The sequence below is a fragment of the Coturnix japonica genome, chromosome 11 (assembly GCF_054131305.1).
Source record: "Coturnix japonica strain WE chromosome 11, WE-NBRP24, whole genome shotgun sequence".
NCBI lineage: Eukaryota > Metazoa > Chordata > Aves > Galliformes > Phasianidae > Coturnix > Coturnix japonica.
The window spans coordinates 7,186,150-7,400,068 of NC_140673.1; the positions used below are offsets into that span (position 1 = coordinate 7,186,150).

The 213,919-nt window shown below is 36.0% G+C and overlaps 1 protein-coding gene and 1 long non-coding RNA gene across 11 annotated transcripts; one reads left to right on the forward strand and one right to left on the reverse strand.

The window, feature by feature from the left end:
* Positions 1 to 10,879: 10,879 nt before the first annotated feature.
* COL11A1 (collagen type XI alpha 1 chain) lies at positions 10,880 to 129,823 on the reverse strand. 10 transcript variants are annotated; one of them, XM_085512147.1, is made up of 68 exons: positions 129,495 to 129,823; positions 116,717 to 116,884; positions 113,617 to 113,830; positions 111,267 to 111,429; positions 102,109 to 102,237; positions 93,972 to 94,088; positions 93,557 to 93,703; positions 93,273 to 93,368; positions 91,188 to 91,433; positions 88,675 to 88,737; positions 86,970 to 87,011; positions 86,539 to 86,601; positions 84,446 to 84,520; positions 82,651 to 82,734; positions 82,328 to 82,384; positions 78,630 to 78,683; positions 77,228 to 77,281; positions 77,063 to 77,116; positions 76,445 to 76,498; positions 73,249 to 73,302; positions 73,085 to 73,129; positions 71,676 to 71,729; positions 71,540 to 71,584; positions 71,086 to 71,139; positions 70,570 to 70,614; positions 69,269 to 69,322; positions 68,292 to 68,336; positions 67,312 to 67,365; positions 67,186 to 67,230; positions 65,449 to 65,502; positions 64,527 to 64,634; positions 61,661 to 61,714; positions 59,040 to 59,093; positions 57,668 to 57,712; positions 57,362 to 57,415; positions 57,222 to 57,266; positions 55,034 to 55,087; positions 54,103 to 54,156; positions 52,949 to 53,002; positions 51,969 to 52,076; positions 51,179 to 51,268; positions 50,847 to 50,900; positions 47,546 to 47,653; positions 46,126 to 46,233; positions 45,528 to 45,581; positions 41,638 to 41,691; positions 40,826 to 40,933; positions 38,899 to 38,952; positions 37,918 to 37,971; positions 37,761 to 37,814; positions 33,886 to 33,939; positions 33,289 to 33,396; positions 33,047 to 33,100; positions 32,673 to 32,726; positions 31,459 to 31,512; positions 26,799 to 26,852; positions 26,287 to 26,394; positions 26,151 to 26,204; positions 22,046 to 22,099; positions 21,066 to 21,173; positions 20,459 to 20,512; positions 20,337 to 20,372; positions 20,175 to 20,228; positions 19,177 to 19,426; positions 16,175 to 16,287; positions 15,316 to 15,384; positions 14,409 to 14,642; positions 10,880 to 12,700 (listed from the first exon to the last, which is right to left on the reverse strand). In XM_085512147.1, exons 1-68 carry the CDS (start codon positions 129,607 to 129,609, stop codon positions 12,554 to 12,556), a joined length of 5,571 nt encoding a protein of 1,856 aa, XP_085368273.1. In that variant the 5' UTR covers positions 129,610 to 129,823; the 3' UTR covers positions 10,880 to 12,553. The 10 variants fall into 10 exon arrangements, with proteins under 10 accessions (XP_085368273.1, XP_085368272.1, XP_085368274.1 ...); XM_085512146.1 differs by having other exon boundaries at positions 93,551 to 93,703; XM_085512148.1 differs by lacking the exon at positions 93,972 to 94,088.
* A 71,976-nt stretch (positions 129,824 to 201,799) lies between these two features.
* On the forward strand, positions 201,800 to 211,970 carry LOC146758987 (uncharacterized). The gene is made up of 4 exons (XR_014932598.1): positions 201,800 to 201,909; positions 206,496 to 206,622; positions 206,762 to 206,864; positions 211,624 to 211,970. It is a non-coding gene; the product is annotated as an uncharacterized LOC146758987 (long non-coding RNA).
* Positions 211,971 to 213,919: the final 1,949 nt, after the last annotated feature.

The window sequence follows — 213,919 nt, forward strand, 5'->3', positions numbered from 1 at the left end:
ATTGTCTGCAGTGGCACTTTTGTTTTCTATCTTTGAGTTTCCTTAAATTGCATTTCAAATCTCATTTATATTTCACATCTACACGATAATGTTGAATACACTGAGGCAGTTTCTCTTGCTATCATCCACATGATCCTGTTTGATTTCATTTCGCACTGTATTAAGGTAGATCACATTTATGTTAACAGTAATAAGCACCAGCAGTGGATGAGTGCCGCTTTGAATGGAGACAAATGACCAGAGGAATCATAATGAATATCTGTACTGGAAAGGAAAATGTCTGTCTTAAAGACCTGAAATCAACTTGTGTAGATAAAGTGATCTCACTAATGATTTTCACTAGTTGAGTTGGACTAGACTGATTCAGCCAATAGCTTGCTTAAAATAGCATGTTAGTACCATATCACTAAGAACTACATGCTATTTGGCTCCCAGAGTTAGGTAACTCATGCCTGTAAAAGCTAATTTTACTCTTAGGTAGGTACCTGATCAAAAGTATTTCAATAGCTTATGTTTATGGCAGAGAATATATTTGTTTGTATTTGTACTGTCAGTACTTTGAAATACTTTGGACGAATGAGAGATATACCATTCTGTATCTATACCACATCCTCTCCTTTGAGATCTCTGAGGAAATAAAGGTGTTGAATAAAAAGTAGGACTACTGAGAATCAGCAGAGAAGAGCTGGCAAACACTTGCACAAGAAATCCAGTAAGTATGAAGTCATCCTCTTAACTGCAATTAATTAACTGAAGGAAAATAAAATTTTCTTAATATGGTACTGAGCAATGAACGGGAGGAGTAGCAGACAATGGGTAGACTCATGTATCAGTGCATTTAGATGCCATTGTTCATAAAGGTGAATTATGAAAGATCAATTATTCATTTTATTTAACAGGAGAAAAGCAGACCACAAGTGTTCCAAAACAGATCTATACAACAGAGTGGATGTATCCTGAAGTCTGTGAAACTGAACTCAGAAATACATGCAAAAGTTCTACTTTTGGAAGAAAACAGTAAATGTGCAATACAGGTACTTTCACGATGCACTGGTGAGTTAGAAAAATATGAGTACTTAATATAATGAACGAGTCATAAATAGAATGTGGTGTTGGTATGAGAAGCTGCTGCAAGAAATAATCAATTCAAACCCTAGGTTGTAATTATTCTTCTCTGCTATTGCAGGTGAAAACTCAGCTGTCTAATTCTGGTATTTAGGGAACCTCTGCCTTCTCTCTCAACCCTCTCTCCTTTGACATCCTTTGCTCAGGTCCCCATGCATCCTCCTCCACTATCAGGCAGGAAAGATTAAATGTGAGGAAAGAAAGAAAAGGAGAATGGTCTCCTAAGGGAGAAGGAAGTCTCTATAAGACAACACTGTTGTGTTGCAAAGTCAATTTCCCATCAACACCTTTAGACTTGAGATTTTGGCTGTGGCCAAAATCTTTATTTCTGATTCTTTCTGCAGTCAGTTCTGTGAGACTTCTTTTCTCCTCACAGATTTGGAAATATCATCTCCTTTCCAAGCTCTCCATAAAAATGAGAATCCTAAGCTCATATAGAGGAAGTTTCCTTAAAATACTAAAAAATGCTTTTAAAAAAAACCCTGTAATAATTAGTCATAATGTTAATCATAAAATCAGAAGCTCTGAAAACCTTTATAAGTTTGATTCTCTGGCAGATGGTAATTTAAACAATTGTAGCAAATTTTTTTATGAATATACTCAGCATTTCTGTAGAGTTGTGTTCTAATTTTTACTGACCCTTATTTACATAAGTCTAGTGGAAAAATGTCAGCCACTAATGAGGAAATTTTCATATGAAATGCTTGTTGCTTTTAATCAGAAGTAATAATGGTTATATTTCAGTTCATGGCTAATACCTTCTGTAGTGCAACTCCTTGAAAAACTGATGGAAAGAAAAACACTAGCAAGATATGAAGTGTAATTTAATGAATATTGTGCACAAATGTCCTAATAAATGGAAGGCTGTCAGTTACAGTCAGACTGCTTTTCTCATGCAAATTTGAAAGTGCACAACAGTGAAAATTAGGGTGAGCTTTTAAAACAAGAACTATCAAATATTTGGATATTTTTATTGTTTAGCCTCAGATGCTCCTATGAATACATTTCTAAAATGGCCCTCATAACATATTCCATTCAGAATCTCATTCATAAAGCTTCTGCCACTATTTCAAACTTTGCTAAACATTTCCCTGCTTCTGATAATGATTCCAAGCATGCAAACTACTGTACCAAGAGAATAAATACCGGAGACCGTAACTATGCAGTGCTGTTCTGCTGTTTATTAATTGGGATGAACTTCTTCCTTTGGGACAGGCTTTGAAAATTTATTCTCCTTAGTTTACATTCAAATCTCTAAACAAAATAGGTAAAGTAGGGAGCTACCAGCAGATTCTCCTGTGGTGCATTGGATTCCTTTGTGTACTGAACACAGCTGAAATGCTAAGGTGCAACTTCCTTCTTAGCAGATTTTCTTCTCTGAAATGTGGAGTAATTAAGTAGATACTTGACTAGCCAGTAAGTGCAGCTACTGATTTTTATGCTAGGGCCAATGTCACATTTTTCAGAGTCAATTTTCTAGTTATTCAGGAGAACTTGGGCTTTCAGGTCACTGCAGAACAGTCATTTGCTGGAGACGATCACTATTACCATGGCCCTGATCCCACATCCTTTGAAAGCACTACGGGATTACTATTGATTTTTCAGTAGAATTTGCAAAGGGCCCATGAATCTGTCAGCAACTGAACCATATCATTAGGCTATCTACAGTGCTTTTCATAATATATATTTCTAAAGGTAGTGCTAATCGGAAGACTTCTCTGAATCAGAAGATGTATATGTGAAGGGTTTATATTTTAATGGAAACAGCTGCTAAAAGGCTGTTTGAAGTTCTGGATCACAAGTAAGTCCCGTGATTTATGAAGGCAGCACAGTAATAAAAAAAAAAAATCCAATTAACTGATGTAACTGTAAGGGTGCTAGTTTCCTCATATACACAGGAGTCAGTGACTGGCAAAAATATATTCCTTGGCCCTAAAACAAAGTAGAACCCCAGCAAAAACAACAGCAAAAAACCCCACCATAACAACATCTTGACCATACCTGGCGCAGCATGTCAAGCTGATAGTCACACACTGATGCATTCACTCTACTCTGACGTGTCCTTCTTCCCTTATATCTGCATTTGACATATTCCTAGCATATCTCTGAAACTCCCTTTCTCTGATGACACTGATGACACATTGATGCAGACAGGGAGAGTTCCCCACTTTGTATTCAGTGCAGCAGCTGGGGCTTTGAACGTGGCCTTTTTCTGTCATGATTTTACTGACATCTGAATGTGACTGCAGACAAATATACCGGGATGTTTTAAGTGGATTCTACAATCAGGCTAGATAGAGCTAAAGGTTAAAATTACTGTAAGAATCACCTACAATTGCTTGAGCACTTCAGCAAGACAGTCTGTCACTATTTTGTTAACAAGAACAGATTTCTGCTCCCAAATTACAAATAAAGTGTAAATGTTTAATATGGAAACAATGGTATCTGACAAGCAAAGGCTAAACTGTTTTTACTGGAAGGAGCTACAATTTAAGAAAAATAAATAGTCTCCTTTTTCCTAACTTTCTCTTTAAAAAAAAAGTAGTACATTAGCTTGGTCTTTGTTCAGTTTTAATCTCAGCTTCATACACAATTTGACTCTCTGTTGCAACAGAATCCAAACAAGTTTTTGAGTGATTTAAAAGATAGTAGGTATTCCCAGGGTTCTACATTCAGAGTAAGTGAAAACATGAAAAAATCAGTCTTGAGCTTTAGAACTTTCTTTTCCTACTACCGTCTGGTAGTTACCTTGAACTCCTAAGCTATTAATTTTACCCAAATCCTGGTCGGGTGGTTTAATTGTTACTGATAACACGCTGTGGAATAGCAACGAAAAATCATGAAGCCATGAGACATGCCCACCTCTGTAAATTTGCAGTTTACTGGAAAGTGAAAAATATGAACTTGAAAATCCCAACAAAGTTTTATCTTTATGAGGCCTGAAATGTCTTTCTGAAGAATAGCATCAATGTTTTCCTAGAAATTTGTTTTTAATAAGTAAAAAAATGCTTTGAAATTTTTAACTAAACCACAAAACTATGTTTAGCTTGTAAATGAAGTCTAATATAGTGCTGTAGAAGTTTATTTAAACCATGCTTACAAATACATATGAATGCCAATTAGATTCAATTTAATGTGACATAATTTGAATTAATTTGATGGGCCTTTTGATACAGGCTGTATTGACTGATTGCTGCTTATTTGGGTGCACTCTATCAGTGAGCAAGGCAATGAAAAGCTCACCCAGATGTTCCTATTTTCTTTGACTACCAACAGCTTCAGGTCTGAAGAAAAGTCAAGCAGCAAAATGATGCTTCTTAGCATTTGTCAAGGTAAAAATCAACACTGCGTTACTGTAATGGCAGTTGTAATAAGCAGAATACTTCTGATTCCCTATTGCCATCAGCATTCAGCAGCTCTCTGCAATTTGGGCTTAAAACCATCACAAAACGTGGAAATGATGTGAATTTAGACCAAATTATTTACAAGCGGTTAATATCAGCACCCTGACCCATACCATCGCAGTGGTGGCTCTTCCCCATTGAACAGCCGCACCCAGCTGTGGGCATGCAGCCATCGCTCAGCAGCAACCAAACACTGGTGTTCAACTGGCACTGCCTAGGCAAGACACAACGGAGGGTGCAGTGCAGTGCTAACTCAGGTTTTGGCTATTAATTGTATGTATTTTGATATGCTGGCTAAAAACAGTCCTGTGAAGAGCAAAAAATATGCAGCTGTGCTTTCCATTGCGATAAAAGAATTTGAGAACAGGTTTTAAGATCTACTAAAACATTGCTGAATTTTTCTGCAATTTTCTATTCCATTTTCAGTCAACATAAAGACTTGTGAACAACTGTTGTCAAGGATAAAGCATAGGAGGAACAAAAATCATCTAAAATCTCTGATGAACACCTGGAGATCTCACTATGAAATGCAACCACTGCCATCGTACTAGACTGACACGTGAGTTTCTCAAAAACAGGGTGAAATAGGCCACAAATTGTATGTTTTTATTGCCTTTTTTTTTTTTAATGAATTGAAGTATTAAAGACCAAAAAATATTTTGTTACTTATATAAGTCAACCATAGAACATATTTTATGACAGCTGCTCCAAAAGTAATGCCTGCTATTTTGTTATGTTGATCCATGATATCAGAAGCAGATGTTGGTAGTATGGCAGTAGAGGTTGAACCTTCACACCATTATTCCATTACATTTTGCTGTTGTGTGACAGATGACAGCAGGGGAGCAGTCTGACAAACAGCATCTGACATGGAATTGTGTCATTAGATTTCCTCTATGAGGAAGAAATGGCATTCATTGACATTCATCAATGTTTACTGAATGTTGATGGTGACCAAAGAGTGGATGTGAGCATAGTGAGGTGGTGGGCACTGCATCTCAGTGGGCCACCTCTACTGGTGCAGATCTTGATGAGTGCAGAATGCAGGCTCTCATTCACTGCTGGCAAAAATGCATAGCCAGTGGTGGTGACTATACTGAAAAATAGTGTTTTGTAGCTGAGAATTTACTCTGTCAGTGTTACTGTGCTCTTTGCATTGGTTGTTGTTTCCACAGAAATAAATAGGAGACATTTCTTTTGCTGCATATGTGGTGTAAGACAATTCCTATTCATTCAGTCCAGCCAAGGCAAGCCAAAAGGCTGGACACCCATGTTTTAATCTAAGACAATTCACAGCTAGAGGAAGCAAGGTAAAGGAGTCAAGGCCAGACCACAGTCATCAATGTGTTGCTTGTGTGGAGATAGAACTTGTATAGGTCTCATACTTTTTTCTACATGTTACACAGAAATGTCCCAAAGTGTGATGAATTGATGAGATTTCTTGCCACAATCCTTAAAGGAAATGGACGGTGGACAGAGGGTGGTCAATTCTCTAACATTTCTCTTAACAGCTGCAATGAGACATTGAGTTCCACAAGTGCAACAGTGGACCTGTGAACAGTACCTGGATGGTATGCTTTTTTTTTCACTCCTGGGTAATGAATCTGCTTCTCTTTTACACTGTTTAATGGGTGTCACAGCAAAAAGGTGAATTTAACCCGGCAAATCAAGATAATAAGGGAAGGATTCTGGAAGCATTGTTAGAGGTTATGACATCCAGCTACAGTTAATTTGAGAGTTAATTAACTGAAAGAAGCTTACAGGCTGTGCTACAGGACCCTGAGAGAGGCTTAGTTTTCAATCAAAGCTTTCAGAGGAAGAGATTAAGCAAAAGAAGCGCATCCAAGAGCTGCTTCATCTGACTCCTGCCTCAAAGGAATACTTGTCAGCGTTAAAGCCCTTATGTTGCTTCAACACAAATAGCAAGTTCCTCTAGTTAGTTTGTAAACAGATTTGTTTAAATATTATTATTTGCGTACCTGCTGTCAGAAGTCCAACAGCTGTGCAGAACCATGCAGCCTTTTCTACCACAGAAGAACATGCTGGCTGCGGTGCCGTCTTTCCCATCCTGCTAAGGCTGGTGATTGTCTGGCCATAATGAGCCCTTGCGACCAGCTTCAAATCAAAGCCTGCCTTTGTAGAGCTGTTTTGCTCAGTTTCTGTTTTGCTAAGAAAACAAAACTACTCGCCACTCGCTCAGAAGTTCTCAGTGTAAATATTTCCCTCCGTTATCTGTTCTTGGTTATCTTCATCTTGCTTTTTAATCTTCTCGTTGCATGCAGATCCCGAGTTTTACCCTTCTGTGCCCTTTTCCTTATTACAGTACCATTGTTGGGGTGGGAGTCAGCTCTGTGCACAGAGCTTTGAAAACGTGCATCAAGTGCAGCATTCCTTCTCTGCACTAAAATAGCTGGAGAATGTGCAGCCCTTTCCTACCACTCCATACATAATGTAAATATTGTAGTGTTATGAGGGCAGGAGAGCCCTAAACTGCTTCGGTGGGTTTGCTTCCTCTGATGTCTCATTACAGTTAAATATATCATTTCACACATTGTCACAGTTGAGTTCCACTCAGGTAATATGCATCTAAACTTGTTGTATGTCTGTGTGAAGGATTTATTGTTGTGTGTTTTAAAAGGTGTTAACTATCTGTGCATACATATGTTTCAACCCTTAGCTTGGCTTCCAAAAGTGTAATTTTGCTTTCATTTTACTTTTATGGTAGGTGATTCTAAACTGCTCATTAAATTCAGTAAGTAATCACACTAGCTAGACGCTGTGCTTGTGCATACAGTCATCAGAAATTATGCAAAGCATGAGAAACAAATGCATGCAGAACTCATAACGCCTTGGAATAGTCAAGAATCATTTAGCTGAGACATTTTTCAGCTATCAGTTAATGTGTATTATTCTTACCATTATTATTATTTATAGCTTTCTCCAGGGAAATGTTCTTGGAAAGGTGCCACATCAGGTCAAATATGGTGATATCCTCAAGATACTGTGGATAGTTTTGAGATTGGTGTTTTTATAAGATTAAACTTTTGTGTGGAAAGGGAGGTTTCACGGACATTGAAGTTGAACTGATCTCCCTTTCGTTTTCATGTGACTTTGTTGAAGAGATAGTTCTTAGACAGACTGTATCACTTCCTCACTCATCTGCTCCTCTGTGTTTGCTAGGTACAAGACAAAATTAATGTCAGAGGCTGTTTCATTTCTACGCCTAACATGGACATGTGGATCACCCAGACAGGCTTTAGAGTTGGTGAGTCTGACAGCACGTTAGTGTGGCTCTGTATATATTGCCCAGCCTCTTCACCCTCTCTTCCTCTTTTGAGTACCTAACCTTAAAAGTTAAGCCTCTCGTTGTCATTTTCAGCTGTCATGTGCTTTTCCATTTAAAAACTGAGGTTTTTCTGCTCTAGTTGTGCTTACTTTGCTCTTATACCCGGGAACTACAGAGTTTGGAGGCTGGGCCATCATGTTGCTGTTGCTGCATGGCCATGGCAATTGTCAGTATTTCTGTGTACAAAATATTTCAGGGTGAGATGAGAACAGAACAGGAGGCTTCAGTGTTCATACCTGGTCATTTGGGTGTTCTTGGGACTCTGGAGAGCTCTGTTGTCCCAGCCCTGTGGACTCAGGAAAATTCTTTTATTTACCCGTTACTTCCTTGCTGCAGTGAGAACAGCAAAAGATCCAGCTTTGAGAACTTCTTGGGTTAGAGAAAATCAAAATTCTTCTTGCAAAGAATTTTACTGGCCACTATGCAAGGCCTATAATGAACAAGAAAAATAGATGGCTTTGCAAGCTGTTAAATAGTTCCAGTACTTACATTCAGTCGTCTTTGATGTGTACAGGTGAAATGATAAATGTTCTATCAACTCTTCTGTTTACTGCACTATGCAAGGAATGATTAATTTTCCTTTTTCTTGTTATCTGTTCAGGAGTTATTGGTGCTGTTTATGGCAGGTGTTCTTTGTATTAGAATCATAGAGATTGAGTGCCTATCCTTGGTGAGTCTTACGTTGCATTGAACACAAAGGCTGAGCATGGGAAAAAGCAATAAAATTAGTCATTTGGGTGTGCAATGGCCAATAGTCAGAAAATTGAAAATGACTACTAATAGATTGTAATATCGTTTAGTAATACTCGACATGGAAAAGCTAAGCACAATCATGCATGGTCAGCACTGACATCAGCACTGACTGTTTATATGTAGATTTTATCCTATCCCACTGGTTAGTGGTTGATATCTTGGTCATCTGCTATTTACATTTTTAATATGTTAGTTGTGCATAATGTAATGGCAGCAAGTTGGATGAGCTGAATTCTAATTTTCATCGACATTTAATCGCTGCTGGGTAGGTTTTGTTATGCTTCATTGAGATTTAGCTACAATTTCATTTTGATGTTAAAAAACAAAATCTTAGACCATACCAAGAAGCAATGAAGGCAGTTAGATCCCAGCCCTTCAGATGAATTCTTAAGAACTCCTGTCTGTATTACTGAAGTTAGCTGCATTTTGTTGGCAGTCTTAACTCCGCCCTTGAGAAACTGGAAACAAAGTCAAGGTCTGGCAAAAGTCTTGAGAGAACCTAAGCAAAACATGGCCATGGTAGTACTGTGGGCTTTGGTTCCATCATCTGTCATTAGAACAGAGCCTTTGTTCATACAGTTGAGGAAAAAAAAAAAGCCAAACACACAGATAAAACCAACCCAGTTTTGGCTACAGCAGTACATCCACTTGTCTGGATGTTCATATCCTCTTTCACTGTAATAATCATTGATGTCCTTACTGAAAAGGAAAGAAAAGAATATATGGCTTTAGAACAGTCTACACTTTTACTGTAATCTTGGTGTTGCTTTTTACTAAATCAACAGTGAGCCTTTTTTGATAATTTATATGCCTAGAAAACACAAGATTATGTTCCAGGAAATTATAGCAGATGTGGCATTTGAACATCTTGCCTTTGTCACTGTCAGGTTAATTTTGGTACCTCATGTATAATGGAGGACATTCATTCACTGAATAATGAATCTGCATGTAATAGAAAATCAATTGATGGCTATCGTAGCATCTCCCACTAGTAATTAGCACACGAAGCCCTATTTTGTAATTAACAAAGCTGATCTAAAGGAGGGACAACGCACATGTGCTCACAGCTTATAACATTTTATTTCACAGAATTGTAGGGGTTGGAAGGGACCTCTAGAGATCATTGAGTCCAACCCCCAAAGGATTCACAAGGTGATTAGTGGTGTCAGCAATAATGACTGCCCACTAAGAGAGAAAGGATATCTTCAATACATTTTATGAAGTTTTCTAAGTGATGTGCTGATTGTGGTGAGTTGAGATATTCTTGTCCTGAGATAGAAAGAGGAGAGGAGAGAGAAGAAGTAGAAGCTCTATGCATATACAGAGGATAATTTATGATAATTTATACTTCTATGGATGTAGCTTGTCTTTTAGATTTCCATCCCATGTCCATGTTATCATGGACAGAATGTTGCCTCAATGTGTAATGTTGTTCCTTGGCTTGAGGTTGCTGTCCACCTACTTTCCTACATTCTCATGTTACATGTTTATTTGCAGTGAGGAAAATGTCTAACATCTCTGCTATGGCTTTTCTCTATTTAGAGGGAGGACTGAAGCAAACTTTAAAGAAAAACAACCTAGTATGATCTGAGATAATGTGAAACTTCAAGATCACAGGATGTCCTAGTTCTGTTTGGTTGGCTTTTAGAGGCAAAGTCCAGCTGTACAATGTTTTCGTAATTAAACAGATTTTTTGCTTGAGATGTGAAAAATCGTTCTCTCATAGGCTTGTTTTAGCAAGGACTTTAGCTTGCATAGTCCCGGGTGACATGCATCATATTTCTAGCTTGGACTCTTCATCAGTTACACTTCAAATATATAAAACAAATTACAGGATATTCTGTGTTCCAGTTCTAGGTCCTGGTCTAGGTTTTGTCTTCTGTTTTCTATCAATAAATAGGACTATTTGCTTGCTTTTATAATGGGAGCCTTCACCATGGGAAGTACTCAAGCACTGTAGCGTATAAGACACTGAATGAGTGAAGAGGTTCAGTATTATGTGGACTGTTGTGACCACAAATTCATGCAAAGTAGATGCAAAATTAGATAAATAGCATCTGCTGCATACAGCCAGTAGCAGTATCATCACCTCTATTAACACTCCTTGTTCCAGCAGTATTGCTCAGTGCCTTCCAGTTCATGTGGTAAAATTATTATTATTACTATTTTGAGACTGGATGGTCTGGAAGCAGAGTAAAGTTGCCATACTGACAGTAGGTGAATTCTGGACATTAAAAAACAGAATGACCAATCCAGGTAGACAAGACTTGATTTTATTAATAAAATTTGTATTTTCCTCTTGGAGGTGACAGGTACAAACTTTGGTTCAAAAATAGAAGAAAATATGAACAGCAAGAAGTTGACTTTTGAAATCTTATTTTTACATGTATAAACGTGCATGAGAAAGTACCAGTTGGAAATGAGCCAGCAGAAGCTAGTACTATTTAATTTAACAACTTATAAGAAACAGAAACAAACATTTATTTTCAAGTCTTACATATATTATGAAAAATAATTACAAATGGATTTCTGCTGCAAAATTAAAATGCAATTTCTACTTACAACTACCTGAATGAAGTGTTCAAAGGGAAGGCCAAACCAACTTTTTGGATCAGATTTGAATAGCAAATTTTAACATTTTGGGTCAAAGACAGCCCTGTAGAAAGCAGTCCCCTCGTGTTGCTTAGCAGCTGTGTAGAATCACATGACCTAGACATATTGCATTCCTGGCCTTCAGTTGAAATAACAGGAAAAATAATTTATATTAATGGGATGGGCAAATATTTTATAGGACCATTCTGTGGAACTTCTAATATCCAGTTTGGGAAGCGAACATCCATTACTGTTTACTAAAATTCTAAATAAACACTGAAAACATCCATAAATAACAGTTTAGAATCCAGTAATCCAGTTTTAATATTTATGCATACCAAGTAAGCACAATAGAAACAATTCAGATGAGATACGTTTGGGGAAGAAAAAATATATTAAAGAAAAAAAAAAAAAAGAAAAAAAAAAGGAAAGCTATATGACTGATTTAATTCACACAGACTTTAACAGAAGTTTGGTTTGTTGTTCCTTTTTTTTTTTTTTTTTTTTTTTTTTTAAACATATTCTCCCTACCCAAAAATATAAATTTATTTATTTTAGGTATATACAGATTTCATATGAAATTCTGAAATCAGAAAAGCAAGTAAAAAGTCTGAGGTATAGCACCATGGAACACAACACCTCTGAAGGTGCTTTCAGTATTGAAATTCATCATCACATAGTAATATCAGCAGAAAAGGGTATTTGAGAGTGCTGCTCAAGATCTTCCAGTTTTGCCACCTTAAGGTCTTTTGGCGAATTCAAATAACAAAGCTCTTCAACAACAATATATACAAAGGGATTTTATTATTAATCAGAAATTAAAATGGCTTCACTGGCAATTACAGCTTTATTTTTTCAGAATACATAAACAGTATTGACAACGTAGTTTTGTAATTGTAAAATAAGAGCCAGATGCAATTTAGAGGCACATGCAAGTTTTGCAAATGGACAGAGAAATAACAGAATAGTACTGTACACAGAATAATTACAGTTTATTAAACACTTTCATAACACCTCTTTGTAATCAAAGGAGCACCATGTCATTTGTTTGTTTTTTTCTCTATTTTTAAACAGCACCAAAGGTATCCAAAGGTGGGGTGGGGTGTTGATAAAGTGAGCCCTATGTTGTCTGTCTGTGCCACAGCATCCTTGCAAAATTAGTTTAAGTCATGTGATTCTGGCCCTACAAGGGCAACAGTTACTTTCTAGATGAGACAGGTACACAGCAAGACACATTTTCTATGCCATTCTTATTCAAAACTTGCATGTGGCACGAAGTGGGTTGGTAGCACCAGTGTGCCACGTTTGTGTTGATCTGATCTTTTTCTTAAATTTAACCAAGGAAGCAGACAGGACCAACCTCAAATCCAAACTTTTGGTTCTGATCGCCAAAGTCATTGATCATCACATCAACAATAGGCACTTGGTCTATTTTGGGTGTGTTGATTTCAATCACTGTCTTTGCGTAGCCCTTTCTTGACTGTTAAAAAAAAAAAGCAAAAACAAACAAATCAATAGAGTAAGTATGCACGGTAAACCTTCATAGGCTATGTTTGAAGTTTCGAATTTATAAATGATTGTCTTTCATGAACCTGATGTTACAAGTTCTAAATTTGTTTTGAAATGTGATGTGGAACATATCTGATTTTTATAAAGAGATCTACCCATAGCTTTTTGACTTACTAAAGTAAGCCTACAAATGAAAAAAAACCATAATTATGTAAGACATTTAGTGTTCCTTAAAGGATTCAAACTCTACTAATTTACAGTAATATTCTGGTAGTAGTGAGGATGTTTTCCTTGTGAAGACATCATGAATTAGTTCTGAAAGACAGAAGAAACACCTGGTTCTAAGTCTAACTGTCTTACAAGACATTACATAAGCTTCTTGGGCATGGAAGAAAATAGCAGTCTATCAGGACTGATGCATTAGAGATGTTTGAAAGCACACTCATACTTCTTATAAAGGCTTTCTGCCTTCTCATTATGTTTGTTATCAGGATTGCTGTCTCAGTTTCAGCTGTAACAGTTTTTCTTCATAGTGTCTAATATCATGCTGTGTTTTGGTTTTAGGAGAAAAGTAAAAGGATGTTTAGCTGCTTGCTGGGTTAAACCACAAATGTACTTCATTCAGATGGTCCCTTATGTCCTTCTGAAACCACTCCACTCACAGCTATGCCAAGATGAGCATATCCAACCTGGAAGATCTGAGTATTCTCAGATTAGTGATGAAAGTTACACCCTAAATTGCTTATGTTGCCTCTGGAGCTTTACACACATCCGCTGTGGGCAATGAAAGCAAAATAAAGATACAGGACATAGAAAAAGACTGACATATATTTATTACTGAGATGAGGAGACTCTGCCTTTATCTAAGTTGCTTTTTTTGTCTCAGAGACAATATGTATCTTATCATTCCAGGTCTCATTTTCTATCACTGATTTCTCAGGAACTCATTTCAGAATGCTTTCATATCAAACTACAAAATAACCAATGAAGCTTTAACTGTCACGTTCTCCTGTACCATTCTGGTTTTCAGGCTATTCTGCTTCTGAAGAGAGGTTTATATCTTTAAAGACTGTACTGGAGGGGTGGTCAGAGAGCCGATGAATGTTTGGACAGTTTCTGGGATTTTAGCTGAGTTAAGAGCAGAAGGTAAAAGATGCATTCCTTGAATTTCACCTGACTATAAACATATATATGAGAAAAGGAAATATGATGTCACATAACTATGCAATTAATTTACTATGTGGGGGTTATGGCTTAGTTCATACATGTTTTTACTATATATCTTATATGTTATGACTATATGTATATTCAGATCCTGGGCTGCTTCCTCTAATTATGTTTGTTTGCTTCTGTTCTCTTACACAGTACTCATACAAGAAAACAGTCTAGTTTCAGCACATTGGTGCTGACAGCCTGTATCCATATCAGGTTTGTTCTATTTCTGTGTCTTGGCTTATGGTAATATTTATTATTTTTTTGTACATATGAAAGACTGAATAAAGGACTGGTGTATTCTAGTTAAAAACTACTAAAGGGCAGTCTATTAAAAGTAAACTCTTTAAAAGGCTTTTCTCAGGAGAGAAAAGTGGGGAAAAAAAGAAAAAAAAAAAAGAATTTGTTTGATTTCCACTTTAATTGACAGGTAGGTTTTGTAAAGAAAATTCTGAATCTCTACTTACTGCACAGCCATCGTGAAGTGCTTTGATGTAAGGATTGTTGTCATAAGACATCTCTTCATCATTTGATCCTAAGAACCTTAGTGCTTTGTCATAGCTGTCAGATGAGGCATCATGCCAAGCTACGGACTGATGGCAGTTGTATGTGAAATTTTGTCTGGCAGAGGCGCTCAGTAGTTTAAGGAATGTCATTTGAACCATATTAATGGAATTGCCTTCAGCATCCAAATATGAAAGCTAAAAAATATAAGAAGTCACATGAATATTTGTGTTAAAATGCACAACAAAATTATTGTTGATGGAAAAACCACATAACCATCCTTAAAAAATAAACCATCACAGCCCTTTTTAAGGGATTTCAAAGTTCAATAAAGCTATAACTCTGTAAATAGTTTTTCACATTGTTACAAAATATTAGTATATATAGTATACATTTTTTTCTAATGGGAAAGACAGAGATTTACCCCTACCATATCATGTAAAATAGCAGAATCTCTTTGGGGATCTGTTTCTCGTTAATTAGAAAGTTATATCAGCTTGCACCCTCATTTTTCCATACTTAGTATGTTACCAGTTATCTAGACTGCAGCAGGAAATCAGTACTCCAGCTGCTTTAATGTAGTTAAGTGGTCATTTGTGGTCTGCCAGAAGCCAGATTCTCACCATTAGCTTTGCAGGTGACTGTTGGGGTTGTTGTGCATTTACAGTGCACTGGGACAGTACAGAGCACTCTCCAGCTGACCAGTGGCAAGAGGCCTTGTAGCTGTTCTTATATTTAGGGCAAAAGGACCAAGTGTGAAAAGTCTTAAGTTTGTTATTATCTCTGTATTTTAAGATTCCTTGGGACCTGTTGATCATTCATAACGCGTACTTGATTTGTGAATATTTGTATGTTGCAATCATCACTTACAAGTTTGCCACGCTTAAATTCACTAAACCAAGATCCTGGATTCTCCTTTGGCCACGATGAAATTCTAACCTGTGTGGTAGAGCAGTGGAGATGTAAGTATTTAGAACGTGGATTAACAGATAAGAAGGTTTTAAATTACCTGTAACAAATTTCACATAAGATAGTTAAAAAAAAAAAAAAAAGGCTCTTCTTTCTATGTTTTCAGCATCTTTTGAAGCTCTAAAATAGAATGTTTTTCTTGTATAGAACACCTTCAGATTCACTACTTTAAACTGAATCCAAGGTGATTGCTTATAAAGAGAGATAATTCTATTTAATACATAAATGACACTTAACAGATGACCAGTGTAAATCCCTATTATAAACTGCTACTGTGAGGAGTATCTAAATTAAGAGTTTTCATTGGTTTTGATGCTGATATTATCTTTTAGATAATCATTTGAAAGCCATCCTCTACACAATATGCCCTTTAGAGGCCATTTATACCAATGAGTGAGGACACTCCCTGTTAATACTTTGTTTTATATCTACTTTGCCTACATATAAATGAACCCACAAGATAAATTAAGTATAACTTCAGTTGTCAAACTCTAGATCATGCATTTAAACCTGCTGCATAGCTATGCTGCATTCCAGAATGCAGTGAAAATTTTACAAGGACGTGCATAAAAGCACTGAGCTAAGGCAAAGGTGCCATGTGCTAATTCTGTGCACCATTTTACTGCTTTATCCAGATTTATGTAAATTTAAACATAATCAGAAAGATACATATATGAAAAATGTGACAGTGTAATTTATTTCAAGGTTGCAGTAGTATAGTGTTATCTGTCAACAACTGAAAACACAGATTGGTACTTACTCCTTCAGATTTCTTATCTGGGTAGATGCACGTTTCCCCACCTGCTGTGAAATTGCAGTACACTTTGAAGGAGTCTCCAGAACAACCCTGGTTAGGATCAATCCAATATTCCCCTAAAATAAATGAGAAAAGCCTATGAAAATGTAAATGGTAATTGGAAGACCCAGATTTTTTCACAGGAGGAGCAGTGAGGTATTGGAACAGGCTGTCCAGGGAAGTGGTAGAGTTGCTGTCTCTGGAGGTGTTTAAGGAAGGGGTACACGTAGTACTTAGGGATGTGGTTTAGAGGGCAGTATTGGTGGTAGGTGAATGGTTGGACCAGATCATCTTAGAGGTCTTTTCCAATCTTTATGATTCTATGAACCTCTTGCATTTTGGTTTGTGCCAATTGCCTTGTGATCTGTCAATTAGGTTGTTTATAAAAAATAACACTGAGATCAAAGTCTATTTTTATCTACATCATTTTGTTTTCATTTAATTTCATTTCAAACGACTCTATTGCAGAATACTGCTAAGGGTTAGGAGGAACTGCAGTGACTCCAGTACAGAGGGGGAAGATCACAATGTGTGAAACATACATTACAGGTCTCAACTATTTAGCCATGTCACTATTTCAGCTGAAGGATAACTATACATGTGTTAATAGAACTCTCAGTACAGAGAGAGCTTTAGGCAGAAATAAACTATGGCCTAAGGCAGAGGAAGAAATTTGGAGTGATTTGCATACCTTTGTAGAAAGGGCCTGATTGTAGCTGTCAAGTACCTAAAGCTTCCATTCAGAGAAATGGAATTCTCAGGCAAAACTGTTTTTTGCTACTGGGTTGTGAGGCTGAATACAAGTGAAACTTTGGACTGTTTTAGGTGAACATTAACTAGTGCATGTTGAAGTCACATAGTGGGAAAAAGAGATTAAGCTTGCATGAAGCTTCCTATAGTTTTGGCTAATGTACCAGGTTGTGTTTTGGTTTGACTGGGATCGAGTTAATTTTCTTCTTGGCAGCTCATATAGTGCTATATTTTGGATTAACAATGAAGATAGAGCTGTAACACACCAGTATTTTAGTTGTTAATGAGCAGTGCTTACACAGAGTCAAGATATTTTCTGTTTCTCAAGCTGCCTGCCAGTGAGGAGGCTTGGAGTGCACAGCTCACCTAAGCAGACCGAAGGGATATTCCATACCATATGTTGTCATGCTTGTGAAACTGGGAGGGTTGGCAGGAAATTTGCTGCTGCTCACAGGCTGGTTGGATGTTGGTTGTCTGTTAGGGAGCAATTTGTGTTATGCATTGCTTGTTGTTTTTTTATCCTTTGTTTCCCTTTCCCCTGTTAAACCATATTCATCTCAAGCAGCAAGTTTCTTGAGATGAATATGAAGAGGTCTTTGGCCCTTCTGATTCTCTTTCACCTATCCAGACAGATGGAAGCTGGAGAGTGAGCAAGTGGCTGTATTGTGCTTGGCTGCTTAACAGCATTATAGTACAATAGATTGGCAGGGCTGAGAATTCATACCCTACAATGCTAGAGTAAAAGAAATCTGCGGATGAAAAAGAGCTGCAGTCAATCCAGGGTCCACTAAAAATGAGATCTTTAAAAAATCCATAATGATATTATATATAATGATGATTTCTGTGATCTGGGTACTTATCTCTAGCTAATTTCACAGCAGAACAGCAAATTGCTTTCTTACACTAATGTTCTAATCCAGTTTCAGGCAAAAAGTGGAGGTTTAGAGGAAGCATGACAAATCCTTTCACTGGTTCTGTGTTCTTAATACAGAGCACAGACAAAGCACGTATGGTATTTTAACATTCTGCTGATTTGGGCTGTGTTTACTGTGTTTATTGGTCTTTCCTAACTGAAAGTCTTGCCTCTGCAGAATTTTGCATTTTAATGAATGTATTTACTTCTATTTTAACCAGAATAGAGTTACTTTGATATGAAGAAAGCTCCAAACAATAAGCAAATACTGCTAAATGAAGAAGACAAACGTGGTCTATAAAAGCATTCATCATTATGGAGGTACTGAATTGTAAAATATGTACTTTTCATATAACACGTACAATGCTAAACTATTCCTTATGGCAACAATCTGCTTTTATCTATCTAGACTGATAGCAGTAGAGTATTATTAAACTGTCAAAATCTATTTTTTCTTCCATTTAAATAAGAAAAGTATTGCTTTGAACTGGGAAAAAAAGTACCCATTGCAATAGAAATAAGTATGAAACCTGAAAACTTTGCAAAGGTTGGCTTTCACTTAAACTTTTCCACAGGAGTAAAATCAGTTTCAAAGAGAGATGAAAACAACAGAATAATTAAATAATTAAATGGTTAAATAATTAAATGAAAATAGTCATTCAGAATACGAAACTAGTTCCTGTTGCTCTGCATTTTATGCAGCTAGTGCTTAGCATTAAATGGTATGAGAGAAACTTGCACATCCATTTGCTAAGTGATATAGAACAAACAGAGGTCACACAGTAGACCAAATTATTGTTTCTAAGGATAAAAGAAAAGTAATTTTTGAGAGTCCTATTCAATTATAAATTGCATACAATACCAGTGCTACTTCTTGTATTATACTAAGCTGAAGTATATAGGTACTAAAATAATTTTCTTTTAAAAGTTCTAAACTATTTCAGCATGCTGACGTTTGTGATTTTACTTCCATTGATTTTTCAGTCTTTCATCCCTTTCCAGTTTGGACAGGTCTGAAAGTACAAAGCCCATTTCTAAACAAGCAATGTTTTCAGCAGCTTGAAACTCTTATTTCTACAGCTAGATCTGGTTACTTATTTAAAGAGTTATGGCTTTTACCAACAGAATATCTCTACTCTCATGTTTATAAACAGAACACTTTTATACCTGCAAAAATTGATTTAATGGCATTGTTTGTTAGAAACTATATTAACTATCTACCAATAATTAATGATGCTGCCCAAGTTTCTTAGCAGATTATCATTTCAGCCATGATTGCCTTTGTCATGCAATATTAACATACCATCTGGGAAGTCTGGGTGGCAGAGCTGCAAGTCTTTGCAAGTTCGGGCTGGGTTGTTCTGGGTGCCCATTGGATACTTCATATGCTCAATGTCTTGCTTCAGTGAATTCAGTGAACCAAAGATCTCTTCCATGCCATCAGAATAATCCAGAATATTATCACCAGCATCTGCTACCATGTAATCAGGAGATCTTCTAGTCTTTTTGGGTGACTGGATTGGCAGTGGCTGGATTACTTCACCTGGAGGGCCCTGAATAGAAAAAAATTACATTTAGTGTTGATTATCCAGCTGCATAAATACAGAGAGGAAGACAATAAAACATGGCTTGTAGATGTTTTGGATAGGCTTTTTTTTTTTTTTTTTTTTTTTTTTTTCCTTCTTCCCCCTATTTATTTAACTTATTTCCTGGATAAGCAGTTGTTTTAATTCTTCCCTAAACATTCCTGTCTGGGGAAGAGTATGTTACCCTCACAGAAGTGTGTGTGTGTAGAACTTCTTTGTAATTTCCTTTATGTCTCCAGTAGTTCCTTGAAGAAGAGGCATAGCTTATTGCAAATAAAAACTGTGAGTGTTTCCAATGATAAAACTTTAAAATTACACTTATGGTCTATAAACCAGTATTTTATTTCAAAATTTCACATATTTTATTCAGATTCTTACTGTTTTCACTCTAGATTATTATGCTATGAGATAGAAATAGTAGAAACAGAAAACTGTGGGAAACGAAAGTCATTCTGTTTTCTGTGCTTCAATAAGACACATTAAATAATCATTGGAAGTTTGTTTTTGCTTTCCTTTCTAAAATGTTGAATGGATTTTCGCAGAGCAAACAATGTATTTCTTTCTCTGGCAGATCTGTGTTTCCTGACAAATTAGTTTTCAAATAATCATTATTATTTTCCTTCTCTACAAGTTCACAAGTGCCATTTTCTATCTCCACCAAAGCTGTCATCGCAACTGTAGAATGTGCTTGCATCAAGAAAGGGTTCTTACTTACTGGAGGACCAGGTGGGCCAGGTAAACCACTGTCACCCTTTTGACCAGCAGGACCCTAAAAAGCGATGAAAGAAATGTGTTATTGGCTGTACTTCTTAATATTAAAAAATAATGTACACACAGAAATGAAGCACAAAACCAGAAAATATGGAGAATTACTCACGCTGGATCCTTTGGAACCTTTTGGACCTTGGGGACCCTATGGACAAGAACATAAGCATGTTGTTGGAATATATTCCATAAAACACGGGAGTGTTTTGAACAGAACTGGATGAAATTACTTACAGGTAAACCAGGTGGACCGGGGGGTCCAAGTGGACCAGCAGGACCAGAAATTCCCTAAGAAACAATAAGGACAGAATTAAAGTATTTTTTTTTATACTGGAATGGGTTAAGAAATGTAGATTAATTGAGAAAGATCATCTTGCTAACTGTCCAGCCCAGGTTAGTTTCCCTTTAGGCCCTTTGCTAGAGTCCAAAATAATTTTTAAATTTAAAATACACTCTGACAGCTTTCGTGTCTCTCATGCTCCAGCATTTATAGTCATGATACTGTTCTCCTTTAGATAAACGTTAAAGCTTCATATTTTACGGCGAGCTATAAAACATAGCTTAATGACCAGAAAAAAAAGAGTCTGCTTTGGATAGTATGTAACAGGTCTGGTGCTGTTAGTTATCTGATACCTAACAGAGGCACACTGTTTCCTTCATCTGTGTCTGTCCTCCATCAACAGTCTGTGTCCTGGTTTTACCTTGTGTTTATACTATGCCTATGAAAGCTTTAAACTCTAGCTGGAGATTCTGGGTATAAATGTTTATAGTAACTTATAGTGTCTTCTGCAAGAAATACATACATGAAACTTGAAGGAAAGCAAAAGAGTGTTTTACTTACTGCATCACCTTTGGCTCCAGGAGACCCCTGTGGACCAGGAAGACCCCTATCACCCTTTTCACCTTGTTCTCCTGGAGGTCCAATCAGGCCAATCAAACCAGGATGTCCCTAAACAAGACAGAAGAAGGTAAAAACTTGATTTATAAAGTTGATGTGCTTTGTAAACACACAAATTAGAGCTTTCAAACGTCATCAGTTGATTGTTATCAATTCATTTGAAACTTTGGATAGTTGGCATTTGGATTTGGATATTATTATTATCAAGCTATGTATTATTCAGTGAAAGATTTAAGTTCAACACAGTCCTTTCTGAAATAAATGCAAAAATAGCAGTAAAAGTGGGTACAAATTTCATACTAACTTCCACACTTACATGCTAATATGATTATTTGTGGAAGCAAATGTGCTACTCTTATTACAGCTATATAAAGAGCTGATCTACATATATAAGCAAAAATTGTAATTCATACGTTCATATAATTTTAATTCATTGTTCATATTTCTTTCACTATACATTTCTTCCCTGATACCCAAGCAATCAGTAGTGGGTTAGGACTGTATTAGAAAATGGTATCGCAAATCTCTGAATCCGTTATTTCAGAATAAAGCACTATAACTGTTACATGTTTACACCTTGTAGTTATAAAATGAGATTGGTACTTTTTTTATTTCTGATTATTGTTAAAGCAAAGGTTCTCTTTACATCAGTGTCCTTGGGGCTTTCATTGCAGGAAAGAGTCCTGAGATCAATAGATTCTGAAAAGAGTAATCCTTTTCTTTCTACTTATCTCTGGGGTATCAGATGTTACTTAAAGCTTCATCATTATCATTAAGGCTATGGAAAGCTGACTGATGGATTACTTAGGGTATCTTGCTTTCTGATAAAAAAGAGGTGTATTTCTCTGCTAATTTTATACAGACTTATGTACCAAGGCAGAATTACAAAGGCATAAACAAGGAATGAAGACATTCTCAAATACCTTCTCTCCTTTGGAACCTGGATCTCCTTTCAGACCAGGCAAGCCAGGTGGACCCTAAATAAATCAGAAGAAGTAATGTAAAAGTAAGTTGTAACATACTGTACTGATCAAGTTTTCCTGAAATATTTTAAAGGTAGTATAACTATTTCAGTAGAGGATGGTTGTGATTCAGAGCCCAAGATGACACTGGCATGCATCTTTAGAATGCCACAATAATGTTATTGTAACATACAACTTACTTTATAATTAGAAATCTATAAAGACTGTAATTATTAGAAATTTATGAAGAAGGAAAAGATCTACTAAATTCATAAACAGTACCAAAAGCATCCAGGAAATTATGTGATAAAGAAATTTTAAATTGAATTTTTGATGATTAGCTTACTTTTGATTGTGGTTACGTTATATGCTTTATTAGTACTTCCACCATAATTGCTGTACCTATACAGTTGTAAGACAGTAGTATGTACTTCTGCAGCCCTTTATTTCGTAAGAGAGTGGAGACAATCCCTTAATTTTTTTTTCTTCCAGGTTACAACAACTCAGCAAATGAGGCTGCTGATTGTAACAGCTCACTGATATTGCCTTCTTGAAGAACTACCTCATGCTTTGATTCTGTACTTCAGATATTGTCTTGGGATTACAATTTCCGTGATTTACAACCTGAAATTCCTGCATGACAGTGAGTAATGCAGTTAAATTTTCTGAATATCCAAGTTCTTTCTACTCAACTTTGCAAGCTTAATGTCATTGAGGTATGATAGCTCCAGTGGTATGTACAAACATATGGTTTACCAATACTTTTGTAAATTTGCTAACATTCACACACACAAAAAAATGCAGCTCCAAGTGTAACGCCTCCTATTTTATTATACTGGCCCACAATATCAGAGACAGATCTTGGTGGTATGACAGTACAGGCTGAACCTTCCCACTAATATTCCATTACATTTTGCTGCTTTTTTCAAATGGCAGCACAGGAGCAGTCCAACAAAATGGCATCTGACATGGAAGTCTGTATGAAGCAAAGATGTGTCCTTTGCTCCATGATGAAAAAATTGCACACACTGACATGAATAAACATGTTGGCATCAAAGAGTGGACGATAGCACTGTAAGGTGGTAGGTGATGCATTTCAGCAGGTGACAGTGATGTAAAAGACAAGCTAGGTTCCAGATGGCTATTAAAAGCCATCATATCACAAAATGAAAGCTATCTCCATCAGCCCATCCATATAAGTTGGCTAATGGTGGTGGCTACGGTAAAAAACAAAAACAAACAAAAAAACCCCATTGTTTTGTAGCCGTGAATTTTCTCTATCCAATAGTGTTTTTGTGCTCTTTGTATCCATTGTAGTTTCTATGGAAATGAATAGAAAGCCTTTCTTTTAGAGTAGCCTATATACTCAGGTTTTGCTGTAGTCTGGGTTATTCTGAACTCCATTAGAATCTCCTATACTCTTCCTCATCATAGGACTACCTTAGAGAGATTTTGAAGTGATATCTTTTTATACTTTTTATATTTATGTGAACTTTGTTTTATTAATAGTATATACAAAGCTTCATAAAATCTCCTTGGGGTTATTTTTTCTCCTCCAAGTTAGTTTTACTTTTATTTCAATCCTGATTTAAGATTTTAGAGGAATTTTTGGGAGATTTGAGGAACTTTCTGATGTTTGTATGAATAGCCTTGCTAGTTTTCTATAATTTGTACAGAATGAGGTGAAAAATTCAGGCTGTGTATATGCAAGCATGAGAAAGGTATTCATTTCTCAGAGGCTATTAATCTCACACTAACATGTAGGCATTAGGAGCTGAGCTGCTGAAGTAAGTCAGTAACTCATTGCTATTAGTCTCTTGCTTGCAGTAGATATCTGTGAAGTTATGATACAAACAGTAATAAGTGACCTTTACAACCTGGCACAGTTTCAAGAAGTGCTGTAACACTCAATGTACAAAATATTATTCAGTGTCTATTCTTTCCATCTCTACTTCAGAATGTCATTAGATGCAAAAGCGTAGGAAAATACATAATTCATGAATAAAGGCTCAAATTGTAAAGCTTCTGGAATACAGAATCAGACATTCTCACCTGCAGTGTGTTGTGCTCTACTTCAAATCTGCTCTCGTACCGTTCTCCTGTTAGTAAAACTAGTGGGAAGGAGGGAAGGATGGAGACCTAACCTCAACAACAAATAAATAGAAACTCTACTTTCTTAAAATCCAATATAAATTCTAAGTTGCAGCATCTAAAAAAGATCTTCTTGAGCAGAAAGGAAGCCAGGGTGTTTGGGAGTATTTTAATTCATTCATATACTCAGCTTCGGATTTGAATTGAATACCTAAGTTCTCAAATGTTGGAAGAGAAATCTTGATGCATTTGGATGCTTGATGCTTCTGGTGGCTGGTATGAGAAATGGATTTTTATTACTGATGAATTCAGTTCAGGATTTTTATTATTATTATCATTATTTTTATTTTTTTTCCCCCCCCAAGAAACAATTATAACCAAGGAGATTTCAGTCCCATTAGTTATGTGCCTTGTGCCATTCATTTGTAAACTGGGCAAATTATTTAATGTGTTCCTTCATTGGAAGCATAAACTCTTTAGAGAGGGTATTTATTATGGATTTAGCACAGGGCTGTATTTTCAGTTTTTCACTCTTTAATTAACATGCTGGCCATATCGTTTGGGTATTAATTTCTGCATAACATACTGAATATGAACATCAGCATTTTGTAGCTTGTGCCCACAGTGTTGGGTTTTTTTTAGCTTTGTAGAAAAGTTTACTAAAATAGCAAGTGTAGAAAGAAATAATGATATAATCTGGTAGTATGTTATATTACCTAAAAAAGTTCATTTGTTCTAATCATATTATAAACACACAGCAAAATTTACTTGACTACTTTGCATCAAGCTAACAGGAATGTATTTTGTCCCAGTTTTACAGCAATTAGACTAGTGGGTAAAGCCAATTTACAAAGCTGTACATTTACTGTAACTTGCCTTACACTACAACCAGAGCACTAAGAGAACCTCAATACATACTTTAGAACTAACAGGCTGCTGTCAAATTTATAATTCAGAAATGATATAGACTCAATTCTAACTGAAATGCCAAATAAATAAATAGATAAATAAATAAACCTCATGGAAGATAAATTTGGTTTTATCCAACAGTATGGCTAAAATCACAGTTTCATTATTATATTCACAGGAGCAGCTAATCTTGCTCTGATAACTATTTTATTTGATGTCTTCCTGTTTGATCTGTACTGCTTATGTATTAGCAATGATAAATATTTTATCAGTTTCACAGTTGTAGCATTCAATATACTGCAACATTATAAAAGAATGTTAATGTAGAGACTATTAATATAACTTGAGAGCATGAAGAAAAGGAAAATGGCCAATGAATTATATAATGCCATTCAGCGTGTACTGTTGACAACCAAAGCTGATATTGTCGTACTGCTATTCTGTGTTCCACAGAAACATGATATGCAGCTCGAACTGATGCCCTAGAAACTGGGAGCTTGTTTCACTCAGACCCTTTCAAACACTTTGCTCATGTATTGTATTTCCTGGGTCTCCCACAGTGAACAATGAACAGGTCACTGTTGTTCATTTTTATAAAACTTGCATGTTTTGGTTTTTTTTTTTCTGATGTAGGAGTCTCTTTTTGGGCTTACCTCTAATTTATTTATTTTTTCTCTGAAGCATAGGTATGATCTAATCTTTTACCCTAGGAATAATGTTTTCACTGGCAGTCACTAAAATCAGTGCATGCAAAATATTACCACTGGAAAGGAAACAAAAGGATTTAATGTGTTAAGATTTGCTGATGCGGGGACAGAAGTTTTATACTACCTTGTTCCACTCTTCAGCTGGTATAAATCAGCTGCATTTACCACAGCTGCCTACTAAAGTAGAGCAGTAGAATGAAGCAAGTCATAGATATCAATTTCTGACAGGGCAGAAAAAGAGCAACTTTGTTCTAGGAAGTAACTTACACATTTGTTTCTCTGTAATATGCACAGACATGTTAATGGTGTGTTTTAAAGTGTGCTTTTTCTGTTTTGGCACTGAAGAGAAGCATACTCACCAGAGGCCCAGGAGGGCCATCCTGACCAGGTGCTCCAGGTAGACCTTGCTCTCCCTAGAGAAAATATAAAATTTGCTTTACTGGAGAATATACATTAAATGAAACATTTAACATATTATATGCTCAGTTTACTCACCACAGGACCAGGAATGCCCCGGAGACCTTCAGGGCCAGGTTTTCCTGCTGGTCCCTGAGGACCAACTGGACCTGTTTTTCCAGGAGCTCCTTCTGCACCAGGTTCACCCTAGAAAGAAATAAGAGCTCAAAAAAGAATAGTTGACTAAACCTGCATGATAAATGCAAAGGGAAAGTTTCTTTGTTCCATTTTTCAAAAGTTATTCTAAAACAGTGTTCCAGAATGTTTGACTGAATGAAACAGTGACAGCTTCGTATAAGCCATGGGGTGCCAGAAAAGCATGCTTATCCTTATTTTTCACATGAGACAGTTAAGTTGGGCCTGCACTACTGATAGTCCACTATGTACTCTGTTATGTACTGCTATTAATTTTGGGTCTTAATTTGGATTTTAGCATTTACCTGTTGCTATTCTGGTAAGTTTAACACACTCAATGACTGATAAGCGACTTACTTGTAATTTACAAATAGTTCATATTTCCATGCCTCTTAAAATATATTTCCATATATTACCTTTGCACCTTTTTCACCTTGTCTGCCTTCAGCTCCAGTTGCTCCAGGAGGTCCCTGTGAAGGAGGAACACTAAGCTTATGATCTTAGTTCTCTACAATATTTCCACAGTGAGAAAAATTGGAAAGTGCCATTATAAGCATTAATAAGTAATAACTACTTTAAAATAATCTCATTTCTTTACATTTTATTCACAGCATGGAAATTTTGTTCTGTCAAGTCAGCTTTTTTTTTCCCTTCATAAATTTTTAAGGGATTTTATAGCATCTAAAAGAATATGCATTACCTAGCACATTAGACAGGATAAAGTTGAAAATAAGCATATACTTTGGAACAAAATTAAAACAGAATATAAGAGTAAAATACTTATTTATATTTACAATAAGAGTTTTAGACTCCCTTTTCATTGTATTATTTCTATTCACTGGTTCAAAAGATCTGTCATATAATGCATATACAGCATATACTTTATTCTCTAAGTGAGGGATGGGCCATTTAATTAAAAATATTGTATTTATATATATATGTATATATATATATGTATATATATAGGGATTTTTATATATATATAAAAATATAATATATTATATATATATATATATAAAATACACAAAATACACCCATAAATATGAAATAGAAAAAAAAAAAAAGACTAATGATCTTTAGGAATGAAATAAAGATTCAAAGAATGCTCAGTAGTGGGTTTCCTGCTATAGCTCTACAGAAGTTGTATTTAAGAAGGGAGAATGTGGTATTGAAGGATGATACAGAAATAGAATGAGGTTTAGATGTAGGCCATAAGACAGGAGTTAAAATACTCCAGCATCACTCTGACTACCTGTTGCTGACATCACCCATCTTTCAGTTTCTTAAGGTTTCAATGAAAAATTTGAAAAGACTTTTTTCTTTCAAAACATACAGAACTAATGTTCAGGTTAGGGAATTAAAATTTAAAGCTTCATTTGTGAAAGATGCAGAATCTAGAATCTCCCGTACTGTTTTAAAAATGCCTCTCATACATATACTTAGTTTAGAAAACAAGGTTAATTTTCAGCCTGGGAAATATCTTTATTACAAGTGGCTACTTCTTGCCAACTAATGAGCAGCTTAAGGCAAAAGGAGAGTTATCAAATATGAGCTGATTTTCAGAATCTATAAACTAACTACCTAAGAATCATCTATTCATTAATTCAACAGTTTGTAATTTAGGAAAAAAAAGTTCTAAGGAATTGCAATTTAAAAAAAAGCCAGTCATCGCCACTGACTTCTTTTTTCTTTATTAAAATAGGTGAAAAGAATACACTAAAATACATCACTAAGATATTCTTAATTTTACAGGTATCCTTTGTGAACTCAAATCTCACTTTGATTTTACAGTAATTTTTTTGTATGACATGAATTTAGTCCACACTTTTTACAGCCTGACATATTTAATAGTCCACTATTATTGAACACATACCTTGAAGACAATTCCACCAGATTTAATCTAATTCTGGAAAAATTGCATTCCTTTTATAAGTATTTACATAAAAGTATATTAAAATAATTCATTTGATTCTAACACTAAGCTTTCTCTATGGTGGAATTGAACATCTGCAGTATTGTATTCACCTTTTGGCCAACAGAGGTAGTTCAGGTTTTCCATCTAAGGTAATGCAAAATGAACTGAATTACCCACGGTAAATGAACTCTGTTCATTTGATGTTGTTGTCAACAGATTGTTCCCCTTGGTACTTATAAAGAATGCACGCATTAAAGGACTTAATTTTAACTCTTCAGCGTACAGAGAAATTAAAAAGACCCGAACACTGAAAGCCACTTGCTGATTCTTTTCAAATGAAAGAACAATTTGCGTGAATACTGTATCAGTAATAATTTCTGATGCATATACTTGTAATTGTTGAGTGGATCACAATTTGTAGAGATAACAAAGAAAATTATTAGCAGCTGCATAAATACACTCAAGAACATTTTAGAAACAAGGTGGGGTTTTTTTTGTTTTTTGTTTTTTTTTTGTTTTTTGTTTTTGTTTTTTTACATGAAATAATGTATATGCTCATTCTCTTTACTGCTCTCCTTTCATTCAAACTGATGTGTCCGTTACAATCTACCTTACCTAAGATACTAAATATGTTTGTGTGGTGCTTTGTATTTGAGAAATATAATCTCCTAATAACCCAGAAATGCAGCTGCATTTGAAGTAGCAGTGCTAAAAACACTTTGATCACTGAATTAAAAATACAGTGAATCAAGATTGCTAAACAAAGACGGAAGATTCATTGTCAAACAGTGCCAGTACTGCACTACGAGTAAAGCCTTCTAACAGGCTGTAATGGCTGGTGTGGCACAGATGGTGCTTCTACACTGAAAGACTGCTAATTGCTATTTAACATGTCTTCCTCCACTTGTATTTTTGGAGTGTCTAATAAATTTTAACTGACAAAAGATTTCAATATCAATAATTTACAATAATGCATGGCACACCACCCTAGCTGCCATGGTGACTGTTAAGACTGCTACTCTACAATTTGGATGTGTTGCCTTATGGAGAACAGAAAAGACAAAGGAACTCATGCAGAAAGAAATGTGTCCTCAATTTTTCTTATATGAACCTATTAGAAATTTTGTTCTCTCATATTCAAAATTGTCATTAAAATATTCTAATCTGTAGTTTACAGCCACTGGCCATCTGACTATAACCATGATTCTCAATACAGTAAACCATTTCATTGGTCTGTTAAGGTAGGAACTTAGATTGCCATATTTGGTAGGTGCTTACTGTATTTTTAATCAGAAAAATCACTTTTAAGAGATGTGTGCATCTTGCTGGGGAAGATGGAGACAGAAAAACAAACAAACAAAAAAATAGGTGGAATGTTGCTTTCCAGTAATATTTCCAGAACTGCGCCTTCAGTGATAGCAGACTTACTACTGAAATGGTGCATCTGGATGAAATGACACTTCCTGGGGCTTTTTGTTGAAACTGATTCTACCATGCAACTGATGAAGACTAACAAAGCGCAACTTTTGCATTCTTTTTGCCAGCAAAGTAATGAGCCTAAAGTCCTTTGCAGTTTTTTTCTGGTAGAACTTCAACACAGTACAGACTCCCTGCAAGCCTGAAACATTCAGGTACTCAAATGATACAGAATCTGACTCTACAAACTACTTGCTTCTGTATTCAGGAATTATGACAATATGTTTTTCCTTTACACTATGCATAAACTGGATTTGTATTAAAACATGTGACATTATATTTGAATTTTTAATTTTATCTAGCTACAGAACCAATATATTCAATTTATTAGGAATGAGCTACTGCCTTTCCATACAGTAAAACAGGATGTAGAACAAACATACTAATTGAAATATGGACTGACTGAATATGAGCAGTTCTATTGATAAGGCTGTTAATGCTATCACAATCTTCTAATAAAATTATCAATGTTGCAAGTTTGTAGAGCAAATAGATCATTGTGTAGAATAGATAAAGCTAATGAGGCATGTCAGTTCACTCAAGCCCATTACACTGACCATTTTTTTTACATAGCTCTCAACTTAAATTCAATGGTGCTCTTTTTTTTTTTTTCCTTTTTTTTTTAAGTGTAAAATCAGCATCCAGTCACTGTCTGAAACAGACCCAAAGGTTGGTGCATCTACCTACTACAATTCTGTAAGTATATCATTTACTGGGTTTGATTAGCTGTATTTGTAAAGTCTGTAAAGCTTCAAAGAGTTTATAAATAGTGAAATAGCTTCATATTCTACAGAAATGTCTCACTGTTGATGTTAAACATCAAGGGGATGACAAAGATTTTCACATAAGTTGCATTTTAATTATTCCATAGGCTAAAGACACAAAAGCAGTCACTTCCTTTCTTATCCCTGCTAGCAGTCATGTATCCGTGGATGATGTGTTGTTATTACTCTCATTGTCACTCACTACAATCAGCACGCTAGCAAAAATTCTGGTTCTTTTTTACCCTAGCACATACTGAATTCACTTGAATGAGAAGACAAATCATAGTTACAGACAAGGAATATATTCTTCCCTATACGTTTGTGTTCTTGACATTGATCAAAGAAATTCTTCTCAGCTCTTATGAAGGAATTACTGTAAGAGGACTGTCTTTAACTCTACTGAGATAAATGAGAAAAAATAATCAAAATGGACAGATGTGCTAATCTGTTGAGTGGGCTGAGTGTGGACTCTTCCACTATTTTCCATGTTCAGCCTGCCCGCAGTTGCTAGTTCCAAACAACTGAACACAAGGTTTGTCCATTGTCAGTACTTCACTGGTAACTGCACTCTTGACTGTAAATTCTCCAGGTTTTTTGTTGCCTTTTTGATCTCAAGCTGTATACAGACGACTACACCAAACATACGTTTAGAGTTATTTTCCTTTTGATGCTATATATTTTAACAAACCCATTTTTAACTGAAATAGCCAGATCCTCATTGCTCAAATCAGATTAAATCTTTTGCAGGACTCATGTTAAGGAGTTTTCTCTGCTGTTTGTATTTTTTATTTCTCATGTTCCTAAAAGAAACCTTAAACTTCATATATGAAGTATCACAACATGGAAAACAAATACTGAAATATTCTGAAACATAATATCTTTGAAAGAGAGATGTACTAGAGACAATTAGAAATGACTTACTCTCTTTCCAGGTGGACCAGGTGGGCCAGCTTCTCCTGAAGGACCTGGTGGACCCTATAGTGGAAAGCAAAAGGCTCAGTGGTAATAATATATAAAATAATTTTCTTTCTTAAATGCAACAAACATCTGCAACATCTCCTTCAATGGACAGAAACTAATTATCATACAAAAGCAATACTTGCTTAATCAGCAAGTACTTTCTTAGAGTCATCTTTTGCAGTTTTTAACAGGTTTTGTACAAAATGCAACTACTCTTTTTTTTCTTGTTTAAAACAAAACATTTCATCTCTGGAAGTGGCTGCACAGAAGTAATGTACAGTGTACTGACTAACTCAATTAGGAGCATTTCTTGCTTTCTCAGGTGCTGAAGTTGTTACTTTTCCTGTAATTTTTAGTAGCTTCTGTAAGTTAGCTGCCCAATAAGTTGCTCTCTATTGAAAATATTTTGCAATGACAGACATTTGACTCCCCCACATAGGTATGCTATTCTTTTAAATATTTCAAGTCTACTAAACAGTTTGATAAGTTTTTCTTCATAAGCACGACACTCTAAAAGTACTTTAAAGTGAAGTTAGATATATAGATGCTCATCCTGAGCTTTTCAATTTAAACCCTGGTTTATAACTTAGTTCTAACCATATGTTGGATTACTAGCTTTTTTTTTTTCCACATTGTACTGTATCGAGTATTTCCCCGATTCTGTAAAGAGACTTTCCAAAAAGGAAGCCCTAGATTTTTGCAGAAAAATTTAAATTCACAATGCTTTAACATAGGAATCTCCAGAAAGTTGAAGTATTGATTAACATTGCTTAGGTAACTCTTAGACTTCATGTGAAATACAGTAGAAATTCCAAGATTTAGATTCACTTCATGAAGTGAGCTCCTGGAGACTATTTGGGTTCAACATTACTTTTTTATACTAATAGCTGCTCTCATTTTAGTGCATCTCAGCAGCTATTGCACAAATCTTTAACAAACTGTTTATTTCTCCTTCTAAAAGAAGTTGACCTCTTGCTTTTGATTGTATCTATTATATAGGTAATTCATTCTAGTTCTACAAGGAAATAAGGAGGTTTTTCAGTACAATACAAAAAGAATCTGTTTAGAAAATATTAGTTGTGTATGAATTTATAGAAAACACTGATTCAGCAGAAGGTTCTTTCTCAGCAAAGGGGAAAAGATGTAGCTAAAACAAAATGACAGAAACAACTCACCGGTTGACCAGGATCACCATCTTCACCCTTCTCTCCACCAACACCATCTTGACCCTACAGAAATCATGTGAAAATTAAAAAAAAGATACAAATTCAGATAAATTCAGTAACTTAGTTTCATATATGAATATAAGAACACTTTTTTTTTTCTTTTTTTTTTTTCAGAGAATTTTTCTACAGACCCTCATTGTTAAAACTTTTTAAAGATTTCTGATTTTTTTTTTTTTTAAGTAGGACTTAAGAAATGTATTAATGGCTGAAGAAATAAATCTGACAGGAAAAAACCTCCTTTCCAAACCAAGAAGAGATGGAGGAAACTGCAATTGAATGCAAACCATGTCCAGGACCTAAAACTGCTTTTCAACTATACTTACAGCTGGACCAGGCTCTCCAGGGGGACCAGGATCTCCAGGAAAACCAACTGGACCCTAAGTAAGTCAGGAAAAAAACAAAGAAGATGCCATCAACAGAGATGAAGGTAACAGTCATCAGAAATATTTTGTTAAGAATTTAATAAGTTTAGTCTAAATGTAGAATTTAATCTATAGTTCTATATGTAGCACAACTTCAGCAGTGTTTCACTGTGCTTTGTGTTAAAATTATCAAGCTTACTTACTGGGTTACCCTTAGGCCCATCATCACCTGGAGGTCCTTTAGCACCTGGTGGTCCAGCTGCTCCAGGTGGACCAGCCTCACCTTTTTCTCCCCTTTCACCTTTTGGACCCTATAGAAGACACAAGAACAAAAAAATATTGCCTAGGAATTGAATGGCTAAAGAAAGGTTACAGTGGCAAAACTGTTTTTCAAATCTGTGCAATGCTGTTCCGCATTAGATACTGGTATGTGAATGGGAAATTAGGCCCTCAGCCTCAGATTGGAAAATCTCTTAACCTCAGGTCTGTGTGTAAACGTCTGCAACCAGACGTGAGTCTGAACCTATTCTGCATCAATGAATTGCTTCTATAGAGAAAAAATATGCATATCAAAGCTAGTACTCTTTTAGGAAGTCTTCACAGCTTTGTCACATCTTACTATAAGTTGTGGCTATAGTTATAAAGAAACTGTTTGCATTTTAAAAGAGTAAGAATGTTCTTCACTGAAAATTTAAACACAAAAACACGAGTAATCTCGTTAGATGTTTCTTAAAGTAAGCACTACCTTACGTCTTTGTTTACTGTGACACGGATTAATAAGACAAAACCAAAAGACTCACAGATGTTCCAGATTCCCCAGGAGGTCCAGGGTTACCAGCTTCTCCAGGTTCGCCCTATATATGAGTGAGGATAAACTGATAAGTAGGTATTAGGTAGAATATTTGAATGAATCTGCTTCTATTATTACATATTTTTTGCATGCTTATTCATGGTAACAGCTTACAGGAACTTGTCTCTTACTGACTCTACCTAAAGGCAATTGGGACACATTTTTTGTAGAACTGGAATTTGAAATTTTAGAAACAATCTTTCAAATGAAGCTTCTACTGAGACAGGGAGACTAACTTTCCCTTCAGGCTTTGGAACATATTCCCCTTTATTATCCCATATATTGCAAATTTCCTGTTTGTCTTTTTCCTTTCTGGGCACAGAAAAGCCAAAGAAGTACAAATATTGTGTGTGTGTGTATATATATATATTTCTCTCTATTATAATATATATTTTTGCTTGGAGGCAAATGCTTACAAATATGACAATACTAATTTGAAATTAATTCTAATAGAGTGGAAACATTATTGCTGGAGCTACTCTTAAAAGAAATAATTATATAAAGAAAAACATATAATAATAACCTAATAGAATAAAGTTTGTAAAGCTTTCATCGAAGGTCACAAATGAATACGTTCTGTATTCACTAGTGATGGAAATTATTTAATATATGAGATGGCTTTGAGAAGAACACCATACAAAGAAAATCTATACAAAATCAATTTATATCTCTATATAACTATCTGTATTAAATATACACACATACACACACACACACATATATATATAATATAATATAAATCTCTCTCCCTACATGTATGTATATTTGTAAAAAAGATAGTAGAGATGCTCTATCTAGCAGAGCCTACAGTGTAGACCAAATTCAGTACAGCCCTTCAGTAGAGGCTCTCCATTGAAGGACTAATTGAGTGACATAAGACACACCAGATTGTGCCAGGTCTTGCCTGACAAGCACCCCCGCCAGTATAAATCCCCTTCATGCTTCTCAAAGAGTAAGTTAATTTCTGCCTTCCTGACAAAGGATATTTTAATTTACGATTCACACTTGATTTGAAAGCAACTCTTTACCCTGTCCCTTGACTAACTCATTTTATGGTATCTTGCTATGAGAGAAAAGTTGGGCTTGTTTTGACTTATTGACCTCACTAGTGACAAGTGACAGAATGAGGGGAAATGGCCTCAAGTTGCACCAGGGCAAGTTTAGGTTGGATATTAGGAAGAACTTCTTTACAGAAAGGGTAGTTAGGTATTGGAATAGGCTCCCCAGGGAGGTGGTTGAATCACCATCCCTGGATGCGTTTTAGAGCCGTTTGGATGTGGTACTGAGGGATATGATTTAGTGGAGGTTTTTTAGAGTGAGAGTACTGGTTAAGCGGTTGGACTTGATGATCTTCAAGGTCTTTTCCAACCTGGGTAATTCTATGATTATGTGATTCTAAACAGTCAGTTAATATGTCTGGAGAACGTAGTGCTCCTGGGATCTCGGGGATCCCTGCTATAGCACACATGTTGAAACTGGCAGATTGAGGCAGCCCACATGAGCTCACTACACAGTAAAACCTCAATAAGCAACAGTGTGGAAGAAAGCAAAAGTAGAAGGGCAAGGAGATGTCAAGATGTTCTCCTCTAAGGGTGTGTGTGGAAGAGGCACTTGTGTAAAATGAGATAAGCTACAATTTAATCTGACATTAATCCTTTAAAATCATATATGACTTTATAATAAAGATGTGACTCTTCCCATATGCAGTTCTTGACAGAATTTCAGCAGCAATGTCTTTAACAGAAATTCTCAGCTACATGTCAGCATCATGTAATTTCATGGACATGATTAGTTTTTAAAAACTCCCTTGTATTATGTGAGCAGAATGATTTGTATCAAGACAGTAGTTTGGAAGTCTATTCCATATTATTACAATTTCTAGAAAGCTGTGCATTGAAAGCACAGAGACAGTGGATGGAAAGCTATCACCTTTCAGTTAATTTGTGGAACATGGCTATTGATTTTCTAAAAATGAGACCCCCTTGCAATTGACTGGGTAGTGAAGAACTTTTGGTTACTCTTGGTTACTCTTTCATTCCTTTTTGCCACCCTCACAAAATAAATAATACTAAAAAAAAAAAAAGAATTGGGGATTTAGGAGATGATCTTTTGTCACATAGGTATGCATGTGTGACAGTACTACATATTAGGGCTCTGTACAGAGGTAAATTTAATCAAGAAAAATTCTATAGTTGTGTTACATTTTCTGGGAGGGCTTACTAGCAAATTGGAGAAGCAGAAAAAAAGAATATAAATCTTAGGGTGAAAGCTTGTTTTAACTGGTTTTGGTTGAGTGTAAGTCACAAGACTTCTAGACTGCTCTATGGATATAGGCATTTATAATGCAAGGCTGCATGCACATTTGTACTGCAGATGTTTCTGAACATTTAGACTTTTGTATGGACAACTGAGGACCCAACAAGATAGTTCAAAATACATGACACTACATGTGACAAAAATTGTTGGTAATTTGTCAAATATCAAAATATCTCCTTCTAGTTCAATCTTTCAAATGTGAAAATGAGCAAATCTATTTCACTAATCAACAGTGACATAGAATGCCAAAATATTTTTCCACATTCTACTATCAGCAATGCATTGTATTATCTACAATATAGGTCTTTCCTGGAAGGGATGCAGAGACCAAAGCATACTGACATAATAGGAAAAGCATGAGGGAAGAAGAAGAAAAGGTATGTTGTGTTTAAAAGCCTGAACAGTCTTCCCATTGTGGGAACACCATGTGATATGAATGACTCACAGAAACAAAATCATCCTCCTGACAAAACAACTCTTTATTACTTCTAAATTTGCAGAACTCATTAAATGGAACTGAAATTAAAAAGGAAGGTGTTCTAACTAGGAAGAGATATCAGTCACAGCATAAAATTTGAGAAGGAGGAAAGTAATTAGAAGAAATAAAATCTCCAAAATAAAATATTGGGAAGTTTCTCAATATGAATGCAGATAATATGGGAAACAAGCAAGAGGAAATAAAAATGACAAGCAGTGATACACTGAATGTCATGTTCTCAAATTAAATTTAGTGGTCTGCTTATCACAAATGGGGATTCTAAATCACGTTGAAGAATAGCAGTGAAGAGTAGGGAGTTGTAAAGTCAGTGTCTTTACAGAAAGACAGAAATATAATTTGATTGTGAAACAACAGCAACTAAAGATGTGATTGAAACCTATGTCCAAGTTCCTGTTGACTTCAACAGGACACTATATTACACAAGATTGTTTTTAAAATAGCAAGTTTCAATCCTGGATGTAATGTTCTCACAATAAGTTTTCAACCACCATAAATCATACTCTAGCCTTTGACTTTATTGGACTTGCATATATTTCTATGAGAAATAAATAAGTATTGATATTTCAGTTCTGTTTCACATCTGACATGTTACTCTACCACTGATACAATTATGTAATGACTTATATTCTTAACATTCCATATAGAAGGGCTTATGGTATTCTGAGGTAAAGCTGTATAAAATGAAATATACTGTTGAATCCAACCATGTTTCTGTAAACATCAGATAGTGAAACTGAGGAAATTACCATGGCCTGACTTACTTATCACTGAAAAAGCTTACTCTTCTCCTCGAAACTTTAATAGTTTTGAGATGTAAAATGTTATAGAAAAGAAACACAGTTATTCTGCCATTAGAAGTATAACTAGATAGCTTGATCACTATTAATAATTATTAAGTCAATGAAGGCTATTTGGGAATTGCAACGTATCTGTGTAGCACCAAAGAAGAAACAAAACGTATATTCCTATTCCAATAATTTCTCTATCAAAAATACTATCAATATTCTCACCTTTTCCCCAATACCTCCAACAGAGCCAATTGAGCCTGGGGGACCTTGCGGACCCTACAATGATACAAGATGTTAGTAATTCCAAATACAGTTATCCCAAATATATTGCTTATTACTGAATTTCAAAAGCAATGTTAAGAGAAAAACAGGTTCTTACATCGGCTCCATTAGGACCTTGGGGACCTCTTGGACCTGGAGGACCAGGTGGACCCTGTATCAAAGAGACAAATTGGTATATTTTTATAAAAGGTAAGATAAATAAGATGTTTGTTGTTGTTGTTTGCCAGCTAGAAACAATATCTTCAACTTTTAGAGGAATTCTAGTCTTCAGAGTTCTGCATAAACAGCAGGACTGAACTGCTGTCCATAGCATGAGTTCAGAAGGGATCCAGTCTATGTAGTACCTGAATTGAAAATGTTCTGATTAGGCCTCATGAGGACTAGTTTCACAAATTGCATTTTCCCTGCATGTTTACGTGCATACACTTTCCACTGTGCAAGGGCCCCAGAGTACCATGTCTACCTGGTAACCGCCATGTGATGGCATTGCACCATGATGACTACAGATGGGCAACAATAAAAAAGGCTGGCAAATATTGGATGCACGTGTGTTAGGTAAACAGCTTGCATTTCAGTCAGGACCAGCCCAGAAGGCTTTGTTTCAGCAGTAAAACAGTTCAACAAATACAGCCTCAAGATCACCTGGAGAAACAATGTAAATATAGCAAAATAATGTTTACTAGCTTTTAGCCTGCAATTACAATCCCGTGGAAAAAGTGCAACTGATCCTTGATGGTATAGTAACAAAGCCCTGAAGTTCCTATTTCAGAATAGCAACTTTGTTTTCTCCAGTGCAGTAATCTCTCCTTATTCTCCTTCTTTTCCAACCCTTCTTGCCTTGTTCTGTCAGACACACGTAGCTACTTCCAAGTATTTGTGTTGATCTTGATCTTAAAGATGAAGAGATGGATTCAGGAATGCAAAATAAATCCCAGACGTAGCTCACAATACAAAAAAAAGGTTTCATGGTCAGGTAGAAAATTCAGGAGTCACTTATCAAATGGTGAGCTTCTGAGAAAAGACAGTAATATATGGATAATATTTATTGCAAGAATGACGAGCAGGGAAGAAAACTCACCATTGGGCCCACATCACCATTTTCACCTTTCTCACCTGGTGGGCCAGGCAACCCCTAAAAAAAAAAAGGAAGAAAAAAACCATCTGCCATTAGACTATCTGAAATAATAAGATGTAAATCAATATGAAACAATACAAATAAGATCCACATGTGGAACTTAGGTGGGGAGTAGGTGAAGCGGGGGAGAGAGGAAGAAAAGGAACAAAAAAAAAAAGAAAATTTATTTGCAATAAATAAATCAATACATAAAGAGAGCTTTTCATGTTATAGCAAATGTATTATGTAGTCTTGAACTGTTTAAAAAAGGTGAAACAGAAAATCAAAATAATAATAATAAAATAATGTACACATAAATGCTATCTATGGCTGAATTCAGGAACATTGCCATCATTATCCAAACCCCAAGTGTGTGTTTGGATAATATGATTTAGGACATATATATGTCAACAAAACATGATTGATGCAGCACAGTGAAGTGACATGCAAAAATATCTAAACTACCTCAGTACTGGAAGCTGTAAAACTGCCTTAGCAAGGTGTCCAGTGGATGTAATGAATCCTGCTGAGAGGCACTGCACTGCTTTAATGCAAACATTCTTACAAAGAAAGAGCCCAAGTTTGTCTAGTAACAAACATCAAGAGAAGGAAAATGATGATGCTAATACTGATTCTAGTATAACGTTACCCAAGCTAGAAACAATACCACCCCTAATTTGGGCATTCCTGAATGTAGGATAGAACTGTGGCTTCTGCATCATGCAGAGTACCCTGAATAACAATAACATTACAGTGCTTATATTACATTAAGATCTGGTTCCAAGTTTCATCTTCAGTGTTCTGCTGTTTTTAACATATCAAATTATTTCTACCAGATTGGAAAATGTGATTTGTTGTCTTTGCTACAAAGCTGTATCAAAATTATGAAGTATAAACATATCAGCGCTGTACATATTTGTCAGCTGCCCTCCTACTTTGACACAATCTGAACCATAGAAAGACTTGTCAAAATTCAGAGAGGTTATTTTAGGAAAGTTACACAAGTTTCAGTCGTCTACTGTGGTGAAAACGTGGCTGACAAATCAGTGAATTGTGGTTGTTGTGAAAGCCTATTTACTATTAAATAATCCACTCATCAAATAACACAGTTGTTGTTTTTATATGGATATTTGCTTGTTTAAGAAGTTAAAATCTCAGGCCCTGATTTTGCTAATGTTAATATAAATACTGAAATACATGTTGTACAGTTTGAAGAGGATGTATTTATGAAACTTCAAAGGCAATTAAACATTTACTTGATATTTCTGTCTTCAAAAATTCTCAGAAGCCATTTAGTGAACATTACTGTAATGCAGAAAATTTCTTACTGATTTAATGGTATGGTATTTCATGCAATACTGGATGCAGCAGTTCCTTTTGGCAAGAAGTAGTTGTTTGTCATTTTAGATTTTAGTATTTAAGTAAAACTGCCACAAAGTGATCATGAGATAACTTAAATATGCCCATAGATTTTAAAATTTTCTTGATTTTCAACTCGTTTTGTTAGAAACCCCTTTTTTAAAGTAACAAAATTTTAGAAGTAATATTTTATATAGTAAGGAAATTCACGGCAAATAAGTATTCAAAATTCACCATTATTACCTTTATAAAGAAATTTATTTTTATGTAATATCCACTTTAAGTACTATTACTTCAATCTAATTGAAGTAAGTGCAGTGTACTTATCATGGAATATTATATGTATTATATATTAGTAATATATTTTTTATTTATAATACTATATGTAATTATATATTAATACAAGGAAATGAAAGCTCTTAATCCCCAGCAGCTCATTGTTGCTATGAGAATTGCATTCCTGAATAAAACAGTCACCTGATTTCTCAATAACATTTTATAAATAGAGGGTAAAAACAGTACATGAATTTACCTGTAAGCCAATAGGGCCGGGAGGGCCAGGGAAGCCTCGAGGACCTTCGTCACCTTTTTGCCCAAACATTCCTTGCTGACCTCTTGGGCCTGGCTCCCCATCACCTCCCTGTTTGGAAAGAGCAAGAAACAAAAACATCACAAGTCTGAAAACAGAAGAAACCCTTGTGTTATCACTGGACAAACAACAGGAAGACAGCTCAGAATTAGCCCTAATTGTAGTCACTAGAAATTTATACACCAACCTGACTGAATGAAATCTGTTAACCAAATGGAATAATAGACTGTGTCCTGGTTTAATATAGATTGAACAACACAAGTCTCACATGAATTTTCCCTGAACACCTAAACTGCATAAACATCGTAGCCGTTGAATATCTACACATTTAGTAAAATATGAGTAGCACACAGACTGACCAATATTTACTGTTGAAAAATTCAAAATTTGGAAAATAAACCCACAGCTTTGTACTAGGTGAATTTTAAAGAGACCATCTCTTTTAACTGCATTTATATCAACCTGATTTTAATACCAAGTTCTACAAAAAAACATCAGACAAGTTGTCCAAAGGGATGGTCTCTGTTCAATGCTTATAATATTTCATTTTCAATAATGAAATTTTAATAACTAATAGCTGTGCAGACTCATTTATAATGAACAACTGAATTTAAGGTCACAATGACACAACTCTTCATAGTGATCCAAAATCTGTTCCTGAGTAAGTTGCACAAATTACCATGTAGTTCTAAGAACTTTGAAGTATCAAATGAATTTTAGCAACATTGTGATTTGCTCTGAATAAGTCTACTTACAGCTATGCCAGGAGCACCAACAGGACCCTGGAGACCTGGTGGACCTGGAGGACCCTGCAACAAGCATTCAAAAGGAAAAGTGAGTGACTGAGGCATCTGGAATGAGATAAACAGCAAATATATTTGCATGATCAAACACTATTGTTTTTACATTTCTCCATAGAGAATGTAATGCTATTCACAAGTCTTTTCCATTCATTACAAATAAGCAGTTTGTTCAGCTCTCAGAACTCAGATTTGCTATAATAAACCTTAAACTGGCATTCATTGTAAGTGCTAACATTTGTAATAGTCGCAGAATATTTAAAATAGACTCCTGTGCAAACAGGAATCAAGATGGAAACTTTTTTTTTTTTTTTTTTTTGAAATTAAAACTATCAGACCTTTTAATGAGAACTAAATCATTACTTAACAATTTACTCTTAAATGAAATATGTGTTGACTGGATTCATTTTATGAAATTGTAAATATTTTATTGTGACAGCACAAAGTTTATTTTGACATCAAATATTTACATTCTAAGCTCTTTTTGAGCACTGGAAGCCACATTCTCTTTGATATTAGTCCTCTTTTCAGGAGCATGGGAAAAAAAACATATCTCAGAGGAATTCCTTAAGTTTATCAGTTAGTCTTCTTCCAGAACAATAACTTTCAAAGTAACACTGTCCGTATTTTAACAGTCTGTTACACAGATGTGATCAAATGATGAAATTTAAACCTGAATCTGGGAATTCAGGATAAAAGTTTATGATTGTTAAAATGGTATGCTAGCTTGAATCTGGCTTTTTTTATCAACTAGAGAGATTAGACTTATGAGGAGTAGAGCTCAGAAAGCATTACGTTCTGAACGGGTTCAATTCTAGCCTGTCATTTTAGATGACAAAGAAGTTTCTGCAGTTTAGCTTGGAAAGTCTAATTCAGGGCAGAAGTGTGCTTGAAATTTTGAATACCCTTCTAGGGCTACCGATAAAATATTGTGCCCTTTGCAGGAAAAAGAACTTAATTATTGCAAATTATTTCTTTCTTTGGATTCTATGTGTATTTTAGAACATCTTATTTTCTAGGTAGCTGGACATCTTAATATATTTCTTCTCTTTTCTAATGGCCTTTTTTTTCCCCATATAATGGTAATAGGAGAAGTAAAACTCTCTAGACCCTATTGTGAAAAATCTAAATTAAAGGACTCCTAGGAATGGTCCTGTAGATTGGAAGGATTGCCATGAGAAAGGGAAATAGCATGCATGAATTTTAAAAAAATAATGGAACGCTCTTCTACACATTGCAGGATGCCTCTGCATCTTCCTTCATTTTACAGAGTCCAGAACAAAACTTACATTTTTTTGTGATCTCATTAAAATACTCATTTTTATGTGATGTATTGTTTGAAAGTACTTTGATATCAACTAATTAAAAATTATTTACTACATCCAGATTCCCTTTCCTATTGCTCTGCAGAGCAAATGGACTGAAACTGGTCAGAACTGTCAGTTAATAAAGGCAGCTGTGGTAGCAGGGAGGTTCTGATTGGTTGATTGCAATCTGTAACTAGGATATGCAAACATAGTATTTATTGTTATGTATAGTACAGTTAAATTCCGACCTTAAATTTGTGTTAGTTTCAAAAAGAGAACTAAGGATATTTCAAGCTCTTCTTAAACAGGGAAGAGGGAGCAATTTTTCCTTGCTCAGTGTCCTCGCTGTGATGAGACTAAATAACCACTGAGGATTTTATGGATGTGCAGGTACTGTAAAAAATCTACTCTTTATGTCCAGTCATTTCAGAACTGCATACTTACTTCCTCTTCAGAATCTTTCAGAGGTGACTAAAAAAGCCTTTCCTCTGCCTTATATACATCGTCAGCATGTTGAAAGAAAAGCAAGTTTGAAATAAATTGTGAAACAGTCAGGGTTGAATGAGTGCAACTGAGAGCAAATAGGATTCAATACATAGGACTTCAAACAGAGTAAATCCATGCCTTCAAATGAGCAGACTCTAACACTGGATACAGTATTTCATGGAAAACATGCAGTATTTACAAATGCCTTACACCTTGAGACTGAGAATGTACAGGATACATTCTCAAATGATTATTCTGCAGACACCTTATTTATAAAGCAGCTGTGTGGGAATAAGTTCAAATACATTAGTATTCACAGTAGAAACAGTGGTCACACTCAGTGACTGCTCAGCATAACTAGCTAAGCTAAAATGGTCTGAAATACAGAACTGCAGTGTGTATTTTTTCTGATTTCTCTGATGAATATCTTGATGAAGATGCATGTGAGTATGTCCAGAGTTTAAGTGGAACTTGGCCATGACCTGCTTCATATCCTTCCTCTGAACCTCTCCTTTAAAACCTGTATTTTTCTATTTATGCAGTGCCTGTGATGTAATGGATCTCTTCAGGGGGACAAAGAAAAGCTGAATATATATCTTTGTACTCCACAGCTGGTTTGCCACTGCAACAATAAGTAAACTAAGGCAAATTTTCAGGTGACTAAGAAGTCCATCATTTTGAAAATGATTATTTTAAATGCTTTCATTTGATAAATTATTTTTACCATGTTAATCAAAACTAAAACAGCTTAGATTATGCAAGAGTAATTCTAGTGCTGAGGCAGGATTTTCCAAGTGCCTTGGTTAGATGTAGGTTTCATGGATAAATGGGTTTTATAATAGAAGCACTCTCTCGTTGATATATATATTACATTCCTTGTGTAAACAGGGTATTGCAAGTAGTAGTTTATTATAGTACTTGTGATATGATCTAATGCAACAGGATTGTGAAAAGTACATATTCAGCACTGAAAACTGCAGAAGACTTTCTTTCTCACAAAAATAATTGAAGTAGAAAAGCCTTGTCATTTTCTTTACATTTTATCTCCACATGTTCTCTATAGAAATATCATAAAACTGAATTGCTTGAAGTTGTATGCTTCTTCCTACAAAATATCATTGGATTTTATGGAAGCCATAAATTTGCTGTGGATTTCATAAGTAATCTACTTTTATGATGCTCCACATATAGTTAGTTATAACAAGCAGAGTGTTTTCAAGATAGCAAGTGTGAACTAAGCAAGCTTAGTTGTGAATAATTCTGTGATGTGTTCTGAGTTTTGCTAACTGAAAACTGGTGGAACAGAAGACTGAATTTTTGCTTAAGAAACAAAACAAAACAAAATCCTAATTTGATTCTAGTTTTGACTTTTAAAGTGGGAAAACTTTGAAGGAGGAAGTGCTCAAACTGCAGCAGTGATTTTGAAATCCAAAAACAGCTCAAATGAACTTATTAGAAACCTAATTAGTCCTAAATTCACTACCGGGCCTATTGATATTTGAAAATTTGTATAAGGCGCGGCATGTGAAGTCTTTACTGTTCTGAAAGACTGAATAAGTTAAGTTCACTCTCCAAAAATTAGATATTCTTTAAAAAAAAAAAAAAAATTAGCTGTATTAGTAGATTTTCTACTAAGCTCTTGTGTTCTCTACTGTTAAGGCTGAAAGGTTAAAGGTGTGCATGTTCACACAATCCATACAGTTGACTTAAACACAGTAAGATAATGTGTTCATATTCTTGATCATTCTTGATCTCTTGCAGTTTCCTACAAAGTGAACACATTAAAATGATACAGAGACTGTACTTAAGGAATTAAGTTTACCCATTTACTTTTTAATGATTCTGGAAGCTCTAGGAACCTAATAAATACTATGCATTTCTATTTAGTATTCCTAATAATGGTGTTAAAACTCAATATTATTTTGAAGAAACATTTCTGAAATAGGTCTTTGTTTCTATTCACTAAAGTTGCAAGACTAGGTGAATAATTTATGCATTAATACATTCATTTATTTATGAAGAATGAAATGGGCAAAGGACTTTGCTACTCACGTTTTCTCCCTTGTCACCTTTACTACCTTTTTGACCCGGTTCACCAATTTCACCCTGTAATTGAAAGTTAGAAGTTAAAGTTCTTGTTTAGAAGAACTCCTTCACACTTTTTAGTGTTTAGAAGAAGTCTCCTTCACACTTAGCTGACTCCAATATCACAGAAGCTTTAAATGTTCCATTTGATATGATTATTCTGTGTTTTATGTTGCAGTTTCAAGCGTGAAGGCCTAAAGCAGGCAATTCTGCATCAATTAATAGTATGTCATTTTAATCCAGCTATTGACTGTTATACTGCAAGGGCCCCAAAGACCTGGCTTTGAAGTAAGTGGTACTCAGATCGAAATAAAGGAGGTTGTGTTCCTCTTGTCACCCTTGATATGGTCTTGTAACAAAAGCACTGTGATTTACAGACTTAATTGTATGTGATCAAATACTTTTTTCTCAGTGCAGTGTACTATAATTCAGAATTTCAGTATGATTCAGATTGCTAGGAAAACATATGAGAAAAGCTTATCTTATACAATAATAACAATAATAAAATTAAATTAAATCACAGAAAATACACTCTGTGGGGAAAATGCCTATTATAAAGATTCACCTTGTCACCATCTTCTCCAGGAGAACCACTTGGACCAGCAGGACCAGGAAGTCCTACAGGACCTTGTACTCCATCACGTCCAGCTGGACCTTGAGGACCTTTTTCACCCTGGTTTTGAGGAAAAGAAAGTGTTCCACATTATCACATTAAGCTTTCAGTGCAGGTAATTATATTTGTTATTTGGCAATACAGCCTCAACTGCATCCAAAGGTGTTCTAAGACAGCACTAGCTCTTCTATGCAAGAAGAAGCAGGACTGATTTCAGTGCTGTGCTCCTCACTTCCCTCCAGTCTCTCACGACTCCTAGAGAATCAGTTTACTAATATTCAAAATCATCATAAAAAACATAAAGATCATACTTCTTACTACAAGTTTGTAAAAAATAAATAAATATATAAATATATGCTTAGGCATGCCGTTGTAGCAACTGCATTACTAAATGGGTAAATTAATTCCAGATTAAGACCTGACGACATCTTGGCCTAACTCAGACCTACAAATGCATGCAGGATTACAACTGTGATACACATATGTATCTTCTAGAACCTTATCTCAAAAATAACTTGTTTCATGATGAATTTCAAGGAACAAAAACCTTTGCTCTCAACAGTTGCTGGCATTGTTAGGTTTTTTGGTTTTTTCAGTGCTTTTTTTTTTTTTTTTTAATAATCATTCTTTTGCTGATGATTATTTTACTTTTCCTTTGCTGACCAGAGTGTTCAAAACCATAATTTCATTTCAGGAAAGTATATTTTGATGTGTGAATAACTGAGTTCAGGAAACTAAAGAAAATGATATTACCTGACTGTCTATAAAACTGAACTTGTAAATAATTCAAATTGTCCGATTTTTTCTTCAGACTATATTAAATCCATTTGCATAGAAGAATACAAATGAATGTGCATGTCTTAAGATTACTATAAGTGGTTTAACACTGCCAGAAATACTCTCTCATTGTATTCAGTAAGAGAAACAAGAAAATTTAAAATACTTGTAGATGTGTTACAAAAGAAGCAAAGTTAGAAATGAAAATAGCAGCATAAGATGATTATAATGCATCAGGGTTGAGCACAACAAAACATGTAAAAAAACACATAAGGAAGCAATAAATTCTAGAAAATATATCAGAAATTTATACCAATAATGGAAACTGAGGACAAGTATACCTGTGCTTTAATGCAGAGTGTCTGTATACTAAATTTCAATGAAAGACTGATTTGAACATCTCGCTTATTATCTCTTTTTGTTGGGATAATAACAAGCTTAACACATCTTACGTGTTAGAGGGTATGGCAATAAACGTTTTACTATTTAATTAATTTTATACATTTAATAGGCAAATACTAACGTGGTAAAACGTAACACTCTAAAATGAAAAGTCTGTGCTGTCACAATTTTGTGTGTCTCTGTGATTACTTACAGGAGCACCCTTTTCCCCTGCAGGGCCTGGTGGACCCTGAGGTCCAGGACGACCCGGAAGACCAATTGGACCAGCAGTGCCTGCTGCTCCACGTTCCCCTGGTGAGCCCTAGGAAGAAAGAATAAGAGAATTCTGATTTAGCAGTGTTTTTCATGACCTTGGTCAACATTTCACATATTTGGCCAGAGAGGAGATACCTGTACTACTCAGTGAGTAATACCTTCTTTGCATCTTCTTTTCTCATTATTTTTTTAATATCAATTTCTGTCTTTAAAAGTGAAAACCTACCAACCAAGCCAAATAAAAAACAACGACAAAAAGCCACCTGTGGAATAGAAGAGAACAGAATGCTTTGCATTGTATTTCTCTTAGACTGTAAACTCATTAGTGACCTCATTTTATCTGACTTTCTGTGAAGGGATATGTAATTATAGCTTTTGTATACATTATGTGGTTGTAACTGTACTTTTTACTGATTGTTAACAAAATGCTCAACTAATGAACATCCCCACAAGTGAAAAATGTTACAGATAGAGGAAGGTAGCTCCAGGTAGCTCAATGCTGATAATTAGGTAGCCTATAGATGGCATATTCTGAGTCCAATTTGGGCATCCTATCCCTAGATGGGCTACTGAAAAATGACTGTTTTACATTACAAAGAGCTTTCTCCCATCAGCACTCCATGCAGTAGTATGAGAAGGGAATAAAACAAAATTAAGGCAAAGACAGCAGACAAAAGAGAACTGTTAAAAATAAATTATGAACAGCAAAACAAAACAAAGAAAAACTTGTTCTGGAGTGCATTCATGCATCTCTTTCTTTTGTCCAGATCCTTCTAAGCACAATAGTTGGCACACACAGAACTTGGAGCAGTCATTTGTTTGGTATGCTTGCAGATCTATGTGCTTGCCAAACAGATCATATAACTGACTATATATGCTAGTTAAAAGCAATTGGTATTGGCAGGGAACTGGAGGAAGATCACCCAATGGCACAAGTTCTCCTCCTGTTACAAATGGCAAAAAAAGCACCCACTACAATTACACTTATGCATGTACTGTCTATTGGCTAAAAATAGATGCAAAAATATTTTAGGAATATTTGATGTTCATAGTCGGCTATAAATTGCTGAGAAAAAACTCGCACTAAACAATTGTGGTTTAATTATGGTGCTTGTAGATGTACTGAAACTTGGTATTAAGGGCATCTGTGCTTCTTATACACTAGAAAACACTTTCAATATAAGACGTTAGTAATTAAAGATGAAATAGAAAAAAAGTAAACCACCACTTTGGACTTATGGAATACTTTCAGGTCAACTTGTTGCTGTTTCTGCCTCAACTTTCCTGTGTGAACCACAGTGAACTTAAAATGGAACTTCTCAAAAAAAGACTGGAAAAACAATATGCAAAAAGTTATGAGCTTCCTACTTGATCCTTTCTATGACTATATTTAACTTAGTTGGAAATGCAGCCCCAAAAAGAATAAATTTGTGATGTGAAGCAGTATATACTATACTCCTGATATATATTTTATATATCTATATCTATCTATATTTTTTGGAATAAACCTCTCTTAATCTCTGACACTTAATTCAAATTAACTAGTACTATTAGAATAGCTCCTGGAATTTCTCTATTAATTTAGTATCACATGAAAGGAATACAGGTCATGAGTACCAAGAAAGTTCCAGGATTTGAACCAAAATGTGGGTAGTAGAACTAAAACAGTATCACATACATCCTGTAAATAGAAAAATGGAGTATTTGTATTTAAATTCAAATATATGTATAGGAGAATACAGACAACTGTCATGAAACAGGTTATATGTTTTTCATTCACAGCCTTTCATGACACATATTTATCAGAAACTGTGATGGCATTGGCACATCTACTGTGTGAATATCCTGTCTGGGAAAGGGGAGCGTGCTGAAATGTCAGGTATGCTTGTGCCGTCTGGTTTCATTGCACCTGAGCTAACCAAATGCTTGAGTGGTTAGCCCAGCCTTGGGGCAATCCCTAACAGAAAATTCTGACATGACCTTTAAAAATAATTTGGTCAATGCTTTCTTGATTTTATTTTATCTTTTCTTCTAAAAGTTCAGGTTCTTCATATGGAATGGACTGATAATCCTTGACTCCCTGTTATTTTCCATTTCATTCCTAGTTTAATAATTAATCTTAAGAATTCACATACCAAAAATTAAGAAATTAGGAAATAAAGCTTAAAAGTGTTCTACAGTAGATCTTTTCCAGTAGCAGATCTGGAGTCCAATAATCTAGAAATAATCCAGAAGCACAGAAGTTGTTGTTTGTTTATTTTTTCTGCCTGTTTAATGAATTCTAATCTCAGAACGAGTTGTCAGGAAACACAAAAGCCTTTTTTACTGAAAAACATAGAATTTCATCTCCTCTGTTACTTTTTTGGCCAACAGGAATAGCTGAGCTGACTTATTTTTTCATTTCAATTGCACAGTTGTGGACAACTACATTGACAACATAGTTGTCAAAATTTACATTTTTCAAAATCTATATTTATATAGGTATTCTACTTCAAATACCTGTCAGTGGATTCCTACTGCAGTGAAATAGGCAGCAGAGATATAAAGAATGAAAGTTGAAATTGGAAACAAAATCTAAATGTAAACAACTGATGAGGACAGTACTGTGTAGCAGAAGACCCACTCATACTGCTTAAGGCAGAACAATTCACTGCTTTTGAGGAACAATTTATCTTTGTCATAATTATGGAGGGGAAAAAAAACACACACAAAAAGTTGGCAAATACGTATTTATACCTATGTTGAGCCTAGTCTGTTGAGAAGGAGTGTTACTGTATAACAAACAGTTAAATTCTAATGATTTTACATAGCTGTCACTAGCCAAGCAAACATAATTTGTAACAGTTACACTGTTTCTCTAGGTATGATTCACACAAGAATTATGGTAAAGTCAGGAAAATAATGGATGGCTTTCCATCACGTTCTAAAATTCTTAATCATTGTATTATGCATAATTTCCTTGAAGATTCATAATATGGTGTTTTTAGTAGGTCATTCTTACATTCTTGCATAACCTATTTTCCCATGGATTTCAATGGGAGGTTTAGAATTACACATACTTTTTCCAAATCAAGATCTTTTTTATAAAGTTTCTCATACTTTCTCAAAGTTCTTAAGCTTCACATTTCCCAAAGTACTATTTTACTACTATGGGGGTAATTATCAGAAAATAAGTATTGATAACTCTGAATTACATGTAATATTCTTTATTCTTCCATACTATTATTACATTTACTTACAATAGGGCCAGGTGGACCTTGTGGGCCTTCCCCTCCTTTTAGACCAGCGGGACCCTAAAAGATGAAAAAATGTTTACTTCTTACAATGGAAAATTCTAGTTATTTTTGCAACACACATAACAGGAAGAACATAAAAATCCAGAGGCAAACAACTGAATAAATTACTTTCTGGTTATACAGCCAGTGGTACTCAATAATGCATACTTGATGAGTGTTCGTCTACTTCATTCATTTTTAAATATGACCGAGGGTCCTATGAATTAAGAGGATTAATCTATTCTTTTCATTTATTTAGAAACCATGTCAAATGTTTGTAGTGTTTAATATTGTACCTGTGCTCCTGGAAGGCCTCTCTCTCCGGGGAAACCACGAAGACCTGCTGGTCCATCTTTCCCAGGAATACCTTGAGGTCCTGGATCACCCTTAAAATATATTACATTTTAATTGAACAGAATTGTTTGAAATGTGATTGTCATTAACTGAGTACTGAAAATGAAATACTTGATCTTAATTATAGTAGCGACAAAAGATTATGTCCTCAGCTATTCATTTGCTAATTCTTTACTATTATGGATAAAATAGTTTATAAATATGGTTAAGTTTATAACAAATTTTGACAAAATTCAGCTTTAGTTATAGAAATAGAATGGTGAGAAACATAAAGAGCCATAAAAAATCCATTGAAATTTAACATTCATTAAAAAGTTAGTGTCCATTGAAAATGGAAGACTGAATTATATCATAATTAGACAACTGGTAGTTTTCTTTTGGCCCAGTGGTGAAAGTATGCAAAGAGCTAAATTTGGTCACTGCCTTGTAGCCATTACTACACATCCTACTTTAAATGTCATTGTAAATTTGTTACCTTGGTGTGAACACATTATTAATATGCATTTCCATTACAACTGTGTGGTATATGTTTGCGTATGTTTTCAATGACAAAAGTGCTAATTACTGCCTTGAGAGAATTTTCTTTATTTCAATGGAAGCAGAATCCTTCATTCTCAAAATCCTACTATGTGAAATGTATCAGTTATGATTTTATGTAGCATGTTTTACATGATAATTTGACATACAAGTCTGTCATCAACATATCTGCCTCTTCCCAAAGCCACATCATACCTTAGCACCTTCTTTTCCTGCAGCACCTGGGAGGCCTTGTTCACCTGGTGGGCCAGGAGGACCTGGATGACCTCTTTCACCAATTGGGCCAGTCTCACCAGTAGGACCCTAAGCACAAAGGTAAATCCATTATCTCAAGGTTTTGAATGTCTTTGGAGGGGGCAGATGCTCAATATCCAGCTGTTCTGAGTGTATGTTTTAGAATAACATCGGTTAGCATACATTCCTCAACTTCCCCTCCAGGCAAAGCTGACTTACAAAATATTTTTGTCCTATAAAATAAATCTTGCATTGGCTTTTGCCTGCAGACACATCTGAACAGCTTCCACAGATTGAAATCTTGACCTTGCTCCTTAGGCGATGAAGCTTAAAACACAGTGCATTTCCACACATGGGACGAGGTCACAAAAATTGTATGTAAGGGAAATTCATGTATTGTGCTTGTCTTGAAACAGTCTGTACTGCTTTTCTGTATAACATGAATTGTAAGGTGAGAGAGTTGAAAGATACCTCTCTATATGGACTAGCAGAAAACTTTCACTAAAGGAATTATCCATAAAAAAAATGCAAAAATATCCATTTTTTCTGCAAATATGTAGTATGAGATAAAATTGAACTTCGATGGTAAAACGCTGCAATCTAGAAGTGATTGAAATTTGGTCATATACTATATTGTTCTTTATAAATTATTTTGCATTAGAAATCTCACTTCACATTCTTGACTTCTGCTTTGTGATCACATGAAGAAAACACATACAGAAAAACAGAAATGGAAAAATATTCTCAACATTCACACATTTCATAGAACTATTGGTAAGTACTAAGTATGACTTTCTGTTACGAATAACTTGACACCAATGTAAAGATAATCACCAATATACTTCTTTTAATACAACAAAAATAACTGCCCTCTGCATTAGACATAATATAACCATTAAAAATCAAGGTTATAAAGTTAAATATGAAATTAAATGATGTACCTGAGGGCCAACAACCCCACCAGGACCAGGAGGACCAGTTTTTCCTTGAAATCCCTATGAAATAATCATAGAATACTATGTTACCTAGGAAAATATATAGAAGAGCCAAATTCTTATCTAAGCTGAATAGGAAAAACAGAAATTCCATGTCTTAAGTTCTTCTCTTCAGAAAATAAAAATGAGATACTCTGGTTTTCCTGTGTACACTTAGAAGTGAAGGACTGATTAATCTTAGCTCTGTCAGCTCCAGCCTATATGAGCTAGTGCAGTAGTAAAATTTCCATTCAGTTTTACAGATCTCTCTAGGTGAACTTGCTTAGGTGATGCAGCTGACTGACAGCTGGAAATACATTTTTACATAAGTACATCATGACTCATAAAGCCAGATATATAAATATTTTCTAAAAATGCTTTTTAAAGAAAGGCATAGTAGGTAGATTAAATTGGGCAGGCACTAGAAGGAACCAGTTTGGGGTATACTGCAGAGTTTCTGCATCACATGCTTTGGATATGAGTTTCACATAGATGGCTACTGCATTGTGTTCCTGTTTGGATCTGCTGCCGTGGCTGCTCTGTCTCAAACCCCACATGCCATCAGCTCATCTCCTTCGCTGGAGATACTGAAAACCCATCTGGACATTTTCCTGTGCAACTACTTTAGGGAACCTGCTTTAGCAAGGGGATCAGATGAGATGATTTTCAGAGGCTCCTTCCAACCCTTATGATTCTGTGATTTTTTTTGCTGTATCATAGCCAGGGTTCTCTGCCTAACAGCCTGCATCTTCCTCCTACTATCCACACCTGTGTAAAAACAAAGGTATAATTTGGCCCATATTTCTTAGAAATATCTCAGTGTGCCTCAAGGCACAGTCTCACTTTACTAAATCTGAGTTATGAGTATTAATTTTTACTACCATTGACTAGTTAAGCACATTCTGATGTTGCTAACTGATCAGAGCAAGGAATAATATCACTCATATAGTACAGAAAGAAAAAAAATTTCCCATGTTAACATAATATACCAGTAGATTACTTATCTTCCTGTCCCAGCCTGCTCCCCTTTTCCCCGTTGCTTCTATTGTTTTAGTTTTTGCTCACAACATTCTGTCTTCAAGAGGTTTATGACAGCAGCACTGTAAAGCTCATTTACTTACAGTCTCACCCCGCTGTCCTGGATGTCCAGGCAAGCCATCTTTACCGGGTGGCCCCTGAAATTGTAAAATACATAAATAAAATAATTTCTTAGCCATTCTTAATACTGCAATAGTTAGCTGTGGGAATTTTGATGTCTTCAGTTTTATTTTAGATTAGCCTTTACTATAGTTTATCTGCACAGATTTTAGCTATTGTTTTAACAGTATGTTTTCCTTGTGTCCTTCTTGACGTGTATGTACAGTTCCTTGGAGAATGACTGTTTGGTTGTCAAGCACATGAATTTTCAAAATGGATTTCAGTAGATTTAGAAATTTTGGAAATATTTCTTTTCCATTTTTCTTTGCCTGCTGACTCACTTAAGAAAAAACAAACACCACAGGTTATGGCAGTATTTGATGAATTTCCAGTTTTTGGCAATGGGAATAAAAGTAATAAATACATGCATGAAAAAACCACACAGGTGGTTTGATAATTTTGTACTTAATCCAAGTGAGCATAAACATGCTAGAAAAGCAGTATGATTCCTTCAGGCTGCAGCTGACTTATGCAACTACTTCTACACATTTCTGCTACTAATGAATGTCTCCTTCTTCTTCTTTTTTTTTTTTTTTTCCCCCAGTGAACCACTGAATTAGAATTTTGCTTAAATTCAGCTGGTCAACCAGACTTTGGCATCAGGATACTTGAGGATTTCCAGGTTTGGCTGAATGTCATGTGCGCCACACTGATGATGTTTGAATTATCACTTTGAATACGTGAGTTCTTGTCTTTGCCTTAAAAGTCCATAAACATCAAGGAAATTTGTATGTTTATAGTCTAGACATAAACCGTCTCTTAAAAAAAAAAAAGTCTTAAAATATTAACTTCAGAAACATATTATGAAAAAGGTATTTTATATTATTGTACCTACTTAATTTAAAAGATACTCACTGGGGGTCCCTTTGGTCCAGGAAATCCAACAGGTCCTTGAGGTCCTTGTGGTCCCTAGTATATAAGCAAGCAAAGAGGCAAAGTTTTACTCCAGCTTCCACAACAGTGGACTGAAAAGTTTGCTTCAATTCTAAAATATACAAACTCTATAAATAACATATGGTTATAAGCCTCAAGCCTCATCTACATTGTCATAAATATTGGTACAACAATTCACACTAGCAGACTGAAAGCAAGACTACTACTGTAGGAGTGCAATTAGAAAAAATAACAATTTTGAAGTATTTCTATCTAATCCCAGAAACAGTGGATAATAGAGAAGGAGTTAATGGTGAGTAAAGAACATGGTATGGGAATTCATTTAATGAAATACAATATTAATCTTTGGCTGTTTCTGCATTCTGGTAATATTTCAAGCTACTTTGATAAAAGATTAGCAACCTGAAAAACCTTATTTATTCTAGGCTGTTCCACAGCTGAATTATGTATACTAATCACACAGTGCAACCCTTATCCTATTCTTGGTATAAAATGTGTGGTTACTAAAGTGTCAGCTGTCAAAATATGTTAGAAATGTTGCTTTAAAGTTTGAAGCAAAGGATCATAAGCAGGAGGCCACATCTCCCAAATTATGCTACCTTTGATAAAGTACTGGCTACTTCTGAGTTTATTAGAGTACAGAGCATGACTGCCACAGCGTGACAGCCTCCTGAAGTAGATGAAGCAGTATAGAAATGTAGCTGAAGAAGTACAGAAATGTAGCTTATACCCAACCTGGAGATTTGGTCTTAAGCAAATCTTATACAGTAATACTAAATCTGAGTTAACTAAGAAGTGCAAAGCATAGGAGGAAATCTTTGTGATGCTACTATGCTGTCTTTCTCATATATTCACACTCTATTTTGACTCTCACATCTTGAGCCTTTTTAATGAAAAAAGATTTCCATTTTGTTCTGGCAGATTTCAAGCTGGTATAATGATGGATTATGTAAGAAATAGAACTAGAATACTAACAACACGTTATTAAAATTACTTCTTCTTTTTGTCATTGAATTTCATTTTAGCAGTAGCCAGACAGAATAGATTGTTCAATATTTACATGTCTGGTACCTGGAATAGCCTCAGCTGAGTAGATATGACAGTTTTATTCCTTGGCTGATATTCACCCCCAATTGGGAAGTCAACAGATACTGCACACTTAAATTACATAAGTGATATCATATGTGGGGCTCTGTGATAACTTGTTTTTGCTCTAATCAGTTTATCTCCAGGGATGCCTTCATCTAAGTTGACCCGCTCACTGTTTTCGGTCCCCATCCTATTCCTCTTTCTCATAACCTGTTAGAGTTAAACACCTGAATCACCAGGTTCTGCTCTTCAGCTCCTGGTAGCCTGCCTCAGATGTTCCTCCACAGTGTAAGACAACACGGACTTCCTTTTTTTTTTTTGGACTAGGCCTAATTCTGATTTATGTAGTGTACTACTTAACTGATTCCTTCTTTGATTCTCAGCAACCCATCCCTCTGTCTCTTCCTTGACACATCATTCTTGTTTCCATTAAACTTACCACTTATTCATGCCACCAATGTTATACTTGATACTTTGTCATTTGCTTAATATGCACACAGGTAGAAATCTAGTATACTAGTATTGTTTTTCTGCTTGCTGTAGTGTAATGGGCTGATCGCATATATGTTTTTTCAATTGATAAGAGTAGGAAGTAGAAAACTTTAGTTTAGCATGCACTGTAGGATTTCTAATGGATGCAGGAAGTAGTCTGAAGGAAATTCTTAGTTGATCAGAAGTAAAAAAACATCAGCTGTTTCAACAAAGAATCTTCTAGGGACAGCTTGAGTGATTTGTAAATCTCATAAACAAGTGGTATGCTACAGTAAATAGGGCATTCTTAAGACAAGAGACTGGTACAGTCCAATTATAATTTGCATGGATAGATTGCAAAGTGTATATAAATTCTTTGTGTCTTATAAAAAACTGCTTGAAGAAGCTTTCAGCTAACTTGACCTTAGCCATTCCTAAATGACTTGAAGTTTTGTTTGTTCTGGTTAGTCTGATTAAAGAAAGGCAAACAGATGAGAGAGAAAACTAAAAATAAATTCATCCTCCCACCACCAAACCACATTCCTACATAGTAGGAAAGACACCATGCATATAAATAACTTTCACGCACCCTTTCACCTGGTGGGCCAGGCGGACCATCATTGCCTGAAGTACCCTAAAAAAGAAGAACAGTGTGTTCAAAGATGAAACCTCCATTTTCTTTAAAAGAAACAGCCTGCAGCTGATCTGTATATTGTGCTTGGCAATTACCTTTGGACCTGGTTTGCCCGTGGGACCCCTTGGACCTCTTGAGCCTCTTGGACCCTGTCAAATAAAATTTAAAATTAAAAAAAAACAGAATCACAGAATCACCAGGTTGGAAAATACATCTAAGATCAACCAGTCCAATCATCCACTTATCACTAATGTTTCCCACTAAGCCATGGCCCTCCATACAACATCTAAATTTGGTAATTGTTCGAAACTGCAACAAATTCAAATCAAAATAATTCTTCATGTTACGATGAAGGTAATTAATAAAGAAAAACCTCTAAGTTGCAAAGCAAAAGTACATACTGTTGGTCCTCTTTGTCCTCTCGGGCCTGGTTTGCCATGTAATCCCTGTGAAGAAAGTAAAGAATCAATACAGAATAATATACAGTATCGTAACACTAGCCCTTAATTTTAATTATTTTTAGCTTTAGTATATTTCCTATGTACAACCAGTAGATTCGGTTCCTTAGGCTTGGTGTTAGGTTAGCATTGCTGTATATTCTAATGAAAGGTTAAAATTCTGGACAGTATTCTTCAAGTAGAAAAAGGGACTTACATGTTTTTTTTAGTCTGTGATAAACAAAACAGTAACAGGTAATCAGCAGAGATGTTCTAGCATAAAAGTTGCTTTTATTAGAAATGAATTAAATGCACACATCTGTCAATTGATAATCGATCAACATAAATGCACTTTCATAATTTTAAATCTGCTCTTCGACGTGTTATTATTTTACTTTTTTTGTTTGCTTGTTTGTTTTTGATCTGATATCCTGATTAGCAGTCATGTCTCATTTAACCAAGCAGTGATGAAAGGAACATTGCTTTGCTGCTTTCCTCTGTTTGTAACAACATACTCTAGCTAAAATAATACAAGAGCAATCTAAAGCTTACAAAAGCAATTGTAAATGCAATCAGTTTTCTTCTATTTCATCTTAAAATCAAGAATTTCTGCTTTTCATGTTGTAAATTAAAATAGACTGTTAAGAACAGTAGCAGAAATTACTTTAGTTTGACTTATGTTGATAATCTCTATGAATTTTTATCTATTCTCTCCCTTCTGCAAATTTCGTCAGCCTTCCAGCAACATATTCAGCTATATTCTGTTGAGCTTTAGAGACAGCAATAAAGTTGCCTGTATGTCATTTCAGGTTTGAAGCAGGTGAATAATGGATTTTCTCTCACATGCTTCAAATTAACAAAGCAGCAAAATCTGTAATTTTATATCTATTTGGTAGCAGTATATGTTCATTATCTTGTTTGGTATGTTTTACATTTTCAAAGTTCAGGCTATAAGAAAGCTTGTGGTAAATCTTAATACTTATGAATTATTAATCTTATGAAATAGAAGTTGAATTTCCTTGACAGTAAACTGCATCATAGCAAGTCAGCTATACTGTCAAATCAGGCACTGAGCAAATGCAGTATGTTTCCTCTCTTTCAAAAGTATAATTATGGTAGCATATTCAGCAAGAAAGTGTCTGAGTTCCTGTATACTTATATTAACACCTTAAAGAATGAGAACTAGTGACTCAGTATGTCCTGTTTTACATAGCTGTAAAAGGTCATCTCAAGTGTGAAAAGCCTGTTTTTATAGTTCCTTGGCTAACAGCTTCAGTGAATTCCCATAGCACAGAGTCTCAAAAGATAACTGTCATGCAAGCAATAATGATCATACCCTTGCACCTTTCTCTCCATTGGCACCTGGAAATCCTGGGAAGCCAGTTGAGCCCTACATAAAAAATCAACACAAATATCAGAAAACATCAATAGAAAAAAATGTACTACAGCCAGCATTTAATTTATATATAAAGCACGCATCCAAAATGATAAACATTTTACATCACGTCAAATTTGCAAGTGTGACAGCTCTAACAAATAGCTGTAAATTAACTTACTATCCATCTTTAGTCCAGAACGTATTAAAAAATAATAATAAAAAGATTAATGTATGGAATGAATATTATTTTTCATCTTAGACATTATTGATTAAATCTGCACCAGGATCATTAACGGCCCACTAAAAATAACTGCAATTGTATCATAACAAAGTGAGACAAGGCCTTGTCTCTCACAGTAAAATAATTATTTTACAAGATAACTGCATTCAGTGCAATTGTAAGTGTTGCCACTTCTCAACAGTGAAAATGACCTCTGGTGCTTTATTCAGTACAAACTGGCCAGTGGAAAGTTTCATTTAATTGATGCAATTTGTTCACGTGGTTATACACTTGTCTAGTAAGCAAAATTTATGTGGAGATTATCTAATTTGGTTCTGCATATGGAAACTACTTCCAGGAGCTGTTCCTGCTTCTCCTTTTTCTCTAATTTCTTCCTGCTTACTGCCCACCAAATCTGAACAGAGCCATTTTCTTCTTGATTTCTTGTATACAGGTCCAAAGGAAGAGGAGACTTGTTAGCTGCCCAGGTGTTAACTTTTCATAAGGCAGTTAGGGCAAAAAAGGTGACAGACTTGATAAAATATACCTTTTCTGAAGCTGAAAAATCAAAGCAATGTTTGGTTTGGTTAGTCACTGAAACTACTGGTCAAACTCCCTGCTGTGATATTGCTGTGGTATATGTACAGCTTGTTAATATTTTAGTGGCAACTAAAATGCATATAGCAAAAACTTTAAATAGAATTTCTTTTTGCTCATTGAAATTTCCGTGAATAATCATTTCTTTTTTCTTCTTCTTCTTTTAATTAATCTTATGATGCACAATTATGAGTTAAGGAACTTGGGGTTAATACACCAATCACTATAACTCTAATGAAAATCTGACTGAAACTCATTGGTACAGGTTTCTTTGATCTCTCCCTCTCTTTCTCTCCGTTATTCACCATTTTAAGAGTGAATGAAATTGCAAAAATTCTGTTCTGTGAAGCTCAAGTACATTCTTTGTAATTGGCTGCAAGGAAAAAACAACTTTAATGATTGGATAGTAATAGATGTGACTTGGTTATAACTATCTTATCTATTAAAGTACATTTTGCAATTGAGCTAATCAAGAAGGAATGGCAGAAGTAACAAAATATTGTGAAAATTATCAATTTATGGCAATATTCTATGAACAATGAAAAACAAATTACAACAAAAAGAGTAGATCTAAGTATTCTATATATTCTTCCACAGATACTTTTTTTTTCTCTCTCTCCCTTACGTTGACTTTAACTGGACCGTGACTAAGTTACAAAACAATTCTTTGGTGAGTTGATGTGATTTAAGCTTTTTTCTTTTTTTTTTTTGGAACTTTAAGCAATAAATTAGAAGAGCAAACAGTGAATGGAGCTTGAGAAATATATTCCATTTTAACGCAATGAAAATTTAATGTAATGCAATTCTTGAGTAAGTCTGCTGAAAAAAGAATCAGTCAGTTTTTATTTGAAGTGTTACATCACTTTTGTTCTTAGAACTGAATAATGCAAAATGTCTTTGATCTTAGACTTTTCAAAAGACAGTTCTAAAGGAGAACAAAAAGAGAGACTGAAATCTTAGACATTTGAATTAAGAAGTAGTAGGGAAAAAAGCATGTTTGTCAAGGTGAATTGTCTCCATAAATACTTTCCATAGATGGTTCTGATATTTTTTGTTAACACAGAGTGTTCAGTGAATAAGTATTCTTCAGTTAGTTCATCCATTTGACAGAAAAGGACAAAATGTAGGCCAGGGTCAAAAAAAACAAGCTCAGCTTTGCTTAGCCAGCCAGGAAATTGTTGTTCTGCCAAAAGATCATAATTTCAAGTTGGAAGATGAAAATGGATCCCAAATTAGAAAAAAAGTTGAGGATTTTACTGCAGGTTGACTGTTCAGTTATGTAGAAGGGGTAATGGATTTTTCTTCTTGTGGTATTGTCCCAGATGACTCATCTTTGAGACTGTCTGGAGATGCAGTGTCTCCCCCATTGCCTTCTCTACTTTGGGAAATGTTTGTAAAATAATGTTTTATTCTGTGTCTTCTTCTTAATAAGAAGAGGTGGCAAGACACAGATTGAATCCTTGCATCACACTGAAAATCACCATCACTTTCAGCAACCATTTTATTCTGACTACAGGGCTTATTCTCTCTCAAACATATAAGTAATTCCTTCTTTTTCAATATAATTTAATGCATGCCAGTCTGAAGCTCACACAAAGTATAACTGAGGATGGCAAAAGTTTGAAGGCCATATATTCATTAGCAAATTTAATGTTCCTTGAAGAGCCGGCTTTAGAGACCCGAGATTTTCCAAGACTTTAATGATTATCAAGAAAGAAAATGTGAAAAACAGTGTAAGATTTACAGTTTATATACAGCTCACCTTTGGACCTTGTCTTCCTGGATATCCTGGCAATCCTGGTACACCAAGCTTACCCTGTAAAAATAAGACAGTGATAAATTTTAGTTTATTATGCTCCTTAGTGCTTCAGCAAACTTTTATAAGAAGTGTTTTTTCCACAATTTAGAGAGTTGACATTTTTTGGAATATGAATGAAATAATTTTCTAATTTAAACAACTAATTACCAGTGGGCATAGTTCCCCAAATATAAGTAAATATTTCACTCTAGTGAATGAGTTCAGCAAAACCAGTACTCCTTAGTTTTGGGCTAGGGTCAATGAAGTATTGATATTCTTTAAGAAATCAAGGTATCAGAAGGATGTAAAGAAGAAATTCTTTTTGCCATGATGGCTTCTTTGTTTTCCATAGATTTTTTACAAATAGGCATTTGGATAATCAAGTTTTTTAGTCACAGGTAATCTCTTCATGACTATGGTAAATTATACTCCACTATTTGCAGGCAACAGAGATATTAAGAAATATGACCACCTGGTGATGTTCTGAAAAGACAACAGGATGAACAGTTTGATCAACACTGACCTTACCCATTTCAAGAAATGAAATACTGTATCCCATGGAGTTGATCTTTTCACATATTTAGAGGACAAGTGATGGCTTGCTGCTTTCAAAGGCAGGGGAAAGCAGTTTTGACATTTAAGAGATGGGAACTCCGGGGAAGAATTTGACTGTTCTAAAGACAGATTGTGTTCCAGGCTGTTACATTTTGGAGAAGATTTAAATGGAGAAGATATGATTATACTACATAATGCGGTATTCAGTAGTACTGGGAAAGATGAAGGAAGTACATTTATGTGGAAGGGAATTTGCCAAAATAAATCTACTTATTCTTAAAAAATAGAGCACATGAATAAAGATGGTTATGCATTATCATATTCATGGCAGCACAGAGGTCTATCTGAGACAGAAGAATTCTTTCTTCAGTTTATAAAAATAGTTATAATGCTACCAGTTATAAGCCACTCCAAAACAAGCAGCATGCCTTACAGTGATGGAACTCTTAAACACCACCATCATGTTCTGATAAATTCAGTGAAAGTTTTGTCCCTTATGACTGAGAAAGGCCCAGCCACCCAGGTTCTGAGTGTGACACGGATACTTTTTGGTTCTAAACTCCTTCCTGATGTGTTGTCTTATTTTTTTTATATTCTACTTGGCATTTCCTTGACTAAGCCAACGCAGCCCTAACAAGTTTTTTTATCACACGATCAGATGAATGCAGAGAACAAGAGGCTATCAGTCATTTTCATTACTAGAGAAGGATTGTGCTTTTGCATAAAGGAAAGGAATGGGACACTGATAGTTACTCTTAGAGGCACTTCCCTAATACTGTGATGAGATTTAAGAGTTGACAAATATTATTCTAGTCTTTGTTCTAAAATAAATATCACAGGACCAACCGCATATCATTTTTCTCTGGCCTAAAGTATTCTGGCAAAGTATCCACAAAACACTGACAGAAGATGTTTTACTTTCAGTGGGAAATAAAAGGAATAAATATTTGTATTTGTGTTTCTTTTTTAATGTTTTTGATTCACGACCTTGCTAACAGCTGTTGAGATATCTTGCAAACCTGTGAAGGTTAATTCATAAATAGTTCCCAATAGCTGAGGAAAGCTGAAAATTATCCTTTTTTTGAATGATTGAACCGAGCTTTTGGATAAATTATTTTATAAGAATTTGTGGACAACAGACTCAAATTATAATTTTATATTATTTTATATATTATTATTTTATATAATCTTATATTTATTATATGTAAAAAGTAGTAACTCTGATTGAAGAGTTTCTTTTGAGTTTGCAGAATATATTGCCTTTCTTCCCAGAAAACTCTTAATAACAAACCCTGTTACTTTTTTAAGTAGTATCACACACTTAAGGCTTCAGTTTTTTTCTTCTGAATACTGTAGAGTGATTGATAGACAGAAGGATGGATAGATAAATAGATACATACACACATAATTATTGCAGCTGTCAAATATAATGATGCTGGAAAAGTACTAGCTGTTCCTAATTTGAAAACAGAGAAACTAAGAACTGTAACCTCTACCTCCTATTCTATTTCTTTTCAAGATACAATCATAATTAAAGCCTCAGTTAATAAAAAAAGATATTAAATGGAAATATTTTCATAAGCATTTTCTCAAAATATACATAATTCTGACCTGTTTTTTGTTTATTTTAATCATTCTTTCCCAGGTTTCCTAAGTGTTACACTCTCTTTACAGATGCTCTCAGTAAAATACATGTGCCTTCTTCAGCCTCCTTTCCTCCTCTCTTTCCATTGCAAATGTATTTTGCTGAGGTCAGCATTACTCAAGGATTTATGCTTATCTCTGTGCTTGTTCTCTTCTATATTTCATTTCCCTATCATTTACTCAGTCTTTCTCTTAAACTGTTTCACCTTTACCAGACTTGTCTTGGGTTTCTATTCAGGATATACTTTCCGTTTAAACCAATCTTCATATCAAAGTTTGTTATCATATGGCAGTGAATATTAACTCACTCTCTTGCACACCTTTTTCCTCCTTTGTGCCCAAGTATTTCCTCTGCATTGTATTTTTCTTGATGTAATTTGGGATAAGATTTTTCTGCTTTATGTGCCAGTTAAATGTTACAGTGTTGTTTTGTAACTTGCAAAGAATTGATTCCCAATACATGATCAAATGTGAATTCCAGTGACCTGCACTAGTAGTGTTTCATAAAAACTACTGTTAGGTAACCTAAGATCTTGCAGATCTTTATGTGTGTCTTTTTAGTGATGAAGATCACGGGCTCACTCTACTTTATGAGGTAACTGTATGTTTATGTTGATATCTTGCTACAGACCTTTTCCCCAGCTGGACCAGCAGCACCTGGGTCCCCAGATGGACCTGCTCGACCTTTTGGACCTTCTGGACCATCTTCTCCTCGTGGGCCAGGTAGACCAACTTCTCCCTAAAATACAGCATTATATAAATGTGCAGCGATTGACTGTGTGCATACATTAGCAAGACTACCTACAAATACATGAAAATAATTTTTCAGTAAACACAAACTGAGATTAAGAAAATGCCACTACTCATGTTTGTTATATAAATACAGAAACATGCAAATTGAATTTTACTTGTGCAAGCATTAGAGGCCACATTCCTTGTCTGAAGAGGGCTGGGTTTTGATACTGCTTTCCAATTTCATAGGAATTTTAATGAATTCCAGTAATCACCAAACAAATTCTTGTGACAGTACTCTCATGGTCTGTATTAGAGTATTTTTTCGTATCTAAGAATTTAAATAGTCATCATCATAGTTACTTATGTATACAGATAACAGATATAGGCTAGTAGCCTCTTGTAGTAAGTTTTTTAAATCATCTCTGCAACATTTCCTGTGACAGAAGCATCCAGTAGTGATAAAGTATATTTTGGCAGAGATTTATAAGCTACTATTAGGTGGAAATGGAAATAACCTTGTTCATGATAAATTATCTTATAGAGGCATTACTTGGTATCTTGAAAAGGAGACTCCCTAGGAAGAAGTTTAGTGAAAAGGATATCAAAGAGTGACACTTGCTTCTTCTTTATAACTGCCTTTGCTGATTCATGATTCTAGACTATGACTCAAATCCATGTTTGTTCAGGGAATAGAAACAACTTAAGCTAAAAGTTCTTAACTGTTTTCAATGTAAATTTATTTGTTCATTTCACTGATCCTCTCAAAATAATAGCACTTAAACATTTTAAGAATATATGGGCCATGAGTCATTGCTTACCCGATCACCTTTAAGGCCCATGTCACCCTTAAATCCTGGGAAACCATCTTCACCCTAAGTAAGGCAAAAATAGATGTAAGAAAACTGGAGGTTTTTGTTGTTTGTTTTTGTTTTGTTTTTTTTCCATATGTAATAAGAAAACAGAAAAATTTAAGATTAAAATAATCTGTAGTGGCATAAGATAATTCTGATATATTTATTGCTGTTTTAGAGAATGTATATCAGTGTACTTTATATGACTTTATAGTTTGAATGTACCTAATAGCATAATAACAGTTGCTTAAAGCTATTTAAAAAGGTGTTTGAAGACAGAGAATAAATTATTGTTCAGCTTTATTACAAGTAATCTTACAAAATCATTTGCTATGTCCTAAACATTTTTTATTGTCACTCTTTTTAATAATTCCATCAACTTAATTAACTAAAGTATTGGTGGCAAATTGTTCAGTGGTATTTTTTCTGTGTAGCAGAACCTCCGGTTTATTTAATTTTTATTTTTATTTTTTTTTAATTTTAAACTAGTGTCTTAGTAATGTCATGAAAGGAATGAAGAAATTGGCTGATAATGGAATCTTAGTTAAAAATATTAGACATGAATGGTCATTGCTATTGAAGGAAGAAGTAGTCTCTATACACTAGCTGGACATTTGGCAACACAGTCTTGCCTACTTTCATTGGTTGATGGAAAGGGCAGAAAAAACAACAGACATTATATTTCATATACAGAGTAGCAGAAACAGGTACACATTAGTTTTATTCATAATTATAATTATTATTTAATGCCAATACAATATGGTATTAAAAATACTCATTTTTCAGATTACATTTAATGAGGTACTCTAAGAAGAGTATACAGGCTCGATAAATGGTGTTGTAGAAAAGCATGAAGATACAAAGACTCCTTTGGCATTTGAGCCTGAAAGACAGATCTGTAGTGCTCAAATCAAGGCTTTTTGGCTTATACTTTACAAGTATGGTCTTCTGCTCTAGAAATACAGTTACAAATATGTACACAGTAGCGGAGGGTACCAAGGGAAATCTGCCTGTATAGACAAGCAGTATAAATGATGTCTGTTGTCTCTCTAATTCTGAGTGCTAAGGAAGCTTTGAAGCTTTGATAGCTTCAGCCATTTCAGATTGTAAGAAGTCAGTAAAGATGTTTGCTACAGTAAGAGCACTTGCTTTATGCAAAGAACTAAAAGTATTGTTGATGTAAAAGCTTTCTTTATATACATGCATCTGATTAGGGCTGTCTATCACTGGCAAAGCCAAAAAGCTAACTAAAAAATGCCTGGAAAATTGAAAGCTTTTGGAAGATTTGGGTACATAAAAAAACCATAAAATCTTGCCTACAGCATTATCAAAACAATAGGATGACACTACTATTACCACAAATTTATTGAATGGTACGAGCTTTTCAGCATGTACTATAATATATATTAATAAGAAAAAGGATGTCAAATTATCTACTTGAGAGCAATTTAGATATGACTTAAATTGGTGTCAAGAGGATCCAAACCCACTTTAACAACTGAACATTTTCTAATTGTATTGTTCCAGTGTAAATAATCATAGAGGAGACAGATTTATGAATTGGGCTTGGTGTATCCTTGGTATATAAGTCAAAAATAAACTGCTTCTGCAAGACAGAACATACAACAGCGGAGACAGAACAGGCTGCAGTGAAATAAAGAACACAGAAAAAGAGAAAGAAATTAAAAGCTGTCTTAGTTTTACCTTTTCACCTTTGGATCCCTTGAGACCACGAACACCATCAGCTCCCTAAAGAAAGAATATTAAGAATTACCCACGTACATATAATTAAAAATTTTTGAGGGGAGGAATCCAGCAACTAATTCTTACCTTTACTCCCCGAGGACCTGGATAGCCAATTGGACCTTGAGGACCTGGAGGCCCCTAAAATAGATGGAAGCAAATAACTTTTGTGTAGTAGTTGGTTAACAAGCACTTAGCCTAAGCCTTGTTCATTCACTATACTGCAGCAGTCTTGTGTGACATCAAAACAACACTGATAGACTTCAGGCTTCCTGCTATAAAGAAAAATCATGGCATCACAAAGGATATTAAGGTATTACTAAACTTATGTATTTAATTCTATGTGGTTGTTCAGGAAATAACTATCTGCAGTATAAATAATCTGCTAATTTCAGAATGTGAAAAAGCAAAAGAAAACAAATATAAATATTTCAAAATAGATGACTTTTTGCCACCAGTGATTTCTTACTGGAGAAAATTTATATGGTAATTATAAGGATGGCAGAATTCAAAAATATAGATCAAAATAATGATTAATATAAAAACACATCTTCATAAAGAGATCACAGATCTGAAACTTAGAGGTCTCATGGTGCTTAATCAATACTGACTGGTATTTGGATGTTGTTATTTACTGTTTGCTGAGTATTTAAATTTGTTTAAACAGATGGTGCTTTTTATGCTGTGGAAGCAAGGAAGCCTGGAAACATACAGGTATGTTTCTGAAACTGACCTGCTTTGTTGATTCTCTGACACTGGAGATGGACGCACAGCACAATCTTTCCTTAATAATAAGGTTTTCTGCTTTCAAACTGTGTCTGTTCATAAAACCTTTAGGCCCCTATCATCTCTAAGAAATAATGTTTTCTATCAAATTTGACTGAAATCAATCAGTAAATTCAAAAGGAAGAATTGGCAGCTGGTTACATACACTTACTTTCAAAACAAATGATCTATGTAAACTTAATTTTCATAAGAAATTAAGGTAAAATCAACAAGCTTCTAGCTGATAACATTCAGGACAAATACTGAACTATGTAAATAAATAGAGAAATTTTGAAACTCACCAATGCACCTTTCTCACCAGACTGACCCTCTTTGCCAGGATGACCCTGTTTTAAAAGAAATGTATCTGCTTTGGAAAATCCATTTGTGAAATGACAGTTCATTATAAAATGACAATTATTTAATTATTTAACAATATGCAGATTTTTAAAGAACAGTGAAGTTTGCATGTAATTATTGTTCTCAGCATACAGAGAAAGGTAAGGGAAAAGATCTAATGCGCAGAAAATGATTCAAGGCATAGACTTCCAGCTGGGCTGTTGTGTGCATTTCTAATGGTACCTTGGTACCTTGGATTATGAAATCTGTATATACAATTATGTATCGGTAATATCATGTATGCAATGACACTTTGCTGATCATTCTGTAGTAGCAAAGCTCTGAAAGTCAGGTTCAGAAAACAGATTTAAGCTATACTAGGATGAATTGTAAGGGAAAATGGCAAATGAATGGGATGCTTTGAGAGTTCACACTGACTGTAGAATGGCTCCTGTCAGTGTAGGAAGGTGATGTTTTTGATGAAAGAAACAAATTTATGTCTTACAGTGTTACATGTGTTAAAGATGAAAGAAGTTCAAGTGTGCAATATGCATTTTGGGACACGAAGCAGAGAAAGAGACAGTCTAAGAAAACAACTGATGACCACTTTTATTGATAATTTGTGTTGCTATATAGATATGGTAGGACTTTCTAATTCTTCATGTGTCAGCCAGGTCACTTCCACAACCCTGCAGATGTTTCAGATGGATTTCACCATCTGGGATAACAGCTGTTCTTAGTAGCTGCAGCAAAAATGTTAATTCTAAAAGTTTTAGCATCACAAGTAACACAGAGGTTTGGTGTATTTTATTATGCAGTTGTGAGTGAGGACTACAGGTCTTTCACTCTATGTTTTATTTCTGAGACACAGGTATGATTATTACATATTAATTGGTAAGACAGTTTAGATGTTAAAGGCATAAAATATTTGATTACTTACAGGAGGCCCATCAGAACCAGGAAGTCCAGGAAGGCCAGGCTTGCCTTGAGGTCCCTAAATACAGTAACAGAGACACATCTTAAGAATGGCAACAAACATTCTATCATTTTCTAGGATGATAAAGGACCATCCTCATTGGGACCAGGACTTATACGGTAAAAAAACTAACGTAACACTTCAGTATCTTAATCTTTTAAAAGAGATGGTAACCAACCCCAGATCTAGAATACTTATGAAAAAAAAAGGGGGGTGGGGGGGAAGAACAAAAAACAAAACAAACAAACTTGTAAACACACAAAAAACTATATCCAGTACGTTCAGTTGTAAGAGTTGGGGATATAAAACATAGTTATATCTAAATCTCTTGATACAGATATCAGGAATAAAACAAAAATATAATAAAACTAAACCCAGAAAGACACTATCATACGACTTAATAAACACAAAGCCATTTCTTACAACCTTTATCCAATAAAAATCATCCATATTTTTCAGTGACATCTTGCTAGAGAACAGGCTTTGGGAATGAATATGCACATGCGAAACACCATATGGAGAAGACTTCTCCAGCTATAGAAAACTGAACACTATTCAGAATTTCAGGAATAAAGTCATTCACCATATGAAAAAAAGCAGCAAGCTCAGGAAGCAAAGAATAGAGCTTACAAAACCATAGCTTTCATAGCTGAAAAAGCTTGCAATGTCTTTGTGAAAGGCTGGAATACATTTATTTTGGATGTAATCTATTCTGTATAATAATCCTTCTAAGGCACACAGGTAAATAGAAAGCATGTAAAATGTGACATTTTTGATGCTGACAGAAGGCCTGTATCAAACCACAAGAACATGTACAGACAGATAGACCAGAAAAAAAACAACAGAAGAGACACAATACTGAAGCTACCAGAATTATGTCAGAATCTAATCCTTGTAAAATGAAAGCAGAATCTGCTCTTAGTAGGTAAATAATTTTTTAATAAAATAAAAGAGTAATCAAGTCAAGCAAGGTGTGAAATTAATTATTGTAAAAGTATACACTTTTTAATACTGTAGAGAGGGTTCTGAATCTACCTGCAATCATAATCCAAGCAAATGGTAGGAAATTATGCTTCTGAAAAAGTGTAAGTAAGAGTAAAGTCAGGCCTCCGATAGTTACCCATTTCCTTGAGGATTTTAGGAAGATTTACAAATTTTTAGATCTCAGGTTACTATGCTTTTAAACATAGCAAAAACCTTAAGCACTTAAGCAAGGTTGTTGTACAGAACTGACTGTGAAATACCAGAATAATGCTGTAACTTACTTTTTCACCAGGAGGTCCAATAGGACCTTGTGGACCAGGAAGGCCCTGTTAAAAAGAAACCAGAGTAAGAAATCAGGGAGAACAATACACATACATTCACTCTACCAAAGGTTCCTCATTAATTTGTTTAAACACACTGGCAAATATATGTGGCTTTTTCTTTTTCCCCTTACCAGTTAGATCAGGAGTTTTGTGCGCGCCTTTTGCACAAGCCACTATTCTGGCAGTGGGTCTGTAACAAGATCCTATTCAGAAACCTCCTCCAGGTGTGGCCATTCCTGCTGCATTCCAGGAACACTGAATGAGTCATTTTACTCCTGAATGAAAAATCCTTCTAACAGCTCACTCGAAAACTTTGCTCCCACTGCCGTAGGCACACTTGTAGCATATTTATAAATTCTTACAGCTTTATCAATTTTGCATGTGAAAAGATAGCTTTGTACTCATTTCACGTTTATAAAACATTTGGTGCAAGTTGCATCTTATTTTTTTTTTTATTAATTATTTTACACTTACTTGTGGGCCTGGGATTCCTTGCTGACCAGGGGGTCCTGGCTCCCCTTGAGGACCCTACCATACAAAATGATTAAAAAAAAAGAATCAAGGTATTAGGTTTGCTTTTCTGCATTACAGATCTTCATTGTCAGGACTAAAAGGAAGACATGCTCATCTTTGTTCCTCCCTCTTAGAACTCTACTACCAGCAACTCTCTATCCATATGATAGATTTTCTTTTAATAACAGACCACACATAGGACCTCAGCAGCAGAGCCCATGGTGCTAAAGAAGCTTGAAAAGAAAGCATGGTTAGGTCTTACAGCTGAAGGCTAAGTGTAGTGTAAGACATGAGACATCTGAACGTGAGGGCAGAAAAGTTTAATTAAATGAAAGGGATGGCACAGTGGCAGAGACAAGGGAGTGTAGAAAGGATTTTGAGAATTCCGTCCCTTCTTAATTTACAGCTTACTCACCATGTTTCCTTTTGGGCCTGAAGGTCCATCAATACCTGCAATGCCCTGCAGCAAACAACAGAAACACAAGCAGCTTTCAATGGACTTTCATTTTTTTTTTCTTCCAGAAATGACATACAAAACGTTTCATACGTACAGGTTGTCCAGGGGGACCAGGTGTACCTCTGGGGCCCAGCAGTCCCCGTGGACCCTGAAAGACAAGAAATTCTTATTAACAACTGCCTGACTACTTCTGAACAAGGAGCAGGTCTGGGTAAGTAATGTCATGGGGAGCAAGAAAGATAAGGGAATGGCATCATGGGGGCTAGGGGAGAAGGAAAAAAGGAAAGAAGGAAAGAAAATTACCAATAATAAACTCTCCTGAAGCCTACCAGAGGTCTGAATAGAACATCAGTGGAAGGACAAACTTTGATACAGTCAGTTTTGCTGCTATTTCAGAGAAAGTTACAGAACACTGGTACAGTATCTTCCACTGAGGTTTCATCACTGCTTTGATGTGAAGATCTGACCTGAACTGTAGTATACATTTGTACTCCTATATTTAGAAAACACAGTAGTCTACCACAATTTCTACTACTATTTACTGTGACAAGCAGTGATTTTACTGGTAGTAAAGATCAAATGAATGATTAAAACTTACTAATAATGTTATTATAACTAATGCAAGTCATTCTGATAGACATAATGAGGTTTGTTTTTTTCTTACACTTAAACAAAAAAACCATAAACCCCAAGGGATATTCTTCCAGATGGAGGAAGCAAGATTTGCTCTACAGAATAAACTTCTGACTTTACACTATGGAAAATTAATTAATTAATTAATTAATTAACGAGTGTCATCACTCATATCACACTTGCTAAAGTAGGCAGGACAACATCTCCAGTTTCCTTATGTATGATAAAGACACAAGTTGCTAACACTCTGACTGTAGTATTTTCTTGTCACTTAGCAAATAGGCAGCAGTATATCACATGTTTAAGGTAAAGATCCCCTTTCTGAGGCTCGATTTCTTGCCTGCAATGCAGAACTCTGCTCTGCAGTGACAACACCTGCAGAATTCTAACTGACAGCAGGGAACTTCTATATTGGAAAGAAGCATAAAAATATACACTGAAGCACAGTAGTGGAGAAAAAAAAAAAACAAACCAACAAAAAGAAGGGCTTATCTTTGAATAAATAAATGTTTGGAAAATATCTTCAAAACAACAGGGGTTTGAACATGTTCTCATGTATCAAAGTCTGCAGTGACTGATTTTTCAGTAGCTCAAAAGGATAAGAAATTGGCTCTGTGACTACTGGAGTTGTGAATACTTACCTGGATATGCATCTGATCTAATTCTGATTTTGTGAGTGGTGTTTCACCTCCAGCAAAACAGATCATTTGTTTACTTTTCAGGTAATATCAGTATTCTCTACATACACATATATGCACACAAATTTTTATAGCTGGAACCCAGAACAATTAAATAGAAAGAAATCTGAGAATTACATTTATTTATAAAATGGTGTTCTGGTCAGAAACAAACAAAGAAAGCATTGCTTACAGCTTCACCTGGGAGACCTCTTGGTCCAACTTCCCCATCTTCTCCCTATTTTGTATAGAGGAAATACGAGTTTTAGAAAAAAGGTGCAGAAATTATGACTGTATTTCCATTACATGATATTCACTCCCAGTTTTACTGTGAATCTAAAGTAAATAGCATCTTACTCTTGATCCATCTTCACCAGGTAAGCCAGGAGGTCCCTGTGGGCCACGGTCTCCCTGTAGAACAAGAAAAGTTATTAAAATAATACATCTGTGGCTGAAAACAACATAGAACGGGAAAGGAAATGAAAATAAATGTGTTAGCTGCAGCGTGATGTGTCAAAACATGTTAACGTAATGATATTAATCTGTTACAGTACTCAGTAAAGTCTTTTATTACTTTACTACAAAAACAAATGAGCATTATTGAAACAATGAAATATCTGTTTGTAAAATTTTGTTCTGTAACTATTCAATGCCCCAGAACACACAGAAACTGCTGCTCCAAAAGGCAGTCTTAATCTGTACCCATATTTTTCTTCGTCTCTTCCCTTACACAGTCTATTTCTGCTAGGAAAATAAGGAAGGTGTATATGCATCAGGAGTTAATACACCAGTCATAAGGCCCTGGGATACACACAGTGAAATTCAGTGGCTGCCTTTCACAGCCACCCACCCTGGCAGCAGTCATTTAGAGCAATGGGACTGATTTGTCAGAGGTTTTGGAATGCAGCCAGACTTCCACACTTCCCCCTTGAGGCTGGGGCTTTTCAAGTCTCAGTTTGCGAAGCCTCAGTACATTCTGGAGCACACGCTTTTAGGATTTATTTTTCTTTCCCTTCTAAAGAGAACTAGTGTGCTGCATAGCTCTAACACTACTGACGAAGCTCTTTCTAGGCAGCAGGTTTTTAGACTGTGACTTCCTTCTGGCATTGGACAACAACCAAGTATTCATCCTGTTTTCCTTAATTTAATCAGTGCCTCCAAGGAGCATGACCACTGCAGTGGATTATTGCAGAGATATATGGAATCACTCTTCAGTGGCTCCATTCTTCATGCTTTCAACATTTAACTTTCCTAGGGGATTTTAGGTAACTTGGTCTCTTCACCCAGAGTGCTCTTTTATTAAATGTGTTGGGATTGTATTCAATTTCACTTCTCCAAAAGTTGGAATCATTACAGGAAAGAATGAAATTCTATGAACTGCACTTTCAGAGACAAGATTAATTACTACAGCAGTTTTAACATTCTGCTAAGCTTTGAAACCATTCAACGTGTATTTCTAGTACAGTATGGGGTTTTCTGTATGCTAAAAGATGCTACTGAAAGATGACTCACAAGATGCATGATCTGTGTTCTAACTTCCAATTAATATCTAGGTAAAAACTGACTTAAACCTTCAGATGTTGTAAAAGCTCAGCCTCTCGAGGGCTACCTTTCTTGTCAAGGGCAGTCAAAAAGAGATTAGAAGCTTGCATTCAGTGTTCTGGTATTGTCATACCTTCAGAACACAGCTACCCTACCAGCATTCCCAGTTCTTCAGTACTCTAATTCTTATCTTCCAATGTTCTGCCAAAGCCAGTATTTCTTTTTCCTTAGACCTTAACTTCTAATAGATAGTCTCTTGCTTATTTTATACTTGAGAAGGAGTACAGTTCTAGGAAACCTAAACAAAAAATAGAAATTAAGACTGAAAAATAGAAATTAAGTCATAGAAATTAAGACTAAAAGGAATACTACATCATGTGTTCTATTTTCTCTATACTGGAGGCCATCCAGAAATTCCTGCCTGACAACTTGTGTTTGGCAAAAGCATAACCCCAAAGACACAAGAAATTTGCCACTCACAATCCAAATACAACTAATTCTACATCTACTTTAAAGTTAGATTTTTTTCAGCATCAGTTCTTTTGTATCTGAAACACAAACACAATAGAAAAAAGGTATTTATCTTTTCAGTTTTTTCTTCTTTATTGTAAGCCAAAGAGAACTGAATATTTGTATTACATGCTGTTAAGTAGTTATGAGAATGCAGTGATTTTTAAATAGTGAGATGAAAAGATGACAAAAGTCTTTGTTTTCATTAATGTTACAAAATTTAATACAAACTTATTCTTTGATTTCAGTTCTCTTTTATTTATTTAGGAAATATGGAACAAATAAACTAATTAAATATATATATATATATATAACTCTTTATGATACAGAATGTCCTGTGGACGATTCCACCATTAAAGGTTGGAGAGCATACAAGACACACCCTGGCTCTGAATCAATTTCTGCTCAGCCTTAAGAGCTGTAACAAGAACTTAATGTCTTGCCCCCTCTGCTGGTCATATGCTGACGAAGCCAAATTTCAATTCTGTGAAGCACTGATTACATTACACTTTTTAATAAGAAGGAATGACAGAAAAGGATCAAGATGTTTTCATGACAATAAAAGTTCTTTTTCTACTTCTAAAATAACTCAAGAGAGTATCCTTAGAGGTTATTACAAAGCACTAAGCCACAGACCAGTAGCCAACATTAATGAGACTTTCCAAGAAGAGCAGCAACCATACTACCCCATTGAAGGGTGAGAGCTATAATCATAATCATTCCTTGGTCATCAGTACACATAGGAATACTTGCTTAGTTCTGAAATTCCTACCTTTTCTTTTTTTTTTTTTTTTTTTTTTTTTTTTTTAAGGATTTACCAGGTTTTACACTCAGTAGAACATATTACTACTATCTGTCTGATGGGTGTAATTTAAAGCAGAAACCCCCTGCTGTGAAAGATGCAACCTCATCCACTCCATTGGCTCCAACAGCTTGTATAGAAGTTGTTTCAAATATTATTTCAAATTTTCACTAATTTATCTGATGTGACTCTGATCTGTCATTAACCAGAAGTTGTTGAAATGAACCACACTAAAAAGTTCAGTTTGCAATTCCAATTCTCAAATGCAGTTTTTGAGCAAGCATCTTGTAGGTTAAAAGTTTTCATACTCCTGATACAGAAATTTCATGCTAATTTACTGTGCTACTGTTTCCCTTAACAATCAATATAAATCCAGCAGGCAGATTTCTTCATGCCCCCACCCCCCACCCCCCCAAAAAAAACAACTCCAAAAAATCAACCATTCTGAAGACATGATCTGAATTCTAAAAAAAATATATTTAAATCAATAATATATATGAACTGTATTCTGCTGATTGATACTACTAAAATATTTTGAGGAATACATTACCAGACAATACAGATATTATTCTGTAGTACTAAATGCTGGCATTCTGTTCCAGCTTTCCTCAGAGTCCTTAGTGCTCTTCTTAGTGAACAGTATGTTATTTCTGTGCCTGTATCGTTATGCTGTTGTATAAATATGCGTGTTTTTCTTACCCTGTTACCTTTGTCACCAGGGAGGCCAGGAAGACCATCAAATCCTCTGTCACCCTTGCAAAGAAGAAATCAGAGTTTCGATGAATTACTACTTACAATCTGTATTACTCCAAGTAAGTTGCATCTTCTTTCTGTGTTAATTTTGAGTTACGTTACACCTTTTTATTGAATTAAATGTATAGAAGGGAGGGAGCAAAAAGATCAAACTCTCAAAGTTTTCTTCTATGTATAAAAGCTAGAAAATATGCCACACCAGCTTCTTCACTGCACTGTAGGTATGGTGTTTATAAAAAGAAGTCTAAACTGAAATGAAAAGCTTGACTCTAGATGCCCTTTGTAGTTGCAAGACCGACTTCTTTACTGCTGATACTCTGCAAATAAAATCTAAGAGGGATATAATCATGCCCAAAGAATCAAGTTATTTCAAGGTCAAGCTACAAACCATTACCATTAATTAGCATGTTTCAAAGACATGATTCATTCTCAACTCTTGCATTTGACCCAGCTATCTGAAACCTCAATATTTTCACATGAGACGAGAATTCTGGTTTGGTCTGGATGGAAACCATGGTGCTTGCTTAAAATCCATCCAGACCATTCCAAGGTCTCATTATTTACCTTTGCACCAGGTTCTCCTGGCATTCCTCTGGCACCATCAGCTCCAGGCCGTCCCTGCAGAAATGCAAAATGGCAAACAGTTGAAAATGTAGTGAAATTAGTAATATTTAAGCCTCTAAATAGCATCTATTTACCCAGAGCAGGATTTATATATAGATGACCTACCCTTTTGCCAGCTTTTCCACTTGGACCAGGGGCACCTTGAACACCACGAGGACCCTGAATTTAAAGAGTACAGCAAAAACCTAGTTAAATATCTCAGCTGAGCAACAGGTTTGGCTTTTTTATACTGAGAGGTGACTTTTCTTTTTCCCCCCAGGAGATGACAGATTATAGTTCTCAAACACTGTTTTGTGTTACTAGAATGCGATCATCGAATCTGGCTTAACTCTGTTTTAACATAGTTTTCATGAGATGACACTATACATGGCACAACTGGCCCCTTTACCTAAAAGCTTGTTATATTCTTTTGATGACTTTGAAGATCCCAACCCTGTAATTTGAGAATTCTTGTTCCTGTCATACTCAAATTATTTTAGGCACATAATAATTATTTGATGAAAACTGAAGAGTTCTTATTTCAAATTACCAATTCATATGCAAACTGGAGTTGTGCTGGGAAATAGCTCACACGCTGATTTAGCTTAGTAGAGCAGAGTTTTAACTAGAGGAGGATCAAATTACTTTGGACTGAAAAATCTGATTGCACTGTTCAGACACGTAACTGCCACTGTAGGTTGAGTGAGTGTATGCTTCTGTAAATGTATTCTTATCACCCATCCAAATGTGTCTTCCTTGCACGGAAATAACAGTGATGAAAGGACTAGCATCCAAAAATATTGATTAGGAAGAGAAACAATGCTAAACATGTAAGTAAGCAAACTAGAAGACTGACCAGTTGTTCACGATTGTTCAGTTACTTTATTCTTTGTTCAATTACGATTGTTCAATTACTTTATTCTGAAAATATCCATGTTCAGTTATAAGACAGGTTCTTAATAATGTAACTGATCTATGACACCACTTGGAATATGGCAAACTATTGTTCCAAAGATACATATAATGATTTCTTTAAGAATCCCCTATTATTTTAAGTTTAAGCGAAAAGATTTCAGTACTCTTTTACATCACCACAGGACTGATATAATAGTAAAATGAGAATAAAAGCATGCACTGATTGCTATGATTGCTGAGACCCCTTCTTGTTATGTCATTGAGCTCTTATTGAAAATATTCCTGTTTAGTAAATAGAACCCCTCACCTTATGAGACCTGATGAGACCACAGCCCAAGACCAATATGCATGCAGATTGACATTTAATTACTGAGCAGAGATAAAAGTGATGACATTCCACAAGCTATAATTGTTCTTTCTTTTGTAAAGGCATATGCACTTTTATATTCAAAATGAAAAATCAAGCTAACACATTTAATTAAGACTGTATTTTAAAAGCTATTTTTTGACAACTGCATGTGGAAAGCACATCGTTAACCACTTTCTTTGAAGAGATATAAATGCATTTTTGTGAGGACAAGCAAGTTAAACATAACAAGCAATATTATTGTACCTGAGGACCTGGTTCACCACTTTCTCCCTTAGCACCTGCTGCTCCAGGTCCTCCCTTGATGAAAAAAAAAAAGCAAAATATTGTTTGAATACAGAACTTTAAGTTACTAAGTTATTTTTCTATTCCCACGTATTTACAGGGGAGAAAAGAAACAAACAATCTATTCATTATGTGTGAATTCACCCTTTGAATCTGAAGGTATAACCCAATGCACATTGTATAGACCCTAGGCCTATTGGTCAAAAATCTTTCTCTTACAAAAGAAAAATTCCCTAGATTTGAATGAAATCAAAAGTGTTCAATTCAAAGATCACTAACTGATGCAATCTTACCATAACCTATAGTGATATTTTAATAAAAATATTTCTGCATCTGCCATGAAAAAAAGCATTTATTTTATATTTTTATTGCAATTAAATTATACAGATCTTCAGTTTTACCTACAAAGACCCCAAAAGAATCTGAGGCAAAATTAGTGGTCTTCATAGTGGTCTCAAAGTCTCTAGACATGCTGACATAGAATACAAGCTAAGGGAAGGTACATATTTAAGTACTACTATGGGTAAAAATTTTTTGGCATTTCTGACCTCTGAAACAGGTCACAACCAAATTAAGGTATTCAACACAAAGTGAATCTTTCAGACCTTGGAAGACTGATCCTCCTCCCATGTTTACCGTAGTGACCACTCAAAGTAAGAAGTTTTCTCAAGGCTTATCTTAGTGCTGGATCTAGCATCTTGGAATGGAAAAAGTCACAACAACATTGCAAGTACTGAATTAAATTCTAAGCAAATCCAAAATTCTATCTCTGGTAATGGCAGTGGAAAGAACAGTAATGATAGATGGCAACTGTTGTAAACTCTGCTTTTAATTAACATTGGTAAGCAGAAATTTATTTTGCATTCTATGCTAAACAAGTACGTGAACTCCACACTCAGTTGAAGCTAGACTGGGGCTACAAGAATACTATGTTTAATGAATTATGTGCTTGTCTGTATCTCATTGGCTACTAAATTAACACAGCACAGTTCATATTAAGATGAAGAGATCCAATTATTTTATTAATTTAAATAATCTGAGCACATAAATACACCAAGAATCTGTAGTTGCTTCTGGAACTAAAAATGTTGGCCTAAAATGTTGCCAGATTAAATCCAGCCTAAAATGTTGCCAGATTAAAGAGTTGGATTTCCAGAGCCTCCTGGTGGCTTAATAGAAAAACATCTATTAATGTTATTCAGTTAAATTTTGTAAACAGAAATACAGAATGACTTTGAAAATGTACCTGGCATGAAATATAACTAAAGGTATATAGCCCACAGTCAACAAAACACTTTATTTACAAACTAATTCCATGCTTAAAGTTCCATAACTACTTTGTCTGTATAGACTAAATGTTATCCTGCAGGTCTCCTGATCTAAATACACTGTTGAAAATAGTATATTAGTTATCTAAATAAGCTCAACATGTCTGGCTTTGTAATTGTAACATATCTAATTGTCATCAATCAGAAGACTGTGACAAATTTATGCACTTGTTTGCAGCAATTCATTTTGGATGAATGACGCTAGAAAAGAATTACTCTTGCATTGGTCTGCTTAAAAACACAACCAAAGTCTACTAATATTCATTTCTGGGGACTGAGTGAGTTTTTCATGGGATATTTAGCTATGATTTATCTGTAACCAGGTTCATGAGATTTGGAGCATAGAATAAAGTGGAACAGGTATACTGGTACATTTTGAAGATGAGCAAAGCACTGTCGAACCAACCCAGAACACAATTTAGAGAAATTTTAGTTACATGTAGCTTTCAAAAGTCACTGAAGGGAATGTTATGCTTTTAGGATTAGATAAAAACAAGACTGAGACTTTTACTTATTATCCTTAAAATATTCCTACAGCAGCCCTCACCCCAGGTTTTCTTTGCTAGTAAGAGTACTGATTGGAGAAATAGCAGGAAGAGCTATTAAGGTAGATCTTCAGTTGTACTGCGCTGCTGTAACAGTACACAATGCAAGACTGTACTCCTGCTGTTTGTCCATCTGCCCCTCCTGTTTCCAAACTAACAGTTTAACTCGGACAGTGAATGCTGAGGGGAGTAGGGCTTAAAGAAATGAAAGAGAAGGCTAGATTGAAAGGACTTGATTGTTGACTGTTCAGCAATGAGCTGGTGCAGAAGCTCTGCATTTAAGAAAGAAAAAATAGCAAAAGAAGGGAAAAGAACCATATTTCCTACACTGTGATGCCACAACTTCAGAAGACCAAATCTCTACAAGAGGGAAGAAGGGAAGGAAACTAATTAAGAGGAAATTATTATTGCATTCTGGTGAAAATTAGAGAGCCTCAAACTTCTATTGCATTTTTGTGCATATGTTACTACAATTGTAACTGACACATAATTGGTATAACTTTTTCTTTACACAATATGCCATATGCAAACTTATTTTATCCTTTTCTCATGGTTCCTCAGTGTTCATTTGTTTTAATTTCTCAATAGCACAATTGTGTTCTTGTCCATTTTACAGCTAGAAGTTTGTCTGGTGTAATGGAAAATGCTAACATTGCACTTTGTGTCAATCATCATCACGACAATAGAAATAAAAATTACAGCAGACATAGATCAATTTAAGGAAGCCAAATATTTTTCAGCCTAGCTGTGCCACCAAAACAGACAAATTAAGTTTCCAAAATTAAAAGACTTTTAAAAACAGATGTTATACAATCTGTAAAAGAGAACTTCACTCCATGTCAGAAGATAAATATAATCACCTGGGAGATCTCAGAAAAGACTTCTTTTCTAAAATGCGTATGATTATGGCTGCAGCATTGATTTAATACTACAGATGCTCTATAATAGCTTTTAAAAGAAGTTAAATGCTAAATAACACCATTAAGTAGACTGCTGTGTCTGAAATATCCATCTTCTAAAAGAGGAAATTGCAATTGGCAGATAAATCAGGTGATTTTGGCTTGCTCAACTTTCAGTCTGTTTTTATACTTTCATTGGACATTGATTGCTCTTTTAAAGTCTCTATAGGCATTACAGTAGCAAACCTGTTTGTGACCAAAAAGCTGTTTTACATATCCTTAGAAAAACTGTTGTTTGCATTCTGTGTATAGTCTTAAAAATTACAAGCTTTCAAAATATCCCACGGGGTCATTTCCCAGATCATTTGATATTAGCAGTACAGGCCAAATTCAGGTCTTAAGTAAAAAAATGCAACAATTATTTTAGAAATCTATGTTATTTTTGATTGCCTATATAATGTATCATAAGAAATCTCCAGATCCAGCCTAACAGTGAGCCACAGCCCTTCTACACACACTTGCTTTAGTACATTCTTCTGTAGCTTTTCATTTTTGCTACGAAAACTTTGTAAATTTGTAAAAAAAAAAAAAAAAAGAAAAAAAAAAAAGAGAGATTACTGACTGCAGATATGCAGTTATTTATGTAAGACTGTTTGGTAGTGTAAGTCCAGCAGTGTCCAAACATTCGAAAATCTACATTAAACACTCATTTAGTATTCAGGCTGCATTGTAATCTTTGAATAACAATAAAAACTGAGACCTTAATTATATAGCTTTTTTTTCAAATAAAATAAGAACATGTGCAGAGGTGCAGGCAGCGCCAGAATGAGATCAATGAACTTTTATTAGAGTGTTCTTAGATTCATGCCTCTGTTTTGCTTACATACCACAGGACCTGGTCTTCCAGTGAGTCCCATGGGACCAGGTGGTCCTCTCATTGCAATCTGAGAAAACAAACAGAACAAGGCATCAGATGCCAAGAAAAAGCTGCTAGCCCAGCATACAAATTCTATACTGACTCAATGTCATAATGCACTAGCAAACAGGCCTCATCGTTCACTCAGTTATGAGTGTGTTCTGTCATAAGGATATCTGCTGTCATGAAATGATGCTTAGAGCTCTTTAGTTCACACTCTGAATGTCATAAAATGGAAATTCATTCAGAATTATACTCTTGTGGCAGTTCTATTTGCAGGCTCCTTGTGCTTACCCTTGCTTGCTGAAGAATAGCTTGTGCTTGAGCTTCCTGAGCTGAGATTGTTGGGCCCTTCTCACCATCTCCCCCAAAGCGGAACTACAGGTATCAAAACAAGAAATGAAATTTATAAATATGGAGTTTATAAAATGAAAACCATACTTATCATTCACTGCAGCCGTATAAACCACTTTGAAGATGCTGAATCTCAGTATTTGGTTCATTTCATTAACTTCAGTAGGCTGCTGCACTGGGGACTAGGGTCACTGGATCTAGTATATATATTAAGAGTTTAGAACTGAAGAACAAAACTAATTGCTTAAACGAAAATATTTTGTTTATTGTATTTTTTAAAAGTTGAAGCATGTATCAAAGTTAATTAACTTTCAGTGCACTTTAGCTATCTACAGAAAAATTAAATTTAATTAAGTTAAATTAAATTTAACAGCAACACTATCCAGAGTAATAAAACTATATCACCTCATTGCAGCTGGAACTAGGCTTGGAGGATACCATTTTCTCCACTGAATATTTAGAAAATGCAGTAGAATAGCAGCATATTTCAAATAGTCAGCAAAGATCAACCTGGGACACAGATTCAGTAGCAATATGATGTCCAGAAAATAAGATGGTAAATGAAAATGGTAAAGAAGTCTGGATGTTAATTAAACTACTAGGACAGAATTCTGGACAGCTGAAGCCAATTAACAAATACTTCCTGAGAAACTTCTCTTTTGACTTGGAAAACCACTTGAGCTCAGATAGATTAATGTCTTAAACAAAGGCTCGTGCTATCATATAAATTGACTGATAGGTAAAGTATTAGTCCACACTTACTACTTTTAATGGAACATGGTGGTAAATTACGCACTTTTTTCACAGGAATTATGCTTGGAAGAATGACTTGGGAATAACACTCGAGTGGCATTTTTTCACCAACTAATTATTGGGGGTTAAACATTTCTGTTATACAGCCAGCTGTGATAACAAAACACTAGTGCAAGCATGAGATAAAAAACATAGCTTACTTTAATAGTCTTTCATCGATTGTTTCTTAAATCATACTTTCCTCATTGATACTAATGAAGTCTTGCCTCCTGGAACAGAACTGCAGCAACTACAGCTCTGAGCCTTTTTACAAAGATAATCTCACAGAAAACATTTCCCTTTCCTTTACAATTGTTTTATTATTACTCTGGTATGTTATTACTCATCAAATCTTTCAAATATACACACTCTGGAATAATAACTTCCATGCACACAGTACACTTCATACTAAAAAGCTGCAAGACACTTTTGAGAGCTTTGAGCTTGTCCCTCCACCTGCTAAAACAGATGGTGTTTTGCTTTGATTCCAGTGGGAGCAGAGCTGGCTATGTGCATCTATTTCTAATCAAAGGATGCTCTGACTTTTCAAAGAGGACAGTGAAGTCCAATTTTAGGCACAGAATGTTTAAAACTCTCCAAGTGAAGGAGTTTTGAAAGCACACATGCCTGCCTTTGTGCAACAGCAAATTCCTTGTGTTGGAAATAAGTTTCAGATAATAGCCACTGTTGAAGTAATGAGGATCATTTTAGTATATGCAATATAGTCACATAGGTTCTGAACAAGCAATCATGCAGGAGCTAATGCCTATGTTTTGTCTGAAATGAAAAACTAACAAATTATCTTCAAATGATTAAACCGTATGAGAGACTCTATCATCTCTCATTCCGAAGACAAAATCAGTTGCAAAAGTAAGTACCTTTACATTTATTGAAACACTGTCTTTTTGGAGTCTGATTACCCTAGAACCATAATACAACTTACCGGCAGCATTAACATGGTGCCTGGGGGACCTGCTAAACCATCTGCACCAGGGAGACCAGGACGACCAGGTGGACCCTGGGAAAACACAACAATGACAGAAAAAGGGATGAGAATAAATGGACAGTTATTTAAAGAAAACCTTTTGAGTTTCTTATGCTAGCATTCATAATGAGGAACTTTGGGAATGTTATTGTAGTAGTTAAAGAAGTAGGCTTGGGGAAAACATTCAGCAATAGGAAAAGAAAGCTATTTTCGCTAATTACCTCACGAATTGTTTTTAAAATGATGTGAGGAGAACCTAGATTTCATAGGTTAGTCTGAGTTGTGTTCCAGTGTTTATTTTATCTGATACGTAGAAAACTAACACTGCTAATTTTCTTTAAAAATTTTTGAGTAGATTTAATTTTGAATGGCTACATAAGTCTAATAGTTATGACTTGAAATCCATTTTCATGAATTCCCTCTTCTCTCCACATTTAATAAGAGCTCTTTTGCATAAGAGTAAGAAGTATACCAGCGTGTATACAGTTCTTATGGTTACAAAACAGGCAATGCTATACTGATTATTATCGCTGTTGTGACAGCTGATTTATCGAATTGCATCTTTCCTCCCAGCAGTTTGCAGGCTGCAGTTTTACTAGATGAAGCTGTCAAGGACACGAAGGACCAGCATTATGAGTGCTCATTTGCATACTATGTGTTTAAGAAAGAAAGTATACTTTCACCAGAATGACTCTGTGGGGCTGCAATGACAGATCAACAAACATCAAACAGACTTAAGTGATTCCTTTTGGCACTCAAGAGTTGAAGAAAACAATGGGAAAGCTGATCCTAAAAAATGTGGTCTTTTTTCCTCTCTCAGGGAATTAAGATCAATAATCTGATATTTTTAGCTCTTTCTCCAAAAAAAATCAGGAACATCATAGAACAAATCCCATATTCCTATGGCATACTATAGGTAGATTGTAAATAGGGAATTATTGTCAATTTAAAAGTATTGAATAACATGATGTCATAATTAGAAAGAAGCATTATATATCTGGGTATTTCAGGGCAGCATTTTATTTGAGTGAAATTAATTAATGCAGCGGTAAGAGCATAAGTGGCCTTCTACAGAAGCGTATGTTCATTCATTTCTCAATTATCTTATACCCAATAATGGGATTAGAATGACAGAATAACTTATTATAATTGCTGAAGTACCATAGGCATTTTTTACTTAAACAATGTTCCTTTTCTGGAGAGGCAATGTTACTTTTCTACCTTTTTTAACCTAAGATGAAAACTAGTCAGAATAGTTATAGAAAGAGCTACAGCCTTTATTCATGTACGCTAATTGCTCTATAAGAAAAAAAAGACATGTGCTCACACATATTTTGAAGTCAGGCACATTACTTCACTGGGTTTGAATCTGAAAGCAGAATCTAGGTGCAAATATATGCATTGTTCTAGTAGGTTTGTCAACTAATTCCTACAATTATCTCTTTGTATAATATACCTTTTTGAATACAAAAAATGTAGAGTATTATGTGGATTTATTTCATTTTAATGTGTTAAAATTCCAACTGTATCAATTTAGATTCCAAAATACAGTTAATTTACAGGGAAGAAATGTGGAATTAGTCTATATGCTATTATCAATGTGAAGTATTGTTGGGATGTTACTACGATCTATTTATTGAGGGAAATGCATCTTCATAGCACCTCACGCTCACAAATGCTATGGAACAATGACATTGTCTTTCTCTGCATCTCTACAGTTTATGGCTGAGGTCATATTGGCTCTTTTCAAGATCCATACAAGATATTTTAATCTACTGCTTTTTAATATTTAAAATTATTTATATCAAAACATACACAGACACACAGGCAAACTGGAACTTGATTCTTTTTCACTTTCATATAGAAGACATTTCTACCATTAATTAAATCTTTATCCAATTTTTCAATTGATGTACTGAGCTGAGTAAATCAGCCTCACTTCCATTGAATTTTCTTAAGCTGTTTTTCAGATCAGGGCCTAACACACTTGCTCTTGTATAATTAATACAAGACATACCATGAATACCAGGCTAATCTGTATGTTGACTTACCCTTTCACCAGGGTCACCTGGAGGACCAACAGGACCTTGTAAGCCTGGGGGACCTGTAAGACCCTATGGAAAATGAATGACAAATTATTACGTTGAATGATGGCTCACAGCACATTTTTGAATTTTTATTTTTATTTTTTTTCCCTGGAAAGTTAAGTTGAATACATATTTTGAGAAAACTGCATATATTAATGCAAAATTTTTTTTCTTATGAAGATTTGTAGTTAATACTTGAAAGTATTTGATTTTCACATGCACTCAGCTTGCAGCATGTTCTCACTGAAAATGCTGGACATGAACCTTATTTACTTCCTTCTTAAAATACTAAGTCCAATACATCCCCTGAGAACTATGATAGCATCAATTTTGTATTAACTCATGAATACCAAAGCACAATGGCTATAAAAAGAAATTGTAATTAATCTACATACAGCTGGTCCTCTTGGTCCCGGCGGTCCTTCAATGAGCATACCCTGTTTTGGGAAGGAAAAAAGACACTAACTGGTCACATCTTGGACAAAGATTTAATAATTTTTTCAAGCTGAGCTACTAAAACTAGTATTTCTTAGTTTTATGACAAACTTTTCTTAGGATCTTCTCTCCACATATTGTAATAACATAGAATTCCGGCGAATAAGTTTATGGGATGTCTTACTTTTTGTCCTACAATTTTTCAACTAAAAAAAAACTAACTAACAAAATAAATACACTTTAAATTCAGCTGCTATATGATGTTTTAAATCTATTTTGATTTATTTTTTAGGAATTACACTGAGATCTTCATAGATCATTTACTAGAATTAGAATCTGAATTGTTCTGTTACTTAAAAATTAGAAATACTTATAGGCTACAGGGATATTGTAGTACTAGATTCACAATAACTATTTATTTTTAATATAGTGTTAAATAATTGATGTGAATAATTCTGGTTATTTTTAGCACCTCACATTACATTTTCAGAGTGTAAATGCCAATCTGATTTCCACATCATGCTAAGACCTCCATTTATATCTGTCTTTCCATAGGAAGGAAGACTGGGCAAGAGAGCTGGAAGCTAGCTGTAGTGAACTCCAGAAATGGAGAATGGCAGTGGATACCTTTTCAGTATTATGTAAGTAAACTATATCTTGCAAAGTGTAAAAAACTAGTCATTTTATGAGACAACACACAGTGAGCTTCTTCACAGATTTTGACTGATGAGTCAGTCTTAACATACAGCTTATTTATTACTGTATTCCTCTGTATTTGGTGAATGGTAACTGAATGTTGGATCACAGAATTCAGAGTCTGAGGTTCACATAATGATGACACATAATTGTATTCTATCACGCTTCAACTTTAGCTATTTCTTCCCCTTAATATTTTGTTTCTCATTTGCTGTGAAATAGAAAACAGACCAAACTTTAAATTCTGTTGGAGTCAAATACATATTTGAAAGCACTCCTTGAAAATTCTAAAAGATTGAACTACACTAGGACTGAACTCCTGCCACATATTGAAAAAAAAAACATTTTCATATAATCTTTTTAAAATCCAGGTGTATTTTATGTTATAACTGTCACCCAATAGTATAAAATCCTGCTGCAAAATCCAAATAATTAGCACACTACATAAAGATGATAAGAAATATGTAGGCCACTGCTCTTTACTGCAATTATGACCAAGTTATAACATTTGAAACAAGTATTTATACCTTCAGCAGTTTGATTGCACAAGCATGGGTTAAACATTCACGCATTTATTTAGGCTCTTAGATGGACTTCCCAGCCCATGCTGAAACTTGTACTTACAGTGTTACCTGAGCTGGAAGTTGGAAGCTATCCCTGCACGTTTGTCCAAGCAGCAGTTACACTAACTGGCCTGAAGAGCAGATCTATGCTCTATTTCTCTCTGCACAAGAAGATTCTCCTTGTTTTAAGTGGTATGTGATTAGTCTCTTGAGAAACAGAAAGAGAAGGCTGAACAGGCTACTGTCTTTTGCCACCTTTACACAGTCCACACTGCAGGTGATTGTTTCAGAGATCACGGATAAGGTTACTGTCATTGTATCATGAATGACGTAGTTTGAAAACGATTTATCAACAGTGTGCAAGTTATATAGTGCTAAAGAAAAACTCACCCACGTCTGTACTTACGGGTTCAATCACAGCTGGTTCTCCTTTTTGTCCTTTTTCTCCATAAGCCCCATGATGAGTTACCTGACCAGTAAAAACAGCCCCCAGAATGAAAGTAAGTAAAAGGCCTATGGGCCTGGCACAATAAATAACTGCAACTACCAGAAACTGAAAGCTAAAGCTGGAACTGTAATGTGCTATGAAAAATATATCACAGGTACACATATCAATCAAAAATATTTAATAGAAAAATTGCACGGACACTTTTTAAATCACTGGACATCATCAGTTTGTAGGAGTAAAATTAGTTTTCCAGTGAGGTTTAAATGTTTGTATTCCATGGTTTGCATTAGGACGGTGTAATCTAAGATTTCTGTGTTCATGTCACGAAGTTGTTTCTTTCCATATTTGAATGAACATATTCTTGGCAATTAGCAACTTTTCATGGTCTTCTGAGGTAAGCAATCACAGATTCCCTGCCCCTATATGGACAGTACCCTTCAAGTGTCTAATTCCATTCTTTAGTCATCTGGTGAATGAAAGTAGTTAGTCTGAGTCTGATTACATGACTTAAGTGGGAGAAGAATTAAATGGCACTACAAATATAAATAAACAAAAAATAGGGTTTAATGTATAGCCAATTATGCCTCCTAACTATATGAACTAACATCAACTGCAGAATTGTTTTGAGGTCAGCTCTATGGAATTTTTAGGTTCAGGACTGAGATAACAGCATGACCTAAAACAACAGGTCAATAACATATGCTAATGGCAGAACACAGTGAGATTCAAGTTTCAAACAGCAAATGAAGAAATCTGTTTATTCAAAGCAAGAGATATCTGTTTTTCTTCAAAACTACCTCTCTTGATTGGCAATATATCAACTGCAAACTAGAAATTAAATCTAGTGTCAGATGAGTTTTTTTTGCTTTCAGTAGAATTATTTCATGTTTATGCTAAAGAAGCTGTGAATTTGAACGTATCAAATGACTCTGAGGATAATGCTACAGTATTTTACTCTGAGTTATTTTGGAAAGGAAAAGCACAGGTACATATTCATTGCTTGTGCATTTCACACTGATTTGTGGAATTACAAATCTCACTGTTCAGTAGTTCATATAAATCAAGTAGTGAGTGGTACATATAATTATGCTTGACAACATTCACACAATTGATTGTAAAAAAAAAAAAAAAAAAAGGACACTGAGTAGATATTGTAAAAATTGCCCCTTTCTTTAAAGTTTCCAGGTACTGAGTACTTTTCACCTTGACTTTTTGATCAAAGTTAGAACTTAAATGGCTTTAAATACATCCATATGTCGAAAGAAAATTGTATGATACCTCTAGTTCAGCAGGTGAGTTTTGGAGCAAGGCATTTTAAGGTGAAATTTACACCAGGGAATAGAGTCTGCACAGCCATTTGCTTAATGCAAATGGTGCCTTATGGGCTCTTTCCTTTGCAGATAATCTGACCTTTTCTGTGTACTTCTAACACAGTGTTCCCATCTGTACTAGAAGGAGAAAAGTAAGCTTGTATCTCATTGCACAGATAAAGATCATTAAAAAAATACAATGACCTCAACCGAGTTTAGAAAGGAGTGATAAATGAAATACAGAAGCATGGATTTCAAGATTGGCAGAGAAAAGCAATCTCACAGCATTTGCTTTTATTTCTTGAATTCTTTGTAAACTGAAATTTCAAGTTTGTGAGGATAGAATAAAGACTGAACAACACTGCTAGGAAAATTCGTCAAGTTGGAATTAGCTCTGCTTCTAGCCTCAGTCACGTTAGTTTTCTCTGTAGATTCTACAGCCTGGTAGACTGGTAAATGAGAATCCTGACACAACCAAGGGAAAATTAAAGCCTTCCTTTAAGCCTGTGATTAAGTCAGAGGGAAAGACAGAGCTCTAATACACAGAAAAAAAAGACCATGATTCACAGGACCCACCGTGTCATCCTATCTTCCTTTACAAATACTGAGCTTTTAAGTCATAAAGGTCATAAAACTGTCACTGTTGACTAAGCTTATTTTTATAAATAAGCTCAGAACTTTACCTTTTGACTCATTCATTTGGTTTTATCCTTGGAAAGTAGTGGAGGCCATATTATACTAAGTACTTACATACAATTCAACTTGTTAATGTAATCATGTAACAATACTGATATTACTTAGTTCTTGCACCTGCTCTAGAACTTACATTCTTTCCAGCTTTAGCTCTAGTTTATTAAGACTTAAAAATCCGTGTTCATTTTTATCATTTATTCGCGGAATTCCAAATCTCTTCTCTATTTCCCTCCCAATTTCAACCTCCCCTTCATCAGAAGTGACAAAAAAACTGCATATAATAAAATCAGAAACTCAGGATTACTAAAACAAGTGGACATGTTTGATCCGCAGCCTATAAAAAGTAGTGTGAAAACTCCTTGTATGTACAATGGGGTCTGGATCAGGCTCTTTAGAGTTATGAGATTATGTAACTATAAAAGCATTGCTAAATTAAATTAATCTGCATTATGCCTTCAATCAACTTACGCTTGTTTCTGTGATATCAGTCTCTGCAGGAACACCTGGACCAAACTCCTCATTAGTAGAATCAGTCGGTTTCTCTTCATATTCTTTATATTCATAAAAATCATATTCGCCTAAATCTCCATCTACCAGAAGATCAGATTCACTGAGGTCTACTCCTTTGCTTCCATATTCAGTTTCCTCAGTTTTTTTATCATAATCCTCTCCAGTTATGTATTCTTCAGCAAATACTTCTTCAACAGGGTTTTGCTATTCATATCAGTAGCAAAGATTTGGGAATAGGAGGAATACGTGAGTTAATGTTAGTAAAGCAATATAGGCATATGCTCATCCACAATGATGACTTGCCAAAAAGAAGGAGGAACAGTAGAACTACAGCACACTGTCTTTTAATTAGAGTCTGAAGGAATGGGACTCCAGTCTTTCAGAGTAATTAAAAGATCTTTGTATGCACAGTACAAAGAAGTAATGCTTTCATACTTTATTTTCTTTTAATTTCCAAAACCTCTGAATTCAATATACCCAGTACATTATGTGTAATGCTTGCTTAATGTTACATTAGTGCCAAATATAGCTAAGTTTCTCTGCTTGGTTTCACACATAGGTATTCATGAATGAACACATACACAGGGGTGAACAGTGAATAAATTCAAAGCTAACACATGTACTGCAACAACCAATGAATTCAGACTTGTGTACAATAGCAATGTGCAGAAAGTGCAAGCACCACTTCTGCTAAGCACAGCTACCTTCACTATCTTCCATCTACAAATCCCAATGCCAAGCTAAATGTTTCTTTTCCTCTTGTCATGATTTTGCAGTTAATTTATCATTCCAAAAGTAGAGTTTGTGTCTGTCATGTCATTTTAAATATATTTTTGGTTGAGTCAAGTTCCCCCTGAAAAAATCAGATTAATTTTAACATTTCCCAAGGTTCAACATTGCTTATTGCTTCCAACTTCAATTACTTAAAGTGTCAAACCAAGCAATCAACTTATAAGCACAAAAGCTTTTAAAATAATGCTATATCTGAGATGTACAAAACTATGTGTGGGAAAAAAGAAAAGAAAACAAAACAAAAAACAAAACAAAACAAAATAACAACAACAAAAAAAACCTGCTTAATTCACTTCTTAATTCACGTTCACCAAGATACATAAAAGGAAACCAGTAAAGCAAATGGGGATTCTCTCCCTCTCTTTCATTTTGCTCTTTAAATCAAAGAAAGTGTTGAATAAATACTATTTATTTTTAAATCCACAACATAAAATACCATGAAATTTCAGGGGTCAGTTTTGTACATCTTATAAGCAGCATGTTTTCATTTGCAAACAATATGTAAAAGAAAAATGACATTTCCTGTAATCAGTCATTGTTTTTCTAAAGCTAGTGTTAATTAATATGCAAACATATTAATCAACACTGCCTTTAAGGTGTAGTAATGTTAACAAAATAATGTTTAGGCTTGCCATTGCGGATATCTGAAAACACAGTTTATGCTAAGTTGAAATAATCATTTTATCTTTATGATTATTCAAAGCACAAAGTTTCATTTGAATAGAATCTCAGTGAGAAATAATTAAGTTTTGTTGGCAGAAGAACTATTAAAAGGAGGCTTTGTTTTCTGACTCAACCTCAATACATAGCTATGTTTGTATTTGTTCTTTTCTTTAGTTAGGCTTGTTTTATGCTGCATCTTAAGAGTGACACAAAAAATTAGAGAGTGCACTTCCAATTACAGCAGGAGAACTGTGTCTACTGTTTAACCTAATTTATACTAGACATAGCTCCATTCATATCCACAGTGAATGCAGCAACCGTGCATTCCCACAGAATGAATCAATGAATGATTTTCAGAATCATGAACTTTGCATGAGTTCAGCAGATCTTAGAACCAAGGGGAGCTTTGCCCAGGAAAATAGGAAGTTCTGATATTGTTTGAGAAACCATAAAATCTTATTAATTGCTATTACAGATACATATATCTTCACAGACCGATATTCTTCCTTTCACAGTTTGTTGTTTTGGTTTATTGACACCTGACAGGTAAGTATATTTGCCTATTATTTTCTCAAGCGTTCCCATTACCTCATTGGCTTCAGTAGTTCTGGAGGGAGCTTCTGTCTGGGGCCCATAGTCATTTTCAGCAACACTATATTCTTGAAACTCATCGACAATGTTTGCCTAGTATTAAAGAAAAAGTACATTATTAAAAAAATCCTGCAGGAAAAATCAAGAGGTATCACTTTTATTCAGGTTATGTTATAAGCCAGATATTCATCTGGTGGGGTTAAGTCTATTTTTTTCTCATTATCAGAGATCTTCCACTCTTGGCCTGGGAAAGATCTTGATTTTTTCTTTGCTACCTTTACCCCTAGTTTGTCTTTTGTTGCTGCTTGATAACTTTTCTTCTTCTTGGATGCATATTTTTCAGATTTTTTTGTTGTGGCCTTTTGGGGTTTGTCCTTTGAGCTAGTGGCCACTGTCCTCTTCTTCTTTTTGACCATGGCTTTCTTTTTCTGCAAATGTTATGAAAGATGGAATTGGAAAACATAAATAAAATGAAAAGAAAATGAATGAACGAATGAAAGAAGGGTATATGAATGTGAGGTGAACGCTGTCACTTGTGAGGCCTTCCATGGCTAAGTAAAAGCAAGTGTTAAAGCTGAAGAGTAAAGAAATGAGTAAAAGAAAAACATAAAGCTTACATACAGATGACATAAATTGACAAACCACATGGTAGGGGACAGCTGGACACCACACAACAAACAGATCAGTTTCTGTTACCTCTGTTTGTGCTATTGTCTCTTCAAACAGTGGGGGTCCCTCTGTTACAGACTCAGTTTCTTTATAATCTGCATCCCCATACTCATAGTCATATTCGACAAAATCTTCTGGTGTGTACTACATAGCAAATGGAAAAATATCAGGCATTCCCATGTTAGTGGTAGCAAATCAGATTTGCAATAATGGAAAGCAACTTAAACTTTACCTAGGAGTAAAGCTTAAGGTGATTAAGTTAGTATGAACAATTAAATATAATTGGGAGGAAAAATACAGTTTATTATTCTTCTCATGAACAATGCAAAAAATAGTAAAAGTAACAATAATAAATTGCAAATCATGCAAACTAGGTTGATCTCCAAGGAAAAAAAAATGTTTTGTGAGATATTATCTTAAAATTTTTTCATTCTGAACCACTGGTGATGACTCTTTACATGCTTCTATGTGTTTCATTGTGAAACAATGTGAATCAAACTGCTGCATGATTTTTATTGGTACCAAAACAACAGATGCTCCCTGTGTTAAATATTATTCAATCTGTTTATTCGTAACTAGAAGAAGATTTCATGGAGAATCACTGTTTCATTAGCTAGATTAGAACTTGAATGTGCTATTAAGACTTTGTTTTACTAACTCCTGAACATCTAGATTCTATTGTAGAACTGTTCTGAAACTGTAAGTGGCCATTCCAACATTCATGGTGAATACCTAGGAATTTGAATGTAACTTTGTCTTACTCGGTATTAGAACTGACTTTCTTATATCAGTAGTAACGCTTCCCTCAAGGAAGGCTAAGTGTCTGTGATGATCTGTGCAAACTACGCAGCTAATAAAATTCCAATAATGGGTTCAAAAGAGCTCTTCAAAGGACATAGACTAAATACTGAAGTTGACTGGAAAGGAAAAAAAATAAGCCTGATATCTGTGTTATGATATGCCAACAGTATAGTTTGGAAAGCCAAATACTAATGAATGAGAACGAGAAAACATTCATACAAGGAAAAAAACATGAGAATATGAAGAGTTCCATTGCATCATATAACACAACAGAAAGAAAAAAAATCCACTTTGCAGGACTGTGCTTTACTTACTTATATTAATGAAAATTAAACTTTCATATGGTACATTTTGTTGGCAACTATATGCAGATACACAGGCAAAATGAACAGGAATAGATGATAACTGAGGAATGCCAGTTTCCACACTGGAATCTGAGTATTGCCAAGGAAGTGAAGATTTCCATGGACATTACTTTTCTTTTTTTTTTTTTTTTTTTTTTTTTTTTTTTTAAAGGCACAGTATTGGAGGGACATTACGGACAGGTACGGGAAACACTCAGAAATCTGCAGTGGTTGTAGGTTGTACTGCTAATTAATCTAGGAGAAAGTATTTGGAATTTCAAAACTAATTAATGTAAATGGAAAAGTACCCTCTGCGACTTTCTAAATTTAGCCAAGATTATTGAGTTTAGCAAAAAATCAAAGCCGGCAATGAAAGCAAGTATGACAAAGATGATGTTTGTCATGGAAGACAGTATGGCTTTGTCGCTATGTATCACAGGACAGTCTTACTGTCCAGTAATGCAGGCAGAGAATCAAGAAATTGGAAGAGGATTGAAAGAGATGTTCAGGTTATAGAAGATTCTGATGATCTTCCTATGGGCACAGCCATAGCCAAGTGTAAGTATACTTTGATTTATTGCTTTAATTCTACTCAAGTGGAACTCTGTCTATGCTAGCTTACCGATCCCTTTATACTGCTGTGTATGGGGATGGTTATGGACTAACTATGTGCTCACTGCAATAGCAAACATATACAACTTCATAAACTTTTCCAAATACCTAAAACATTGATTGCATGGCATTTCTATCTTGCTTAGAACCTCAAATTGGACAACAGGTAAAACATGAGGAGGGATTTCAGCTAACAGTGATCAGGTAACACATTCCAAATGTATTGCAATTTTCTATTGTTTTTCTTTCTCCTGTTGTAAGACCACCAATAGTTACAGAACAGACGTTCTTGTAATGAGTATTACATATGACTACTTTCTTACAAACGAAAGGAAGAATAAAGCCTGCTGTTTCTTGATGAGACAAAAATCTTTCCACTGTGACCTCATGCTTTCTTTACCAGAGTGATTATATTGCACTACCAGATCACCATGCTATTCCAATTAAAGAGATGAACTGTTTTCTTCATCAGATGAATTTTAGAAGCAGATCAGCAGCACACAAAAGCCATTTCAACAGTGGAATGACTAAGATATTCTGATAGCCTTACTTTAAAAATGGATACTTCTGCTATCCATATAAAAACTACTCTAATATCGTCTCCTGTTCCCTAGATGTATATTTTAACGTTTTATTTTCTTTCAAAATTACAGTGAACCAGGAATTCATATGCTAAAACATAAAACTGTCAAGCCCATTGTTTATTGCATCAGCATTTTACTAAGTCATCTATCTACGTAAAGAGCCAAAGATTGCTATTTAGACTCTAACTTTTTATAAATTGCAATAAAGCAAGGGATTTCAAGCATAGTAATAGTTTCAAATTCTGATGCAATAACAAAAATAAATAAATGGCAGTAGATGTCCATCTTAGGACAGAAGGAAACAAAAAAATTTAAAAGACTACATTGTCTACCTCACAGTCTTTTCTTTATTCATAACAGTGATATGGGAAGGCAGATAAAAGAAAATAAGACCAAAATCTTCAACTTCCAAAGACAGCTTCTGTCAAAAAAAGACAATACTTAAGGCTGCATATTAGGTATCTCTACAAAGAAAGAGTGCTAGGAAGATCTCTATTTTTAACAATGGCCAAGGTAGGAAAATGTAGTTTAAACATGATTGAAATTAAACATGGTTTCTGAAGAATATAGGAAGAAAATCAGTGACTCTGATTAGTGGAACACCTGAAATAAAGAACACTAAATAAACATACTCTGAAATGATGCCTGAATACTGCAACTTGAATGTATTCAGGAGCCATTTGCATCTTTACTTTAAGAAACTCATTTCATCAAAGGCAAATATTTCATTTCTTCAGATAATCCATTAGTTTGGGATAGGTCCAAAGTAAACGAAGCAGAGTTCCTGTGGGGAACAATTTCTTAAGCACAAGTGAGACAGTGTGATTTATTGGGTTGCAGAAAAGTCTTCCAAGAGAAAATCTGAAATTCTGATAGCTGGAGCTGTTGAAAATTCTAGCTGCCAACACTCCGCAAAATACAATTCCCAACATCGATGAAGATGAAGACTGACCTCGTCTTTCCCTAATCTAATTTCTGTGTGCTGGCCAAGTATATGTGACTGAAGGGGAACTGAATTTAACTATATTTCCATTTATAGTAAAAAGTGTTGTAAAAACAAGACAGAAGCCAGGCTATTCATAAAGTATTTATAAGAAAAGCATAGGCACATCACTTCCTGAAGAAAAATCATTCCTGATGTTTTAAAATTATAATTTCATCTGCATATTCAATTCTTAATTGCTAAGTATATAATGCTGTACTTGTTTATAAACATTATCTACAATCAGATACTCCTTTTTTTTTTTTTTTTTTTTTAATTTTTTTCCAGAAGCAGGTTTTTCAAGTAACTTTTAGACACTACTTCTTTGGTGCAGTGACAACTATTGAGATCATCAAGCTACTTAACATGTTATGAAGGTTCATACATAGGTATTTGCTGCCACAAACAAGTACAGCTAATGCATGCTTCAATTAAAGCACATCTTGAAAGTGGGAATAAATGACTATAAAGAATAAAACACGCTACTACTTTCACATTTTCAAATGCCAGACTGAATGATTCTTAGGTCTGATAAAACTGGGCCAAAAACATGGTGCATTCTGCACAGGTGACTGCACTCTTGCAGAAGCAAATACAGCCTAGAGCAATCCTGATTACATTCAGTTTACATACAGAGCACTCTTATGGATCTTGCCATCAAACCCACATCTCAGTCAAAACACTTTCTCCAGATGTCACTTCCGTGGTGCAAAAGCCCATCTAGTTTTTCAGAATAATTCTATTCTCAGGCTGTGAACATGCTAGGAAGCTATAGAGGTGTGTAATATAAAAATAAATAAATACTCTTTAGCTGACTAGGTGTGACTCCACAGAAATATTTTATCACTTTATAGACAAAAGCTCACCACTTATTTTGTGTTTAGCAGTCAGTGCTGGAAATACACATTAATAAGCCCTGTACTCACATAGATTGTCTCTTTCCCCTAGGGCAAGTATCAGTTTCTTGTTCTTGTTAGTAATAATTCAGAGGCTCAGAGATGAAAAGCCAGAAGGGATCACTAGATTATCTTTGACTAACTCCTTCACACTTTCAGACTTTGATACATCTTACTGAGCCAAATGAAATATTAATGGTATCTCCTGAAACTTATCTTTTAGAAGGCTATCAGTATATCCTCGGTTTGAATATATCTGGACATACACCATTTTGATCATCTGTTCTCATTGCTAAAAAGTTCATTAGATACACTCCCATCTGAAATTATCTGTTTTTCTTTCCTCTGTTTCCTCCTAATTTGTTTGCAGACAGTATTTTCTTCATTTAAATGTTATTTGCATATGATAATTGAACAACATGTGAAACTTTTGTTATTGTGTGGACAAATATTTAGGTTTTCAATTCAATTAGTCACTCCAATTCTGTAGGTTTTACCTGTATCCTTTCCATTTTTGCAGTATTTGCTTAGTGGTTAAATGGAAATGCTGCTGTAAAAGTTTTAATCAGAAACACAAACAGATTAATATTACATCTGTATTCTTATTCCTGTGCTGCCTTTTTTTGCCTCATCTTTGCTTTGAATGTTCTTGCAATCAACAGTTATTTGGTGGATGACAGCTTGGCTGTGAGTTAGTGGTTAAAATTCTTAATGAAATCTAAAGCTGTTCAACAAATTTTTTTAAATGAAATTTTACTCTTCCTGTACTTCATCCATGAAAACAGTTGTTCACGAATGTATGTTATGCCAAAAAAAGGAATGACATCAATAAAGTGTGATTGTAAAGCAAGGGATATTTTTTTCTCTGGTGAGATAGGTCTTATAAAAGTCTAGTATAGAGAGAAGATCAGTTTTTTGCTTTTTTTTTTTACTTGAATTACTTGAATGTCTGGCTTCAACATTAAATTTGACAAGTTGAATGTATTGTGACGGAAAATGGCATTGCAAATATATAAAAATTGATTTTATTTTTTTTTCAGAAATCTTGAAACCCATTCTCAGATTGCCTATACGTGGTCAGAGTAGCAGAAAAACTATGAAATATATATTGCAAAATTAGCTTGTAATGATTTTTAATCATTTTATGCTTTCACTGAGCTTTTTTGAAATGTTGAAAATTACAAAATTGGTCAGTATGGGTATTCTGAATATTTCTTCCGCAGTGAACCTGTTATTTTATGAAATAGTTATTAAACTAGAAACTAAGAAAACTTGTATATCTGCTCGATAGAAAGAAAATGCCTGTCTTCACAGACACACACACATGTTTAGTCAGTTGAAATACTGTTATTGGTAATCACTGTGCCACTGCATGGCACAAGCACATGCAATGTGTAATACATGAGTTTCAATGTAACTGTGTGTGGTAGATGTAAGAGCAGGATTTAATGCTACACTGCCCTCCTCTCCACAGCATCCCTTTGTCCTAGATCGAGCTACACACAATTGACACACAAAAAAACATTGCTTAAATAAGATATTATTAAAAGTATATGGTCTTTCGGGTTCTTGTTACTAGCTGTCCAGGGTTGTGTGTAGCCTGCATGCCGGATGTGCCTGTTATAAATGAGATCTCACTCAAAATGCTCAAGGAGAACATTGCCAATTGTTTGATGTTACGGTTCCTTTTCTCTGGTGATCATTTAATGTTTTCAATAGATGTGAAGTATGTAACTAGGCATTCTATATGATGAGCATAGAACTATATATGTGAACACACACAGACTTATTATAAAGCCTTATTTTTCTTTTGATCTTTGAGTAAGTTTTCTCCCTCAACTGATGTTAACAATTTTGATATTTTATAGGAATAATACTTGGCAGCTGATCATGCATTATGGAGAGAAGGTAGACCCTGGGGTATTTTATTCATAGCCTACATTCTTCATTAAAACATAGTCTAATAATTATCCTGTAGCCATTACTGGTAGATTATCCCAGTTTATCCAAAGAATATACTCTGAATCTAAAGTCTGATCCCAACTGATTCTGTGGACTGCAAGACTTATCCACATGCATTACAATGATGAGTAGGGACAACAATTGCTGTCAATGGTGGCCAAAGGAAACAAGTATTTGTAATCCAAGACATGTTAATTTCTGCTTAAGAGTTGATGTGAGTTTGGAGACAAGTGTTTTCCTTTTAGTTAATATGTTCTAAGTATTTAGATATTTTGACTGTTGACTAAGGGATTTTAACAACCTTTCCCCAAAAAATCAATTTATTAGACTGACTCCTTTCAGTCTTATTCCAAAATAAAAAAGCCCTAGCTTATTCAAACCTTTCAGGTCTTTACAAAGAGAATGGAAAAAGAAATAGTCCCGAGCTATACAGAAGCAAGTACCAGGGAAGTTCTGCAGAATAAATGTCATAACTGAAGCTAGTTTCAGTTTTCTTTCCATAAAATATCAACATTATGATTTTAGCCTGATCTGATCTAGAACCTAGCATGATCTGTGTAAGTAAACATGCAGACAGTTCTACACGGGGCTAATTAACAGAATAGACTTCATGTTCTGCCATGTAACTGTCATGCCTCTGTGAGCACGTAATTAACTTGACACATCTTGAACTGGAGCTCAGACATAACGTATGCAGGAGCCTGGACAGGAACTGTTAGGTCAGGGCCTGAACCAGTCATTTAGCACCTGGTGAAGGGCTGCAGCCAGACAAGGAAGCTCAGGTGGTAGAAAATCACCCGTGTGACTGAAAGGATCCACCCCTCCTTGAGTTTATTTAAGGGCTGGCAGCTGGGAAGGAAGTGCTTCTACTCAGAGATTACCTTGTTTGGAGTGTTCAGCAAGATGTGATTCTTAGAAAGAGGTAAGTGATTTCTTCTTTATTACTGGATTGTGATCTCTGCATTTCTTGGTTGATCCAAAACTGATTTAAAGCAGCTGTATCTACTATTGCCTATCTTACAGAGCCCCTCTAAACCAAGTTCTTGGACCCACAGATCGGTGTACTTTATGACAAAGTTTTCAGTCAGCTAGAATAAGTAGTAACAGTAAATGAAGTTATAAAGGAATATTTCTGTCACAAAATTGGCTCAAAGCATGTATCTGAGTCCAATTCAACAAGTTTGTAATGCTGGTTTCTTAAGCAGTCAGCAACAATAACAAGTAAGGTCAGATGCAGTTAGCTGAGTGCATGCTAAATGTCCGAAGCCAAGTTCAATTAAGACAAACCACCTTTTACAGAAGATTTCATAGTGGAAGTATGAGAATAACTTTATTACAAGTATTTGGAATATGTATGACGATGCATACAGCTGCTGACCCTCCGAGGTCTAATCTGAGAGACTGTTTTGCCATTAGTGAATTGATTAACTTACAGTTCTAAGAGCTGTCTAGAGAGACAAATGATTTCTGAACAGTTTTCATATTTCTGGGGAAAAGGCCAACATTGATTTTATTCCTGTTGATTTTATTGCCTGCTACTAGTGGATCTGGCTAAAATAATTTTGTGGCAGTAGCTTCTTAGAAAATGACATTTCTAGCAGAAGAATTTTGTGATTCCAGTGTACTCAGATCTCGCGTATCTTTTTAAATGAAGTGTTTGAAAGTACTCAGCTTCACTGAAATCATAAGTACACACAGGAGGAAAAAAATAGGTTTGACTAAGCACACATTGCTATCTTATTTTAAAGAATTAGTTTAATGTTGCTAAGAATGTTGGTTATTCAAATATCAGTGTGATAGCTGCCTTCAAATACTTGACATAATTGACTGCATGGTAAAAAGTAATGCACTCCTGCAACCTTTCTTTCTCGTGTTTAGAACAAAGTATGCCATTTAGCTGTAATTAAATGCTCCCTGGGTAACTTGTATTCAGCACAACCACTAATGTGCAATAAATCTTTTTATACATGACTGATTACTCACCTCGTCAACTTGAGGATCTTGAGCCTGAGCAGCATTAGGCACTGGGGAATGACAGTCTGGACTATAATGCTCGCAGTAGTCATATGCAGCTCTGGGGTCAGCTATAATCAACAACTGCTGGATTTCACCCTGTAGGAAAGCGTATGTAGATTAAATAACAAAACCAAATGTTGTCTACTGTTCATCACAAGTTTTCATTTAGAAAACAAAACTAGGCACAGAACATAATTATTAGATATTGCATGTTATCACCTATGTAAATGTAACATATCTACTTAATTTCTGCTACTATTCTAAATGGCATCCTAACTATCCACAGGACAAATGGTTAGGTGTAAAATTCTGGCTGAACACGCTGTCTGCCTTGGAAGGGAGAGGGTGGGAAGGTATAACTCCTGCTCTGTCATTCTCATGCTTTTTGTTTACTTCTTCACTGGGAACCAGCCTAAATTCCTAAGATTTAATTCAGGGCACTTCCTAATACCAGCATGCAGCTCAGCATGCAAGTGATCAACAGTATAATTGTGAGAGTTTGCATTACATTTGAACTCTCAAAAAGAAAGAAAACAATAAAATAGGTTGCACAAGAGAAACAGTTCTCGGAATAAAAAACAAATAGGCAAACGCTGTGTGAATATGCAGTATAGAATATATTGAAACCAACGTGATGTATCATGTATAGAAACGTCAAACTAAAGAGACACACTATTCTGGATAATAAGAAATGTCTCTGAGATCCCCTGCAGTGATCACATATGTTTATCATTTTCTACAGAAAGCTGGCTGATATTCAGCGTGTTTCTTAACATAACAGTACCATTTAAACAGTGTTTGGTAAATTCCTGCCAACATTTCTACTATAAGTTTCCTCATTCAGGAGCTTCTCATGCTGTCATAAAAATAAGATTGTTGAAAATTGGCACATGTTCTAGGTCAAAACCCATTAACTTCAATTGCCCACTGAATTTCCACATAAGTAATGGGGGATTTTTATTCTTTCATGTATTTCTGAAGTTATTTTATTTTGATTTTTACCAATAAGAGGGTAAAGGAAAAACTTTGTTGGTATACCTCTGCGTGCAGAGCTCTTTCATGCAAAGAAATTCCAACTGGTGGAAATGTAGAAGTAGGAAAATTCATGATCACCTCAGCATTTCCAAAATTGCTTTAAATGTTTTGGAATAGCAGCCTTCAATGAATAATAAAACTCGGAGAATAGTTTTGATAGTAAAGAATAGTTTTGAATCCTCTTTCTTTTCCAAAAGAGAAATTACAGAAACTAGCAAACAAACCACTAACTGAAATAATCAAAATCCTCTCTCCTCTTTTCCTAGCTCTATAATAATTTACCAACATATTTAACATGAAATACGAAGTATTTAATTGCTTAGGATATAGAAGCTATACATTACAAATCTGATTGTCCCAGTAGTCTCAACTCCCTTTACTGAACTGATTTATTTGTATCTCAGGTGAATTTAGAGTTGGAGTGCACTTCTTTTTTAAGCTTCTAGAAATGCTACATTGCAGTAGTCTATCCCCATCAGTGGTTTTGAACTGTCCCTTCTATTCTTTGTTTCCTCTGCAAACTGATACTTCCTTATTTGGACACTGATCTACATACCCTGCTGTACTTCCAGAGAAATTACCCAGTTGATTATATATGCAGCTCCTTCAGGGGCACAAGAGGGTGCTTTGAACAGTTTTGTACAGTCATTGTCAGTCTTGGTTATGCATTCCCTTTCTCTACCACAGGGTGTTTCCAAAATGTTCTGCCCTTTTTCTTTCATTAGCCAAATTAAAGCTAAGAGAAGCACAGGAATAAGATAGAAAAAAGAACAGCAAATGGAGACAAAAATTGGTAAACCCTTAAACAAGAATTAGAATAAGTTGCTGAGAGCTTCTGTCCTCTGCTGAGTTCAGATCACTGTCTTGCTGCACACTCATATGTGCTCGTATATGGCTTTCTCGGTTGTCCACGCAGATCAATACAGAGCACATGGTGTGCCAGCCAATCTAAGTAGTGTAAGAACTGCTCTTGAGACTTCTGTCTTTTTAGTACAGTAAGCTCAGAGAACCCAACTGGGAGAATATGGCTAGTATTCTGTTGGAAGCTTGCTTTGTGCTGATCTTGAATGCCATGGAATTTTGGCACTTGTTCTTGTTGGATGTTGTGTTTGCAAGAAGCACTCAGCATGCTGTTACCACTTGGCTTAGATGTCCCTAATTGCTTAAAGCTGCTCCCGATCCATTGACTGTACTTCCCAGCCCCGCCTGTCTACTTGTCATGGGTTCATGGAGAGGGAGGCTCTCAGAAGTCTTGCACAATATACACAAAGTGCTACTGGCCATTCATGTGTGATAAGTTTACAGAGGAACTAATTTATTTTCCATTTGGCATCTCAAATGTTTGTTTTCCTCTTTTTCCTTCAACATAGCATACAAAAATACCATTTTTCTTATACTTTTCTTTTGCCTTTGTTTCCTTCCCTTGCTAATTAAATAGCTTCTGTCAGTATTTGTGATGTATTGACAATGTATTTTCACTAGTCAATAAAAAACTTTCATTTCAGATTAAGTGAAACATCTCAGCACACAAAATTCCACAAATTATTGCAGATTGCACCATTGTAACAGTCATGATGTAGTCACACCAATTTTTTTTTTTAACAAATCTATGCACTTGCTCTTTGAGAGTTTTTCATGGAATTATTTCAGTCTTCAGAAGTGTGCTCTTTGATTTAACCTTATTAAGTTTTGACTCCAAGGTGGAATGTTATAGTTGTTTGTGAAAAAACCACGAATACTTAATATGGCTATACTGTAAGATATTACTTGCATAATGGTCATGAAAAAGCTGAGATCTCTGCTGTAATTGCCCACGGGTAAAAGAATATTTAACAACATATTTAAGCATATCTACTAGTAAGCATACAAGCACCTCTTGTAACTACAATGGGTTAATTTTAAGGCAGTTTGTTCGGATCCTAAATACTTAAGTGTCCATTTAAATAAGAACAGTACAACTCAGTGTGTAAATGAGTAGTCCATCAAGATATGGAAAAGAAATAGTTAAAGTCTATGAATGTTTCAGCTCCCCTCCTTTGGGAATGTAACTAAAATCACAGGCTTTTGAATCAGCCTCATGGTTATATGAAATAAGCTGCCAGAGAATCATAAAATAACTTGCCCATCAGTTTGCCTAGCATGCAAACATGATACAGAAGGATTACTTTTGTGGCGTTACTCTGAAGGGGACTGTTGCTACTCTGCAAAATCCTCCAAGACTGTTAAAGGAAGTTAATTACATGTCAGGAAATGTCTGCTTTTTTTAGAGTGCCTTTGTAGCATGCCAAAGCAATTGTGAAGAACACGACTACAGAGCTACAAAGATGGGAGAATACACTCAAATTAGTTGAATGTCTGCCTATTTGAAATGTGGAACATTTATTCAGATTTGTTTTCCTATGACAAGGAACTGCTTAGCTTAGAATAAGGAGTGTGTAATTAATTCAGTTGCCGAAAATTTCTCTGTGAATCTCGGGCACTCTACACTGACTGCAAAATAAGGTTTGTGTATTAGTGTTTCTAGATGTTGTTGAAAAAGTACACTTCATTGAGTAGTGATATTATCCATAGTCTCTTCACACTTCAAAACACAAAAAAATACCAAGTTTTCTAATGCAAAATGAAATGGAGACACATTTTATAGGAAAGCAATAGTGTCAATTTCTCTTCCCAGTTTGAAGGATTAACTTTCTCTTGATGTAATTTTTCCTTTAGTTAGTTTCATGGTAGTGATCTCTATATCCGATTCTAACTTTTCAGAACTTATATTAGATTCCACAAAAATAGCAGAATAAGGAAAACACTGAATTAGTGTCTGACTTTTCTCTATGTGAATTGTTGAGGGCTTCAGATGTAAGGATCAAGTCATTATCTCATTATTAGCAAAATGTACTTTAACTCCTTGTTGCACTAATCATGTCAAAATCTGATAACAAAAAAAAAACTCTTTAATATGTGTCATATTGAAATGCTGAGGCAAATTCTCTTTTCCTTTAAATTATGTGATATTACTTGTGCTTTCTAAACATGGTACGTTACAGAAGTACAACCAAAGGATAATCCATTTGCCAACTATCTCTGGTTAAAAAAATTTCCAATCCTACTAGCACTGTAAAAAATCATACACTTGTCTTTATAACTTAACAAAGCCAATGATAGGCTCAGGAGAACAACTTGAATATTTTTCATTTTCATATGGCTAAAACCAAGGAACTCCAGGGTGGACTATTCAGTAAGTTAATAGAAATTCTAACCTGTGTGTATATGACAACTTCCTTTAGTTAGTTAAGTGACAGTTTGACTATAGACCTAACAGAACAAAAGTCTAGACAGCCTGGATATTATTACTACTGAAGTTAGAGAATCTGCTGCAGAATTCATTTAATCTTCCTGCAAAGATTTGAAAGATTGAAGAATTCCAAGGGCCTTTCATATGATATTCTGTAATCCAGGCCCATTTCACGATATAGCTAGAGAAAGACATTGAGAGCCTGCCAGGCTGCAGCCCTGTAAAAGCAATACACCGTGAAAGAAGAATTCTGTATCGGTCAAAGTTTCCATAGAAATCATTGTCTTCCTGATTCTTAGAAAGCCTATGGTTTTAGAAGTATATATTCAGCTTAGTGAAGAAAAGGGTTGATATGTTCAATAATAATTTTTAACCTTCAAAACATGAATGCTCATAGATCAAAGTCTACTGCAGCTCTTGGCTGAGAGGTTGTATCTTACTGCTATGCCTGTATATATAGCACATGTACATAACAAGCACACGCATAAACAATATATTGCTTACTGCTATACAGATACGCTCTCTGAAAAGGAAAAAAAAGTGTCTAAAGATCTGAAAAGGACAATCCTATCTTCTGGTTGAAAGATCTGCTCATCTTTTAAGTTGTTACTTATTTTCAAAGCCTTATTTACAGCTGCTCACTTCTTGAGCCCAACTTTTTAATGTTAAGGCTAATTACAAACAGTTTAGTTAAATTACCAGTTCTTTGCTTCTTGGGAACATTGTGAAAATGAATCTGAACTCCCTCAAATCTGCTTTCAGAAATAAGAAAAACAAAGTTGCTTTTCTTCTTCATGTGTAAGATTGGAAAAACTATTAAAAAAATTAAAAATCATCAAATTTCAGGAGGAAAAAAGGAAGACAATAATTTTTAAAAAGCAAAAACAAGGTAAATAATGAGTTTTTGAGAAAAAACTCCTGTTTTATTATTAGATGCCCCTGAAATGGAAAAACCTGTTGCTCTGCTTTTTTGCTGTTGTTTTTCTTTTCCTCCCACCATAAAAAGTTGGCCAGTTCTCTAGTGTTGATAGCTAGAAGGCTGCTTCTAAATACTTCTGCCTAGAAGTGATACCGTTTTTTGATCCATTTATGTTGAAAATTACTTTTCTGTCTGACTGACATTAAGCATTTAGTTGGTTACTTGCAATTATTAAAAGTGATGCAACATGAGAATCACTTTGGCTGAGTCTACAGTAGCTGGAAGTGCAGTCCAGCAGGCTAGTGTGAAACAGGAGACAGATGACTTTTTTTTTTTTTTTATACTGCATGCCTTTGGGGAAGTTTTATTGTGGGCCAGCTTCTCCATTCTACTTGAGCTGTACAGAAAGTTTGGTCAGCTAGTTAAAGCTCTACTCATTCTACTACTGCTACCTTCTGCACAGAATGTGTATACTGAGGAATGGTCTTTCTGCTCCTGTGTACTTGGATGTGCCATTCTTAGAAATATGCAAAGGATGGTTGCTGATCTGAAAGGGCCTGTAAGTTAAATCACTTTTGTTTCAAGGTATAATCACCATGCCTCCAAATGATCACTCAGCTTGTGAAAGGACTTTCATGCTTTACAGATATATATGAGCATATGGTTTCTATGAAATCAGGTGAATGCCTAGCATCAGATTCAGCACCCTTTCTTTATAAGGATTACAAGGATTTAGTCCTGTAGACTGTGTGTGGTTAAACTTCCATTACATTTAAATCAGAGTTTTATATACATCAGGTTTTAGCTTGTTATATTCATTTACAGTATGATACCTAAATAATCATTGTATCAGTCTGACACCTGGGGAGTTCTGAAGGAGAAAGTCTCTTAAGGGAAACATCTGCATAATGACTGTGTTAGTTAGTAACTTATTATAAAACACTTGTTGTATTGTTCACACCAACAGTGCTAAATGAGGAGTGACAAATCCTTTAAACTGGCAAAGAATAAAAAGATCCCTGCTTTTTATCAACTATTTAAGCTATAAACATACTTCAATGGACATAGTTAAAAATTTTGAAATTATTTTACTAGGTGCCATGTACCAACATCTGATCAATTTCTTCCAGCCTCCCCTAGAAGAAGTAATTATTTTTCCCAAAAATACAATCAAATTAGCAAATACAATCAAGTTCAGGGTAGTATTAAGTAACATTAACTTCTGGCTCATGCACGTTTTCAGGGATTCAAAGCAATTTTGATATACTCTGTAAGGAAACAGAAGTGTATGTTGTATGTAACTGGTTACAGTTCTGATTCTGACAGTATTGAAGTGCTTACAAAGGGAGTGAATTCCCTTAATGATGTCACTACTTTTTCCTGCAGTTATGCAATGCTGTATGAAGGGATTCAGGAACAGAAGAAACCCTTCTTTGCATCTCACACTAGTAGGTTACTGAAGTCTAAGATTACAATTTTTTTATTTATTTATTTTTAAAATTTCCTTCACATAGGATGTGACATGTAGCTTTTTTCATTTTTATTTTCATGTTTATTAAGTGTCTGATCTGGCACTGAGATACAGTAGGGTTCACAACACAGAAATACCACCAAGCAGGTCCACAGCACCACTAGACATCATCTGTGCTGCTATTGTTATCATGAATGAGCTAAATTAGAGCATTTAAGACATAACAAGGAGATTCAGGAAGGAAACAGATTCTGGGAGTGAGCTCCAAACTTCAGAAACTTAGCAGAAGTAGCTGAAGGGTGGACAAAATGATGCTGATGAAACAAAGGAATGCTATCTGTTTAGGGAGTATAAAAACACCATGAACTTGGAGATAACTCTGCTACATTCTGCTTGGTCAACAGTATCAGTAAAACTGTGTATGACATAGTATTTTGTTTTAATGTTAAGGGATACTTTGAACGCATACTTTTCTAGCTAAAGATTCTAATAATTGATTGTATGTATAAATATATTCATTCTGTCTCTGCAGTAAAATATCCCAAAAGAAATACCTGTAAACTGTTATTTTAAGTAAGAAATTTCAGACTAAATCTTAACCTCCAGCATCTACAAGAATATAACTGGTTTATCTGAGAAAAGGGGTGCAATCAAGTCTGTAAGGAAACCTAACAAGGAAGGCGTATGGAAATCTACAGTGACATTGCAGATGGTAGGCATGTTGCTGTTCTCAGTGCTGAATACTGAGATTCAGTTGGTAAACTAGCATTACAGAAAGAGGCACTATTTACTGTGCAAGTCCAAAGCCAGTTTATTTCTTAGTGGGTCTTAGATGGAATGGATGGACTGACTTTTCAGGTCAGTTTAGGAGATTACAAGTAAAAATTTTTGAGGATCGCTAGCTTCCTTTATTATTCTTGATCACAAGTAATCTCGGACAAAAAAGGCCCTTGGAGAGAAGTATTTTTATTTAAGTCACTATCACAGATTATTGCAAGTTGAGTACACGTAAGATTGAATTCAAGAAAAAATGTAGCAGTTACTTTTGGGATTTTTTCATCTAATCTGCTAGTTTTGATTTTTAATTACTAGTTTCAATTGTTAAGCATGCCTTCATCCAACCTTACTTTCTCCTAACAAGTCAGGGCCTGCTGCTTTACTTTCTTCTTTATCTTGCACATTTTCCTAATTTATAGCCAAATATTTATGTTGTGACACATGGCTTGTGATCTAAGAAGGAAATACAAATGAATATTTCAAGTAATTCTCCCACCTGGAGATGAAAAGTGTTTGTTCTATAACAGACAAGCCAGCTGTGGAATTCATCTTAAAAGGAAAGTGATGTGCAGACTTTACTAGTGACTTCAGATAAATCAGGCTGTGAATACAAGATGTGTACCATAACGATTGACCCGTTTAGTCATCCCAGAAATTCTCCCAATTAGAATGCTCATGTTTTATCATATACAGGATTTTTGAAGGAGACAGTGCCACAATGTTACACCTAAAATTCACATTTTCTTTTGCAATGCATATGCAGCTTCCTAAGTATGCACACTGCTTAAAGTTTGGACTTCATCTCTGGGTGTTTATGGAGCAGAGATGTTCAATATGAGTGAAGTTAACTACTGATCTGTATTTTCTTATTGTTCAGTTTTAATTTATACTTGACAGTTTTCACAGTTGCATACGTGTATTGTAAAAGAAACTCTATAGTGTACATTTAGAGAAGCTGCGTTATTAGCCTGCAAAAATAATCACTGACATAAGAATTCTACCTAAAAAGGCCTCATGACTGGCAGCCACATACTTCCTTAGAGGCATTTTACCCTTCCTATATGTATTTCTTGGCCAGTAAATGATGGAAACATATATGCCCTTATTGCCAAAGTATGTTCCAGTTGCTGGAAAGATTAATAAGTGGGATAAACAATGTGAAAGATCCACATTACGTAGAAAACTTTCCAGGTCCTTCCACTCATCTCTCAAGTGCCATTAACCTGCACAAATATCAGTAACTGCTTAAGAGAGACAGAACTGAAATAATATCACTAATTTTATCATAATACTCAGCTTTGCCAGACATTCTCATAAATATCTCAGGTATCTCAATAATAGGCAGGAATTCAATGAAAGCAAGCCCTTTCCAGATACCACATAAGCAAAAGAACAGTGAAATGCACTGTAACTTCCAACAATAGACGCACTTTTGTTTCACTTGGTTTTTTTTGTATCAACCTATCTGACACATTCTATAAATCAGTTTTGACATTGTATTAACTTTTCCCGTTAAGAAAATTATTCTAATCCAAATTAAATCCTTTTCTCAAAAATAAATAGCTCAATTTTCATAAAGCTAGATTAGGAAACAAATGGAATTAATATTTATTTATTTTTATATTTTTTTTTACCTCAAATACTTCTTCATCCAGAATCCTGGTTCCAAAGACAGTGATGCCATTAGTGTCCACAATTGCTTTGTCACTTCTCTCCAGTGGTTTTGTTGTTTTTTTGTTGCAGTCAACAATCATTGTAACACTTTTCTTCTCCACGCTAATGGCTACTCGATGCCACCTATCAAAACATAATTCTACTCTAATTCCTGTTTTGAAGATTATGTCAATGCATTTAAGTCAAAGTAGATTACTCCAGTTAGTACACTGATAAAAAGTTGCAGATAAAATTTTAAATGTCTCTATTTGCTTCATAAATGCACAAACGTACTGTGTTTTGTCTATCCACTGTGTAACTTAGGTTCATTTGTGCAAAGAAATCTGATCCAGAGTCCACCGTCACAATCCTACATTAGGTGAAATTCTCTGAAGTTTTATCCAGGGAGTATTAGTGAACTCAAATTAGAAGCGCGTGCACTGTTTACATTTTATCAGAGTAGACTAATTTGGTTTTCCAAACTACTTAACTAAGGGCTCACTCAGAGCAGCTCTTAGCCACTACATATTACTCTCTGTTCTTTATGATCAATCCCAAAAATTTTATCACGTTCTTTTGCTTTTCTGTATGCACTCCACAGCTGCAGATATTTTTCAAAGACGTACAACAGTTCCAACATAGTAGCTTTTCCAGCTACAAACACTGGAAACTATTGCCAATATTCCTGCCAAAATAGCTCCATCTACATAAAACTACACCAAAAAAGTAAAGCAGTTCAGAATAGACACATAATTAACTGTACATTATTATGTCTTTTAAAAATTTACTCAACTGTATCATGTTCTTTATAACACTTGAATGACAGAGCATATTAATTAGTCAGTCTCCCTGTTATGACAATTAAAATATCTAAGAACAAAGCTCTTATAATTTAACATGGAGAAGGGGGGGAAAAAAAATAAAGCATTTTTGATGGAAAAAGTGTTGAGGTCTGTTTCAGTGAGATATCTTAGACAATGAGCTGCTGTATATAAAGGGGGACACCTCAAAGCTAATGGAATCTGACTGCTAAATAGTATCAGTGAGCCAGAACTCACTTGTGTTTACTCTGGATCACAGTTAAATATTATCATTGTAAAAGCCAACTGTCCACGCATCCTCAGGCACATTACATTCTCAGGCACGTTTACACTTCTTCAATACATTTCATTTTGAGGTGAAGGTTGTTACCCTAAGTCTTTCCTAAAAGAGCTGAATCTTAAGAAAAAGTCTGTTTTTGAAAGCATGCAGAAGCTGAATGTGTGGGGAAAAAATAGCTCAATATGTAGATACAACTGACTCCAGTTGGTTTAGAAGTTGTATAAGCCCACTGCAGAAAACTGCAACAAACTAAGTTCATTTTGTTGTTGTTTTTTTTTTTATTTATTTTTATCAGATTCTAAACATTTTAGGTGAAATTATGAGAGCCATGTTCAGGATTCATGGTATAGCTTCATTGTGTGGCCACTCAAGCCAAAATAATTGCTAATTACTTCAAAAATATATTTTTATTTATCTTTTTATTGATTTAGAAACATATTTCATTGTAGTTGAATTTACCTGGCACCTTTTCTCTACCAAACTGTTTATTAAACACAAAGCTGCAGCAAAATTTCATCTTGTGCATTCTTTGATGCCTATGGAGCTTTTCTTGAACTATGGCACAAGAAATGTTAAACCTTTGAAAGGATATATGTCTCTTCAAAAGCAACAATAACAAATGCAGAAAATACAAGAGTGGCATTCCCGGAGAACAAATGCTTGTCTTCAAAGGGAAGTTAGGGTACAAAGCATTAACAACTGTAGTTAAATTGCATTAAGTGCATTAATAAGGATGAAGAGTGAATCCTTGAAAGGTTTCAAATTAACTCTCCAGCTGACTTTTCCCTAATTTCCTTATACCAGTATCTCAAAAGATCTTATTCAGCCACTGTTTTGGTTCACGATAGGAAAAATTATGCATTGTCATGTCAATTTACCTTCACTTATCGTATCACCTTCAAATGAAGATGATCCTTAAAGTGAGACTATTGTTTCAGTCTTCTAAAAAACAGGAAGTCTTCTTTTGTTTAATTTTAACTTCCAAGGCTATTTCCTCACTCACAATTCATAGAAACAGAGAAATGGTTTGGTCTTATTTGTGACTCCGTACTCCATTTTAAGCTGGAGTTGCGTTCCACTGAAGAGTTCCTTTGATTTTGTACCACACCAATCCAACTATATGGAAATCATTAATAATTTATTTAATTATTCACAATATCTGTTTGGAAGGACTATGACATGATGTTCTGTGGTGTTTTTTTTCTTTTCATCTTAAATTTTTGCACTTACTTGCCATCAGCAATGTTGACTGTTCTGAAAAGAGGGTAGTCTTCTGGGGCAGGCTTTCCATTTTGGTCTTCAAAGAGGAAGACAGGGGATCTTCCAACTTCAACACCTACTTGCTGAATTCCTTGTTCATTGTAGATAGACAGGAGGAAGGACTGGATACCCTTTTTAGGTTTTACTGTCATCAATATTGAAAAATCTTCTGGAAAATCTCCATCTGTAAACAGAAAAAAGTATGCAGTTACAAATTCTGAAACTACCCTATGGACATTTAAATTTTTCTCTAAGGGGACCCTATATGCAATCTGTTGGGTTTTTTTGGTTTTTTTTGTTCTCCAAAATGAATATGGACAAAATTACCGTATGAAAACGTTTGCTCTCTTTTGTAACTGCGTACTTGCTTTAATTCTTAACATATGCAATGTCAGAGTTCTTAAAAAGCATGATTTTTAAAACTACTGTGAAAATGCTTAAGGCAGATGATGTGTACATCTAGTCTGGGTGTGTGCTCTTCAATCTGATTGTATCCTATGAAAAATACATAGGGGTTTTATCAGAAAGGTGACTTAAATGACTCATGCTTTCTTCGGTAGTTCCTGTTATCACTGCAATGACATAATATTTCCAGATCTTACACATACATTGTGAGAATAGAAGTAATATTCCTCCACTGTTTATCTATAATTCAAAAAACAAATAACTTTCAAACAGAAAATGAATTTAAAAGTTTATGCATATACAGGTTTTGGACACTTAGCTGAAACAGATATCAAAGCCTTCTAAACTATTTTTGGTTATTCATATAGTTCTATTTGGACAATATCAAAACTCATTATAAAATTTGGAGGAAATAAGAAAAATCCTTGGTTTTTTTCTAGAGGTACGTTCCTGTTATTTCTGTACTGCACTGGAAAAGGTATCTAATAACTGACAAAAAAGTAAATTAATAAGACAAAATTCTCAACAGTTATCTCTACAATAGTATAATGCCTTGCAGTCAGTGAAATAAATGTCTGTTGTACTCTGGTGAATATTATTAGATCTGCTTTAAAATGATTATTGAGTATCAATATTACTGAGTATCAATATGGGTATTGATACTCAGCCTTTGTTATTAGTTCCCTAGAAACTAGAAGTTAATCTGTATGCTCTGATGAGTTATAGGAGTTAGATGAAAACAAGCGTATGATGACTTACAACTTATTTTGTTTAGCTAAAATAGCATCACACAACTCAACCTTGTTTATCACGTGTTGTCTTTTCACTATCATTAAGTACTAAGAAAAAGGGACAGACTCATCCGAAGGTCTATAAGAATATTCTTTAAAAATTAAGGATTTCTTGTGATGGGGATAGAATGCCTGTTTTGCAGGACTCAAAGCAGTTATCATAATCACCTCCTACAAATTGTTTCTAGGTACTGAAATAAGGTAGCACGTTTTCTTGTATTAAGCAAGGTTTTGTGGTGGTTTCTTTTTACACTGCAAGTGACCAGTGCTTTTTACTTGCCTCTTGCACACATAAATGTTGCAACGAGCCATTGAAATCAAGCAAACTCCTCCTCCAAGTTATAACACATAAACTGAAAGCATTAAAAAGTACTTGAGTTAAGGCTGTCAAGGGCTATAGAAATTTAGAAGTAAGCCAACAACATGAGGTCAATCTTTGTCCTGGCATTCAAGCAAGAATCGAGTGAACAGTTATTAGTGTAGCTGTCAGATCACCTCTTCATGCTACAATATCATTCATGAACAAGTGTAAGACAACCCAAGCTCTCAGGCTCAGGTTTTCACTTAGCATCAAATGCCTGTGCTGTTCTGAACTTTTTAAAACATCAGTGAGTCAAACCCAGTTTAATCTTATGTCCAGTTGTATTTGAATGAACATTTAAAGTTTTTTTCTCACAGCACTTGGCTTCAAGGATACACATTCCAAAGCTCAGAGTATAAGGGTGACAATTACATGGTGCAGCTTCTGCAACTTTTCAGTATAATGCATCATTTTGCATCTCTTAATGACAGACTAGTCCAAACTCTGATAGCCTTACTTACTGATATCAGCAATGTGTTGTAAATTGTTAAGGGCCAGTGAATTGTATTTTCAAGCAGCAAGCTCTGTTAACTATAGGTAACTTTGTAGAAATGTTTAAAATGTTAATATAAATCTGACCTTTCTAGTGAATTTTGCTTTGGCTTTCTACCAAATGTAAAAAAATGAAGCGACAATTTAAACAATCACACAAGATACACTTGCACTGTTTGTAGCTATTTCCCATATTGCTTTGGGAATGCATTATTGCTAGGTGATAATATTTCACCATTTTATCTTTGTTGATATCCATATGACTGAAACTTTGAAAGACAAAAGTATTTTTCTTTGCTCACATCTGTGCTTGTAGAGGAACTTAATCAAACTCTATGTGATGTATCAAAGAGGGAAAATTAAATGTTCCAGGATTTTTTTAAATGTCCTTATAATCATTTTCCTCAATATATTTGGGTTAAATGACAAGAGTGACAGCAAACTAATGGAGTAAAAGCCTTTTTTCAGCATACAATTATTTTCTTCCAAGATGTGATTATTTCATTTTAGAGAAATTTGAGAGAAGTTGGAATCACATTCTCTGCTGTCCACAACTAGCTTTGTTTAGCCCTCCAAATACTCAGATACTCTTAAGTAACTCTTAGCAGATGGTACTTCTGGGAACAATATTGCAGTAGCCAGTCACAACTCATTTCTACCAGCATAGCATTGGTCCAGGAAGAATTGCTTTTAAATAGACTACTGAAACATGGAGGCATGCCAAAGCCACCGAATAAGCTTTCCTTCAGATAGAATCATGGAAAAACTGGGTAATATGACTTAAAAACTTGTTCTAGCAATGATGCAGAATTTGAAGAAGAGCTTTATCGCTGAAAACCATAAAAACAGTTTTGTTCCATGGATTAAGAGCACATCCTGCCATTTGTGTGCAGACACGCTTCTAGGGATAACAAAATTACTTTGTGGTACTGACAATGGACTACATGCTGCATTTTTAGATACTTTAAAAGTACAGGCAGTAAGATAATTTAACCAAGTAGTAGCTTTCTGACGGTCTTACCTGGGTACAGCTGCTTTGTTGGGGCACTGAGCTGTGCAGTTTTTGAAACTCTGTAGGCAACATCTGAGCCTTTTGAATTTCTTCTGTTAGTGCAAAATCCTGCTGTTCTTGATACTCCTTCCGGTGAGTTATGAAATTCTAATACTTTTAGCACATCAACTGGTTCAGCTGACAAAGTTCAAAAATAAGAAAAAGTTATCCATCTTCCATCCCCACAATTGGCAAAAAAATGTGTTTCATTGCAAAAGCATGTGTGTAATCATAACAGTAACTGCATCCTGGATTGATTTTCACAGACAACGCCTACATCAGAATGTTCTTTTAATGGGATAATTAATTTTTAAATATGTAAAGGTTTATCCAATCTAACATAAATGATGTGATCAGATATTTGGATGTCTTGACTCACTGAAAACCACAGTTTCCCAAAGGCAGGGAAATTTGGCGATTTAAATTTATAACACATTTTACTGAGTAACTTGTAAGAAGTATAACTAATTTTAAAAGTTTCAGAAGCATTCAGCTACTAATCTGTCAGAAACCAGTGTTGCTAACATTAGGAAATACAAATCCGAAATGTTTATTACAAGCTAATACTACGTACAATCTGAATGAACGCTTCAGTACAGTACAGAATCCTACAGATTCAATAAATTCAAACAATTATGAAATCAAAGTTACAATGGTCTGAAAATCCTGGAACACCTGCCTTCATCCTCTGGATGAATAACATTAGTAGATATACAGCTCTTTCTACATGTAACCACCATATTTTTTAAGTTACTGAATGAACACTCACATTGTTTTTTGGTAGTGGATGGCTATTTCTGCAGTATCTATAGTAAAGTGTACCAGTCAGTGGAAATATATATATTCATATATATAATATATGAATATATAATAATAATAATATATGAATATATAATATAAGTCAGCCACTGCTATGTTCTTTTTTTCCTTTGCTCTTTCATGTAATTTGTACCAGATTATTTTTCTTCATTATTATTTTTTTAGAACAAAGGCTGGCTGGAAAAGTCTTCATCCTTAAACAAGATTATTCATTACTTCATGCCGATTCTACTGCTAAAAAACTTCTAGTCATAAAACAGAATAATAGAAGTAAGCAATGTTCAAACCACAAATTCTAAATAACAAAAATGGGCATTTGTTAAAAGTCTATAGGTAACATTTATTTCCACAAACTGAATGTCAAGAATCATGAACAGTAAAAAAACATACTCAGTTTACAGTGATTTCTAAATAGAAAAGGCATAAGAATTTAAATAGACAAAAAGATTAATCAGCTCATCTCCATTAATAAAATGGCTGACTTAATATTTACAGACTGCAACAGAAACTGCTTTCTTGATGTTTATAAGAGACACTTCAAGCAATCACTGAACAGAAAATGAGTGTGTTAGAGTTCTTTAGATAAAGCAGACAGGAATTCATAAGTTTTAATATCCTTCTTCACAAAAGCATGCTTTTCATAGAAACCTACTTATCATTCATTCATAGAATCATAAATATCTCTAGTTGAAAAGGATCCAGAAGGATCTAAAGAGTCCAACTCCTAACATTCATCCCGTGAAAAACACAGGGTTTCTGATTTTGTGCCCCCTCCACAAATATTTTTGCAACATTCTTGTGTACGCCATTTTTAAAAGCAGATTAGGATGTAACCAGTCCAGTGCTACCGGCCTGATAGTCTCCTAGCTGCTACTGCCACTGAAAACAGGGCCTCAGTGTTAAAACTTTGCCTCTGTGCTTTTCCTGTGTCAAGCTGCCATATATTTGGATTTCAGCAGATGTTCTCTTTCCTACTAGAAATTTTGTTCTGGTGAATTTTGACATTTTTTTATGTTTACTGAAAGTATGGAAATGTAGTTGGAACAACCATGAACTTCTATATTTATCCTTACATTTATAGACAGGCTGATATAACATTAGTCTCAAAAGTTCTTCAGAAGTGCACCATGCACATTCAAATTACCTACACAAGGCCTCTACAGAAAGCACTAAATGCAGTTGCTCTTGATAAGTCACAAAGCATTCTTCTAGGAATCCAGCCAAAAATAAACAGGTCTTGGAAAACAGCAGAGCTTAGATCCTAACTGTTTAGAGTTATCCTGCCTGAATTATAAAGCAGGATGAGAAATACTTGCGTAGCCAACAAGTGGCCTGCTTAGAAGATCAGGATAGAGAGGTAGGAAGATGGCTCACAAATTCAGGGAAGAACACAGTCTAGAAGCTATCAACGGAGACTGTAATTGCTCTCTGCCAGTTTCTTAAGGTTCTGCAGCACTCAGTGTCGCTGTAACCTGTGAGTTTCACCTCTTCCTGTAAACTATCTCTTCTCTATGCTTCTCCCACAGAATTTCTGGGATGAAACAATAAGAAACAGCCAGAAACAGCATCAAGGCCACACTGTTTGCCTGTTTGTATGAAAGTCAAATTAGGATTACAATTTGTATGAGGGCTGCTCTCAAACTAATACCTCCCATTTTATAATGTTGGCCCAAGACATGCATATAAAGGACACCACTAATTTATTAGCAGACATAGGGCCGCTCACAATAATTTTCTCATAGCTTATTTAAGTGATTTTGCTCTGTAATATAATTCCCGTTAATAGTTTTCTCAGATGAGAAGAAAACTGCAAACTTTTGCATCCTTCTGATTTAGCACTAAGACCTGAGATTGCAAGGAAATAGACCACAAATGAGAAAGCTCTGTTCATCAGTCAATTGGGGTGCAGATAACTCTCCCTGTGAAACTTATGTATCAGCTTTGAAAACTGGACTATGTAAGTTTGTCAAAATACAGGATATAGATGCTAAAAGTCAGTCTTGTCATGCAGAGGCTTGATGGTCATACTGGCTTGATGCTTCGAGCCCACCTCCTGCAGGCCCTCAATAGAAGCCTATGTAAAGAAGCCTGTATTCTCCAGAGCAGAACCTGCATTTTTCAGGTGAAGCTCTCCTAAGTATCAGGCTGCAATCAAAACACAAGCTTCCGCTCTTTTATGTTTCCACTGATGGAGAACCAACTGCAAGTGGTCATTCTTCTCATTAAATACTATAGTGAGGTTCTCAATAGTATATATCCTTAATTTGAAAAACAAAATTCAAAGAGAGATGCACAGCTTTCACTGCCACTAACAGATTATGCAGTAGTAGCCAGAGCAAAATAGTTCACAGGTGCTGGGATTTCTGGAATGACAAAGGAGAATCCTTCAGAAATCACATTTTTAGAACACAGGGGTGTATGATCCTAAGTGTCTCAGCATCTTGCAGTTTATCATCCTGTTAATCAGATGGCTCCAGCATAATTTCATAGTTTTTTAATATAGTACAAGAAAATTTTAGCTATATACTACCTCAGCACCTGGAATAACACCATAGAATTGTAGAATGGCTTGAGTTGGAAGGGGCCATCAAATTCCACTCCTCCTCTCCTCCCTGTCATGGGCAGGATTGCCACCCACTAGATAACTTGTAACTTTTAATATTTAAATTTGTAGAGCCAAATTCTGGTCTTCATTACTATGGTATGACTGAAGTACCTCTACTCACTCAGTGAACTTTTCGCACATACTGGTAGGGATGAGAACATTTGGTTCACATTAAATGTAAAACGCAGACCATATTTAAGCTTCCTTTGCTTTTTTTCCCCACCCTAAGGTTTCTGTTTACTTCCTATGGAAGAAGAAAAGAGCAAGATAGAACTAGATTAGCAGAAACACAAGAACTTCTATGCTAGTTTAAATTATACCAAAATAAGTGTTAAAAGCATGTTAAGTAAGAAGAAAATCCACCTCTGCTGGCACCTCCCTTTTGGAAATTAAAAGGAGAAGAGCAAATGACTGAGCATGATAAATGGTTTCTGATCTGGTCCAGCTAAATAAATAAGGAGCATTTAGAAATCAGTGTGGGCTAATTAGCTCTAACCTGGATCCCAGATCACAGTGTAATACTGCAAGGTCAGGATACATTATGAGAATGAATTACATGAGGGAAACTTCATATGTTTTATGTTGCAGGTTTTTTGTTAGCATTTTCAAGGCTAGACTTCCTATGCCTACAATGATAAATTTACTTTAAATCCTATGGCAGTGCTTTACATTTAATGCTTTAATAATAGCATTTTTTTAAAATATAAAATCATAAATTGAAAAGAACCTGTAAAAAACTAGATAGATGTATTTTCATAGTTAGAAATGCAGCTTTCACTTAATTTCATTCCACAATCTCTAGTTTCCATAGGAATAAATCGGAGGCATTACTTTTGGAACAACCTAAGTGTATGCATGTTAAAATCTATCTGACACTGCAATGGGGAGCAGTATAGTACACAGAAAGCATAGATCAAAAGTGTATCTAATGGCAGCAGAAATATCTTTGGGATTATGTGAGCAGCAGCATTTGGGATGAAAGGGTAACATTGCTATGTATTATCTTCCAAGCCATAATCATGTTACAAGGCTAAATACCTTTATTTCAGTAACTTTGCAGCTAAGTAAATATTTTGATTTACAACAGATGCTTTGTTCTAATTTCTAGATAATGACCAACTGAAGCAATGATCCAAAACAAAAAGAGGTTTTCTGCACAGGCTTCTGTCCCAAATCTCTTTTAACAGCTAATGTGTTTCTATCAATCAATTTACACTTAAGCATGTGAAACACTTCAGCTCCTGTTTCTTCCCATACTTATCAGCTTCCATTCACAGCTTCTTACTGGAAATCTGAGTCTGCTGCTGTCACAAATTGACAAATTCTGTGTTGGATTAATTTCTTTGACAGAAGATGACCTGGGCACTCTGTTACTAAAAGTATTTGCAGAAAAAGAAATGCTTAGCATACTTATGTAATGATTCCTCCCAAATTCTTTTTGACTTCTATATGCTAACTGGCTGTACGAAAAGTTTCTAACCATCTTTTCCTACATAAAGCTCTAATGAGAAGCAGTCTATAGGTCAGTTCCATGAGAAGCTGCAGTTCATCACAAACATGAATTTCTCTTATTATATCATATCTTACATCTTAAGAGTTCAAAAATCTATAAGTGATCCTACCACAGATGTATAAAGTGGTACTCAACAGTCTTAGAACAAGTGTACATTGAAGAGAGATTATTTGTTGAGAGTTCTTTTTTGAGTTAATTTGATTATCCCTTTAAAGAAAACTACAAAAGTCAGAATGGCCAGTTGTCCCTATAAACAAAAAAGTCCCACACCTTGAGTTTTTTTCTGTTCTAAATATAATGGGCTGAAAGCCATCAGAAGCTTCAGTGAGCACTGAAGATAGCCCTGCACATTTTTGGGTAGGATACATGAAATCTGACATCTGTTCTCTGTCTAAGAACTGTACAGCAAATAATTTTTGACTACAGCTAATGGTGATGGTGATCAAGGACCAAAACGTTCAAGAGACTTTTATTGAAGGCAGGGATTGCAAAGTAAAACAATCAGCTTCTGTAATTTAAGAAGGAAGGACAGTCATCAGCCTAAAAGGACTGACAGGAAAGTATTTTTTATTTATATGGATATATCTTAGGAATCTGAGTGTGCTACAGTTTGTTATGCTTTCAGTAAAGTTGGTAAACACGACTTTTTCTTCTTCGCATATAATGAACACTGTGGGTTTTCTTCCTGAGCTATCATTGTTCTTCAGCAGTGTCATTCTTTTAATGAATGAAAAAATGAGAATTTATCAGGAATTATCCCAGAAATAGCCTGTAAGAATTGCAATCAGTAATTCATAATTGCTGAGATACGACCGTGTAGTAGAAAAGGGGTGCATCTGTCTCAGTAAAAAATCATTATCTGAGAAATTTATGAAGACAAATGTTTCTAAAGCACTATTACTTTACTTCATATTATTCCATAGAATCATGCTTTGTTCTGCCAGTAATCTGTTCCAACAGAACCACTGCAAAATTAAAGCTTAAGAGTGCTGAAACATTCGTCTTCAATTCTAAATTCTGTGGTGGTGTTGGGGTTTTTTTTGTTTGTTTGTTGGGTTTTTTTTGTTTGTTTGTTTGTTTGTAAGTTTAGACCACTTTTTTTTTTTTTTTTTTCCCCTAGATCATTTAAAGAGTAGCAGCTATTATAGCCTGGTAGGCTAAAATATGCATATTTAGTGGGTACTGATGAAAGGACTTCTTATAATATCTGTGGACAGGATCTCCAAAGTAGGACACTTTATGGTTAGATTTCTAGGTGTGTATTTAGGTGCTCAAATAGAAGGTCTTGGCTCCTCCTCTGTTTTGAATCAGCGTTACTTATTAAAGGCATCATGGACAACAGTTAGTGACTTTTTAAAAATTCTTTAATATTTGTAAGTGCTCATTCTAAGGACTACTATAGTTATAGTTTCCAGCTGGCACTCATTAGCCAATAGCTAAATGAATGGAAGAACTGAAAATATTTTCATGAACAAGAAAAAAAGCTTTAAAGGAATGGCTGGTCTTTGCTTTCTGCTGCTCACCTTTCAGAACAGTGCTTTCAGGCCAGAAATAAGGAGAAGTTGTTTTGTTTTGTTTTGTTTGTTTGTTAAAGCCTTGAAGACAGCTTTTGTCAAAGTTCTTCTACACAGTTTTGATGTAGCTACCATTTGTCTAACTGTTTCAGCAGTCCTCCTACTGTGAAATCTGATAACTTTTCCTGTTTGCATTCCTTGTCCTGGATTATTAGGTCAGTATCTGATTCTGTCAACAACAGCAAGCAGTTTAGTTTACGAGACAAACCTATGTTTGCTAAAACACCAATAACAACAAGTTCTGCCCCAATCCTGAATGATCTGCAAGAAAGTCTTCCCTGGCAGTGTTACAGTCTGGATGTGCTGAGCTTAGTCTTTTGACCTGTAGGACACGGTGCAAGAGCCATCTATTACTAGAAATCTGTGCTATTTCTAAAGCAGCAGGAGTGTTTTCATTCGTGTTTTTACCACTGCATATTTTAAATATTGTTTCTGTGGGCAGTTATGATGGGTATCTTTTAAAAACTGAAATACATGTAAGTAATTATTATTAATTTACTGCATTCATTATCTGGTAAGAATTAATACTGAAAGAAATGCCCAAGGGCAGGAATTCAAAAGCACATTTTAATCAAGATGCTTCACCGAGCTTCCCAGTATTTCAGATATGGACACTTTTAGGTTCTCACTGCAGGCTCTTGTCTCTGTAATCCAAACAATGCTTTCTTGCAGTCCAAGCACCAGATGACTTTGATGAGTAAGATTGCAGGCTCACTTAAATATTTAGCAAGAATTAAGAATTGTTCTTTCTTGGTTTTGTTATTTTACACAGCTCTAGAATATAACCTACGTCTTGAGGCTGACATTTCATTTTTGCATTCTATACTTTTCATCACTTAAAGCAAAACCTTGTTTGAGAGCAGACAGATTGTATAAGCAACACTTTTAATCATTTATTCAGCAATATTGACTAAAACTGAGCATTGAAGACCTGATGTCGATACCATAAAGCATGTCACTGTTGCTTACAAAGGATTGGGCTGCTTTCATCATCTGGTGTAGCCACCAATTTGCAATATTTTAACTTCTGTCTCAGTATTTCTAAGTTTCATGACTGTAGGAAATACTGAGACAGTGTTTCCTATTTGAAACTGCAACAGATAATGTCAGAAGTGTCTAACAGTGTTGAGACTTCTGGTAAACAGTCAAAAGTTCATTTTGTAAAGATGGTGGTGTCAGTACTTCTAAATGTGAAAATCAGCAACAAGTATGAAATTATTGGAGCATCCTATTCCTATTACCATATCAAAAAAAATGGTCATTGCTATAGGAAGAGACAAGGTGTGCTCTCGGCAATTAAAAATGAAAGAGATGACTTTCATTAACCACACAACTCAAAAATTCACCATACTTTCACAGATGTCAAAGTCATAATCTCCCATCTGATAGCAAGTCAAGGAAGCTAGTCCCAGTTCTGTACCCTGCTGATACTAACAGTTCAGCTTAAGCAGGAAGCAAGGTTGTAAAACCTTGACTGATTGTTTTTTCTTTGTTAACTATGAATGCTTCATTGAAACCTATCAGATTACTAAAATATTTTGAATGGATACACAGATGAGGAGACAGAATGAGTAAAGCATAAGCTATGGCAACACTAACAAAGCAACAACAATTTGACTTATAACTGCAGCTGAGTTAAATTGCAGGCTGCTAGTACTGGTATTCATAGCAGAATCAGGATGTTCAGCTTTTAATCATACTTTATAACACATATCATCATCATCATAGTATCATAGTCTCGTGTGGGTTTGCAAGGGACCTTAGAGATCATAGAGTCCAACCCCCGGGATTCAAGCCTCCTGTGTAGCAAAGCGGCACTTCTACCACTTGCGCCACAGGGGATTCGAACCCGGGCCCCAGTGTTGCAAAGCGGCATTCCTACCACTGTACTTGGCTTCCATAGTATAAGCTCTGCCAAATAACATCTACTTCACATACTGTATGCATTAACGCCTTGACATACACTAAAGTCCCAGCCCTAGAATTCACAAAGATTTTTACAACCCTTTATGTGTGATAATGTGTTAAAAAGAATTTAAGTTCTGTCAGATTCTATTACTATTGTTATAAAAGGGTCAGCAATTAATCCTTACATTTACAGTCTGTAAACTTGGTATTTAATACTGAGTAGTACAGTTATAAGCCATTGCAACAGGCATGAGTGTCCTTTTAAGCAACTGCCATCTACTGTGTCCAGCCAGAGGGCAAATCTGTGTCACTACATGAGACTTCACAGTCTTTCAAGACTAGAGATTCCACCCGAGCTCTGCTTAATTTATTTCCTCATATTATCAACAAATATTCAGATCAGTTATAACTGAATCAGTTCTAGGAGGATTTCTGAAAAGAGGCAGAGAGCTCTACAGAGAGATGCAACTTCTTTATCTTGCTGGCAGATGGAAATCCTGTTGTTCACCGCTGAATGAAACAAATCCAGGAGAGACATAATCGCTCCAGTGTGTTTTTGGTGTAACTTCAGCAGTAATGTCACTGCTGTGTTATTATGCTGCAGCCTTGTTGGAATTAAGGGCCCTGTTTGGAGGAGGCAAAGTATCTTTAAGCAAGACAACTGCAATAATGAATATAGTGATCCCTTTGCTACACTTTACCACTGACGCATGTACTAATTTTATCAGCAACATTTATTTTCCTTATTTCTTTTTTTCAGCAGAAAGAAAACAACATGCACCAGAAAAGCTTTTGTATCACAGATTTTTTTTTTCTAGTAATATTCCAATAATTGGTGCCAAAAGCACTGAATGTTTACATGCACTCCACATGTACTTACATATAGTTACATTTATTAGATACACACAAAGCTGAAGTTGAGAGATATGCTACAACTTCTTTTCCTGAACAGCCTGCAGTCTGAATGGTCCTCTCTGAGATCCTCGAGAACTCTTTTTCTAAATTAAATGCAAAGATTCATACTCTGGAGAATTTGCAACACATACCAGTCATTCTTCTGCCAGATGGCTGCTGCTGATGTTGATGTAATTATTTTACCCCAAAAGTAATTTTTTAAATGTAAATAATATAGTAAAACAGAGCTATGCATGCTACTCTCTTTTGCTCTATACTGGGAAGAGAGGACCGTTTCACCTGCTGATCCCTGGGACTCAGAAGAAACTTCAGCTAGGATCACTAGGACAATCTAGTCAAATCTCCCTTCGATTTAATAATTTTTGTCTATATTTTATCTGAGAAGCCTCTATCTGCTCTGTTTCAGAAGTTTCATGGCATTTTCTTAAACCAAAATTAGCACAAAAATAGCCATTTTACTGTGAAATAATAAAAAAATAATGACAGTTTCACATTCTATTTCAATCTTAAAAGTGAATCAAACAGTTAAAAGTGTCTTATATCAGTAACAGTTCTGAGAAGAGATTAATCCTTTTCTAGTTTAGGGACACCTTTTCATTACTGGTTTAGAGTAATCAGATACAGCAAACAGTTCTCATTCAATTAACAGATCCGTATCTTCCCAGTGTAGCTTACTCAGCAATTACAATTAAATATCAATATTGAGCCCACAGAGAAAACTGTCCTTTTGCCAGTACTAATGGACCCAGTTCTCCATGCCTTCTGCACCTAGAACTCCCAATAGTTTCCAAGCCTGTCCGGGAGAAGCACAAGGAACCTTTGTACTTCCTGAGATGACTGACTGTAAAACAGTGTCTACAGTATATGAGGAACCAACCTACTTGCCACTCACACAGTAAGTATCTTTACTATATATAGCTTTAAAGCCCCATTTTCAGTAAGAAATCTTAAATCTTTTTGCACTCAGAGCTGGATTGAAAAAGCTTATAAATAATAAAAAGGCTAATTTTTCATTTCTTGGCCATGAAAATTCAATCAGAATCACAATAGTGCATTGATGCCAGAGCCTTACAAAAAATTTATAGTGTTGAAGCCATGCCATTTGGACTAAATGAGTTTATTCATTCCAAACACATCACCAATAGATTTAGTATTAAAAGGTGAGGAAGGGGAAAGGAAATCAAAGGATGTCTTTTAAAATGCTGAATACTGTTTACTTTTGGCGAGTCCTAAAGCAGAAATATTTTCTAAAAGGAGCTGCTTAAGTGCTGGTGGGCACTGAGCTGACCAAATATGAGTCACTGGCTTTTCCATTCTGCTCCTTCTCATTTCTATAACCTTTTAAAAGATGAAATAACTCGAGCAGATCTTCACACCTCCTCTCTCTGTTCTGTGGATGACACCTCATACTTCTATTTCTTTTCTGTGTTAAATAAAGCAACTTGAAAAAAAGAAGAAAAAAAGAAGAATTTGAGGAATCTTTTGAGGTTTTTCTGAATGGAAAAGATTTTGCTGTCTTAAGAAGTCACCGATGTTTAATTCATCCTTTATACAAATGCATAATGAAATTTTCTTTATATTTCTTTACAAAGTGGCATTTTATGAAAACACAATTGAAGAATGCAGGTTTTAATTTAATAGATTTTATAAGGGCTATGATTCATATTTTACCGTAGTCAAACCTCGCAGCATTTTCATGTAGTCATATTGTTTCCCCACTGCAGTATTCTGTTTTATCTGAGTAGATTCCCGCTCCAACTTTCAAACGTGAGTTATCATGTCTTATTTTATCCCTATACTACTTTAAGTAAGGTGCTCACTAAAGTCACTTCTACTGTGCTCCCAGGAAAGTGACATAAAACATCAAAATCTATCATGCCTTTGTACACAGCGTTCCTTCTTCAATAAATTTAGTTTTGACATAGTAAATGGAATCTTTGAAGCTCTGTGAGATTAATTCATCTTCAGGAGTCCGTGGAACTGCAGAGAGGATGAAATTTGACCCCTTCAAATCCCTGGCAGAAATGGGACCAGCAGGGGGCAGAAGCCCTGACGGAGCTGACACCGCCAAGGTTGTGACCAGGTATAAAGGGCTTGAATGGAGACCCCGATCACCTTGCTGTGCTCCCACCAGGACACACGTTGATTCAGAAAGTGGAGATTCACACCGAGATATACTTCTTGAAAGTAATAATAATAAAAAAGCCTAAAAATTAAAACTTTATTGGTGGAGAGTTAAAACTCCTTCACAGATGCTGCAGGCAGGAACTTGATGATCCTTGAGGTCCCTTCCAACCCAAGTCATTCTATGATTTAACGATTCTGTGTCTGACGCACAGGAAAATGAAAACCTCAGACCCAGCGAGGCTGGCCCCCACATGAGCCTGCGGGCTCCAGAGAATGGGAAATGAAGGAGGGAGGAAGACGGGCAGCGTTTCCAGCCAGACAGGAGGCGAAGGGGCTCCTGCCACAGCGGCTCACGTATCGCAGCTCCGGAGATGTGCGAGCCAAGCTCACAAAGCCGCAGCGCACCGGACGGGACGGTGCGGCGGTACCCGAGGGCCGAGCCGTGCCTGGGGGCACAAATTCCCTTTCCTTAAGCAGGAGCTGCCTCCGTGTCCTTCATCTGCTGCAGGTCCCCAGCGGGCTGCACCGTACCCACCGTGTCCACGGACACCTAAGGGACCACTCGCCCCCCCCCCACCCCTCCCCTCTCCTCCCCCCGGGGGCGGCAGGAACGGGAGGAGGCTGGGGACGGCAGCATCGCCCGCGCAGAGCCCGGGGCTTGGCCCCCTCCTTCCCGGCCCGTCGTTCCGGCGTGCGCCCACCTGCGGGGCTGCCCTCCTCGGCGCTGCCAAGGGCCTCTGCCATACTTGTACCTTGTCGCCCTGGAAAACATTCTGCCCGCTGCGAGCCTTTGCAAAGGAAAAATCAGTGAGGGGAGGAATGGAGAAAATCCGAGAGGAGCCTCCACCCCCTGCTTTCCCCTTCCTCGCCTCCCCGAGGAGGCAGATGGTTGTCGCTCAGTTTCTGCCACAACTTCGTGAACTTCAGCAGCGTCAAGACTCTTTAAGTTCAACACAACTGAAAACTGTAGGCACACTCTATAAACCTGAGCCGGGTGCTGGACGACGGGAAATCGCTCAGCGCAACGCGTGTTTGTTTCACCATCCCGTCTCGCCAGCGCATCCCCTTAGCGGCACTGAGCCCAAAGCGGCGCCGAGGTGGGACGGGAGGCTCCGAACGGGCACCGCGGTCCTAGGGGCCCTCGGCGGGGTCCGCACCCTGGGCCCGAGCCCTCCGGGTTCCTCCTCGCCCCGGCAGCGGAGGCGCTCTGACAGCCCCGGCCTTGCCTCGGATCTCTTCCCCGACGTGGGGGGGGAGAGAGGCGGCCACGGCGCGTCCTTTCCTTACCTCCTCTGACCTCCGCAGCCTGGAGAAGGACAGCGAGGGTGATGACCACGGTCACGGCCGAGTCCCAGAGCCACCTTTTCGTTTTCCACCGCGTGCACCACCTCTGCATCTTCATGCTGGGCGCCCGCGAGCGTGAGTTAAACCCGGGCGCCTTCAACTTATAACTCCGTCCTTTCCACAATATTCCCAGAGATGATTTCTCCTATAGAGCCATACGTGACCACACCGAAGGGGATTCTCTCTCCCTCTCCCGGCCCCGCGCAGGCCCCTCCGCCCCGTGCTCCCCGGTGCCCTGCCTTCAGACTGAAGGGAGACGAGGGGCTTTAATCAAAATGCACAGAGAGCCGCATCCCCCTAAAGGCTTCATCCCGTCAGAGGGCTGGGCGAGCGGCTCCGGGGCCACCCCTGCGCCCAACTGACAAGGCAGCCGCCGCCCGGAGGCCAATCGCGACGCACCCCCGGCCGCCCACAGCACCGCCCTCCGCCTCGGCGGTGGCACACCGGCCGCCCACGGCACCTTCGACAGCCGTGTCGGTCAGCAGCGGCTCTCCCGATGGGGAGCTTAAGGAACAGGAAACCGCCTTGCGGGAGCGAGCCGGGGGACGCCGACTGCTGTGTGCTGTGTGCTGTGTGCTGTGTGTGTGCTGTGTGCTGTGTGCTGTGTGCCGTGTGCTGTGTGCCGTCCCCGGGGCTCGGAGTCCCCTCGGCTCCGCCGCCCCCCACCCCACCGTGGCGCTGCGGAGCATGCGCAGTGCAGCCCGCGGCGCCCCTCGGAGGGGGCGGGAGGGGAGCGACTGTCCGGACGAGTGGAGCTGGGAGAGCCGGGGGGTTGTGAAGGGCGGCGTGGGAGAGGAGAAACCGGGATGAGAGAGGGGCTGGGGGCCATTAGGGCAAGGCCTGCCCCGGCCGTGAGCTGCGCATCTGCTCCCTTTGCCCCGTGCGAACGGAGGGAGCGGGAGGTGAAGAGGAATCACGCAGCAGACAGACACCCGGCGCTCAGGATCTCCTCCCCGAAAGGTCCCCGCTCCCACTCGAGTGCGGCCACAGCGATGGGGACCCACCTGCGGGAGGGGAACAGCCGCATCCCGCCTGGCACCGCGTCCAGCCGCGCTCCCCTACAAGATGGGACACTTGGTTTGGTGGAAGTGTGGATCAGAACTGGGAAAGTTGCCTTCATTGAGATCACATTCTACTAGATTTACAAGTGAGAGGTCTGACGATGCACAGCAGTTATCTCCAGGCCCCCCAGGTCTGGAGAGGTGAGGGTCTGGCACTTGGAGCAGTCAGCTGCAGTGCAGCAGTGCAACATCAGAACACCAGGTCTACCTCACTTCTCTGTACCAAAGCCCGCTCCTTCAGAACAAGTCCTTTGGTTATCTGTTTCAAGCCCTAACCACACACAGATCCCAAAAAGTCAGGCATTAATGAATGGATTAATTAATACTCTTACTGTTGCCCTCCCTCTTTGTGTTGTCTTTGGTGGCTTACTGGAGGCTTCAGAGGGGGTGGTAAGATAATCGCTTTGGTGCCCCCTTCTTCCTTACAGTGCCAGTAGGTAGCCCCGCAAGTGGTTTATTCTTTTTGCTTAATACTTTGTTGCTGGGAAATCCCATACACCATAAAGTCTGAGTTTCCTCTTGATGCTTATAAATCAGACATCTTTCTGTCATCAACACTCTTGTTACATCCACTCTATTCTCACACACTGCCTCCGGCACTGCTTTTTTGAGCCTTGCTATTAGCCTGAATTAATACAGCTACAATGGATCATAGAGGGAATAAAAAGGTCTGTCCCTATCAAAAAGAGGAAGAGGAAGCATTTCAGATTGGTGGTGAAAAAAGACAGGTAAATGTCACAGTGTAGAGAATGGTGACTTTGCAGTTACTTCAATTTTAAGGTACATAATTCAGACACCAAAATGTCAGCAGAAAGATACCCACTCATCTCTATGGTCCGGCATTGGTTCTGAGAATAACTAGGACAAAATGCTGAATATTTGGCATTCCAAATTGAAATTTTAGATCTCTGCAAGGCAGTAGATGGAAAATATATCAATCAGGTGAAGTGGCATGCTTCCACTGATAAATAATTCTTCAGAGTTAGTTCTATGTTAATTCTATATTAATTCTAGTACAGAGAATTTAGTACTAGCTCATTTGTTTCTGCGTGCCACCATGTCAAGCCATGTAGATGTGTAATAAAATGCCATCACATTCAGTGGCTGCAAGACAGAAGCCACATGCTGTTTGGGTACTTGAAGATCTTCATCTTGTGATACACGAGATCCAGTAGTAATGACTACTGATTTTCATTTATCTGATTATTTTAGTTATTTAGCTTGTAATCTTAACTGCCACATTAGTGTCCCAGCGAAGTAATCACAGTAATCACAGCCTTAGTGTAGTGTACATAAATCAAAGAATAGGTGTGATTCAAAGTGCAGATAAGCTTTCTGAAAATCATAAAAGTATTGAAGATTTGTGGTAGTAAATTGCAGCCCACAAATGTAATTTCAGTAGAAATATTTTCTTTCTTGAAACCAGTCGAGAACTAATACACAAAAATGTTTTCAAAGAAAAATGGAAGAGAATAATGTTGTTTTTTAAGTCAATTGTAATCCACCCCAATTTGTTTTTTTCATTAGCTTTCTTGTTCTCCATTTCTCTTCAAGACAGTTTTAGTGAAAAGAAAGGCTACGCATTGTGACATTCATTATGTTCTGTCCCCGACACATCAATGTTGGCAGATTAGCCCATGTTTAAATATTAGGAATTGCTCTCTTGCATGTGCACAGATGGGTCATTGTTGTATTTTGGGGCAGAGAGGGGGAGGGGTTAGGAACTAAGGAGAAATAAGTTCGTTTCTTTGGCCCTACACAGCGTGCAAGAAACTTAGGGCACCTTTCTCAGACTGTAGGCATCACGATGAAATATGACTGTAAGCATGATGATCTCTTGCAATCTTGACATCATCATGTGTTTTTCTTAGCACACTGCTTGCTATCATCACAAGTGGAGACCTCTCAGTTTATGAAGTGTATTATTCATTGGGAATAAGAAATGCACTGGAAGTAACAGGATGCTTTTCTTAGTTTCCATGTATCCTGGGCACAGTGACTTGGTTTAAAGCACCTTGTTTGTAGTTTCACAAAGAAGTTGATACCTTCTAAAACTTTCATAATATGAAGAATATATTTGCAAAATAATTGTATGTCAAAAAGGTTATCATTCACTGCTTTCTCCATGACTTCAACCTCTTTTTATTTGATTAGGTACACATTGCATATCTGCTTAATTTCTCATGCAGATTTATGTTTCCTAAGAGTTTTTTGTTATATGGAAGTACTGGGAGGAAAAAAAGTGGACTATACTGCTTCATTTTTATTTGTTTATTTTATTTTTTTTTCCTGACATGATTCAAGGAGTAGAGAAGATTCATGGAGTGACCTGTGGTAGGTGAAATGCTGGTGGACTTCCTTTTGTAGCTTCTAATGGAGAGGAATATGCATGCACACAGACAAAGGCATGCACGCTGACAAAATAACAGTATTTCTTTCTGTGATTCTGTTTTCAAGCAGTGTAATAGACTAGATGTAAAAGCTTCACTAAGCTCCCCCAGTTCCATCGTCTAAGGTTTTGAAGGATGAACCCAAGGCTTTCTCCACTCCTTTCCAAATTCTTTGGCCTAGAGAATGGCCCATTGATTCATTTTTTGGATGCTCAGTAATTAGGGAAGACAAATAATTAATAATAAAAGAAATCTGATACAAAACAGCTTTGTTAATACATATTACCTATTTTTTTTAATTCTTAGGACACGAAGGAAGCCTGTTCAGTTAACACTGTCAAAGCTGAAGTGATTAGATACAGCTTCACTGTGCATCGTTAGGTTACTCTTACTAGATTTTGCATTCTTAAACAACTCCAAAATAAGGGAGACGTTGCTGCAAGCTGAATGTGCATTTGTTGCTAGGCCCATGTAAGAAATACTGTTAGTGTTAGGAATTAGAAGATCAAATGGCACAAGTACAATTTGAAACAGAGGCTCTGCGAGTGTAACAAAGTAACTGGTAAGAGCCCATACACTGACCTCTCTCTTTTGCTGAGGAGGTTTTTTTGCTTTTTGTTAATATAGTTAATGTGGAGAGTTTAAAGCAGCTCATAGAAAGTGTGTCCTGCTCCACAGGAACATGAAGGAAAGAACGAGTATGGATAAAAGCAAGAACAGTAACTTATGTTGTCTTTCACTTTAGGGATGATCCCATGTAAATAATAAAGCATAATTGTTCTGCCAGCACTTAACTGTCAGAAGCAAGGGATGCATTTGTATTTAAGGGAGTTAGGCTTAAACTGAGCTACAAATTAGGGAAAATAATACAGATCCATTGGAAGCTACTTCTTCACTGGTAGCTGCGTGGCTCTCTGCTCTTAGTAGCCATTCATTGCTTTTCCCTTTTCTGTTCTTATGTCCTCCTCTTTTCCTATTTGCTTCACTTTCTGCTCTTCTCTATAGTTCTCTGTCATCTGCCAGGTCATCTGCCAGGTTTCATATACGTATATGGGATTGAATTAAGTCAGGGTTTGGAAGACAGTGTCAAGATCAGAATTTATTGTAGGTTTCTGCAAGCTCCAGAGATGAGATGGCAAGTGATGAACCAAAGTTTTAAGTAAGTTTTTTTGTTGTGTTTTGTTTTGTTTTTCCTGCAACAATTAGTTTCTAGCTATTATTATGGTTAGGAAATACACAAATACACAAAAACCAAACACAAGGACCCATCATATGTCCTTCCTTTTTACCATTCCCCTTCCTTTCCTCACTAAAAGAGGAGCTTAGAGTTAGGATTAAGGAAATTTAAGTGTCATCAATCCTGAGTGGCAGTGTATGGGACAAGAGGGTATGTCTTTAAATTAAAAGAGGGGAGATTTATGTTAGATGTTAGGTGGAAATTTGTCACTCAAAGAGTAGTTTAGCATTAGAATAGGCTGCCCAGAGAGGTTGTGGTTGTTCTATCCACGGAGGTGTTCAAGGCCAGTTTGGGTGGGGCCCTAGGCAGTCTGATCTAGTGCCTAATTTAGTGGTTGGCAACCCTGCTTGTGGCAGTGGGGGTTGGAACAAGATGATCTTGGAGATCCCTTCCAACTCAAGACATTCTATGGTTTTTAGTATGATTTCTTGAAGTCCCACAGATATAAGACTATGGCTTGTGTTGGTAAAAGCCATTGATTATATTATTCTTAACTATAGCAGAAATGCTAAGTCACAGCATGAAAAAGTAATTGAGCACCTGGTGGGAAGGCAGGGGCAATTCAGGGGAGCTCAGGTGCATGCAATGTCACTAAATGACCAGAACCTTTCCAGACCTCATTTAAGGGTTAGTCAGTGGGTACAGAGTTCTCTCACTGGAGTTTCTTGCATATCTGAGCCTTCTAAAAGTAAGTGATTTATTTATTTATTTGTTTGTTTGTTTGTTTATTTATTCTCTCTGTGCCCCTGGCTGTTACATTTGAGCAAGTCTTCACTTGTTGCAGTTTAGGACCTTGCTACTCTGCTATCACTGTTGTGCTTTCCATTGTGTTACATTAACTGTGGTGATTACTCCTCCTTAATAGAGGAGTTTTCTTCCTCTATAGAAAATAATGTTTCTACACCAGATGTAGAAAGAAGCTAAAGGTCTCTGTTCTATTTTATAGTTGGATTTCATTCTCCAGGTCTGAGAAAGACTTTACTTATGCTTGAAGCTAGACTTTTTTAATGTACTGTGTCTATGTAACTGTGTTATGTTGGATTCTATGTGGTTTTAAGCTATAGAGTTATTATTGTCTTATGTTGCCTCAGTAGGCTCCTGTTTGTGTATAAGTTAAAATCAATTCCTGAAGACTGTGAATTCTACAGATGAAGGAATTGAGCAGATGCTTCTAGAAGCCTTATGCTATCTTTTTTTTCTGTAAGGTCTCTTTAGGGATATTTTTCCAAGGAGAATGGTGTTAGTGTTTAAGTAGGTTACAGGTAGACTTCTGGAATCAGACAAGTATTTAGAGCACGCGTCATGACAGATTCTACTATGTTCCTGGAAATAAGAGTTATTAAGTCTCGGGCCATTCAAATAAAGCTAATATCTTTTTGCCTAGAAATTGATCCTACAGTTACTAATTATGCAAGAGTTAGTCAGACTATGGGAGTTGGAGTTGGGGTTAATATTTGGGAATTTAAAAATTCCTAAGTGTTTCCCAAACACTAAGGAACTTTATTTACAGTGTAAAAACAGAGCCAGTATATTGAGTTTATTACCATTTTTATCTGTTGGACTTCTATGTAGTTGTTGTTAAAATAGCATGCAAAAGGTGAATTCAGGATACAGGGCTATTGTGTGGGAATATGAAGCAGATTGTTGCTGTCAGTACCCAGTCACTTGTTTTCTTTTAGGTTTTGTTCTTTCCTTGTACTCTCTACTCCCCTTGCTATTTGGATGCCCTCCCCCATCCCCTTGCCTTTCCATGTCCCAGGGTTGTATTCATTTAGGTGTTCCATTCCTCAACTCTCCAGTTTTATCTCTACATAGTTACATGACAGAAAAAATACATGATTACATTTACATAAAATGTTGCCACAATTAAGAGCCTATTTGTTTTCTTATAGATCGTCTTTTTCCTTGATAGACAGTCTAGCTGATGTGTAGTTCTCTGTGAAATTTCTCTTGCTCTACGTAGCCTTAATATACAAAACATAGGCGTTCTTCTGATGCTGATAGATATTACCTGTATGTTGTGGCTCCTCAAACAGTATGACTGGAAAGTTAGTTCTTCTGTGGTCTATGAATCCACGAGGGCAAGCATTTGTGAATAATTATTCTGTGTCTGGAATTGTTCTGGGAATGCGTGTGGTTTTGTCCTCAGGTTAAAAGGGAATGCTGTGTCTTTGTCATCCAGAAAAATTAATGGGATAAAAGCAGCAATAAATATCCTTACTGTTCCTACTGACTTCTTTTGGATCTTAATCATGTGCATCTTTTTGCACCTTCCTTGGTAGAGATGAAAACATTGCTGAAATACCATTTTATAGCATATAAAAAGCATGTTACCATCCTGTTTAGCCAGCAGCAGGAAATATCAAATATCATGCTGTATTGCTGACCCAGCTTGGAAATTCAAACAAAGTTTTGAGAGTTTATTTAAGCTAAACTCCCCCATCTTTTAAAGTCCACCTACTGATACTTTTTACAGCGTGGTGCAATTGATACAGCAGTTCCTTTTTTTTTTTTTTTTTTTTTTTTTTTCCCCCTTCTTCATTTGTATGGATTCTAGTGATCTAAGGAGGTTGTAACCTTTTGTAATCATAACTATACACCATTTGAGAGGGAGGAAAAAAGGTGTTCAGTTGCTGTAATATGTATGGATACCAGAATTTTTCTAATTGGAGACAACTGCAAAAGAGATATTCATATTTGTTTCAGATTGTTTTCTCAGTTTCTGTTGAATTTTGATACGCTGCCCATGCACACCATAAATAACAATTTCTAAAGCTATTCAACAACTAATTCAAACTCATCTTTAATTAAAGTCTTTAAAATACCTCCCTTTAATGGTTTGCCCAGAGAACTGTAGCTGCTCCATCCCTAGAGGCACTGAAAGCCAGGTTGGATGGGACCTGGGCAGCCAGATCTATTGGGTGGCAACTATGCTCTTGCCAAAGTGTTAAGAGCTGTTCTATCCCAAGGCATTCTACAATTCTATGATTCTATGAATCCAATTGGTCCTTTCCTTTATTTATTTTTACAATTTATCTGAGACTTCATTTTGATAAAGACCAGTTGAAACAGATATGTGGGTTGGGGAAACTAACAGGGACAGTCTGGAGAGGCTCAGCTACACACTTTGCCAACTATTTATCTTATTATCATATGGAGTTCTCACTGACCAATTTTTCCTTAATCAGTTTAATTTATTTGTGGCAAATTAAGAATGCACATGTCTTAAGTATAAGCAGTCGCTTATGGGCCCTCCTCTGCATTGTTCCGTGGCATTGTTTTGTATGGGGGGAGTACTGGCAGCCTATCTGATACACAAGGAGGCAGTGCAGGCACAGACTAATGGTTTGCATGTGTTACACACTTGTAGTGTATTTATTAGTTTTGGGCAACACTACTACTCTCAGAGTCCGTGTGAACTGGGGGATTAAAGACAATGACTAGACTAAGAAGGCAAACAGCTAACAGCAAACTAACTTGTGTCTAGCCTTGGTGGTCCTGTACTTCTATTTCCTATGCATAGTTGTCTTTCAACTGAAACACTTCTTAAAGTAGTTTGGAGTAGAATCAGAGTCGATCCCATTCTATGAGAAAGAACACTGAGAACACAAAAGTAGTATTTCAGGGAGGTCTTCTGTCTGAGGCAACTCCCTGTCTCATGTCTGCTCTCTCTTTTGCTCAAGTTCTGGAAGGTCAGGACCAGAAAATCAATGTGCATATATAAAAATAAATAAATAAATACATGTAAACCCCAACAAAAGACTTATTGGGATTGTCAAATGACAACTGCCTTGCAATGTGAGAATATTGGCAGACTGGAATTTTTCTCCCTATCTACTTCAGCTCATAACAAGTTTAAAATGGCCATTTAAGTAGTACTAGGTAACAAAAACCGAACCTGCGTTATCACACCATGCAATTATTCTTTACTGAGGATGTACTTTTGATACTGAAGGGCAAACAGAATATTGTTACCTATGCTTTGTCCTATTTGATTACAACTTGAAATTGTGATTCACTTTCTTTTCTGGTGCTTGTACCAGATCAATGAGGGGCTAACTATTCAACATACTCCTATTGGTATTCATCTCCCCTAAAAAATACCAGCACATCAAACAAGTGCTTACAGCATTCGTTAAGTCTACTTCAATCTGTAGTAACATCAACTGCCCATACATATATATAGGCTCACACACACACATATTTTATATATATATATATATATTTTTTTTTTCCTAGAAAGTGATTATTTTGCAAGTCAATATTGTGAAAAAATATTACCTTCACTTTTTTTTTAAAAAAAAAAAAAAAAGTGAAGTTTTTCTTTCAACATGTATCTTCAAAGCAGCAGTGGGTGTTCAGGCCCTGCTGTCTGCCAGGCACATTGCCCAAACTATAAAATAATGAAATTTGTTTGTAGCCAGTCTGAACTGGAACTGAAAAAGTAATAAGGTTTACTAGTGAGGTGGTAGTTGAGGAAGATGAATATGATAAATGAGAAGGGCATGTAAAGAAACATATGTTCATTTCATTGCTTTCTCAACTACTGTATTGTTTTGAGTTACGTGATTCTGACATTCAAATTTAAAGTATGAGGCAACTAATTCTTAAGATAGCGTAGTAATAAGAACATTCTATATTAGTTAATAATCTACACTAAATGCAGTGAGTCCGGAGTTCGATTATAGGAGCATTTGATTCTGGTAATTTGTACATAATTTATGTACATACTTTGCTTCTTCACAGGCTGAATTTTCAATAGGCATAACAAACAAAAATCATAAATTTATGTATGACTTCTTGAGATTATATTGCTAATGTAAGAAACCAATAATAAATCAGAATGAAGTCTGAACATTCCCAAGTATGGTGCTGTCCAATGACTATAAAACAAGTTGCAACATTTCTCAAATACAGTGGGGGGAAAATAATGGCAGTTGAGATGCTGCTGTTTATTTGTATACAGATGTGATCTCTGGTGTTATATCTGGCAGTACAAGATGCAGTATTAAAACAGATACTCAGTGTCTGAAGAAATCAAGCTTTGGGTATGATTTGGCATCTACATGTATGTTTGCATTCTATATTGTAGGAGACAAAATTTATTCTGCTTTATGCTAAGGATTATTCTGTTGTATCCAGCCCTTGATTCCTAATAATTCCTGTACTAATTTTCCACAATTTATTAAGTCTTTTAGTCTTATAGTTCTGTACTAAATTATAATCAGATATGATACTGGTATTGAGAAGTTGAGAGAAAGACTATGTATTTTACTCCAAATATTATTTGGCTACCTTGCTATCATCCCTAGATTGCACAGGAATGATTCAGAAGTTAGACTTCAAGAATCATCACATTTGCAGATATTAGCATTTTCAAAATCATGCTGTGTTGTGCCAATAGGATTTTATACATCTGTTTTTATTTTTAACTATGCAAAATGCTCAGAATTCATTCCAGATGATGTATAACCAACTTGTTTTTCACTTTCCCATAAGTAAGAGCATTGAAACTGTCTTCACCATAAATGCTGTTTCTTTATTTATATCTACATCTGCAAGCCAACCATAGCTCTGATCCCTCTAGTATTTGGGTAGGTGATGCATTTTTAAGTATATCCACAGGAGGTATATACATCACTGGGGTGTGTCTTTTTCTCTGCCAGACCAGGCCAAATTACTACAAGGTTACTGGATATTTTTAGAGCCATTGTATGTAAGTGTCTGTTTTTTGGTTAATTATTTATCTCTTTTTAAGAGAAGGTGGAATCAAATTCTTGGGCATCTGTATGATACTGAAGACACAGGCTGAGTTGGATAGTTGAAGTGGCCAAAAACATTAAATAAATAAAGAGGATGATTAGTTGCCTGTAGATAGTCTTGTCTTTGACTGCAAATTATTTTGATACTTAAAAAAAAAAAAAAAAAAAAAAAAGTTGAAATAACTGCAGTAAGGGGTGAGCAGGAAAGGCGTATTTGTAGTGCTGTCTTTAGGGAGATGAGTACTACTACTTAAAAATGGATTTTCAGACTCCACCATTCAGCAATGCCTGCACCACTAAGGCACAGGGAAAGAAGCTGGTGAAATAATAGAACAATCTCAGGTAGTATCTGAGATAAGTTTCCGTCTTTCAGTTTTCATTTTCTGAATCATTTGATTTCCCACAAACTCATAGTACATTGCTCCTAAATGTGCTTTAATAGGATGAGAATTTAATGAATTTTAAGATAAGAGACAAATTTGTTCATGAAGAAAAGGGTATAATTATAGACTTCATTGGAATCATGGCAGACTATTAGTGAATTTGGCCTGTTTGCCCTTGGAACCTACAGTGAATGTTTTTTGAATGACAGTGTAACATGGAAGGTGTGTTTTGACAGGAATGAGAATAATGAATAGACAGCTGGAAATCCCTAGGCACCTTATGCTTCTTGGCAGACTTTACAAGCAGAGCTGCTGACTTGAGAGTTGCCTATGGGTCTGTCACTTTGTTCATCTCTATTGGGGTTGACTTTTTCAGAACTACTTTGTCTCCAAGGTGTCATTTTCCCTATGACTTACCTTTGACAATAAGGAGTTCACACTTTATCTGTTTTGAGTACTTAAATTCACCTAAAACTCTGAAGCTGTTTCATTATTATGAAAAGTAATGGGAAAAGCGATGGTGGCTTCTTATCCCATTATTTGTTTAGAAACATAATTTGTCATAGCTTTATGACACGTTTCTGTATCTTACTGTATTTTTGGAGGAAAAACTAATATAGAAAGACAAATGAAATTACTCTTAAAATTGCTAATTTCATTAGTATTAGTTGCCCTTACACTGTTAGGCACTGTAAAATTCAATCTAATGCTACACTGAAAAAGGAACGTTAAACAAACAAGGTGTTAAAAATTGTGGTTGAGAGAGCAGTAGTGTGCTGTCACAGCAGGTATTCATGAAATTTCAAGCACCTAGATTGATCTGACAATAAAAAATGAAATGAAAGAATGGAGTTTAGATTTCAAGCATGTTAAGCTAGTACAGTCGGCTAACTTTGAGACCTGACCACAAGTTTGTGTTGCCTGCTTTTTCTGTTTAATTTCCAGTTGTGGGAGCCACAGGAATGGGCTGCAGGCATGGGAATGCTGCTGTCCATTCAACAGGGAGTTTCCCTGTTCCTGACTTCCCCTCCCTAAAGGCAAAATGGTCTGGCCTGAAAAACAGTGGCTTCTTTCTACGCAGAAGACAGCAGGAAGAAATGCAGGAATTATTTAGTTTCTGGAGAAAAGAAAAATGCCTCTTAGAAGTTGATGTTTGGTGCTTTGCTTTCTCTCTCACTTGCCAGTGTTCATCCTCATTTCTTAAAGAATTACCACTTTTAGGTAATCAAATTAAAGCTGACTCTTCTGAGGGTCATAATCTGGTTGATAAGTCAGATCTAAGGTTTTCAGTAGTTTGCTGGAAAGTGTCGAATTTATACAAACTAAAATGCATGCCATCTTTCTATAAGTCTATGCCAAATGTATGTTTAACACAACAGCAAAGACCTTAGTAAACTGCCTTGATAAGTAGTAAGTTACTATAATAAGTATATTTTGAGGGGGAAAAAGTGGCATGCCTTCATAAAAGAGATTTAATGAGCACTACCCTTGTATTTATCTTTTTCTCTGTTAGAACATTGTTTCTTGCAAGAAAAATACACATTTTATCTATTCATCAACTAGTTGAGAGTAAGAATAAAAAATCTCTTCTGTTCTTTTTGCTTAAAATTAGACCAGTTAACCTGATGAAGCACATGCTGAAGGAAAACCTTGCATTCTCCATTGTTGTGGTAACACACAACCAGGGAGAGCCAAGTGACTCAGAACATTCTGCTGTACTTTAAAGTACTGAAGAAATTCAAGTTGCATAATTTTAACAGTAACTGTTGAGAATTATCCATCATCACAGTGGGATGGATTGTGTATTGTATCACATATTTGATTTCATCTTATTGTGTGCTTTACTTCATATACAGGTGAAAGTACATCTGTTAGTCTGTTTTGGCCTGTTGAATGGTTTTATTCAATTCTGGTGAGCTTTCACAAAGAGAAGGGATGGTGGGTCTTCCCTTGAGTAAGTTTCTGAGGAAACACTCATCTGGCAAAGCATTCTCTGCTCAATGCAGTCAGCCATGAAGTTGGCAGCAGGGAAGGGTGCGCAAAATCTCTTATAAGAGGCAGGGACCAGAATATAGTTAGGTGTAAAAGAGTCAAGAAAGGTGGTCCTTGGTTGTTTGTTTGTTTTTTTAATACAAAAATGCTGTGTTTGTAGTAACCTCACAATTGAAAACTACTGGATCTGGGAGCAGGATTTGGCTGTATGGCCTCCAATGATATAGAGCAGTTTGTGTATAAAATATTTGATTTGAACTTGTTTATTTCAATAGAATTGAGTTTCCTCTTATTTAAAAGCTACCTTGTTCCACTAGGGATTCTACTTAAAACATAGGGATTAAGAACGTTTTGTTACTGCTTTTGATGTGCTAATTCTAAGGCAATGATGCAGACAATTCTGCCTCAGAGTTCTGGCTTGCTTAGTACCCTGTTGCACATAGTTATAAGCACACTTGCGTTAGAGGAGACTGTTTTTCTTTTTGTGGTGAGTCTAAGCTGGGATATTTTTTCTTGCCTGCTTATTAGCATATGGCTGTTGTTATCCCCGTGATGAATTCTGGAATCATGTGATAAACTTCACTTATGTGTCTTTACTTCACCTGCATTTCCTTCTTCAGCCTGCCTCCCACAGAGTATCTATGATTTCCCAAGCCTTTGGGCAGTCTTCATTAGCTGGCTTTTTTAATGTCTCTCTAAAGAATCTGCTGAAAATCTACCTTCTCCTTTCTCTTCCCATGTACCACCTATGGAGTTCATCTTGAAGTTAGGCTGATCTGAAGCTTGGAAGGGCTATCTTTGACCTATCTATCCTATCTTTGACCAGGGCTGAATTAGTGTCAGACAGTCTTTTGGAGCGAGAGACAAGAACTGAGAGCTAGAACTAGGAAAATGATTTTGTTAAAAAGGGGAAATTACACTGAGTTACAAGTCCTGAGATGCCAGAATTTAAAGGCTAACATTCCTATATAAAATAAAGGCTGTGGTTTACTTTAAATTTGTACAGTAGGGTACTATGGACAGCCACACCAAATTCTAAATGGTATGGACAAAACACACATCTGGAGATCCCAGTAAGTACACTGTCAAACCTACACATAGTTAATTCATCTAAGACGTTTTTGCTGGGATAAACATAGGCTCTCTAGATTCTGAAACAAAAGCCCTGTTATGAAGCAAATGAAACGGCTCCCTGAGCTCAAGCCAGCTGAATCTGTTATATTCAGTCCAGACTGCTTTACAACCAATAATTCCTTTAATTTATATACAGTACCCTGCTATTTCCAGAGGGATGGTTTTATTTGACTATCCATTCACCTAGAACACAAGTTTAAGTTAAACTTGATGGTGCCAAATATGGCAAGCTGATCTTATACCACTTTGATATCTTACTTTGCAAAGCCAAAACAAGCATTACCACGCTCTACAATTGTGGCTTACCAGACTTACCATTAAATGCATAATTTTAAAACTTACTATGGCATATCAAAGGAATGTGATCATTTAGATGCACATGACCAAAATTACAGTGCCAGAATCATATCATTATGCACTATTTCCTGTATTTTCTTTACACTGTCATGAAATATAAAATGGATGCTACAAAACACAGATTAACAAAGAGAAACATTAGGAAAGTATTCTTGAAATTGAGATTTTAAGAAACTTGTAAAACCTCAAGGAAATATTTTCACAGGTATTAACTTTTTTTTTCTTTAAAACACTAATGTGTGTTTGTAGGAAAACAATCAAGTAATCTACTAAATGAAGTATCTATAATGCTTTACATGAACATAAAACAGCATTACACAGGCGTTGTCTAGGACAGGTTGCTGCTGCTTCCTTGTGTTTCTCATTCTAGTATATGGTGTGGGAGCAGATGACACTTGAGTGTTACCAGAAAGGCTTAAATAGTCTTCCACACTGGACCATGTACTTAATACTACAATAATGTCCCCCTCCATCCAGCTCCTAAGCTAACACACACAGACCTTTACCTACTGTCATTACCCTATTCCACAGGATTGTAATGTGGGAGAGAGAGTATGACAGCTATCAACAGAAACCCTGGCACAGCAGCTCTTCCCTTGTTAGAGGACTCAAAGTAGATGTAATTTTGTTTATTAGAATCTCTCAGTTTAAGATAAGACGTGAAGGCATCCAGCACATTAAATAAAAATGACACGATTGTGCTACATTGTGTCTAGACAATGCATGAGACCGTCCCCTATGTGCATGTTTCAAAGACTGAATATAAAGCTAACAATGGAATTTAAGAAACTCCATCTGCCATGATGAGGTCAACAGTGTGTAACTCAGAGGGAATAAGCTATGTATATGGTGTTTCAAGATATCTATTTAAATAAAAAAAGAAAGAGATTTCAAATAGTAGAAATAAAGCCAACTAATCACAGGCATGTGTGTATATATGGTCAAAGAACTTGACTCTTGATTCAGTCGAGTCCTTTTTTCAAAGTATGTGAAGATTCGAGGGGCAAGCGGAGTGTAGGGATCAGGATAATGTGGAACTGAGGTTACAGGATTAGAAGTGATCTCTCAAAGCCTATTCCCCTGGAATTTCAGACAAGTCTTAAAGTCTCTTCTCAGGTCAGCTCAATTTTTTTCCCAGGACCTCTATAATACAAATTGCTCCCAAAGTTAATACTCTGATTTCCAAGAAATCTTTGAACATTACCTATGTTTGTTTATGGTTAACTTAATTTTTGGAAAATGCATAATCACCCAGCCATATGATTCACCTGGTGTGTTGGTAGAGAGTGATCATATTCTGTTAGCATCTGTTTCAACAGACTGAAAAACTTTTTTTTTAGTAATCTCTTGTGAATAGTGCTCTCATTTTCCCCAGTTCTTTACATCCATTTTGTTTTGAATGCATCTTTCAAAACAAGTGCTTAGGTTCTTTAGGAGAAAGCCTTCAATTTGAATGCTTATGCCTTACAGGTAGGTTGATGATAGATCCTGCTTGATGTTTTCTTATTATTCTTTCTATAAGTAACTTGTTATGAAACATACATTCAAAATGTATTAAAAATTCTCAGCCTACTGTAGCACCTGGTTTTCATTACCTGAAATTTGTTGTCTTGGATACTTTTCTTGCATGCAGCAGGTCTGTAAATTGGCACAGTAGAACAGAATCTACAGTTTGGACCTTTTGGTTTTGAAGGAGGATGCTATGCAACAGATTCCCAATCCTGTATTAGATTGTATATATTGAGATTTGCTCTAAATGTTTACAAATGTGTACATAATATTCCAATCCCCTTAGATTTATTCATCTTCATTCAAATGCAGAAATGCAATAAAGCACGAGTACAGGGGAGGTAAAGATCTTAATGAGGTTTCCAAAGACATTGGAGCTAAAGATGTTTCTTTAAAGTTAAATCTCATTAATTTCTTTCACTGAGAAGTATGCATTTAATAACTTCAGAAATCAGTTAGGGAAAATATACAAATCTGTTCTAGTTTCAGTGTTTTTTAAAGTGCTGCTGGGAAGGCATTTATTAGATATAAAGTACGTCTGAATATGAGACCACTGAATGCTTGATATTTCAAAACTCATCCTTGACATTCTCAAGGTATCCCAGCTATCAGAGTCTGAGACAGCTCTTAAGAAACTGAATGCAAAGACAGTGCAAAAGTGACAAGATAAAAAGTGACTTAATTTTTCTGATAATCCCTTTGTATGCTACAGACTTCCATTCCTGAATTATGGACTGACTATGTTAAAAAACCTAGCTTATACCTTTATTGCAGAAATGTTCTCAACAACGAAGACTAATTTTAACTTCTAGCTTCGGTCAGACTACTTATTTTAGTGAAAAGAACAAAAAGTGCATATAGTCTATGTTTGTGATATGTTACAGTTAAATCTGAGGAGGAAGTAGCTTTGTTATATTTAAGAACACAAGTTATAAGAATGCTGCAGCCTCTTTTGCTGTGTTGAGTCTCTTAATACTATATCATAAGATAGTCTATCACAACAATTTTAGGAACAAAATAGCATTCTAAATCATGTGTATTTGAAGAATCTGTGAGTAATTTCTCTGAAAATTGTTCCTTTAACATGCATTGTGTTTTATAATGGAGAAGCAAATGGTATTCAGAAAACCAGAAGCAATTAAATTGATTGAGGTAAAATAGTTCTTACGGTGAAACATCAGGAAGAATGTACAAACTAGATACAGGGGAAAGAATGAGCCATTTTGGACACTCCAACTGTAACTGCTTTATTCATGCTAAATCAGCATGTTTCACATGAGTCTAGGTTACTAGTTTTAGCAGTTCATATTGTGCTCTTTTACTGATGTGCGTTCCTAAGATGACCCTTCCTTGCATATTACATCTTCACAGAAAACTTGTTGGGGATTTCCCATTTCTTTCATCTTCTATACAACTTGATGAGATGAGAAGCATAAAACGTTGTTGCCTTTTTGTTCAATTAATATATTGCTTATTTCCATTAATACTCTTTGCTGAAATGTAACTTCATCCTTCAGAAAGCATTATAACTGATTTTAATTGATACCTGCCTTTCATATTTGGCTGCCTTGCATGTACATATATTCTATACATCTGTGCTTTTTCCATGGTTTCTGTTACTACTGTATTTGCGTCACCTAATTTAAAACAGACCTTCTACTGTTTTCAACTATAATGGGTTTGTGGCTTAGTATGTGAAATAGAATTGACTGCACAAAATGTGAAATTCTGATGCTAGACATTCCAGCTAGGTCTTTACAGACAGGAATGTGCATTTGTCTGGGCAAGCATTCTAGTCCTAGGGGTGCTTAACTCTTTTAGTGACAGCCTCAATATTTCGAAATAATATATATAAATATAAATTTTATTTATTTATTTTAGAAAGCATTCATTTTGAAGAATAGAAGAAATTGCATTGGCATACCTACTGTTTTTTCAGAGTAAATCTCGCTCAATTACAAACTGGAAAAAGATTGTGAAAGAAACACAGAAAATAGAATGCAATATCCAAAGCATATAAAGCCCTGAATACTAACTGTACAATGTAAGAGAAATATTTATTAGCAGAGATGACTATCTACCATCTCTGATATTTAACTATATCTGCAGAGGAAATCAAACACGTTAAATGTATAAATTCTTTAAAATGTTGTTATATTTTAGAGTGTGAGATGCTTTATACCATTTTCCAGCCCCGTTTCCAATTTCTAGAGAAAGCAGATTCATCGTGCTGCTCTGGTAAGAATGAGCATAAGTCACTAGAACAGTTGCAAGAAGTTCTTAAGAAGAGATCAAGCAGTTAACCTGAAACCATCCCTGTGGAAAAAGAGTGGGATCTCTGAACAAGGCTAGGAAAAAGGAATGAGGGAGGGAGATAGTCCCATCATAGGAGAGACAGAGATATGAATTTTGAACTTCTTTCTAATAAGTTTCTCAGGGTGGATTGCTGAGAATGAAGGCTACCAAAAGTCCACGTCATCTATTCAAGCTCAGGTTTCAGAAAACAGTTGCCCTTGAGCCTGCTACTAAGAACCACCTTCTTCCTCTCCCTGTAGCAATTTCCATATGTCCTGTTAATGCTTTGCTTCTCTACAGCTATATTTAAAAAGCTTTTGTCATCATTCCTAGGGTCAAGACCAATTAAGCAAAACCCACATGATGGACCCAGATACCTAGTTTTGGAGATTGCCCTTAGCACTCCTCTTACTATTAACATATTTGTAAAAAAGTTTTTTGCTCTCTCTTACCGCAGTGGCCAAGTTGAGTTCAAGCTGGGCTTTTGCCTTCCTAATTTTCTCCTTGCACACCCTAACAACTTCTCTGTTAGAGAGAAGAGAAAAGCTAAACTTTCTTTTTCTCATGGAGAATCCCTGCTCATCTGCATTGGTCTTATTCCCTGCCAGCTCAATTTGCAGCACAGGGGGACAGCCTGCTTCTGTGCCTTTAAGACGTCCTTCTTGAGGAGTGTACAGCCTTAATAGCCTCCTTTATCCTTCAGGACTGAATTCCAAGGGACTCTCCCTGCCAGTGTCCCAAATAGTTCAAAGTCTGCACTCCAGGAGTCCAAGGTAGCAGTTTTGCTGACTGCAGATTTAATGCAACTCCTGCCTTCTAGTTTTGAGTAGCTGTAGGAAAAAATGTAAGAGCATAATATGCAGCTAAGAAATTAAATACACATCCCAGGTTTTCTGAAACATTTCAATATATTATCAGAACTTTAATATGTCTGTGTATGAGGGATGGGTGTTTAAAAACTACTTGAAGCCTTCTGTCAAAATTTTTAGTGATGCATTCTTTCTTCTACTTTATTTTTCTTCTTCTCACTTTTCTGAAGAGACTTAGTTTTTAAGAGTCTTAATGTTGCTTTCTTAGAAGTAGTGAATCTTTTTTTCTATTTAATGTCCCAGATTATTGTACATAAGTAACATATTGTACATCAGCAACAAAAAATAAGCGTTACTGTAATCCTCAGCATTTAGTATTTGCCAGCTGCTTACTTTTTGATCTAACTGCTAATTTCTAAATTATAAGACTTGCAATAATTTTTTTTCTACTCAAGCCATAATTGCTATTCTTATACTACCAAGTTTCTAGATGCATTCTCCACTGTTAGCTATGTGAAAATAAGGCTTTTTTGGGGGTTTTGTAGAATCTCAAAATATGTATCCTTACAAAATTGCAACTGTATTAATAGAAGCCAGAGCATTCCTTGGTGGTGGCTCAGAACATTACCACGTCAGTTGCCTGCTCTAGTAAAGACATAATTTGATCTTAACAGTTTTCCTGAATTCTCTGGTAGTTACAGAGAATAAGTGACCTCAGCTCAGCTCCTCAAGCAGTAAGCTGAGCTTAGAACCTCAGTGGTGCTGACTTGAATGTTTCTGAACTGCAACAAGAGAAGAAAGATTCCTGCCACTGAGTGTTTCTGATGGTAGTGAAGAAAATGTTTTTAAACTAAAGGCTCTTTCATTGGAAGAGCTGCCTGTCAGCTTCAGTAGACATCTCTGTGTAGGGTGAGAGGCTGGAAGGTACTCTGTTAGTGCTGGTGTCTCTTCGCACATTTATAATTCATGTCCTTAAATGCAAGTCAAGACCTGCCTCAAGTTGCCTTCGACAAAGCAGCAGCAGGACTGATTTGGGTGGGGAGCTGGTGGGCACGCTGCTGGACGGCAGAGGAAAACCTTTTGAGTAGGACTGCCTGAAACCTTTGAGATAGCAAGAGCTGCTGTGCAAGCTCTTCATGGCTCTGACAGACATGACCTAGAAGCACTGGGCAGATACAGTCATCTTGTTTAGGCCTGGGCTTAGTCTCTGCACCCTGGACTAGAGTCAATTGCCTTTTTCTACTTTTGAGGGTTGCTCAGGTAGAAGTAAACTTAACTAAGAATCTCTGGTGAAAACACGGAGGTAGGAACTGACTTCAAATTAACCATCCCAGATGTTCCGTGTTGTGGGGTGTATTTTTAATTTCTTTTGAATATGCTTCACAACAGAGCAGATGCAATTTTAAAATATATCCCAGGTTTGTGAATTTTCATTTTCAAATGTCACATTAATTAGACATGAAATACAGTTTTCAGAAATGACTTGCTGACTTGTAAAAACGTGAGTCACATAAACATATGAGTAAAGTACCTACAGAACAGGGTAAATCAATCAAAGTGGAAGCCTTATATTAAGGGGATGTAGAACCTGAAATTCCTTAAGCACTTTTGAATATGTTGCCTTCAGAGCAATTTGAGAAATGTTGGGGAGAGTGTATGAAAATTCTGAATGCAAAGATTTGTTCATTTGTGAACTATAGAATATTGATTTTGAATGAGTTTACTGGTGTTTGTTTTTTATACTATTATTCTATTCATCATAGTAAGTGATGAAGTAAGCTTTTTTTCTTCTATCAACCTCTGGCATACAGTAGTTATTCAGCTACATATTGGCACATGTCCTTTAAATAGTTGCCCAGAAGATGACCTGTAGACTAAACAAAATCTATTGAATCTGTTGCTCCACTTAGACAAACTAAACAACTGGTATGTAAAAAAAGCAACAGGTAACACTATAGTAAGAAATTATGCTAGCTTTATTTCTTACTTGCCTGAGAGGAAAAATTGTTGAATGAGTTGCATATGGGCCACATAATGCTCAGTTTCTGATCTTGAAAGCAATCCAAAACCACGCTTACATCTTCTAATGGTGTTTAATTCTCGCAGCAAAGTGCCTCATAATTTTAGCGCTGCAAATATTTAACCACTTGACTACACAGCAAAATATAGGGGAAATGCATGTTTAGAGTTGCAGGTATGATATAAAGCGTACTTGCAAAAATTACAGGCAATTAGGAAAGAATGAATATTATTTAATTTTTTTATCTAGGATACTTATTTACTTTTCAAGTAAGGAATATATGAACATTCCTAGGTTTGTAGGTTGTGCTTTTTTCACTTTAAATACAGTCTGAATGAGGCTTTCAGGTCCTATAAAAATGTTTAGTGTTTGCTTTTTTTCAGGGTGCACCTTTTGGACTGCTTGATAGTTTCCTCAGATGTGAGAGGAGCTTGAAGTTAAGATAGGTTAATAATCAATTCTTTCCCCTTTGTTCACACCTTGTGGGGAAAGCAGATCCATGATTCTGTTAATAGAAAGGGAAGTTTTGAAACAATAGAGAGCTAGTGATCTACTAAGTTTGACTATCAGTGAAAAAGGGTGGTGGTGGGTTTTTTCCCCCAGAATATTACATGTTAATTTGCACTTAAAGATCTCAGGGTGCACTATTTATGGATAATTCTAAATAAAAGACGGAAAGAGTAAATGCAATTAGAATGTGCGAAAAATGATAGCTGGGAGACTGTCTTCTTCATTTATTTCAAAGAAGTCGCGAACATCCATCTGTAGCTGGATTTCTTGCTTAGTTTGTAGGTATTGTTGCAAAGCATAAGAGCCGTGAGTCAGGGAAATACAAAGTATTTTGTAAAGAGTTTGTTTCATGGAAAAGAAAAAAAAAACAAAACAAAACCAACAAAAAACTAACTCGCGCTTTCTGAGCTTATTTTCATTTCTTAAAGAAGCTTAAAATTTCTTTAAAAAAATTCACCTTTGAATGGAGAGTAAAGTAAATGTCTCAGTGTAAAGGTTTCCTAGCAGAACACAAGACATTTGGAGGTATTAAATACATTGTTGGAGTTGTGGCTTTGAACACCAGCGTAAGCCTGACCTAATTTGCTTGGGACTGTGCCAGCTAAAGCAAGATTTTTTGATAACTTCAGAGGATAAGAGAGGGAACAGCTTCATTTTGTGAAAGAAATGTAAACAAGGAAAATCAGTTTTCCTAATGATAAAAATTGCTGATTAAACAATTTCTATATCTTCCTCTATAGATCTAATAAGAAATAAGGTCTTTATCTGTGCGTGTATACTGAAACCATGAACACCAACACTCCCCCCCCCCCCCCGGTTTCAGGGGAACAAAAAAAATAAATGTAACCCAGAAGGCATTTCTGTCAAGAACCAATAGCATATAATTAGCAGCCAAAGTGTAAAAGAGGTTCCCTCTGATATATAACAAACTATAAAGCACTGGCTTCTGTCTGGAAATTCCATTTTATTATGTAATATATTTTGGAGCAAATCATCAACTATTGAGCCAAGACACAAGTGCTACAAGAACTGGGATTTTCATTACTGCAAAACCACTGCTTTATCTTTCAACTGCTTTAAATAAATCACTGAAAGAAAGAAAAAAAATATATATTAAAATCGATTAGTTAAAAAAAACAACACTATTTCTATAGTTTGCTTCACTAAGTTAGACATTTCCAGTACATCTAAGAATGTAGAGCACCTAGTTTGGAAAAGCAGTAAGTTGCACATTTTAGGAAGATAAAGCATACATGAACTTAATGGTACTTCATTTTTTCAGTTTTGAGCATTCCTGGAATTCTTAAATCTTCAGGTATGAAGGAAGGCTATTTAGTCACTTCAAGCATGTCCTACTTGTGGGAACACAGGAGAATCCCTACAGAATTAAGGTAGTAACAGAAAACTTAAGAGGACTTAACTCTTCTTTTATCTTTTGCTTTACCAGTGAGCATATTGGTCCATGGAGCTGGCAGAAAGTTAAGTTAGTGTATAAATTACAAAAGGATCCCTTTAATCTTCACTGGATTCCACTTTTTTAGGTCATAGAAAGATAAGAATATACAGAGGAAACAAGAAACCTCTCCATATTTAGGAGTATGGTTGTGAGAATGTGAATCATCTGCAGGACTTTGTTTTGACTTCTCATGAATCAGTTATTTTTGAGTCTTATCTGCTGGCTTGCATTCAGAATGTAATAAAATCAATGAATATTTTTCCCTTTGCTTCAGATAAGAGCTGAATGAAGATAGTAGAAACATTTATTTTGAGATTCTAGCTACTTTTTCTGGTATTGCACACTAAATTGACTAAAAGGAGTTTTTATCAGTAAAACTCTACTTTAAATGTCAGGATTACTTAGGTCATAAAAACTCAGACATTCAAATAAAAGATTAAAAATTATACTGTATGTGTTCCATTTTTCTATAAAGGCTTTCAATCTGAAAAAGTTCATTTTTCTTTCCAATAGGTTTTGTGTATCGGAACTGGAGCTCATTTCTTGTGATAACCCTATAGACGAAACCAAAACAGTTACGCTTGCAAGCAAACACTTCACTTTTATGAAATGCCAGCAGTCAGTGTAATTTATAGCTTGAGTTAAAGATTGCTGGTTTCCCAAAACTAGCAGAAGGACATTGTTATCAGATACTTGTTAGTAAATGTCCTACTGTATGTAAATGCTTGCATTTTCTTTTTAAGATTGTAGGCGTTCCTATGAAGCTGTGAAATAACATCTCGGAAAAGGAATATGGCAGAATCATTCTCTCTTATGTTGCTGTAACTTTTCTGCATTTAAAATACAACTTTACACATAAACTTTTTTTAATAATCACAGACATTATAATTTCCTTTCTGGTAGTGACTAATGTCAATGGCTCTGTTTGTTGTCTTGTTTATAGTAGAAAGTTGAAAGACTGTCTTTCAACATGCTGCATAATCAGTACATATTTTCAATTTTTTTGCTGACCCGTTATCCGGTTCTTGGAGAAAGAGGAAAAAAAAAATGAGAGACCTCACAGCACAACTTTACAAATCTACAACAGGAATCTAAAATAAATATGGATTAATCCCTTTGGGCCCTGAAATACAGTTTTCCAGAGGGGAGCTCTGCTGATACCACTGTCAGGGAGTTGGTTCCCTTGATCAATTCTGTTTACTTAGGCAACTGCTTTGAATTTGTGGTTTAGTGGTTGGCAGTTCTGAAGGGTGCCTCTAGCAGACATTAAGAGAATGAGACAAAGGCTGTAGATGCTAGTAAGTAAAACTACTTATGGTGATTCAACTTTCTTTTTCTTGACTTTTAAATACATTGCTCTCCATGTTTAAACAAACAAACAACAACAAAAGCAAACAGAAAAAGGAATACTTAAGAAGTATTTCTGAAAGAGAAATGCATGCATCCACAGCTGTAATCTGTGACCTCTTTCCTGATGGGAACAGAGATTCCTACTGGCAGGAGGTCTCATGGTTTTTTGTGTTGCTTTTTTTGTCTTCACCTTCACAGGGAGGAAAAAGGTGTGGTGCAGATATCAGAGTTAGGCAGGAAGGCTATCCTGAATTCTGTCTGGACAACCTGACACAGTCTGTATTTGTAATAAAAGCTGACTAATTGTGCCTTCTCTCACCGGAATGATAATTTTCTTTTTAAATGCTTCAAAAGCTAATTCTGTGTACTTTCTTAGTGAGTTAAGAGTAATACTGCTTGGAAAATAACTTTGTTCAAATGATAATGTTTTTCCCCTAGAGAAAACAAAGCATCAATAGAGGACAGGTGATGTGTGTAGATGTGTGTGAAATGTATTTGAATCATTATGATCTACTGGAAATAACAATGCTTTTGTTTAAGTAAGTGTAAACCAGTGCTGTTCAGGATGATGGTTCAAACAACGAAATTAGATGGATTTACAGTAATACCTTTTGAAGTTAATTGTCAAAAAACTCATGTATTTCATCTTAAATTTAATCAGATGTCAAGTGATCTTAATATGGTACTTGTGAATACTGAGGAGAGTTTGCTTTAGATGCTTAAGAAATGCATGTATTTAGACATGTTGGTAGTGTGAAGTCTAATTATAAATGGTTTTGTATCTCAGTTACAAGGTAACAGGGACAGGCCTCTGCAGAAAAACATGCTCTGGGAAGTGTGTTGAAATTCTTTTAATAATAGAGAGCATTTTTGCTAGCCAGTGTGCCAAGCAGATTGGAAGTTCCTGGGAGAGCTGATGCGGAGTTGGGGTGTGCTTGAGGAAGGGTGGAGATGCTCCACTAGTGTTTCCTCTTCCTAGAAAAGAACTTCTGGTGTGACCTTGTGTGCTCAAATGAATAGCTCTTGGTGAGGAACAGACCCCAGCATTAGACAAAGAATAAACTCACCCCATGAGAACAGCTCTTACTGAAGAGAAGAAAGTGAAACTGTCTGTATGAGCTGATTACAGATTGCTCATTTTGGTGCACACTGGGACTAATTTGTTTCCAGTAAACTCCCACTCTGAAAACTCACCTAGTTTCCATTTGTGAGCTTAAGTCCTTCCTCTTATTCCTCTAACACTCAAATAACTATATTTATCCATAGATAGTCAGTGTAGCTTGATGAATTTTGTTATAGTACATTGCTGAAAAAAATCAAGACAGTTAAAAAAAAGCAAAAACAAAAAGTATTTCTAAAATGGCAGCACAGAGAAGCTCTCTAATAAATTCTGCACCAGATAGGCTTGAGCACTGCTTATAGAGCAGTGTTGTTCTGTCTGGATTTCACTTCTTTATTTGACTGGACTGAGAGACATGTTAGCAGTTGGTACTGTGCTGGTCTCATTACTGATATGGTTTCTTGTATAGTGATGGAGTATTCTTATCATCAGGTGTAAGATGTATACCTGGTATGTGACGTAAGTTCAGCAGAAAATCCTTTGTGCTATTTTGTCCATTTGGTGCAAATATCTTCCTATGAAATAACAACAGATCGGTTTCTTAGTTTAGTGGTTCACTGTAAGATGGAATCCAGCTGCCTGAAATTTGAATAGTCAAAAATAATATTGCTTAAAATACCACTTGTGGAGTCTTTGTAGATCTGCTGCGACCCATGAAATACTAATAGCAATGCTTTTTCCTGGGAAGCCACCAGGCCTTTTCTGTCATGTTGCAGGTCTGGCTGTGGGAAGTTGTCAGTCTGGCCAGGACATGATCATGGGGCTCCTGGGAATGACAGCTGTTGGGAACAGGCCAAGTTCTTTTTCTTTGGCTCTTGCAACTTGTTTCCAGCCTCTGTCACTGTCATGCTAAACAGTTTTGGGTATTGGCCAAAGGCTCACCGGGCAGATCTGTTGCACAATGGTTGTATTGCACATAGATCAGGACTTCTGACACACACTGTCATCATACCAGCGTCATAGCATGTATAATTATATCCATATGGCCTTCCAGCCCTACCACAAAGATTAGGCACCATTAAGAGCAAAATCACATAATCACAGAACTGTAAGGGTTGAATCTATAGCTTTCATCAGATTGCATACCAGAGTTGTTTTCTTTTTCTCCATATCCTTGGAGAAAAAGTAGATGTAGAAGTGAAGTAAGATAACAATGTATTTATCTGTGATTCAGTGGAATGCTATAAGACAGAATCAGAAGAATTAAACTCCTTCAAAAATTTGGAGCATAATGATGCATAGAAATTTGACAAGGAGTGGAGCTGTCAAAATTCCTGCTTCTCCTTATTCTCAGATGGAGAGCAGCTAAGATGACAAGTCACCAAATGTCTTTGCCTTGCAACCTTTTGTTCTTTATTAGAGGAGAATAACATTTTTATCCCAGAGTATAATGTTCCCAAGGTTCAGGTCAGGCAGATCAGTCCAAAGAGAAGAAAGCTGGCCAAGAATACATCTGGAAACAATGTTAGAAGCAGACAATTTCTGTGTGCCGAGCTATTTGGAAGATCTGTGAATTGAACAGATTAGGCTCACACTCTGATCTTTCTGAATTACTTCTGTAATAACACCTACCTCTTGGACTGTTGTCAACAGACAGATATTTGTTTGTTAAGAAACTGCCACTGTCAGTGCTGTAACTGATCTTTTATATGTCTGTATGACTTTGTCTTGTTCATTTGGAAGATAAATATGCAGGGGAAAAAAATGCTCATAACTTACCTGGACTGGGAAGGATTTGTCTTAAACTAATTTGACTTGTACTGAAACCTCATTAAATAATTATTGAAATGCATCCTTTTGTTGCTTTTCAGAAAAAGTTAAATCTTACAGCACAGGCAAAGGAAATGAAAACAAAGAAAATAACAGAATTTGTTTTTAGTTGACTATAAAGTAAGATGATAAATTTAAGTATCGATTGTATTTTGTGTGTCTATATTGCACCCATTTACCTCTGGGATCTTAATTTCCTTCCTACTTCCTTTCCTTTCAGTTCTGCATCAGGACTCCATCCAGTAAAGTATTATATTTCTAACAGGAAGAAGGAAAAGAATGTAGCCAATTCAATGATCCCAAGAAAAATATTTTAATGCCCCTCATGTTGCTATGTTCATAGATGTTACTGTAAACAGTTTTTCTTTCTTTTAGCTATACTATAAAAAAAATAAAGTGCATAATTATTGCCATAGGCATAAAAATAATTTCAGGTCAGGATCTTTTTTGGGGTACAAGTAACCCTGCAGCAATTTCATAGAACAGATGTTGTTTTATTTTTGTACTACAGACAATGCGTTTCTACTGTGGAGTATCCACAGTTCCACAGTGTTGTTCACTGTTTTTTTTTTGTTTGTTTTTTTCCTTCAAAATTTATTCAGATTTATTAATTATTTATTAGGATTCATTGCGCAGTTCAGTGAACAGGTTTTGTTAGCTTTGTTTTACTGATATTTAAGCTGAAATCAGATTTCAAAATACTCAAACTATTGGCCACCATCCTGTCCAGTGGCCTGGCTCGCCTCTTCTGACATGCCTACTGCAGGTGCCTTTCCTTTCTGACTACTCTGTTTCTGGCAGACAGACTGTTTTGCATCAGACATTCCCATTTTGCTTTTTTGCCTGTTTAAATTCTTAACCTACATTCCCTGTTGGACTGTAACACTTCATTATTTCTGCTTTGTCCCAGCACTGCATACTTGGCTGTCATGCTTTGCCCAGATCAGACTTTCGAGAGAAGAGGTGCAAAAGTAGTATTTCAACTGTCTGTACCAAAAATTACACACTTGGCCACTGTACACAGCATTGCTTATTTCCAGCTCTTCTATTTTGACATGTTTTACTTCTCTGACACTTAATTCTCAGTATTAATGTTTCATAAATAAAGGGAAGGTTTTAAAATCTACCTCTTCTGAGATGTTATCTATCTAGTTTCGTCTATTGCCTCAGTCTGAGCTGGCCACTATTCTTCTCATGAAAACTAACTCCAGGGAGTCAGGTTCTCTCTTGGCAGAAAGCTTCCCACACTAGTCCTCACTTTTCTAATGTAAAAAAAAAAACTATTAAATTTATTGGTATGAACCATTTCATGCACATCATCACACACTTTAAAAACAAGTGTAACGTTTGTCAGATTGTGCTATGATAAAAAGGTTGAAGGAGCTCTTACACCAGAGAGATAATAAAGAAGAAATTTATATATGAGGTGAAGGGTGGGGTTAAAAATTTCTTGTTTTTTTTTGTTGTTATTGTTTCTGTGTTTGGCTATAGCAAACTGTTTCATTGGAGTTCCTAGCTTTTTCCATTCCATTTACAGTGTAGATGAAGACCTTGTAAGCTAAGTTTGTTGAATAATCAGTATTTGTTATAAAGTTACATTAGTATGCATCCTGAATCTGTACTAGTCATGCTGAAGAAATCATCTAGTCTAAGAGAATAGGGTCATTTTAGAGAGTGCAAGTGATATTTTAGGTTATATCTAAATAACAGTGCTGAGATTCAGTATTATTTATACTGTTTCAATTAGAAGAATTCAAGCAGAATGAATCATCAGCTGCTTTTTATTGCTTGATGTCAGCCATTAAATTGTGAAATTCTGTTGCTTGACAATTAGTGTAACCTCGCAGGTTAATGAATTGAATGAGGAAAAATAAGTATCACTATTAGACACTAATTACAGAAAGTCACATGGTAGGTTATTGTATGGCTCAGTTAGCTAATGTGAATGGTTCAGATAGGAGTTTAAAAACCACAAAACTGATCAGTACTGCATTAAATAATTTTTACTTTCTAACAGCATTGGTTTTACTTCCTTCACCTGGCTGACTGTCAGAACTTTAGTTTGTTTTTTTCCTGTGTCTGACTAGTATAAAATAATTTACCTAGGTTAAGTGGCAAAATAAAGCTGTTTAAATTTACCTCTACTTTTACTTGGACGCAGTGTGTTTTGCAAAATCAAGAGCAGTGCCAGTATGGATCTCATTAACTTTAGAAAAGTTATCAGCCAACAGAAGGGAGAATAATAGCAGCTCAATAAAGAAGCCTTTGTTTATTAACAGCTAAGATGAAATCCTTCCCATTAAATAAACTCCCTTTAACTTCAAGTGTGTATAGGCTTTCGTTTCAAATGAAAGTAGCATGTGAAATTTAGATGCCATTAACTTAGTTGAGGATAGACATAGAATGTGCAAAAGAACACAACTGAATATAGCATTGATAAGTGTTTTTCACTGTGCACATAAAACATGTATTTACCTGTCTGAACCAATCTGTTTTGTCACCCTTATTAAATGCTGCATTTTACTTCATTGCTGAAATACTCTCACTAATTTCAGTAGGATTTCCTTCTTGCAAGGACAGGATCTACTCGGTGAGAATGTGGAAGGAAATGAAACACTGATATGTTTTTTTTTTATTAGATCTCACAGTAACCTTTGGAAAAACTAGACACTTCTTAAAAGTTGAAAGGATTTATCTTCTCCAGAGTTAGGCAGAAATTCTTCATCTGAAACTGTCATGTAGCCCAAATCTACTATAGATGTGCTTGAAATGGTTCTGTTAACTATGGAGTATGATAAAAGGGGAAATAAATTCAGTCTTATATTGGTTTTTTTTTGTTTGTTTGTTTTGTTTTATCTGTTCCCCCCTTTCCTTTTGTCCTTCCACTGCTGAGCAAACATGTGAAATGTTTCCCTGTTGGTTCTGTAGTGAGAGGTATTGATTTTGAATCCTTTGCTATATCACAGTATACAGGATTTGAACAGCAGAAGCTTATGCAGGGAGATGCCTTGAGCTATTAGGGATGGGGCAAGGGCTGGGTCTTTCCTGCATGGGGACCTTGTAAAGGTGCCCAATCGCTTTTTGCAGATTACAGTACGATAGCATCGTAGTCACCTAGGAGGAGAGGGGAGAACACTTCCTGAACACAGTCACCCTCTTTTCTGCTTTGCAGAGAATTTTCTGTCAGATCATAAACTCTTCTGTGCTTCTTATTCCAGATGACTTAATGAAAAATGAATGCCTGGTCATAGCATTCGGCACCAAAGTCCACACATCTCCTATGACAATACACACTTGAATTCTGTCAGATCAAAAAAGAATCTTGTTGGAATGTTCTCAGTAAATCATTAGGTGGTAAAAGAGAGAGACATTTCCCCCCCCCCCTGAACCCCCCACCCCAGCCTTTTTTGGCTTTGCCAGTGATATTTAAAATTAAAACAGGAGTAGCTTTTACTGCACCTGGGCAATTTTCAAAGTTTTTGTAGTCCAATTGATGAAATAAGTTACGGAGCAATTACCTGCTTCTCATGAACATTTGCATCTCTTTTAGGTCATTTTCTAACCCCAAAACCTCAAGTTGAAGTAGCTTTCAAGAGTCTTCCCATATATAGGAAAAGTGTCTGCTTTCATTCCTCCCCCACCTCCTCCTTGGGCAGGGCTTTAAGAGGGTGGGGAAAAGTTTGGCCTTCACTTCAAATAGGTGAACATCTGCTGTAACTCTCAAAATGGATGTATATTTTCCTGTTTTACATCTCTGTGGCTGTTTTTCTGAAGTAAATATATCATTATGTTGTGTTTTGTATTGCAATCATCCATCCCTCTCTCCCTCCCCTTGCAGGAGAATGCCTTTCTCTCTATTTTAATATTTGTTCTTTCATAAACCCACAAATGACAACTTAAAGAATAACTAAATATTCTCTCTGGCAAAGCCAATATGCTTTTCATGAATGCCATGCCTTTTGCATTAGAACATCACATGGTAAAAAGCCTTTGTGCTGAAGGACTGATGCATGTCTAATTGGCACAGGCAGCATTTTAAACAATGTTTAAACTAGAAATGGTTGGAAATTTCATGTCAGATTATATTTTCAATCTACAATACAGTTTCTACAAACCAGACTTTTTATTGGATGTTCATTTTTTTTAAGGGATTTTTTTTTCCCCTCAGATGAGGAAGCTGATAGGAAAAAAAAAAATTAAAAAAATCAGCTTTTTAAAATCTTCTTGACCCAGATCAGACCTTATTATTTCTTTTCTTAATTAAAGTGTTATTTCAAAACACTGTGGAGGCTTGTAATTCTCATAACATATATAAGATTTGCAAGGTCTCACTCCAGACTTTGAGTGTTGCTGCTAATAAAGTAGATCTCAAAAGATAATTGCAAAAAAATGCAAATTGCATTAAGCACTGTGGTGGGATTTGTATGGAATTCATCACCGAATTGATAACGGAGTTTGTTAGGTAGAATTACATACTTTAAGAAATGAATTTGAACGATTAACAAGGTAAATCTGAATATAAATACGTACCAAAATAGCATGTCAGACTGAAGTAGTTATCCTTTAAATGTAGTACAGCTTAACTTTAAAAGAATAAAAATAGATCAACAGGAATAAAAAACTAATGAATTATACACTTTAAGTTCAGGCCTTTAATGCGTGTTTAATCACTTTGACAATGTCATTTTTGGGTTTTCATTTAAAAGTCAACATTTTGGCCTACAGTGTTTCTACTGATGTAATAAAATTCTGCATTTTATCTAATGGATGTATAAAAAAAAGTACTGAAACATTTTACTTCAGGGTAAAAATATTTTGTGATCATAAATAATCCTTACAGGGAGAGAAAATTATTGTTTATCCAATTTTCACGTTAAAATTTGATTATACAGTACATGTAGAGAAAGTTTTTTCATGGTGTCCAACAGAAAACAAGCATGCAACTCCATGAGATGATACTTTGCTTCCACTTTATGCCATTCAGAATGTTTCTTCTGACTTCTTCAAATAACCATCCAATAATTTGTCTTATAACTGTTTTGTTCTGCTGTTATTTGTCTGAACTTTGCAAGCTAAGAAAGCAGTTGCTAACAGATTCCGGTGTTTCTTCTAAATTTTATATTGTTTGATTTCTGTTACTTCTGAACCTGTTCAAATAGCTTCCTATGGACGTTTAATTAGATAATGAAAAACAAACTTACAACCATGCAAAAATCCATAACCTGTGGGAAACTGAGAAATTTGTTGGGGTACTAAGTTGTCTTTGTAAGGATTTATGAGTATGTACAGTAGTTCTGAGTAGCTGGAGCATTCTAGAATAGCTGAGTTACAGCCTGTAGATTATTAGTGGGCGGGGTGTTTAGGTAGGTGTGTTTATAGGTACTCTCGCGTGCATCAGGTTTTGCGTAGAGGGTGTATGCATCTGTGTGGGATTTAGGATGGTATGTATGGAGTGTGACACAGCAATAAATTGAGAGAAGGCTTCATGGCATCCATGTTTATGTCTCTCTCCCCCAGACAGTCGAGGTCCTGGGATAAGTTGGGTTAATTGGCAGTTACGTCAAAATTATTTATTTATTTTTTTCCAGACTTGATTCAAATCAACCAAAATAATAGAATGATTCCCTCTTCTTGCTATAATCTCAAGATTTTGTCAGTAGGAGCTCAAATAGGAGTGCATGGTGAATGCTTCTCATTTCCTGCTTATGAAACCATGAACATTATTTTTAACAAATTACTTTGAAATAAATTAAGCTTTAAGAGTACTAACCTTCTCAACAGACATACTTATTTGTCTAGCTCTTCTGACTCTGGCTGAAAGTGGCATACATAAATATTGTAGATAATGGTGCACTGCTCAAGAAATTTAGATCTTCTGTTTGATTTTCTAGAAGCAGGAGACTAGAAAACTATTTTTTGTGGTGTAGTGGATTCAGCTTAGAATAAATATAGCACTGTACCCTTCAAATCTACAATTTTCACCAACTAACCTTAGTTAAATGTGAAGGGTTAGTTTCTTTTTCAAGCTGAATATTTAGTAACCAATAATTTAATGCATAAGGTGCTTTACTAAGCAAAAATACAACTCTATTCTTTCATTTGATCAATCATGTGTGGAAGAATTTCACATAGTTATACCCTAATCTCTGTTGTAGTTAAGACAAGGATATATGGCTTTTCTTTAGGCTAGAATCATAACTTTGTATAGCATTGGCACATTTTATGAGATTAAGCTAGCTGAAAGATATATAATATCTAACATAATGATATATTAAGTCATAGCTTTTATTAATCGGTATTTGGATGTGAACAGCTAGTGGATGAGCTGGTAAGGGAGTGGAAGTGGGTTTTAATATGAATTTAGGCTATGCCATCTTTCTTCTACATGTAGGATATAATTTTGCTAAGGTATTTTTAAATATTCAGTTCTTTACCAAATTGTGGAAAAATACTGGATTTGTAGTGACAAAAGAGTTCAGCCAGATCCAGATAAGGCGAAAAGCCAGTATACAAAGCAGTATCCTAGAACACAGGAATCTACCCAGCTTTTTAAGGTATCTAAACAAACTAATTCTCACATTGTCTGAAATTGTTCTTTGAAGATAGGGTAGAAAAGTAATGGAATGACTGACAAGGTCTTAGAGATCAGTGGAAAGTCTGAGGTACTGATGAGTGCAGAAAGATTGAGATGCAGAAATACACACGGCTCAGTGAAACTGATGAGAATTATGTTCAGAGTATGGAAAAAGTTATGCAAGCATGATTAAGGAAGATGTCACATAAAGGAGAAAAAAAAACCAAAAGGTTTTGGCTTTTTGAATTTGAAAATCTTTTTTAAAGTATCTCAATATAATGTTTTCAGTGCAAAGATGAAATGACATAATTAAACTCTGTGCCCTGCTGGGTTTTTCTTTTATTTGCTTTCTTACCAGCTACCACCATGTCTCAAACTAAGGGGCATCCCTGAAAAGGCTTAATGACAACAGTATAGGGTGTAAACTTATATAACCATACAACCAGATTATTTGAGTAGGTTGATAAAAGAGTAGAATATACTTAAGAACCGGACACAGGGAAAAGTAATTTTCCCTGTGGAAAATACTAGCTTAATCTTTCAGTCCGCATGCTGCATCCCCTTGAGTCACGTTATCTCATTGCTTTGTGTTCTCTACGTGTAACTAATCTGCAGTCGGTTACTCTGCCTGGATCATTTATTCTGGTCAGTAGCCAAAAGTGTTCTGAGTGCCACCTCAGTAAATCCCAACTAATATTTTCACAGTTGAATAAACTGCGCGACATGAAAACCTTCATAATTCCTTTCATAAACACTTGATATATTCTGTCATACTCAGGTACTGCTTATTCATTCACTCTGTCCCGAATGCCTGTGGCTTATAAGTTATGCAGGCATTTATCAGTACATAGTAAAGAGGGCTATTGATTTAATATATGTCTGGGAGGATGAAGGAAATAGAGACACAGTTTTAAAGGCCAAGAATTTATCTACAACTTTTTATTGTCTAATATTTTTAGATTTTTTTTTTAAAGGCATAAATAAGGCTCCATTTCTTCCCAAAGAGAAGTAGATCCTCTTGGCTATTGCTTAATAAGGAAGTAGAAGCATTTTTCACTTAAAGAGCAAAATATATTTGAGATCTGATGCAGTTATTTTGTTGCACTTTCTTGATCGCACTGTAATCTCATACCACTCTTGACTGATGGGGTAGGCCATTACTGTGCTGCAATACTACAAGACTCCTTTTTGAATAGGAATACCTATAAACAAGAATTCTAAGAGTCTTCTTTACTAAATTGGTGTGTGATAGAATACATTGCTATTTCAAAATCTTTTCCATAATCTAATACTGCATGTCTGTTGTTTTTTTTTAATTATGTATGGAATTTTATACTGCTTAAGAATAAAATCAAAATGAATTTATTTACAATACTCACTTAAAATTCAGTCCTGTTGTTTGAAGAAATATTATTATGGAATATTCAAACACAAATAAGTGCGGTTAGGTTGTTCTATGCTAATAAAAGCAGGTTTAAAATGATTAGAATGAAATGTGGACAGCTGATTACAGTTAAACTCTAGGAAAAAGAATAATATAGATTAACAGATGAACTTATATTGCTGTGCATGAAAAGTAGAATTTGGAATTTATCCTAGGTTCATTAGTCACAGTGATGCTGTCTGGATTACAGAGGTACTGTCCAGACTTGCAGAGCGGGGATTAGAAAATCAGATATGTCACTCTCATTTACGAGAATGGAAGGAGGACCTGGGAAACTATAGGCAGTATAATCTGTGTCCAGATCTGGGCTCCCCAGTACAAAAAAGGCAGGGATCTCTTGGAAAGAGTCCAGAGCAGGGCCACAAAGATGGTGAAAGGACTGGAGCATCTCCCCTATGAAGAAAGGCTAAGTGAATTGGGTCTGTTTAGCCTTGAGAAAAGAAGGCTGAGAGGGGATTTGATCTGGGTCTATAAATATCTGAGGTGTGAGGGGCAAAGTGGTGAAACCAGACTCTTTTCAGCAGTGTGTGGAGACAGGACAAGGGGAAAAGGCCAGAGACTGGAGCATAGGAAGTTCTGCACAAATGTGTGCAAGAACTTCTTTACGGTGAGGGTGACGGAGCACTGGAACAGGCTGCCCAGGGGGGTTGTGGAGCTTCCTTCTCTGGAGATATTCAAGACCCGCCTGGATGCCTACCTGTGCAACATGGTGTAGGGAACCTGCTTTGGCAGGGGGGTTGGACTCAATGATCTCTGGAGGTCCCTTCCAACCCCTACAATTCTGTGATTCTGTAACATAGCATTACCTAAAAAAAAATGGCTACAGGCTGGCCAGGCCTTAGTCATACATATGTATCAACTTAAGACTGTCACCTACTAACACATTCTTCAAAACAAGCAAGCTATATAAATAGATACTTTTTAAACCTCTCCAAAATACTAACCTGCCTATTTGAAATAACGTAATTCATAGAAAGTCATCTTAAAAGGTTTAATAACCTAGAAATATACTTTGTTCAAAATAACTGTTTAAAGATTTTATACAGCTAAGATCATAGAAACAAACTATAATTTCTGGGATCCACATGATAGTGTAGGCATGTTTTTGTGGTTGGGGCATAACTGAAGATTTCAATTTAAAAAGGCTAAGTGTGGTGTTTTGGGTTTTAGAAATGACTAATTACAAAACTGTAGGTATTATATTTCCATCCAAATCTTTTTATATATTGGTAAGATCTTTCATTCAGGAACTGGCAATACCATAGCGCTACAGAAAACAAACAAACAAGAAGAAAGACGATTGAAGTTGTACACTCTGCACAAAAGAGAGGAACTGAGCCAATGTCTTTTGTTCTTTGTATATCCATGCTTGAGATTCAGTGGTAATTTCTGATTACATTATACAGCTGATGATGAAAGAAGTGCAATTCTGTCTGTTTATAGATGTTGGAAGGAAAAGTCCTGTGGAAGATGAATGGAAATCAAGTGTGCTAACACACTTGGGGAAACAGAGCGAGGTTGCTGGGTTTCTTTCTGCTTATTTATTTCTGGAGAATCTACTCAGGCTGCAAATAAATGGACATATGTTCCACTTGTTTCATATCTCTTTGAGGTGTTCTTCCTCATGCACATGAGAGACAAAGGGTAAGGCAAACACTCCACGGATACACTTCTCATTACCTTCTTTTCTTCTGCTCCAGTCCTTTCTCTTCCTAACTGTTCTTCATTTCTGAACTCAGATATCTTTTCTCTACTTACATCAGCAAAAGCCCTGCATATAGTCATGTAAGGGTAGGTAGAAGTTTTCCTTTTCTGATGCACTTGCAGGACCAGACATGTTAGAATGTGATGTGATTCCAGATGCTTGTTAAAGTGTGCAGCTAAAGATCTGGCAAAACATGTAATACAAAAACAGCCGAAATCCCAAAAGAGTATCTTGTTAGAGGTAGATAGTATTTCATGTCCTTATGGTGCTGCTGGCATGTCCTTGAAGTACTGCATTCACCATATTTGCCTTTATTGATAAGTTCCTAAGGAATGGTGTGCCTTTCTCAGAGTTTTAGTAGATTGTCCTCTTTAAAGAAGCCATGCAAGTTGTCTGTGAAACTAGGGAGTAAGCTCTTCAGCAAAAGAAATCTGACTAGTACACAAATATCTGCTCTCAGGAGTTGTTACGAGGGACTTTTTTTTCTAGCTGAAATATTTCATCATTGAGACCAAAGTGCAGAGGTTACCAACTTGCATGAGTGACAGCAATATAAATAAGGGCTTGTCTGAACAAGGTTAATACTAGCAGAAGTGACAAACAACTTGCTTGAACAATAAATGCTGGAGTTTTGAACTGCTTATGCTGTTGTGCCAGCACAGATACCATCCTGGTTATCTGACTAGCTTTCTATGTAGGTTCTTGAGTGTGTTTTGCCATGACGAGGTATCTAGAAATGCCCACAGCATGGCTGTGCTTCTGTCTAACTCTTGTCATTTGTGACTCAGAGACTTTCTCACATGGCTTCCAGCAGTAATTAAATGGTAGTTCTAGTGTAGCTGGAATCCTGAAAAATGACATGTTTGTAATAAGAGCATCTGAGTTCTATACCCATAGCAGACTTTGTGCTGAGCCTATTTTGCTCCCGTGTGAGGGGACAGCAATCAAAATACTAATTCTTGCACAAATAAAGAAGTGGTAATGACAGATTAAAGCAGTAGTGTGTTCTGGATTTTAGGAATGTTAGTGTTCTTCCAAATAAGCTGGACAAAGAATGAAGGAACTGTCCCACACTGAAAAAGCAGCTGACCCGGGCAGTCTTTCCATCTCTAATTTCCTGGACCCCGTGGTTTCACAGGGGTAGTACAGCTGCAGAGCAAACAGGGCTGCTCATGCAGCCCCTACAGCATGTCAAAGTGAGCAGACGCTACAAAATTAAGTACTGCTAGGAAAATCTACCTCTACAAGTGAATCCCCTCCTCCTGTAATTAAAATGTGTGATTTTGGTTTGTTAAATAAACTGATGCCCAAAAGTAACACTTGGCATTCCCTAAATTCTCTCTTCTTACTATCTGCAAGACAGGGAGTTTGCTGTTTGGTTTCATAGCACAATACCATTTATTTTAGATTTATTGCATTCTCCCCGGAATGGCAGATGTGTAAGCTGCTTCTCAGTGGACTGGTAGATAAAACAAGATTCTTTTTACAAAATGTACTATTAATAGCAGACCGTTTCTCAGCTTGAAATACTTCTGTTGGTGAAACATCTGTGTTGAGTGCAACTCTAACATGTACATTATCAGTATAGGCTTGTGAAGAATTGTTTGGAAAGCTCATTCACCAAATACATTGTGCTGAGTGAGGTACTTTATTGAAATATACTTCCAGCTACTATGAGAGTATTCAAATAAAAAAAAGTTATTTATGTGTCAGGGAAATATCTGGACTTTATCCATGAATGGCTGGAAACAGTGAACAGTATGTTACCAGCGTCAAATATCAAGGATCTAATTTTAAGTATCTGTTCTTTCTATATACAGAGGAGTCCAAACTTAAATATGAGTTAAATATTCAAAAATTTTATCCCAATACCTTCACTGGGATGCTGAATATATTTTATAGTGTCAGAGAAATTAGTATCACATATTATGAAATAAATAGAAGAACTAAGCTACTATTTTTCTGCCTCAAAATACAAAACCAGATTCCAAGGCAGATTATAACCTTTATAAGTAGTTTCACTGAGGATGGAAGAAAATGAGCCATGCCAAAGCAGAGTTCCCGGGAGAACTGTATCTGACTCAAGTTTCTTCTGAAGACTGTTGAGGAAAAATTATGCATGTGTGAAGAGCGTTAGATCACACGTCTTTACCTTAACTCATCACACTGTCCTGGGATTTTGTTTGATCTAAGTACCAAAATGATCCTTCTCTCGCATTTCTATCTAGTGCAAGGCACCTGAAATTAATAAATACTAGATTTGATATTCATTGTTTTGATAAAATTTGAAGTAGAGACAGAAGTTCTGTTTACTTTGGAAAGCAGCCACAGGCAAAATTTATTTGCTACTTCAGTGCCAAGTTGAACTGCAAATGCAGGCAGCAATAAACCCTGGAGCTTGCTCAGGGAAGTCCCTGTTTGTAAAAATTAACGTAAGCATTTCAGTGTGTATGTGTTCTATATATATTTTCTTGTGTTTGTAGTGCTGAATTCTCCTCCAGTATTTTAGAAATATTTTAATATCACACAACTACAGCCCTGGTGATCTATAAAGGGCAGAGCCTTAGTTGGCAGACATCTGAAAAGATGAGCAAGATTTTGTTGGGAATTACCCAGACCTAAATGTGGCTTAATCCGGATAACCTCAATGCAGTAAAATAGTGATAACGATGTAAGATGGGAAGAATCTGAGTCCTGAACAAAATTTGTAGGGTGTTGAACATTGGTCTCTCTACAGATTTAGGAAATAATCATTGATGTGTAGTAGAGTGTACAAGAAAGCATCAGAAGTGTACTCCAGACATGCTGCAAATAATACCTGAAAGCTATTCTTCAATGAAAAATGTTCACAATACCTAGAGTTAATGGTTTGTTTACTTTAGTTTAGTATACTTGTTTAAGAGGTGAAATATCCTAAAAGCGTGTTTGAACAATAAGGAGGAAGTTCCTAAAGAGTACTTATTGTAATTGTCTTCCAAAAATGAAAAAATACTGCTTTTAATTCCAGCTCTCATTTGCACTTAGAATGCTATTCTGTCTCAGGTGGTAGATAAAAGAATTGCGGGCACTTGTTCAGATGTCATAAAAGTAGATGGCTGCCCACGTACAGTGAAGAAAACACAGTAAGGGAATATGTACTTCAGCAACACCTTATCTAAGATGTCCAAGAATTTCAGAAATAACGAAAGCAATCAGGCCACATTCCAGAGCAGCAGCTTTTTCTTTCCGGTTGTTGCCCATGAGACCTCCAAATCAATCATGACTTTCGCAGTTTATGTGTATCATTGGCTCATATATAGAAACTAATCACAAATCACTGCATGCAATTGTGTAATGCAGTTTTTTTTGTTGTTTTTGTTTGTTTGTTTTTGTTTGGTTTTTTTACTCAGAACAAAATGTTGCATTGGTCTTTACAGTAGGAACCAAATCAAGCTCTGAGGTGTTCCCGTAGCACAGGTCCACCAGACCCAAAAGAATCGGCACACAGTGGCATGGTAGTGACAGGAATACCAACCAGCCAGACTCTCAATGATATGTAGCAACACTGTCTATTTTAAAAGGCAACATAGGCCTACTCTTTCCCTGACTTCCTCAGTTCCATTTCCAGCATGATTAAACAAGCCACTGACAAATAAAGCAAAGTCTGAAGACTGGAATGTGACTAGAAGTTGGAAACAAAAGCATAGTTTTGAATATATCTTGCACTGTCTGTCAGCATTTCCATTCCTCCTGTGGGCAAACTACTTGATGCAGTAGTTCAGTTTTGAAGTTTGTTTTTTTTTTCCCCATTGCTTGTCATTTCAGTGTCGCTTCTGGAAGAACAGTTTCTCTCTCAGACTACTGTTCCTGATGGGAAAAGTTAACTATTTTATTTGTAAATAAATTCTGACTTCCCCTGATAAAGATCTAAATGTGAAAGAAATATCTGCGCAGTTGTAAAGGTCTCTATAGCATCACCATTTATTTTCCAGTATTGCAATTTATAGCTTTCCTTGGATTGTACTTCCTACTTGAAAGACTACAGATCTCTTTCTAGTTTCTATCCAACTGCAACAAGGTATTTTCATGCTCAAGGGTTACTAAAATGGTGTACAATGAGGAAAAATATGAAGTGAAGGGCATGAGGGAAGTACCATGACAACTGTGATGTCTGAGGTGTCCTCTGGTAGGCTTTGCAAAAGCAGCTCTTCATTCTACACTACAGTGATAAAAAGATTTCATGGCATAGTCCAGGACTATCGTGTTCCTTTTTCAAACTTCTGGATGTAGAGTGTGGCCACATGCAATGTGCCTGCAAAATACTACTGCTCAGAAGTAGGTAAAATCTGAAGAAATTCAAATAAATATTTGTCAAAATGAAATAATAACGTGCTGATATTAGAAACTGCATTGAGAAATGCTATGTGCTTGATAAGAGAAATACTTGTATTACATACAATTATCCACACATCAGCAAGTATATAATACAGAATTTTATGACTGGAATATCTTCCTGAAGCGTGCTTTGCTGTACAATATCTGCTTTGTGGCCAGAAATTTTTGCATTACTTTAAGTCCCAATCCTTCTCACACGACTTCAGTGGTGGAGACCATATTTCAGTGTAAGCAATCAGTTGCTGATTGTGAAGCAGTTTATCTGGGACGTTTCTCCAGATTTTTGAGGTTTCCTATTCTAAACATTAAGACAAGCTTAAACTCTGGAAAGGGGCCATAAATCAACAGACTGAAAGAGTTTACAGATCAGTGTAAATGACTTCTGACTTTTTTTCCATTTCAACCTGCTTTTTTTTTCTTCCTTTCTTTTTTTTTTTTTCTTTTTTTTTTTCTTCTAAAATAATCATTTTGTGTGTTAAAAGAAGTGTTTGAAAAAGGATATTTTTCTTGGAATTCTGTGAGATTCTTTTCCAAAATTAAAAGTCACTGAAACTTGCCTCCTTTTATGAGCATTTCATTTTCCATGGGCTGATGTTTTCCAACTTTCTTTGTAAAACAAAATGTTAGTGTGCCCTCCCAGTGTGAGATATACCTACTTCTCCTTCCTTTCTACTCATTAGCAAAATCAACTGGTGACGCAGCACAGGCTGTGTTAAAGATTAAACTTCAAATTTCTTAAACTTGATACTGAATCTCTTTATTCTTTTATTACTGAATCTCTTTATTCTTCATCAACTGTTATACTTTCTTGACTGTGCCAGTACAGACAGTTTTATTTACTGCTTCTAATAAATGGTATGGGCGTCTGCTTTTTTAGATCGAATGGGAAATATTTAGATAGTCCTTCTTTCTTATAGTGAGGTTGTACAGCCATAAGAAAAGCCAGAAAAGGTTTAATTTGTAACATTTGTGCATTTTTTACATAGAATTCTGCAGATGTTCCTTGCTGGTGTGGCTTTTTATTTGGCTTTGCTGCTGCTTTGTTCTCATATTTCAAATTTCAGTATGAAGTAATAAATGACTGTGGTACAAAGAGAATTTACAGATGGATCATGATTTCCATACTGTTTTGGAAAAATTTTATTACATTTAAAGTCTGACAAAATTATTTCAAATTGACTTTTTGATACAAATTCCATGAAAGTTAAAGCAAAAAATATAAAACACTGATAACAAGAAAAAAAATAGGATTTTTTTCCAGAGTCAGAAGTTCTGAATGCGGCTACTGAATTTCTGTGTAAAAGCCATCAAGAGTATCACCTTAAAGAGAATGATGCTTTATTAAAATAGTGAGTCAGATTGCGCTTCTGATTGTCTGCTTAATGTACATTTTTTTACAGGTTTTCTAAAATGAGACATTCACTGGGATATGGAGTGACCTACTGCTAAATTCTCTGACCTCTCCCTTCAGGCATGCAAAACCCAAGAAGCAAAGCAAAGCAGGCTGTGCTTATGATGAAACAAACAGCAAGCATAAAAACCCATCAACGTTCTGCAAGTCACCAAGCCTTGAAGCATGTTAACTCACTGCTCACAGGTAGGAATAAATGAGAATGCAGCTTTTCTGCCAATAAGCCCTCTCTGGCAAATGGAAGTAGAGCAGCAACTGCAGCAAGCCAAGATCAACCCGTGACAAACAAACTGGAACCTATAATCCATTTTCAGTATCCTGTATTGGCAGTAACATGGTGCCCTGGGGATGTACTATCTAACCTATGAAGAGCCCTCATCTGCATATTTTGTAGGGAATAGTCAGTAATTTGGTCTTTACATGATGAGAGTAGAGCTTTTATCTGTGAGGATGCCTAAATATGAAATTTGAAAAGATACCATCCACTCCTGATTCCTCTGCTTCCTTCTTCCTCTGCCAGTTTGCTGGTATGGTAAACACACACACACACACACACACACACACACACACACACACACACACACAAATAAAATTGTCAGAATTGGAATTATAGGACCACTAGGGTTGGAATTGACCTCTAAGATCATCCAGTCCAACCATTCACCTATCACCAATATTTCCTCACTAAACCATGTCCCTTAGGAACATCTAAACATTCCTTGAACACCTCTGGGGATGGTGATTAAACCAACTCCCAGTGCCTAATCACTCTTTGGAGAAGAATGTTGAGTTCTGAAAATAATTTTTTAATGAAGTGGAGAAATATAATAAATAGTTAAAAGTACTAAATGATAGTGTTAGTCACTGTTGATTTTTCCTGCAGAAAATCCTATCCTGTAAGGAATGCGGCATACAATTATAAAGATGCACAGAGCACACAGTGTTTAAAAGAAAAAATAAATTCAATTTGGCTATTTTTTTCTCTTGAAATTTCTCTTTGCTGGGTATGAGTGCCACAGGTTTCTACCAAGATACCCCTCTTTTCCAGAAAGCGGACTGCGTTGGCCAGTATTAACAAGCAACCCTTTATAACTTTCCTTCAGCAAGCACAAGGATTCTTTTGAGCTCTGCAATGAAGGTTTGTTCTCCTGAAATTTACACAGCGGGTTAAACTCTGCCCTGGCTTGCAGTGCTGCGACCCTGTTGAGCAGGTTCAGCGAGGTTATGTGGGGATAACTGAACTTGACCACCTGACAGTCATTATAATAAGCAACTAAAAAAAGACACAAGGATTTTTCTTACTTTATTTATAAAGAAGGTCCATAAGGCCCACTTTCATTGAGGGTTTTTAAAGCTGTATCTTACAAACTTAATTTATATTTTGAGTGTAGCAGTATGGAATCTTTAAGGTATGTTGTTCGTGGAAAGCAATGATATTTTATCAGATATTCTGGGAGAGATCAGCAACAGATTTCTTTACACTCACTATTGTGGAAACAAGGCTTCAATATCATGCAGAAAACTTGTGGCGCTCATGCTTCTTCATGTGTACCCTGTGAGTTAGCTCTGGCTTCTCAGTAGGAAACATAGATATTTCCTGTTTTGTATGATGTTTTTGAGCCAGAAGGAGAGCAAGGGAACTTGTAAGCAGCAAATTCTCTTCTCTTAGAGATGTAAAGTATTCTCAGTAGTAAGGTTGTTCTGACTGTTGTTTCTGTGTTTGCTTGTTTTACAGTACATTTTCTGTAATTACCTACATGTTCTCTAATACTTAGAAACATGTATGAATGTGTGTAATCAAAGAGCATTCACTGGGAAATGTGTCAGGCAAAGCACAACCTGCTCGCCTACCCCAAGGATGGATGTTTAGTGTCAACAGCTTTGTGCCCCAGCACAATTTTTTGAGTTATGAGGCTGCTCTGAAAGTAATGCTTCCTATTTTATTATGTTGGCCCAAGATATCAGATGCAGATGTTGGTGGTATGGCAGTAGAGATTGAACCTTCCCATTGGTATTTTGCTGTATTTTGGTGCTGTGCAGTAGATGGCAGCAGAGGGGCAGTCTGATAAAATGGTGTCTGACCTGGAAGAGTGTATGAAGCAAAGGTGTGGAAATGAATTTCTCCGTGTGGAAAAAATTGCACCCATCAATGTATACTGATGTTTGCTGAATGCTTATAGAGGCCAAACTGTGTGTGTGAGCACAGGAAGGTGGTGGGTAGTGTGTTTCAGAAGTAGCAATAGTAAGTCATCTCTGCTAGTGAAGATTTTTACAAGCGTGGCAAGCAGCCCTTGCTCATTGCAGGCAGAAATACATGTCTACTGGTGCTGAAAAAATGCTGCTTTGTAGTCGAGAATTTGCACTATTTATAAGTAGTGTAAATGTGTTCTTTGTATCTGTTGTATTTTCCACAGCAAAACATAAAGAGGCATTACTTTCAGAGCAATCCATGTAATTGTTGCCTTTCTGAGTCATTTTGCAAAACAGGGTGTGTTATAATTCAAAATGCTTTCTTTTAAGCCCAAATTACAATTTGTCCCACGCTTCTCTTTCACCCCCTTTCCTTTAACCTTACTCTACAAAGCTTTCATAGGTTTCTGCTTATGATTTATTAAAGCTGTTGCTATTTCCTGAGTATCTCTGGATTCCTTTCACAGGAAAGTTCTGACTTGTCCTTACAAAAACAGCTGGAAGCTACTTAGATCTGCTCTATTAAAATCCATCAGTAAATAAAATGTATCCCTCTGCAGATAGGTGCATTTCTATATTGGAAAGAGATTGTAACATCCAGTAGCCATGAAACAAAGGTCTCTAAGATAAGACTTTGTATTTATTCTTGTTATTTCCATGCATATAATAAATTGTCTGCTTCATGGGACTTAAATACACCTCCCTAGGAGGCAGCCAAATATCAGGCAAATATTCCTATGGAAAGGAACAGGCCAAGAACTGTAGAAATTCTAAAGTTTTCTCTGGGAAGGTTAGCAATGAAGTAGTAACTACACAGGAAGAAAGGAAAGGCTGGATGAGAGGTGGAAAAAAGAGTTAGGCAAAAGGTTAGTTCAACATGGAATGAATTTATCATTCAAGTTGAATTTTTAAATAGGCATTGATTTTAAAATTATTCTTTAGTTGTCCCTCTATTTTACTAATTATCAGCTTCATTGAAGGGTATATCAGGGAGGGACTATCCTCCTGGATAAGCTAACCGCAAAGTTAGCAAGCCATGGGGAAGTAGCAGACGTTATGTAGAGGCTGCCAAAAGAGATAGGAACAGAAAGGGACAAGATGAATATGTGAAATTTATGGTTCTGAAAACGTGAAGAAATCTTAAACAGATAGGAAACAGGAAAAGCTGGTGAGGAGCAAGCCGTTAGACAAATAAATGACTAAGTTACTGGAGTCCTATGTTCTACTGCATGAATGAGACCTGTTAATCTTTGTCATACATTTTCAAATATTAAGAGTATTTAATCAAATCCTGCTTATAACTGATCAAAGGGTGTAAAGTTAAGTACATAAAATAGCAAACAAATTTGAATGTGGATCTGCAAGTAAGTTCTTAGTGTTACTGTTTTTGTTGCGTTAGTGAGGACTAGATGAAATCTTCAGTGAGCTTTCTTACATTCATTCTTTTTAACATCAGCAGTTAGAAGTCATGAGACTTTTTCCATCTCTACCAGCCCTGTACAGTGGCCTGGGTAAAGGAAGATTAATTCTTCTTTGATTTCTTGTTCTGACATGTTAAAAGTATCCAATTATTTGCTTTGACTGACCATTTAGTTTTAGTTTTTACAGTGGGTGAGTTCTACTGAGCCACTTTATTTTGAACTGAGGCCATTCAGGTTAGTATTACAGGCTGTGTAACTTCTGGGATTCCACAAACATTTGCTACCTGGAGCTGTGCAAATCGCTCAGACAGCTTTCCAGATCCACACATAAAAGTTTCATTGAAATGAATAGCTCTATTCATTTGTAAAAAGGAGGGAAAGAAGCAAGCAAAGTTATAAGAGGCTCTCAGTCCAAATCCACAGCTCCAACAGAAGTCACAAGTTTAGTTACAGAGCAAACCTTGCTGTCCTAATTGTTACAGCACTTTTTGCCATTGCTTAATTGCTTCATTTGGACTATTTCATGTTCCTGTCTGGGATCATTTTTAAATATCTCACTCACTAAAACACTGCCGGGATATGGCAGAAAAAGTGAAAAACAGATCCAGGCTCCTCATACGTGAAAAGTTTTAGTAACAGAAGTAATCCCTTAAAAGTAAATGGGATTCACTATGCAAGTAAAATTACCTACATGCACGTTTGCAGTATTAGACCCAAGACATTCGCTAAGGGCTATAAGGTTTTATAGTTTTTGCTTCTTGCGAGATCTGCATTTTTAGCCAGAAGGCCGAATTGGAGCCTTTAGAACTGTAATGACTAAATTAAGGGAAGAAATTGAAATGACAGCAGTGGTTGTTGTAATCTACTAATTTTAGTGCAGGTGTGAAAAAAAAATGTATTATTACTAACATTTCTCAGCTTCAACCAAGTGAAACTTCACTGTCATTTTTGCAAACAGATTTTGTTGTAATTATGATGACACCATTCCTTTGAATAAACAATATGCCTACATGCATCTGTTCCATTGGCAATTCATCCACTAACTGAAAAAAAATACACTTTTCCAGTTTGTTTCCATTTTCACAAAGTATTGAGGCACAACCAAAAGGAGATATTTTTTTATAAAAAACAAAAACCTGGGTATTACTAAAGAATAATGTCTTTTACCATTATATAGATCCACATTAGTCTCAAAAGCCCCAGTACACATGCTGCTAAATTGGATTCAAACCTGGATAGCGTGGTGAGTTTCTGGAGACTTAGTCTTATTACTGTCCCCAGTTTTCCAGTGCTGTTCCTTCATCCTCATCATCTCTTTGACAACCACCGCCTTCCACCGGTTGGTTTCTTTCCCGTTCTAGTCTATCTGAGGCTCTGCTGCCAAAAACATGAACTTCTATCCTAAATACTTTTCCTTACAGCATTTTGAACCCATTTGTCGTCTTTCCATTTACTCCCCACATTATTGTCCCCTTTTTTACCCTCATGATGCTACATAAAAGAAAATATGCTTTTCCCAATACCCTTTTTTCTATTCCTTAATATTCCGCTTTACTATTCCTTTTGCTTTCTCTTCCCCATCTTTTATGCTTCTCACTGAAGTTTCTAGGAAATAAAGGAAATAGAGGGAAGAAAATAATATTTTTTCCTGTATACAGTTTTCTCTTTTCTTTTTAAATTCACTTCTCTTTCCCAAGGAAAGCTCATGTTGTCACTCTTTACCGCCTAGTAACTGAGCTACCCATTTCTTGTCTGGGCCATAGAAACTCAGCTGTAGGATCTTTGAGATCTTTGCTTTAATGTTCTGAACAACTACGTGTTTTTGTGATACCACAGGCATCTTGGGAGCACAGGCTGTTCAAGGTACAGGTGATCTCAGAGAGGAGCTTATAACCTTCCACTTGTTGCTCACCACTAGCTGAGATCAGCAGCCTTCCAGATGGTGGCTTACTGTGTATCCAGCCTGGTTCAGGCTTGCGGTGTGATTCCTTTCATATATTTCTGTGTCAGCAGAACTCAATGTGGCCACGTCTTTGATACAATACCTTGGAGATCTGTTATTTTTGTCAGTGTTTCACTATTTAATCTTACATTTCAAGAGGAGAGGTTAGCTCTTTGTGTATAGTAATCACAGCAAACCGGTTTTATTTAGCTTGCTGAGCCAGCTCGATGAGGTGGAAAATGCATATGGCAAATTTTAACATCTGTCCATTTTTCCCCATGTCACAAATACTAATTAGCATTGGGACCATAGACTGTACTGAGACAGAATTTCCAGACACATGTAAGATCTGGTCTGGGAAATTTAGGCCTTTGGTAACCTGATCCTGATGAGCAGAAGCCTCTAGCAGAGAGTGATCAAGATTAGTTAGGACAAGCCAGTGACTGTTGTGCTCTTCAGCCAGCACAGCTGCTTATAGAATACTCTACAACCACCTTCATATATATAGTTATTCTGTAAGGTTTGGTTCTTGTAAGCATAGTGCAGCCACAAATGACTGTTTAGGGGAGCACTGGTAGTTTTAAACGATTCAAGGAAATACTTGTACACATGTTTATATGTCAGCAAATTATCTCCATTTTTACAAGCCTATATGCCTTGATGTGAGACCTTAAAAAGAACTTTAATTTTGACCATGAGAGTAATTTTTGATAAACTGATGTATTATCAACATAGATAAATGACAAATAACCAAATAATGAAATATCATGCACAGGCCATCGAAGACAACTTAAGTATTTACAGGCTATATTTATGACAAGAGATGTAGCATTCTTGCTAATTTCTCTAGAACATCCAGAATTTAATCCATTTGTGTTAGATACAGTGCATTCAGTAAAGCCAAGACATCTCCCACAAGTAATTTGCAGATCAAATGTCACTTATTGACACTAAAATCAAAATCACTTATTTTACTCGAGCTTTGTTTCACTTGCAGTATATACACTTTCTTTGTAGATTATTAATTATTTTCATTTCAGAGCACAAGCATCAGACATGTTGGGCATCTTGAAGCAGAAACATGTTTAATACAACTATTCTACTCAGTAGGTTATTAATTTAAGGGTCTTAACATGTACAGAAGACATAATTTAATGTTATAAACGCATTTTTTACTGTTTTATGTATCATATATTTTTAGAAAGTGTAATGAGATGCTTGAGGCTAAATAAATTCCTTTAACAAGCTGTTCCAAGCTCAGCTTTCTTAAAACCATCGAAACAGGTTTGAAATGCACATTTGTTAGGTCATTTTAAAATATTTTCAGAAGACATCTTTGAGAAAATAACTCTTCTATCTGTCATTTGAATTTCTTTTTCGTGGAGGTTGATCTAGGAAAGGCATAATGGAAATCTAAAAAAAATTAAGAATAGCTCCATGTCAGGTTTTTTGAGTATCAAGTGTCAGCAATATATTTTCCACTACTTGCTTAGCCAAAAAAAAAAAAAAAAAGAAACATATATATAAAGAAATGATATTCAAAGGTGTGGGTTTTTTGTTTTTGATTTCTGAGCGTGCTTAATATTACTTTAAAATGTTCATCTAATTCAAGATAGCTGGTGGCAGCTGAGGCAGTAAAATATGTGAAATATTAAAACACACAATAAAAATCAGCTTATGGAATATTTGCTGACACGTATTCTTTCCCTGTATATTTGGATGCTTACATATCCAAGAAAATTTAAACACATTGCGCCTTATATTTTTCTCTCACGCATATGAACCAGTTTTACCAAAAAGTCTGAACAGTTAATTCCAGAACCTTCTTATTGATAGTATTATCATTCAGCTGTAGCTGGTTGATACCTCTTACGAGTCTTACAGTTATATGGACAAGTCCTGTAGAACAGGAAAAACAACACTCTCTCTGCCACTAGGTGCATTTATTCAAGATTCCAAGTGGTCATAGTGTCCAGTGCTTAGGCTGAATGGCAGAAATTATAAAACACCATTGACAAAAAAAAAACAAAAACAAAAAAAAAAGAAAAAAAAAAGAAAAAAAAAAAGAAGAATATACTTAATTCAGGTTATTGATATGCTAAGAAGATTCATAAATTAAAAAAAGCAATTGAATTTTGCATACTAAGTGTGAGTTGACTTCCTCTGTTGAAAAAAATGCTTTGCTAGGTTGCATTCCAGCCTCCCATGACAACACTTCCCCCTTTGTTTTTAAGTATTTTTTCCTTTCTTCTCCGTTCTTTCCATAAGCATTCAAAAGCTCAGCTACTACGTGTGACCACATTTGTAGTATGTATTTTACATTTGAGCAGATCCTCTAAGCTGCAGAGCAGGAGACAGATTTGCAAAGTCTGTTTCCACTCAAGGATTCCAGCCTCTAGTTTTGCAAAGCCTTCTGGGAATACATTTTCCCAGTCTGCATTCCAGTAGCGTTTTATTTCCTGTAGCTGTGTCAAAAGCAGTAATAGTATGTCTAAGGAGTGGAACAGGTTCCTTTATAATATATGTACCATATGGCTTTGCAGCCTTTTTTCTTCATTTGTTTGGAAATGATTGCAAAGGATAATAGTGACTCTGTTCACTAATTGCTGTCCCATGTGCCATATTCATATATTTGAATAGGGCTGCAAATGAAGAATTTTTGCTTTCTTTTCATTATGTGAGCCAAGGAAGTTATTGTAAGGTTTTAGAAAACTTTGGCTTCAGCAACTTTTGTGTCATCATCAGTTCTGTGTACTATAGATGCACTTTGCATTATTTATTTCTTTATGACATTATGAGATGTTCTTTTGATATTTAAGACCTCCCTGAACTTAAACTTCACGAATTATTTTATTTAATTCTTTTCTGGACAAATTTACACGAGGTGTCCTAGAGTGTAATAATTAAACTACTAAGAAACAGTTCAGTGTTATTGCTATTATCAGTAGAATTTTTATTTCTTATTCTGTTTTGTTGTTGTTGTTGTTTTTTAACAATGAGTGATGCAAATTATTAGCACTAGAGAAAGCTGTCTAGATTTCTGATCTTTTTGCTTTAGCCAGGTAATTCAGCTGGGACTGAATACACAATCCACACTTATGAGAATAAGGACAGCTATGGGAAAGGGAAACACTTGCTTATTTGCCAAGCAGCAGCAGAGCTAAATTACACAGCATCTTCTGATGGTATAAATGAAACAAATTACCAAATGGGATACATAGAATGCAGTAGCTAAAGCACTAAAATAAGGGCCATAGGCTAGAGAAGCCACTATATGATAATAATCTTTATTTTCTTTGTGCTCTTTAATAGAGAGAGAAGAGAGCTAAAATACATTTTGAACACACAATACTGGGAAGCACTGTTAGTTATGGATTTTGTGGGGAAAAAAAATTGCTTAATTTGTTCTGATTCTTTTGTGCTTGCAATAGGGAAGAACAGTACTCAATGAGGTAATAGTCCAGCAATTAACAGATACTTGGAGTGTGGCATTTGTAGTTTTCCATTGTCAACGTAAGTCTGAAATTTATTTTTTTATGTTATTTTGTGGAAGGAAGGAGGGAATATTCATAGTCCGAGTACCCATACCTCGTTATTTACTTGCATACAAAATCTCCAACTATGACTAAAACTGTAACTGGCAATTTCAATTAGATCATTTCAGTTGAAGATCCTATGTGTGAGTATAGGTCAGATACCCCATCAATATGGTCTTTAGAATATGAATTCACCATGTATCTGTGAATGCATTATTTCACAGTCTTTTATTTCCAGATATTGCTTTTCCACTTGTCTGCTGATCCCTCCCCCAGGTTTTCTTTGTTGTTTTGTTGTTGTTTTGTGGTTGAAAAGGCATTCTACGTACTGGAATGTGCAAAAAGGAAATGATGGATGTGGTTTAAAACGGATGCTCAAGGCAGACTTTTTTTTTTCTTTGTTTTTAAATTTTCTCCAGAAAGAAAGTGGAACTTGGTATATGTAAGTCACATTTGATACCATTTGGAGTGGTGAGCAGAGGGTACTGTATTAGCCACTTCCCCATGCTGAGGATTAAGCCTGTGGGGACAGGTGCTTTACTAGGTGACAGTGTGTAAATGCCTTCCACCAATGGCTTTCCCATCGCAGGCAGTGCATGCGCATCGTGGCTAAGGGAAAACTGGAGATATCAGGCTGTTTCACAGCTACCTTCACTAACAGACTGTTCTCTGGGAACTCTTGCCAGCTGGCGAAGGTGCCCACAGGTCAGACTAGCTTGTCCAAACCTAAGAAGAACAGAAAAGTACAAAGCTCAGCCAGCTCCCTGATGGGCTCCTCTTTCTGCTTCACTGAAGCAGATAATGTAACAGCGCTTGTGTCAGACATAGTCTGAAAGGATGGCTCCCTGTGTTGCCACTGTTTCGTTACTGTCCCTCTCAATAATAACAGATAAAGACCACGATCCTGGGAGTGTCAGAATGCCCTGAAGTGTTATGGGGGAGCCGATGGAGTTGAGTTGTTTGCTTCAGAGGAAATAAAGTGCTGTTACTACATCACCACTAGCCAAATGTAATGTGCTGAAAACCTGTCAGACCCACTGGTCAGACCTCAACTGCCAAAAGTTTTGTTTTATGCAGCAGTTTTTAAATGCATTCGAAGGGATTCTAACTTCTCTTCAAACAAAATTTAATATCTAAATACCAGACAAATAACATATCATGCTTCCTTGTGGTTCAGAAGCCAAAGGAGATCAGCCTAAGATTCATTCGCAGACATCTGTAAAACACATTGCTATGGAATGACAATTGAGGTGATCCATAACTTGAAGTGGGCACTTGTTCTTTTTTATGAAATGCACATATAGTGACACAAAACATTGCTTTTCAAGCAAGTGTGCTCAATGCAGTCTAAAAACACTGTATAACTGTATTCCAGACATTGATTTTCTTTTGCCACTGAACGTCTGCTTGATACACAGAGGCATCTTGTGATTAGGCTCCACTCAGTAGCTCGATTAGACAGTGAAAGGAGTTCAACAAAGGAGGATAAAAAAGCTTTCTTTCTGCATGTAATAAAAAAAGCCATAAATGTGTTTATTTCCATAAGAGTAGAAATAAAGATTCAGAGTTCAAAAGGTATTAGCTTTCAGCACATTTATTCAATGGACGTGTATGTTTACTTTTCTTTGGTAGTGATCTATAATCGAGGGTATTTTCTGAAGGAAAGACATTTTCATCTGCTGAATTTACAGACTTAATACGGAAACAAACATGCATATTATTATTCACATGAATGATGAAAAGTATGAGTTATTAAACCAATTTTCCAAAGTAGAGCAGAATAATAATGTTGCAATCCATTGTTCTTAAGAAATGTTACATCTCACCAGGGTTTTTAATTCCTGTGACTCCTGTGGGTTGTAATTTCCAGTTTCATAAATACCTTTGTCAGTTCTGTATGTCATTACAGTAAAATCCAGTTGGGGCCAGATCCTACTATGATGCCAGTTTCTGTTCCTGAGTGACAAGTATATGTGCTGTTAAACCAACAGGACAGAGCCTGCATCTTACAGGTCCAACATAATTTAAGCAAACCATGTGTCTTTTGTGGTTCACTAGCTAATGTATACTTTTAATGCTGGCAAAGATATACTAAATAGCTTTTTTTTCCTCCTAGGTTTGTTTTCAATGCAGAAAATGTTCAGTTAATGCATTGGTTAGAAAATCGGAGATCTGCTGAAGATTCCTAACTACAGTTTATAGGTACTTCATCCTCCTTCTCAGTTAAGAAAGTGAGAACTCTTGTACCAATCTCATTTCTGCCTGGAATCGTTTTACCATTGAAAAGGTATGGAATTGGAACCATTGAAAATGGAATTTACATTCTGTAAAGCCACAAAGGAGTCTTCCATTTGTCTAGTCTGCCCAGTCACATAAAAAAAAAAAAAAAAAAAAAAAAAAAAAAAAGCTGTAACAACTCCCTGAATTAATTCCTCTCAGGCCTCACTGTTAAAGATACAGATACTGCTTCCAGTCTGAAACTTCTACTTTATAATTCCAGCATTTTTGTTTAATATCTGTCCACTGCTATATTTTATCCACGATAAAGAACTTAGACTCATATTCCAGTTTTAAAAGCTATAGTTTCCAGTCATATAATCTTTTTTATGACTTCTCTGACCCTTCCTTATCATATTTGGATCGTGTGCATAGAAACTACACTAGCCACGCCAGTGTTGGTTAATTATGACTGCTGTGTGAAGCGTACACTGGCCCCTATTACTTTTATTACACATCCAAGGTCAGTTTTGAACCCCTCCAGACTCAGTGTCTCTTGACTCAATGTCTTGCTTTTCCCAGTGAAGTCACCACAAAACAGTTCCAATCAGAGCAAAATTTTCTGAAGTGTGATGTACATTTTTCTCTCTTAGATATATGGCATTAAAACATTATTTATTAGTTTTTGTTCACAGAGATGAAACCGAAGAAGTAGGGAAGATGTAGGAAAGATCATTCTGTACAGATTATTTGTTATTTTCAATATTTCCTGTCCCTTTAAAATTAATGTGAAATGTTGTGATGTGGCTGGAAGAATCCACAAATAGATAGAATATAAATGTGTTTCACTGCTGCAGAATGCCCATCTGATTCCTTACAATACATCTCCAAATTCTTATGAATTATGTATGCAAACTGTTAGGCCATGGCCTGACCCACTGACTGAACACCTGGTGAAGGGATGTGGCCAGCCCTGGGAGCACAGGTACAAACGATTCACCTGTGTGATGGAAGGGGGTATACCTGGGTTCACTCCTACCTAATCTCATTTAAGGGCCAGTAGCTAAAAGTGAGGTTTTCTCCTTTGGGAATTTCTTGTGAGCCCTGATCCTCTGCAAGGGGTAAGCTTTTCTTCTTTATTATTGAATTGTGACTGCTGCCATTGTTGGAATGATCTGAATCTGGTTAAAGACAACTATATCTACAGCCTGTTATTGTTATAGGTACTTGCAATGAATTATATGTTAGATATACTATAACTCTATGTATGGTGTACTTGATGCAGCACACTGCAGTGCATTGAAAAAATTTAGATTAACTATTAAACACACTTCAAAATATGTGGAAGTAGTCTAAAAATGATCCAAAAGAACAATCTGCATTTTAAATACATTGTTAATATGTAATGACCAACTAACTAGTGAGCACATAGGGTAGTTATACACTAATATTTAATCCACATTTTTGGCCTTAGGTATCTGCCCTTTTTCATGAAACAGAAAGAATACAAATACAGATATTAAAAAAAAGGCTTTGATAACACTTTCCTGAAAAATTTCGCACTGAGCAAACCAGTACTGCTGGAGAATTACATCACACTAGTTTTGGTTTTAAAGGCCTAATCCAAACTCTATTTGGATGTTACTGTTGATTTTTCCTGAGCTCTTGATTATGTTGTAGGTGCAAAAGAATTGTTTCCAAGTAGAAAGAAATAGTGACTGTATGCATACATTAACTTCATGTAGAAATACACATCAAGATTTTTCTATGAAACTCAGAGGTTTGTTTTATAGAATATTTCATAGCAGTGTCCTAAGCTATTTCTCCTTACTGATGCCTTAATTTGTGAGTAATGAAGCAGTATTTTTTTCCTTAGAGGAACAGGAAATAATATACAGTCGGCTGTTTTCAAGCTATGCTGAAACCAGTACAAAACCATACTATTGGAAAGCATTGCCAGTGTGATATCCATGTTGAAATGCATTATTCTTGCACCACATACTGAAATAAGAAGTTGTGAAACCTACATCATCTTAGCAGCATACGTGTTCACTCTCAAATTCCCCGTGAGATAGGAAATATGTCCTGTGTAATTCTTAGGAGGCTGGGGTATAATCTGAATTTGTATGTATTAAACTACTAAGCAAATACCAAGAGAGTAAGAGTACTGTTTCAGCAACGAGGGAAGCAGAGAAAAGATATAATGTGTAGGCCTGAGCAACAAAAACAATTGCAGGACTGAATGTGAGCTTTAGAGAATTTAATGAAATATTTATATGAGAAAATTTCATCGCTTCTGTCATATTGAATTCACAAAGTACTCAACAACATAAAAAGAGGTAGACAAAAAAGAATCAGAATACCATGGCTTGTACCTGGGATGTTCAGTGGACTGGAAGTGCTGCTACTGGTGGGAAATGAAGTTTTTCCCTGTGAATAGAGGGAAGAATCTTTTGCTATTGGTAATAGGTTTTGTGCTTGTAGTCTTGAGGGAGAGCAATAGATGTGGCAGCAGGTAATAGCAGGTGTAATCTACCTACCATCTACAAGGGCACAGGAGAAAGTCTGCTACTGTTTATTGTCCATTTTAATACATAAACATTGAAAAAATGGTGGAGCACTGATAGTGCTATTATTTTTGCAATTGAAATAGGAAATAGCTCCTCTCTAATGAGAGACAATGAAAAGGAAGTAGTAAATATGTGGGAACAGAGTACCAAATATGTGGGAACAGAGTACCAGATAGCTTCTCTACACAAAAGAGTTAATTCCTTCAAGTTACTGTTCAAAGACAAATTTAACTTCTTGATGCTATCCAGTCAAACAAAAGGTAGCCTTTTTACTGATTCTTAAGTTTACTTGGCAGTTTCACAGGTTGTATCTTCAGTGACCCTAGTCTGTGTATTAAAAAAAAAAAAAAAAGATAATTATAATAATTATTATAATAATAAATAAAAATTAAATTTAAAAACATTCAACTAATTATAGGTCTCACTACTTGTATAGCCCAAAACAACTTAGCATTTTCTGTTACAATCCCTACTACCTATAAAGATTGTGGCTTTATGATGTTTCTGTGGATTCTAAGAATATTTATGTTGAGTGTCAACAAAGCTTGAAGTGGTTGTCTCTTGGAATGTTGACAGATATGTGACACTATGGATAATATACTTCTACTGCTTTCATTGGTTTAGTTTCTTATTCAGAATCTTTTGGGTACACCAAGGTAAAAAGAATTTAAATGTAGTAAGAATATATGGTTCACTGGCAGGAACTGTGAGGTGCCTCATGGAAAAATGTATTCAGCAACTATGGAAACTGAAGCTTTTTTTCTTTTCTTGCTGATGGCAGCAGAACTGAATCAACTAATTGACTCTGTCTATATTTTTACAGTTGGCTTCTAACATCCCAAAGTTGTTTTTCAGTCTTTTTAAATTTGTTTCAATTTCAAGGTTGTGCTGCTTTTCGAAATGGTCTGATTGCTGTTGTGCTACAAGTAATAATCTATGGGAAGGTAAAAACACAGTCTAAATATACTCTATAAGGAGTATTTTAACCTGAACAGACCCTCTAACTGGAACTGAGTAAAAAACAGGAAAAAACAGTGAACAGATGGTATTTGGCATGCCTTTAATATAAAGACAAAGTAAACACAAAGTATCAATGTGTGAAACCAATGCAAAACTGGGAGATTTGACATTTACAGAATACTGTCTTTGATATCATTGTGTTGGTGGTGTTGTTGATGTTTCCAGTTTTAACAGTTTTAGTGTTTGTGGTTCAAAACAACAGAAAACAAATTGTATAGTTCTATAGTGTGCCAGATATTTTTTTTTCCTTTTTTTCCTTTTTTTTTTTTTTTTCATTAAAATGACTCCTTAGAGATTCCAGGAAATTATTTATTCACAATAAATTAGAGCTGCTAAACTGCCAGCCAGACTGTCTGCAGCAAAACTTACAAATGTTTTATTGTCCAGCATCATTGAAGTCTGCCAATAAAATTGGGCTTCATTCTGCAGTCAGAGAAATATTGTACTCCCTCTCCATAGGGCTATTTATTTAGCATCACACTCATGTTGTGTGTGTTTATGCATGTGTAAGCATGTGCACTGAAAAATGTGCTATTTTACGAAGAGTAAAATCAAAACAGACATGTCTGAAGACAGAATGAGGACTAAGAAGTGAAACCACTTGATGCAGAGTTTTATTTAGAGACCCAGTAATATTTATTCTCTTCAGCATTTAAAGCCTCTGAAAGGTATATTTGGCTCATAAGCTGTACAAATGAAGTTTTGTTGAAGCTTTTAGCATTGTACCTCTGCATTCACTGAACCATTAAGGTTGGAAGAGACATGATCATCTAGTCCAAATCTGAATCTTGTTAGAAAAATAATGTTGAGACTTAATGAATGAATACCCACAGTCTGACCGATACAGTATATCTCCCCATATTCTTTGTCCTGCCTTATCTATGTGGCGTCCGTTCTGAGAATTATCTGGAAACGCCACGTAAAGATTGAGAAAGTGCTCAGTCTTTAATAACACCATAAAGTAATACTTCCCAATTGAAAGTATCCCTCCCCCCCCCTCCCCCCCCCCCCCGGGCCAATATGAGTCAGAAGAAACTCAAATGTTTATTTTGCATTTCTGGTCTTTAAAAAAATAGAAGATAGACTCCAGAGTCAGACTACATCTCCACATTTTAATATTATTGCTTTAAAGGTGTCATTCATGACAAGAGAAGAGGCTCCAGTAGTTAGTTTCAACTGTTGACCAAGAATGATCAGCTGAAGTGTTCTTGAGCTTATCTAATCAAGTATGTCTGTTTCACATCTGAAATAGATTGAGATCATGTATGTTTCATATTCCTCATAGGCAGATAAGAGGATTTTATTCTGATGTTATCCAGCAAACTAAATCAGCTGAAAGCAAACATCATCTATCCTGGTTCCACGATGAGGATCTGATATGAAGGAAACATTACTCTTTATTTTTCCTTCCTGTGCTTCTGTGTACTTGACTTTGCTCCCTTAGCACTAACTCAAGAAGCCACAATGTGTTTTCTTATCTGTCTCACCCACTACGGTGTGAGTATGCAATTATCATGCCTGCTGAGGTGTGGGTGTATTACATCCCTCCCCGTGTATTTTCTGAACTGGAGCGATTACTCTCCTCAATGACTGTGGGGGGCAGGGAACCTTCCATTCCTGTATCTTATGCTACAGGTTGACTAGAATGTAGTTATTTAACAGATGAAGTTAGTCAACACACTGTGTAAAATATGAATAGAGCAATAATTGTTGTGCTTCCTGCACCATCATCAGCATTGATTTCTTACATGGCTTTGAATAAGGAGAGGAAGGAAAGAAAGTTGAGAGGAAGAAGTAAAGGAAAAATAGCTAACGTATTTATAATTCAGAGTAGGAAGATAGCTGAACTTTTATGGAAAAATCTTTGTTGCATTGACTAGCATGTTACATTTGCTTCTGCAAACGTCTACTTGAATTGCATAATGGATGTTGGTTGATGCAATCTTAGGCTAAGCGCTTCTGTTGGATGGTGTTATTAAAATTTTCTGTGGTACTCACAACCAACCTAGCTTTGCTTACATATATGTGCAGGCAGAAAATAGTCCATGATCCAAGGAGCCTTTAGAGCAACATGTCAAATAGCACGTGATGAGACAGGCTGAGGGACAGTTAACAGTGCTGCGTACTGAAGGAATATATAAAGCTACAATTGAAAAATACTTGTGTGTGTTTAAATGCTTAAAAATGATGGGAGAAATCTGATGGCCACTACACCCTATGGGTGTCTTTCTCGTGACAATAAGTTTTGTGGAAGGATAGGAAAGTAATATACAGTAAAAAGGATGACAGTTTGTATGTGAAAGATGTAGCTTTTTTGTCATTACTGCAGCGGTTAGCACTGCGGGAGGTATCATTACATACTGGAAGATTTTTATAACTTATTTCCCTGTCTCCATTGCATGAATGACTCTATTTACAGCTCCAGGAGATGGAGAGACCTGGTGGCAGGGTTGGGAAGACAGGGCACGTTTCAGGTTTGAGTAGCACACATTCAGCTCTGCCTTTTTGAGGTTCTGTGTGGGTCAGGTTTCATGTGGCTATTTTGGTGCTCTTTACAGGTAATGGGTACCGCAAATGTAGCCCATCTCCAGTGGCTGGCACTCAGAAGTTATTCTTAACTTCTTTAGGGTAGTAATGGAAAACATCATAAGTGCCCGCTAGCAGACAGGCATGGTGTGTTAAACCAAGAACACAAATATACAGTATGTTCTGCTGAAGTTATTACTGATATCATCTGTATTTGTCTTACTCGAAGCTTTAATCCTACAAAGCCTCGAATGGAGCTTTTTCAAGGTTGACAGTTTCCTTATTTTAAGGAAAAATATCATTCTTTTGCATTACTTTAAAGGAAGGGGAAAGGACGGGGAAACGCAAAGGGAAAAGGAAAAAATCTTCTTTCAAGAAACTGCTTTTTAAAGTCCTGCTGTAATGATTTCATGTTTAAATAGATAAATCTTGGAGAAGCATACAGAGTTAAACCAAGAGATATACTCAGTTCTGCGCTTCTGAAATAGTGGGAACTTGTGGGTAGAAAAAGAATAAAAAGAGCAAAAGTTACTTTTAGCAAAGCTCAACATATTTCTGATCAGCCTTATCTGTAAGGAGCCATTTTGATTTTTAGCTACTCATTAGGAAATTAATCATGGGGATTTTTTTTTAAAGCATCCTATGAGGTTTATTTTCCCTAGAAGGCATTGACTACAATGAAGTTTATTTTTCTGTTTCATCAGTTTCTGGATCTATGTTTTTTTCTTTCAAAAAGGATAAAGCTGCCAAATTAAACAGCAATGTGGTGAAGCAGAGTTCCAGTACATAAGCTAAAACCTATTTCTACACATACAAATTAAGGAGTTGAATGGGATTAATGACACCCCAAATAGCAAGGTACTCCTGTTTTCTTTAAAGCTGCAAGCCTCCATCAGTTCAAACTCAAGACTAAAAAGGAGACTTGCAGAAAAACTGAGAGGGAGCTCTAAGGTGTGACACTGATGTAAAGATCTAGAGGATTTCCTGTGCCAGGGCAAGGTTGCCGAAAGATCTATTCATTTCTTTCAAAAGTCCTTTGTGTTTCCCAATATCTTAGTTATTAAATTCAGTTCTGAAACAAAATATGATTCATGTTCTAACCCCCAGTCTTTGCTTCACATACCTCTGCAAGTACTTCCAGCCTTTTCAATTCAACTGGCCTCAGGGTAAGCTGACCACCAACCGGTCCTTCCCTGTGATAATAAGTCCCGTTTCTCTGCCAGTACGGGTGGAGCACCTGTGTAAAACAATCTTCTCCCTGTGGGAGACTGTACCAGCCTTTGTGAGGATTGCATGACTGACCCACTTACTTTGGTAAGCACCTCATTACAAGTCCTGTATGGAAATTCCAGCACCCTCTTGTTCCTTGTCTACCCAAGAAGCATTTCCCATCCTGCCCACACTGACTGTCTTTGTGGGAGTGTAGCATTGCTGCTGCTGAGCCTACTGACACAGAGGCAGTTATAGATAGATACTTGGAAGAAATCTAGGGTTTGATTTTCAGCTTTTGTCATAAGTGAGATTAGGCACAGATCCAGATATAGTTTTTCATGTAATGGCAAAGTATGCCAGCTGTGTTGTGGAAGAGAAGATCAAATAATTTTCCAGTTACCCAGCAATGGTAATGAAAGCACTGCTGATTATGTTGTTGGCAACCTCACGGTGGCAAAACTAACTGATGAGAACTGATTGTGGACTTATCTATATTCCATGCTATACTATCAGGTACTGTAGAGCAGCGTGCCCATCATATGTTTACTGAGATGTTGACACAGTAATGCACATCAGTGAATACCTCTGCTCTGTGATTTTGTTTAGGAGACTCAATAAAAAACCTTCTGTACAAATGCTGTGAGAGAAAAGGATGGAAAGAAAAAGGACCAAATTATAGGAAATTTTGTTTCCTTCAGAAGTTTTTCTGGTGTATAAACACTTTGGATTGAACACCTCAGCTTGTATGCTGTTAATTCAAGAAATTTTCAAGACTGAAAATGCAAAAACATTGTCCACATTTAAGTACAAGTCTTCTCATAAGACCTGCAGGTTATCCAATGAAGTTCTTTCTTATTTTACTTGTATGAACTCCATCAAATTTTCTATTTAAGCATTCTTCAATCAGCTTAGGCATTGAAAAACTTGACTTTTTCTAAATATCAATATATTCCTGAGAAAAGTGAATTCATTCTGTTAATGAAATGGACCAGAAAAAAATGAAGTAGACCAGGGCATTCTGGGAATATCACTTGGAACCTGAGATCTGTTTACAGAGGCTTTGGCCTTACACACAATAGCTGGAAGTGCAATAAGTCAATGGATGCAAAGTCTGAGAATGCAAATTTCTTAACATAAATCGTAACATTTTTCATTCTAGAGGAACTCTGTTTTTCCACTTTGAAGGCTTAATTGAAACTTGGCAAGTTTGAGATGCAAGCTCAGCTTTTGAAGAAGGGTAATGGAAAATACACATCAGAATATGCCCAAAGTTTTTCAAGTCCTTTCTTTTTGCAACCAAGTTCCTTGGTTGTAAGTGGATGATCCTGTTGTCCGCTAAATACCCCTTGCCATTTTAGTCCTGTTCAATACAGTCTGTTTATCCCTTGATTCATTCATTACTAAAATAATTAGCCTTGAAATAGTTTGTGCAGAAACACTCAAAATCTTGATAGGCACAGAAAAACTCACTATTAATCTCACAGTCACTAGCAGAAACTAAATCCAAGTGTGTAAAAATACTACTTTCCAAAACACTGAAACCATATGTTTCCCAGGGCTGCACACATCTTCCCAGAGTAATGCAACAGAGCTTGTTGCAGTAATCGCTGCAGTTTTTTTAGTTCTGTTGTCTTTTCAGCTACAAATAGGAAGGCTTTTCTTTCTTTCTTTTTTCTTTTTTTCTTTTTTAAACAGCGAACCAGTAGTTATGGAATCTATCTTGAAGAAAATATGTAGCGATGCTCCATAGTCTGCATGGACTTTGAATGGTTTTTAAAAATGATTTAAATATTTATTCTGAACAAATGTGTTACTGGATAGGAATCTTGTTGCCTTACTGGAAATAGCCTCAATTTGTCAATGATTTCTATAACTTGTTGGAGCACATCAGGGAATACATATAACCAGATGAAACCCGGGAAAATAGATGCAAAGGGATTCAGGCTGGGAAAGCAGATGCAAATTCATGGCAAAGCATTTTTGCTTTTAGTACAATTAGGAAAGTTTTACTGCTGTTAACAATATTTTAATTGCTATTGAAATCATCAATGCAGTTTCCTCTCCTCCCGATGGTGAGTAAAGTGTAGGCATAAATAGATAACACTCAGGAACAAAAAGAGTGAAATATTCAAAATGATATGGTGTAAGATAATGATAAAGGTTTGCTCTTATAAAGTTGTTCCAATTTGAATTCTTTCATGAGTCATAGTATCTAAGTAGCCTGTTCTCCTAAAAAAAAAAAAAAAAAAAAAAAAAAGTTAAACCTAATATTCCTTGTAATCCAGTAGGCACACAATGCATAAATTCTCTGAAGTTGAGGCAAAATAATTCTCAATAGAACTAATAAATAAAAGGGAGTTGGGTTTTTTTTTCTTTTTTTTTTTAATTAACTATGCAAAGAAAATGATCTCTCATCAAATGAATTTGTGATACAGTCCAAGTTAAGCACTGTAGGCTCTGAATATTTACCTTCCATCCAACAAATCATTTGGGAGGCTTCTGCCATCCAATTGTTTTTGTGTGTTTGGAGTAAGGGAGATTGCAAGTCTAATCTTTTTTATATTCTGTGTGCTTTCTGTAATTAATGTAAAGGTAGTTCTCAGCATCACATTTCTAAATTATCTCAATACACTTTGGAATGTTTTCTAATGCTGTTATAACGAATCAGCTGGAATTAACATGCTCTGCTTGTCTGGTAGTCTTTCTGAAATAAGACCACTAAAGTATGTTTCAGAAGCCTTAATTCATGCTTTAGCTTCAATTGCCCCCCAGTACGCAATATCCTAATGGCTTCCTTTAATTTGTAAATTCTCAATTGGAAACTCTCTCTAAAGGAATCAGGAAAACTTTTATTCCCAAACTCATGATGCAACTTAGAGACCTGTCCTGTCTTCTGAGTTTTGCAGACTGAGTTGCCCATACTTGAAAAAAAAATTGAAAAAGAAGCTGTAGTGTGAGCTAAGAGAGAAACTGATTAATGCTTCACAGGGCTCTCCCGAGCTGTGGGTCTAGATTGCCTTTTTCTGTCACTAACCAGTTTTGCCAGCGCTTCCATGACAGACTCTGTCTTCACTTTAAAAAATGCTAACAGACTCCTTGTGGTTGGGATCAAATGACTGCCCTGTTCCCTTCACCTGTGAAATTTCAGAGACTACTTGAAAAGGGCCATTGTTTCACAGGAATGCCAGGCCTAGTCCAGGAAAGAAAGTCTTCATTTCAGCAGGAATTTGGAGTCTGCTTGAGAAGGCCTTGCAGTTAGTAGGTGAAAGCTATGGCACATTCATTAAACATCTGAGCATTTATACTGACTGGGCCTCACCCTTTCTGGGTTCTTTTGCTTACTCCCGCTGAGTGGGTGGGAAGGAGAAGGAATGGTTCACCACTAAAACCATCGAGTTTGAACTATGATTAGCCCTCCAGACATAGGTTGCTCTGTTCTTGTCTCTATCCTAAGCATTTATAGAACTTGTATGTTTAATAAGCATTTTTTTAAAGCACTTCTAATAGAATATTAGTACCTCAATATAAGGAAAAGATACAGGGAACTTATTCAAAATCAAACAGATGATTTCTGCTTTAACAAATAGAAAGTCACATCCAGGATAAAAACCGGGAATACAAACTGTGGGAATAACCTCTTAAAAACATTTGAACTCAAGCACGTAGGCAAACCATTTGACAAAAGTCTGCTTGGACCGGCCAACTGTTTTACCGAGAGTCCCACCAGCAAAATCTCTGGGATATTTTCTATAGAATGAGTTGAGAATGTTGCCAGGATGGATCGATGGTTCTAGTAAGCTGCAGAGCTTTTCATAATCCATGTTAGGTGTACTTAGTCTAGTATCATGAACCCTTTATTGCTTTGCACAGTAAGTACAGAACATACAAATATGAAATACAAAGTAAGGATGAATAATTGCAGTAAATTTGTAACCAGATTGGGTGAGGGGAAGAAGGGAGAAGTCTTCAAAGGGTTTTTCAGCCTGGTTTTCAAAGGAAGGAGAAATCTGACCTGAATATGAACTAATGATAATAAGTACTGTGCTCAGTGAGCCGAAGCTCTGAGAATTTTAGTTTTGTATAAATGTATTTCTTCTCTGTTTTGGTTTCAAACTTCATTTCATCTCAAAATGGTAACGCTTTATTGACATTAAATTTCCAGGATATAATAAACCGACTGTTTTCTCAAAGTATGGACCAGAACACAGCGCTAAAGGTAATAAATAACATATCTTGAAAAACTCAGGAATTTTTATGACATTTTAGATGATTTTTCCTCCTTTCTTTTTAAAGATGTTTCCAGTGATCTAGCTTAAAAAAAAAAAAAAAGTAGCAGCACTGTGTGTCCTTAGACCCTTGTATAGATGGCACACAAAAGGAAGCTTGTCCTTTAGGGACCTGGCTCTGAATCAATTACAGACGACAGAAAAATACTCTTTTGTGGCTGCTAAAGTTCAGGAATGAATTTTGGCAGGCTTAGCCAATTCCCTAATGCAGCATCCATGTTACCAACATCAAATTGGCAGCTTTTGCCTGTCCCACTGGGGATAGAGTAATGAATGGATTTAGTGAAGGTGTCCTGACTCATCTACATAGTGCCTGGAATATGTACCAAGGCTCTCCTGTATAACTTCCAAAAAGCTGTCATTCAGAGAAAAATGAAGTTTAGAGAGTTTGCTGGTTAGCACTAGCATAGCACATGACTGGGTTTCTATCTGTTCTGAGTGCCCTAGTAACAGCTGCTGCTCATTTTCCTTTTAATCGATTGATGCTAGAGCACTGTAAGGAAAGTATATCGGTCATAATCTATTACTTATTTCCTGTGTCTTTTTTTGGGAGATAATTTATGATCTTCCCACTTTTTTCTTTCGCTATCCCACCAAACCCGTCTAATAAATGCCAAAAGACTGGCTTAATGAAAATTTTAAGTGATTTTTCCTGGAATAAGATGCTGTCATTCTTGAGTCCCTGGGAAGCATGTTTAGGAATTTCTAGAGGATAGTATAAATGCATTTATCAGTGAGAATCTTACCTCTGCCTATATAGTGGAGGTTGACAAGGGTCTAAAAATCAAATACATCACAAAACACAACGAAATCCAGATTGTACAGAAATGACCAACCTGTTATCTTTTTTCCCATAAGTATCTTTAGATGCCTTGTCTCTGTCTCTCTTTTTTTAATGGCCTATTTTTAAAATTTCATGATACTTATTTTTAATTGAAATGCAAATAGATAGAAATAGAAAATCCACTTTTATTTCATTGCGTCAGTCTTTGCTCATGTCCCTAAAAGCTATACCAACTCTCAGTGGGGGGGAAAAAAAATTGATTAAGAGAAGAGTGAGAATCAGTCTCCCTTTATACACTTTTCTGTTTAGCCTTACGTTTTCCCTTCACTGAGCGAAAAAAAAGAGAATAAAATGACTGAGGTAAAGATTTTCCTTTGATGTTCTTTGTTTATCTTGGTTGCTTCAGAAAGTGTTGGTAGCATCCTTAACTCTGAAGGCACAGGTGATCAGGTGTAACAGAACATTATTTGTTTTAAATAATATATGTATAAGTTAGAACGGTCTGTTCAACAGTTTCATTTAATATAAAGTTGAACTCTTTTTTTTTTTTTTTTTTTTTGAGGGCTCCTGACAAATTAATTGTCATCTTCATTCTGCAGTAAATCAGGTTATATTTCACTGCACAAAATGCATGACATCGGTGTCATATTAGTAGGGAACTGAGCCCATGTGCACATTACAAATACAAGTGCACATACATGCGTAGTTTCTAAAGCATTTGTTTGTTCTTTCAGTACTTTTGAACAAGTAGATTTGTTTCTGAGCATAATTCCCTGAAGGAATTACATTAGAGAATGATTTAAAATATTTGCAGAACCTCCCAAGCAAAACATATTAAATGTTATGTGTTCAAAATGATACAGTGAAATATCTTCCAGCTTTTAGCCCTGACTATGATAAGCAATATAAAAAAATAATAATTAAAAAAAATTATATAAAGGAGAGAGAAAAATGTCTCAATAACAGAATCCACATTGAAAAGTTAGGCACTTTGAACTTTCCCATCACCTTACCAGTGTTTCCCCACAGGCTGTCTAAAAGACAACTCAGCAATGTCTGAATGGAACCGCACACAATAGCTCCTTCACAAGTCGGTCTTTTAATTGATTACGGCTGTGTTTATAGAAGCAGAAGAGAATTTACACAAAATGACAGATTGCCTTTAGTGTTAAAATAGTTTGGTAATGTTAATGGTAAAGGAGGTCCCTTTCACCTCCTTTTTAGTTGCACATAGTCCTGAAGATGAGCTTTTTGATACCTCAGCCTTCAGTTGCTTTTTCTATCCTTCCCCTCCCCACTTTTTCTTTCTTACAATGCAACGATATTCCTAACCTACTGAATTGCATTAGCTGTGCAAATTTACAAAGGATAACAACTAACTGGCTATTTCTGTGTTAAAATACTCAAAATTGCAGATTCGATTGCAGAACATAAACAATACAAACCTACGTGAATTCATCATTTCTGCACCCCCTGCCTCTGTCAGATTGCTCAGATAATCACAAAGGCAGCGTTTGATAGTACAGTCAAAAGGTTAATGTAAATAAAATACTGGGAAGAAATCCTTTTCTTTTTTTTTTTCTATTTGCATTAAAATACTCCCACCTAACAAGTTAATGGAGCAGTGGGTGGATGTGGCTCAGAACCCCGGGAGCCCCCAGATGCTGGCAGCGCGCCTCGGGAGGGTCCCGCTGGCCCCTCGCAGTCTGATGACTCACCCGCAGCCCAGGGACCAGCCCCCAGATCCGGCTGGCTGCGGCCGGATAGCCCCGTATTAACCCTGTCCTGCTTTCCTCCGAGGAATCTTTTACATTTCCCTGTTAACAGTGACCTCTATTGGTTACGTGTTTGAATATCACAGACTTTTAAATACGAAGGATAAAAATGGTTATTGTCCTGTTGTAGCATCAGGATACTGGTATTACTAAATAATACTGTCCTTTTGTTTTACCAGGTTTAGTCTTTTTCTTATCACAGTGCAAATTTAGAGCAAATCCCCGATTGTGTGAAATTATTCTGATTTTACAGAAATTAAGAAGAAAAGGTTTGAGCTCTTCTTAATGACGTTTTTGGTACTGTTTTTGGGTTTCCAGAATGGGATCAGGTATTTATGAAAGTGTTCTTTTTTTCACTTACCAGAGGTATGGAAAACTGAAGCACCTGAGAAGCTATTAGTTTATATTGCACAGCAAGTTCTCTTAGATTATGCTCTTGGCCTTTTGCATCTTCTTGTAATGGAAGCTGAGGTTTTTTTTATTATTCATTAATGGAAGCAGATGACTTGAAGGGAGTATATTAGAGAATACATGGAATAGCCCAAATTCTTTGCGTAAACAGATTGAAAGTGAACTTGTGCTGTGCAACACCTTCAAATTCAAGGTGGAATGGCAGACTCTCTTCTACTAAATGGACTCGGTTTACTGGAGAATTAATGGAAAGTGAAGGGAGAAAATGCGTTGGAAAAGTTAAGTGAAAACAAAGATAGCAGCAGTAGGCCTAAGTCTGTTCAGTCTGTTCTATGCAGCTCTTGGCATGAAGATGTTACAAAAAGAATGGAGTGCTTGGGAGATACCGATGCTTCAAGAGGAAAGGATGTATGGCTTCTCTAGTCAGGGCACTCTGCCTCTGTAAGATCAAGCCTCACGTGAACTTCCAACCTATATGCACAAGGAAGCGATTTGGAAATGTGAAATAAACATTGCTAGTAACATAAGAAATAATTCACAAGCAAAATCTTAGTTTTCTGATACTAATGTACATTAGCTCCCTTTATATTCAGAAGAGAACAAGGTAGCCCAGGAAGGTCCAGTGAGGAAGCATTACTCATTAATCTTAAGGTAAGGCTGTAAACTAACACACAAAGATAAGTTTCAGCATACTTCTCAGCTGTGCTCTACAGAGCACTACAGGAGACATCGGTGGTTGTAAAGTCTTCCTGCCTCCTCAATCATGATGCCAAGAAAGCGAATAGGATCAGGCTGTGTACAGTCCTGAGTCCTAACTTGACTCTTACAAGACTGTTCGAGAATTGAACCTTAGTATTTTCTTCCTTCATGCTCCATTAATTCGGATGAACTTTGTGCAGGTACTCATATCTCATATCCCACTTCTGAGACTGCATAATTTCTTTCTAAAGCCTCAACAAAGAATAGACCTGAAATTTATTTATTTATTTATTTATCTAATGTTTGCCATTGCCATTTTCAAAAATACAGATCATTTGTTGCTAAGAAAATCATGAACCCATTGTGATATATGTGAGAAGGCCAAAAGCAAACATTATCAATCAATCAGTGTTCTTACTCCGGTCTCATAGAAAGCATGTATTCATGCAAGGAATTTGTGACAGAATCAATGCATCCTACGGAAGCTCAGAGCTATAAATACGTGCTCTTTATAAGCCACAGGAAATGTCATACTTGCCAGTTCCCCATGCAAAACACATTCAGAAGTTCTAAAATAACTTTGTGCAACATTTGCAAATATACATCTCATTCTGGAGTCAACTGAAGAAAAGTGAGATGAATCCTCCAACTGAATGAAGCAGTAAATGAAATACGTAGAGCTTATAAACTTGCTCCTGAATATATGAGTTTGCTTGGCTCCATTAGCATCAACAGAGCTACTGTTGAAATAATGTAATTCTGTTTGTTTCTGAAAACAAAACATAGTTGTCCTTACTTTTGCCTGTGGTCAGTGTAGTTAATAGTCCAGAAAAGGATGCTGGCCTTTGATTTTTAAACATTTAAAAGGTTACAAACATTTTGTGTCTAATGTGTAGTTAGCCTAAGAAATTTATCAGAATAAGCTCCTATTCTGACAGATGTGGAAGCAGAAAGGTCAAGCTCAAAATACATGCAGTAACATTTGCTAGGACAAAATTTATAATAATGTACGTTCATCAGGAGGCTTTAAGGAATATATTTCTTTCCTTTGGCAGAAATATGGGTGTTTCTTACAGTGTTACACAATCTGATTCTTACTACTTTCCTTCAAAACCTGTCATAGCTGATTCAAAATAGTTAAGGAGATGGACAAATTAGTCTGCTCTTGTTAGACATTTCTTACATTCTTCTGTTCTTAGAATAAGCAGGGTGAAAGAAGCGCTGATGAGCTGCCTGGGGCCTGTTTTAAAATGCAGTGAAACTGTTTTAAGTTCTGCAAATGACTTCAGTGGATTCTAGATCATGTCAAAGCTGCGACCATATTTTGAACATTAAACCTTACTTTAATGTACTTGGAGTAGTACCTTCTGTGGAGTTGGCTAAGCGCACCAACAGTGTAACAGCTGGTGAGATCTTTCTGAACAATTCATTCTATTACATTAAATGTATCAAAGGCAGTAAACATCAATATACATGCAAGACACATAATTTCTAGGATTTCCTTATTATATTTTATTTAGATAAGATAATATCAAACAGATATATCTGATGTACGTAAGATATATATTTAAATAGTAGGTTTAGGGACATATTTGAATTTCTCTAAGTGAAGTTTCTGTTTTGCCATTCAGGTTTGAATGTACCAGTATTTCTATGATATTTGTTTTTAAACTGTGCTTTGAAAATTGTACATATGCATTATTTTGGTCTTTGCTTTTGTAGAATATTGAATAAGAATTTAATAAGAATCTTCAACAGTGAATTGTAGATGTACTTACATTGCAGGCTGTAGATGCAGGAGTAGTTTTGCCTATAGAAAACCTATCACAATATATAGCATCCATAGCAACTGCAGATACTTTTTCCATTACAGAACGTGTAAGAACTGGTGAAATCTGAATATTTGCTGTGATCTCAGTTAGCAGGATATGATTAATCAGAATTTATTTGTAATAGATTGATAACAAAGGTGATAAACTACATATGTTAAAGGTAATATGGTAACTGTGGGTATACATGTATGCTAGTAAAAAACAGTAAGATAAAACATATTCAGCAATTATGTGTTTACAGAGTACTTCTTTTTCATTGCAACTTCACATCTCGAGTGCACGGGATGGTCAAATCTTCTAAAAAGAAAATGATGTAAGACAAAAATAGATTTTAAGTATAGTGGAAGTATAGATTAGAAGGCAGTATTGAGTTAACACAGATTTATGGACAAAACAATGTCAGTGCATAACAGTTTGGTTAATCAGCTGAGTATCTAAGATGTTAAATTCAAACCAGTAAGAGAATATAACAGTCTTCCTTTATGTTCCTTTTTTGCTTTGGTATGGTTACCAAACATTATAAAGTTAACATTTCTGAAGCACAAATGACAGGCAACATACTTTACATATTCTATTTTTAATTGATAGCTGCTATGCATAAAATTATGTTATTTTCTGCTGGTTACAGAGATTTGAAACAAAGCAGGAACTTTACATGTTACAGGATGACTGAGTTTGGTTTGAGCAATGTGAATAACATAATTTACTACATCGATACTCTTTTTATATCATTAGATCTGGTGATTCCATGACATTTGAAGTCGGTAGCTGAATGTGTGGAATGATAAATACAACTACATTATTGCCTAACCACCTAAAAAGAATAACACAGGAAAGGCTTTTTCAAAATTAAGTCCTCAGATTCTACAGGCAGTCCTATAAAGTAATAAATGTTCATTTAGCAGAGCCTATAGTATTCTATTTGTTTTATGTATAAGCCTAGGATTTAAAGCTGCTTATTTGAATTAAATAGATCTTATGTTACAAACTACCACATGTAGTAGTAGATTACATTTAGCAGCTAGTTATGTCACTTGGAATAAGCACAAAAGATAAAGTATAACCAATGTGATTCAGCGGTTTCATATTTCTGACAGAGTTCATCTGCTTTATTTTCCTCACATTTCTTCCCATCAAAAAGTGGGTGTAACACTGGACATACAAACCGCATCCTAATGACTGACTTGGGACGGCCAGCTCAAGAGGTAGACGACTGTATGTAGCCAGACTGATCCCACTCAAGAAGTCCTAACCTTGCTTCCTACCTGCTGCAGGTAAAGCTTTACTCAAATCTACTGCCCACTTGGGATTAATTGAGAAATCACATTTCCATTATACCTTGATCTCTTCTTCAGGCATTTGACACAATGCAGTTTCAAAATATTCAACCCAGCAGTTTCCAGAAAATGAAAGCTGAATACAATTCTTGTTAAAGCTTCTAAAACAAAGTATCTTGTTGAGTTCAAGACCAGAAGACTGGTCCTGTTTGGATAGAAGGGTACAGACTGGTAGGAAGTTCTACCTCCAAACACAGGATTATATCCTGAACACAGAAAAGACTATGAACTTGCGTTTGGACTTGTGGGAACACATGAGTTTGCTGTGCACCCGAACTAACTCCTTAAGCAGATAAAATGCCCAATTGTTGGATAGGAAAATGAAGAGGAAGTCGGTGGTTTTTAAAACTTAAAGGATTGTTCTGAAGCAAAAATCTAGGAATGGCCAAATTGTCTGAACCTGAACACTAATACAAATCACATAAAGATAAGACATACAGAGCATATAAAAGAAGTCACTTGAGATCAGAAAATCCAAAGTTTATTTTCTTATTCTGTGGCCTATAAGATTCTCATTTTTGGATCAGGAGAACCAGTTCTGACAGCCTGTCAGTCTGAATAGTCTAGGTAAAGAAATATGACTTCTTTTCATTTTGACAGAATAAAAACTCATTTTCTATTGTTCTCAAAGTCTCTACTAACTTGAATAGCATAACAGGAGAACACGGTTACTTTTTCCCTAATGGGAATCATTGTTCTGCTGCTACTATACATTTGTGATAGGAACCTTATTAAGAGGCAGTTGAAATATAAAAATTACAACATACAGTACTGTATGTTTCTCTACATAAGAAAGAAAGACTTCATAACAGTAAATAATTATTTCTTTGTCAAGACAAGATGTGCAGAGATAAACATATTTATGTTACCTGCTCAGATAACTGCACATATGCTGATGTTTAAAATGCTTTATGTCAGATTGATTTTTCTCACTTAAAACAGTATTGCTCAGTTTTAACAATAAGAAGCTTTCAGCTTTTGGAATATGTGTGAAGTCAGAGTAGTTGAACATGAATCACCCATATAAATCATTTGTGTGTATGTCCTTATGAAAGATTATGTCACAGATACAGACTACATAATGAACCTAAAGAAATAAGTGAAGTCAAACAAAAATAATACAGGATTCTATAGTGAGTAGAACACAGAGGTATTGCCAATTGAGGAAGATACTGGGGTATCTTAAAATCAAACCATCCTGCTTTAGCTACTCTTCCCACTTTCCATGCACTCCTCCCCTGTGGACTTTTCACCCCTTGCTGCATTAGACAGCACCGATGCCAGAAACTAAAGTGTAAGCAGAAGGCTAAGAACTGAGAAATGCAAATGCCACCTTTCAAGGTTAGGACAAGTGAGCAAAGCTGTTACTGTGTGTAGTTCTGCTTGCCTATAATTTGACACAGGATGGAAAACATGTTTGTGACATGTGTTCCAATAATCAGAAATGTTCTGGCATTCCACGAATAGCTGTTTTTGCCAGTCTTCCCACTTTCGCGATAGGATACAGTATGCTCTTTCCCATGTGCTCTGCAGTATCAGATTTTGGTGCTTAAACTAAGTTTGAGCAAATGAGAAGACAATTTATTTCATTTTACACCTCAAATGCTGGCTCTGATAATGAAGAGATTTAATGATAAACATTAAAGTGAAAACTTCATCACTTTACAGAGTGGAATTACACAGAAAAAACAGCAAGATAAGCAAGCTAGAGAGTAAAAGGCCAGGCGTGAAGGTAAAGGTACAAGGACTAGATATGAATAGAATTTACAGGTCAGAGCTATTTTTAAATTATATGTAACAAAGATAGCATCAGGTTTAGCTACCTGCCTTATGGCATTTGCTTACATTTAGTAGGTTTATCTGTCACAGGCTCACTGGACCTGTTGTAAGTGTGCTTGTCTCACACCTGTAAGGTACTGACTGCAAACTTGCTTATAGATACTTGCCCATTGTAAATGGGCTTTAACTATGTTGGATTTGATGGATAAATTTTACTCGCAGTAGCTGTTTCCAGATTACTGAGACATCTTAGATCCTTGTTTTTCTGTACCTGGCCAGCAAAAGACAAGCAACAGCAAGACAGAACTTTCTTAGTATACTTTCTATCCGTTGCTGCATTTGAGAAAATGGTATCTGTTATGCCTGGTTTCAATCAAATAACTGCTTCCTGATGCCTTCCCTAGTTCTTAGATCTGACGTTAGTTTAGGCAAGTCCACACACATAATATCCTGTCATTTCTGGATGCCTTCAGCATAAAGGAAGGGAAAAACAGCTTTTTTCCTGAATGGATTGAACACATCATTTAACTGGATTTTGCTGCAAAAGCAGCAAATTTCAGTGATGACTGAGTTCCATATTAAAACAGAACAAATGCCTACTACAGGGTTTTGTTTTGGTGATGTTACTGTAGGATGATTTTGTTGAAGAATGGGAACACAGACTATTTTCTGAGAGTGTTTTTAAAATTTCGTTACAAAAGTACTGACTGTACTAGACACTGTAGAGTAGAACAGCTTAGCACAATCTAACAATCATGCAAAGCATAGCTGTCCAAGATCATTAAGAAAATCCTAGCAGATCTGCAGCACAGTCTGTCTACAGCGTGGTCAGGACATTGCAGTGCTATGTCTGAAGGCTGATCGTGTTCACACTTCTGCCTTCACACTTTTCAGCCAAACAGTATTCATTACTAAGAAGCAGAACAAAGTATTAGAAAGTCAGGAATAAAATAAATAATAAAATAAAATTAATTTTGGATTTACTTTTATGTAAACGTAACCATATTGGAGTACAATAACTAAAACCACAACTAAATAACGTAACTAATTTTATTATCTTGTAGCAAACCAAGTAAACATATAGTCACTAAAATTGGGAATTGATTGCAACATTTGTAATTGCAAGGCATTCCTTCTTTTGCACAGAACAATACTGTGAAGTGCCAGCGGCAGATTTATCTCACGCTATCATACACAAGGGCACTGTTCCAGTTCACTGATATTCACTGCATATTATTCTTTTTCAGTGGTAAAGTATTTAAACGTATATGTATTGTGCCACATAAACTAATAGATAAGGTTAGTGCTAGCTAGTTAACGTCAGCGTCTTATTACTGCCATACCAAGTCACTCCTCGAGAAAAGGACAGATGTCCTTGATTTGAAATGTAGGGCTTGGATTTAGAAGACACAGTTTATTCTAAGCCTCACAATATTCACAGTGTAGTGAGCTTTTTCTGTTTGTTTGTTTGTTTATATGTATTTTTAATAATGCTAGAATAAAGCAAGCCAAATAAGTGCATTCTTAATGGAAGGGCATGAATATATCAATAGAGGGGACTGGCATAAAGTAAAATTATATATAACACAGACTTTTCCTTACTAGCATAGTTTTCTGAAACTCAATAATTATGGGTATGGAGACTCTATCTCGACTGAAGTTTGTTGGTTGTTCTTATTTGCTTTTCTTGTGTATGCATTGCTCTGAGAGAATATATTTTTTAAACTAAATTAAATTTTACAATATATTTATTGTCAAATGTAGCTTGTATAGCTTGTAAAAATATGGCTGGTGTTGCTGTAAACACTTTGAACATATCTAGCAAGAGCTATATGGTTATTTTTTGAAGTACTAGTAATCTCTTAAAGCCTACTAGGGTAGCTGAAAGCAACAAGAGAAGTGAGTTCACAACTAAACTAAATTTTTCAGTTTTTCTAAGATGTATGACATGCTGCCCTTTAGACACAGAACAAAAACAATGAACAATTAAGTACCGTGATCAAGTACGAGACTGCCATGTTCACAAGTGGGCCTTATCCACAGAATTCCAGGAACAACTTGACCAGTTTTTATTATTTATTGTTTGCTATTTCTTAAAGAACACTTGTACAAAAGTGGAAGGTTACCCCAGTTTTTTACTTTGGACCGCAGGACATGTTCCCCATCTGGGACATATTACGGTTTAACAGATGTCTCCCAGATGGTCATCTGATAGAATCACACATAGAAGTCTGGTCAGCAACTTTGGAAATGAAATCAAATTCACAGGAAATATTTATTGTTGATTCAGCATGCGGCAATGTGGCCTTTATTTATATTTAAGGAAATACAAGAAAAAAGGTTTACATACTAAGAATAGAAAACTAATCTTAAAAATACCATGGCAACTTTTACTTTGAAATTCTGAAAGCCTACCCAAAGGTAAAAGAAAGATAAAGTTTAGCGTGAACTTTTTGGTAAAAATAGTGGAGAATCTTTCAGTTTGCTGCACAGTGTAAAAAGAAAAGAGGAAAAAAACCAAAAAAACCCCAAACCCTCAAAAATACCATGTAATGATATCAGCTCAAAATAGGCTTAAAGGGGTTGTGTAAGACTTACAAATTGGAACTTAAAAAAAAAATACATAATTCACATACTTTAAATGCTGGCCTATAGTTACTCTATTACTTCTCTAAAAGCCATTCGAGCCCTTCTGAATTTTGCTACTCAGTGACCTGTTATTTCTATCAGTTAATACTACACAGGTAAAGAATTATCCTTCTTCATGAACAGAATCAGAGATTCTCTGCAGGAGAAGAGCAAATGACTTGTTTATTCAACTTCAATGGAAAATGGAAACAACTACCGAGGACTGAGTGACATTGACAAGTGGTAACTTTATCTTAAAACAGCTTTTTCTGCTTTTTAACATGTAGCCACCTCACTTAGTGACTCGCAAACACCATGTTCAAAATCAAGGTGTTAATGGTCACGGCTGGCAAAGTCTAATGTTACGTTTCCTGAAATCAAGGTAAAGAAAAGCTCCTAACTTAGATGTGGCCTGCACTGTCCTCCGGAGGAGTTGAGATCTTCACTGGGACTGAGAAGCTCATTTAGCAGCAGAGGAATCTCAGGTATGTGCCTACAGCTAATAACTCCTTTACTATCAGTAACAGCTTTCAACTCAGATCAGCAGGCAAGCAGAAACATCAAGCAGTACAACCAAATCGACAGTCTGCCAGCCCAGGGAAGAACATGTGGCCTTGAGTGAGGTAACATAACTTCTGACAGCAGTGTTAGTTAGCTTAAGTTGATAATTGCACTGTAACTCTTTCTTGCCAGTCTGACAATCATCCAGTGTACTACAGTACTTCTAGGTATTACACTGGAACTTTCAGTACTAGAAATCTGGATATACTTCTTGATATAGCTTTTCCTTTGCTTCGGATTGCATATGAAATATCTTTCTCTTCTGGCAGCCTGTCACAAATTCTGTAGAATATTTCATATTATTCATTTTAGAGGTTTCAAAAACAAAACTAAATATGGAAAGGATGGGCTGCAAGTGATTTCCAAGGAGGAATCCAATGCCAGTTTTTGGTTATTCTGCACACAGTATAGTTTATTTCTGCCTCCTGTAACTGCTCACAAAAGCATGTATTTGAGATGGTGTAACTTTTTACTGTGAGTAGCGTGCTGGTTTGAAGTTGTGTATGCACTGTATGGCAGTGCCTTCCTCAGCTCCAAGAGGTAGCAGCGCTGGATCTCAGCCGGGCAGCTCAGAGAAAATGTCTTAGCACTTTCAACACATTTTAATTCTAAAAAGACCTTAGTCCTTTCTCATGTTTGAAATCATTTAATGACATTTTTGAATTACAGCAGCTGCTAAGCTGCTTTTAATCATAATACTTTAGTACTCTTAATCTGCCTTTATAATGACTCTAGAACACTTTAGATCAGTTTCTCAGTGTATCCTTGTGTATCCTTTACTTGTATAAAGTGAAGCAATTTGCTTCCTAGAATTCAGATGAAGGCCATGTCTTCTACCTTCCCAGAGGAGACTATCTGAGTTCTGTGCCATTCCTTAAGTCCCAGAAAGCCAGAAAGGCTGACCACGTGCCTGGGTGATAATATAAGGGAGCTGATTGTGCCATGACTTCACACATTCTTTTCCTTTAAAAAAGTCTCAGATTAGAATTACCACACAGGCTCAACAATTGTTAAGAAAGACATTTGCTCTAGATTTATACATTGCAGGTCCAATCCCACTGGTATTCTATGACTTCAGTGAGAATATTGCCTGAGTAAGAGATGAAGTGTATATAGCTTTCCATGATATGCTTTTAAGGTGGAGACACAACAGATGACTAAAACATTGCTAAAACTAGGTTGCTTCAGCTGCTCATTACTTTGTTTCAATGATGTTTGTTACGTGCTTGACTTTTTAGGATGTTCTGAAGCATTCTCAAACACCATATTAATTTTAAATTGTCTACAGTAGTACATATTAGTGTCTACCGTTAAAAAATTTAAAAAATATATAATTGTAAAGTGGATTTTCATATCCTGCGGGTAGACAGGGTAGATGGTACCTTCAAATGTCAAGGTCATTTAAGATTTTATATATCAAAGTCTGTTTGGGAAATAGAACATGTTTTCCTGTCTGTGTTACAGAGTTTTTGAATTGAGATTTGTCTTTGATGTCGCAAGGTTGCATAAAAGTGAAAGAAAATGAAAAAAAAAAAAATTACTTCTTGACAGCAAAAGCTTGACTCGGGAACTTTGTTACGCTATGTCATTTTCAATTAATTTTAGTTAGCGTGGGTGTTGCTTGAAATGTAAAATACAGATTTTGTTTTTCTTAATCAAATACGATAATCTAAAGAAAATATGAGATATTCCATAATTAACTAAAGGTAATATTAATTTTGAGAGTATTAGCATTAAGGGGCAAAAGAGATACTTGTACAGCATTCAAGTATAAACATGCTTTATAAACATATAATTCAACACCGGCTCATTCCTTCTGTACTGTAAATTGCATCTTTCTTGGGCTGGTTCATTTCAAGTATCCTTGAAATGCTTGAGAACACTGATTTGTGTACTCAAGTAGAAAATATCATCTATAAAAAATTTTTGTCGTGCACAAAAAACATATTTTCAAATCTGCCTGCCCAGGGCCTCCTCAGTTTGCGCAGATGACACGACCATTCTGCAAAACTTAAGTCAACTTACTACGTAACTAGTACAAACCACTCCTCAGTTCTACATGGCCTCGCATTGAGGTGTACAGGCCAGTAATGCATGTACGAATGTGATGGCAGCATGTTTTACTACATCAAATGATCCACGTATATCTCAGAATAAGTGATTTTAGAGTTGCAAAGGAGTGCCATTTAGTATTACTACTAATTATACCCGTTTAGCCATTGAGCTCCTCAGTTCAGGCTGTGACCTACGAACTTCCTAGCTTGACCTAAGAGCGTCACAGTAATGTGGATGTGCACGGCAACAACTGGACCTGGAGTTGTTCTTTGGATTGTCTCTCTCCCTTAATTGTAGACCTACCTTATCCCAGCAATTGTGGCCTTTGATCTAGACTCACTGTTGGATAGCTGCCATCTTCGCAAGCGCCGTTCTGACCTTGCTCAGGTGCTGGGCCCTGGCTGGTGATGTTGGTTTTGTTCCGCTCAGTTTACGTCCCCTCAGGCTAGTCTGTGCTGCCCCCTGACGCTTACTTCCACAGAGCTTGTCTGTAGTCTTGGAGATGCGTTCTCATTATGCAGTAGCAAATAATCCTTCTTAAAGTTTTAGCTATCTTTTCTTGCCTCTCTCTTTACTCTTTTTTTGTTGGCTCTTCCTTTCTCTCCCGTATTCTCAGGATCTCACTAGGCGTCATAGCTTAGAATCTCCCTTGTTTTTCACTGGGAAATTTCTATTCAGTAACTTCAGTAGAAGTACTTCATTCTATCCTCATAAAAGCTAAGTTCTATTACTTGATCTGTCCTTAAATCAAAAAGTATGACTTCATCACAAGATGTATCAGAATCATTTTACAGAATTAAGAAGTGAGAGAAGGATCTCAAGAGTTATAAGAAATAGCTTAGCATAATCTCTTAATGACATTTGAGCTCATTGAACTCTTCTAGATAGATTTGATGTAAGAACTCAAAGCTCTATCTATGAAATTTTATATGTAAGCCTTGTTATTTTAGCAAACATAAAGGTATATGGACAGAAAGAAGAATGCCAATGTTGTCTTTTGGGTTGAGACAGTGGAATAAGTAATGAGATGAAGGACTGTTCTGCAGTAAAGGTAGTGTTTTACAGAAGTAATTTCAGAGCTGACGAGGATTCTTCCACTTTCTGAAACTTTCGCAAATTGTAAATAAGGATTTTTTTTGCCAAATTCTGTGGTTTATCCTCCACACTGATGAAATGACTTGAGAGCAGAATGTTTAGGTATTAAAAAATGATAGACTCTGGTCATTTTTGGAAAGTGTAGGGCTTTACCTTAGCAAAACTGTCAAAAGTAGCAGCTCTGAGCACTAAAGAAGCTTCAGCATGTTATTTTTATCACAGTGGCAGCCATCTTATGAAGAAAGTTTTTTTCCCAGTGCTTATGACTTGATTTTTGTATCTTTCTGTTTTGCTAAATCCACAGTCATGTTATTCTGCTCTACTGGGTTGAGACAGTGAAAATGCTAGGTATCATTTCAGTAAAAATCCTTTTTCTTTACAGTACAAGGAACAAAAGCACAGCATACAATATCCATACTGTTCCTAATATTTTCAAATTTAAATAATCAAAATGACTATTTTGATTCCTCTTTTGATTATTATGGCTCCCTTATGGTTACTGTAGTCCCAAGACTGTGCTCAGCAGTGCCTTCTTCCCATTTGTTCCACTGCCTCAGTTTCCTTCTGACTCCCTACAGCAGACAGGAAATATAATTTAGTCATAAAAGTAGCGTGCCCATTCTTCATCTTAAATTAAGGAGCTAAATGTTGGAAGTTCCAGGAGTTCCTTAAACCAGGTTATGCCGTGTGCCACGAACACCCTTTCCTTCAATGTCTAGTGAGATTAAAATTGTGGTTTGCCCTGTATATTTTAGGTCTGAGCTATACTGAGTATTTAGATCTTCATCCAGCTGGTAATTAATAAGACTAACACGATTACAGTTTGTGCTTGAAGTGCCTTGTTTGAGGTAGTGCTCACCACCATGCACGTAGAAGCTTTGGCAAAGAAAGCAACCAAGGTGTAACACTAAAAGCTTCTATTCAGTGAAACTGAATGGAATGTTCTTGGCCTAAGGTAGCCTAATTTAAGAAATATTAACCTCACAGGGGAGAAAGGTCCAGAAAGAGAAGCATAAACTGGAAGGAAAAGCTCTCTGTTTTTTTCACTTAAACTTCCGCCAGATCACTCTGAAAGCATTCAGATGAAGACACTGTAATGCTTTGCTGTGTGAATTTTATCAAAGTTATGGTACAAAAATATTATTCTAAATGTATCAAATGCTTTATTCCCTCCCACAACACTTAATGTGCAAAAAAGTTTGTCTTGAAGGGAGAATACATAAGTATCATTAGACAAAAATAACTTGCTGTGCAAATAATGTGCTTGTATTTTTTGCCAGAAAAAAATAGATGGATTTATAAGAGCGACTATGCACTTGAAAGCCTTCCAGAATAATCATATTCTTATTCAGTAGATTCAGAGTAGTAAAACACTATATGGAAACCCTATCTAGAGAACAAGAAAGAGAACCTAGGGTGGAGTTCAGTCTGTTATAGTGTCTTAAATCAAACAGAGATGCACAAGCGCTTATTTAGACATTCTTTACTGGAAAGAATCTAACTCCCAGTGACTATTTTTTTTGCATTTTTCAGATAGTCTTCTCTCATCTGTCTCTGTTCTTCCTTTTAAATTTGACTCGATGGCATGCTCTGGCTGACTTTGGCACCGATATATAACGTAGATATACAGTTCTGGTCTCAAGGATTTTTACCTCTTCTATTTTTCAGTCATAAAAGGTAAAATCCATTATTTTCCCATATAAAATTTGTTGCCTTCTTCCACAATTTACACTCTTTTTTGTAAATCACAGAAGCCTTAGTGATTAGTAAGTTGCTATAATTCAAGTCAACAAATCTCTGGTTGACTTTTTAAAGTTTTGAGGGAAAATTCTTGCAAGGAACCTTCTTTTGTCCACTGAGGTCCTCACAGCACAAGGCAATATAGCCACTGGCATCAAAAAGTAAGTCGATACAAAAAGAAATTAAAATTAAGAAATAAAAATCACTATCTCCAACAAATTAGGTGTGTTATAGACCAAAACTCTTAATGGTGTGAAAAATATACAGGTTCACTTAAATGGAAATTCTGGTGATTAAAGACGCTTGTATCAGTTTTATTTGTTCTTTGTGTACCAAGAGTTTTTAGACCAGATAAAGTCCAGACAAAACGATTATATCCTTACTAATGCTGAGCTAGTATGTCATACAGTACCTGAATTGTATTGGGGCCAATAGTAAAAAAAAAGGGGCTTAAATAGACAAGTTGTGGATTCCTGCACAAGTGTGTGGAAGGAGATGTCTGACTTTTGGTTTGGCCTTTTTGATGTTTTTATAATCTACGAATGTGGTCCTGTAGCCTTAGTGTCTAAGATCTCTGGTAAAGCAAGGAAAGCCTTTTGGTTTTGGGTCACACTCTCTCGTTAGAATCTGTTACCGTGTGCACATCACAACTGTGTAACTGTGCTCTGTAGAGGTGAGGTCCGTCACAATGACATTCAGTGGCACTGGATTTCTAACAGTTTTAAGGGCAAATATTTCAGTGAAGTAGAATACTTCATGCATCTGTTGCCTATGAAGTATATAATGGTGTTTTGGTAATCAGTTTTATGTGTCTTTGAAGGTGCCAATAAGTTTGTATCTAGAAGCAAAAATGAGAAGTAGCCTATATAGTTAGTACTGTAACTTGGTGTTCTTTATATAAGTTTACCTCAAAGCAGATTAGTAAAGACGTGCACCCAGACAAGAGATAAAGTGCTTATATGACATAAGCTAACATTTAACCATAATGAATTTGAAAAACAGAAGATTGCTATTCAAAGTGAATGCTGAATTACATCTCAACTCAGAGCCTGCTGTGGATAAAACCATTTTTAGGGAAACTGACTTTGTGGTGCATTGCATCCATTTCCCAATTGGATCCCAGTGTGTCTAGCAAACTCTCTTAATGATGGCAAGATAAAATGTATGTAATACTTCTTCCAAAAACCATAATGTTCTTGCTTACATATTGAATATACGATTCAGATGTGACTGCCAGGTGTACGTTTCGTGCATGTCTTGAAAGTGGAAAAGCTGATAATTAAGCTAGTTTAGTACCTTTTATGATTGAACTGACAGGAGCTGTACTAGTTTACAATGTGAATTACAAAACCTGATTTAATTCCCATATTGTTTTTCACATGGGCATCCAGTAAATGGAGATGTGCCTGTAACATTCCTGTATATGGAATAACTGGTTGAGTCAGTATGCTTTGTATGCTACCAATTTACTTTTGCTGCTGTTTTCATTTTTCAAAAGATGGAGGAATTAATGAAGAAATCAAACATTTGTAGGACTTGATGACAAATAGTCAAAACGTTTCTCATGAAATAATGCAGTTATTTTAATATTGCTGAGAAGATACCAGTGAAATTGTCTAATCTTGAAAAGTCAAATGGAGCTCTTGGCTCAGAGAGCTGATGGTGGATCAAACCACTATGCTCAGTATAGAGAGGGGAAAGGAGTTATGAAAAATTAAATTTGAAGTAAAGCAACTGGGAGTAGCAGCAGTTCCAGAATGAAAGCATTGTCCTTAATTCTAAATGCTTTTATAATATAGAAAAACAAACATGAAACATATGAAATTAAAATTAGAATTCTAACAAATTTGGTAGGACTGAGAATATACCTTCCACGTTTTACAAGAAAAAGTCTTTACCTAAAGTAATCAACACCTGTGTGTATGGAAAATAGGTCTCAGAGTTAGTGGAAAGAACTCTGCTAAGGGGATGTGATGTCTATGGATTTGTATAGAATATAACCGGTCTATTAAAGGTACGGCTACAAAATGCGCCAGATCTAGAAAGAAAACTGACTTTATTTATTAAAGATGCTGCAGGATTCCATGAG

Excerpts from the sequence above, each read along its gene's own strand:
- COL11A1 (XM_085512146.1), bottom strand. The coding sequence starts at position 129,609 with ATGAAGATGCAGAGGTGGTGCACGCGGTGGAAAACGAAAAGGTGGCTC. Across the intron at positions 37,972-38,898 it reads ATGGTGATGTGGGCCCAATG|GGTCCACCTGGTCCTCCAGG; the intron begins GTGAGTTTTCTT and ends TCTTTGATACAG. Across the intron at positions 22,100-26,150 it reads ATGGCCCTCCTGGGCCTCTG|GGTCCACCTGGCTTGCCTGG; the intron begins GTGAGTATGCTT and ends TGATTTATTTAG.